The 288358-nt window shown below is 38.8% G+C and overlaps 1 protein-coding gene across 4 annotated transcripts; it reads left to right on the top strand.

The window, feature by feature from the left end:
* Positions 1–156681: 156681 nt before the first annotated feature.
* Positions 156682–287403, top strand: MYT1L (myelin transcription factor 1 like). 4 transcript variants are annotated; one of them, XM_054195272.1, is made up of 20 exons: positions 156682–156736; positions 156919–156952; positions 157253–157315; positions 182418–182788; positions 201762–202733; positions 207271–207405; positions 209947–210037; positions 212361–212468; positions 215661–215872; positions 221771–222018; positions 224359–224595; positions 226333–226454; positions 227379–227447; positions 253781–253843; positions 258703–258786; positions 260129–260350; positions 278953–279044; positions 280833–280936; positions 286195–286338; positions 287380–287403. In XM_054195272.1, the coding sequence occupies exons 1-20, from the start codon at positions 156682–156684 to the stop codon at positions 287401–287403; spliced, it is 3450 nt and encodes a 1149-aa protein (XP_054051247.1). The 4 variants fall into 4 exon arrangements, with proteins under 4 accessions (XP_054051247.1, XP_054051246.1, XP_054051245.1 ...); XM_054195271.1 differs by having other exon boundaries at positions 280833–280942; XM_054195270.1 differs by lacking the exon at positions 287380–287403 and adding an exon at positions 286662–286802.
* Positions 287404–288358: the final 955 nt, after the last annotated feature.

The following is a 288358-nucleotide window of genomic DNA, read 5'->3' as shown; positions in this document are numbered from 1 at the left end:
AAAGCAAAATGTGCTTGAACCTAATCAACCATCTGTATAGAAAGACTATTCCTACAGGATTGGGGACTGCTAAGGAGAGGAACAGCTGAATCATAGAATGGTTAGAGTTGGAAGGGACCTTGAAGATCATCTAGTTCCAACCCCTTGCCATGGGCAGGGACACCAGAAAGAAAGAAGTCTTTAGATAATAATTTCAGAATATAACCTCTGGTTTGTGTATATATACACATATGTGCTGTGGCTTGCATGAAATGTGAAAGATAGTAACGGACTGGTGTGTAGAACGGGGAACCGAAGTTTTTTTGTTTATGTTATTCTTGCATTGGACCTGGATGTCAGCCTTACATCTCACATGTTCAAGTTATTGTAACTCTGCAGTATCATGCTTCAGGACTTAGTGCAGTTAGCTAGGCCTTTGTATGTTATTGTTGTTTGGGGTTTTTTTAATTGATTAAGACGAATGTTTTCTGAAATGTCCCTGAGATATCCATGGTTGGGCACAGCTAAAGACAAGATGCTGAACAGGACAGAGCAATGTTCTAAAGCCATACCTGATTTTTTCTTTTTAAGAGGCCAGGCCATTGTATGTTGCTCAGAGTCTCAAGGTCAAACTGAATGCCAAGTAAGTGATCAGAGAGGAATATTCCCAGTGTCATTAATAGAGTCTTCTGTGGTGGAGGTCTGGAGGATTTCTCTGGAGTACGGGGCTTGTTCCACTTGCTGAATCATCTTGGTCTGTTCTGGCTGAAGAATTTCTGGCTATTTCTGAAGGCATTGCTTGTTTGTGGCAAAGGCATTCCCTTTGTGTTTTTCTGTGGCACAAAGTAGTTTAGGATGTTGAAATACCGTCATCTATCTGACATCATCATCTATCTGATATCCTTGAGGCACAGTGATAAGTGATGTTAGACTACATGGTATAACAGTTATTTTGGGTTATAATGTTACTGAAACATTTTGGCAGCTTGGATGCTAATAACGTACAATTCCTTGTTTGGCCCAGTATTTCTATTTTGGTTCACTGTGAGTACTGGAAAGACCTTGTAATTAGCTTTAGTTCTTTTTCACAAAAACATTGAACTTCACATTCATGCATACAAACATGCAGTCAATAAAGGCAGAAATGCCCTTGTAGATATTGAAGAAGTTGCCTCTGATGAACAGAAAATTTATGTTGTTACTTGATTATTTTGTAGTGTTGTTACAAATAAAATCGCCATAAAAAGAAGAGTTTATGTTAAACTTACTAAAGCAGAATTGGTAGAAAACAAGGATCTACAGTAAGTGTAAATGTTTACATGAATTTTGGTGTCTGGCAGCAGGTCACTGGGGTGGTCACATAGTAGGAGACCACAGCGAGTACCAAGTTCTAAGGGAACTGGGAGGGAGGGATGTTCCTGGAGCGTATGTAGAGAGCACCGAGGGAAAAGTATTCGACCTCTTGGATATGGATAATAGGGCAGACAGTGGCCTCTAGAGGACGTTTGTGGGTACAAAAGATCATTCTCACTGGTCCTGAGAGGCCAGAGAGAGTATACACCTATGCTATTTCGTATCTTCTTATAAGTGACCTGATTAGATTTGGCAAAGCAGTTGAGGAAGAGCAGAGAGTTTAGAGACGGGCTGACAGGCAGTAGAGGACATGACTACAAGTGAGCAGTAATCATTTGGAAGAGCAGTGATCCATGATTTACGTGGTAGACTGCAAAGAGAATAGTAACTAACCATAAGTTAGGGGTTGAGGCAGTCTAAAGCAGCAATGAGTTAACCTACACTATGTCAAATAACAAATATGCCATTAAATTAAGTTAATTTTCAAGACATACAAAGTTTAACCTCTGATAGCTGATATCTTTACAAGCGTCCACACACATAACACATCTACTGTGTATAGAAATTGGATTTGTCAATTAAGTAAAAGAAGGAAAAAAAAATCTTTAAATAGTTTGAAAGATAAACTCATTTGAATTTTATATGGTTTTCTTTAGTATTTGGGATTCAGTCTTTAAAGTGTGTTTATTACGGCTTTTCTGTTTATTTGACATTCGAAAGACTTAAAGATGTAGTTGCCAAAGGAAAAAAAAAATAAAAACCAGCTAATGTCCTGGTATAGCATTTTAGCATGTGCTTAAGCTGAAAAATATTAATAGTCCCATTGAACTGAGAGAGGGTATTAATGATCTTCAAGTTTAGTATTTTGGTCTTTGAAAGTTTTGAGACTCACTGTCTTTACCTTAATAGACTTAGACTGGCTGTCCACTAAATTCTGTCACGTGCTCGAAGTAAGAAATCTGAAAAAAAAATGAAAGAAAAAATATTTTGTTAGGGTTTTTTTTATAGTCACAGTAATTCTATGGGCTCCTTGTAATACAGTGATTATAAAATTTTCTATCAGAAGTGTAATTTTCAAGCTGTTTGTATCCATTTAATGTGCAAAAATGTTTATCCCCCTCTTAAGAAACTGAGCAGCCAAGATTTAGTAGGTGATTTCTTTTCTCCTCCAGCCCTGTGCTGTTAATCCAGAGCAATGCTATTTGCTTCTGTTTCACCAGGGGCTTTGATGCATTCTGAGGTGGTCCAGAGGGCTTGTTTACAAGTTACACATGCACTGTGCTCTACGTGTTCGTGCCCTAGCATTTCTTTAACAATAAAGGTGACTGGCTACAAAAAAAGAGTACGATTGGAACCGGTGCAGCTAAATTGCATATAAATGTCGCTTCAAATTGAAAGCATTTACTATTCATACGCTGAGAATTAGTGAAGCCTTGTATTCTGGCTGTAGTGTTTGCAGCAATTGCAGTCCCAGCGGGGTGAACAGCCTGCATGATCTGTCTCTGCTGACTTCTGTCCCCTGCTGCTCTCCTTGTTTTAACATTGTCTGACTCCCACTCACTATTGCCATTTCCCCCTTTTCAAAATGTATTTATATCAGAACCACATCAATACTAGAAAGAAGCAGAAAAAAAGGCTGCATGGTTATATATAACATGGAAGTTGCAAAGAATCCGTATGATGTTTGAGCAGTAGGCCTGACTGTTGGTCAGTTGTATTGCTTACTCCATGGGACAGATGCCTCCAAGTAGGACTAATGCCCTAATTTTCCAGCATAGCTAGACTTCTCTTACCAAAATGTAAAGGATGACAGAGGGTCAATTTTCAAAGCTTTCCCTCTCGCACCTCTCATTTACCCTGTATGTGTGCACATGCATGCATATACGCCTTCTCACATGTGATCTATTTATATTCGGTGTAATCCCCATTACTATGGTTCCTATGATCTGTCAGTCTTTAATGTGTTTATCTTCACAACAGTCCTTTCAGACAGGCATATATTTTTATCCTACATTACAGAGAGGAACATACGTGTCTTTTCCTAAAGTTGTACGGGAAGACTGTGGCAGAGTTGGCATAGATGGTCACGCTTGCCTGTCCTTCCTTTTAGCAGCCTATCCTTTTTCCTTTAGCTTCCTTGTATCTGGTGGAAGATTCAGGTACCTTTAGTTTCTGTGCCTTTAAAATCCGAATCACTGTATCTGTCTGCAGAGGAAGCAGCCATTTTACTTGTACTTGCTACTTGTCACACACTCAATGAGAAGATTTCTGTGAGCTTTTATTATGTGTTTAACAGTTTTGTGATTTCATTCCAAACTACCTGAAAGAAAAAAAGATAACTAAAATACGTGTCAATGGAAGAGTAAGTTTTTCAGACAGAGACATGACCATGCCTTTGAAAAAACATTGCATGATAAAGGAAGGGATGACATTGAGTAAACCAGGCAAGAAGGTAGGAGTGCAAGGGAGATTGAAACAGGATAAATAAGATAATGAGGACAGCTGGGATATCTATGCATAGCAAACAATTTGCTTGGCAAATTTGTCCTTGTTCCCTCTTCGTGAATTGTGTATGAACAGATTTTTCTCAATTTTTTAGCTATTCAAAACTATTCGACAAATGTATCTTGTGAACAGATTTAACATATGCATTGCTGGTGGACTCTCTTTGTACCATGTTCTCATTACTATTGTCAGATGGTTGATCACCATACCCATGTAGTAGCAGTTCTGTTCCTTCTTTGGTCAGGGCACCGAGCTGGTGCTGTGTGACCTAAGTGACCACTCTCAGCTGCTTAGTCCTTGCAGTGTACATTTCAAAACCAATCCAGGGATAAAATTGTTGTTAAGAATCTCTCTGATAAGATTTAGGAATACTGAACACTATTGGTAGGGTCAAGGTCAGTTTACATGGCAGAGAAAAGGGCTATTTTCCACACAGAGTATGTTTGCAGTGAATAATTTAGCTAACTGTAGACACTGTAAATCCACTTTGGCAGATGGTTAAGTCTATGCTGTGACCCCCTTTTCCACCCTGGGGATTGTTTCCTGAGTGTCGCCTCATCTGGGTTGGTGTTTTAACATGAAAATATTTGTTAGGATGTTACAAAGCTGTCTATATGAAGTTACAAAATTCAGTGAATAAGAAATGTAATGATTACTGGAAATATAAACCTCACTTGTTTTAATTTCTCCTACCCCTCCCAACCTGCATAACAGTGAGTACTATAGTACTGAGGATTGTTTATGTAGGGAACCTTACAGTTTTTATAGGGAACTTACTAGTTTTATGTGATTATCCATCTAATCTATGGTTAAAAGACTAACAATCAAGTTTGTGAACTAACAAGTTGAACACATCTGTCTAATTCCAACAAAATAACATTAAGCAGAGTCAAGTTTTTTTGGCAGAAGTGTAGAACACATGTCACAGCAAACATCGTTTTTATTATTTAAGAAATACAAATAATGTGTTAGAAGCTCCGCTAAAGTACTTCTAGTCTTGGTGATTCTAACATGTCTTTTTTTGCTTACAGAATATATTTTGTTAAGGACGGAATACAATGTTTAATCTTTTTTGGCCTGAGCTCACAGATGCTACTGTAGGAGTATTGCAGAGGCTGACGTAGTTTTTAGCAGTTATGTTGGTGTAACTTTGTCTCTGTATAAAAGACACAGTGAGGAAGATCTGTTAAAAGACAACAAATAAGAAGGAGAAAAACCAAATACTGTATAGCTTATAGTTATCAGCTTTATTGTTATTGAGGTCTTTGATATCAAAACAGGAACAATTCTTTTAAGTAAAGACCATTATGTTACTCAGCTAGGTTTTGTTATGATAGTGGTAGAGACTCACAGTTATCTCAGGAAATTATGCAAAGTATTATGGTCTCTACTGGGAGGTAAATGTGACTTAAGTCTTTCTTTCTAAACTGAAGGCAAGGCTGCATAATGGGGTCAATGTCAAGTATCTCTCACGCCTAAAAAGAGACAATCAACATCTTTAGCATGTGTATAGGTGGCAAGGAGTTGGTGGCGGGCTACAGGGATGGCCTCTGTGGGAGGCATCCAGTGTCTGCCATGCCCAGACCACAGCCAGTTCCAGGTGGCTCCATAATGTACCTGCTGCAGGACACAGCTGAGCCCATTAGCCAAGATGGTGGCACCTCTGTGGTAACATAAGAAAGGGCAAAAGTGCTGCACAGGCAGAGAGGAGTGAGGGGAAAAAAACTGTGGGAAACAACCTTTTGAACACGAAGGGCAGAGGAGGAGGGGGAGGAAGTGCTTCCAAGTGCCAGATATTCCTCTGCAGCCCATGGAAGAGATGATGGTGGAGCAGGTATTTCCCTGCAGCCCATGGAGAGGACTACACTGGAGTAGATATCCACACTGCAGTCTGTGGAGGATCCCATGCCAGAGCAGGTGGATACTTCCTGAAAGATTTGTGGTCTGTAGAGAGCACATGCAGGAGCAGGTTTATCCTGAAGGACTGCAGCCCGTGGAAGGACCCATGCTGGGGCAGGGGACAAGTGTGAGGAGGAAGGAGTGGCAGAGAGGAGCTGTCATGGACTGACCCCAGCCCCTCATTCCCCATCCCTCTGTGCTGCTCAGGGTGTGGGAAGCAGGAGGTCGAGGGGTAGGAAATGAAGGAGTGAAGTCGAACCTTGAAAGACGAGGGAGGTAAAGGGAAGGTATTTGAGATTTTGTCTTTGTTTTTCACCATCCAACGCTATCCTTAATTGGCAATAAATTAATTTTCCCCAAACCAAGTCTGTTTTGCCCTTGGCGGTAATTGGTAAGTGATCTCAATGTCCTTATCTCAACCCAGGAGCCTTTTCATCTCACTCCCCCACTGTTTTAAGGAGGGGGAGTTAGAGAGCCGCTGGGTGGGTATCTGGCAACTGGCCGTGGTCAACCCACCACATAGTCATATTACCAAAGCTTCCAGTTTCACATTTCTAAAAGTAATGTATCAGAAAGAGTGGATCAGTTATTTGTGCTGAAGAGCAGTTTTAACAATGTATACACATTAACGAACGAATAGAACTGGCATCATGGGATGGTTATAAAGTGGATTGCAGGCAACTGGAAATACAGGTTGAGTTTTCAGAGGGCAAGTTGAAGGATACATTCTGTGCTTTAACTTACATGGTAATGTTGCCCTTTGGGTTGAGAGCGAGAGGAAGAAGCAAGTTCGGCTAGAGAAAATTTGTGACAGCAAAGGGGAAAGAAATATAGCACAAAAAACCATGATTAAAATTGAAAATGTGTTGTGTTTAGGGGTTAGTTTTGTTCCCATTCAATTTGACACTATTGAAGCCTAGTTCTTAGAATGAGGTTAATAACTAACAAGTTTGGATAACTGCAGTTATTTAGATGCTACCCACCTTATCATGTAAATCACATTGGAGCCCAACTGTTGAAATATGCATTCACAAACATCTTAGACTTTCCTGGGCCTGGTTTGAGAGAGAGAGAGAGAGAGAGAGAGAGATACACATATGGATGTAAAAAAAATATTTTGAAAAGTTTTATTTCTTTACGTTTGTAATTTGAAAAAGAAATCAAGCATCAAAATCTGAACATGTGCATACACGCACAGGGAATGCTCTCCCCTTGGTGCATCTGACCCAACCACAAGAGAAAAAAAGTTTGCCTTGTGCAATTTCTTGCACAATTTTGCTGACCAAGAGGATTGACTGTTTCACTCACATGGAAAATTTCTATTTAATTCAGTGAGGATGAGACTAATATAATTCTATAGGTACTGCTTTAAAAATCTGTGTGATTGATACAGGTTTATATGTTTTCTGTAGCCTTTTGTAACCACAGTTTTATTAAGTGCATTTTACAAAACTATGTGTGCTATATAGCGTTCCATAGACAGCTCTTTCAAATCTTCAGGCTTTTTTAAATAAAGGCAGATATCTTGGTTACAAAATCACGTTTCATAAGCTGAAGCCAAACTACAGACCTTCTGAAGGTGTCTGTCCGTGCCCAAATTGAATCCACGCTTTCTCTATATGAGAGTGCCACTAGGAGTTATCATTTGACAGCTGTTTCATGTCTTTTGTGAAAAGAGTGGATGATGTCAGTCCAGTTTCTAGTAAAGGCTTCCATATCACAAAATCCACTACCTTAATTAGTGCTAATTGGCATCCTTGTTGGAAGTATCAGTAGAAAGGCCAAGGACTGAATAAGCATGAAGAATGAATTAGCCTCTCGCTCCTGGAGGTGTACCCTCCAGAACACACATGAGGCACCCAGGCTTAATAGAATGTGGGCTGAATATTGAGTTGGAAGTGCTGCCAATCTTGTACTTTTCAGGGGAAGTACATTTATTTATGAAAACAAAATGACTACAAAGGTGATAAAAAGAGAATTAAAAACCTACAGTGATGATTAGATTAACAAAAGAATATTCTAATCCTTAAAATACATTAAAAAATAGCATAAGGGTGTAATGGACAGAAAACAACAGGAAAAGGAAATAAAACTATAGGATTAATCTGATTAAGTAAAACATGTAATACAAATAGCCACACAGATGAAGGACTTGTTTTTAAAAAGACGAGGACTTACGTACATGATGATTCTCTGTGCAGTTGTGTATGCACAAAAAAAGTGGTTTCACGGACATTTGCTTGATTATTTCTGCTATTATTTAGCAGAAATAATAATATTATTTATTATATTAGCTTCGATTGGATTTATACGTGTGTGTTAGTATTTGGCTTGGTTTTGTCTCTGATGTGTGAAAATAAGTCAAAGTGTATTTTTCACATCTGAACTTCTTTCCCTATTAATTTTGTTTTTCTTTCTATAAAAGGACCCTATCAGGTACTGCACCTACCCTATAAAATGTTTCTGAGATCTTCCTGAGTTTATTATGTTTCAATGTTTTTGAGCTGTGGATTTTCAACACCTGGGATTTGATCTTTCATTGATGCTGTGTTCAATGGCCATACTGGCTTTGTGTGAGCTCTTTGCTACATCAGAAGATCCTTAAAAAATCAGTTAATTGCATACATTGCTAAGTGGGAGAAAATACCTTTCTTCTAACAACAGCCGATTTTAAAGCATTGCCAATTGAATATTTGTAGGGTACAGCTTTGTGGACGCCTTTCTTTTGTGTTTGATGGGCTGTATAACAATCCCCCTTGTGACACACGTGTGCTGGGTTCTATTCCTGTAGTTGACTTAGTCTTATTAGGAAGGTTTATTTCTTGTGTTTAATTATGAAGTCTCCTTCCAGAGCTCTGACCGCATGAGCAGTAGCAATAAAATGCCATTACAAATCAGAAAGAAAGTCTGCCCAGATCTTCCTTGAAACTGAGGTATCATCTCACTCAATCTCCCTTTCATTCATCCTTCACCCAAGAGAAAGTGAGGAAGAACAAAAGGATTTAGTGATATGACTTAGAGGTTAATGAACTAAGCTAACAAAGCAATTCTAAATTAACACCACCTTCTCGCTGCTTTCTACTATCTCATGCTGTATATCAGAGAAACTGTTAACTTGAGCGTATCAACTCCTGGGGAAAACAACAGCTTTCGGACATGATCTCCAAGGCCTTGATTTCTCACACCTTTGAAACTGTGTGCCAAAAGCCCCCTTATTGACACATTTTATGGGAAGAAGAAAAAATGGTTGCCATGGTTCTGACATCCCTGGCTGGAACCCGAGAAGACCCATGCTCGCACAGTAGCTGGCACTTAGCAGTGTATTTGCTTCAGTGAATACATTGGACTATAGATACACACATGCAGCAGGGAGAAGAGCTGTTTAAGCTAAAGGGCAGTACTGGCACAAGAATTAATTGGATGTGAGAAGAGGATTTCAGACCAGCAGATGTGTGAGGCTCTGGATCTGCTTCCCAGAAGGAGTACTACAGTCTACTTGCAAGTGAGTTTGTGTTTATAAGCTGTCTTCCCAATAGGAAGGGCCTATAATTTATACCTGTCCTTAAAAGTAACCAAAAAATAGAAACACTTGTCTCCCAGCTAGCCACAAGAACCTCACGCTGAAGAAGGCTGAAGGTTTCTGCATTGAGCTCCAAGGCAATGTATATCTTTTGGCTGCTTCTGTCTGATTAAAAGCTTCATTATTAATTCAGCTGCCTACTTGAACACTGTCTAGGTTTTCAGTCTGCTATGGCAAGACTATTGTCTTGTTCCAGGAGACAAGACCATATCACCACACCCTGTGTCACCTTCACTGGCTAATTCACCTGATCTCTCCCAAACCCTGCTCTGCTTTTGTTCTTTCCCAGCCTGTCTCTGCTTATTTTTCTGTTCCTCTCTGACCTTCTCTTGGTCTTTTTTCTTGACAGTTTGCTTGTATTTTTAGTGCAGGGTATCGTCCCTCTCCTCTTCTAATGACAACTAGGGATAAGTCATAGGTGCTGTGTTTTTTATGCCTAAATATCGCCCCAGCTCCAGTCACACATCTTCTAATTTCTACATCAGACCTTTCTATTTATCACTTTAAGTTGTGATGAACTTTAAAAGTTGTTCATAAAACTTCGTCACTGGAGCTCTCTGGTCTCCCACAGTTTGTAGTCAAGAGTGCTCTACTGCTTTTTATTTCAGGTTTTTTCTCCTCAGTCTTGCTACTTTATTTTCACAAATCTATTATCTTTTTTAGCCTCATAGAATTGTTCAATGTGGGATCTGTTTGACTGTCTTTAAAGGATTTGCCTTTTTTACCTTGTTTGAAGGAGCCTGCATAAGGTGCTTACACACAAGAAATATATACATTAGAGAGATACTATTTTATGCTTTATCATTCTTCTCTATGCAGATGACAGAAACAGAAGTTGGTAGGCACTATATGCAGACATACACCTGCATGTGATCAACTGAACTTTGGGGCAGATTAATAATCTCGGTCATGTTTGGACTCACACAAATACTAATCACACTTAAATAAAAAAAATCTAAATATGGAAAATGCATAAGCAGCCTAATTTTCATCCTCTAAATGAGGGGGTAGTCTGATTAGGAACTTGAACAGGGAAAAATAAGACTGAACAGCGAGAAATTAGAGCTGTTTCATGTCTCTACCAGAGGATTTGGAAATGGTGCAAAGATTATGTAGTAGTTCAGCAATAAGGAAGATCTAGTTTTGAGGCCTTGAAGAGCTGCACAAACCCGGTTGCTGCCAGCATCTCTTAGTAAGTGAAGAGTCCTGATGCAGTGTTTCGCTCGATGCTCACATTTAGTCAGTTCCTGAATGAGCAGCCTTAGACCCAATAAAGAGTTGCACCATGTAACTACATTGGCTTCAGCTTAGTTGCTTCTGATTTCTGCTATTGCTGAGAGCAAACAAGAAACCTCTTGTCGCACAGATGTGCATAGAGAAATGGCAAGGAATATATTTGAAATGCATATGTATAAATATTCTTCACCCTGTTTACATAAATATGTGTTCAGTACCCAGGTGTTACCACTATGAGTAGTTTTCTTACTCAGTGTCCTTAAGAACAACAGTTCAAACAGGTGCTACCCTGGAAGCTAAACCCCAAAGTTTGGACACTCTCATGCAGAGATTTCTGTTAGCAATTTCATAGTCGCCCCACCAGAAGATGAATTGCTCCCTGAAGGAAACATCTGGGCTGCTTAGTTTTATGGGTTTTGTTCATAAGTACAGTGGTCTGTTCTGAAGTGACTATAAATGTAGTGATGGGGAAGGGAGGCCTATGGCATAGACAACACTCAGGTGGCTGAGTTCAGTCATGCTGATGCCTGCATTCAGACCACGTAACATGGTTTTCAAAACTGGAATATTTAAGTTCTTAATATACCATGCATATTTTTTTTTTTTTGTTTTCTTCATTATGTACTGTATATAACTTTTCATAAAAGCCAAATATCATTCATATAAAATGGTCATTAGTCACCTCTGAATATGGCTTGGATCAGCGGTCCTGCTGATTTTTGAACCGGAAAAGAAATGTAATAAAGACAAACTGGTAGAATGAGTACTGCTTCTGACATAAAACCAGAGTAACTGGTTAATATCTGAATGAGAAATAGAGATAAGATGATAAAATCAAGTTAAGGAAAGGAATTATTTAGCAGAGAGTAATTAAAACAGGGGAAATAAGAAAAGAGCAGGTGTGTTGCAGTAATTACACCTTTTCATACTCATTGTTTCATCTAACAGATTCCTCATGTCTCTCCTATTAGGCCTTTATTTTCTCTAACAACTGCCTGCTTGCCACTTGCATTGGTGGGAAAGAAAACAATTAATAATTTTCCAATTAATGCAGTATAGAAAAGGAAAAAAAAAAAGACTTACTGCCCTTAGAAGCACATGTGTTTGCTGGGGCGCTGTTAGCTCTGCTGGCCAATGCCGTTGAAACCAACCTGGAGAATACGAAGTCCTGTCTCTGGAGTTACAGGCCCTACTGCCTTCCGTCAAAAGAAAGGGAACTTTCTCTTGGCTAGAACTGATGCAAGAGAAATGTATTACAATTACGAGTTTGAAAGCAATAACATTTTATTCTTGGAACTGAATTTCAGTTATTCGTATTGGAGATCTGGTTCCTCACAGACCTATAAAAGTTGCATAAACTAGTTTTTAATAAAATGCATTCAGAAAGATTCCTTTGGTCACACCGCAATATATTTAATCCTCAGAATATACAGGAAAAATATTATGTGCTCTAAGCAAAAATAAAATACACAAAAGGAATGTAAAATGTTGCTTTGCAACATTTGTAGTGGTGTTTAAAGGTGTGAAATTAATTAGAATGTTGCTAATATGTAAAAGAGCATCATTTGATAACTGAGTGCAATTCAGTCAGTTTGTCTTTTAACAGGATTTAGGTTCATAACGCCTTTGTACAGCTTTAAAAGAATGCCCTGTGTGCAGCTCTGCAATTTTAGTCTGGAGAGCTGCTCCCCTCGCCTCAGCGTAATCTCTCTGAAGAGCAGCACCTTTTATCTGGAACAACAGACTCCCCAAACTGCCTGCGAGACAGAGGCTAGAAATCACGCCATAGTGCAAGCAGGGTTCATGTGTTAATATGCTGATCCGCTCTGTCAGACACCGGCTTAGAATTGTACTTTGCCAAAAGCGCAGGTGAAATAACGCTTGGTGAGCCGAACACTGCCCTGGGTGGGTAGAAATTCAGAGCTCAAAACCAGTTAATGCCAGCTGGGAAGAATACGCAGGAGTGAATTTAGGATGTAGTGGGGAAACACAGGAGCAAAAAATTGTTACTTTTGCTTATAAAGGGTGCTGCGAGAACGTCATGTAGGCAAGGAATTACGTAAGACAGTTTGCTTTTATCTACCCACACAGAATTTTGCCTGTGGGTGCACATGAGGATTAAGGCTCTGTGCGGTGTTCAGGACTCTTTACGTCTTCAAGTTGAATGTAATGCAAGTCTTGTACCAGGTCTCTGTAATGCCATAGCTCCCCGATCTGAGAAATAGGACAGTCTTAAGTCAGAGGCTTACTTCTTCAGTCCCCAGTTTTATTCAAAAGCAGTATTTAAATGTGCACGTGAAAAGAAGTAGTTCAGGGACAAAGGGCTTGGAGTGCCTAGCTGGATCCTTTGGAAGTTCAGATAATTCAGATGATTACCCACATAATGAGTAATCTGTTAGTCGATAACTAGATTTCATCTGTAGTTTGATTATGTTGAGGCTACCTTTCAGATTAATTTACATGCAGCTCAGATTAATTTACATGCACCTTATGTCTGATGAGGCCGATCCACATTAGGTCCAGCTGTCTTAATGTGTGTGTGTGTATATATATATATATTACATATTATTCCCCATAGTTTAAAGCTATGAATACCTTATGGTGTCATGCTAAGAAGGGGGCTTGGCATATGTGCTAACACATCATAGCAATGGTAATAATAAGCCTTAGATTTTCACCCTGTGCCGTGGCTGCCCAAACTTGTTCTATAAAGATACATCCTTGGCCGTATCATTTCCTGGGAACTCAGCAAGCTAGAAGAAAAAGAATAAAAATAGTATGACCAACATGAGAAAATACTAGTGGTCCTGCAAAAGAGGCCCTTCCTCTGCCTTTCAGGATGTATTGCCCTGGCAGGTGCGAAGGGGCACTGAAAACTTCCGCTGATGGCCTGGTGTCAGACAGCACCTGACAAGAGCGAAGAGAACAGCTTCCCACTGCAGTGCCCACATCCACATGTTTCCTGCCACAGCCAGTTGTCTGCCAAGCCTGTTCCCAAGATCTTTGTTTTGGGCTCAGGACCTACTCCAAATCCTTACAGCACTCAGCATAATTTGGTATTAATCGTATATGTTGTTGTCTATCCACTTCTGTGGGTGGGATTTGGGCAGAGAGACCTGCCTTGCCACCTCTTTACCCTCTCCTCTGGAGCCAAAGCTTCCAAAGACCGTGCCCATTGCATATTTGGAATAGCTTTGAGCCTGAGGGCTTTCATTCAGTTTTCCACTATACCAGTGTTAGAAAATTAGGCGTGTGTATGTATGTGTATGTATAGTTTCTTCAAAATACTATCATAGAATCATAGAATCATAGAATTGTTAGGGTTGGAAGGGACCTTAAAGATCATTTAGTTCCAACCCCCCTGCCATGGGCAGGGACACCTCCCACTAGACCAGGCTGCTCAGAGTCCCATCCAGCCTGGCCTTGAACACTTCCAGGGATGGGGCATCCACAGCTTCTCTGGGCAACCTATTCCAGTGTCTCACCACCCTCACAGAAAGAACAACTTCTTAATATCTAGTCTAAATTGCCCCTCTTTCAGTTTAAAACTGTTCCCCCTTGTCCTATCACTACACTCCCTCATAAAAAGTCCCTTCCCAGCTTTCCTGTAGGCCCCCTCTAGGTACTGTAAGGCTGCTATAAGGTCTCCCCAGAGCCTTCTCTTCTCCACGCTGAACAACCCCAACTCTCTCAGCCTGTCTCCATAGGAGAGGTGCTCCAGGCTCCTGATCATCTTTGTGGCCCTCCGCTGGACTTGCTCCAACAGGTCCATGTCCATCCTGTGCTGAGGACTCCAAAGCTAGACACAGTACTCCAGGTGGGGTCTTATGAGAGCAAAGTAGAGGGGTAGAATCACCTCCCTCGACCTGCTGGCCTCACTTCTTCTGATGCATCCCAGGATGCACGGTTGGCTTTCTGGGCTGCGAGCACACATTGCTGGGTCATGTCTCATCCACCAATGCCCCCAAGTCCTTCTCCTCAAGGCTGCTCTCAATCCATTCTCCACCCAACCTGTATTTGTGCTTGGGATTGCCATGACCCAGGTGCAGGACCTTGCACTTGGCGTGATTGAACTTCATGACTTTCGCACAGGCCCACCTTTCAAGCCTGTCCAGGTCCCTCTGGATGGCATCCCTTCCCTCCATCGTGTTGACCGCGCCACACAGCTTGGTGTTGCCAGCAAACTTGCTGAGGGTGCACTCAGTCCCACTGTCCGTGTCGCCTACAAAGATGTTAAACAGCACTGGTCCCAGTACTGACCCCTGAGGAATGCCACTCATCACTGGTTTCTGCTTGGACGTTGAGCTGTTGACCACAAACCTTTGAATGCAGTCATCTAGCCAGCTCCTTATCCATGGAGTGGTCCATCCGTCAAATCCATGCCTTTCCAATTTAGAGACCAGGATGTCAGGAGGGTTGGTATTTTGGGTCTCAGAAACCCACACAAGTAGATTTTGTAGGTAGCTTTGCTGCTTGTGTTCCTTTCCCTTCAAGGCACCCCAGCCCTGGTTTTCAAAGTTGCTGTGTGCTGACAGACCAAAGCTCTGGCTAGATTAGGAGTCCCTGGAAGTCACACAACTGGAAAGGTACTTCCCAGAGACTTAGATCCCAAACTGGACCAGTGACTTCAATATACAGATATTGAATATTCAGACAGATAAATGAGTTCAAGCTTTTTTTTTTTTTACTGCTTAATAACATTCCAATTTTTCATACAGTTATTGCTCAATTGATACCTATATTGCATGGTACCTTGATTAAATTAGGAAATAGTAATAAAAAAAATGCAGTTTCCTGCTATACGTTTATATTCTTGAATCTTTATTTACTGAAAATATACTACTTATCTTACAGTGTGATTGCTTAAGTTCAGACAATTCTGAAATCTCTAGTTGAGGTTAATTTTAAAGAACTTGAATTCTCTAAAGATAACCTTGCAGGAAGTTTGTCAATGAGATGAAACTACAGGGATGGAGTATAAACCTGGGGGAGTGGTTTAAGGGAGGTGCTGGAGAAATAATATTCCTGATAAGATTTTGATGGCAGTCTAGTGGTAGCTTTATAATACATATTTTAAACTAAGCATGTGGTTTTGTTTTAATAGCATGTTTTTATGTCTATAGCTAGTGGTATGCTAGATCACAGCCACAATATAGATGCTAGTAACAATCCTAATTTTTAAAAGGTATCTTAAAATATATATTGCAGAACCAAGCAACAAGATCATGTAACACAGACGTGTGTGCTATTCATAAGCATACAACGGTATATGGAATGCCCACATAATAGAAAAGCTTATTAGTATGTGTGTGTGTATCCAAGTGGAAGAATTAAGCCCTGTATATTAGTTATTCAAACACTTTTGCAAACCATTGGAGCTGTTCCACATTTCATGATTGCAACTGTTCCATGCACTTGTGGAATAAACAATATGCCTTCTCAGGGGCATAGACAATAGGGATCTTCTGCCTACTCATGATTTTACGTATCTTTTAGCTAACTCAGAGAACTGAATATAAAATCTATTATTTGGGGACTCTGTATAGATTTATGACAATGGAGAATCTATTAATAGTGGCTAGATTATATGCCCTTTATCTGTCCTTTTTTGGTTGTTTTTTTTTTTTCCAAAATGCAATTGGCAAACAATTCTTGGCCAGTAGCTCTTATGCAAGTAAGATATACCATTTATTCACTGGAGTATCTGACTGCCTGCAGGTTTTTTTCAGTGTTAGCTGCTCTGAGCTGTTTATAAAATCATGCAAAGGAAGATGAAATACATCCTGTGTTTGGGGAATCCCTTGTAGATGCATAGTTCGCATAGCATGTATCTCTTAATGGATGCAGCAAAGTATAGCTGTCCTAATTGCAAACAATCAAGTTTATTAATTCAGTATACGTTTTATGTGCTGACTTGTATTCATGGTAAGAAACATGTAGCAGAGTTCTTGTGGTAGGCATGCCCGAAAGGAGAATGAAGAGAAAACAGATTTAGAAATGGTAATGGAAAAGAACATATTTTTTTACTATATGATCAGCGTTATTACTTAATAAAACACGTGGGAGGAATGAAATGTTACATTGGAAAAGTCCTTGCAAAGCGAATGGGCACGTCACCTTTTGAATTGTCTACTGAAGCATGGTGCTGCCAAAATAAGCCACTTGCATTATAAGTTCCATTTCACTCAGAATCAAAGCACACTCTACAAAATGTGCTAAACCAGGATGCAAAGTTTTGAAGCACATTGTGTTACTCAGCTATGAGCAATTAGTGGTGAGCATAGTTCACAAATACCTGAGAAGAAATGGTTTCAGTTCGAAGATACTTTTGCTAAAAGGTGTGGAACCTGCAGTGTCAGTCACTGGTTTCTTTGTCATAAAACAATGATCTCAGTATGTTGCGCCAGGGGAAAAGAAAAGGCTGTTGTTGTGGTTTAACCCTGGTTGGCAGCTAGGACCACGCAGCCATTCATGCAGTTCTCCTCCTTCCCCCCAGAAGGGCAGGGAGAAGAGGGAGAAAAGGAGGAGAAAGGAAAGGGAAAAAACCCACACCTCATAGGCGGAGATAAAGTTTAATAGAACAATAACCGAAAAAGGAAAAAACCCAATAATAATACAGTAAAAGAATACAAGATAAAGTAAGACAACACAAGTCACTCTCAGCACCTGGTGAATTGGTTGTCCAGCCTGTCCCAAGCAGTGATTGCGGATTCCTGTCCCCCGGCCAACCCCCATTTATATACCGAGCATGGTATCTATGGTATGGAATATTCCATTGGTCATTTTATTGTTCTGTCTATGCTCCTTCTCAGCTTCCATCAGAAGCTGAAAAAAGTGCTTGAATAGTATAAACATCACCTAGCAATGACTAAACCAGTATGCATTATTGACATTCCCTTCACACCAAATCTGAAACACAGCAACCACTAGAAAGAAAATTAACTCTATCACAGCTGAAACCAGGACACATGTGTACCCTATTTTTGACAGGCAAAATGTGGAACACAGGTCAGATTCTGAGATTTTCAGTGCTTTTGTAAGGCTCATTAAATGCTTGAATTCACAGGAAAACACAGTGACTGTCGTATATTGTGCCTGTATGGGATACCACAATGATCTTGGGTGATTTAGGGTGAGGAGAGGTGTTCCTGCTTACGACTTCATGGACTACAGGCAGAAGAAGCCAAATAAAGTCTGTACCATGACCTGGCGTTGTACAAACTGCCGGGTATTACTGCTCTCGTCTTCTGTACAGATACATCTGGTTGCCATTTTCAGTGCTCCATTTTGATGAATCGGTAGAAGTGCCCCTAAAGGCCTATTTTCCTCTATATCAGGGGAAGTATATCACTTACCGAGAGTGTAAGGTGTGCAATATCCTCTCACTCCAAGGAAATTTAAAAGCCTTCATGGGCTGTACCTACCAGATTGTGTACTTGCTTTTTCGTTGTACCCAGCCATGACTGATAATGAGTTGAAGTGCTTTGTTGACTATATCAGGGAGGATTTGATCACAAGAACATAAACTGAGATTGTGTGCTCAAGATTAGGCTAAATATTATATTATGTAGAGTTAGAGATGCCAAAACATACAAGTGCATGTAAAGAACAGTATATAATCAGAAAACTCCTATTCCCCTAACTAAGTTCTCACATTATAATATTTAGTAGAAGCTTAAGAACTGGGATTAAGTATTCACCTCAACTAATAGACTATTAGCCTATTAACTATATATATGTGTATGTGTGTGGGCGTAAATAGCATTTGGGCATTTTTTCTCACTCTGCCCTGCCCTCAGATTTTCTGTCTTCCCACCATTTTCCTCCCTGGCTTACTTTTGAATTGGAAGTCTTTCATCCCTGTCTTCTTTACTGATCCTTCATCCCTCTTTTCTCCCAAGTACGCGTATAGTTTAGAAGTTGCTTCTTCTCTGCACCTAATCTCATAGGACCCACAGGAACACCAGAGAAGAAGGGAATGATGGAAACTGCTTTGACCTTGTGTTTTGGTAAATGCACAGTGCCAGGGTAGGAGTGAAAAATCCATTCCAGCATGCCTGTTTGGGAGTGAGAAGTGGGAGGAAGCTGGAGAACAGGGGGTTTATGCACTCTTGCTTTAGAGGGTTGTTGTGAACTCTCTACAGGGACAGAAAAAGAGAGGGGGAAAAAATCTGTAATACTGCTTTTTGCTCTTTTCAGCCTTTTGGAGTTGCAAATGAAGTGTAGATCCTTTTGCAAATTGCAGGAGGGATTCTGGTACCCTGATCCTTTTCATAAAAACACCTTATTTAAATGAGGGGTGTCAAGCATGTTCTTTTTGGAGAGCTTGGGGCTCCACCCATTTGACACCGCTTGCCTTATGTGTTGTTAAGTGCTATGCGGTACAAAAAGTAGAAAAGAATGGCTGAGTCTGGGAAAAAATGTTCCAGAGAAACCCATGTTCTAGCTTTATCACAGTGCAGTTTCAATGTTGCTTCTAAATTTGAAGTGAACATATAGGGATTTACTTTGTGGATCGACACTGAGAAGCCTTGTGTAAGGATTGTGGTTTTAAAGCTGTATGTAAGGAAACGTTGATTACAGTTTCTGCTTTCTAACATCCTTGGGGTCAAATTCTGCCCTAATTTAACCATTGCTTAACCCTTCTAACTCTCCTGGTGTAGCCCAGAATGAAAATGAGACCAAAATGTCTGTTCCCATTTCACTACCTGCCCTTACTTACCAAATATCAACAATATATTCAGCGATATTCTCAGTCTTACACACATGCACATATCAACAACTTTAGTAAATGCTGACATTCTAACAGAAATGACATGAACCAATTGGTTACCATGCACATAAACACATTTGCATTGTTTATAGCTTTGTTTTCTATATTGACTACAAGAATAAGGAAATTGTTAAGTATAGAACAAGTCAGAGTGGGAGAGTTGAGCTAAATCTAGAGGAATCCAGCACGTTGGACCTATAGAGCTTTTATCGGCCAATAATTTCATTTCTTATGAAGGAAGGTCAGGTTTGTCCATACTTGTTATACGACTCATAGGCAGCTGAATTCAATTCTAGCTATTGACCTTTGAGGGACATTAAAGGTCCAGTATTAAAGTCCAAATTCACTAAATCACTGATGTCTGCCACTCATGCTGATCCTCTGAAGCACATTGTTCATTCTGAAAATAGAATGTGGAATCTGCCCCCAAAAAAAAACAATCAGTGCTCTTTCCCCTCTTTTTTAACATATCTTTAGTTCCAATTATATTTGTGGATGTCTTGCAAGTTTGGAAATTTAAACCTTGGGGGATCAAATGAAGTCTTGGGTGTGAAAATTCCTAATTCATTGTTAGAAAACATGAATCATGCAGTATTTAATAGAATGAATAAGAAGATAGGGATCTATATCCCTCAGGCACTAAAACTGAGCATTTGCCTCCATTCTATAGAATGTTTCACCGTATTTGTAAATAAAACTTCAACATTTAGGAACAATAATATTTTGAAAACCTGATACTTCAGTGAGAATGAGATAAATCCTTTACTTCACATATTCAAAAGGCATCACAGCTTTACACATTAGCAACAAAATGTAAAATCATACAGGTGCTTAATTTTACACGTTATTTACTTACATAACTCTTTAAAATATTTTCAACATTTATACAGTAGTGGGTATAATAGTAGCATTATGTATATCCTTCTGTTATTGATAAAGCTTCTTGCTTTGAATGCCTTGTGGGAATTTCATTGTAGCATTAGGCAGTCCTTGCTCTACACTCGGCATATGTGGCTTATTTCTGGACTGGGTTTCTCAAAGAATTTTTTGGTACTAGCAAGTAGTTCTAATATTCCAATATTACAGTTTTCTTGATGTTGCAGAGAGAATGTATTTTTCCTGTAATAACATCTTGAAGTGTTTAAGGGAAGATGACTGCATGGTATACCAGAAAGCTGGGTTTTCTTACATGCCTTGTGCTTAGTGGAAGCATCTCATCCCTTTACTCAAAGACATGGCAATACTCTGTGGGAGTTAGTTAATCTAAGGTTTAATTGCATTTATTTCCTTTTAAATAGAACCTTGTGTAAAAATTGTAAAATAAGGTACATTCTGTTTGTACATTTAATTACTGTCCTTAACTATTGTCTCTAACACTGTGTTTGGACCAGTATTTTCTCCTCAGTGCTGCAACATAATTATAATATCATACCAAATAACATCACTTCTGATAATCATAACAATGTTTAGTTATGAATTAACTCCTTAGTTCAGGTAAAATCTGTAGCTGAGTAGCTCTCTGAAGGTCTTTAGCAAGGAGAGTGTGTCTGAATGGCTAGAAACAAAAGTGCAATTTAATACAGAGAAGTACTTATTGAAACGCCACTGCTCATCCATATAGAATGATAAACAAATGAAGTTTGCTTAGGAAGTAGGTCACTATAGAATGAATAGAGATAGGATGGTAACTACTTTTAAAAAAGGTCTTTCTGGACTTCATGTGACATATGAAAGAAGATACTGGAGAAGGAGGAAAGGTGGGTGGAGACATCCACATACACACACGCGTATACTCTCGAGAGGGGAAAGGAATTGTGTCTTTGTTATAAGAAAATGTCTGCTTTTATGATCTATTCTAAACTCAAGTAGTCTTTTATTACTTCAGTCAATATCACACTTTCCCATCTGTGTAAAAAGAAATCTTCAATATACAAATGCCAGAGTGCAAGATTTATCCTTGAGCTCACCTTTGAAATGCCAGCCACCATATACCAATTGAAGGGAATACCCTCGTAGGAGATCAACTAAAATGCTGACAAGCTTATAGCTAGGCTGGGAGATTCAGATAGAGACACGACCTGTGTATATCTGTATTGCAGTCGCAGAGATGAGACACACTGCAGTGAAATATAGAGATGTTTTATCTTTAAACTATAGCTAGGCTAGCTCGGATACTGATAGAAGGGAGGTGGATGTGGGCCACACGCTGTGCTCCTCACTGAGGCAGAGTGAACAGACCAGTTGACAGGCAAGCACACAGTCTCAGCATTTATTTTATTCATTTTTATTTATTATTGCTTTCTTAGAAGCAAACTTTGTGCAGGAAATTGCAAGAAAGTTTCAGTACAATACAATAAATTATGAAGGAGTTAGATCCTGAGGGTTATCACACGGCAATCACAAACATATTAATGAAGGGGGTGTGTGTTTGTGTGTATACAAATTCATCACACATTGCTTTTGTAACTAAGCTGCATTACCATTTTATTCCCTAAGGAAATACAGAGACTATGTTAAATATCTTAGCTAATTATCTAATTAAAGGCAAAAACTGAAGTATTCAGTGATGACCACACTTTTGCACATGCGCGTCCATCTCCCTCAGATGTTTAGAAAAGAGCCTGGCTTTTGTTTTCCTATCAGCATTAGCTCAAACCAAGTATCAATTAAAACTACCCTATTGTGTTAAAACTTAGAGATCTCTGTGCTCCTGTAGAGGAGCTGTGCCCCTGGGTTATGATAGTTCTTCCCCAAGTAGGATCCTGAAGTCCTTAGGGTTATCTGTGCTGCAGATGTCTCTTCTCTTTGGTACTTGTCTTAATGAGTCTCTCTGGACTTCATTTCCCCGTTATTCAGTCTCTGTTGTGAAGTTCAGGGCTGCCAGAATCGCATGTTACCCAGTCTATTTGCTAAGGCTTCCCTCATTGGCCTTCTGCTTCTTTCATCAGAATGGAGGCACTCTATGGAAGCCTCTTTTATGGTCCTTCTTTTCTAACCTAGAATTTGGAAACGTCTCTTTTTTACTGTGTTATGCTGCTTCTTCCTTCTCTGTAGGCAAGTTGATTTCTTACTAATTTTACTCAAAGAAATGGGAATAAGAGGGTTCAGATGAACATCCAATCTTTCTTTGACCACTGCAGCTTTATTTAATTGTCACCTGCCTCTTCATCCCTGTCATCTCATGTTTATTAGTGAGTTGATTCCTTCCTCCAACTTCTATATGAAAACATTTAGGCACTTTCGTCTGTGTTTTCTCTTCATTTTGAGAGGACCATTCTCATACTCTCTCAGTGTTTCTCCACTATTCTCCTTCAAATCCCTCTTTGAAACTCTCCTTTGCTGTGATGCCTACAGACTCTTCTCCCATTTCTACCTGAGCTAGAAGGATGCTATTAACTTTTTGTTTTCTTTGCTAGAGTGCTTCAAAATCAATCCTCGGGTGTTTCTGGAGAGCTTCTGATTCTTGTTTGGAAACTTGAGATATCTTATAATTAAGTGGTTTATGCTCTGAGGTGAAAATCAGCCCCACACAGAGAGCAGGCTAAATGTGCATCATTTAAATCCCAGAAATGCATTAAAATAGGCTGAATGACCAACAACAGAACAAACTTAAAATTCCCATGGTTTAAATGCATGGAAGTATATTAGGCTAGCTTTGGCCACTACCCAAGAAGATGTGACTACGGACATCTCTTTGCAGTAATGTAGATGGATTTCAGGAAGCTCTCAGGTTTAGGTACTTGCAAATTATCAGCCCTTTCGAATACACAGATGGTAATAGTTAGAAGATTCAAATTTTTTTAGAAGAATCTCTTCATATCATGGGTTTTCATCTAACTGAGGTGCAGAAACTAAGAATGCTTTCCACAGTGAAGCAGCAGAAACCTTGCTGGATGCATGAACAATGTATGGACCCCACTCGTGGAGTGCCATAAGCTGTTGATATTTTAAATAGATGAAAACAAAGACTATTGTAATTTTGTATTTATTCCTTTAAAAGTTTTGCAAGCTGAGATAATAATATTGTTTATTTTGAATTAAAGCCTGCCACAGGAAGCCTGCTCGGATGTGTAGCGCTGCCTTTTGCTGTGTGAATATGTATGTCACTGCAGGGCTCTCTGCTTCCCCATCCACCACTGCATCCCACCAGGCTCCCAGTACTACTGTGGGAGCACCTGGGAATACTCACTGCTACATGCCTGTTACCTCCAAATTATCTGGATTTATAGTAGAAAGGTGACACTTGTACAAATTATCCTCTCTGTGTCTCACTAGATCCAAAGGGCTCCATTAAATGAAGCCCCGTCAAGGTATATAATCTTCCCATTTATTTTTCATCAATTAGGCTGTGGGCTTTATGTCTGAATAATACTTAAAATTAGCAGAATTAGTAATGATAGTTAAAGGATACTTTAATGACAGCTTTTCATGCGTGCAGAATTTGATGGTATTTTTTAAATAATCCTGTAACTTCCTGGCATTCTGCTGTAGGTTTTGAAAACTGCCATGTTCTGTAGGGAAGTTAGTGTTAGTTTTGCAGCCTTCAGTGCACCTTAGCCCTGGAAAATTTGGGTTTGATTTGGGTATTGGGTGTCGTGTTCTGTGTTACAGCTTACAATTTGTGTTGCATTACTGGTTTGTGTGATTTGTGTGCTTGTTTAGTTCATGACAAGAAGTAGGAATTAAATGTAAAAAAAATTAATATGGTAAGGTAGATGGACCCTGCTGGTCACCAGCTACACAGAAGACATTAAAAGAGTTAGCATATTGCGTCTAAGGAAAAAGCAGTGCTTGTGATGGTTCATGTTGCCAGATCAGTGTCAAGGGAGACTTCATGCTTTCTTGTTGCCTCGCACAAAGACCTGGAAAATCAGTGATTCCTCTTATGTGGTAACAAATGTGTAGTACATACAAAAATTGTGCTGAAGGGGTTTTAAATTGAGTTGTAAAAAAGCATTTCCATACTCCAAGAAAGTAGCAAAATAGAGCCCAACTGCAAAATTCAGGCATACTGAAGCCCAGTTTGGTTTAGGCCCACCCTTAAAAAGAATAGTTTTGAGTGTGAAAAGAGATAAAACTTTGCCAATGTAGCAGCATACAGAGGGTTTATGTGCAAGCAAGACATTACATTGTATGCATCTATTAGTTTCTGACTTTCTCTGAGGTATAAGCAGGCACACTTGTATATACCTGTCATTTACTCAGTCACAATGCAGACTCTAAAACAGATCCTGGCCAAACTGGCAAAGTACAAAGCAGTGAATGCCCATATTTTCAGAAGTAGGACTGAGACCCAAGGCTGTAAAATAAACCACAAACACACCCAAGTTGAAACAGAAAGAAAGAGACTTTTGCGTCTCTTTCTTTCTCTGAGGCACAGTTAAGATTTATGGCAGCTTGAAGATGAGGTTGAAAGCAGATACAAGAAATGTTAATGCTTTAAATTGTCTGTTTAAGTTTTCACGCTCTTTTTATTCCTTTAGTTGTTATTTCTTTGTAGACTTGTAAACCAAGGCAAAGCACTTCACTTTTTTCTTCAGACTGCTCTGAAGAGGAAAAAAAATACCAGATTTTTGACCATGGATATTTCAGTACAATGTGTTGTTCACATACCAGTTATAAGAATTATTAAAGAAGTATTTTTAGAGGACAAGTCTAAATATATACCCTGGTAAAATGTTCTGCCATTGGCTTTCATTTCCAGCTGAATGTGGGAGTATTTAATCTGGCTTGATTTCTGTACTGAATTGTCCATAACTTGATTCATCATAGAATTATAGCATTCCAGGCTGGAAGGGACCTCAAGGATCATCTAGTCCAACCTTTCTTGGCAAAAGCGCGGTCTAGACAAGATGGCCCAGCACCCTGTCCAGCTGAATCTTAAAAGTGTCCAGTGATGGGGAATCCACCACTTCCCTGGCGACATTATTCCAATGGCCGATTGTTCTCATTGGGAAAAATTTCCCTCTTGTGTCCAATAGGAATCTCCCCAGGAGTAACTTGTACCCATTACCCCTTGTCTTTTCCATGTGACTCCTTGTAAAAAGTGAGTCTCTATCTTTGTAGCCACCCTTTAAATACCTGAACATGGTGATAAAGTCTCCCCTAAGCCTTCTTTTCTCAAGGCTGAACAATCCCAGTTCTCTCAGCCTTTCCTCATATGGCAGGCCTCCCAGTCCTTTGATCATTTTGGTGGCCCTTCTCTGGACCCTCTCCAGCCTGTCCACATCTTTTTTGTATAGTGGGCACCACAACTGAAGACAGTATTCTAGGTGGGGCCTGAAAAGCACAGAGTAGAGTGGGGTGATGCCTTCTTTATCTCTGCTGGTGATGCCCTTGTTGATGCAACCCAGCAGCCTGTTGGCTTGCTTTGCCACAGCACACTGTTCGCTCATATTGAGCTTGTCCACCAGGACCTCCAGGTCCCTTTCCACAGAGCTTCTCGACAGCCGGCTAGATCCCAGTCTATGCTGGATTATCTTTTCCCAGCTGCAAGGCCTTACGCTTGTCCTTGTTGAACGTCATAAGGCTCTTGTTATCCCACTCTTCCAGCCTTTCCAGGTCTTCCTGCAGGGTGTCTCTCCCTTCTGAAGCGTCTGCTTCCCCACTCAGTTTGGTGTCATTAGCAAACTTCATTAGGACACACTTGATCCCATCATCCCTTATGAAGATATTAAACAGCGTTGGGCCCAGTACGGATCCCTGGGGGACCCCATTTGTGACAGCTGCCAGTTTGAAAAGGAGCTGTTGACCACCACCCTCTGGGTGCAGGCTGTCAGCCAGTTCCCCACCCACCGCACAGACCGCTTGTCTTGACTGAGTTTGTTGTGCAGGGTGATGCTATCCTTTTAGCTTTATTATGTGAATTGGTTTAAAGAGATTTTTTTCAGAAAGAATTGTATTTTGCAACTCAAGTTTTCACTTAATCATGTAAAGGTTTAAAACATTATCACTTCTATCTTAAGGGTGGAATTAAATAGCCCTGTAATGGTGTGTATCTCTCTCCAGTCACTGTAAAGGAAGCTTTTAGATGTCTTGTCTGGCTGAGTTTACCACAGAGCTGGCTTTGCAACATGCGTGGTCTGAGGACATAAATGGGCTCAGCTTAGTATGAAGAAGAACTGTCTTGTATTCGGCTAGATTTGTAGCGAAATATTCAAGCCCTTCCTCACATCTGAAGTATAAGCGCCGATCTGTGTTACACTTACAGTAGTTTAGCCGGAATATCTGGCTTTTAGACATCCATTGCTTTGTTAGGAGTCATGAATAGGGCTGCAAAGTCTACATTAAAAATGGCAGAGAAAGCAAATATTATCCTGGGAATTAGCACATGTTAAGTGTCCCTGAAAATATGAAAAATCTTCATTAGATTTAATCCAAATGTATATTAGATTGGCTTGGGATAGGATTTAATCTCTTGTTGCAGTTTTACTGACTAGAAAATGAAATAGCTGCCGGATGCTGCAGACAGGTGTTTGCAGAAAATCTGCTTTTGCACATTATCACATACCAATTAACACTCAGATGTGGAAGCATTTTACATCCTCTCTGTACTTCCCAGTTTCTAAGTGGTACCCACAAAATTCAGTTATACAAGCAAGACTTGCTCTGCTCTGCCGTTTCTGAAGCAGGGGATTGAAAGAGGCTGAAAATGACTGCATATATGAAGACACTCTGCAGGCAGAATTAAAATGCAAGCAAGGTGGCCCCTGGTAAAGGAAAATATTTGTACAGAATAGGGCGTCAACTGCAAGTTAAGACACTTCTGCAACTATTTTTTGTATCACCTTCTCCTCTAGTCAGGAAAACATGTAGCCAAACCTGAGAGGTATGACCAAAGGCAGAGATGCTCTTTGTGGAAGAATGCGAAAGCCATTTGTGCACAGACATATTCTCTGATGTAAGCCAAAAAGGACAGACTGCTCTTTTTAATTTCAGTCAACTAAAGTGAAATTATGCTTCCTATTGGTTTTGTTTGTCTTCTTTGAGCAGAGTCCAGAACTGGAGATGAAATCCCTGCAGCAAAAGTGGGCAGACCCCAGGGTCAAGCTCCTGCCATTTTTGTTTATTAAAAATGAGTGTTCGTAGGATCTTGCAATCTTAGTATTTAAGGATTAGATTTGATCTTTAAAATATTTTTGATTAATTAATCCTGAAGATATTTATCAGCAACCAGGTTAATTAATAAATACACATAGAAGAATATAGGAAAAATCATAGAATCGTAGAATCATAGAACCATTTAGGTTGGAAAAGACCCTTGGGATCATCGAGTCCAACCATCAACTCCACTCTACAAAATTCTCCCTTACACCATATCCCTTAATACCACATCTAAACGAGTCTTAAACACATTCAGGGATGGTGACTCCACCACCTCCCTGGGCAGCCTATTCCAGTGTCTGACCACTCTTTCTGGGAAGAATTTTTTCCTAATGTCCAGTCTAAACCTACCCTGCTGCAGCTTGAAGCCATTCCCTCTTGTTCTATCGCTAATTACCTGTGAGAAGAGACCAGCACCAACCTCTCTACAATGTTCTTTCAAGTAGTAGTAGAGAGTGATGAGGCCTCCCCTCAGCCTCCTCTTCCTCAAACTAAACAGTCCCAGCTCCTTCAGTCGCTCCTCATAAGATTTCTTCTCCAGGCCCTTCACCAGCTTCGTTGCCCTCCTCTGCACTCGCTCCAGCACCTCGATATCTCTCTTGTATTGAGGTGCCCAGAACTGGACACAAGGTGCTTCCTCACCAGTGCTGAGTAGAGGGGGACAATCACCTCCCTCCTTCTGCTGGTCATATACATATATATCTTCCAAAGATCAGTATTGGTATATTCTGAGTTTCTCTGCAATCCACATTTAATGCATCTTCCTTGCACCATTTCCTCCGCCTTCTAATATAATTCTGTGTGCCATGTATTTGAAAGCTTATGGTCTTCACATTTCTAGCAGTTAGGTGTTTGTGTGTATACTTGTACTCCCAGTGCTGCTGTTCTAATTGCAATCCCTTTCCCCCTGCAGTGCTCCTTTGCTGGCAGCAGGATCAGTCGGTGATGCCGGGCAGTGCCATTATGGCAGGACTCCTGACTGTGTGGAGTCTCATTTGCTGACTCTGCCAAACAGGCAGAATTTTTTAAAGCTATATTAATACCCTCCCAAGTTCTACAAAAGCATCTGTAGAGGATGTGTGGGGTTATATGTATGACAAAGCTCACTAGCCAAGGAGGGAATCCAGCAGTTTTATCTTGAAAGGGGTCTTGCATACAGATTTTCTAGTGGCCACCTATGAAATAGTACTGTTTGCACCTACACTGTGTCCTTCATGCAGAACACCACATAATGTTCCACAACAAGCATCAGCTAAAACTGAAGATAAGGAATGTTTTAAGGAAGGATTTACAGAAGGGAGTTGACTCAAAAGAGATGAGGGGGAAAAGAAATTACAGTTACATGGAGCAGCAGAAATTAAGATGCAACTTCTAACTGCAAAGGAGGTTTTCATCCTTAGAGGCATGGGGGAGATCCCTGTTCAAGAAAAACAGATAAATTCGTTTAAGAAATAAATGTGATTTACACATTACCCTGCTGCTAATGTGGCATCACATTTTGCAGAAAGTATAGACACAAATGTATGTTTCTGTTTATGAATATAATATGGGCTCTTGCATACAAAAAGAAGGTGGCTCATAGTCATTAGATTTCAAAAACCCTCAAAAACATTAATTTGTGAATTTATTTACTTTGAAAATAAGTCAGTGTCCCCTGTGTTACATCACCAGACCATATATGGATATCTCCCTTATCTTGAGCTTCCTGACATTTATTAACCACAACAAAAAAAAGTTGCTAAGTACAGAGGCATGCCAGATAAGTTTTTCCCAGCATGTTTATAGTATCACTTTAGGATATGAAATGTATCTTCGTCTTCTGCCTTACCTATACACATGGAAAATGTGTCTCCTGCATGAGGAAGGAAAAGCATTGAAAGATGAGTGTATGCATGCACACGCAAGTGGTTTCTTAAAGATGCTAATCAATCATTGTTGCTGCTTGTTGCTGCTTTTCCTGGGCTCCTCCATGGCAATAGGAGCTACCACATCGCTTTCGTCATGCTAGCTCAGTGCATTTAGACATTCAAATGCATCATTCCTTTTTATAATATGAGTAAGTGAAAGTACATCTCATATAATAGCACTGGAAATATGGGTAGGAATTCTTCACCTCCCATGCAGATTTTTTACTGGATGCCATATTGTTGCTTTGCTGACGTTGAAATTTGTTCCACTGTTCGTCATCCAAGCTTGCCTTTTAGCATCCTGTCTTTATGTGAGTCTGTCTCCTAATCGTTCCGATCACAGATAATTGTCCTTCCCACCACCTCTGTCTGTGGCAGCTTTGAAAATGTTACCTTCTCGCCCTTCTAAATGTGGGTTTTTTTGTAAGTTAGAGACCACAGGTGAATGAAAGTGAAATAGAAAAATAAAATAATTGATTTAATAAGTAAATTATTGATGTTTTAAGTAGTGTAAAAGCATAAAGGAAAGATGGTATCTTTAAACAATCTATGTTATAATCTGTAAGAAACCCACCCATTTCAAAAGAAATTGCACAAATGTCAGAACCTCCCAAAAGCAGAAAAGAATGGAAACACCATAAGAATACATACATTTGTTAACTTGTGAAAAGGTTGTTCCCAAGTGTCATCACTTCTGTGGAAGTTCCTGTGTTGGCATAACCATGAATGAAAATTCTTTCATTGTTGGCTGGACAAGTGCAACAAAATAAATGCTGTGAGGTGAGGGAGGGTGGTGGGATTTGTTTTGGTTGTCCAAATCCACCTGAACCTGCAAAGACTGCTGCTTGCCCCGTTCATTAAATACCAGTATGTGTGTTCAATGTCAGTAGAAATGGAAGATCGCTTAATGTATATGTTCCAAGTGATGACCCCTCTTACGGTGGTTAACATGGAAAAGAAAAAAAGCAGAGATCAGTAGTCAAGCTCCAAGGAGAATACTTCATTTCCTTCACTTCACCATCCTAAAAGGGATACGTCTTTCAAGAAGGTGTCTGTAGCCACTGTGTAACTTTGCAGAGTTTATTCTGACTGCTGCAAAATCTTCTCTGTCGTTCCCTTTGAACTGGAGCATCTGTATGCAGTTGTTAATGCAGAGTTACATATGAAATATCAATTAATATGTACAAATTTCTGGACTTGAAAGAAGAAATGGTAGGTTTTTTAGGCACAATATTCAACTATGGTTGGGATTTGTGTAATCCAGTTGCACACAGACTACTAGGTGCAGTATCAAAGTATTTCCATCGTATACTTTGGACCTTCAAGACGCAGTTCAACTCTGATGTCAGCTAGGACTTCACTGAAATGGTGACCACTACTGCCAGGTCAGAATTTTGATCTTATGGAGATGAAAATGTCGTTAACCAAGAAGTTGGAATTTCTTTAAGAAAGTGGGTTACTGTTGTCATGTGTGGTGAATTTAGAGCTAACAGAAACATTAATAAGGTTTCTTTGTGATGGGAGTTTTTAGCAATGTATGCAGACAGAAAACATCAAATTATTTTCCTTGTAAGAAGCCCTTGAGTATGCTGTTAGCATCAAATGCTAACAACATTTAGTCATTAGTGACCTGCTCAGTGCTTGAGTCAGTGACCTGAAGGAGATAGACCTATTACCAATCCACTAAAATAATCTTTCCTGCACTTATAGTAAATTTTCAGCTCTGGTACATTAAGAAAAATCACTGCTGCGTGGCCATCAAACTCGTATTTCCGCTTGCATGATGGTCTATGATGACTGTGTCTCAGCTTGTAAAATGAAGTATCGGTAAGCTCACACCAGCTATCGAGAGTTCATTTCCTCAGACTGCCTTGCCTGCTTGCGTAGCGGTGCATGCATCAGTGCCCGCTGCCAGACAGACCTCTTCAAATCTTATTAATTTTGCAATTGTCTCACCCTCTAGTGGCTTGTCTGGGAAACAAGATGTAAATAATGCTTAAATTTGAGTGTTGATACTCAGATTCTAGGATGCCGTTCCCTGTATTTTCAGCTAACAATTATGATGTCGATGTACTTGCAGACTCCAGTGTAGTGATTAACTAATTTCAATCTGCCTAAAATTCAGATGCTGCCCACTACTCTGAAGATCTTGGTTACAGGGGATGTCAGGTAGAATAGGCTTTTCCAATGTTTTTCACCGTTTATATAAGCCAGCCAGAACAGCGTGTATGACAGTTTGAAAGGGTGGTGGTTGGATATTATTGATATCTAAGATAAAATCTTTTTTAGTATGTGTCCAAATCCTGTGTTGTTGAAATCAGGCCATGAATTTTATTCTCAGAGAAGCACATACACCATGAGATTAAGTGACACAGTGTCAGTGTGAAGCAGTGCTCTTAGTTTGTTAGATGCTCGCATAGCTGCTTTACTTTTTTGAGCTCTGTCTCTTCATGCTGATATTCTCCTTAGAAGCTTTTGAGGTCCTATTTATTTATTTGTAAGACCTATGTGGACGTCTGAATAGTGATACCTGAACAAAAGAATTGGTGAAAGCATGTGTGTAGACAGGGTATTGACTCTTCACTGCTGCAGACTCTCTCTTGGCATTCAAAATTATATGCTGGAGGCTTTTGTACCTACAGCGGATGGAGACATAACATTTAATGCCTGATGGCAGGTGAAAATCAAGTTATTGATGGAGTTACAGAGATTTGGAAGTACGGATCTATTTTATGCTGGTAGCTGGTTTTACCAGAAGCATAGGCTGTGTGACAACTTTGCTGAAAATATGTTGCTCATGGTACAAGCAAATCGAGGCTATTATATTATAGTAATTCATCTACGATGTATTATTTGTTTTAGCTTTGTTCCACTACTGCATTATCTATTTAGGTAGTGTTTTACCAGGGTATCAGGAGTGGGTCAACTGAACAAATTTCATGAGTTAAACCTCATTGTCCTGCACACAAGAAAATCTCAAGTTATTTAGATTTTGACAGCAAATCCTTCACTGTGAACAGAATGTTATCAGATTTCAGACTGTTGAAATTATTGCAGTACTGCTTTCCCAAAATACCGTAACATATGTTCTTTATCTGTTTCTTGTCGCTACTTCTGGTCAATCTAGGACGTGTTTGTTGTTGATTGCTCCTTACCTTTAACAGTTCATGTATTTGGGAAAGTGAACACATAGATCTCCAAGTCCAGAGACAAAAAGTGGCAAGGTTGTGAAGTCAGGCACTCTTTCCAGATAAAAGTCATCATGAGTATTTCTAGCTTCTGTACTTTTTCTTTAGCTCTTCATCTCCTTGCAGATAGTGCTGGGATAATCATTTGCACTATCAGCATAAACAAACAAGTTTTTTTAACTTTCTGCTGGAATGGTGCATTGAAGTTGGGTTTGTTCTACTTCTGTTGGGTATTACTGCAAGGAAGCAGTGGAGAAACACCCTTTAAAATGAGCAGCTACCTGTAGCAACGCAAAGCGTAGGCAAGAGTTGCTGTGTATTGCAAAGGCAATGGTGTTTGAAATATTAGCATTTTGCATTCAGCACTTCTGTATACTGCTGCGGCAAAGGTCTGAGCCTTAGTTGTAAGGAAATCTAAGGGGTGTGAATCAGCCAGTATGGTATTATTTGCTATTTTATTTGTTTTAAATAGACATCTCTCTTCTGAAAGGATTTTGGAGAGAACTAGCACAAATTAGGCTGTGAAATGAGTTGCCATGTGTTCTCTTGTTGCAGATCATGATAGTTGTAAATGAGATGTGAATTTTCAAAACCAGTAAGTGATGCTAGAAGAGAAACAGGGGAGGAAATGTCTTCATCTGGGAGGATTGCTGTTTAGAATAGGGTAACTGGCTTCTGCCTCTCGCATGAGGTTAAGACCACGACTGCCCTAAAAGTGAGATACATGTTCAGGGGTTTTTGTTTTTTTTTATTTCTTAATAATGGGTGTGTGGTAACCAAAGCTTCCCTGAATGATTCAGGTGCTTTACCAAGCTCTGATGATAGACTGTGTCTATTTGCATCACAAATTCAAATGCAGTACAAATAGAATAATTATTCTGTCTGTAAAGAACTTGGTTAATCTTCCTGTCTGCACACAGCAAAAGAACTGTTCCAGCTCAGCTTTGTTTATATTACATCAGAAGATATATGTTGTATTTGGGCATAGGGAAGCCCCCCTTATGGAAAACGTACAAGTCGCTGAAATTGGTGGGTCATAAATTTTGGATGGAAGTTATTCACAGGTAGAATTCCTTGGAAATGCTGTCGTTGTAAGGGTGGCTTTTTGATGAGGGTGGTTGAAAAGGTGTTGACTGACAGATCTCATTCGCTCCAGCCAGTCTAACTAGATCAGACAGGCAAGAGGAAAAGAAAAAAAAGCAAAGGAGTAAGTTGCTGGTAAGGTGAACCTGCTCTGGGAAGCAAAACTGCAGTGACAGAGCTGGCCAAGAGGGGACACAAGAGAATTTCCAGGTTCAGGTGGGGGAACCTGGAGGAGATGAGGAAACCTATGGTAGTTGATATAGATTCCTTGGAGCAAAAGTGGGACCTAAATTAGACAAATCTGCCTGAAAGGGCATGAGGAGACAGGCAGGCAGAGAGTGAGTGAATTCATCGGAAGGCACACGGGGAGAGCAAAGGCTTAAAAGAAGAAAGGAAAGAAAGGAGAGAAAAGAAGGATGGAGGGAGGGAAGGACAGAGGATAAAAGGAAAGAAAGAGGGAAGAGAAGGAGGGAGAGAGGAAGGAAGGGAGGGAGGAGGGAGCAAGAGATCTTGGGAGGGAGAGAAAAAACAGCTACAAAAAGGAAAGAACAAAACATTTTGCAACCAATTTGGGAAAAAGAGTATTGTAGGGTAAAGAGAGAGGTGGAAAGTCACTTGGTTTGATGACAGAGTAGATTTTGTCAATTTATTTGAGATTTTATTTTATTCAACGTTCTTTGATTCAACAACACTGAAATAACCATCAAATGCTTGCAAAACATCTCAAGTATTGTTTTTTATTGGCTTTTTAGCAGTGATTTCAATACTGTACCTTAGGACCCTGGGAGTTTGTGATGAGAAGTTCTGTTACATGTTACAGCTGTGGAATCTGTTGTATTTTGTAATTTTTTTTTTTACCTATGTGAAATTTTATAGTTATAACTTGCTGTTCACTAACCTTGCAGTGCAATAACCTTGCAGGGGGTCCGGTCTCATCACCGGACCCCCTGTTTCCTCTCGTGGCACAAAAGGGGTAATAACACAAAACCAAGGCCAGATTTGCAGAAGAGCTTGTGACTCAATGAGCTTTAGGCATATTCATTGATATGCTCTTCTGAAAATTTAGCAGTGTGTGCCAAATCAGACCTTAAGGCATTAGAAGCTGGAATCTTGCTTTCGTTGGTTTTCCAAGAAGGGCATAGAAAGTTTGAGTATTGCCTGAAAGTGATTATAACTGTATTTTTAAACTTAATTTTAATTTCAGAAGATGGGAAATGCCACATCTTGGGGTAACACCATTGTATTAGATTTTGCTACTGTTAATTTAAAGATTTTTCTAAGTAGCTACTAAATTAATGAGACTGATTCAGTATTCAGGGAAATGAATTGCTACTGAAAATGCTGATATATGCTGACATAAGTTCTTTACTTAATGAGCCAGATTCTGCTTACACTTACAGGGGAGGCTGTAGCTCAGATAGTTTACGTGCCTGATTTTTTTTACAAGATAGTCTGGATTTTTGAAAGAGGCTCAACAGTTTCACAGTTCAGCATCTAATCTGTATTTACTTGCTTGCAAAGTTGGATTGGATGCTATCTACGTGTAAACCCAAAATTCAGAGCTTAATTTCAACCACGTAGAATCTGCGTACTTAATACCAAAAAATGAAGCTAACATGTACATGATATGATGTGATGAATTGGTATCACTTACTCGACTGCTTCAAGCTTGATCACATAATTTTGAATGGTTAACTTTGTCCAAAGTAGACTTTATGCTGAATCAGATTATTCTCTTTTGACTTTGTTTGATCAGATTACATTCATTTCTTTGCAGCTGTCAGAAAGTCAGAAAAACAAAAAAGCCCATGAAGCCAACACGAAGTACTGTAGGTGTTAGTTAATTAAACAGAAATGCAATTATAAGTTCATATCTGATCTGGAAGCATTATATTGCTAAGAGATCCAGTATTAAGGCCTGCAGTTCTGTTTTCTGGGCTAAACAGGGTTGGATTACAAAATGAAATGTCACTTCTGAAAATTGCCCTCGATATTTAACATGCATTTAGAGTTGTAAAATTTCAGCTATTGCATAAAAGATATAGGAAGAGACTTTTACTCTCTTTATAAAGGGAGCATATTTTACATTAAAACCTGGTATAATAAACTATGTGCAATTTAAAGACCATAAATGGTTGGGTTTTTTTTTAACGATTGTTTTGTTGCTTCAGTGCCATGTAGAGATAACAGTCCTTTTGGCTGTGGGATACTTGAGAAAAAACAAGGTTTACAGATTGCTGAACTTAATTTAAAAAGAAACAAACAAAAAACAACAACTTTGAACTATGCGTAAAATTGTGTCTCAGAAATTTCAGCTGCAGCATACAAAAATTTTCAATTGCACCTTGTAACATGCAGTTAAAGCAATCCTGAATTGATTTTGCCAGGCACTAAGCAACTGTTGACATAAATATATTAGAGCCAGAAATCTAAGCATGCGGGTCATTCCATAAAATGACTCCCAAATCATAATAAAATGAAAAGTCTCTCCAAAGATTTGACCCAAATTTTTCATTCTGGACAATTAATATTTAGTCCAAATAAGGAAGCAAGTTAATCATTGTTATTCCATGCCCCACACCATATGTATGAACATGAATTTTTACTATGTGTTACCTTGCAGCATCCCAACCAGACTATTACAAGAGGCAAAGCTGATAAGGGCTGCAGCAGCAATAGGTTCCTGCTTCCCTTTGGCTCGCACTCCTGTGGCAGAAGAGCTAGAGTACAGCATCTAGAAATGCTGGAGTAATTGTTGAATCAAAGTTTTGGCATCTTGTACAAGGTAAACTCCGCAATTTCCAGTGTTTATTCTGTCTTCCAATAGAAATCTGTGTATTTACACACACAGCAGGATTTATTTTGACACAGGTGTAGTTTATCATCTCTATGGGACCAGATTCAGTGAATTACTTCAGCATTTTCTTTAGAGTCACTAGAAGGGAAGCACTTTGTGGCTTGCTATTAGTTATTGGACAAGCCTTAGCTAAGTTAAATTGTTTGCAGTACCTGACGATTTTGTTAGGTCTGTCCTGAGGCTAACTTCAGTACTGCTCAATAGAAGAATCTAAAAAAGTTCTCATTTTGAACCTATTCTAGAATTCGTAGTGGAGCCTATAATATTTTATATGCCAAAGCAGTTAAAAATCAGAACACCTTTGTCTTTTAGGGGTAATTCCAGATTTAACAAGAATTAAATTTGATTTTCTGTGTGAATTGGTTTGTTACATCTTCCTGTCATTAAAAAATGAAAGGGAACCTCACAATAAAAATTACCGTAGAGCCTGGTAACATTTGGAAGTATGAATAGATATATTTAGGGAAGAAAAAGAGGGTAATTTTTTTATTGTCATGAAATGCATTATAATAGGACATGCTTAGGGAGAAGTAACTTCTGGAAAAGAAGCAGGGGGTCGAGAAACAGCAATACACATTTTTCTTAAAGGTAATAGGAGCTGCCCCCTACCTAGGAATGAATGGTTTGTGGAGGCTAGATGAATTCTTAAGAGCTGGTCTTGTCAATAATGCTCCTTGAACTTGATTCATCATCATTTGGTCTCTTCTATTTTTCCCCCAGTCCCTGTTCCTACTGTGCTGGCTAGCTTGCAGCCTTTCTCTTACTTGTGCTCATCCCCTCCTTCCAGCCTCCCCGAGTGCCAGCTCTCTGCTTGCTTGGGGTTCAGCTGTGCTGTAGACCTTTGCTAATGGGTATGGTAATCAGGGTAGAAAGGAAAAGTAAAATCAGCCTTCTGGTTTTAAGAGACTAACACATGAATACATTAATGTGTAGTTTGAAAGGTACCTACATTCATGTCTTGTGTCATTTATAGGGCTGCTATTAGATCTTGCGTGATTTCCCAGGATATTGCATATCAATTTGTATTAACCATAGGATGTGCTATGTAAGCTGTGAGAGAGGTTCTCTCGTGACAACATCACAAGTAATGCACATCATGACTCTGTGTTCGTGCGGCATCACCTCTTACTTTAAGAATGCACACAGAGGGCTCGTAAGAGATTTACAGAGGAACTTTTTCTCAAGCACATAACGATATGCAAATATCTCAGGATCAAAGGTAAGTCAAAGAAAAATGGCACCGAGTAGAATAAGTCAGCTCAGCTAGCAGCCTAGCTACATGACAGACCCAGAGGCAACTTCAGAGCTGTCAGCTTCACTGCCTGTGGAGCCCACCGAGGGGCCAGATGCTGCTGCTGCTGGATGAATATTTTCATCAGCTTGGCATCTGGGCACTGAAATGGCCTGTGTGTCACATTGGAATGGAAGCTTTCGCCGTGCTGCTGGGGATGGACACAAAGGAAAACAGATTTGCTGAGGTTAATGGTAATTCAAAATAAATTGTTGTGACTGTTTTTAAGCCACATTCTACCTGCCAGTTATTAAAGAGCAAAAACACCTCAAAAAACAAACCCGAAGCTTTGCTTTATTTAAAAGCATGTATTTAAATTATATACACTTGCTGTTTATTTCTAGATTCTGTCAGCATTGTACTGAGCAAAAGTGGAGTTACGTGCATGGTATCGATATCCATTTGTTAGTCTGGGCACAATATTTACTTTCTCTACCCTAAGGATTGATGATAATGAAACGAATGAAAAAGTACTCCTCAAATTTACTTCATCTGTCTAGTGATTCCCAGCGCATTGCAAGTAAAAGCTACCCGTGTTTACTGAGATAGTGTTATGCATGATGCTCTAATGCTGTTATGGCTAGGACGGTTTTATCCTTCAGCTCTGTTAATTAGCAAAAATCACTAGAAGCAGGGATTTATTTTTTTCCCCTTTTTTTTTTTTACAATGAAAGTACTTTTTTTGATTTCTAACAATTAGAAAAATAGTGAAAAAGCGTTATTTATATGGGATATTGAAGTCTTCAGATGTCCTCTTGATGGGCTGTCCTGAAATTGAAGACATACTTTAAAGAGAAAATAAAAAGTATTTGACTTACTTTTGTTGTGCTTGGATGGTAAAAAAAAAAAGGACAGATTGTTGAGAGTAGGTTGCTTTTTCTTTTTTTGTGTTATGTTGTTGTTTTAAACATAATACTGGTAGAATCAACTAAGAACAAACCAAGCCAGTGTGTGGTTTTAAGAGAGCTCTTGCCAGCCATGTTCTGGTGTAGCTTCCTCAGAAGTCACTGTAATCCACAGTCCAGGGAAGGATGCCAGTTTTTTGCCCTTTATGAGTATGGTCAACTGCAGGTGCAGATGAGAGCTGCATTGGATGGGCTTTGCTTAGGACTCAGCATGTTTCTTTGTGAGCAGTCAGTGGCACTGTTTTGACTGGATGCATGATCCACAGGTGGATGGAGTTCAGCCCTGAGCAGGGGACTAACATCTAACCAGTAAATCACTTGGATCCTGTTTAACCCTAAAATTTGCACATGTACACGCCATTTGGACGAGAAAGCCTGTAATTTGGGCAAGAGAATTTGCTACCTGCAATCACAGATGACTATGTGGAGAGGTGTTTCCTCAAACATAAGGGTCTTATTTTTCAATTTGATTCATTTAATCCAATTTTTTTTTTTTGCTAAATCTGGCTTCATAATATTTTTTTTGTTTTGAAAATGAGGTAGGATTATTTTTGTTGACTCCTGAATGGTCAGAGAAACACTTCACAACATTTCAGAATGCATTCAGAAACTACTTGAGAGGCACAAAACCAGAATGGCTATAAAAGCCTTTAAATGCAGGCGAGCTCTTTGCTGTAACCTTCCTCTCCAACCCAACAGCCCTGTGCCCCAGTGAATTGTTCTAAAGCACATTCTAGCCAGGACACGTAATGGCCAAAATGGGAGTATAAGAGGCTTTCCAGAATGTTTATGACTGCTCCACAGAAATGACTTTCCATTTTTATACACCTTAATTTTTACAGATTTACTAATAATAGCTGAAAACTTAAACCTACCTGAGGTTTTCCCATGCAGGGATTGTCTAGTGGATGAAAAAAGCATGGAAAATCACTAAAACATTTGATAGGGATTGAGGTGGAGTTAGTGCATTGAAGTAGTTACATTTATTTAGCAGACAATAAAAAAACAGTCTGGAAAAAAATATTTTGGGTGAAATCCTCGCTCTGCTGTGATGGACTTCATCCAGTTTGCAGTCTGGAGTAAGATTTTTCTCCTACATTAGTGTCTGAAATGTTTGATCTGCCAAAGCTTCTGAGTCATCTTTCATGATACCTTTTCATTGACTGTAAAAGAAGCTGAATCAGACTAATGAGCTGACCCTTTTTTCATTTTGGAACAAATGATTCCATTGCTAAATATATAATATGATAGATTTAATCAGTTTTGATAGTGCAGGCAGTAAAGTAGTATTAAACTCTATCAGGAGACCTTTTGAAATTCTAATAATAATAATCAGGTAATTAGAGCCAGTTCAGTGTTTTCTAGAATTAGTGTATGCTTTCCTTCTATTAAATCAAGTCAGAAGTAAACAAAAAGTTTAATAAAACTGGAATAAATTAAGTTACTTCATTCACTTACTCAGTTGGTTAACTGGTTGAAGAATTTCTAGTTCCTTGTATTCCTCAAAATAGCCTAACAAACAAAGGTAATATAATGTGACAGTTTTGTGTTCACAACCGTGTTGTCTCTATATTGTAATGAAATTCTAATTCTGATGGAAAAGTAATTGTTCAGATAATTTTCTAGATATTAAAAAAAACAAACCTAAAGTGTTTATTGAAGTGGGCAGCCAAAGTCTTGATCGCAGGCTAGTGAATCTGATGCACGTCTCAGCTTTGTGTGTGTGAACATTAGAAGAATGAAAGGAGAAAACCAGCACTGGAACAGGTTGCCCAGAGAGACTGTAGATGTCCATCCTTGAAGGTTTTCAAGACGCAGCTGAACAAAACCCTGAGCAGCCTGGTCTGGACTAGGTATTGACCTTGCATGGGGCAGGGAAGGCTAGAGATCTCTGGAGGTACCTTTCATCCTGGGTGACTTGTAAAAAGAAGTAAATATTAAAGGAAATTTGGGGATTAGAGAATTCCATAAAGATTATATGACAACCTCTCTTTGCTTTAAAAAACCAAAGATTCCCTGTGCCCTGCAGGGAGCCATGGTGGTTTTAAGGTTCCCAGAGGTTTCACCTCTTAACTTCCCTACTGTAGGGAGTGATGCTACAACATCAAAGATGACTCTGACACATCATTCCCAGCAGGTAACCCCATCCAAGATTAGTAGTGTGCTGAATGATGTCATATCACAGTAGGCAAGAAGTACTAAGTTATTACCTCTGATTTAGCTAGAGGAACACTTAATTTCCGAAATTATTAAATCAGAGCTTCAGAAGGAGTAAACGAGCAAACGCAATTTTGGTCTGTGACTGTGGTAACTCTTGACAAAGGCTAAAAATGTTTGGTGCCTAGGTGGTGTTCCTAGCTAAAACATCCACTGCTGTCATTCCAGAGGGTTCACAACTGCTTCACTCTTGCTTGTTTTATTTTCCTTCTCTACCAGTATCTTCAGAAGGCTTCTTGGACTAATATCCACTGTCAAAAAGGATGCATGTGTCTCATTTTTTGCATAGGTGCTACTTACTGCAACTAAGATGACTTAAAAGTAGAACTGCCCTGGAAGCTTCTATCTAAATTTTGTGACAGAAAAATTACTGTTTACATTGACCAAGTCAAGGAAAAAATGATTTATCAAATCGAAGTATTTGCTTAGAATTGGTCAGAGGCTAATCTACCTCAGTTTGCAAGATGTTCCATAGAAATTCATAGTTCAGTAGTTTATATCTTTCCTCTCCATCATATACCAGACTCCTATACCAGTCTTCTTAGCAAGAACACATCTTGTGATATTTGGTAGTAGCTCATCTGGCAAAAGCTACCAAATTGTCTCCAGAAAACCCACCGATCAGTGTGCATTAGGGGAAACTTTCTCATTCTTTTGTCAGTTCTGCTAGCAAGAATTCAGCAATTGGATGAAGAACATCAAAGTTAAATTTACCATGGTAAAGTCAAAGAGGGAATTTTTCTGGACAGAGATACTCATGATTTTTATGTACTGAAGATACTTGCTTCCTTTCCGTCAAAACAATCTATTTTCACAAAATTTTATTGTATAAGTAAAGAAAATGTGTTTCTGCACTTCCTGCTGATTAGAAAATGTTTGCCCTTTTGCCATTTCTGTTTGGATGGAGATTAGACCAGTTGTGCGCGTCATCCTAATGATGGATTACCAAAATTTTCTGTCTTTGAGGATTATGGTACGAGTAACTGAAAGACTACACTGTACACAGAGAGTAGCACCTTTCTGGTGAGGCCTACTATAAGCACGCTTCCTAGTGCCTTTTGCCTTCTACTCTCTGAAAGTCCACTTGTGCTGCCAGTTCCTGACTTTACTGCTAATGTGCAATTTGATCTACATGTCATCTCTCCTGTCTCCAGTCATGTGCTGTCAAAACTGCCACTGTTTTGGAACAGTGCAACTCGACGGATCCAGGAATCAAACAGAAAAGATCAAGGAAAAAGAAGCTTTCAGAGGTGGGGGGCCCAGAAATTCTTAAGTCCAGTGGATTTATCCCAAGTTTGACTATTGTAAATACAGATTGTGGGATTTTCCTATTCAAGAAATAATGTCATAATCATAATGATGTCAAAAACAATTAACTTTTTATTACTTTTTCCAGTCAGATCTTTTTGTATCTTGTAGAGGGTGAAGAATAAAAGATTGAACAATGGTGAGGATGGACTCTCTTGGTAAGAGGTAGCTTACGCTGAAAATGCTTTTACAATTATGAGCATGTCACTTTCTAAAAAAAAAAAGATACAAGAATGAGTATTCCTGAAAAACAGCAATGGCAAAAGAAGTTATTATTTATCCGGAAGTACAAAGGTGTGTGCGTATAGCTGGAATTAACATGAAATTATATGCCTTATGTTAGCAATAATGTAAATTGGAAGCCTGAGAAAGATGTTCCCTTCAGAAACAAAGCCTGAAACTTGCCTCTGTTCTGTTGGTTGATAGTGTACATAAATGTGAACCTATATGTTGCACTTTACGTGAACTCATGTGCTTTTTTTCCCTGCGCAGCTCTGTTTATGCAGATTTTTGAGTCAAGGAAATGATTTAATAAAGAAGAAAGATATATGCAACTTCAATAGACGATAGTAACCTATGAAGTAATAGATTTGGAAATCTGGGAAATTGGCCAATATTGATTTCAGACAACATGAGGGAAAATGCTTACTTTATGCCCATACAAAGTTATGGCTACGTATTCAGTTTGTGTTATCTTCATTAAAGGGCCCAAATAATGCTCTTAAAGAGTTTTTCAGCTTTTGCAGGTTTTCAAACTGTTTCCTGTTGTCTAGATGTAAAAGTAGGAAAGCAAAGAAGGCGTGGAATGAGAGAAAAGACTGAAGATAAAAGGAGTTTACTGAGTTACAGTAACATTAGTCTTTGTCCTCTGGGATATTAGTTTTACTTAGTCTCACTGAACCTATCAAAGTTCATCTAGTACCACCTTCTCAAAAGGTATATCACTGTTTCTTTCTTATCCAGCTCTGCGGTTATTAGTTATTATCAGTTTTTTAATAACAGAGTATGTTAAATTACTATACGCTGTGTTGCGATACTCAAGTCAAAAAAAGACCTAAAATGTTTTATTTTAAATGTGATGGATGCTCCATCCTCAATTTGAAGCATTTAAGAATGAGAGTAGAGAAAAAGATGCAGATGTATTTTGCTTTACATTTCAGGCTTTTTGTAAAGAGAAGTCTAAGTCTTGTGTATACTGAGGTAAATGGTAAAGCTTTCATTAACTACTTCAAAATAAGAAATCGGTACGCAAAAAATAACCTTGACCAATCCAAAACTTATATAAAAACCTCTATCTGATAGACACCTTTCTCGTCCATGCAGTAATTACACACTGAAATTATGACCTTTGGAATGAGAACTCCTTTTGAGCTCTATCGTGTAAAGATGTAATTGGGCCATAAAATCCTTATAAAAATTTATGAAAGAAATTTGACTGAATAAGTCCGGTGGATAATTTAGAAACTTGAATATCTCAGTCACTTTGCTGAATTTATACCTTAAAATTTCTCCAAAGTGATAGCATTGCCCCATCTAGGTAATGGCATTCACTAAGTGATGGCATCAGGATCTTCTCCAGAAGATCCTATTTAGACTAATCTTTGCTGTCCATTTGTTTCTAACAGCTAGAGGGTACTGAATGGCCAGGACTATCCGAAGTGATGGGTAACCTTTGATGTCTACTGTAAGAAATCATAAAAGTATATGTCTTTTAAATGGTAGCAGCCCATAGTTGTCTCAGGAACTCAATAACATCCTTGACTGAATATGCCGAACTGAGGCACTCAGTCACAAGCCTCGTATAATAATCACAAGCTTTTAGAAACTTTTTTAAAACTGTGTTAAGGCCTTCAAGCAGCTGAAAGTAGCACTGTTACAGTTTTGTCCATTTCCTCATTTCATCCTGAGTTCATCTTCTTTATGGACTCCAAAAATCTTATAAACTCTTTTGAGAAAAAATTAAGAGTTAATCCTCCATTTTTTTGCATTTTCAAGTGACTTTCTATGTAAATTTAAAAAAAATATTTTCCTTTATTCAGGTACATGATAAAACTCAAGTTTAGAAATGTCAATAGCTCACTCAAGTTTATGCAGCCGTTTGCTCATGAGAAGTGTTGGCTTGCAGTTCCTCCGTTTCAGTGTGATTTCCTGCTGCCTGCCAAGTGGATGTTGGTGCAGTCCTAACTGTAGGAATACACTGTTGCAATGATTATAAACAACGCTTTCACAAAAATTATTTTTAGAACAGCAACTGTCCTTTTCAATGTAAACATATTTTTTTCTGCCACAGTGGCAATTTTAATTTGGGCAAGCAGTATTCCATTTGATTTTTTGTAGGTGGTATCCTGAAATTACATAGAAAAGATTTCCCTTTCCCTTCCCACCCTAAGTATGCCTGGTTATTTCCATGTTTAAAAATATGTTGATTCATGTGAAAGGTACTAATTTTTTTAAAAATAAGATTGGGTTTGTTTGTTTTGTTTGTTCTTCTGCTATACTGTGTAGCTGGAGAACTGCTTGTTTACTTGCTTTCAAACGGTGGTAATTCAATTTTACAAGGCAGTATTTAGGTAACGTTATTTGAAAGAATCTCTTGTATGTTGAATGTCAGAGGTGAGGTAACTAGTATTGTACTAGTTCAGAAGGTAGTGGTCAGGGTCTTGCACTTGTTCTGTCAACCTACCAAGGTTCTTAGGCACATGCTTAACTGTAAATATATGAAGAAACCCCCAAATTGCGTGGAATATAAATAAATTTATAAATAAACTTGAAGAAAGCAGTCATCTCATGTAATTACCTCAACATATGCACAGAGCAGAAGTCTATTACTTCTGAAGAAAACGCTTCTCTTATTTGTTGAGGATAAAAAGGGAGAAAATAGGATCTCTGAAATGAGGGGAGACATCTGTGGAGAAAAGAAAGGCATGTGATGGTAAATATATAAGAACGTTAGTTACACTATTACGTTAATTTTTTATGTTGCTCCTTTATTTTCTTACTGTCCTCTCAAATTAGTCTCTCAAAACAGGAATATTTCTGCGATCATGGCAATTCAGTATATGGATGTATTCTGCCCTGCTCTTTGTAAGACCTTAAGTTCATTTGAAGGGAAAAAAAAAAAAAGTAGGCTTCTAAATGATTTGGCTAAATCTGAAAATTCTAGTTTGCGTTCTTAGAGGGTTGTCACGGTTTGGGCTGGACTGGCCACTGCATGAATGACAGATGCTCTCTTTGTCCTCTCTCCCTTTCAGAGGAGAGGAGAGAAAAAAGAGAGAGAGAGAGAGACTTAGGAGCTGAAAAGAAAGCAAACCACTTCAATGAATTATTAATAATAAAACAATAAAAAGAAAAGAAAATAATGAAATATATACAATATATACAAAACCATATCGAGCTCCCAGGATGACAGTCACGTCACCGGCAGGCACTGGGAAAGTCCCTGACGGGACTTGGCAACAGATGGGAACTGGATTCCAGATCTGGATTCAGGAACACATGGATTGGGATCAAAGGCAGACAAACAGACAGAGTCCTCCTCAGACACCAGCCATTGAAGAAAGAGCTGACCCTCTGATCCCTCAGCTTTTATACTGAGCATGGGGCAGATGGGATGGAATACTCCGTTGGTCAGTTTTGTGTCACGTGTCCTGTCTGCTCCTCCCCACAGGAGCGACCCCTCTATGCTCTTTTGCTTCCAACCCTCCAACCGGGCAAATAGCAAAGTGAGCTGACCTTGGTTGTTACAGCAATAAGCGTAAGCAAGAGCCTCTCTGCATACCATTCCTTGGTATTCACTATAAACATCAGACCTTATCTGCTCGAAGTGGACACTTCCTGAAGAATACGCCGTTAATCTCAGAGAGTTAGTTAGTTAGAAGAGGATTAGTTGAAAAGTAAAATTACTGAACAGAAAATTCGTTCTGTTTTACCTCAAACCAGGACAAGGGTTTACTTTAGAGAAAATATTAACTTCTTCCTGTAATTAATCTGCATTATTATGAATATTGTTTGTTTTGAAAGGACGTTTGGAGATTGATTCCACAGAAGGATCTGTTGCCGGTATCCATTTTACTTTGCATTTTATTCTTAGAACCTATTTGATCCTGCCGTAAGGTGTCTGGGTGTCTGAGTATACAGAGCACATGACACAACTCTCTTTGCAGACAACAAATGTTGTTTATGTCTTTTTGCTGCAGTGCCTTCTTTCTGCCCTTACCAAACCAAGGATTTAAGCTACTGCAGTCTAACCACATCAAGAACACCAAACTATGCCAGTAAACTTCTGATAAGCCCCTCTGGCACCAGTTCCGTTTATCTTTGACTTTAGGCACCTCACTGTTCTTCACGTGCCTACCAATGCTGCCCCTAAGAATTGTTTAAATATTTTTCACTTTTAGATTTCAGACCTAATGCAGCAGTCTTCTGATCTGGATACCCATGCGTGGGTTTTTTAACAATATATGGGAATGACCTTTTTCAGTAATCTTTTCAATTTATGTACATTTCGTAATGCTTTCAGCATACTGTCTCATATATACAATCAGTGATACTTTGCTATTCTCTGTATTAAGATTCGCTCAACAGAATGCATGTTAAAAGTTTCTTCTTTACTTTTTTGACACTGAGGAACTAATGCGCTGTTCTGCCAGTTATTTCCTTTTTTAGTTTTTCCGTTATCTAGAAAGTGTCACTTGTATGTGTATTTGTGGTACAATAATATATTTTATGATTTAGAACCCAAATTGAGCTACTAAGAGGCAGAGAAAGGGATGAAAGGGATGATGCTTGATTGAAATCAGTCAGGTGGACTTCTAAAATTCCTTGGAAGGAAGGAGTTATATAAGTATAAATAGTAAGAATAATACTGAGGAAAATTGAAACTAATACAGCTTTCATAAAAGTTTTCTACACTATTCCTGTATCTAGAGTATTTCAGTGGCAAAACGGGAATTAGTCATTCAGTGCTTTTTCTTTCAGTGGAAACTGAAAAAAGAAAGTTAAAAAATAATTAGGTGTCTAAACATGCAAGTAGAAACAGATACAGTAAAATTGCCTAACCTCCATTGAAATTACCTGAATATGTTTCAAATACATGGCCTGGAAGCCTGACTACATTTTTTTTCCCCCTTAAAATCAAAGTCTCCATCAATTTTTAATCTGGATATTTTTTTTCATGTCTCCCTCCCGGCCCCCCCCAAGTAAAATATATTGACTATTTTTCAGCAGGTGTTATCTCTCTGTTATTTTCTAACTTTTGAGTATTTGATTTTTGTATTTATTGTATATAATATCTGTATATCCTGTGGAAATAAATCCAGCTTATAACCAATGAAAGTGAATGACAAAATAGAGATGTGACTGTCGCTGTCATGCCCCCTCATCTTTTTTGTGTTAATGTTTATTTTCTGATGCCATTGACCTCAAATTCTTTAATATCCTGCCGAAGCATGAGCCATTGAAGTTTTCAGGATGTGGTGTGCTGCAAGAGGAAAAATGTATTTGTGTTGTACATCTACTGGATGCAGCAATGGGTAAAGAAAGAGCTACAGACTGTCACTACTTTAGGTAAAATGTATAAAATTGATGGTAAAATGTTCGTTGACCTAAATGGTTTCCTGCCTGATATACATGTGCCTATTCATCTTAGATACCAAAAAGGCAGACCAATGAGCTAAGCACATATTTCTCCAGCCACATAAGACATGCAGAGGCTAAGTCAGAATATGGCTTTAAAAAAACAAAAGTCAAAACAAGATTTAACAGTTATGATAACATAATACTGTATCAAAACCTAGTTCCAAATTCAGGCCTTGTTCTAACAGATCATTCATTATTTGTCATGATTAAAAGTCTTCTATAAAAAAAAATGGTAAAAGAGAGGACATTTGAGCTTTAGTTATAACATGCTACTTATTGATAATTCAATTGAATCAACATAAATAAATCTTGTTGCTTACTAAATGATGATTTCTCATCTGCTGTTCAGTATGAAGACAACTAATCTAATGTGAATAGATAACTGTTGGGCAAGGGCTTATGAATACACGTGCAATTCACTTAATATCATTATGTTCAAGGTATAGACATGCAATTAGATATAAGGGGGCAATGAGTACGCTCAGATCTGCATTACTGCCTGAAAAACAGAATGCGTGACCTAAAGAGAGTCTTTTGCAGTGTCTTTTGTGGGTACTACAATGATGTCAACTAAAAAAAGTGTTCTTTGAATTATCAGATCACCCAGATTTGCTATTGAGATAGAAAATATGTTTATAGAAAGGTTTTAGGTGGGCTGTTCACTAATTCTTTCTCTGTCTAAAAGTGTATTTTTAAATGTCCTTGTTTTTTCCTGCCAATCACATAATCAGTTAGTCCCTGTTTCTTTTCTTGTGGGGGCTAAGCTGGCTTCCTCATTTTTGCAGTTCATCAATACAAAACTGATTTGAAGCTGAGCTGTATAATAATAAGCCTTTCAGCAGCCAGGCTTGACACTTGCCTTGTAATTAAGGCCTTGATGGTTGTGTTGATGGCAAATGAAAGAAAATGGCTTTGTTCTCAATTCCAGAGGCTTGATTGCTGGTTCTCGTTCTCACCTGAATTCGACCCATTCTGCATTGTGCACATGATTGCTGGAGTGTGAGTAATTGCAGCGCTGGCAGATGACATTTTCATGAAGCACACTCTGCACTGCTCCGGAGGGAATTTACAGAATTTATAGCTGGAGAAGCTCATCAAACATGGATTTAGGAAATGCCTATGTGAAAAGTGGGAGCCCACAACCAAATATCAGAGCTTTTCTTTTGACATTTGCTTTTACATAAAGGACTACTGTCTGCAACCTGTCTTACCTTATGGTAGCAGCCTATTCCTGACTAGATTTTTGTGATTAAATACAGTTATTGAAGTTCATTAATGCAAGTTTTTGTTGCATGTTTTCTTGTAATTTTTTGTTCGCTTGAATAGGAGTCTCAGGGAAAGGAGATGGAAAATTGTTTTCCCATTTCCATTCATATTTTTACATATCCCTAACCTTTCAACTATTTAAAAATTGTCATCAGTTTCATGATACTTATTGATGAAAATGTATGCTTGGTTTTTGTTTAAATCCTCTCATTTTCTCAGCCTTTTTGCTTTATAGTATGTTTTGTTTATTTTAAATTAAAATTAATGTACATGTAAAACAGTCACAAAGGCTTCTACAGTGGAAATATACTCCAGCAATTATAAATCACACCTTTAGAAAGAAAACAATGACTTTTATATTGACAAGTTCACAAATTTCAATGAAGCATGTTATGTGTGTTGTAAATAAGAATTGCATACTGAAAGTTTGCATTATAGGTAACACATGCCATGATATGCATAATCTTCCTTCCTTCTGCTTTAGTACTTTCTGCCTTTTCCTCTCCATCTGACAGTTGTTGTGCCCGTCTTGTATTCACCATGTTCGTGTCTGAGACCCTGGTGCTTCTCTTCGCTCCCATAACGCAATAGTGCTTGGATGGCTTACCTGTAGGTTGTTGCTGTGGTTGTATCTTTCCCAGCGCATGAACCAACAGAAACATTTATGGAATCCTGCTGAACTTTTTCAATCACAACTGTTTAGGCTGACACTGACTTTGCACGTGAAGAGTCATAGCTGCTGTGACTCAGACATATTTTCACACTGCTGTCTGTTTAGCAAGCCAAAATATCTGCACTTAGTTTTTAATATTTCTTGAAGCTTCTCAATCATGGCAAGTAGAGAGCCTTTCCGCCTTGCATTTAGTATTACTAAAAGTCCTGAGCAATTGAATGATTTAAGATTGCAGGTTTTTTTAATTAGGCTCATTGATTAACCTCTAGGAAAAGTTAAGTGGGAGGTCCTTTGAGTTTCTGCAATAAATGTTTGAGTCAGAGTAGTGCTGATTATTTAAAATACACAGAAAAAAAAACCTGAGGTCTAAGCTGATGATGTTAAATTGCTTGTTGTTTTAGGGCCTGACTTATCCTCATTTCAGTAATAGATCTCTATATCAATACTAATAAATGGCAACAAGAGAAGAATCAATCTAAACTGCTGACAGTTGTTTTAATTTATACTGTAGTCCTCAGGTAATTGGATAACACAAGGGGAGACTTTCAAAGTGTCTTGCATAATTTTATGGATGTTACGCTACTGTCATTTACAAAAAATAGGATTTTTTTGTTGTTGTTGTTGACTTGAATGGGAACAAGATGGAACCTGTTGTAAGTACATATTGGTTTTAGTCATACACAGTAGATCTGCTCATTTACTTCCTATACCAGTGTTAAATTCTGCTCTTAATCTTAAGTGTTCCTTGGGGACTCACTTAACACATTCAGGTTCAGATCCTCAAAAGCTCTTACATAATTAAAACCTTTTGAGAATTTGGGTCTCAGAGTCACTTATTGTCTTTTGAAGCCATGAAAATAATCACTCTTGAGGTATAAGGCCCAAGAGTTGGAGACAAAAGTCTGCAGTTCTTCATTGTGTCTCTTAAAGTTATTACTTGAAAGCTGAGGTTCAGTCAGATAACTTTGCGCTTGCTGATACTCCTCTCGCAGAAACATTAGGGACTTGTGTACATTATGGCAGCCTTTTGAGGTGCATTCCTGCTCTCAGGGTGTTCCTCTTGGAACAGTCCTTCTCTTTCACTGAGATTTGAGTGGCAACTCAGCCCCAAAAGGGGAACCTGCCGTTACCTTTCACAGCGCCTGTAACAAAACAACCCATACTTGTCCAGGACTTGTAGTAGAAAAAGGGCAGGTTGTCGTCCTCTGTATCCTTAGTCAGAATCTTTGACTTACAAAATTATTTACTTTGTGGGAATGAGACCTGCCTCAAAGCAGAACACACTGAGAAAATCCTGAAGAATTTTAACTATTTTGCAAATCTGTTGCAAAATAGTAAACTATGAGGAAAGGGATGAAAACAGCAGCCATCGGACTAGAACAGTGGCAGTGAATAGAAGCTTTTGAAACTTGCTGAGGTAAAGAGAAGCAGCTGCCTGATACCATTACCTTAATTATGGTGATGGTCTGAGACATCCTGGGCACAGTAATCAAATATTACATTATGTAGGCCGTTTTTGGATAGTATTAGCATCTAACATAGCAGCCGTAATCTTGAGAATCACCTTAATGCTTTATTGTAAAAGTTGAAATATTGCAAGTCATGAAAAATGTTCAGCTGGCATTCCTGTGACCTTCTTGCCACTACCTCTGGTACTTGAAAGCTTCAGCTCACTTTAATAATTCTTCTCTTACCCTATTTGTAACCTTCACCTTTTATACACGTATCTCATTAGCTTTCTCAACAAGAATGTTAATAAGATATGCTTTAATTTTCTCTAATACTCATTCATGCTTGCTTTTCTGTCATCTTTCTCTCAAACTTCTCCCATTTGCCTCAGTGACCCAACACTCAGACATCTTGTTCTCTTCCCTCATCTCTCCCTCTTGCCTATCTGCTTACTTTGCTTTGAGTCTTTTGCTTGATGATAAAAATACATGGTCTTCAACATCTTCTCAGCACTGGCTCTTAATTTCAGCCATCTTTCCTGTTCCCTTCCACCCTTTGCATCCAGGGGAAGAGGATGCCCGTTTTCAGACTCATCATGAGGTGACTTTTCAGCATGTGGCAGGGATCTGGCTATGTATTACTTACAGCTCAGGCTATGGCATGAGACTATTGGCTATTTTGAAATATTTTTGTTTTTCTCTCTCTCTGTTTTAAGTCTTGAACAATTTTACAGTAAAGGGAAGAGCATCTTACCTGACTCTGCTTCTTCCGTGCCTATTGTAAAGACCATTACATTCTCTGGCACCACACGGCATGTCGCGTTATCTCCTCCTGTATTATGATTTTCCAGACAGTGCAGTCGGTCAATCAAACAAATGACTTGTTTGCGCTGGGAAACCTGAAGTTCTTGGACACTATGATGAGTGTATGTGAATAGCTCTTCTATTATTCAAGGGAGGTGATGAAAGGGCAGAAGTTTCCTTCTTTCCTTTATAAATGGGAGTATTCCTGTGTTTTTTGTTATACCTTCTTGTAAGCCAGCACCTCTATTTGTTATGGTGTTATTACAAATCTTTTTGAATCTAAATAGAGCTTAAGCTTGTCTTACCTTGCAGGATCTATTAATCCATAAGTTAGTTATTCAACACCTGTTCTACCTGCTAGTCAAGCATTTTTACTTTCTCTTTTGCTACAAATTAAGCAGCACAGGGGTGAAGCATGCTGTAGCATATTAGGTAATGGATTCTAAACATATCTCATTTTATTAATGATATATATTTTTTATACCTTTTGGGGCAAGCTGTACACCTGTCTGTGTATCTGCATCTGCAGATTATTCTACCATTCAAGAATACTCTACATTTGCTCTACAGATCTGCCAGTACAGCTCTTTGATATGTAGCTCACATTGTAGATGATACATCAGCCCATCTTAGTTTTCTACTTTTGACACTATTAATAAATCAGTCTGTTGTAGGAACTCACCCTACAAATATTCCAATACCCATTTATACTCTGCATTAGAGGACAGCAAGGCTTTGTCCTCCCGACACATATGTTCATAAGCATATTTTGCTTTCCTATTTATTTGCTATTAGAGGTTTTGTGTTGTATTGTTTAGTAGCAGTTGTCTTGTCTGTCTCCAGCTAACTGTGGTATACCCTAGCTTTGCATTTAAGGCAGTCTTTTAAGTAATGATACCAGTTACTGTTCTCTTACCTGACAGTACTAGTGAAATATGGGGAGGAAAGAAGAGTGGGTTTCCAAGGTAACGTCACCTGAGAAACAGTCTGAAACCATAAAATGTTTTAATGTAAGAGAGTAACAGCCATGGCTACAGTTTTACTCTCAGTGCAGTTTGGGATTAATTTAGTGCTCTAATCTGTTCACAAATCATTTGCAAAGAAATCCGATCAGTAGGACCATATTAATTCTTCTCAAGTATTTTCCAGTTGTTCATGCAGACAAACATCAGCCTTGGAGGAGAGTTACCCTTTCTGTTTACACTTAGGCGCAGTTAATTTTAGTGTGTGAATGATCTCATACTGTTCTAGTTTTTGATTTGGCTGTCTTTGAAACAGCAAAATAATCGAAGGGCAATGAATAACTTGTAGTAAATATTAGTTTTCCTTTTGGGATCTCTCTTCTTCTAAATATAATTGTACATATAGACCAGTTTGTGAACATTATTTCAACTTTTCTTTTTTGTCAAGTATCACTAAAAGATCAATTATTTGTACTTCAAACAAATCTTGGTGAGTACCGTACAAATCAACAATAAGTTTCATTCACAGCAATATTTTCTGTGTAAATCTGTAAATCATTGCAACTGAGTGTACATAATGGTAATTTTAAGTTCCAGAGTAGTATTTCAGCATTACTTCTATAATATACTATAAACATCCTGAAAAGAATATTGCTCATATATTTGCTACTAATGCACTTATTTGCAATATGACTTACCACAAAACAAACTCAATGCTGTCATTTCCGCATTCAATTTTTTGAAATCAGTATTGCACAAACATAGATTTTCTTTTGCATTTAATTCGGTTACACATAGTTTATCTGTTGGTTCTGAGAATCTTAATGTTCAGTATCTTCATACAAATTACTACTTTAAAGAGGAATCATTTGGAATATATCTATTTGTCTTGGCCAAGGGACATAAGAACTTGCAGCTTCAGAGTGACAGCTGATGGGGTGACAGGGTATGACAATGAAAGGATCTCCCCATACATGTCTCTCTTCTGTTCTGACAATAGTAAAGCAGAGTAATGTGTGAAAAAATCACTATTCAATCAAGCTTGTTTGCACATGGCAAAATAGTAATAAGGCTTCTTTGTGCCCTTCCTCCTTTTTCATTTATAAGTAGATAGGTGGATAAAAGGTACAGATCAATAACTATCTACCTATCTGTCTCCCTGTAATGTATGTACAACTTTGCTCATTAGGCCTTAAAGATGTATGTCAATTTTTTTTAAACATGGCTGAGGTACATCATTGGACCTTTTAAGTCACCATCAAACTCAGACACAGGAGATGGATCCGATGTGCAAATATAGTGCATTTCTTGGACCAGGCTCTATGACTCTCTTTTTGTTGTACAGAGAAAGCTACTTCTGTGCTTCTTTATATTATAGTATGCTGGTTATTGCACTTTTACTTTCATGTTGCTTGAAAGATGGTCTTGCTGTTAAATAACTTCAGTTAAGGATTAAAGGAGAGAGAATAAAAAAATCTGACTTGTGACAATGGATGGCAAAATTGGGCCTTAGTCTGCGGAGAACTCAGTAGGCGCTTGACACTTTCACCTATAGCCATTAGGTAGTTCCAGCCTTGGTGCACAGTAGACTGTGTAAACAGCTCTGCCCAAAATCTGGCGTTGTAGGCACATCAGTAACACGTGCTGCTTCACCACATTCACTTATAATGAAATTCTTTCCAATAGCTGTCAAAGTAGGAGGGCAAAACTAAATCTGCTAATAACTCTTGCTGTATATAATTCATAGTCTACAGTGTATAGTGTTTAGGTGTGTAATCTGTAGGTTAATGCTATTTATTTTACACTTCCATTTGTCTAGTTATTAGTATTTCTTAAGATGCCATCACTATTTCTGGTTTACTTCAGAAAAGCGCAGGAAAGATTCAGAAAGGCCAGATCAGTATCTTTGCCCTGCGCTTACATTAATCACTGGCAAGTTGCTCTGATTACCTGCCTGGTTTTCTTCTGCTCTGGCTCTCTGGGTAACACTGTATTAAGGAGGTGAATCTGAACACAAAAAGGTATTTGATGACCTTTGAAGTGCTTCCAAATCAACAATTTTTAATGTAACAGCCTTTCTTCTAACATAATTTGCTTTGTAGTAGGGTTTTAAGCTGCAGGATAAAGGACGACATTCTGACTCATCCAGTCCTGTTGGGGTGCCATCCTCCTACTTAAGGCAATTTTCAGATTCCATATTGTCCTGGCACTGGACGCAGTCCTCACTTTGGAAGAGCCACAAGTAATGCTGCAAAGACTTTCCTTGTGTTTTCACCATCCTCACTGCCTTCCCAAAAACTCCCCTCAGTGCCAATTATGTATTTTCCTCATTAGTTTTAAATCCCTGTTTGGCAGCGACTGATTCTGTGAACCATTAATCCTACCTAAGCTACAATTGATATCAGAAAACGTGACATCCACTATTAACAAGGATGCTCATGGACTGTTTGCTTTCAATGCTGATATTCTTAAATTTTCCAAGAGAACTAAATGTCAACTTTGGATATCTTCTTCCTCTGATGAAGGGCATTCACTCTGCTGTATTTTTATATTTCAGACCACTTTTATTTTTTCTTTGTACATAATAGTGTTTTGTAAGTCTAGGAAACATTTATCTGAAAGCAGGATTGGCACTAACACTGTCTATTGGTGGATTTATGTAAAAGTTAATGTAAAGACTCACAAATGTTTACATTTCTTTGTACTTTTAAATGTGTTGTTGATGGAAGAAGGTAATACACCAAATAAGTAATGACAGGGAAAACATTTTTTCACCTTCTATTAAGTTCTTAATTTTCACAGTTGGATTCAGAATTTTGTGTTCTGATTGAAAAAATATTCTATGTGTTATTCAGCTAATGTTTTTTAACTTTATTTTTTTGTATTTGTATTTCTTGACCTTTGACTTAATGTTTTTTTTGTAGAGGTTGGGTTTATGATATTGTTTCCATTGAAAAGCATGACAGAAGTCTGTCTAATGTCAGCAGAAACAGGGCTAAGCCCACTGTATTTTTATTTGTATATTATTCTGAATAATCAGAAGCATGAACTTTAGTGTCTGTAAATTTATGTAAACTGTCACCTGCTAAAATCTGTCCATAATCACAAATATCTTGTAAATATTAATATTAAATCAATTCTTTAAATCAGTTTTCAAAACTATCCAACTATTGGGAATAGTTGTAATTATTTCACCTTTCTCTGAAAAAACAGTAAAGCAAATTACTGTAAGAAACAACTCAAGCGACTGCTACTGTTGAAATACTCATTTAGACTGGAGGACAACCTCTTAAAGGCAGGTGGCGTTTACATGAGAGTGAGGTAGAGCTGGAGATTTCCTTGTGATTTTATTTTACTGGTTCAGTTTTTCTTCTGTACCTTCAGGGATAATAAGAACTGGGAGCTCTTTATGACCTTTGTGGGAATTGCTGGTTCTCAGCATCAGTCGGAATTTAACCTTTTTGTGGGAATTTTTTTGGCCGCTACTAAAATATCTACTGCTCCTGAGGATAAAGTATCCATTCAAGGTGTTTTTGCCATTCTTACCTTAAGTGCATTGCTTAGGGCATCTCAGAGGCCCTGTCATTTAATCTCTTTTAAATATGCTTTTCTTAGGTGGTAAGCAGTAAGGAGAGTCTCCCCATTAGCCTCTTCCAAGTACCCTATATTTCTACTTCTGGAAGGGTAATTGAATTTTTTGTTTGGGTTCCTGAAACAAAGCTTCTTTATCATTAGCAGAATTTTAATGGAAAACTATGGGGACTTTATTTTTCCTGTATTCTCAGGGGCAAGCAAGTTGCCTATGGCTTCCTGTGCATTTGCCAAGCTGATATTGAGGCAGGGCTCTGAGTAGGGACTGCACATGTGGAGGCTTGATTTGTATAGGCAAAACAGTATTTCCCATAAACACAAATGTGCTGTTGGATATCACATTTTCGGATTCGAAATGGAAGGTCAAGAGCGCATAGTTGAAGCCAGCATTTTCAGCCCCTTAGCTCTGTCTTCACATATTTTAACAACTGATTCAGTTTCAGATTTGTTAATGCTCGTTGTTTGTAATAATGAATGGTAGTAAGTAGACCTCAGCATGATGTCATTGGGAGAAAAAAGGAAAAAAATCCCATTATTTTAATTTTTAAACATATTTTAAATTCAGTGGCAAATTAGGATATACAGAGCACATGCATTTATTTACACGACCTCCAGAAAGAAGATATTTTCCTTTTGAAAAGCGAAAGTTGATGGTGATTAGGAAGAGCCGATGGTTCTCGCCGGGGGCGGCGGGGGGCGGGCTGCCCGCAGCGGCGGTCGCTAGCCTTGGTGCTGAAACCCGGGCGCCGCGGGAACGGAATACGTTCTGCAACGCTACCCCCAGCTTCTAAATGATAAATATCTATATGCCGTTCAAGGAAAAATAGAAGAATAGACTGTATGAAGAATTTCACAGTTTTTTGGTACTTTTATTGCATAAAAAATTATTTCTTACCTGCAGCTGAGTTTACAATTGAAGTTACACAGTGTGTTACAGCTATTTTCTCCATCTATCCTTATGTAGGAAAAGGTTTTTTTCCTAAGATCAAAGAGAAGAGGCACATTAAGGTCACCATGAAGATGCATGCATAACTGTATATAAGATACTTCTTTTTAAGCAGTATATTATTGGAATTAATGATTTATGTATGTTTTCTAAGATTAATTTACTCCCTCGGAATGCCATCTTAGAATAAAAAAAGCCAACTAGATGTCAAGAATTTTGAACTCTCATGGAAAGTTACTGGTTTTTTGTGTAATTGTGTTTTAGCCAGTTGAACTATGTATATATGAAATTGATATTGAAACCTGATCCTTAAATTATAAAATAATTTTATGAAAGAAATTATGATTCCTTTGTTAAAAGGCTCTGTTACTGTGTACAATTTCAGAAATTTTCACTTATATTCACACATTATTTTAAAGATTAAAAGACCATCTCTTTGTTTTTATAAAATTGCAAAAAAAGTAATAATGGAATACTACTTATTGTGTTTACATGCAAACAGTTTGTTTAATAGAAATTGTGTTTTAATCTTATTTTTGTTCCCATTTTCTGGTCTCATAGAATATTTCCTTGCCTGAAAAGTAACATATAAGAAATTGAGTACAGTATCTTTTAGAGGATTTATGGTAATGTTGCTGAATTTAGCTGAGCATAAACAGCATGGTGAGCCCCTCAGGGTCTCTTCATTTTCCTGACACACTCCACTGCTGCCCCATTAACACTTTGTCTGTTATTGCCATCTACTCAGTTTAATGAGTATCTTTGAATTTGAAGTTCTACACAAGAAACAATAGCTAAAATAACTGATGCACCTACTGCAGCTTTCAGCATAGTATCTTATTCCCTTTATAATTTTTTTAAAATAAAAAGTACATTTCTATTATTTAGCAGTGCAGTTACATCATGACATATTGTTTAATTACAGTAGACACTAATCACAAGCACTGAGTAATGACTACAAATATGATGCTGTATCTGTCTGTGTAGAAGGTAAACACATGCTGAATAGCTGCTAGAGGAGGCTTTTCCTTACTTTAAAATTCATCCTATTAATACTGACTTTTTAATGTGAAGAAGAAATAGTACTGCTGGAGACTTTGTGCTATCAAAGCAGAATATTATATTTCTTCTAAGAAATCATAAGACAGAAGAACTAGGTGCTGTTTTCTGATACCTGTATGAATCCAGCTAACTGCTGTAAAGGGTCAGTATGTGGCTCATTAGATTGGATTCCTAAAACTGAATTTATCACATTCCTCTGAATACATGCATAAAACATCTTAAATTATTAAACAATAAGCTGTGTTATCAGATAAGGACTCAACCCGAATTAAACCCTGAATAAAGCTGCATGGAACACATAGGATTTAAGAACAGTTCTAATTTTGCATTGATTATTAACTGATCAGCAAAAGCAAAAGATTCCTCTAAATCACCTTAGATATTTAACAGAGATGGAAAGTCTTTGCAGGGCCAAATAAAAAGTCTGAATAATTGAATAAATTTCTATTCTAGAAAACCGAGGAAATCAGTTGGGTATTGGAACACTGTTTTGTATTAAATCCATTTATTGAAAGCCTAATTTTAAAAGTTAAAATAACATGTGAGTGATTTTCTCTGTTCCTGGTAAGCTTGCTATCTTTCAGTAAAGTTTTTTTTTGTTGGTTTTTGTTTTTTTCTTTCAGAAAATGAATCTGGAAGAAAATTGGTGAATCCAATCCAGTGGACCTACAAGCACTCTGACAGGCTCAGAGAGCAGAGTCTGGACCAAAGAGCAATTACCCCACCAAACGATTTCAGGTACAATTGACCTAAATATAGCACTCTCTTGAGATTATTGACAAGAGTTCATTTCCTGTAGTGCTTTTCCCATTTGCTACTCCTGGTAACGACTGTGATCTTATCTGCCTGGTGCTGCATGACTTCTGGGATGCAGCTAAGAGTTCTGTTGTGCATTATCTTTAAACAGACAATTCATGCTAAAAGAGTAATTTGCAGTTAAATTAGATGATGCATATATTATTCTTGCTGCCGAAATTACACAGAGCAGGAATGAGTGCCTGAATCCTTTTGGACCTGGATGCACTGGAATTCTTTTTACTGTGAAATCAGAAAGGTAGTACTAGTTAATTGTAAATAAATAGGAATTTTTACTCTAACGGTAGAGTGAGCTGTGCAGAATGGATAGGCTGCAAAACTTGCTATTTATTTCTTTTTCCATGAAGGATGGCTTCCCCTAGTGTCATCCTATCTCCAGGCAATCGCTGTAGTTATCATAGGCTGGCACGAAAAACAAATGAGCATATAAACTGACTGTGTAAGTGTACAAAATGTGGATGAACTGAATTCAGAGGTTGGTAATGATAAAAGCCATTTCAGTTTTAAAGAATGCATTTTTCTTGAGCATTGCTTGCAAACTTGTGCAAAATGCTGGATACGTTTGCATTCCGTGTGTGTGAAATATAGAGAAAATCAATGGACTTCCCTTGGTGTTCATCACTGAGGTTTTTTTTGCATCCTATTTCTTTTACTGAATTCTTATTTGGAAAACCTATGCCCTACCCAGAAATTCAAAAAGCGAGTATCAGATTCCATGCTGAGCAGCTTTTGGGGAGCCATTTTTTTGCAGACCTGTATTAACTAATATAGCAGGACGCAATTGTGCTATTATTTTCCTGCATATCCCCAAAAGAACATCAGAATACATATTTTATTAGGGGAATAAACTCTGCTAATAGTCATAGGTCCCACTTCTCAGTTTCCTGAGGAAATTCAGGAAAAAGTTCAGTTGAAAGCTGAATAATTTATAAGATAGAGACACATATACAATGTATTGGTCTACTGACTCGATTCCTTTGATGATGATGGACGGCAGTTATAAATGTAGTTAGAATCAGGATTTCTATACTAAAATAAGATGAACCACGAATCAGTTAATTACATTACATAATAATTATTGTGTGGAGAATGTAGATTAAATATAGGAGAAAACTTACCTCTGATTTATTTTTCCCAATCTGCTGTAACGAGTTGATGAGACACAGCATATCACAGTGTAAAGCAATAGTAACTTCAAATGCAAATGTAAGAAGAAGAAAGCAGTAAAGTAATCTGTGAAAGTGAGGCGAGTCATAGAATCATCATAGAATCACAGGGTTGGAAGGGACCTCTGGAGATCATCTAGTCCAACCCCCCTGCCAGAGCAGGGTCACCTAGAGCAGGTTGCACAGGAACGCGTCCAGGCGGGTTTTGAATGTCTCCAGAGATGGAGACTCCACCACCTCTCTGGGCAGCCTGTGCCAGTGCTCTGCCACCCTCAAAGGAAAGAAGTTCCTCCTCAAGTTTAGGTGGAACTTCCTATGCTCAAGTTTGTGCCCATTGCCTCTTGTCCTGTCCCCGGGCACCACTGAAAAGAGCCTGGCCCCATCCTCCTGACACCCACCCTTTAAGTATTTATAAGTGTTGATAAGGTCCCCCCTCAGTCGTCTTTTTTCCAGACTGAAGAGACCCAAATTATGAGTCGTGATTAAATGAATTCTCAGCTAGATAGGTTGAGGTCATAGAACTTCTTGCACTATGTTTTAGGATCCTGAGAAACCTGTGTAGTCCTGTCTGGTGGGCTGCTAAATAAAATAATTTTAAAGTTTGAGAAGTGAGGGAATGTATGTGAGAAAATTAAATGGATTCATGAGGGGATCTTTCTGTTGTAGAGTCTTCCACAGAATAACACAATTAAATAACCACTGGCCTAGGGGGAAAAAATAACATAAAATCAATCGTGCCCCAACATAGTGAGAGAGAACTCACAAGCAGTTACCAACAGCCCCAGAGTCTGAATTGTAGTATTTACTTTCTTTACATTTGATATTTTACAAACAGAACATCTCGTAGTCTTATTGACTCTTGCAGTTCTGCAAGGGCATGCCTAACCTTGCAGACTAAACCCTGCTGGTGTGATTTTTGCTATTTTCTTTTTGCCCGCATAAAATATGTCTGAAACTTGATCTTACATCTGCAGAGGAATTTTAGCACATTTTGTTAATTATTATCTTTACATTCCAGATACCTAACATGGCTGACATACAAACAGTTGTACATGCTATAGATGAGTAAATCAGTTTGAAACTTAGGAACTAACCCCTGAAAACCTCATGTAAGCTCCCTTCTCTGTGCGAATGGTCTTTCTGAGGAAAGCTCACTTCATCCGATGACAGGAACATAATTCTGGGCCTTATATTAAGATCCATCTTGTAATATATTGTGGACCCAATGAAAGGTACATCATCTTAAGCATTTTTTACTAAAGTTATTTGACATCTTTAAGGGATGCTCTGATGCCTTACAGGATGCAGACCCATAGAGGACAATATCATAGATTAGGGATCTTAAGGCACTTTATCCCTGCTGCTTTATTCAGTTTGCCTGCCACCCTGGTGAAAAGACATAGTAAAGCAATCCTAATTAGGCAGTGTAGGAATCCCTGGTATGCAGCATTCTTCTTACCCAGCTTTGTATTCTTCCTGCTTGTTCTACAGTGCCTCAGGGAAAGACAAAAGTCTGGTCCATTAATTAGAGAATTAGCTTAGAGTTGGGAAAGATGAGTTCAGGTTTTGTCTATCCCGCTAACTTCCTGCAATGCACTTAGCTAAGTATTGAGCAAAATTCAGCGAGACCTAAGGATCGGGGATTGTGACTGTAGTTTCTCTGCTTTTGAAACAGAATCAGGTGTCCTTCCATGTTTCCGGTATCTTAGTTACGCCACTTAAATAATTGAGTAGTCAGAAATCTAAGCTTCCCTCATTACTGGAAAAGAATTCTCTATACTTCTTTATCATACTGTTCTTATGTAAGGATATTGATGGAATGGCAGGGATGCAGCAAGCAAAATAATGCCTTATGTTAGTTCAGACAGAGTATTACAAATATACTGTCATGATGACAAGTTTATGTTAGCTCTTGGCAGTGTGTGTCTTCCTAATATGACCTTCTAAAAAAGCAAAGTTCATCAATCAAAATGTCACATGTTGCTAAATTTACAGTTTATAAATTACCACTGTAAATTTAAATAGTAGAAATCATCACATAAAATTGTGCTTCTTTCTCTTTGTCTCTCTCCAGACTTAAGTGGTTTCAAAAATGAGGCATCAGACTCTTTAAATTGCAGTTTCTAGGCAGCATCTCTGCTCCTGTGAACAGGCGTCGTTGTTTATATTGCATGGGCCAGCCAACTGTGATTGATCACAGGCTGCTGCTGATGTTGGCACGCTAAAGAGAACAGTTATGTTAAAGCTAAAAATGTCAGGGCAGGGTCATAGCACCAATAAGAATTAGAAAAAGAACATATTCTTGTGTTTTATTGTATGTATAGCTCAGCCTGCCAAAATACCTAATCACTAAATCATCCTGAAAATTGTTTGGGATATAAAATCAAATTAAACCCACTATCAAAGGGCATGGTGTCTCCTCACTGCACGAGCAGCTATGTGTATAAATCCCAATTCCATATGAAGGGGACTACACAACATAAATAAAAATGTTTCTTAAGAGAACTCTGATGATAGAGTTGATAATTTTTGTAGCAAACACTTAGGAAATATTGGAGTAATGGCATTAGGAGAGGTAAAAAATAATTTTGCTAGATCATTACAGCCTCTTAAAGCTGAATCCTTCCTTTTCTACTACTCTAGCATTTCATGAAGAAGGGCTATCACGTAGCTTTATTTTGTCGTTTCCAGTTTCTGGCTTTGTTATGTGATCTTTAATGATTCTTTTGTCTTTATGAATATTGGGTTGTAAATTTTGGTGGGCAAAAAAAAATCTTAGCACATATGCACATTTTGCCTTTTTTCCACTTCAGATGAATGACTGTGTATTGCTTAGTGCTATATCTAACGGAAGTATTTCTTCTGAAGCCAAGGAAGACACAGAAGACTAATTTGAAAACCAAGTGGACTTAAGAGAAAGACTTCATTGATCAAATAGGGTTTGGATCAGGGTTGAGCTAGGTCAGAACTATGCTTTTTTATACAGTAGAAATAAAGCTTTTATTAAAAAGCCTACATATAAAAAAAGACTTTCATACATTGACACAAAAGAGGTACGGAAGTACATTTCTATGGCAATACATTCATCTTCAGTGCATCTTCAAAAGAATGACAAGGAAAGGAATATGCTTGATAAAAACTATAAAGAATCTTATCCAGTAAGTAGTTAAAGTCAAGAGAAGGTACATGTTTTCTAGTTAGTCAAAGCTATAATGAGAAACTGTTTTAAAAAAGGTTTTTAAAAGCATGGCAGGGAGGAAAAAGCATGTGCAGTTTCTTAGAAGCTCAGCAGTCTTATCTGTATACAAATACAGTTTATGACTCTGTAGTATGTCCTTATTAATATTATTGCAAAAAAAGAAAGAAGGGTACTCTAAAAGTTTCCTGTCTTCTTCCAACACATTTTTGAGAAGGTGCCGAGGAAGTAGACACTACCATTTCATGGTCACCTTGCGCATTTCAAGAGGGAGCTGCTCCACTGTGGTTTGGGACAAAGCAGGGCATTGCAGCTCAGCCCTCAGTAGTACTGTCCCCAGATGACCTTGTGAATGGACTTCTATTTCAAAATCATACAGAAGTTAAATATTGCTGAAAATAGCATTCACTCTTGTTGTGCTCCCTTTCATGGCTTCTAGGGTGAAATTTATCTGTCCTAATGTAGATTTCTTTTATATCTAAATTGTCTTTGGCTAGGCTGCCTTTATAGTCAATGGAGAGAAATAGACACTTTTGGGGCATGATTCATCTCTTCGGAAGGTAGACATCTAAATAGGTCAGATGAGTCAGACTGTAGAATAGCATATTCCTTACTAGGGAGAATAAAGGAAACCTAGGGATCAGCGTAGATGTTGATGCCTATATTGCAGGTATCTAAAGTTAAGTGAAATGAACTCTTAAGTCTATAGGAACTAAGTCAGAGCTCAAAGTCAGAGGAAAATATCTTACTCTTCAGGAAGCACCTTTTCCTTCAGAGCTCCTGGTTTCACTGCACTGGGGTGCATGTTCATAGTCATAGTCATGAGGCGATAAATTTTAAAAAAATATTACGCCCCTGCCTTCTCCCACATAATATTTTAAGATGTGAAAACTGAGTAGACTTTGTTGTGTGAATAGGTAATTTATATACAATGATAGTTCATTGGGTATTCCACTCGTTCCACAGTGGCATCATCTTTTTACTAGTCTCTGCTAATAATCTGTATGTATAGGAGACAAGTAGACAGGGAAGTGAAGATATGCAGTTAATTTAGGCTGGTAGACTAATTTTGTTTCCCCATCATAATCATTACTGTTAGTGACAGAGTTTCATTAAACTCCCCAGTAGATGAGGTGGTTAGTGCAATATACCTGAAAGTCCCCATGATGAATATTTTCAAGTCCTAACAAATGAGTTTTGCAGAAAGGATCTCTGCTTCATTTTGGTTGTGTTTGCTTTAAGTATCAACCATAAGCAATAAAATGGAACATACAGGAGCAAACAACATTATTTAAAATACAAAACCAATAAATGAAGACTCGTCTAAAACAATTCAACACCAATGCAGCTTTTTCATATGCTGGTCTTCTCCCATTGTTTGCAAAATTCCAGATCCCAGCAAACCTGCAAGACTTTTGTCAGATGCATACCCAGGAGTAGCACAAGGATGACAGCCTGGAGTTAGCAGATTGCTAGTGAGGCTAGCAGGTGCCAAAACATGCTGTTTCATGACCCAGTGTAAAGATGCCAAAAATAATCTCAAATGTACTTCAGTAAATAAATGCAAAAACCCCTCAGGCTTCAGAAATACAGTCTGTAGAACTGTCTGAGATTAAGCAAGAAACTTAAAGTTAGAAGACCAGTGTTCTAATTTCTGCCCTGCAACAGATTAGCTGTTTTCAGGTAGCGATGCCTTTTGGCCAAAATCTGTATTTTGCCATTTAAATAGATGGTATGTTTTTCAGAAGTAATTGGGAGCAGAACTATGCTGAATCCCACAGATGAAAACATGAAATTAAATTGAATCACATGGAAATGTTGACTAAATATCTCTACCTCATTTTCCCTGTCTTTCAGAGTTAAAGTATTTGGTTGTCTTTGTTTATAGTAGTTTCAAATGTGTAAACAGCAATAAAAATTGCTTTGTAAGTGCAAGTGTTGTAAAACCAGTTTATCTTACTATTAAATGTAAAAGTAGATTCATAGTTATAGAACATGTTTGTTTGATCAGCCTGAAAACAATTTACTATAGATAAAGTAAGATCCAAATGGCTGTGTTAAGCAATTGCATTTAATTTTGAAGACAGCACTACCAGGACTGTGCGAAGTGAATGTGAACTTGAAAAATGCACTGTGACATTGTCAGAATCATTGAAGTAGTCAGTACTGTGTGTTTAGTATGTAAAATGAGATCAATGCAATAAAATGTATTGCTGAAATTGAAATACAAAGGCAGGGGTGAAAAGGAGTTAAAAAAGCACGTATGAAATTTTATTTGAATTTTAAGTATTGTATTTAAATTTGAAATCCTTCTGCCACTGTAGCCCTTTGTAAATCTGCTGCTGAATGTATATTGTATAAGATACCTAAAAGTTGCTGAGAAATAAGAGATAGTAATTATGACAGAGGAATGATGATTGATTGCTACAGTTTGTAGACACCCAAAGAAATGCCCATGTGATAAAATTTTTAGGGTGAAAAAGTATGTCCATGGTAACAAGCACTTTATCGTAAAATTTGATTATAAATGCAAAGCCAAGGAATCCAAAGTTTAAGAGGAAAAGTATAGTAAATGATGCAGGAGAGACAGGAACTTAACCTTCCAAAATTTATGGACATGAGTACACAGTGCATGTTCTGAAGTACCCACTGAGCTGGATCTGTGCAAACTGTCAGCGTTCTTTATATAAGAGGTTAGAAGAGCAAAATCTTGTATGTAGTCTGTATACTCATCAACACAGCACATAATTCTTTGAGCCATGGTAAGCCAAAAAAACCCCCACAACTTTTAAAACTGAGATTTTACCTTAAATATGTAGCCATGTGTTACCAATGTGATGGGTCATATCTTTGACTGCAAATGAAAGCAAGGAATGGACTCATAGAACAAGATATGATCTCTGATATGATATGATGATATGATATGCTGATATGAGACATAGTCATTCTTAAATGACAGGATATTTCAAATGGAAGCCACTTAATCAGATATACAGGTATATCTAAACATGCAGACTGTGGTTTTCACAAACAAACACTCTCATCTGTATGAAAAAGAGGAAGTGAAGGTTTGACTTGGCTTGGTGTTGTATATATTTGAACAGGACTGATAAAAATATGTATGTTTTGGCTCCGCATCTCTTAGGGTCCTACTGGCTATTTGTCTCAGCATTTTTTTCCCAGTAGCCTATGTAACAAAACCTAAAAGTGACAGCTTGGTTTCAAAATTTGGTGTGGTATTTTCTTCAAGGTTTTAGGTGCCAGAATAAAGGTGTCTATGTGCAGGTGTTTTACTCCCTTCTTAGTCAATGGAGTTGGGACAGTAAGCAACTGTCCTGCTGAATCTCTTTCTAGGCTGCACTGACTTTATATCCACTAGGTATCCACTGACTATATCGGAAGTTTTGATGGTGCTAGCATGCACATGTCTAAATTTAATCTTCAGTTTTCCTTCCTGTAATAGCACCCTTTTGCAGTCCTTGAATTGTCTGGAGTGGTGTAAGCTACATGTACAGCAAAGTAATGCAACCAATCTGTCCTGTATTTTTCGTATTTTATTAATAGTTTCTTTTGTTAGAGAGGACTACTTCTAGATTTTATAGAGTACTGAACATCAAAAATATTTGAATGAAAGTTCAGATTTTAGAAGGTGTTAGGTAAAGGTGGACATCTAACAGTATGCACAGAAGTTGCCATGGAAATTATGTGTCTAACCTGTCTGAAAATCTAAACGGGTTAAGTAAATAATTTGTTGAAGTATTTCACAAAATATGTTAAATGTGAGCCTACATTTCTGGGCATTTCCTTCTGCCTTCATGAATATTTATAAATATCCTAATATTTAAATCCATCTTACTAAGTTCAAAGAAGATATGCTTTCTTAAAGAGTAATTTATGAGTTGCAAAAAGTCAATGGTTAATTCTTACAGGAGAACCCTTCAGGGTCAGATGGAGTCTACATGATTTTCTTAAATTTGCAGGGAATATTACCACATAAAACTTATGCTCAATGCAAACAAGAAAGTCGTATAATAAGGAAATGGCCAGCAGAAAGGGGCTGCATTTACTTTGAAACCAGAACAACAACAAAATACTGCCTTGTTTAATGGGATGGTGTTTTTTTCCTGTTCTTACTTGCAGTCTTACAGGGCTGAAGACAGTCATTTTAAATTGTGAGCCCAGTAACAAGTACAATAATGAAGACCCAGTGGTCTTTAGTGAGAAGGCGTGGAGAATTTGTAGAACAGGAGAAATGTTTTACTTAGGATGGTTTCCTGTGTCCTATACAGACACCATCAAGGGAACTCTCTTACTCTGCGGTGATGGGTATTCACTGAAACTGACCCTTCTTCACCTGCTTTTTATACGTTTGTTAGTAGTCTGACTTTCTGGGGTCCTGAGAAACACATTGAAATTAATGGAAGCTGAATATAATCTCTACTTGTGAAAATCAGTCATAAATTTCTTGTTGAACTCATGTAGTTCAATTAATTCAAGTGACAATGGTAGGCAGCAGGAACTACTGTGCTGTATTGTATTACATAGAGATTGATCTCTATACTTTAACCTGCCTCTTTTGCTGTTTATGATGCTAAACGAAAATTTTGGCTAAAATCTGGATCCAAAATTTTTGTAGAAAATAGGAATAATTGGTAATGAAATAGTCATTCCAGTATTCCAGTTGTTGTAACTCATTCCAGTCTTGCATTTCCAATAGTCAAAATTAAATTCTGTTTTTAACTAGATGAATAAAATGCAGATGGGTAATGTGTCTTTTAATCAGATATCAGGAGGATCTTCAGTTATTTCATGTTATATGTTGAAAATATACATTAAATAGTCCAAACACTCAAATGCTAATAAATACAGAATTAACTTTGTCAGGGCAAGTTAATTTAATCTCCCCCATGCATATGCATTATGAAGACTTCTTTAATTACATGATCATATATTATTTTTCTTACAAGACCTTTTCCTCATTCAGTTCACAGGATATACGATAGTCACTTAATGAGCAGCTGTTCAATATTTTGTTTTCTTGACATTGTTCAGTATGTGGACCCATACCTTTACTGCAGAGTATTCAAGCCCTGCTCTGAAGACAGAATTATTAATTATTATTAATTTCCTTTTGGGATTTTCCTAGCGATCATCACTATGACATCTAAGTGATGAACAAACATTAAATTAGCTTTACTGCAGGCCCCTGAGATCGAAGACAACGTGATTTCTGATTTACGGCTGAGGAACCGTGGCCCAGATAAACTGTGTTCAAAAGGTGCCACTAATCTGAAGACCAGGCTGAGGTGCTTAGGTCCAAAAGCCCTGACTCCTTACTGTTGTATAGAACATTTCCAGCTCAGGTCTTCCTGTTTCCAGCTGTGTCTCTGAGCATTCATCGCTTCTGCAAATTCAAATGCCTCATCTCAGTGAGTCACATAGAAAATGAAGAATATACTTTTAGTGACCACCTGTAAAAAAATGGGTTTGAATGAGTACCATGGGAACTTTATGGCAAGAAAAGATAGACTAGGCTGACATCCAATTACCTTAACCAGTCTTTCTCATATGGCAATGCTGTCCCATTTTTTAGTACATTTCTTCAAAATTCTTCACCAAATGAACTTTCTTCAGTACACAGTTCTGATTCATCCTTACAGCAAGGCCATCTTGTGCATTGTATGAGGCAGGTGTGTTCTGGGAAAAATGGTATATGAGTCATGCCATTAGTCTCTATCATGATGCCCATTCACAAGACAGGGAAAAATTAGGTTATATCGGCAACCTTGCACTTCTGACATCTTTGTCTTTGATTTGGTCATGTTAAAAAAGTTATTTTAAAAGTGTGTATGTGTGAGAGAAAGAGAAAGAGAGAGAAAGAGAGAAAGAAAGAAACAGGGATAGAAATAAAGGGAAAGATAAAGAGTACACACTTACCATTTTAAAAATAGAAACCCAGAAGAATATCTTAACCCCCATCTGAATTCTGAGATGCTTGGAACCTTAGAATTCCCATACCATGTTGTACCATTCTCGTATTAAAGGAGGTGCATGGAATAATCTTCTGTGAAAACTATTGCTGGAGGAATAAGATACGAGATACTTTTTTCATTACCATCAGACTTCACGGATATTTGCTGATGGCACAGGAATCGTGGGAAACTGAAATTTGGTTCCCAGAAGTCCCAAAAGGGTTTTTTAGTCGTTATTGATTCTCTGCTCAATTCTCAATGACCTTTTCTACTCCTTTTCTCTCCACCTATTATAACTCTGAGCATAACCTAATCCTATGTCCTTAGCAGAACAGTTCCATTTCTCACTGCCCCACTGGATTCTTGTCCTGTGTTGTTCTTTTTTTTAACCTCAAGCACAGCCCGAGTACTTGTTCTTTACTTTCTTGTCTTCGGTACGTTTTTACAATCAGTGTCTATATGTCTTCATCCCTCATTCTGCCAGGGCTGAACTCACAGGCTTTTGTATGTCCTTCTCATTCCCACTGGCTCTCCAGCCAGACTGTTTCAGTCAAGCTCTTTTTTTCACTTTCTGTGCCTCCAACCATCCATTGCTCGTCTCTTCGCACACCTGTTCCAAATGTTACCATTAAATGTTGGCTTTTCCTCTGTCTTTCCTCTCTGCTGTTTCATTTTTCCTTGGACAGTAGGGAAATAATCAGAACTGTCTTCATGTAAATGTCATTGTAAATTTTGAGAGGAGAGCCTCTGTTCATTCTAGGATAACGTTACATGAGTTTCATTGTCTTTGCTCAAAATTTGGACTTAGATCTAAGTATAGAAAACAATGACTGGTACTCAAGACCTAACCCCATTCCAGGCAAACTTTTCTAGTCCTGCATGACTGTAGGTTTTTTGTTTTGTTTGGGTTTTTTGGGGGGTTTTTTTTGTGTGTGTATGGTTGGACTCGATGATCTCAAAGGTCCTTTCCAACCATGAAGATTCGAAGATTCTATGATTCTATGATACTTACCATAGAACCATAGAATCATCTAGGTTGGAAGGGACCTTCAAGATCATCTAGTCCAACCATTAACCTAACACTGCTATGTCCACCACTAAACCACTTCCCTAAGTACCATGTCTGCATGTCTTTTAAATACCTTCAGGGGTGGTGACTCAACCACTTCCCTGGGCAGCCTGTTCAAATGTTTGTTAACCCTTTCTGTGAAGAAATTTTTCCTAATATCCATCCAAAACCTCCCCTGGTGCAACTTGAGGCCATTTTCTCTTGTCCTGTCGCTTGTTACTTGGGAGAAGAGATCAATATCTGCTTCTACTGAGGCATTTTTGCTTTTTCCCTCCATTGCTGATCACACTTTATCTGATCATCAGTCTTGAATCCAGACAGATTCTGCTGGATGAAACGAGACTTTTGGGATGTTGCATGGATGCAACCCCAGAATTCAGCACTGAAATGAGACATACTGGTTATTTGAGTTACAGATGCACCTCTCTACACATCCCAGTAACAGCTGGTCAGGTTAACCTCTTTCTCACTCAACAGACTGTTAATGTGATGTAATAGCTTGGACAGAGCCTATGTGGAAAAATGCTGCAGTACCAATCAATGGAAATTGTACAGAGCCATATACTGTTAGTTCAGTTCACTTACTTACTGCACACTTGTATAAGGTTTGAATCCAGAAGGGATCATTGGTTTATCTAGTATCAGATCTTGCTTAACACAGGCTGGATAATTTAATCTGCATACTCTTGTATTGTTCTGTAGCTGACGATGACTTAATCATTCTTTGATCCTGAATTTAAAATATCAGAAGGTGGTGGATTTACTTCTGTCCTCCATAACTTGTAAAGCTGTGCATCACTTTGGAAACATTTCTAGAGATGGTAGCCAGCCCCAAGAGGGACTGAGCTAACATCTTCTTGTGAAAGTGGTGTTCCATGTGAAAGGAGACTAGGTAGTACTGGGAAATACTCACTTTGCATTGGTTAATTATTGGATTTAATTTCCATGCTTTCAAAATGCACAATTTCTTGGAAGCCTCACAATACAGCTTTCTTCTTCCACTGCTTCTATCTCTTTCACTCCATTGCACTTTGCTTTGTCATCTTGGTGCCTCATTGTTTTCCTGGCAAGGGACATGACCAATAAAAGATTTGTGAAAAAGATGCCAGGACACCCTAAGATTTATAATGGAGTCTGTGGGGATTATTTTAGATGAAGGCAAGAATATTGTACTCGTAACAAGACAATAATGGTGGTTAGATTTATTACAGTAAATATGGGAGACGTACTCAGTTCCCTGCCTTGCTCACATCTTCTGGCTGCTCTTGTCTTTCTGTGACACAGTTCCTTATCAATAAAATGGGAATAACACTGTCTCACACATATTAAAGTAGCTACCTCACAGATATCATAGAAAGAAGAAAGACATTGATTATACTCGACTAGTGTAGTATTATGGCTTGTATGAGTGCTGTCATTGATAGTATGTCTCGTATCAGTGCTATCATTGATGGACTGGGAAGTTTTAAACCTAAGACAACTGACTTTTTCCAGACCTTCCTTTGACTTGCATGGTTCTGACCATTGCTGTATTATACCCCCTTCCCTCAAGTGATACTCATGCTTTCATGGTTTGTATTGCCTTTGAGCTTCTCACAGCTACTCGTGACTGTTCCTGTTTCACCACTGCTCCTGTTCCTCCAGAATTCCCTCTATCTTGCCCTTTTACTTTACATCTGCTTTCCCACAGCTCTTTGCAGAGGAACTTCCTTTTCCTGTGACCTATGGGCCCCAAGTCAATGTAGAGGGACTTTTGGGCTGCATGAAGGCAGTGAGGCATTCAGAGCGCATATACCGATAAGAAGATGAATGGAAATGGCAGTCAAATATAGTACAAATATATAACTATTCTATGGAGAAGAAGGTATATACACCTGTTTTCACAGCAGGAGTCTCCGAGTTGTCTGAAGTAGCTCTTTGATCTGAATGACATGTTCTTAACTCAGGAGGAATTATTTGTGGAGTTAAGAACAACCTAGTTCCCACACAAGGAACTGAGCTGTGCACTGACCGTATCTGTTCTCGTTATGTTTACGCTGTCCTGTTTGTCTTCGTAGCTAGGGTAGCCCAAGGCAGGTGTGAGCTCTGTTGATACTATTGTGTCCTCACTGCTTCGTCACTCAGGTGTGTGTATTTGGGGATGTATTCCATAGTGGCCTCTGCTGAGATGTTCGAAAATTATTTCCAAGTTTGCTCTATTATCGGAAGACGCATCTGTCTCCTGGGGATGAATTGTTCAAACAGCAGAATTCAACCACTGTGGAAGCGAGTCTTTTTCCTTGCTGCAAGACCTGCATAAAAGCATGGCTAGATTCTAGCTCACGCAAAAGATAATGGCTTAGGTTTATGTGCTGTCAAAGTTCACAGATTTTCCTATGAAGGATTAAGACTAAAAGCATGTAAAGCCTAGATCAGTTACAGCCTCGACAGCCACCAGTACCTCACTCAGCTTTGAGCACATTGTGCAGTTCCCAGTTCACACTGGTCCGAAATATTGACTAACGTGGCATGATGAATATCTCAGAGCATTTTGTAGAGATAGCTCAGAACAATATTGTAGAGCTAAGAGCCTATCCATGCTAGGTCACGTTGGACAACAAAGAAAAACAGCATCAATCCCTTCCTTCTCCAGGAGGTAGGAATTTTGTAGATCCCAGCTGATGTCAGTTGGTGGTCAAGAAAATGAGCCCTCAGAAAAATAACAACCAAGACTGAACTGTTTGCTCTAAACAAAGTAGACACAGGCATGCAAAATCAGTCTACTTCATATACGGTTCAGGAAAATGGGACATAGTCTCAAGTTGCCTGTATTTCTTGCCAAATTATGGCTTAAAATGTAGATATGGACCAGGAATTATGATCAGTGCAGAAATGTAGCAAATTTTCACAGAGCTAGTAAATGCAGTCCTCCCACTAGGTTTGTACAAACCTGTGTATTAAATGCAGAGGCGAAAAAGGACCTTTTGTGGCTGCTGGATTTCACACATGGCACAATGATGACATTGTCTGATTCCTTGAGATAGTCTAATTACTAAAGAAAGAGATTTTATTGCATTCAAATGGAAATATTCCTTTACAGAATATTTTTTTCTCCTGAAAAACATGTTCTAGTTCATACTTTTAAACTTTTAATATAAAAACATATCAAATTTTCTGCTCATTTGGTCTGAGTCTGGAAAATGATGTTTTTAAATTAAGAATGATGGGCCTGATTCTACAACCTTATTTATGTGAGTAGTCCCACAGTGGCTACTCTATTTATCAGTGCCAAAGATATCTAAGATCAGAAAGCTCTTTCCTTTCGTTTCCTGAAACTATAAGACAGAAATCTATTTCCAGTTCTCAGTGAAGCTTTAGGATGCTCGGGACTTCGTCCACCATAACTGAGTTTACACTCCCTAATGGTGTGTAACATTCTTACCTGCTTTGTTTCTGTTTGAGTAATGCATAATGAGTACTTGAACACAAACCAAGCTAAAATTGGGGAAAGTAAAATGAAATACACATTGATACAAATGGGGTATTATCTTCAGTCAGGAGGCCTGTGTTCTACTAAAAGTACTTTTCGTGCAATACCTTCCTTTCTTCTTTCCCTTACATGTATTTAGGTAAACCTTTACAAAGCAAAAATATCATTTTTTTAGCATGATTTGGTGAGAAGGGTTTCCTTGTACAACTAGACTCATGCACTGATTCTTGAGTTTTTAAGGCAGAAGATGTTAACATCAGAAAATCAGCCGTTTGTTACATAAGTAGTAGCTGTGATTGTGTTTTTGATACAGAAAGTGTAAGAGCATTTTACTACTCCTATGCATGCAATTTGTTTAAGATCATATGCCCCTTAGTTTTCATTGTATTATTATTACTCAGAGACCTTTTTATATTGCAAGATACCTCTGAGGAATATCTATTTTTGAATATTCAGCAGTAAAACTTGCTGACACTCTACCTGGAGTTGCTAAACATTATAAATGGTGCTTTTATTTTGATTTTTTTACTTGTTTCAAAATAACTTGACTTTTCAATTCACAAAACCAGCAGATTATATTCCAACCAGATGTCCATTGGAATGCTCAAAGTCTTTTCCAATCACCATTTTTCCTGCATTTACCTGGTGTTAGTAATTGGTAGGGAATGTACTCATTATTTTATGACCAAGTACCAGTAGTCCTGTGACAGCTGCAAGCAGCTGTAAAAGATTAGAGCAACCTCTAAACTGCTCTTAACTGTATAAATGCTGCTGCAGAAAAGATCCTACACTAAAGATATGATCCTTACTCTCATCTTCTGCAAAGTCAGGAATCTGAGTCTCTGTTTTATACTTTCAACCATTTGACATTAAAACTTCAGAACACGTAGTTTGGTTGGGAGCAGAGATGTGTAAGGTATAATTTACCAGTAAAAATGCCTTTAGAAATTCAGGTCTTCTTCTGCATCTGTTGTCTCCTTGGAAGAAGAATAGTGTTAACTAACACGGAAACCTAACATTCTGTTATAGCACACTCCTGGCACTGCTGTCACAGTTCCTTTCTCATAATCTTCCAAAATCCTGATAGAATCTGGGATTTTGATTTACTCACATGGCCCCTTCTCTCTGATGTCAAATATTAAGAGAATCTGATCTTGATGAAAGATTTGCCTACATCCTGTATTGCTAGCTTATTGACTGTTTTCCAGAGAGGCCAAGGACGCTGAAATTTTGGTGTGGTCATTAACATAGGAATGTGTCATGTTCATAAAAAAAAGAAATCTGTTATACTCTAAAGAGCAGCGACTTCCAGAAATATATTGCTTACAACTATGATAAAAGGTTTCCAACCTGTTATACTTCTTTTACTAATTATTAACCTTTAAAGCATGAATAGGGTGAATTTGGTATAAAATATAACCATTAAATTGATATTTATATTTAGTTTTCCCTTCAGTTTCCTTTAGTTTTCAGTTTGGATCCACTTGTCTTGGTATCTTAAGGTCAGATTTCGAAGGTGATTCACATTCAGTACTGACTGGAATTTTATAAAGGGCCCAGGCTGCTAAGCTGCTTATATAGGAAATCTCATCTCAGTTGCTGAGACTTAGATATAAGCACTTCTGCACTTTCAGATGTCAAAGTACCTTTGAAAATCTTTTTCTAAGGGCTCATGTTGTACATCAAGGTATATTAAAATCCTGATGATTCTTCACATACACCCAAACTCATAAACTATGAAATAATTATTCCATCTCTCTAGCTTATCTCCCCCTCTTCTGTTCTTCTTACACAGAATGACATGGTAGTTGAGGTTGGAGCAGATCTCTGAAGGTCATCTAGTCCACCCTCTTGCTCAAAGCAGAGCCAGCTTCAAAGGTAGACCAGGTTGCCTGGAGCCTCGTGCTGCTTTGAGTGTCTCCAAGGATGGAGGCTCCAGATTCCACAAGACTCCATCATTTTGTGTACCCTGTTCCACCCTCATTGTGATTTTTTTGTTGTTTTGTTTTTACACAGCTAGCTACATATGCTACTATCCTACTGGTCTTTTGATGGAGATGTAGATGCTTCTCATCTGTTCCTCTTCTCTCTCTTCTCTTTTCCTCAGTGATCCCTTTTTACCCTATTTCCTGACCTCTCTTACATTTGCTGTCATTTTCTCCTGGTTTTCTCTTGACCATGTCTCTCTAGCTCCTTCCTTTTGTAATCCGAGAGTTATTAGTCTTTATTAAATGTTCCCAATCCTTAGAAAACCATCCTGACTCTATTTCCTTCTCTGTTGCTTCCCACTGTTGCTGCAAGATCACTCAATGTGCTATTTATGCATTCACGTTCTGTTGTGTGGAAAGCATCTGATTTTCAGTGCTGTTATAAACCCCTTCAAACTGGCTTCTGACCTCCTTGTTAGCTGAAACCACTCTTACCAAATTACCTAATGATTCTCTCTTAGCCAATTCTTCATCCTCCTCTCACACTGTCAGTTTTGATCTTATTAAATCTCATCATACCTTGTATCTTTGGCTCCTTTCTTTACTTGTTTTCCTCCTAAATGCGTAATCATTCCTTTCGTTTATCCTTGGAAGCATCCTGATCTGACTTCTGCCAAAATCCCAGGGAATTTTAGTTTTGATCCATCTCTCCTCTCCTTTTACACATCACCTCTACAGTCCTATCCACAAATAAATACAGTTGACATCTCTGTGTTGCTGACTGAGATCTATATCTGTGCTCAAGATATTGTAATACCAGCTCAAGATGGGCATGATCAAAAAAAGAGCTTTCCTCTTAGACCCTCCTTACTGCTTGTTCCCTCAGTCACCATCTTCTCTGGCAGGCCAATAATACAGATGTTACCTTTGCCTCAGGCTGCTTCAGATCTTCCTGCCAAGGCTATGTCTAAATATTTCAAATTCCTTTCTTTATAACACTTTTAAACTGTGGTTCTTAATTCCACACCAGTAAGTCTGTTGAAGTTCTCTTATGGCGTATCTACACAGTATATTACAGCATACGTTCTAAGGACCTGGCATGATGTCTACTTTGGCAATATAATAATATAAATAATTCATATATGAAAATAACATATATGAGTGGGTAAAGTGTGCATTGTCTTTGTGTGAATGTGGTGCAATTTATATAGTTTGCGGTAAAAGGTGGAAAAGTTGTAGTAGGCAAGCTAATCTCAGGAAGTCCACTTCATAATAAGTCTTAAATTTCACTGTCAAGTACAGTTTTATTTTTTAACTTCATCCTTGCCTTTGTGCTGCACTCAGTGTGTAAAATGTACACTACTACTTTATTGTTTACCCACCATTTCTGATATCTCTGAATTTAGCTTGGTGGTACTGTACATAGTTGCACAACAAAGGAAACTAAGGATGGATCCTTTGCTTTGGGTTTCTGTGTTTTGGCAGATATTAATCAATGCTGTAACTCCGGATTTGTGTTGTCACTTTAAATCTGCAGTAAAAAATCACTCTCCCCGTAAGGCAAACAGGATTCTGAAAATTTGCATGCTGTTCACCTGGTGTGCTTGCTCTTCATCACAAGATTAAATATGCTTCTGAGGCTGAAAAATAAGCTTAGCAAAGTCAACATTTATGCCAGTAATACAGTAGAAAATGTAAAATGTTTCCAAGCTCAGAAGTCAACGAAGCTGCTGAAACATAAGTAAATGCTCAGAACAAATTTAATTGTATCATGGTCTAAGCATATGTGTATTGATTCCTGGGTCAGACAGTTGGCTGTGTGGAAGACAGGAGAGAGTTAAGGGTAAAGAGGAGGGCCGTGAATTCATTTTCCAAGCTGTTTTTATTTTGAAAAGTTTTTCGTTTCAAAAAGCATCTGAGCATTTGAGATACAATGAGAATAGAGAGACTGCATATGAATTAAATTCCCATAACATAATTTTTAAGTCTTTTACTTTTTTTTTCTCAAAAATGCCCAAAAACATATGAGCAATGAGAAGGGCAATATGGGTTGAGTGATAAAACTATCACAAAGCAAACCAAGAATGTTAAATAAATGGACATTTCTTTTGCTTTAGGCTTTATAGACCTCCAAATGACATTTTTTTGTATTTTGCTTTTATCCACTGACTTTAATTAAAACTTGTCAGAGGTATTTCTGGGTTTTATGGGATTTTTTCTTTTAGCTGTACTGGATGTTGCATTCAGTAGCCTGTTTTCTTTAAAAATGCTCTCTGGGCCTTCCTCTGATTTGAGTGTTGTTGCCTCATCTGGCACTGAGATTTTACACCTTTGTCTTTTTCAGTGGTTAGATGCGGCTGTGCTCATCTGGAGATTATCTGGTCCGGTACCGCAAAGCAGTGGAGCTGCAATCCCATTGCACTCTTGACAGAGACACAAGTTGAAACTTTCCACGAATAAGATCTATTTTAAGACCTTAAATTGTCTTGAGAAACTATTTCAGAACTCTGTAGTAGATGTTATTACAATCATACCAGCGATGTACTGATACACTTTACTACAGCAAAGACAGGAAAATGCCCTGGCTTTGTATATATGCTTTTAAAACCACTTGCTGATGTATTTAGTCTAAGCATAGGGTAGTGTTTTGAAACTGTAGTACTGGGAAGAGTGGTAGCCGAAAGCCTTCGTTGGGTCTAGCATGGCTGGGGCAGACGATTGCAGTTGAGCATAAATACAATCCACAGAGTTGATTCTGTCCCTCTGTCCTTTCTCATATGCGTATTATCTATCTTTTTGAAGAGGCAGTCACCTCTTTTTGTGTGCTCATAGCTCATACTGATAGCAGTCAAGGTCCAGTGGTGCTAATGCGATATAAATTGCTGTCTAGTAATAGTAAGTTTAAATGCCCTAAGCTTATGGTATTTACTGCTTGCAGAGAAGGTAGAGTGTTAAGATGCTATTCCCAGGGCTTTTTTTTGCCTTTGTTAAAGTCTGAGGAGTCACCCTAAAAAATAGGCAGGAGGAAGAGTTGTGATTTGGCTGCTGGTCCACAGGGAGCTGGTCGAAGGTCGTTGCATTCATTTCACATAGGCCACTGAACAGCTCTCAGGCCTTAACAACTTTTAGCCATTACTTTAGCTAGGTTGGATTTGAACTAGTAACATAAAGGTGAAAGGCCCTATGGACCATTATCAATCCCTGGTCACATAGACCTCTTTTGCCTGTCTTCTTAAATTTGTGCTTCATCAACGAATGTGATTCTAGCACAAAGCATCCAGAACTCTTGGTGTGGACTACACAGGTATTGTAAAGCACCTGGGGACACAAGCGAGTTTCTCTTAATAATTCAGGCTGACTTTAATGCGTCACATAAGCGATATTTTTTGTATGTTTAGTTCTTAAAAGTCCCATTAGTTTCCCCTCTAGCCCTCCGTCTCTCTTTCTTTACTTTGCAATAATATTTTCTGCACTGATGTGAAATTTTATGAAAACTTCTATGGAATGTTCAGTTTTAATTTGTCTCACTTTTTTCCTAACGAAGAATAGTAACGTTTAAAACAATGGTAAGATAAATGAAATTATTTCCATTGTGCCTCTTACATTCACATTATCTCTGCTTGTGTGTGTCAGCGTGTGCTTGTGGTGTGGGTCCCCATCCTTATTATCTCTGTTTGGGATAAAGTTCAGGGATGTATCACGCACTCTAAATAACGGCACTGAAAGGAAGGACCAACGTTTTTGTTGGATTTTTAAGTAACAGCGTAGGACCATGTGCATTCTCAATACAAAATGACCAGTATCATTTTGTGTAACCACACTGGTACTGTGATACAGTAACTGTCATAAAGCCCAAATGACATCTTTTGAAATCTGCATATTACCCTTTAAATACTTATTGAATATAAATTATGGAAAAACAATTAGTTATTTCTGTCTTTCTAAGCCCCAGACATTGGTTACTATTCAAAATCTCTGCAACAACAATGACAAAAAAACCCTGACAATCAAAAAAAATTTCAAAATTATAAGTATTATTACTAAACTGGGAGTAAGGAGGTTTCAAGCTTGCAGATCAATATCTATTCCTATTTTCTTAGCTGGGAGGGTCTATTCTTTCCACATTTATGAGCACAATTAAGTGTTTAATTCAATTAAAGGATAGTTTGTAGCTCTGCAGCATGGAAAGCCATGTAAAACCCTGAAAGCTGTGAAAATTGGCTCCACACCCAGTTAGCTCATGCAGCAAAGAATTAGCTGAAACGGGTAGCCAATTAGCAGCAGAACTTTCATGCAGCACTAAGCTGTAGGCGTTGAGTTAGCCAACCAGGAGCTGTCCAGGCAACACAAACGAACCCCTTCTCCGCTGACACACACCAGTTTTAGGAAACCTTGTACGTCTGTGTATCTGCTGTTCCCACCTTGCTACTTAGAAGTCACATCTAAGGGGGCAAAAGGCAGCCTGTTTTCAGAAGGGAGCTCTCTCTGCAGCTCTCCATAAGGGTACAGAAATGGGCCTGGAGTTCAGGTGGTTATTAATCATTAGACCGCGTTAAGCATTTTTAGCAAATAATCCACCCTCAGAGCAGCGTTCACATATTGGATTCTATGCTCCGATCTGTCACTGTCAGCACTGGGTTTTCTTTTAACATCTGTGATTCGTTTTTTTAAAAATCTACATAATGTGTGTATCATTTCTACCTAGTGCTAAGGTGGTGAAACACATCTTGCACATCGAGCGCAAGTACCTGCCTGTGTGGTCAGGCTCGTTCCGCTTGCTGTCCAGGCTGACTGGATGTCAGCCACGTCTGGCCCACCACTCTCAGGGCTCTGTTAGCACAATCTTCTGCCTGAGCTAATTAATCCCTGACCGAATCTGCTTTGTGTCTGGCCAGATTGGAGCATGGGCAGAAAGAGCTGGGGTCTGTTACAGTCCTGGATGTGTGTAGATGAGCCCAGAAGGAGGGCTGGGTGGCAAAACAAATCATCTTCATAAAAACAGGTTGGCAGCTCTTATTCCACAGATCCAAAATTGCATGAACTCCCACAGCTTCTGTTTTATTGGCAGAGGCTTCTGTTTTCCACCTCATTGTGCAGGGTCACACCGAGCGCCTCGCTCCACAGATTAGTGCCCTCTTTACTCTGCGTGTTAGGAGATGTTCAGCAGGGGAGGCTCTCTAACTACTACAGAGAGAGCAGGATGTGTCCCTGGATGTTTATAACACCCTTTTGAATTCCTCAGACGAAACGTGGAATATGCATGCAAAGTGTTATTATTGCAGGGATATTCAGAGGGAATACCGAGTGCCTGCAGGAAAATGAATTTAAGGTGCAATCCTGTTATTGGATACCATCTCGATACAATCAGGGTATAGGATCAGGACCATAACGACAATCTATATTTGAACAAGGAGTTTAAAAGCAGCTTTTTAAAAGATCTGAAAATGTGTTCTTTCACTCCCCTGATCTGAATTTGGCAGCAGCGTAATCCCTGGGGGCTGCCATTTCAGTGATAGTTCCAACAGGAGACCCAGCCTAATGACCTGTATCAAAGCGAGAACAGTGTTGCAGCCAGAGATACAGAAAGCTGCTGCTGCCAGGAGACACTGAGAACTGGGTATGGTTTCTAGAGCCACTCAGATGTGGGATTTGTCATCAACTCTGAGTTGTATTCTGAGCAGGATGTTTGTGTTATTTGAAGAAACAAAGAAAAAGGCACAAGAAGAGTTCCAGAACTTGCAGAGATCTGTGAAAAGTCTGGTGCTGCTTCATGTCTTTTGACTGTAGCTTTGATTTCCTTGATCTATGTTTTGATTTTCATATTCCATGTTAAACATGTTAATTATAGGTAATTTAAAAAGAAATAATTGTCTTAGCCTTTGGTTATTAAAAAATAAAATGAGTTTCATTCCTGAAGTAATTAGGGCAATATTTTCAGTGTTCAGCTATCTGGATTTTTTGCTCTGTAAGCTCTAAGGCATTTTGGACTCTTAAAAGTGCTTTCCTGGGTGACCAATGCCGTATATTTGTCTTAGCAGTAAGCTGTATCAGAGAGAGGCAAATCCCTGTTATTTATATTAGTCTTGAATGAGATCAGAAACTGATTCATCTGGCAGTCAGGGAAGTCACCTAGGGAATTCCCCGAGCGTGTCACTCAGTCTGAGTAGAGTTACGGATATCTGTTTTACTAACCTGGAGTACATTTGCTTTTCACTTAATGTGTTACACATAGTTCATGAAGTCTGATATATCACCAGTTCTCTAATGGCATCGATTATTCTCAGGCAAGGCATAGGTGGCTAAGACCTTGTGATCATAGCAGTGGAGAACAGGAAATATCTATACAATTGTAATGCTTGTTAAAATACATCATTTCTATTGTTAGTCGTGCCTTGTTTTGCCAGACCTATCTTTTTATAGTGGATTCAGAAAGAGCAGAAACTTTTTTTGCTTATAGTTTCCTAATTATCATTGGTTTAGTTCAATACATCATTTTGTGTAACACAAACCTGCCATACGGTAGTTGTAAGGAGAACCGCCACAGGGAATTGAATCAGTTCAAACACAAGTTTTTCAGTAGTTTTCTTCATATTTTGGTAGCATGTCATGCATTTGTTTTAGACAAAGATAGATTAATTTTTTTTTATTTCTTTAAATGTTGCCTTTTCCATCAAAGAGAAGGTCTTCTCCGTCAGAAGACCATCAAAAAAGTAAAGATAGCTGGCTACACATGAAGAAACTGTACCAAACTATACAGAAAGCATGTTGTTTCCTTTTTCCATAAGTGGGTTGAGAGTAGCTTGCAGCATGCAGTGCTGTAAGATGTGGTCTGAAGTAGGTCTCTGGATCACACTGGGCTCTTCATGCAAAGACCAACTGCTAAGTTTTGCCCCACTTCCCTCCCAGCAGCGTCTGTAGGAAAAAATCACTGCCTTTTTTCTGTCCATGTGATGTGACATTCCGGATATGGTCCTGCTGCATGGCTTGTGCACGCAGATCACTGCTATGTATTCCAAAAAAAGTTAGGAATTATGTTTTCCTGTTATGGTCTAAAGGAAGAGATTCATCCAGTAAGTCAAACAGCAAGTGATTTAATATTGATCAGCTTGTTCTTAGTATTGTTTTTCACATTTCTTTCTTAAACATTTTGAACTTCAACCCCTTCCTTGGCTGTAGTTAAAAGTATTAGAAATTGGTTAGTTGGCCGTTCACTTCTTCATGCTCACGCCTTCTCTGGTCCTGTATCCCTCCATCAGATCCATGGTGTGGATTTCAGATAAGCAGCTTAAAGGAAGTATTAATTGGCTGTAATGTGCCAGAGGGCATTCCCAGGATGCTTTCACACCAGGCTGTTTGCCACTGGACCTAAACCACTTAGTGCAAAGGCTAATGGGTCTTCATAACTGGGGATGTAGTCACAGGGGAACAGGCTGATAACCATTCCAGGATCCAAACCAAAGTGGTCATAGGTATGTTAGTTGAAAACCCCTTTGCTGCTTTCTGCCCAGACTTCTCCACCTCATACGTTACATACGGATTAATGGAAGTAGACCAACGACGAGAAGGGGGACTCACCAACTGGACTTGTGTTTGCTGTTTCATTGTTCAAGCTACTTACAATTTAAATAAAACTTAAGTCTGTAAAGCAGGCCTATACACTGAGACTGCTATGAAGGACACCAAAATACCTTTCTTTATGCTGATGATTTAACATACTACCTGCAGGAACTCAGGATATTAGTTATCAAATGTGAATTCCCTTATTCTGTGCATAAGGGTTTTTCTTAGAGTTTAATACACTGCTGAAAAAAATTGTACAGTATTTTATTGTATGCAGTGATCAAAGTACTGTTGGTGTAAAGGAGGAATACGAATAGAAAAGAAGATTTAATGAGTCATATTGGAAGATGGAGATGGTATATAATCACTAAAGCACTAGATTTAACATCTGCCAGACACAGGGTTGGGCTTTGCTGATTCCCCGGTCCTTTGTAAAACTTTGACTTTGCAAAACAAACCCAAACTTGTAGAAATCATTATAAATGTCCAAATTAATGTGCAAACTACTCTGGTAACCATTCTCGGACACTGGCCTCGTACCATTTAATCTTAGGGAATAAAGCGTTTAGATGCCTAAAAAAGCCTGTATTTTTAAAGTAAATCGAAGTATCTTCTTCACACTTTTATCCTGCAACTTTTTTTTGAATTATTAAAAAATAACACAGGAACAAGTGTTAGTGCTGGTTACTGTCACATGACATGACGTTTTTCATTCTCGTGTTAGACTATAGTCCCTTTTACATGTTAAAATCCCCTCATCTAGGTGCATTAAACTGCAGAGGTTAACTGGTGGAGTATAGCCTGTGTCTAGGCTTTGCATGCAAAAGGGAAGGCAGGGAGTGCTGCTGCGGGACCGTCACCTCAGCCCTGGCGCTGCCTGTGCCCAGCAGCCTCCCTGGGAGCCCCTTTTGCTGTGGGGTGCTGGGACCCAGGTGGTGCCCCCCGAACCAATGCCCTCCCTAAACTGGCCGTGGGGAGGGCTGGGAAGCGGCAGAGACTGCCGGCAGTAGAAGCAGCTGCAAAGCGGCCAAAGCAATGACCTTCACGTAGCTATCGCTGGGCATTCGCTGCCTGGAGCTGAATGACTCTCGTGCACATTCCCTCCTTCCCTCCCGCACAGACTCTTTGCTCCTGCTTTGCTCCATGCCTGTGCTTGCTTTTTTTTCTCCCCCGCCTAGTCTTCCTTTCATCTCTTTCGGTGTCCAATCTTTCTACCCTTTTTCCGACTTAGTTCATTTTTCCATACCAAGCCACCACTCCTAAATGGACCCAGATGGTGTGCGTGTGTTCACTCCCTCGGCTGCCCTTTGCCTGCTCTCTCTGTCCAGACTCTCCGTTTTCCTGGCAAGTGCTGTCTGATCCTCTTCACTTGTATAGTGCGTGCACAATAATGCCGCTGTCTTGACTGCTCCAGTGGTCTATGCTAATTAATGAGACAATTACTGGTGTATTATTTTCAAAGTTTCTATTAATTCACTGTAAAACTATTTCAACATTATGGAACATGCTCTTGTCCTTGAACTGAGTGTGAAGATATACAAATGTTTTTTATTTTATTGCTGTTGTTGGCTACTTTTAATAATGTACTCCTCACAGTCTGTCTTTTCCATCTCCTCTCTGAAATGAATGCACTATTACTCCCACAATCTAATAGGAATATTAACAGGCTTCTTATAATATACTGCTCTTTCTGGGGCTATGTGTTTCTCCACTGCACTCTTCTTTAGATGAGAAGAGCAAAATTAAGCCCAGTGTTCAAGTATGCAGGCTACATCAATTAGCATTGCATATTTGTAGTCTATTTTTAATGTTGTTCAATATCGTGTTTGAATTTTTCTTTGCTTTACTGTGTGGAGGGGACATGTTTCTCTGAGAATACATGGTTCACATGATTTCCATGTAAGCTGGGGCAGGATGAATATTTGAGCCAATAATTCCTAAAATATGAAAGGATTTGGTAAAATACACCTGGGTAGTGGGAAGGAGCACAAGAAACGGGAGAATTCTAAAAAAGTCTAAAGAATTCTGAGCAGATTCTTGCCTGCAAGTGGGAATACACAAGCAGAATGGTTTTAGAAAGTAAGCAAATACTATAAAATATGAAGAGAAGCATATTTGTTTCTGAAGAAAGGGAATATTGAGATAGATGCAAAAAAAAAAGAAAATGGCAGAATGAAGAGAAACTGAAAAAGACAGGTGTGTTGGGCCTAGTAGCCTTTTTTTCATACTAAAATGTCTAATGTTCTTATGTTCACAACTTCTGCAATTCCCAGTGTCACACCAACCCCGCTTCCAAGAAGGCTGGTCATCCCTAAGGCTTTGATGAACTCTGTATCGGGGGTGACAGAGAGTGCTGCAGTCAGCAAGCAACCCCTTGCTCCCTTAGCTCCTGAGACCGTAGGCCTGACTTCCATAACGCTTCTGGTTTCATAGAACCAGAACGCTGCCAATATCAACACGGTTGTGACAATGGCCTTTAAAATATGTGACCGAGAAACTAAATGGAAGAGAAAACAAGAATGAATTGCAGGGAAAATGTTAGACTGAATGTTTTCTGGGTATGAAGCTTATATAAAGTATTTTCTCTGCCTAGCCTTTTTCGTGTCATTTGGTTATCATCGTTATTAGAGGAAAGGTCTATGTGAGGCATGAGTAAATTTATATCTGAAAAATATTTTTCTCATATGCACCAAATATTTTCTTTATCCAGTGTGCCAAACCTTCCTTTTTCCCCTTAATTCCATCTCACCTGACAGCCCTCTTAAGGCATTTTTTCCAAGGTATGTCTCTCATTTTTCCTGAACTCACTATTCTCTCACTTTTTTTTAGTAGTTTAATACCTATTTATTTGGTTTTATACCTGTGAACAAATGAATATTGTTGTGATTCTCAAGTGACTTTCTCTCTCTTGGTTTCAGTTGAATACATTTGTCATTCCTCTAACCTGTGAATTGTGAGCTCTTTGAAGCAGGTATTTTTTCACTGAATGTATGACATACACTTAAGACTTCTAGTAATCCATATGTGCTTAGAGCAGTGGAATTCTCATCCCTAATAAAATTCATAGATGATGCAACAACAGCAGCAGCAACATAATAAATAAGAACTAGAAACTAGCGTTCTTTATTTTCTTTCTTCTTCCTGTTCATGCAATACAGCCATGAAATCTAGCAAACTTCGTCACAGACATTTGTTTGGCTGGCTCCCAAGGGCAGGTCTCTGTGTAGTTGCAGCAGTGAGAACATTCCAAACACATGTTGATTTTAGCTTTAATGATGTATTATTCTGTATTATTTATTTGGCATAAGCACAAGATACGATTATCAGGAAGCAGTTCCTAAGCATCTGGAGCAAGGAAGACTTACACTTAGTGAAGAAGGGAGGTAGGGAGCACTTAAACAAACTGGACATACCCAAGTTCATGGGGCCTGACGGGATGCACCCAGGAGTGCTCAGGGACCTGGCTGTATCATTGTGGAGCCACTCTCGATGGCTGGGTCGTAGTTCCTGAAGACCGGCAGAAAGCCAGTGTCACTGCTGTCTTCAAGAAGGGCAAGAAGGAAGATCCAGGAAACTGCATTTCCTCCAATCTTCCACTGAAGACAAAATTATTAATTTTCTTATTAGTTTCTCTCTGTTGCTTGCTGCTGTTATACCTGAGCACTTGCAGTAGCTGGGTAAGATAAAACATGGCATTAGCTGCATTTCTGATGGAAAACTGAGGAACAAAAAGAATAAGATTCAGTAATTTTGGCTCATTAGTTCATAATCCCAGATTTTTCAGAATACTTAGTGTTATGTGGAACTTGTTATGTGCAAAACAGAGTTTGTTGCCTTTAGCAGGAGTGTCCGATCCTGCTGTTTCTGGAAATCAGGCCGTGTGGTGCCAGGCTTAGAACCAAAGGCAAGGAACACAGCGAGCGTCACCTGCTCAATGTCTGGTTGAAATGACCCGACTGCCATGATATGGGATCTCTGTAGCAGAGGCAGAGACAGCTGCAGAGTCTTCAGGCAGGATTTGGCTGCCTTAACCTTTCTCTTCTGCCTCATTCTGCTCTAGTTCTGATATACCTAGAGGACGATAACCTACTGCTACCATCAGTTGCTTCATATGCTTGCATGGTAGTAATTAGTGCAGTGGAACAAATGATTCCAGTTTGGCAGATAAGCAGTCTTGGCAATGTGAGGCCATATGATCCAATTCTAGGGATTTTTATTTGCTCAGAAAAACAGAGAATATTTAACTACAAAAAAAAAATGTTTTAAAAGAACGATCTTAGCTCTGTCATTTCCCAGTCTTTGGGTGTTTGAATTTTTAAACTTAGTGTAAACTTAGTTTTTCTATTCCTTTCGTGGAAAACCAAACCTGCTTCTTAAGAAAGTAACGACAGTAATCCAAAAATCTCCATTCTTTAGAAAATGTAACTGTATTTTTTATTTTTGTATTGTCTGTAAACTTTACTGTAGTACATTAGACTGTAAGCATACCGATGTTTTCCCTATTCCCTTTTTTATAATTCCTCTTAAAAAAATCAGTTTCATCTATAATTATGTTTAATTTTATGATAAATTATGGCATATGGAGAAAGTCTCAAAATGGCATACGAAACCCAACACGAAATCACAAATCTCTTACTACTTCCACTGGAGACTTATTTATATCAAAGAAAGATCAGATCTTACTCAACTTTAGCTTAAAACCTTTTTTCCTGAGATTGAAAATTTTTGCCTTGTTTAATTTATCCACTGCTCACAAGTTAGTCTGATGTTGTTACATTATTACGCCATCCAACTTTTTCAGAGTTTTATATGTTGGTCATATTACTGGCCAGAGTAAAGCCAAGTGGTACAGAATCATGAAAGCAGATTAGTTCCTGAGTGTTTATACACCTATTTGTTCCAATATTTGTCCAGTGCACTTCAAGCAGGGTTTGAGTGTTATGTGTATATATATATATATATGTATATATATATATGTATATATAAATCTCAGAAGGTGGAGAAAATTTTTTGGTGTGAATTGGTGATTTTTTAGATCTGTTATTATATTTTTCTCTATTTCCATGTTTCTCTCCCTTTCTCCTGCCTTTCTTTTTAATTTACCCAGTCTCGGTGGTGAAAAAGAAGCAAAGGGTGAATACTACCTTTCAGTGAAAGGCCATCAAGCGTACCTGGGGAACAGAGAGGTGAAGAAAAAGGTTAGGTGGATGGGAGATCCCTCTCTCCCTTTAAACATCTGCTGGGTCTGGGTGAAGCACGCGATGGGCATAGTGAGTCAGTGTGGGCTGGTCCTGGAATGACAGTCTGTATAGCGCCCTGTGGAGACATGTTGTGTTCATGTGGGTTGAGCTGGGAAGAGCCAAGGCAGGCAGACAGAGGAAGTAATTAGGCCTCAAGTTTCCATAAAAAAAAAAATATATATATAGAATCATAGAATCATAGAATTGTTGAGGTTGGAAGGGACCTTTAAGATCATCGAGTCCAACCTTTAGCCTACCCTGACAAGAGCCACTTCTAAACCATGTCCCTAAGGGCCCCATCTACCCTTTTTTTAAACACCTCCAGGGATGGTGAATCCACCACCTCCCTGGGCAGCCTATTCCAATGTTTAATAACCCTTTCAGTGAAAAAATGTTTCCTAATATCTAATCTAAACCTCCCCTGACGTAACTTGAACCCGTTTCCCCTCGTCCTATCACTTGTCACCAGGGAGAAGAGGTCAGCCCTCATCTCTCTACAACCTCCTTTCAGGTAGTTGTAGAGGGTGATAAGGTCTCCCCTCAGCCTCCTCTTCTCCAGGCTAAACAACCCCAGCTCCCTCAGTCGTTCTTCATAAGGTTTGTCCTCCAGACCCCTCACCAGCTTTGTAGCCCTTCTCTGGACACCCTCCAACACCTCAATGTCCCTCTTGTAGCGAGGGGCCCAAAACTGAACGTAGTACTCGAGGTGGGGCCTCACCAGTGCCGAATATAGGTATAGGTATAGGTATATATAAGTCTTTGACCAAAGGGACTGTTTGGGACAGGTGGGGTCTGTGGAGTAGCGCTAGAAGAGGGTAGCACAAAGCACCCTGAAAGACTCGGTGCTTGCTGGAATCAGCAAAGAGAAGCTGATAAGACAGCAGAATTTCTTTGTGCTTGAAGGGCTAAATTATTTAGTTGGTTGAGTTTATGTAAGGAGCCTTAACTGTGTGCAGTTGTGTGTATGTGCCTGTGAGGGAGAGTGAAAGAAAGGTCATTTTTGGGGTGGGATTTTGTATGAGGAAGAGAGTATGTAATTCCTGGCTCTATTATGTTTATTTGGGGCATTGTAAACTTGCTGTATCATGTTAGCAGCAGGGCTTCTGATTCTGAAAAGGAGCCAGGTAGTTCAAACAATATGAATGGAAAGCCAAATAAACCATCAAAGCATAAAAATGTACAAATCGGGATGAGAGCATCACAGCTACATACCAATAACATCGAGAAGAAAATCTCAGGAAGCCTAAACGAGCGACATGTAACTCATGCACACGTAAACAGAGGGAGAGATCCTTTACACAGAAGGTATTTTTTTATTTTTGCTGGGTTAGGAAAATAACAATACATGACACACTAGGAACAGTAAAGGTATAAGGCTAATTCTTGTTCCACTGAATGTATTTGATTTTGATTTTGCCTTAAAATTACAGAAAATTTTCTTGGATTCTGTTTTTATTTTTCTTATCTTAAGGTGTAATTTTGCTAAGCAATGGAGCGACTCCTATGTGTTGGTATTACAGAGTGGGGAATTGTCCCTCATGGCAACAGACTTTTTTCCACAGAAGAAATATCAAAGATACTCAAAAGCTCAGGTTCAGCATGAGGTTACCTACTGTGCATCCTGGGGCTATGGGGTGTTTCCTTTCTGATGTATGTGTGGGAATGCCAAACAACAGGCACTGCTCACTCTTAGATGATTTGAGCAGAATATATGATAGGCAAAGGAGTGATGCCCCAATTCATTGCATATAAAGCAAGCAGGCTGTTGGGTGCACCTTTGTCCGTGAGCAGACCGTAATACTGGATTGCGCCGTGCTGTTAATGACCAAAACTAGTCAATACAAATGAAACTGGTACAAAAAAACCTCGATATCCTAAAGGAGCAAATTAAAAGGAAAGGGAAACAGTGAGCTTCTGACAACCCGTTTTGTGATGTTAGAGCTAAGCAATCAAAATCATGGTTGTCAGACTGAATCTTTACATTCTAAACTGCATCAGTTTACCTACAGGTGTTTAGAATGGAAGAGACAAGAAATCAGAATACAGCAGATGCTGTTATTAGTGGGCAAATGTAAAGTAGGTCTAACCCCATTTAAGTTACTTGTAAAAGAAGATAATTGCCTTATCTCCAATATGCCTCCTCACTCCCCAAAATACACACCAAGCAGGTATGGTGATTCTCTGACTTTTACACATCTGCTATAACTTCTTAGCTTCAATAGAATGAGTCATAATAATGTCAGAAGAAAATTGGTCTCAATGTCTATGTCTGTACAAAGTAAATAAAAAACGCCCTGGCTCCCTTTTTGGCCCTGAAGGCAAGTGGCAGAGCATGGCTTACATCCATACGGCTAAACTTTCTTCTTCACTAAAACATGTCAGCCTTGTCTGTATTGCATACTGGGAACCATCGCAGGCTTGACTTACCCTCCAAACTGTGCCCAGGTGTTGTCTGGAAGAGCGCTAGTTCCCATGAGTCACATCTATGCCAAGGAGTGTACTAGCAATTAAATAATATGGACAGTTGCGTGCCATAGTGCCCTGGCCCTATTTAGTTTACTAGCATAATAGTTTACTAGACGATGTCTGCAAAGGAAGCTGCTGGCACAATAAAACCAACAAAAGCTGTAACTGTTAAACTGTTTGGATACCAATTAGCTGGATCTTTATAGGACCAACCGTAGAGTGAAGGGAATTGAGGATAATCTTTTCAGTACGAAAGTCATAATAATAATAGTATTCTGGAATAAATACTATACCTCAAATACTGTAATGTCAACTATGCCATATCTCCGTACTGTATTAGAAAAGTACACATTCAAGGGCAATTTCATATCTTTATTATCCTCACTTCCTAGGGACAGTTCTCTTCCATAGAATTGCAACTGTTTATTAGCCAATATTTTCCATGGATGTATGAAGTAAGTTTAAACACTTTCTCTAGAAACAAAGCAATGACTACTCGGTATCTCCTTTTTATTCTTTTAGTCCTCCTTCACTTCCAGGACAGACGTCTCTGGGCTTACATTGCAAACATACATAAGAAGGACTTTTCAGCTACTTTTATTGTTCTTCAAAAGCTACGAGACACTTGGCAGCTCCAGCTAAACAGAAGGTCTCCACTTCAGCAGTCCATTCAATCAAATGAAGTTGCAATGACCAAATGATTCAAATATGATCAATATTTCTTGGTCAGAAAAGAGAGGCAATTGGAATCTGTAACCTCATGGTTCAGAAGAAAATTTTCCAGTCTGAATATTCAATGTCTTTACTTTGCCTCTGTGAATGCATAGATTTTAGTGTAGCGAGGCATACTTATGTTCAGCCTACATCACTGCAACAATCACAGGTAGAGGACTTGCATGTACGAGATTAAATAAGAGTCTACGGGACACCTGTGCTGCTTTAAAGCTTTATGCCAGAAAACAAAGGTATGACCAAAGCAGAACCTGGAAGACAACATGCTTTTTTATTCTGATTTTTGTTTTGGAAGTTAAATGGAGATTACTTTGGGATGTATTGAAGTAGGGACAGGGAGAGGATGCAACTTGATTATTACATCTTCCCTTCTTTTTTTAAACTCTTAATAAGCAAGCTAATTACTTATGCTGATTCTGCATTCACTGAGGTGAGGACAAATTTATCTGGATGCCGATGCCAATGAAGCATGTATTTGTGTGTCATGCATCACAGCCACAGCCATGCTGAATTGAAGGTTTACCTGCTAAGAAGGCGGCTTTATGTGGCATATATGGCTTCTACAAGCTACTCATTATAACAGCTGTAGATACCAGCTTTCCATAGCATTATGATTTCAAAAAAATGTATGAGAAATTGAAGATATAGTTTTAGACTTTGCGAGGAACAAAGATGATCTCCTTTGGAAATTATTCGTTGGAGTCTATTGCTCCTAATAGAAAGCTTATGGGACAGCTTAAAAAGCAGGACATGGAGATTTTGATACCCCATAGATACAGAGTAAGATAGGTGAGTGTTGGTATTCTTTCCACTGTGTGATTTTTAATAATTAAGCTTTGAAAGTGAAGTTGATGCTATTTTGTAAAATGGCCATCCTTATAGGATCTTAAGTTGACTTGTATGGAATCGAATCTCTGTGACATGGAGGAAAATGAGATGAATTGCTGGTCCTAAATAATAAGCAAGAAGTCTTTACGGCCCTGTGTTCCCTTTGGATATCTATCCTGAGCATGCTCACTAGAAATACATTAGTGATTAGTAACTGACAATCTGTTTAGAACAACCCTTTAAAACCTACCACATTAGTTTCAAGCTTGAAATTCTTAAAATAAAAAGATTTCTGAAGTAATGTGTTCTCAGATCAAACACCTGCCATTTATAGGACAGAAGGAGCTTTGCTGAAAATTGAAAGATGCAAGAAGATGTCTTAATCAATGATATAATATTTCTTCTGATAGTGGAAACTGGTCCCTGAACACCTTTGTAACAGGAATAAGAAATAATGGATAATTTTTTAACAAACACCTTTTTAATAACGGCAGTAATAGATGGATTTCAATAAACTCCATTTTAGTTCTAAATCTATTTCTTCTAATGTTTGTTTAATACTATCTACAAAATGGGTTTGTGCTGTTATTCCTGTCTCTGAGGAAGTTATTTTAAAGTTTAAATGAAAGTGTATACACTGTTCATGTTTAGGTTTCATTGGAAAATCTGTTGGGTATTTGGCCATTTGAATGACTCCTTCAAGAAATTAGGGACTGCTCTTTGAGACTGCATTCATTGTCTGAGGTGAGAGTAGATCCACATTTTATAAAGAAAATAGATAGCTTAATTTGCCTTTTTTTTTACCATACTTAGGGCTTCCTAGCTTTATTGTAGTCTTCAGGCAGATCATGTCCCTGAAAAAACTACGAGCTTTCCAATTGCACCACCAAAAGATCTTAAAATATTAAAACCAAAAAATTATTCTTTGAAACATTAACAGCTGGAGAACTCCACAGCAAACAGTAATCACAGCCATTTAAAAATCCTCTACAACTCATTGTAACCTCAAGTCAGATGGAGAGAATTTATCCCCATGGGGAAAGTATTTTACCCTAGGCTCTTACACATTTTGGCCAATTTTTTAAAAGTGCCGAGCAGCTGCAACTCTCATCATCTTTGATTGATTTAAAAGAAACAGCTGTAGCTGGTAGCTTTTGACCTCTTCATTGGCTTACAAGATGGCAGCTAAGCTCTCTTGAAAATCTAGCATCAAGTTTATAGTAAGAGTTTAAAAAAATAAATTCCAAGTTACAATTGCTGAAGGATCTCTAGTTTCTGACTTCAAGGGTTACCTGTTAGTGTTTGGGACTGACTTCGGTATCAGAATACAGAGAGCTGGGAATGGCCTTAGGTGAAGAGGATTTTCTGCTGAATAAATCAAAACTACTATCAGTTGAAAGAGTAACATGTGAAATTGTTGTTTTACCTTTTCCTGTCACAAGAACAACATTTCCACAAAAAGGCATCTCTTTTAAACAGGGCTTCACTTTACTACTCCCCCACACCAAAAGAAACATCTTTGAAATGTTTCCAAAAAAAGCAGGTGTACAAATTATTCTTCCTAAAGGCTTCATACCATCAGCTTTCAGCATGTAAACTGTATTCTCTCAATGAGACTAATCACATGATACCGGGCATAATAGTGATACTGGGACCCACTTGGGCTGGCAAAACTGAATAGAAATCAGACTGATCACTTAACTGGGACCTGTTCCAATTTTATTTTGGATTGAAATCAACTTTCTCTGAACCATTCCCCTCTGTTCTCTGTCTATCCCCTCCAATCCTCTTCCTCCTGAAAAAAAAGAATAATAATTAAATTGCGTATTTCATTATGCTGTTAGGCATCCAAAAGAGATTGTTTGCAACCTACTTTTTTTTTTTTTTTCTTTCGGAGTACCTCAATGGTGGTACTTCTAATGGAAATTCTGGTTCATCTCCATGCAGGACAGATTTCTGTCATCCATTTTTTAAAAGGGGATTGAGTTTGTAGGCTTCAGGACTTCTGATGCTATTTTAAAACAAAGTTATTCTGCTCTGTGTGGACTCCAGGATACTTTACTGGTGGGTTAAGTCTAAGGGTTGGCCATACTGTCCTAAGCCCTGAAGTTCCTCTCTCTTCTGCTGTTGCCGACTTTATGTCTGCCACAGAGATGGTTGCATCTGTGTGCTGTGGTATGCTTGTAATTGGAAGCGTTCTGCAATCTAGCAGGATGAAAGCTGCAATATAAATGTAAATTATTATTATTCAGCATATTAACCCAATATTAAAACATCAGGAGCTGCATTTTCAAAATATAATATGGGAGAGAGACTTACGAAACCCATTTCCAGTCCATGTCATTCATTAATGGGATTGTATATTTAGACCTAACTGACAATTTTAACAATTACCTCACAATATCTGTGCGTTCTGCAAGTATAAAATACAGCATGAAAATGAAAAAAATATGGCATATGAACTTATGATATATGAAGCCTAGTGAGCTTGGAAAAGAGGTATCCATGGACTTGCCTTCCCACCCCCAACCCCAAATCCTGCTTCTTTGACACTTCTGCTGTCATGAAAATAATTGAAGAATAAGAGCACATCAAGGGTTGAAAGAGTCTGATGGCTCAGACCCATGACAAAGTCTGCATTGGGAAACAGAGGTGCAAACTTTATCTGTTTGTGTGACAAAGTTGTGGGCAACAAGGAAGAAAGGAACAAAACACAGTTGTTCTTGTGACAGCCTGAAGATGTTATTTATGGCACTTCTCAGATGCCATAATACCGGGGACGGCAGTTTATGATATGGAAAACACTTTTTCGTCCTCATGCTTTCTGACTTCTCTCTGTAGCAATTTGCCATTAGCAGCTCCTAAACAGGGAGTAAACAAATTCAGCTGTCAACAAGTATCAGGTTCTGATTGCCAGCGTCTTCAGGAGATTTTGACCATTCTGAATTATCAGAGGAAAAGAAGCTGTGTTTTATTAACTGATAAAAACCTTTTTAAATAGCTCAGTCTTTGATGAAGAGCACTACTAAGCTCTCATCCAGGCCCCAAGGGCCCCAGCAGCCCTGTCAGCCCTGCCTGGCCTCCCCCCCGGGTGTCCCCCTCCCGGCCCACAGGCCCAGCACCACGGAGGCTGGCCCCCAGGCAGTGTAGGACCTTGCCCCCATGGTGAGTGCTATGGGACCTGTCCTTTCCGTGACACTGGGCTTTGCCCCAGGAGCCCTCCACAACGCCAGGGTAACCTCCAAGCCCTGCAGGACGCTACAGCTCAGCCTCCAGAGAGGGTTCATAGCCCTGCAGGCTTCTCTAACACCCCCTGCACCCGCAGCAACCTCTGCACCCTGAATCTCTCAGAGGTGACTGAGTAGGGTACGGGCGCCTTTTAGTCAGATGTGGCTAATCTTTGCTGCCTATGTCTTAGCTGCTCCTGGTTCTCGGTGTTAGCTGTAGAGTAGGTCGTCCCTGAAAAGGGTGACCCTGGCCTCCAGAACACTCTCAGTACTGTGTTGAAGCATGGAATATATGAGGACTAGCATCTAATCAATTCTTAAATAAAGTAAGAAAATGGACATGAAAAATGGACATCATCCAGAAGCACTGCTATAACAACGGTGGCTGTATATACTGACTTGTAACAACATTATGCTGATTGCGGGTTTAAGTCACCAGATAGGTCTGAGTCTACTAAGCGTGAGTGAAAGATACCGTGTTCCAAAAAGATGCAAAGCCTTGAGACTAGCCTTTCTTTTTTGGGGCTCACTTACATGCCTTAGCACCTTGTTGCCCTGGAGTTCCGGTTCGCGGATTAGGTGGTGTGGATCACATTCAAGGTGGACAGCCTCACTGTTGTTCATGTGCTTCAGCCATTCATGGACATGCAGTGGTAATGGACGTGGATGTTCTGTGCAGATCCAGATGTGTAGCTAAGCCTGAATGTTGTTCAGCACATGGCAGAAAGAAGTGTGCTTGAAAGGGATTGATTCCCTACCCTTACCTGATAGCCGGTATATGAGGGATAAAGCTATAACACACAGACTGCAGTAGTTGTGAGCTTCTCACTGTTCATGCAGGAGGGAAGGCGTCTTCCTTGTATATGGTCAGTTTTATATGGGCCTAAGATAGTATGACATGTAATGGGGCAAATCAATGCCTTCCACTACAGGAAGACCCAAACTGGCCTGGTGCTACCAGAACCAAAGTAAGACTTGTTTCAGCATGAGCAATTACTGGAAGTAGAAATGATGTGACTGGCATGACGCTCTAGTGGGTGGGTCTTGCTGAGCGGCCGTCCCAGTGCAGTGATAAAGCTTCCACACTGCAGCTGATACATGTGGATGGTGCTCTGCACCTTTTATGTACTAGGTGCAGGCAACGCTAGCTGGAGTGTGGGCCGAGTTCAGTGTACAAGAGAGTACTGATAGGCATGCTGTACCGGTTTGGGATGGAGTGGAGTTAATTTGCTTCATAGCAGTCTGTATGGGGCTATGTTTTGGATTTCTGACGAAAACAGTGTTGATAACACAATGGTGTTTTAGCTATTGCTGAGCAGTGCTTACACAGAGTCACGGCCTTTTCTGTTTCTCACACCACACAACCAGCTTGGGTGGTGCACAAGGAGCTGGGAAAGAACACATCTGGGATAGCTGACCCCAGCTGACCAAAGTGACATCCCTTTACCGTAGGACATCGTGCTCAGCAATAAAAGTTCGGGGGGAAGTTTGCCAAGGCTGCTTTTGCTTGGGGACTGGCTGGTCATTGGTCAACTGCCAGTGAGCAGTTGAGTATTTTTGCATCATCTGTTTTTCTTGGTTTTGTTTTTCTTTGTTTTCTTTTTATTTATTTATTAAACTGCCTTTATCTCAACCTACAAGTTCTCCAACTTTTTCCCTTCTTTTTCTCTCCCCATCCCGCTCAGAGAAGCGAGCAAGTGGTTGTTTGCGTAGGGCTTAGATGCCTACCAGGGTTACCCCGTAACAGATGCCCAGTCTGTTCTATACAGCATTATATTTTTAAACATCAAGAGATTACTACACAGATTTCTAAAGCGTATTTCTATGTGTACCCTTCTTAAGAAGAGAACCTACTTTCTAAGGACATAGCCGATGTTTACATATGTAACCACAAATACTGTGTACTCAAAATACTGAGCGCTAAGGGTTACTATGGCCATGTATATTAATTCATAATTAATCCATGCTGCCAGGCTGTTAATTTTTCATGGAAGAGGCTTTTCTGAACAGTATAACTTTGTAGTTGTGGATATTTTAATTTTTTTCTTCATTTATACCAAAGAAATATTTTTTTAAAAAAAAAACTTTTACCCTTTTTCTTTCATGGCAAGAGGAGATGGTAGTTCCCGTCTGGTGAGAACAAATTTGCACTAGTTGTATGTTTTTTGAGGGAGTAAAATATGAATAGGTAGTAAGATAGAAATACAGGTATAAACACTTGTAACTTTTTTTGTGTGTTTTCATTTGAATCCTTTAGAAGCATCATTACTTGTATTCTTTTGAATGAGTTGAAAGATTTCAAAATTTTAATTTAAATTTTTGATACAAAAAAATTTAACCTTGGATTTCAGTATCTGCTCTATTACTTAGCTAAATACTCTGAAAACTCTGTTACTGACTCTGAAGTGCTCCTGTGTTGTAAAGGAAGAAGAAATTTCCCAGGTTTCTGCAATAGAGACTCCTCAGAGTATGAGCTGAAGGAAGTCTAGTCAGGTCATCCAGCACGTCCCTGAAGCTGCCAGGACAGAGAAAAGAAGGCTGAAGTTATATTGCAATTGATCTGGGGCTGCAGCCAGCCTGATACAGTTTTGAATAGCTTTGAGGCTGCTTTAAACGACGTCTGAGACCAAGCTATGCTCCCATGTCGGGGAGACATAAATAACTTCCTACTTTCTCAGCTGAATATTGAGGATTTTTATTAAAGGAAAGAGGAAAAAGAACAGCTTTATGAAAAAAGTATAATTACTGCTCTTCAAAATAATGAGAATATATATTCAGCTCTTTATTAGATGTACAGTATTAACACATCGATGCCCTGGCTGAGATTGGTATCCTATTGTGCTAAACAGACACAGAATGAAAAATGGTACCACCACAAATAAATTACTATCTGAAGAGACAAGATAGGAGGAAAACCAGGATAAAGGAAGTGGTATTATTCCCTTGCTACAAAGGCAGATGAAATGAGGAGTCCTGTGTCCTGCTGAAGGTTTGTGTATGGCCTGAGGGTGGCACCTGAGGGTCCTTGGTCTGCCTGCTGGCCTCACCACCACACGCCTCCCACTCTGCTGGGGGGCAGTGAGTGACAGAAACTAAATTTGCTATTCCAAAAGTGCTTACAAAAGTAACTTTGAACTATTAACCAGGTGTGACTGAAGCGGTGCTGGCTGAGTTTTGCTTTAGCCCAGGAAGTGGATTGTATTGTATTTAGCTCAGTTCAAATAGGCATAATTTACATTTCAATACTGTTAGCTATTTCAAAGCTGATTAATGTTCATGAGAAACGTGCCACGCTGTGGGGATCATGACAGTTTACTGTGAGAGACATGTTCCTGTAAGGTCCAAGGAGGCAAATTGAATCTAGTCCAAGAGCCTTGTCAGACATTGGAGTGACGTGGAGGAGGAGCCTGATGGTCCCGGGCAGGGAAAACGTGAATATAATTTATTTATCTGTATAATTTTCTATGAATTTCACTGTTGTTGCTCTAAGTTAGGTGAGCTCTCAGCCTTTTCTGGTGTCCCCAAGTGCACCAAAAGTGTTGAGACTGTCTTATCCTCTTTGCCCTCATTTCATATCAACCTATTTGCATTAACTAATATAATAATCTTCGATATATCACAATTACTGAACAAGCAGCATATTAATCACAAGCCAGGCGAGGACTGCAGAGAAGGGCTGCCCGTTTGGCACTGCCTGCCCTCAGTGTGCCAGCCCTCTGTTCCAGATAAGCCTACGAGCCCAATGTCATCCACGGGTTTAAGCGGTGATCAGGGGACACTTCCAAACCCACCAGAGCCATCTTGTGGCATTTTGAGTAGAAGCTGGGCTTACAGATGGAGCTGCTGCTCCTCTCCAAAACGTGCTGTGTTTTGTGATGGGTTTTTTTGTAAATTTAATACCTTGCTTCTGTGTTTTTAAATGTTCAATTATTTTTTTTCTTGAAAACCAGATCAGGTCAGGGTTAAAGCTAATTCAGGTTGTTCATTTGGCATAGGAAACTTACACGAAATGGTGAATAAGGCACTGAAAGATCACATGTGCACTCATGTCATTTCTGTATTTGATTTCCTGTATTTCATTGCCTTTAACAAGGATTGAGGTAGGTTTGAAGCCTGAATTACTTTCTCAAATCAATAGAACATTCTTCAAGAGCTTAGCACACTGCTGACATAATTTTGGAAGGACTTCCTTATGCTGCCTACGCACATCTTTCTGAGCAAACCTGGGATCATTCTCTGGTGCTGTCCACTCGGTACCTCAAAACCCTGCTGTCCAGGGTGAAAGCTGGAAATCCTTTGTATCACTAGTTGCGAAAAACAGGTTTTACATTGATGCCAGCAAGGTGACTAAGATGTTTCTGAGTTTGGGTCTGAACAGCATTTTGCCAAATTGTAGACACAAAGTACTAGAAACAAATGAGAATGGTAGATTTGTGTGTCGTCTCTGTACTAGCAGCAATTTCGACAATTTAGTAAGCGATTGTTTGACCCAAAAGAATCTTGTCACTGGTAAAAAAGCCCAAGTTAAAGTTTTAAGACACAGGAATAAAACCACAGCCTTACTATACTTCGTATATTTCCTTTGTTTCCTTGGGTCATTGACATTTCAACCTCTGCCACAGCAATCTGACGTGCCTGCACTTGTTCCCTGCAAAGCAAAGGTTATGTTAGCCTCTGCTCTTGCCTGCTAGGGGCCACATCTTGTCTGCAAGCATCTTCCTTCATGTTTCTCACTTGTACACTACTGGTAAGATTGTCCAGCTGTGCACTTAAGTATTTATCTCCAATAATATTATATTATGTCTGCTATGTGCTCAGGTTTGTTTGTATATGAGATAAAACCCTGCACTGGTGACATGAGAGCTCAATATAATGACACATCAAGTCAGTATGGTCTGCACTGTAAATACTTAATTTTCTATATTCTTTGGGTTAATAGAACACACTCAAATTGGAGACTTTTTACGTGCATTAGAGAAGTGTTAACACCTAAGCACATTACTATGTTATACAACTATTTAATTTATATTTGTTTTGTTTAAGTATAGGTGAAACAGTCCAAGGAAGGTAGTGTAGCAGCTGTCCTCAACTCTGTCAGATGATTACATTTAGAGAAGACAGAATTTTAAGCACTTTGATATAAGAATTTTATGGACTGGAATTCATTTTGAAATTGTATTCTTTGTTGTACTTTTGTGTTGAGATGACGTGAAAAGCCTCAGCAGTGTAAAAAGTGGAATTTGCCTTACCTACTTTGAGTCGGGTGCTAAGAAACACATGCGTGCGGGTTGATTTGCCTCTTCTGCAATTTACATATCTACATTTGAGCTCAGTGCCTTAGGCCTCCTTTATAGTCACGACATTTAGGGTGATGAGCTTAGAAAGAGTCTTCTGTGTTGCAGGTATCTTCATTTAGTCAATGAATGCTAGCAGCCTCAAAAAACTGCGAGATGTAATGCTTGATATAATAGGCTATTGAACGCTAGGCTCTATGTATCAGTGGTACAGTTTATAAAACAGCCTCTTCAACCTTTTTAAAGCTACTGCTACATGTGTATACTTAGAGGAACTATTTTTATGAAACATCAGTGGCTATAATGGGCATTGCTTTTGGCAATACCAGAAAAAAGATGGATAACTGAAAGCAATGGCAATATAATTTAAAGGTTATATCATTCAAGGTTAAGTGAGAAACCTTTTTTTTACATGGTCTTTGCTTTATCTGTTCTGTGGATAGAGACTAGTGGATTTATTACTTGCTACCTTACCATTTTAATGTATATTTACACTCATTAAAAGGCTAAACATCACAGCCATCTTTATTACAGTGTTCTAATCATGTAGATGTAGGTGTTTGGACCACACTCTCTTGCACATACATAAATGTGTAAGGAGTAACTTTAATTACAACATGACAAAGAAAAGCTGTATTCCAGTGGCAACTCTACTTCAATTAGAAAACAAAAGCTTCTGCTGATAATTGTTTCTATTAAGATCTGTACATTTTTCTCATTTAGGGCACCAAGAACTACTCGGGAAAGGAAACATGCCTTTTAAATAGTTTGTAAACTGCCTGTTCTGTTGCTTAAATTGACTCCTAACACTATTAATTTATGAGGAAATGGGATTTAGTTTTTTGAATTGTTTCGATTCTCAATGAACATTTAAAGCTAGGTTAAGATTTCTGTAGTGAACAAATTATATTTTGTGCCATGTAAACAAAGTTGTAAAAAGTCGTGCATTACACGTAGATCCGGTGGTAGCAACATAAAGCTAATATCAATATCAGCAAATGACAGAATGGGAAACCAGTTGCCTCCTCTTTCTGGTGTGCAATCAGTGCAAGAGCCTCTATGATGGGCAATTACCTTAACTGCCTGCCTAAAGCAGCAACGAGTTGCATGATCAGTCCAGTGCACAAGATTATACACTCCCCGCTACTTGATGAAGAAATTCAGCCTGCACTGATAGCTATCATATAATTCCAGTGTACTGCTTTTAAACTTGTTAAGAAGCAAAAAAAAGATACTAAGATAACCCAGTTAGAAAGCAAAGGAAAAAAATAGTATTCCAGTCATCATAGAACTGCCCAGGCTAGAAGGGACCTCAAAAGATCATCTGGTCCAACCTTTTATGGGAAGGGGAGGCTCGATGAGATTATGTAGCACCCTGTCCTAATGCATCTTGAAAACAAGTATCAAGAACTCAAATACCAAATTCCTGCTGCAGTTAGTGTAGTGGTGATTGCTCGGAATCAGATTGTGAAAGCTTTCTCTTTCTGCTGAAAAATCCCAGACATTTTAATTTATTTGCATTCATTTTATTTAATTGATTTGACTGTCTTCTATTCGAAATAGGTAGAAAAAGCAAAATGTCATACTTAAAATAATATATAATACAGGATCTCCCCTTCTAGTTGTGGTATTTCTAGCAAAATGAAATCATGAGCATTCCTAATCCTTTGTTTCAGTCTGTGCTGTTTAGTAATCTGTGAGGGAAGAAAGCCAAATAAACAGCTGGCATGTTTTAGCGGTTACTACTAGCTTCTCTCTTGGCTGTCTCTGTCGAATAGGAGGGATTGCCTGGTGAATTTAAACGCAGGGCTGAGTGCCACGCATTCTCATCGTACGCTGCGGCTCTGCTGTTACATTGAGCAGTTCTGGCACAAAGGAACTCTACAAGCGGTGTGGTTGCTCGTTGTTGGTAGGAGGAGAGGTTGAGCCTTCTCCGGGACTAACCTCAGACTGTGAGGTGAGCTCCTAATAAACACTGTCACAAACCTGTGTAATCCTCTTTGTAGTGTAGGGCCTATTTCTCTGGCCCTGGAATAAATACTCGGCAACATGTATAGTAAAAAGAAGTAACATCCCTCTCTACTTCAAAAAGGCGAAGGCATCGTGCACTTTTTGGGTGATGATGAAAAAAGCATAAAACAGATATTGGTGATGGCAGGGAACAACTGGCAGTGGGGAGGCAATATGAGGTGTGGTAGTGAAGAAGTTTGTTTCACTTCTGAGAATGACTTTCCCCACAAGAAAAAATTAAGGGTTAATATTCGTGAAACAGTGTGTGTTGTAATTGCAGTCAACAGAGCATTTTTTTGTGCACATTGTAGCAATATTCATACTGTTATTGATTATTTTCATTCTGTCTTCCATAATTTCTATTTTCATGTTAACAGTTTTGGCCTGTAGAAATTGAGAAGATAAATATTACTTTATTGCTTCAGTGTGGTTTTAAAAAACGTCAGCAATGTTGTATTAATTAACACCAATGAACTACACATGATTCATTTTCATAATCCTGTTCCTGCTCTGAGGGTATTTTATCTCCCTTTATCCCTATTCTTCTGACATAGTTTGTCAACTTGTTACATCCTCACTTCACTCAAGGAGTAGCTGGTATTGAGTTATACAGTGCTGTGAAATTGAAAGTACCATTTGAGAAGAAGGTGCTATTCTCAGTTTGTAATGGTTTGTATTTACCAGCGAATACAAATTTACACGAATTGCTTAATTGACTTCAGTGAAAAGTAGATTTGTTTAACGGATGCTTACAGGTTTGTGTCATGGTTACCATGAGGAGGTTCCACATCTCACTGTGGCTTGTAGTGGGTACTGTAAAATACGCGCATTGAGCTACAAGGTTTAAGAAAGCCTGGGTGTGACCTATAGGGTGTTTAATTCTATTTGGCTATGTGTCACTTTTTAATTTTTTATGGCAAACTTTTTCACATAGAATTTCATAGTTCTAGAAATTTATTTTTATTTTTAAAATCCTGGCTTTTTTATTTTTAAAACCCTTTATTTTTCTTCCTCGTCCTTGTGTTGACCTCATCTCTTCAGATGACTGCATGTTTTTTTGTAACTTGTTTAGAGACCAACATGACTTACCTCTCTAGCCCATTATGTCCAGCTACTGTAAAATTTTCGGCCCAGTTCTCCTGTATTTACTAATTTAAGTCACACATTTAAGTATAGGGGTTTCCATATTTCTTTGGCAGATTCTGAGTCTGGTGTAACATATCCTGTCTTCAGTTTCTGCGGTGTGAATCCCGATTTATAAACTTATTAGTATATCAGCTTAATTGCAATTACACTTCAGAATAATATGAAATAATGTATATATATATATTAAGCATACAATACTTTTCTAAGTAAATATTTTAAGGACCCAGGTAATAATTTTTAAATTTGATTATTTAGTTATCTAAAACCTCTCTTGAATTGAAGTGTTAGATCCCTTCTTCGTATGTCTGTGTACACAAACTTTTAATCTACAAAGTTTTAACTTCATTTAGACATGCACTGCCAGTGCTCAGAGTCTGACTTATTTCAGAGCTGCCTGCTCCTTGTACCCTAATCCATGCTGTTCTAAAGTTTTTTACTCTGAAATCTATCTTTACCTATCCCTCAGCCCCTAATGAACTCTGGTAAATGTGATAAGTCATCTACATTTTCTGTTCCTGGTAATCCATTTAGTTCCTGACTTAGTTAAAATGTATAAATACAGTATATTTCTGAATGCTGGGATGCAGGCCATCCAATACTAGAATTGTGCATTCCTTTTCACTGACTGATTCCTTTTTACTTATTCTGGTGTCACTCTTCATTTCATTAATTTTTCATTTTCTGCCTCCAGGAAACTTCTCTCTGATTCTGGCATGTTTCCCTCTTTCTCCCTAGTGAACATACTTGAGACAAAGAAATCTTTTAGCTTTGCAGCGCTCTGCGCCTCGTCTGTCATCAGCTCGCCTCCATCCATCACACCAAGAGACTACAGTCTCCCTCAAAGTCCTCCTGATCTTTATCTATTTGTAAAACCTTTTGTTTATCCTTCTACCATTGACTGGAATTGTTTTAAAATTTTCCTTTCTACTGGAGTGCTTTTTATTTTTATTGTTTTATCAGGTACACGTGTCTCTATTATAGTAATAGTAGTACTTGACTTTGTTTGTAAGCACAATCTTGGGAGGAAAAAGAAAACATATACTTAACAGCTGCAAAATGCTTCAGGACTATATCTTCTGGCAAATTTTACACAAAACATTCATTGACTTTTCTGCAGTAGCAGAAGACTTGCCTTTTTTTAAACAAAGAAGCTGGAGTATCCGTAATTCACAGTTCACTATAATGGCAGAGACAGAAGCTCAACGGCTCTGAATTGCCTTAGCTACACTGAAGATCATGGTTTTAACAGTTTCCACTGGTTTGCATCAGCTGAGCTTATTGTTTGCCACTATCTTTTATGCAACCGGTGAAACCAAAAATGTTGTGTTAAGTGACCAGAGAGTTGAATGAGGCTCAGATTCCCAACAGTGAATGTTAGCTACTAAAGATAACAAAAGAAAGAGATGGTTTGAATGTATCCTGACTGTGAACAGTGTCCAGTTAAGTTAAATTGCCTGCCTCTGCAAGAGTGTCCAAGACTCTCTTGAACATGAGTAATTTTGAAATTTTAGATAAAGAGCCAAGATACACCAATGGATTTCAGGCTTGTTCAAACACTTTTTAATATCAACCGGCTCAATTTTGCTACTACAGTCTGATTTAGTGTATCAAACAGTGCCTGGATGTGAGGGTCAGGGCAGGTACATGTGTACTTTTTGTAGTGGATGAGCAATTTAGAATTAATGTGTAAATTGTATGAAACTAAAAATATAGCCTTTATTTCCAATTTGTTCTCAGGAGTCACATGAAAGGGCTTCAGCAGTCCTTATAAGATGAGAGTTAGCATTCTCTTCTCTGTAAAGAATCCCTGATCTGACTACTCCTAGAGGAGGCAGTCTTTAAGTAATATTAAATTAGCTACAGCCAGATGTTTAATAAACACAATGTTTGTTAATTTTACTGTCTCAGTGGCATCTCGGTCTCATCTTGTGGACAAAGATGTCAGAGCCTACCATCGGCTAGGGTAGACAGAGATTGAAATAGAGTCCTTACTGTGAAGAACTAGGACTGTAGGTACCATATAACAGGTGGAAGGTGCATTGATGGTGAAGTGTAAGCAAACCAGAAGACATTTGAGGTCAACGTTGCAAGCAGTGATCACTTGTCAAGGTTTTGCTTGGGCATCACTGCAAATGAAAGACTCAAAAAGCAATCAGAGATGTACAATTAGACAGCTTTGCAAATGTTGATGGGAAACAATAACATAGGAAAGAAAACCCAGAGGAAATGTCAGAGGGTGTTAGAAAACTGAGCAGTTGTGTGGCGGAGACTGGCATATTTACTTTAGAACTTTTCTTTCCAGGCAAGAATGCTCTATACGGCACTGTCTTCAAATTTCTTGTTATGTCCTAAATCTTGCGTGTCTGAATACTCATTATCACTGTTACATAATATTGTTTTGATTAATTGATACATCATCATCTTAGACTTGAATTTTTGCAATTCTAATCTGAGATTTTTGCTCAAATCTCAAAGCTACCAGCTGAATTATAGTCTCAGATAAAGCATTCTTTTGTTATATTAGAATATGTATATTGTATGTATATGTATAATGTATACTAATATATATTCTAATACATAAATATAGTACCTATAATTAACCTTCACCCTCAAACCATCCTGACAATTTCTAAGCCTGCCTAAAACTATATTCAGAACTCATCTACTGTCTCCAAAATGGACATTTTCGGAAAGACTTTCTATCCCCAAATGTAGAGTTACAGAATCACAGAATAGTTATGGCTATAGTTAGGAAGGGCCTTCTGGAGATGTAGTCCAATATCCCTGCTCAAAGCAGGGTAAGCTAGAGCAGATTTCTCAGAGTTTTGTCCAGCTAAGCTTTGAATGTCTCCATAGATGGAGACTCCACAACTCTCTGGCATTGTTTGAGCTCCCTCACAGTAAAAAACCCACAAATTCTGTTGTTTAAATGGAATTTCCTCTTTTCTGCCCATTGTTGGTTCCTATTGCCTCTTTTTCTGTTATTGGATATCACTGAAAAGAGTCTGGCTCCCTCTTCTTTACTTGGCCCCAGCAGGCATTTATACTCGCTGATAAAACCTCCCTAAGCCTTCTCTTTCCCAGGCTAAACGGTCCCAGCTATCCCAGCCTCTCCTCATATGAAAGATGCTTCAGCCCCTTCATAATCTTTGTGGACATTTTCAGGACTCACGTTAGTATGTCCATGTCTCTCTTGTAGTGAGGGGCCCAGAACTGGACACAGCACTCCATGTGCGGCCTCACCAGTGCTGAGTGGAGGAGAAGGATCACCTCCAGTAACTTGCTGGCAATGCGTTCGTAATACAGCCAGGGTGTCGTTGGCTTTTTTGCCACAAGCGTGCATTGCTGACTCATGGTTGGCTTGTCCATCAGGAGCCTTGAGTCCTTCTCTGCAAAGCTGCTTTCCAGCCCGTCAGCTCCCTGGCTTTTCTGGTGCTTGGATGCAGGCATTTGCATTTCCCATGTGACCATGTCCTGCTTGGTCACTTGCTAACCTCATTTCTATGGTTTAAGTCTCTTTTAATTTCCCTTCCTGAGATTCCTGTTTCCCATACAAAATCTTGAGTTTGGGATTTTGCATTATGTACTTTTTGAAGACTTGTCATGTGTAAATCATATTCAGTGATGAGCTAACCCAAATTCTAGGGGTATACAAATACAGATTTGGTTTCTTACCTCAAATTACTTTGATTTTGGATTGTATAATTAAACAATGGTAAACTGTTTTCTGATTCATAGTTTCAGCCAAAAATTCTGCAATCGTAGCCCAAATCTGTGTTTATGGAAGACTGAGAGCAGAATGGAGTTGTACGTACCCCTTCCTGACAGAGCATTCTTCGAGACAAATGCCCTGACAGTTGTCACTGTCTGGCTCTTTGTTTTGTCCTCCTACACTTTCTAACTTTATTGTTGATTTTCCACACAAAAATATTGGGAACCAGCCCTTCTGTACCTTTCAAGGGACTTAATTTAAGACCCCCTTGAGTCTCCCAGTACAAGAGCAGATGGCGTGACATGCACTACCATGTTATCATAGGATGCTAGATGTTCTCATGCATGCTATCATTCTTCAAAAATCCCATGGTCTAGGCAGAACATTCTGGCCCTCCCTTTATAGTAAAGTGATATTGCTGTGCCAGGTCTGCTACTGCAGCCACTGGTAACCTGGAGCATGTGGTGCCTAGAGGAAATGCTCTCTCTATGATTGGAAAACTGTCAGTGTCACAACTTGGTCACACTCTTGCAAAATGAGTTCCTGTATGAAGTAACTGTTGTTCACTTAGCTCGGTAGGCTTGGTGGTTGAGAATCAACTAATTTGGGATTAAGAAATTAATAGAAATGCGCAAGGTCAGGAAGGGCAACTTTTACTTTGGACAGGGAGGCATTTGACATTCCAGGAAGCCCTCAGCAGGGTGACATTTAGCCTGTAGGTGGCAAAATGCCATGCCAGGAGGGAGTTTCACTGGATAAACATACATTTCACTGGAAGATCGAAAGGCAGAAAGTCCTCTTGCTATTTGCAGACAACAGAGAACATCTAGTACCAGTACCATATCACCAGCTTGCCTAGGGACACCGCTCAGGAGCAGTGAGGCACCTCCTTCCAGCGTCAGAGAAATTGCAGGCCTGGATCATTGTGAGGCAGTAAAACACTGCTATTTGTCCGGGTTTCCATCACTCACTTCCAGCGTTGTCTGCTCAGACACCAGACTACCTGCTCCTCCCAACCTGAGACCACTATCACTTACCAGACATCCACTAGATTGCAGCAAGATTTTCAGCTAAATTGGTTCTCCAGCTGTCCTAGTTGATGTGGGTAAAGACACAGATCTTTTGGATTACTTGCTCCAACTAGTATTGGGAAAAACCTAAATATGTTGGACAGTGAGAAGCAGCAGGACATTGGTCAGTCTTCTTGTGTCTTTTCAGTTTGACGAACTGGGGGCAAGGCTGTACAGGACAAAGGAATAAAAGGAGTTTTTAGGTGTTGGTTACACAAGAGAAAAATGGGGCAAAGATGGGATATACTCCTACAAACAAGCCTTTCCCCAACTTCACATTGTCACAGTTACCTCAAGGGCCGTTGGATAAGAAATTGATGTATAAATTATGCGTTTTAAAATATTACTCCTTGTTAACAATATCATTGTTTTTAGCTGGCAGCAAGTACTGTTTGTTTTCTTAAAAAAAAATTAAAAAAAAAAGCAGCATGGCTATTTTCTGGACTTAATGAGATTTGGACTTTAAATCTGTCCTTTCCTTCTCACACCCTGGAAGACAAATCCCTTCATCCTATACCCTTATTCTGGGTCAAGCTCTTGGGTTCTAATACATAAAAAAGCATCCTCAGATGACACTGAAAGAGTGATTGGACCAAGAGTGTATTTGCAAGATAGAGCAGAGGCATCTGGCATCAGAGCCAGGGAGCATGTGGAGGGAGGAGAAATGCTGGAGTGTGGCTGGGTGACATCCTCCAGTGAGGCACTCAGAGTTGGCAGGTGCTTGGGGCAACTGTCTCTTGGTCCATGGTAGGTGCTGAGCACAGCAGTGGTGCCTACTCACTGCTTTCGCAGGTTCAGAGTCATACTTTTAGTATGACTACTGGAGGAAGGCCAAACAGAAACAGATGGGTAGGGAAAGCTGTGTGTGAATATAGATGGTGGAGATGGCATAAGCCTTCATGCAGAGGAGCCTAGAGTACAGCTAAATACTGTTTTATAAAACTTACTTTTTTAGCAGTTGCATGGGCTGGGAATCTGTCCATTTCCACTGTAAAATGTGTCCTAACCCTTGCAGACAGATAGGACAGAGGACAGGAGAGAAGAACACGTTTAACTATTCAATGTTGAGTCTTATTAATGAATGAGCAGGGAATTTCAGCATGGGTTTGATGGTCTTGTCTTGCTTCTTATGGTAAAATCTGGAAGTGTTTATTTAGCTTAGAGGGCAGTAAGTGGAGAAACGTGGGATATAGTTATTGGGAGAAGATGAGGATGGTGAGAGGTGAGTTGAAAACGAAAGAGATTTTCAGCTTTGAAGTAGGTATGTTAACAGTTGTGATACCAGGTGTGGGTGTAGAGGAATCATCTCCCCAATTTACTTACAGTTTGGGTTTCCATCGCTTTTGTTTCTGAAACTACGTCCATCAAAATTGCACTTAAATTTGTCACTGAATAGGTGAGGGCCTTCCAAAGACTACAGCGAGGCAGAGGCTAAATGTGCACACAGACTGTGAATTGCACAGTAGGCCACTGTGAATTTCATGGGTTCTGATGTTGAGTCAGTCTTGTGGGGGGTGCTAGCAGGTCTTGTCTGGTCACAGCCACCTGATTTCAACTAGCCAGTGCATTGGCTCCACAATGCTCTGTGATGAGTGTAATGGCGGGTTTGTCAGACTCGAACTGCTTTGACACAGGCCATCTTCCAGGCGTTAAGACAACCTGTAACTCTACTGGGATGGGGTCCAGAGGTGGGTATGCCGTCTCTTTAGTGCCACTACTAAATTTGGCACAGAGACGAGAAGGTGGTCTTTCTGTTTCATGACTCATTTAAAGGACATGGTGAACTTCCAATGCTAATTGTGGGTGATCAGTGCCATTCGGATGCAGTGACTCTAACTTTGGTGGTGGTAAGTCTGTTCCTGCCTAGGCATCAGTTGGGCCTCTGCCTCTTCACGTCACACAGGAAAAGTCACAGGCAGCTGAAGGAGAGGAGCGGACCTGGCTCTTTATGTAGGGTTCAGTAGTGGTTCAGGGCTTTGGATGTGCAAAATTCAACGGGGAGGTGCGCCAAGTGCTACAAAGGCCTTACTAAAGGATGCAAGAGAGCTTATGGCATAGACACCATTGCCAGTGTTGTCTCATTCCTAGTCCTCAGGTGGCCTAAAAAGCCTGCAACATAGACACATATGGGATATTCCTGTATGGGAAGCAGTCTTCATGCTGATATAACCAAGGAGGTCTCCCATCTGAATATGTGAGCCAGAAATAAGAAAAGTTCTTGTAATTGGGGTATTGCAAAGTTTTTTATCTCTTGCACCATAAAAAAGTAAGCCTCACCAAAATGCTTGTAGGGGACGTAAGGTAACTGTCTAGTCTGCCTCCACACAAGGATTTCCAGCTGAGGGGAGCTGAGTGAGAAGGGAAGCCAGAAAGTTGTAAAGCAGCAGGTGCATTCTTCCCTTGTGCTGAGATGGCCAGGAGTCTCTTGTACCACATCATTTTTGCACGTAAGTCAGGATATTTGAGAAACACACATTGCTTTTTTTCTTACAAGGCTTTAAAAGTTTGGATGGTGGAAGACTAATATGTTTTCCATAGTAGGACTTAGCAAGTTCAGATCTGCTTTTCTGTAAAGTATATTGATCAATGCTATAAAATACTGTAGTCAACCTGACTTTTAAAGCTGTTCTTTGGTGCAATGTTGGGGTTTCTTTTGTAATAGAGAAAAAACAAAATACCCCTGGCCCAAGCCTGGGATTAATTATCTGTGGGTGCACTTTATTTCAACATTAAAGTCCACTTACATACTTCGTTGTGATTCAAGATAAGATGGGGGGGGCAGCCTGTATTGTTGCCCAAATTAAGATTTCTGGTTTAAATTCAGCTTCTTAGCTATATAACAATACATATGTTTGTCTCTGTAAGGCGGTGAGAACAAAAGAATGTAAAGAATGTGTTTGTAATAAGGGCAATAAAGCCTTCTGTTCCGTGCTTTGTCTCTCTGTGGCACACTGCTGCTTAAAACATTATGGAAGGAAACTTGTACTTGTGAAGCAAGTAGGTAACATCAGCATCCTACTATCACAAGGAAAACATAATCTTAAATATGTTCTCATCATTACACCTTGCATTAGTGGACTACTAAAAATACACATCAGGTATTTTGATTCCTAGTTTCCTTCACTAAATGTTAATTAAAAAGCTTTGCCTAAAATCAGTGTGGAATCTAGCAGCTTACTTTGTTCACATATTCTCTTCTTTCTTGGTGCTGATCAGCACTGAAAGTTTGTGTAATTCATATATTTATAGCTGAATGCTCATAATGGACTACATGTGATAAACTGGTCCACAGAGTAAAAACTTCACAAACTTATGACTTAGGAACACGATTTACATTGTCTTTCAGAACTACTGACAGAAACACTGGGCTATTTGTGGTTTTGTTTAGTGCTCAATTTACTTTTGGCAAGTTGGCAATATTTAATAACAACAGTATATAAGGTGGCAAATTCATACGAATGTTACAGACATCAAGAATGCAGGCTACAGTTTTATTAGTGATAATAATAAAGGAAATGGCCCACATGAAATGAGTACAAAGACCCAAAATAATAAGGCAGTATATGGTTCCTAAAACATACTATCCTGGGCCAATTAAACAACCCACAACTCCTTCAAAGAAAATAAAAGCATCAGCACAGAAAGGCAAAGCAAGAGCATTAGAATTTAACAGTGTGATGGTCAGGGGTTTATTCCCTGAAGAAGATGATTAAACTTTCAGAACGTACCCAAATTAAACTCTGGAGTGATGCCAAAACTGCAGAGTCCTTAAGAGAGTTCAAAGATGTAGCCTGGCAGCCTTCACCTTTGGTGTGCTGCGTCTCCTCTTTATATCTTGCCATGGTGATGTTAACTGCTTAATTCCCAAGTGAAACACTGAGATGTAACCCACAGGAATCATTTAAAATGCATATTATCTATCCGATACGGATTATCTGATTTTACTGAGTAGAACAGTTTTATCTTATATCCCTGAATACCATGGCGGGAAGCATACTAGATATAAAGATCTAGTTAGAGAAAAGCATTTTTGCTTACTGACTTTGTCTCTTCTGAAAGGTATACTTGCAAGCTCTCTGTTCAAAAATAATTTCCAAAAGTTCTGATGTTAGCTTTAAAAAAGTCCATCGCTGCAGCTGGACCTGAGAGATGCTAGTCTTATTAAGACATGAGCAGGTTTATTAAGGAAGGGCAGCTCAGGTGAATAAAGTGAGAAAAATAGTGAACTGTTTTACAGTCTTTCTTACTTGAATGCATGTTGTCTACACTTCTATACGCTATTGTTGATTTATAAGACACATTGAGTATCTGAGACCAAAGTTGTATTCCTGTTAATGTTAGCACACTATGCTAAAATGTCCTTGAAGCACATAAATTTGGGACGATACAAGTAGATATAACATAATGACAGATAATTTCTTCCTCCCTAATCCTCCAAGGTTATTATGAGTGACTGATTTGTAAATGGAAAATGGTACAGGTTACCAGTACGTACTGTGTACCTCACTTATGCTTAGAGCACTTGCTTTTGAAATACCGGTAAGCTTGTCAATACTAGGCTTTCAGAAACTTGTGCCTTGGTCTTCAGATTATATCTTAGAACTCAGTTTTATGGATAGTTGGGGAAGTTTAGCATTTGGAAGATCAGGTTAGAATGATTAATCTTAGTTATGCACATCTCCTGTTAAATTAGGCAAGTCTTGACCTATAATAGGGTTTGAGAGATTAAGTTTCCTTGCAGGGACAGATATTCATGCACAGCTGAATCCAGGTACTCAACAGCAAAGGTCTTCTGGTCCAGTTGCCGGAACAGCTCGACACGTATAGTTTCCACTGAAATCAATAGGACTGATAGATGCTGGGTAAGGGCTATTGGTTTGTATTTGCTACAAGACTTGAAAACAGAACTATAAATTTTTGCAGATCAATTCTTTTTATTGTGTTTTTAACCCCTATTATATTTTTTCAAGTTTTGGCAAATGTATGCATGCTTAATTTACTGCTATAAGCATTTCTCTTTAACAGTCACATTAAAGTTGATTTGTAGGTAATTGCAGATTGGAGCCTTACAGTGTATTTCATCACTGTAAAATGGTAGATAGTCACAGGGTTGGGTCCATCATACTGTTGTACAAATTATCAATTTGTAACAACAAATATTCTTGCTACAATACATGTCACAATAATGGATTAAATTTACGACATTTTCTCACTGTTGTCCTAGTTTTTATCACTGCAGCCAGAATGTATTATCAGGGACAGACAGAGATGCTAACCATTAAAAAGTGAACATAATTAAGTTTTTTGTCACAAAAAATGGCATATGGTTAACCCACGATTATGGAATAAAGTAATTTAATATTGCCTCAAAACAATTGTGATTACTGAAAATATAATCACCCTCCTTCATTTTTTGGTACACACAGTCTAATATTGCTCTATTATATGTTAAGGTAAATTGATGCATTTCAAAAATACATATTTGCAAACAGTAAACATAAGTAGTATTTTGGAGTACATCTGGTACATGTTTGAGATAAAGTTTCAAATATATATAAATTGTGTAACATTATAGCCGGTAGGAAATTAGGCTGATTTAAAATTGAATTTGCCTTTTAATGTCAGTCATATTTTAAAAAAAATACGCTGTGCAATGAAAGTCATCTTTATTGTCACCAGGGATTGAATTAGAGACCTAAAAAAAAAAAAAAGACAGAGTGAGAGTAAGCATTTAGAATCTGAAATAAAAAAGGTAAGACCGCAATCTAGCACCCTTTAAAAATCAGTGGAAATGTTCCTTCTGACTTTGGTGAGAACTGGATCATGAGAGTGAACGGGCATCAGCTGTGGCAAGCTCATTTTTATGGGGCAGTCGTGAAGAGTGAGGCACCTTCCATGCTGCAAAGGGGATTCCAACAATAGTCTTATTAAATAATAATGTGTGGTTAATCATATAAAGGAAGGAGAAATGGGAAGACTTAGAAGAACAAAAAATGTACTTCAAAGGAAACAAAGATGTACTGAAAAGGAAGAAGGAAAAGGAGTTAAGAGCTTACTGGGAGAAAAAATTGAAAAACATAGTGCAAATGCAGAGGGATAAAAAGGATGGTAAAAAGTGGTGTGCAGTGAAAAGGAGGATACTGGGAAGGGATTGACTGCTATGAATAAAACAAAGGACTGTAGAAAGTTGAAAACCAGCAATGATGATGTCCGTTCCTGCCAGTACAGCACCTCGTGAACCTTCGTTTCCAGAAGAGATGAGTGAAATCGCAAACTCTGGCAAGGGATACACAAATCAACTCATGATAGGTAGGAGAGGAAATGTGGGACATGTTGACTTATGGAGGTAGGCAGAGAATTGAAAGGAGGATTTCATAGAGAACCAAAAATTTTTAAATGGGTTAAATTTTTAGGGTTTTTTTGACAAACTAGCAAAAATCATGTGCTCATTTGGGATTTCCAGTTGCTCAGCTTGTTAAAAAACTAGAGAGAACATTGACCATAAGCATTCTGTAAGCTAACTTCTTGAACTCCAACCTCACTTTTAACTCCACTAGCTCTTCGAGGCATTATACTTGACACCTCTGTGTACTTATGAACAAAAAATGCTAACTGCTGCTGACACAAAAGCCCAAATGTATCCTTGGTGTATCTACAATGAGTACTACCAGAGACACATTTCCCCTGTATTCTTATCTCAGGCATTCAGTATGAAATCCAATTTTTCCTAACATTATTAGCTCTGCTGAGCTGCTAGAACGGGTTGATACTACAGGCCCCATAGGTCGTATTCCCCATTTATTCTGTAACCATTGAAGTCTGTGTCAAGATTTGTGGGCAATTTAAGGATTAAATCTAAATTGTTTAGTGGATTATTTCAAGTTTCATAACTACAGAAATGTTGAAAAAATAGGGAAGATTTGGCAAAGTTAATTAGGAGCAACTAGGAGGTAGGACCACCACCACCACCCCCGGGACAAATTAATAGTGAATTAGGTAGTAAGAGTAGTCCTGGGAACTGCTAACCAGCCCCAACTCAAAGCAGAGCATTAGCTCTGAATGGCTCCACCTTTTCAGGCTGCACAGAATGCACAAGAGTGATGTGACATGAAAGGAAAAGCAGAAATTGCTGAATTTAGTTTCAACTTAAAAATGACAATTAAAAGATGGCTAAAAAAACCCAGCAATTTATTTCCTTGAAAAAGTCTAAATCATGGAGACAATTTATGCGCAGCTTAGACTGCCTCCTGTAATCTGAATGCTAGGACCTGGAGGAAGTCTATTAACTGCAGGCTGTTTTAACTTGTCTTTCGCTATCTATTTAAAATACAATGCGTATTTTCCAACTTTGTCTTCAAAGTCCACATGTTGTACGGTTAAAACAAGGTCCATAGTCAAGAATTCCTGGGAGCTGTCTGCCTCTGTTCTCTCGTCAGGTTTTCTCATAGAGAGGTTCAGACATCTATTCAAATACAAATCTGTGATATGTCATATTCAGATATCACTGTACAGAAAAGGCAGGTAGTTAAGAGGCTTATCCAGTCTCACTAACTTCAGCAAAAACTGATGCTGACATCATGTGCCTTTCTTGGGCATGATAACAGTGGTCAGAATGACTCAAGCTGGAGTAGAAGTTGGCTGATGAGTAAAGCTTATAGAAAACCAAGATTTGTGTCTTTCTGGAAATACCTCTGTATCAGGATCACTTTTTCTCAAAAGAAAATATTTTTTTGACAAATTATGAGTGTTACATTATTTTCCATTTAAAAGAGACTATTTATGTCTTGAGGCATTTTGTTTGGAAACAGTACAGTGCTGCACGGTGTCTGTGTGCAGTACCATTGTCTCTCAGAGAAGTCAGAGTTTGGGAATTTCATGATACATTTTCCTCCAGGGAACGGTGTCCTTGTCTGGACTACATCTTCCATTGTGCCTTGCAGTTATGGTAGTCCGTGATTCCTCGAAGCTATTGATCTAGATGACAGAATAATGTGGGTGGGTTTTGGTTTACTGAACCCAAAACAAAGTATAAATAATCTTGATATCCAGAGCACTCGTAAATGTTATTAAGATCACAGTGCTTTACTTTTGAGCTTCTTCGACGTGTCTTCCTGTGAAATACTGATCAAAGTCATACTTCTGCTTGACATGAGAGTCCTATGCTGATTTTAGCACCTGTGACTCAGGCTTCTCTATCTGGCTTGCTGTCCCACAAACCCTACCCTCTGTCTTCTGAGATATGTTGTAATTTCTTTTGAAGGCTAGTCTGCATTTCATAATTACTACTACATTAGCTGCATTCTTATGTACTGAAACATAATATACCAAATTCTGATGTTCGTGATAAGAAATCTGAGATTGGCAAAGTAGACAAGTGAATATTCATAGATTAGATGAGTGAAATTAAAAGATTTTGCCTGACGAGATCACATGGGAGGATAAAGTCCTAGAGTGGTTGAGGGGGAGCCTGTTGTTATGAAATCTATTTGTATCATTGATATGGGGAGAAAAGAACAAAAGAGATCCCTAAAATCTGAATTTAAACTGATAAAAGAAAACTTAATGTAAAACTGATCTTGTAGTTTCCACGGACTGGTTTCCAAAACTAGTCTCCATGTAGTTTTATGGAGAGAAAATATAATGAAAGGCTCATGGGTTGAGATAAGGACAGGGAGATCACTCACCAATTACTGTCACGGGCAAAACAGACTCGACTTGGGGAAATTGATTTAATTTATTCCCAATCAAATCAGAGTAGGGTAATGAGAAATAAAAACTAAATCATAAACAACCCATCTCTCCCTCTTCCCATGTTCAACTTCACTCCTACCTCCTCCCCCTGAGCAACTCAGGGGGACGGGTAGGGGGGGTTGCGGTCAGTTCATCCCATATTGTCTCTACCACTCCTTCCTCCACAGGAGGAGGATTCTTCACACTCTTCCTCTGCTCCAGGGCAAAGTTCCTCCTATGGAAGACAGTTCTCCATGAACTTCTCCAACACGAGCTCTTCCCACAGGCTGCAGTTCTTCATGAAATGCTCCAGCGTGGGTCCTTTCCATGAGGTGCAGTCCTTCAGGAACAGACTGCTCCAGCATGGGTCCCCCACAGGGTCACAAGTCCTGCCAGCAAACCTGCTCCAGCATGGGCTTCTCTCTCCATGGGTCCACAGGTCCTGCCAGGAGCCTGCTCCAGCATGGGCTTCCCACAGGGTCACAGCCTCCGTCGTCATGGGGTCCTCCACAGGCTGCACGTGGATATCTGCTCCACTGGTAACCTCCATGGCTGTAGGGGGACAGCCTGCCTCACCATGGTCTTCTCCACAGGCTGCAGGGGAATCTCTGCTCCAGTGCCTGGAGCACCTCCTCCCCTTCCTTCTTCACTGACCTTGGTGTCTGCAGAGTTGTTTCTCTCACATGTTCTCACTCCTCTCTTCAGCTGTCTGTCTTGGAGCTGCCTGGCATTGCTTCTGTTGGACATAGGGAAAGCTTCTGGCACCTCTTCATAGAAAGCCACCCCTGTAACCCCCCTCACTACCAAAACCTTGCCACTCAAACCCAGTACATATATCAATAAAATAACAGTTTCAATCTATCCATTAAAGGGTAAATACAAGTGAATCAGAGAAAGAATGAGGAGAGAACGCAGGAGACTTCTGGTTAATCTGCAAGTATCATTTGCAGAATCTTCGTCTAAACCAAAAGCTATAGGTATGTGAATACAGAAGAGGGGAAAAAAAAAAAGTGATAACCAGAGCACTTGTCTTCAATGTGTATTATACCTATCTGTGATACAGACGTGCCAGAAGCAAGCGCATAGCCTTATGTACAGAGGGTTACAGTAGTTCCAGAAAAAGCAGAAGTTCTTAATGGAGACAGTCAGACTCTGTATGAGTGTAAGCCCCCAATTTTAACTGTGTCCGTGCAGTAAAGAGGACTTGCCTTGATAAGGAAATTGAATACACGGTGTTGAAAGATAGCAGTTTATTAACAGTATTTAGTTGAGTAGTATTTACAGTCCTATCTTTGTAATCTTAAATCACTGTGAATTATCTGTTCCTAACCTGTATTTGACGTTACCTGAAAGTCACAAGTCTCATTCTGGCCACCTCAGTAAGCAAATTCTGGAATTGGACTCTGGCTACCCATATAAGAACCTGTTTTAACGTGGGAGTTCTTTTTTGATAATGACTTCTGACTATATGAGGTGCTGCACTTCATGCTGTATGCACAGGGACATGCATTTTTGTGTGTTAGCTGTGTATACGAAAATATGCAGTTTGAAGAGTCTGTTCAGGTACATATTAGTTTCATAGACTGTGTTAAAAGTATATAATGAATGAAAAAATAATAATTAAATAGATGTAAACATATGCAGTGATAGATATTCATACATAAGTTAAATATGCCCAAAAAATTACAAATATAAATGGGATTTTCACTTCTGACACAAGGAGGGATTCAAGCACCGAAGCATATAATTCTATCATCGGTATTTTTTTGAGCACATGAAATTTCCTTCACCTCACAGAAGAGGTAGTGTTTTCAAATGCAAATGTATAAAAGAAAACATATCATTTAATACAGTAAGATTGAATCTATTTAGCAGGTCTAACTGATGAGACTCATGAAAAATTATAAAAAATGGCACTGTGAGATTAATTTGTGCAGAAGAATATGTCAAGTATTGAAGCAGTAGCAATGATTGCAGCTGGGGGCAGTGTTAGTGGTAAAAATACATATGCTGAACAACTAGGTGTACTTTATCTTAATAATCATTAAGTTTGTATAGAGTACGTCTGAAATGTTGGTTGGAAAAAGTGCTGCAAATTCTAAGAAGAATCTCATTGTTTTCTGTTGATCTAGAATTTTTGCCAGAAGTTTGGAAGCAGATAAGCAATCTATTGTTCTTGAGGACAATCTCTTGAGCACAATGGACCGAGCCTAGCTCTTGTTTTACTGCTGCTCGTCTATTTTATAGCCATGTTTCCCTGGAAGATAAGGCTTTATTGTACTGTACATGCTTTACTACTAAGACCACTGGAAAGACTTGGTTGCTTCTTAGATGATGAAACACTTACAGTGAACATGTATCTCAATGAGATCCATTCACAGTTGGGACATTTCAAAACCATATTGTAAACTACCTGTAGCACATAGCACAGGGAGCCTTCCGTTTTGTGCTCCCTTTGTTCAGAGTATCTGGTAATCACAGCTTATACTAATAATGTGACGTTATCCTTATCTTTGACCTGGCAGTAATGAGACCCATGCAAACCCTTCCTCAGTGGGATAGGGTGGAGAGAGCACGCTCCCAGCTGTGCTTCGGATTGGACACTTTACAGCTCTGCTGGGTACTTACAAAGTGCACGGAGGGAACAGCTTCTGTCCTTGGTTCATAGTCAGAAACTCCAGACTGTAATTATACACCTCAGCAAGATAGATGAACCTTGGCAGCAAGAACTACTGTTTGCCTTTTCATTATGGCTAAGTAGAATGGATGAAACTGATGCAATTGTTACCTCGATCTGTCTTACTATGATCTGACCTCTTTCCAAACTGGGGCTGATGGGAGAGCAACAGTACGGCTGTGACAGGTCAGTTAGGATAACATTCAGCGGGGCATGATGATATTGTCAGGTGATCTCAAACATATCTTCCTGAGAAGTACTGATTACTTCCAGTAAGGCAAATTCTGTTTTGTGAAAGAATTTGAGAATTTTTGGCTTTTACTCTTGGGAAGATAGATGTAAATTTGAAATATCAAAATCTGTGTGGGAAAAAATATTGTCCTTTGAGCAAACAGATTCTGATATTTGTATAATACTTTAATCTGTGGTTATTATGAGCATTTTAACATTATAATTGCAATACATCTGCATTGTTTGTGTGTTGGTTAAAAGTCATACTAGCAAAAAGCCTATTTTCTCAATAGAGAAAGAAACTTTCAAATACTGTTGAATTTTGTAGTATAGAAAAAGGTCTTGTAAGTGTTTCCAAAAAAATTTCTGGATTAGATAACAAGTCAAATCATCACAGTATCCATATATATTTTCTTTACTTAAACATACTTTGCAAGACATTATGAAACAATTTTAATTTGCATATTCAGGACAGAGTGTCTGGAGTTGCTGAAAACTTTAAATATGAAACATGTATTTTTCAATCTCTAGGATGATGCGGTTTTGTTGGGAGTAACAGTCATTACTAACCTTTAAAGAAAATGGAGATTTCAGTCCTAATTCTGAGAGAACAATTGCTATTAACTGAAAAAAACAAAACAGGTGTTAAAGACTGAAAGGACTACTTCCACACCTAAATAAGTTAAGCCTCTATATCAAGTCTGCTCGGTGTCATCTGTTTTCTTTCTATCTAAGTTTTCTAAACTTCCACTAGCTGAGAACTTTGTTCACCGTGATCTGGCAGTTTCAAGTTAAACTGGTGGGATTTATGCACATGCTTAGTCTATGAAACCAGGGCTTGAAGATAAATGTAAAAAAAAAAGGAGGTATCTAGGCACATGGACATATTGCATTTCTAGATGTAATTTTGAGTCCAGTAAGTCTGGGGCCACACTTTGGGAGGGCAGATTGTATGCCAGTCAAAATCACAAGAGGTCTGGTTGGAGTATCTACAGTGTCTTAGGTTTTAATGATTTGAATGATTAATTAAATTTTCTGATATTAATTGTGTACTAAAGACAGTTATTCATTGTTTACTAGTGCTCTTGGGCTGTATATGCAAATATATTTATAATATACCTTAAAGGGGAAAGATCCACATGAAAGTCCTAAGTAAGTATGAACTACATTAGGATAGTTAAGTGGTAAGTGGGTTTTCTTAGTAAAGGTTACCTGGTTGTAACCTCGTTGAGTAGCTGTGTCAAAATGTTACATACAATTTGTGAAAATCCTCATAATTTCACAATGGGAGTACAGTAAACAGTGCCATCATTTTCTGGAAGTTAAGAGGTTAATTATTTGTTATGTGATAACACTGACATCACCCTAACGGTATTGATACTACATCACTCATCATGCTAGTGTTCAATCTGCACAATATATATCAATATGGAAACATAAGAAAGGAGTCTCTAATTTAATGTACAGACTTAGCCTTCAGCGCTACAGGTATTTAGAGGTATAATATCATATGATTCTATATTACATTCTCTTGATGTCCTCAGTGAATGACCTTTTCTTCAGTCATCATATACATAAAGGTTTGCAACATTAGTTGTATATCAAATTGTAGTGGCAAATAGTGTTGCGGGTTAGCCCTCATAGTCACACAGCCGCTCTCTCACTCCTCCCATAGTGGGACGGGGTGGGAGGAGAGAATCGGAAGGACGGCAGTGAGAGTATTCCTGGGTTGAGATAAAGACAGTTTAACAGGCAAAGCAAAAGCTGCATGTACCAGCAAAGCAAAATAAGGAATTCATTCCCTGCTTCCTATTGCAGGCAAGCATTCAGCCATCTCCAGGAAAGCAGGGCTTCATCACATGTAACAGTTACTTGGGAAGACAAATTCCATAACTCCGAACTTTCCTCTCTTCCTCTGTCTTTCCCCCAGCTTTTATTGCTGAGCATGATGTCATATGGTGTGGGCTATCCCTTGGGTCAGTTGGGGTCAGCTGTCCCAGCTGTGTCCCCTCTCAACCTTTTTCTCACCCCCAGCCTACTTGCTGGCAGGAACAGAAAAGGCCTTGAAAAAGTTACAAATACAGAAGATAGCACCAGGAGCTGTTATGAAGAAAATTAACACCATCTCAACCAAAACCAGTCAAGCCAAGAAAATCTGGGTATATATCTGACTTCTGTATGGGGACTGATTCCGCTTCTTTCTTTTCCTAAATTAAAATATGTTTGTGGCTGGACTTTTGAAACAAGATAAGTCTAACTCTAGCATAATGAAAACATAAAGTATTCATTAATGGTCTTTTGGAGAGTCTTCTTTATACCTTTCTCAGAGGACAAGTACAAGGGGACAGCCAATATATTTGAAAACTGATAGTCCTAATGGAGGAAAAAAAAAAAAAAGAAACAGCAAAAGCAAAGAGTAGAATTAATTTTCTTAAAACCTTTCCTTGGCAAGTCGGATATTCTGCTGGCAGATGGCAGTTGGACTTCCCTCATCTGACCCCATTTTCCCATATTTAAAAAAAATAAGTAATACTGCCTTTGGTTGCAGTGGTGTTTGTCTTGTTAAAATGTGGCTTGCTTACGTACGGACTTAATCTTACTGACACAAATTTTCTGAAGTCTGGGATTAATACCATTTAACAAGTTAAATTATCTGTGTTGATGCTAATGGATCCACTGGTCAAATTAGGTACATTTATTATTGCATCTCCTGCTTATCAGCTCTTTGGTAGCTGGCTGACCAAAGTGAGCTGTATTTAATACTGCATTTCTGGACCACCTTTGTCAACAGGACTTCCAGATCATTGAATGAGTAGCATTGTTTCAGTTGGAACTAAGATACAGTCCAGGTGAAGTCAAGGGACAATGACAAATACTTATTAGCACTGTTAAGTCAGGGCACATATTAGGGTATATAATTATTGGGTTCAGGGTACATGACTGCAGCTATTGTACTTTTAAAATGTTGTTATTACTGTCCCTTAATCACCCTGATTCCCTTACCAATCTATGGCACTGTAATACATACAGACTTTTAACTGCTTATTGTCTTTTAGTGTTCTATCCAAGAAGTTGTCATCCTGAGCGTATATGATAAAGGCCAGCAGTTTTCATGGCAGGTCTTTAGTGTCCATTTAAGACAGGTAAATGGCGAAGATGGCCTCTGGAAGGAAGGGTATGCAGTATGACTTTGCATACTAAGTTCAGCAGCTGAGCCTGGGGAGATTTGTCTCTCAAATTACTATTACATTCTGTGGGCACTAAAGTATGAGCATCAGTGGAAGACTTTCTGCTAGAGCCTGGGCACTCCAAGTTCCTGCTGGGCACAGTTCAACCAGGTACATTATGCACGACAACTAGCTCCAGTGGCCACAATAAAAAAAAAAATTTGCTTTGACGTGAGTTACTATAATTGGTACTGAGCAGAAGCTTTAGTGAGAGGGCAAGACACCTAAAAATGAGCATTTTAGAGTCTTAAAAAAACCATGAAGAGTTATGGAGATTCACTCAAAACTAGGTGCCTGTCGTGTCCAGAGAAAAGCAAAGAAAGACTTCTGGAAAAAGTATGCAGGAGAGCTTCCTACAGGATTCCATTTTTGCGGGTGAAATAGTGTTTGAATGGCTAGTGGGCAAGATAAAGGCTTTTTAGCATCAAGGTAGTAACATGAAGTTTTATCTTTCCATGCTTTCATGATCTATGAAGAATCGCTTTGTAAAGCTTGTCTGGTGGCTCTAGAGATGTGCTGAGGAAGTATGTTCACAAAACTTCGCAGTAATGAACATATTAATGTCTTTTGTGCTAAATAGTAAAGCTGTATTTTTGATGTTAGTTTCTGTAAAACTTGTTCCTGCTTTGAAATGAAGTTTAATATTACCCTCCCACTTTGTGACACACTTTAAGTTTACAGCAGATAAAAACTCCAATTGACTCTCAATAGGGATAAAAATAAACAAACAAAAGAGTGCTGATATAGGCATTGTCCTCATACTGTACTATAGGTAGCATTGGTCTTGCTCATCTCTTGGAGCCTTTGCATTTGTTTTGTTGTGGGAACTAAGAAATTCTTGTGGTTTCCTGGCCACATCTCTTCTCTACTAAATAAAAGCAACAAAAACTGACCTTCTAAATAAAGTTATTAATATGTATCAAAACACTTCACAGAAAAAGTGAGCATTGTTATTCCCATTATATGGATGGGGAAACCGAGGCATATAAAGATAAGGTCATTTGTCAAAAGAGATCCAAGAACCCACCTGCAAAAGTAATACCAGAACTTCCACCACTTGAATTCCTGTGCCCTTTTCACTGGGTCACATTGCTCTGCTTTCTTCAGCAGAAGTACTGTGACAATTAATTCTGGTTATTCTGTCCTTCATTGACCCTTTCCCATGCAGGAAATAACCCAAAGCGCACTCAAGCTAGTGAGTTTTTTTAGTGAGTTTGTATGATTTTGGATAAATCCTGTGATGGTTGCTAATACATTTACATATTATATTTTGTGAAAAAAAATATTCCATTTACATTCATCATGCCTCTGAAATCATATGTCCAAATCCTGTAGGTCAGGATATTTATGAATAATAAGCAAGTGTTACAGAGTTGTAGTCAATCCAGAGGTTTTTTTCCTATAATTCATATGGTGGACATTATTGTATTCATAGAGTTTCAGGACTGGATCAAAAATTAAGTAAAAGCAATACAAAATCCTAGGTCTTAAACTTGGGCCTTTATTGAGACTTTTACGTGGAAGCATTTTTGCTTTGATTTGAGTTAATTCAAATCCTAATCTGAAATGCGATCATTGAAAAAAGGAGAACAGGTGGAGGAAAGGACAGAAATTAAAGGTTATACAACCCAAGTGGCTGGCATGTCATGCAGTTTCAGTAGGATGCAATGTTAAATTCACTCCCTTCCCTGTCTTTGTTTAACTCTTCATTTCCAGTACTTAAGATTTGAAGCTGGTTTCATAAGGAAATGAGGCCTGTGAAATCTCACTTCCTTTGTTTCATTCCCCTTCACAGCAATAACTCTTGAAACTTCACATCAATTAAACAGTAGAATGAAAGTCTTGTACTTAGAAGAAGTTGGTCATACAAATCAGTCCTGAAAACTGGTCGGTTGGTGACGGAAAGAGACTGACTGAGATAAAAAATCATGCAGAACTTAGATCTTGTGTATTCTGAGAGTCTGGCGGGCCAAAATCACACACATGCCACTGGCTTATCAGAATGCCAGAAAGTTAATAGATTTGGAAAGCTAGGCTGAATCAACCTAGTTGCTGCTGTAATTCAGAATGACTATAGGAAAGCTACATCAGAGCTGACTTTTGCTCAGGCTTGTTAGAAAGGATTCAGTACCTCTTTGAAATAGTTGCTGTGATAGTAAGTGTGGTTTGGGCTTGATAGTATCGGAGACTTCCCAATGAGTAGCCAAACCGAACTAACAGGTCACGTCTCAAAAGCCATAAACATATCTGCAGAACAGGTGGAATAAGCAACGAGACTGGCTGGTTCAAGAACGGCACATCAATGAACTCAAGAGACAAACAAATCAGTTGCCATACAAAGGTAACAGAGAAATATAAATTGAAGCTAATGAAATGAGAACAGAAGGTGAAGTATAAAAGTATTGGACTTTAAATACCTTCCAGTAACTAACACTGAAAGCACAACTAGGTCACTTTAGACATCATCTGTAGAAACCACCAAATGAGCTAGGCGAACGTAAGGCTCACAGCCATTTCTGTGGGTACTCTTGTTCCCCATTATGTGTTGGGTTTTTTAATAATTTAACTTAGTCTCTGTTGAAACAGAATCAGGTTAAACTACAAGAAAAAAACAAAACCCCTTCAAAATGCATAGTGCCTATTCTTGGTCATTTTCTTATTGTTGTGGGTTAACCCCAGTGGACAGCAAAACACCACAACAAATGCTCACTCACTTTCCCCCTGCTATCCCCAGTGGGACGGGGGAAGAGGGAAGGAAGAGGAAAAGCAAGAAAACGTCACGATCAAGATACAAAATATACGAATTGTTTAATAAGTGAAGGAGAGAAAGAAGAAAGAAAGAAAAGAAAACAAGTGATGCAAAGGCAATCACCACCGCCCACAGGTAGACTGATGCCCGGCCAGTTGCCAAGCAAAAGATGGCTAACCTCCCTAAACCCTCTCTTTTCCCTTTTATTGCTGAGCATGATGTGGTGTGCTATGGAATTTGGTTTTTGGTTAGTTTGGGTCATCTGCCTGCTTGTGTGTCCCCCCTACCTATTGTGCACTCCCCAGTCTATTCACTGTGGAGGCAGATTGAGAAACTGAGAAGGCCTTGACGCTGTGCAAACACTGTTCAGCAAAGCTGGAACAGTAGTGTGTTACCAGTATTGCTTTGGTCAAAAATCTAAAACACAACCCCACAGGAGCTACTATGAAGAAAATTAATCCTATCCTAGGCAGGTCCAGTACACTTACATAGAAGATTCTTAATACCAGGCAGGTGTGCTCTTAAATATATACTCTGACCTTTCTCAGTAAAGTATTAATTTTAAAAGATACCCTATTGCCATTCTTAAAGAAAAAAAAAATCTTCATTTTAAGGATTCTGTTAAGACTTTGGTGGATACAGAGACCTCAGGATTCTTGTGGGAGGAAGGCTGGGATCTGTCTGTCGGTTTAAATGCATATTTTAGGATGACTTTTTACATTTTGTTCTATCAGTAAGTGCACTTTCCTTCTCCCCCTACTGTCTTCCTACCAATTCATCCATGCATGGGTGCTGCTCATTTCTCAATTCTGAGGCTGTCACTTTTCTTTCTAACCAGCCTTCTGTGCTGGTGACTGCTGCTATAGCACTTTTGCTTTGGCTGGGCGGGCAAAGTGAATCCCAGTGAAGCAATACATCAGTTATGAAACTCCCACCAGAAATTTTAATATCAGCACCTGTGATCAATGAAGCCAGTCTTCCAATCAGTGTATGGAGGATTTTAACACATAATTTTCACAGTGTTAAAGTGAACTTCTCACATAAATCCTCAACACAGTATATCTATGTGGGGAGCCTGGCTGCCTGGAAGAAAAGCTAGTGTATGATATCTGTTTTTCTCAGCACTAGCTTTCTTTCTTCCCATCTTTCAGGGTTCCTCTCCTGTGTCACTGCTCTGTCCAATATATATGTAAGTAGTGCCCTAATTTGGTCACAACTCTTCCTATTTCATATATACCCATGCACATTTATGTACATGACAGTGTAATACATGCCTAAGCCATCTGGTATCTTTCCTTGCAAATGTTCACACAGAAAATTGACTGTGAGTGAGGTTCTGAACCTGCCTGTCCAAATGGTCCATATTTGTTTGATTTTTCTAGCAAATGCATAGATCCTATTAGTGAGACTGATCCAACATATTTCCATGTGTCAGCTGTACCTGCTGCAAGTGTCATTCTGTTCAGTGATAACAGGACTTGCATCCTAAAATAGAGAGAAAACAAGAACATCAGGTCCTTTTGAGGATCTGAATCGCTTTTTCTACCATCTGCTGACCAATGCTTTGAAAGAAAGAAAGTCTGTGTCTGGATTGACACCTTTCTTCTTTTTAAGCCAATAAAAGATCGGCCTGTAAAAGAGCCTAGACATGCCGTGTTTGCAAGAGAAGCTTATTAGAATGTAAAATATCAGTGGTATCATCCGTTTGCAACTCATTACAGTATACAGGAGCTGATACAGGTATTCTGTTAGCGTATTACTTATATTTAATTATCCTTTCAAACTGATTAATTTAACTGTGCGATAAAACTATTTTATTGTTACTCTAGATAGTGTGATAAAGAAATTGCACATTACACAAGCGGAGAAACAGATGTGAAGAAAAGTGACGTTTGAATCCCTTGTTTCATTGTTACAGTGTTAAGTGATATAGTTTGGAAAGATTTTTTAGATATTCTTGTATGAGTAATTTTTTCATTAGTAGGTACATCGCCAAAGTTAGAAATTGTAGGAGTTAGAAGTTACAGAGCAGGACCCAGTTTAATCATCATCAGATGTGGCCAGTAGAAAAGTTTGCATGGTCAGAGGAGTCCCTTTCTCGGAAGCATCTGATGTTAGGCAAATAATAGTCCTATTCTCCATGGTCCAATGATCTATCTTATCAGCGTGTATAGAAGAAGGAAAATAAAACCAGTTTCCCTGGTATTCAGATTTGGATATTTACATTTCATGTATGTAGCTGTACATCCTCACTTCATCCATCATTTTTTCATGTGAAATTAGTTTCATCTGAAATCAACCATTTTTAAATTTCATTTTAGATGTTATCCAATAAAGCACAGTCAAGCACCCAGGGAAAGGCAATCTTACACTTTAGTCCAGTAAGATATCTTTCTGGCATGACACATTAATTTTAATTGTAAGCATTTTATTAAAACAAAATTTACTTGGTGGTAATTCTCCTGTATTCAGTATAATATTGACACAATGAGTTCTTTTCTTCTTGATTTCAAAACAGTGTGTAACTGCATGGAAATTCTGCGGTAATCTAACCTTAAATGCATTCAGTTGTATTGAATTTTGGTGGAATTCTGCCTGGAGCCTGTAGTCATTGCAACCGTAAACTCACAGGCAGGGCTCTAGTACTGATTCAACTCACCTTTGTGCTCTCACAGCCCCAGTATGCACGTGATAGTAGGACAGGCTGTGGCTGTTTGTCACTTTTGCTGGCCTAAGGTACACTCTGTTGCTTTGACTTGAGCACGGCCACTCACAGCACCGTCGCTATGTGAAGTTTTGCTGTCCCTATCGTACAGTCCAATTTTGGAAGCAGCCACACAGTCACCACTGAAAAATCCTCCTTCAAGGGTTTTCGGGGTCTCATTTATTGCATAGACAGGCTGAGACAGGCTGGAGCTCAGGAAGAAATAGTTTCACTGGTCTTCAGACTGACCGTGCTAAGCAACTGTCTCTGCCTCTGCAATCTATACCATATATATTGTTTTCTTTGCCGTTGGTCACACAAAATGCCTGATACTCAGCCTGGAAAGGGCAATTTTAGCTGAGCCAGCACGTGTCTACTCATCAGCAAGGACAGCTGTAGCAAAAGCAAAATTAATGGAAGAGATTTGTCTTTATACCTCTTATTGATAGGCTACTTCAATTCACTTCTCTTTCTTCCCTTGTAGCTTGGATATCATCTGCACAGAATTTGCAATTTCCCTGTAACTGTATTATACACTAGAAGGAAATATTCATTTGCATTTGCTACTTTTGTAGGACAACCACTAGACCTTATGTGGTGGTGCGCTTATGTGGCATGATGCTGCAATGCTGTGCAAGCTCATGACCCAGAAAAATCATAACTGTGTTAGCATGACTGAGCAAAGGCTAATTATCCCTTCCTTTGATTACTGTAAGTAGTCTGACTGCCCTACAGAGCCTGCTATTAGTATACTGCCTTTGGTGCCAGAACTAGCTCATCTGGTGTTATCTAGGGGAAGGGATTGGGGACTTCTTGCAGCAATGCATTGCACAGTGTAGGCATATGCTTGAAGTCCTCTCACTCAGTTTATTCTCGTCTACCAGGGGCAAAGGTGTCCCTAAAAATGTTTCAAACTGTTTCCCCTAGTATTCTTACCTCTCAGCCATATCTATCTCTTTTTATCTGTCAGCCTCCCCCTATTTAGTACTGCTGTTCTCGCATGCCGCAGAGGCATTTCATCCCACTTCTGCTTGTATTTTGTCCTTGCTGAGTTCCTGAGCTGGTACTTAGGGCTGCTGGTACTGGCCCCCCTTCTTCAGTTGTATCATTGACTGTGCCTGGCTCTAGATTTTCTTCTTAATGCTTGTACACCTCTGGAGAAAGTGTCTTCTAAGTATTTTAACAGTGTGTCCCTCTTGTTTCCCGCCATACATCCATCAGCTTTATCTCCTCACCCCATTTACGTTTCACTACTTTCACTAAAGGCACAAGAGGAAAGGTGATAAGCAGTGACGGCAAGAGGGGAAGAGTCGCAGCACTGATCTCCCACCTGTTCCACAGCCATGGTAGAGGTGAAAACGAAGAGAGAAAATAATTTGGGCCGATGGCCAAATACTAGGCAAAGCCAGCTGCATTACTAGGGAGCCAGAGAACAGGGCAGAAAGCCAGAGCCTAAAGCCAAACACTAGAGGTTAGGCAGACCTGGGTTCCAGTCAAACCTTCTTACATGGACTCATCAGAACCCCAATCAGATTAACATAAAATGTGTATGTATTTGCACGTACTAAGAATCCCATACTGTATAATTTCCCTCATTGTGCAATAAACCCCCTGTTGTTCCTCTTTCTCCATTCTTCCTGTCCTCCAACCTATTCTCACCTGCCTCTTGCGCCTAAAGGCTTTTCTTCTCCTGGTTCCCTGGCCTGTGTGCTGTATGGGTACTTCTAGCCTGTTCAGAAACTCAGGAAATGAGATCAAAATTACTGCATGACCATCTCATGCCCAGTCAGCAGAATGAAATGTGACTTTTTACCAAATCATAATAAAGCAACATTTAAAAATAACAGGTCTTGAAATGTGGCGACAACTATTCATTGAGCCTATTTTGACTAACAAGTAGTGATTTCTTCATGTAGATTCTACAAAGAAATATACAAAAAATGTTGAACACACTAATTAATACTTCAGCCACTGATGTCTAAATAATCTGACATGATTACTGTTGTAGTTGCCATTTGCTGTTCTTTATTATCGTCATTCATTGTAGCATAGAAAGGTTTATAGGCATATGATTGGTGAAGACAGATATAGAATCATATTAACAAATATTTTATACACTGAAAAAAATAAGGCATGTTTAACTTTTCTTTTCATCCAAACAGAACTAGAACTGAAAGCGTGGTTTCAGTATTGAAAGGAATTTTCAGAATTGTATTTCCCAGAAAGCTGGAGATGCAGTGAAAATGTATCTGCCTTCTGCATGGTTCATTGCTCTTTCTCGCAGGGAGATTCCACATCACCCTTGGCCTGTGACTGCACAGGTGCATCTTTACAGTGAATAAATTTTGTGTGCTAGTGAACTAAGGACAAATGGCAGCGACACAAAAGACAAGAATAGTGACAGCAGTGATGTCACCTGCTACCACCAGCGAAACAGGGCATCACCCCTTCCACTGCTTCCAGTCCTATCTCAGCTCTGAAGTGACTAGGTCATATGCTGTCGTGATGGGTGACTCTGGCTGGATGCCAGGTACCCACCACAGCCTCTCCATCACTCCCCTCCTCAGCTGGGCAGGGGAGAGAAAATAGAACAAAAGGCTCGTGGGTCGAGATAAGGACAGGAGATCACTCAGTAATGGCTGTCATGGGCAAAACAGACTGCACTTGGGGAAATTAATTCACTACCAATCAAATCAGAGTAGGGTAATGAGAAAATAAAGCCAAATATTAGAAAAACACCTTCTCCCCACCCCTCCCTTCTTCCCGAGTTCAACTTCACTCCTGATTTTCTGTACCTCCTGCCCACGAGCGGTGCAGGGGGACAGGGAATGGGGCTTGTGGTCAGTTCATCCCATGTTGTCTCTGCTGCTCCTTCCTCCTCAGGGGGAGGACTCCTCACACTCTTCTCCTGCTCCAGCGTGGGGCCCCTCCTGTGGGAGACAGTCCTCCATGAACTTCTCCAACATGAGTCCTTCCCACAGGCTGCAGTTCTTCATGAAATGCTCCAGCGTGGGTCTTTTCCATGAAGTGCAGTCCTTCAGGAACAGACTGCTCCAGCATGGGTCTCCCACAGGGTCACAAGTCCTGCCAGCAAACCTGCTCCAGCATGGGCTTCTCTCTCCATGGGTCCACGGGTCCTGCCAGGAGCCTGCTCCAGCATGGGCTTCCCACAGGGTTACAGCTTCCTTCAGGCGTCCACCTGCTCCAGCATAGGGTCATCCACTTTATGTGAACAAATGGTGCCCACCTCTTTAAAGTGTGCTTGTGCCTCTCAGATGAACTGTGGCATTATGTTTTTTCAGCACTGAAGCCATTTTGAGGAATATTTGTCCATATCTGTTGCTGGCTGCTTGTTCCTTCCTTTGTACCACATGCCGCTATCCTCTTAGTTATGGTAACACAGCTAAGTGGTGCTTACCTGAAAACCAAAATAGACCACCAAAAGAGGGATAATTTCAATGAAAAATATTTATTCATCAAAATGCCTTACAGGCATAGAAATGAGGAGTTAGATCAGGAAACAGGCTCCTTAAATCTGTTTCATTGCTGATTTACCTCAGAGAGGAGAAGGTTTTGACCTTTCTGTCACAGGCAGGCTTTCTCCTCTCGTTTGAGAGATGCAGTTTCCTGAGATTGTTCAGATGCAATTATCACCTGCCTCAAAGGTAAACAAAGTTCAATAGGCCTGGGGAACTTGGCCAAGCCATTAATGCATCATTAATCCATTGTCAGGAAAACACCAGTAAGGCACCACTGCTTGGTCAGCCAATGCCCAAATGTCAGTTTGATGTTCTTGACACAATAAATAATGTATTTCATATAAATGTGCAAATCAGTAACCCCATTTCGTATAGGCATGACTGAGATAACTCCTTACCTGTTGTTGTTCCTTGTTTGAGAATGGCATAAGAGTAACTGAATCACTCTGAGATGGTAATATGTTTAACCTGTTGACCATGTCTTTAAGAGATACTGTTGACAATGGTTGCTTCTTGGAAATATTCTTCCTTACCAGAGTGACGGTACGGGAAGAAACCTACGCTTGGGTGAAGGCTGACCTTGTACAAGTGCGGCGATACTGAGTCACAATACTGCTTTGTTCCCCTGGGCAAGGTGTGCCTCACAAAGCCTCATGGCCCACTTACAGCTTGGGCTAAAATTTGTCCATCTTTTGATAGAGAAGTTAGATACTTGCCTAAGCTCTATGGTCAATCGCTGTTGACATTCAGTACTCCTATTTTGTACTTTTCCTCATGGAGAATGTCATGGAGGGGTTTTGTCCTTCTTTCTCTGGCAGTTCCGTAATCTCCATCTCTTTTTCTTTCGCCTCTCTCAATCTGAAAGATCTTATTTGCCTCATGATTTGTTGTTTCCTACCATGTGGCTGATGAAACTGGTAAGGAGCAGGAGATGTCATTGCAAGGTCTGGCAGTTTCTCTGCTGGGCTCAGCATATGATTCTGTACACTCCAAGCCTTCCTGCTGAAAAGTGCACCAAATACTTTGCAAATTCCTCAAACATTGTGCACATCTCATCAGACTGTGCAATTTTTATGCAAAAAGGCAAAAGAACTGGCATGAATCCTCAAAACCCAAATGAAGGCATTGTGTCGCTACAGTGGGACTTTTTCGTAAATGGTCTATCCATTCTTGAAATCAAGGCTTGCACAGCAGTTGATGGGTCTTTGGGCATTAGTATTAGTAGAATTTTAATGCAACACATAATTTAAATTGCAATTTAAAAGGTAGATGCTTTTTAATTCACCATCTGTGTAGTGAAGTCAATAATAGGAAAATTAGGCTCTGCTTTAATTAGCTATAACTTGCTCAATTAATTAGTTTCAGAACATCATACGGTAACTGTATTCATACCCTGGGCAGCTTCAGAACTGTGTAAAACCTTATTCTTGCAGAGTTTTATGTATCTACTAAGGCAGTAGTTTGCATGTATCCCTTTGAGGCACAGTCGTAACTGTTTTCTTTGGCTCCAGCATTATGTGTAGTTTTGTATTATGGGTATTTTTATTCTTGTGACGACTGCCTCGTGTATCAGCTGTTCAGAGTTCCAGCACCATGGTGTGAGATGGATAGCCTGTTATTTTTCCCTTGTGTTGGGATTCCCGCTCATTTCCATGGAAACCTGAAAACCTGGAGGAATAAAGCACAGAAGCTATTGCTGTATTACAGTACTGAGCGGCTTGAAAAAGCAGACATCACCATGGTGCCTGTGAATGCCAGTATAGCTGTAGGTCTGTCTGAGTTTCCAGTCTAAAGCCTGTGTTTCAAAGGGTTTAATTTTTAGATTTATTTCTTATTCAAACCCTATTTTCGTCATAAAGAGAAATGTGTTATAAACATACCTTCTTATATACATAAATTCATTAACATTAATAGAAGGTGCACACATACATGTAAGTGCAAACAAAAGTATGTAGATATATGTGCATACATTCACACATACATATGCAGACAAACATGCACATATCTCAGACAAAAACATGTTAAATATAAAGCTATTAAAATCTGTAAGAAGCGTATAACTGGTTCACCCAGTAATTGTAATGGCTGTCACATTGAAAGCTTTTCTTAATCAAAAGCAAACAAAACCCCCCAGCATTGTAGTGGATCGATAATGAAATATATATGAATATGACTAAATACACTTTTTAGCGAAGTAACCTAAAATATGTATACCTCCTCCACAAAAAGTCAGAAATTTAACCATTTAATTTTCCTCCCAAGCAGCTTGTGCACAACAAATGCTGTGAGTGAATACAGAGACATCCAGCAGAAGTAATGAAATCAGAGATTAAAAATAATTTAGAAAATAAATGAACATGAAAAAACAGATCAGAGGAAGACAGAACTGATCAGGGCAACCGTTTTTAGTATTACTTACTCTGTGGGTAGCGTATGATTATAATGCACTGATTCTATGGCTTTCTGCAACCTCTACTACTATTTTTTACTCCTTCCTTTTATGTTGTAGCAGGAATATCTGACTGCATTTTGAAATGATCTGTCCTATGGTGCTCTGGTTTTTTTTTCAACCATAAAGACTGAAAGATTGGGACGCTATGACTGAAGGGATGTGAAAATTTAATTTGAAGATACCCAATGCGATTAAAAGCCTGTTCCCACTTCAGATTGGTTATGCTCCAATTCACAAGAGGGTATGATGCATGAACTCAAGAAAGACGGAAGAACAACAGAGGTAGCAGTTGCACAACTGCTATTATATAAACTATCTATAGATGTCCTCAGTGATTTCAAATAAGTATGAGTAAAACTTCTGAAAATAGAGATTAAATACAAAGAGCTTAAGCTACATCTAAATTTCTGCACCTTTAATTTCCTACTGTTTGGCTTTCAGCTGTACGAGCAAGGTTCTGGGACTTAGGTGGAATGTAAGATTTGTGACTGCATCCTGTAGCTAGGCAATGTTGGCTAATCCCATAAGCATACTATTGTGGAACAACTTTGGAGATCTTTGAAAAAAGAAAAGAAACACATATTTTATTGGAAGAGTCTTCATCTGTGGCTAAAGCATGAAAAAGAGCCTGACAGGAAAATGGTAGTTAATAATATTAGATCATTTTCTGAAAGATGCTATTTGTAGCATCAGTTACACAAAAATCGCAGCTTTCAGTTAAAACAATAATCTTTGTCAGTCTGGCAGTTGGAAAGAGAAGCTGAAGTATTTTAACAGAAAGTGCTGATAGCCAGAAAGCAAAACAGAGGAATAAAAACTTAATGTATTTAAAATCTTGTAATGCTGAAGCCAGTCTATTCATTGCAGGAGTGTGTAACATGCTTTCTGGAGGTTGGGGAGAGGCAATGCTGGTGGTGGAAATACATGTAAGGTTCTAGAGATATTCACAGGTAGATCTCAATCCTTTTTATGGTTCAAGAATCCTAATTGTGAACATCTCACAATCTTTGGTAGCTTCTCAAATATTATTATATACCATACTATGAAATGCCTGTATGCAACATGGTGTTCAGTGAGGCATTTGTAGTTACCTAAAATTTCAGGGAGTATCTGATAACCTACTTACTTAGACATACTGGTGTGCCCAAGGTGGTACTTGGAAAACTCTGGGTTAGACATTGATGACAAAATCCTGGCCTCACATGAATCATAGAATCTTCATGGTTGGAAAGGACCTTTGAGATCATTGAGTCCAACCATACACACACAAAAAACTCCCCTACAATCTCTGCCACTAGAGCATGCCCTGAAGTGCCAAACCTAGACGTTTCTTAAACACCTCTAGGGATGGTGACTCAGCCACCTCCCTGGGCAGGCTGTTCCAGTGGCTGACCACTCTTTCAGTAAAGTAATTCTTCCAAATATCTAATCTAAACCTCCCCTGACGCAACTTCAGACCATTTCCTCTGGTCCTGTCATTATTCACCGGGAGAAGAGGTCAACACCCACCTCTCTCCAACCTCCTTTCAGGTAGTTGTAGAGGGCAATGAGGTCTCCCCTCAGTCTCCTCTTCTCCAAGCTAAACATGCCCAGCTCCCTCAGCCTCTCCTCATATGACCTGGTCTCCAGACCCCTCACCAGCCTGGTAGCTCTCCTCTGGACACGCTCCAGCACTTCAGTGTGCCTCTTGTACAGAGGGGCCCAGAACTGAACACAGCACTCGAGGTGAGGCCTCACCAGTGCCGAGTACAGAGGCATCATCACTTCCCTGCTCCTGCTGGGCACGCTGTTCCTGATACAAGCCAGGATGCTATTGGCCTTCTTGGCCACCTGGGCACCCTGCTGGCTCATGTTAAGCTGGCCGTCCACCAGCACCCCCAGGTCCTTTTCTGCTGGGCAGCTTTCCATCTACTCTTCCCCAAGCCTGTAATGTTGCTTGGAGTTGTTGTGACCAAAATGCAGGACCCGGCACTTGGTCTTATTAAACCTCATACAGTTGGCCTTGGCCCATCGATCCAGCCTGTCCAGGTCCCTCTGTAGAGCCTTCCTACCCTCAAGCAGATCAATTCTCCCACCTAGTTTGGTGTCATCTGCAAACTTACTGAGGGTGCACTCAATCCCCTCATCCAGATCATTCATAAAGACATTAAACAAAACTGGCCCCAAAACTGAGCCCTGAGGGACACCACTGGTGACCGTCTGCCAAGAGGATTTCACCCCATTAATCACAACTCTCTGGGCACGGCCATCCAGCCAGTTTTTAACCCAGCGAAGAGTACACTTGTCTATGCCATGATTCGCCAGCTTCTCCAGGAGAATGCTGTGGGGGACGGTGTCAAAGGCCTTACCAAAGTCCAGATAGACAACGTCCACAGCCTTCCCCGCATCCAGAAGGCGGGTCACATGGTCACAGAAAGAGATCAGGTTGGTTAGGCAGGACCTCCCTTTCCTAAACCCATGCTGGCTGGCCCTGATCCCTTGGCTGCCCTGCACTTGCCATGAGAGCTCACTCAAGATGATCCTCTCCATGATCTTTCCTGGTACTGAGGTCAGGCTGACAGGCCTGTAGTTCCCCGGATCCTCCTTCCGACCCTTCTTGTAGATGGGCGTCACATTAGCCACCCTCCAGTCATCTGGTACCTCCCCTGTTGACCAAGACTGTTGATAAATGATGGAGAGAGGCATGATGAGCTCTCCCGCCAGCTCCCTGAGTACTCTTGGGTGAATCTCATCCGGCCCCATAGACTTATGTACATCTAGGTGCAGAAGCAGATCATTGACTACTTCCTTCTGGATTATGGGTGGGTTGTTCTGCTCTCCATCCTTACCTTCCAGCTCCGGAGGCTGAACATCCTGGGGATAGCTGGTCTGACTATTGAAGACGGAGGCAAAGAAGGCATTAAGTATCTCAGCCTTCTCCTCGTCCTTGGTTGCAACTTTCCCGCCCCCGCATCCAGTAAGGGATGAAGGTTCTCCCTGGCTTTCTTTTTGTTGATGTATTTATAAAAACTTTTGTTGTTGTCCTTAATGTTAGTGGCCAAGTTGAGCTCCAGCTGGGCTTTTGCCTTCCTAATTTTCTCTCTGTATAACCTAACGAGATCTCTGTACTCTTCCTGAGTTGCCTGTCCCTTCTTCCAAAGGTGGTAAACCCTCCTTTTATTCCTAAATCCCATCAGAAGTTCCTTATTCATCCAGACTGGCCATTTTCCCCACCCTTTAAACTTGTGACACTTGGGGACAGCCTGCTCCTGGGCCTTTAAGATCTCCTTCTTGAAGAGCGTCCAGCCTTCCTGGACCCCTTTGCTCTTCAGGACTATCTCCCAAGGGACTTTCTCAACCAGTGTTCTGAACAGGCCAAAGTCTGCCCTCCGGAAGTCCAAGGTGGAGGTTTTGCTAACCCCCCTCCTTACATCGCTACGAATTGAAAACTTGACCATTTCATGATCACTAAACCCAAGATGACATCCGACCACCACATCTCCCACTAGTCCTTCACTGCTTGTGAGCAGTAGGTCTAGCAAGGCACCTCCGCTGGTAGGCTCACCTACCAGTTGTGTCAGGAAGTTATTTTCCATGCACTCGAGGAACCTCCGAGCCTGCCTGCTGTCTGCTGTGTTATATTTCCAGCAGATACTTGGCAGGTTGAGGTCCCCAACCAGAACAAGGGCTGGTGATTGTGAGACTTCAGCCAGCCACTTACAGAATACTTCATCTGTCTCCTCATCCTGGTCGGGTGGTCTGTAGCATACTCCCAGCACAACATCTCCCTTATTTGCCCTCCCCTTCATCCTTACCCATAAACACTTGACTTTATCATCACTGGAATCTAGCTCTATACAATCAAAACATTCCCTAGTGTACAGAGCCACACTCCCGCCTCTCCTTCCTTGCCTATCCCTTCTGAAGAGCTTACAGCCATTCATCGCAGCATTCCAGTCATGACAGTCATCCCACCACGTTTCTGTGATGGCGACTACATCATAGTTGTCCTGCTGCACAATGGCTTCCAGCTCGGTGGGTTGCTCAGTGGGTTTTCAGTTGACTTCAGCGGACATAGCTCTTTGCTTTCAGATCCTGGTCGAATACAGTAATGGAATTGTCCTCATCTTGATCTTTATGAACGTTGGTCATTTACAGCCCTGTTTCATTATACCCATAACAAGGGAATAAATTAAAAACTGAGCAAAAGGGAGAAAGTTCTGGGTAAGACCTAACACAGGGTGAAGGTATAGCTACAAGGACTCATCTGTTGACTCAGTTTCTGGAATTGCTGTGATACAGCTTTATTTTTAAATAAGACAGAGCAAGGATTATTTTCTGTCTTTGAGACCACCTGGCACAGTACAGCTCACTTCTCTATGGTAGAAGCTCTACCATCCCAGAAGTAGGGTGGCTCCATCTGAACAGTCTATTGCAAATAGTCTCTCTACTGTGATCAGGGAGTCCTGCTTTGACATGGGCCAAAATCATGGTGAGTTCATGCTAATAATTTACAAGTGTGATAATCCAATGCTTGTGTTTGGGGCTGGGTCCTCATTCTATTAATTTCACTAACCAACTCCCAAAATTTCCATGGAGATGGGGCCAATAGTTTTTTTTTGGAGAAAGAAGCTACGGAGATCTGTGGACAGACTGCATAGATCTGTATGGATCTCTGCACATAATTCCTACATATGAGGAAGACCTGGAGCCGCCTAATAGTTCTCTTGAAATGGGGATCACCAAAATCATCCAGCAAAAACATTCTGATGTTTTCCTTTTTGACTGTTCTGCTAGGTTTTGGGTTATTTTATTATTTCAGGGAAGAGTACCAAAGAGAAAAAGAAAACAACTAAAAAGTAATATGCTCTTAGTTACCTCTCCTGTTGCTGGATTCCCTGTCGAGTGTGTTTATTTAGCCTGGCCTTCTGTCATTCTCATGTAACAGTTCCCTGATCTGAGTATCAAATTTGTAGCTTTTAAAAGTGATAGGTATTGCACAAGATAAATTTTAAACACATGTGGAAGTGCTATGTTCTGCTAAGGCTCTGATTTAACCTCCAGGATAATTCTACTAAATCTAGTGGCTGACAAAAATTTGCCATGTTTTTCTGATCTGCAGTTCCCATTCTGCTGAGGATGCACAATTAGTAAGGGAGACAGACATCTACGTAATTCTGTGACTTGTTGTGAAGATGTAATTCCTGCCTTTGTTTTCACTAATATTCCATTTTTTCCCCTCCAATTTGAGTAATACCACCTTCAGTTGAACAGAAAGACTCTATTTTTGAGAAATCTATTTGTATTTATATCTTTCACAACTCTTTCTCTCCATGGTGTTTTTGTCCTTGTTTGTATTTAGCCAATCTCCAGCTGGATGTGCATCTTGTGGCTTTCTTCTCTGTTTGCATGTAAAGTACTTCTGGGGTATACATTACCTACCTTTTTTTGTTGTAGTACTGTAGTGCATATAGGCTGGAATCACAGTCCAGAACTTTATTTTGCCAAATGCTGTACAAACATATACCCTGCCCCGGAAGACGTACAGTCTAAACAAATAAATATGTTTCGATTTTTACATCAGTGGGACATGACATGAGTTCAAGGATCTGCTTATTGGGTTGCATTATAGGCCAATAGGATCTAATATAACAGTGCATGCTCATGCCTGGCTTTCAACACACTAATGCAGTGTATTTTTGTAATCTATTAAGTAGGTGACATATATTTTCATATATTTTTAGCTGTTTCATTTGTACATCTACATTTATATATACTACATTTATATATACATATTTACAACATCTGAGTTTGCATGCAAGTTTAATTTTATGTTTCTGTGTATACTATATTTACATTATGTATCAACTCTTAGGGTTATACAGCTCAGAGAAATCGTTTTGTGTTATACCTTTGTATATGTGTATATGTGGTGTTTGTTTAACTATTTTGATAAATCTTTGAACAAAATTTGACCTTTTTTATTCTGGAGGTCTTCTGCAGACATACCAGCCACTGGTTTATGAAAAGATTGTCACAACTTCGTAAAATCACAAAAATTTGAACCACTAAGCCTTTTTGCTGTCACAAATTTATGAATGCCCTCCTGTTGATGGCACTGTTCCTTTCCCATAGGTGGGAAGAACAGACAGAACTTTGGACATCCTGTTTCCACGTCTTTGGGAGCCAGAATGCCCTTTCTTCATAAATGACTTTCTTTGCATTTGCCAAGAAACATTCTCTCACTCAGGCAGGATAATAGCTGTGTTAAAAGTATATTGTCTCCTCAAAAATGCTGCCGCAGATCCTAAATTTCATGTTAAGGATTTAACATGGAATTTGGGAAGAAAAGAAGCCCAGAAAACAGGGAAGCACCTGTGCTCTCCAACCCTGACTTTGTCCTGCATCAGATCAACTCTTTCAGAGTGTATGTAAAATAATGCACATACATACTTCTTAGGTTTATCTCTGTTACTCAAGGATGAAAAGGGAGCTCTTTTTATGCAGAATTCACTTCAGTCCTTTCACCTAGTTGTCAAAACAAAACCTAATGATGCAGTTTCCCATCTTTACAACATGAATCAAGGAGATAAAATCTTTACACCATTGGTCCTGCGTGGCTGGTGGTATAATAGGAGAGTATGTCACAAAACTGACATTAAGGATGCAGAGACATAATTTTAAAAGTCTCAGTCTTCATTCTTTTATCCTGACACTGTAGAAACATGAACAGAATTAATCAGATTCTTTCTCAATGTTATCTGAGTAACTATATTAACTTAAGCCAGAAGGCAAAGTTTTAACTGAGGGCAGAATATGGCCAGTTCTGCCTATTTGGTCTTGATCACTTCGAATTTTTTAACATCAACAAAATTATTTCTAGATCTTAAAAGTGCTTCAGAGAGCATGAGCTTCTGAAGCAGGAAGTCTCTTTTATGCCTTGTTAAGAATAAAGATGCTTTTCAATGTGCTTTAAAAAAATTCATATTGATAATAATAGAATTTACAGGTGCTCCGAGGTCATAGTGGTGGCAAGAAACAAAAGAGAATGGCAAAGTATAATAAATACATATGTTAAGAAATTAAAATAAGCCACTTCCAGGCTGTCCTTTCATTCCAGGAATTAAAGAGGCACTGTTTATGCCAGCTTAATTGTATTCTAAAACTCATGCAAACACTGAAATTGCTAACTCTGCTGGTGGTAACGGGCCTGCTTTAATGTAGCACTTGTCCAGGCCTTGTATAGGCCACTACTAGGTCACTCTGCAGTAGTTATCACTACACTTGCTGTCATCTCTGTGCTAGGAAGATTTTTGGGTTGTTGTTACACATGTTAAGCTACAAATTCCTGTCCATCTGGGCTTTTGGGTTTTTTTCCCCCTTCTTTTTTTTTTATTTTTCCCCCTCAGAAATTGTTATGAACAAATCTTGGGCAGAAAATTACCAATGAATATTCATTATTGTTTTCTTGTGGTCTTTTTTAATCTTTTGAGCATTGTGTAGTATAGCTTTAGTGTTAAAACTATGCAAGTTATTGAACAACTGAAGTAGGTGCTCTTGTTTTATGCAACAGCTGCAGTAATCTGTGATCCTGTTTAATTTATGCTAATTATGTTAGCAGTGCCATGATTGATATTTTGCTTGTCTGACTTATTAATTTATCAGCTAATTGTTGCATTTGTAATAGCTATAAGCTATTTATAACTTCACTCTTTGATAAGCATAATGGTCTGCACACTAATAGCAACAAACATGTCTGATAGCATGTAGTTCTGAAATAGTACCCTCGCCAGCTCTGCCATGAGGCAAAGCCTGAAAGCAGAAATGAGCTCCCATTGTTGTGTAGTAGTGAATGGGAAAGAAGGGATGCTAGTCTGTTTCCTTAATACCAACAGCAGCTAGTTTTAACAGACTAAGAGATTTTATTTTTTTTTATCCTGCTGTCCGTGTGAAGACCGATAATTTACTAAACTGCAATGTTTTGGGTTTTTTTTTTTTCAGAATTAAAAAGAAGATATAATTAATAGATGTTTCCTCTTTCCTTACCTGAAATACCTGTCTTTTGTATGGTACATGTCCACTTGAGTTAGCTTGTGTTTAATCATGTTTAATCAAAACCTTAAACATGAGTCCCATCTTTTTAATAATGCTTTCATTTCTTGTGGTGCCTTGGTCTGTTTTGTTCTGAAATGCATATAGTTGTCTTCAATAACCCTCAGTCTGATTAGGTGCTAGTGAAGATACTCCTGTTGTCTGCAGAGGATCAGCAAACTTTAGCATGTGAACTATTTGTGCTGTATTTTTGAGTTTTGGGTACTAGAAACCAAATTTTAAAACCTGGTATCCTAGTTTTTATAAGCACAGAAATTACATGTGTGTATGCTGTGGCATACTTATACTCACTAATATCTATTTATGGATGTGGTGACTTGGCTTATACAAAAGCCCAGTGTGGGCATCTTAGATCATACATATCTGTGTATGCTTCTCAGTGAAAAACAGAATACATGACAGTACTAAAACTGTTTAGATTGCTTATTCAAAGCTGGTATATTTTCTCCTTGGATTCAGAAAAAAATGTATTTTTACACATTGCCTGATTAAAGGGAGATTCAGTCTAAGATAAATCAACAGACTCCTCAATTTAATTACAGGCTCAAATAATGTAGACACAGTTCTGGAGGGTAAACCCCAACCCAATTAGAAGAAAATGCAGAAGATATGCAAAGAGGCACCATATTTTTACTTCAGAAATCCTATTTCCTCTTAAAGGGAGAACAGGGTGAGCCTGCCACTGCTGCGGCAAACCTGGAAGTGAAATTTGCCGAGCAAAGTGGGACAGTTGAAGTCTTTTTATTTTCCCCTCTCATTTTCCACAATGGTCTTTTGGTTTACAGCTCTTAAGAGCTGTAACTCTTACAACCCTGCTTCTGGCTGAACTGTGGGAACAAGTCAGTGACTTTATGTTTCTGCAGAGCTGTGCGCTCTTTTCCAAGCAGTTTGCCAGACACAGCTCTGGGAGGTTTTCCCCCATCAAAGGGCCTCTAGGCCTGACTTGAATGTGGGTGATTCAAGCTAACAAAGAGGTTGAAACACAGCGTGATTGTGATTACAGTCATTAGGAGATTCAAAGTTAAATCTCTAAAGTTATGACCGCTTTGACCTGAATTTCCATGATTGTGCTTTGGCTTTTTGTTGTGTGGTCTTATTTCAGTGTATGATGATAGGTACTCTACTACGTGTTCCTCAGTATTGTTGCAGGTTATTAAAGTGTCCCACATTTGGCTTGCTCTTTATTCTCCTAGGATTTTAGTGATAATTTAAAAATCTGTAGTGCTAATACATTTTATGAGAGTTACAGAAAAGACCGGGCTGTGGCCCTTTGAATGTAGTTACATTTCAGCTAATAAAATACATGCTTATAGAAACACACACACAAAATATTAGACAAATAGAAATATGGACACTTTCATTAGGCACGCTGTACCCAAAAGACCATTATATATACTTATAAGATTTATATTAAGGAAAGGTATAATTAGGTATTGGCGCTTGTTTGGAACAGACATTTCTGTGAAATTAGTCTTTAATGGTGCCTATGGTCTTTTAGAGTGTATTACCCCTCGGGATGTGCACGTAGGCATTCGCTACAAGTTGCACATGCATACCAAGGGTGGAACTAGGCTGTTTCTATAGAGACTCTACACCTACCTTGCATGTCTTCCCTACACCAGTTAGTTTTAAGCATAACAGTGGAAATATAGAAAGTTTTGCATTACTTGTGAGCCCCATGATAATTCATATCTGTTGGGGTTTTTGTGATTGGTGGATTATGAAATACAAAATGTATCTCTTTTATGGAATATGACCCTGATTCTTTGAGCCACAGCCATTGATGAGTAAAAACCAAGATCAATTCTGTGGGGATCTGGTAAGGAAAGAGGTCACTTAAGCCTCTCAGAGATATCTCAGAGCACCTCAGAACTATTTCCATCTTGCAAAAGATTTAATTACCATATCCGATGATCCAGAAAGAAAATGCCAGATTAGTACAAGTAGTTTTACTGTCACTGGAAAAGAAAACACAGCTAAATTGTCATCAGATCTAGCTTAACTTGATCTGTTCTAAAATGGACTTGAAGTTGCACATTTCTTTGCTTCTAGGAGGTGTCAGATAATGCTCGTTAGTCTAGAAAAAAATGCACATGAGTTACAGGACTGGAATGCAGCAAATGTGGAAGTGAATGTCCTTGCATTGCTCGGTAACTTGGACTTAAGTTTAGCTTAGTTCTCATTTGCCAAGTCTCTTTCCCACAGCATTGTGCCCCATTTTTAGCGGAGTTTGGACCTGAACCATTGACAAGTAGCAGTTGTGGGGAATGGTATTGATTTAATAACCTTTTGTGAAATCCCTTTTGGGTTCTTCAAGTGAAATTTAACTCTTTAGATTTTGATAAGCTTTATTGGATTCTTAATTTCTAAAATTTTAAATATTCTAATATATTTTCTCTTTTAAAGTGCCTTTCTTGCCAGTTTCCTTCCATAATAGATAAATTTAGGTCTGCTATGAAATAAATTATTTGTCTGACCTTGTTCCTCTACAAAATATAATAAATTGCCACACTTCAACTTCAGAATTAGAGAAGTGACCTTTCTGATGCCATATTCTTGTCATTTTTAAAAACATTGTATTTTGGAACAGGATTTTTAGAGGAAAACAAATCATGCCGGGTCCGATGGACGTGAAGAGAGGCAAGGCTGCCACTGCTCCGTGTCCCCAAGTCCAAGCAGTAGCAAGGCTGAAGATGCATTCCCAGCAGGCACATGTACACAAGGTGCATGTATACGCTCCGTGTATACATACATGCATACATACATACATGGCTGGTCACACAGATCCTGGACAGACACTCAGAGCACTCACGTGAACACAGACATCACCAACAGCCTCATCTGGCCGAGCAGGTTGGAGGACCACTATTGAGAATATATATGTATCCGTATACACACAGTGAATCCCTCCAGCAGCTGGTCTCAGACACTCAGTCTGACCAGTAGCTGCCCCTGGATCCCAGTCTCCCCAGTTACTGGCATCTGGACGTACGGACCCCCAGGGCTGCCCTGCTCCATTTGCTGGTGCAGATCATCACCCACATGCACGCACACACAGGGTTGGCTGGGACTCCCCTAGCCTCATAGCCAACCCCCATGCTCTCACCCACAGAGACACAGGGCACTTTCACGCCCGGAACGGGTCCTTGGGACCCACTCAACCCCCTGGTCCCAGGACATTTCACCAGTTCGTCTGGCTTGATCGTTGCTAGTGATCACACTCACTCACACACCTGCGCTCACTCCAGTTGCTGGCACCATGAACACGGATCCTCCAACCTGAGGTCTGACCCCCATTGCTGCACACACAAGTGCATACGCACGTATGCACACACACAGCGGAGAATGGAGAGCTGTCACCCAGGGAAGAGTTAGAAAGGAATTTAATCTGACGGTAGGACAGACTGTGCAGAGCAGGGCCAGACAAGCGTACTGACCAGCCAACCATTTACACTCAACTGTGCCTTTTTATTTTCTTCTTTCTCTATTTTAAGATAAATAAATCCTACAAGGTCTCTTTGTTGGACTTTCTACTTCCTCCTTTTCTGCATGACCTTTTTCATCCTCACACCCAAGTTTAGACTTGGGTCATCTTTGAGATGTTGGAACTAAAAAGGTTGTGTCTTTGGTATTGGTATATCAACAAATAATTGGGTTTTTTCCCTTCAGCAGTCAAAAAAATACAAAAAAAGCTGGGTATGAACAAAAATAAAATTTTGAAAGCTTTTGCTTTAAGTTGAAACAAAACTTTTTATCTGACCTACAACAACATTGCTTTATTCAACGTCTATAATGAAAGTAAAAGACAGTGAGAAGGTTGATCCAGGTTTGAAACCAAATATCTGACCCAGGCCTTCTGTCCCTCAGAACAGTACTGTAGCCACCAGGCTACAAGATATTTTGGGGTTTATCTCCCTTCCAAAGTGTTAACCTGAAGCATTTAAATATTCACTGAGATAAGAAGACTGACACAATAATTTATTGGCTAGGTGATTTGTAAAACTGAGCAACTATATTAATATTTAATCCTCATTCTGTGAAAGAGACTGTCATCATCCAATGGGGCTGATGACAGTTCACCCCAAACTGCCTTATGTTACGGTGGATGAGAATTCTTCACAATTCTTCCCTCAGAAGATGGAGGGACTGGGAAACTATTTCTTGTATATCACACTTAATGTAACTAACAACGGCGAGGCTATTGGATAAAAATATGATAATGTCTTTATTTTTATGGATGTAGCCCCATGCCACCAGAATTTCTAGAAGAAATTTAGTGAATTTGATGAAAATATTGTTCGGAATCAACAACAATAGAGAAAATAATGTTCCATCTCATTTCTTGAAGTCACGTGTAAACATGTTTTGGATCTCTTCTGCCAGATGGGAGTTCTAGTTCTACTTCAACTTATGTCTCAAAACCCACTCACTCAAACATATCGAAAGCATTTTTAGGGAACCACAGACTGATGAAAGGGTATCTTCTCTACAAAGAAAATAGGTCTATACATCCAGTGCTATTTCTCCTTACCTCCAATTTCCACACTACTTTCTCATTTCTCATATCTAAGAATGTAAAAAAAGTAGTGAGGGAATGAATGCTCAAATGAGTTGTCTGCAATTTGGGTCTTTTCTACTCTAATTGATATGAAGCCAATGAAAAATATTTGAAAGTGTTTCGTGCCATCCTTCCAGCGTAATTCAATAAATTGCAAATCTATTTCCTCACAAAAAGAATATGTGGTGAACTTGTGAGTTTAACCAGAATTCTGCTTATTCTGGCCTGCATTTACAGATTTGGCTGCTGCCTGCACTGTTCATCTGAAAATGGAAGGATTGGATTCCCTCTGTGCATTATAGCAGGAGAATGACTTGTACTCAAAGTTTGAGAACAAGTCCTAAGGATATATTCGCCTATCGTTCTGCAAGAAAGACTCTCCTTGATATCAATAAAAGCTCTGTGTTTTCATCACAAGTGGAAGAGGACAAAGGAGTAATTTATATTCTAGTCCTTAATTTGCTCACATGCCTGTTCGGTCATTTTGTAATATGTGCCCTCAACTTGTAACTTTTATCTTTGCAGAGTTCCCTCTGGAACTCTGCTCTAAGAGGGCCTGGTTCTATGCTGCTCTTTTCCTGAGGGGAAGATTCAAATACGATAATTCTTTTGTATAGTTTGCCCTTTTCAGTAAAAGGGTGCCATAAAATATTTGAACTAAATTTCAGATGTCCATGCCAAGAAGGCACTTGGGTTTGTGGTGGAAAGGGTCTGAAAGGACAGGGAAATTGCTTTCCCTTCTGCCTGACTTTTCCTTAAGCACTGCAGTAGCTTCTTAGAGTAACTTTCTATCCTGCAGTTTAGTCTCTCTTTTGTCTTGTAGATCTTACAATCAGAAACAAGTGCATTAATTATATTTGGAGACAATCGTGCAGTTTTTCTGTCAAAACCAAGAGTAGAATAACTAATGTTATTCTACTCTGTTAAGAGCACTAATAGGCCACATTTGATTAAATGTACTGAATTATTAAGAACTTATTTTACAGAACTGACTATGCAAGTACAGTCATAACAGGATACAAGAATACAGTCGTAACGGGATGCAAGAATGGGAATCTTCCGACAGCAGTGTCAAAAGCTTTGTTTAAGTTGAAGTAATGGACATCTGCTGCTCTCCCTTCATCCATAAATGCAGACATTTTATCCTAGAATGCAATTAATTTACAAGACCATGATTAGCAAGGCATAAATTAAGGGTCAAATATTGTTATCAATTCAGGTTTGGTCTACCCTACTGACACTTAGGGAAGAGGAAGATCTGCTGGAGCCTATTGTCATAAAAGTCGCATCAGTAAGTCCAACTGAAACATGAGTAGATTGAGTAGGAAGCTCTACATTGGTTCCAGGGATCAGGTCTGTTGAAGTAAGCTCTGATGTCATGGAAAGTCAAGGTTTTGTAGATACACATTGAGAGCAGGTTTAGGTTAACTTGACCTGCACATTCTAATTCCTCAGAATCTTCACCTTGTTTTCCCCTTCTGCTTGACGGCAGCATTTCCAGATGAAGCTATACATTTGTGCCCATGTTTTGGTCAGACACTTTAAAATATAAACTTACTAAAAATAAAAAAAAAAACATAGTGCCTAAATCCTGGGTCATTCTAGGTTGAGGAGCATTGAGGAGCAATGTAAGGACACTTAGAGTATTATCTTAATGTAGCTCTGGAATAGTGCCATGACTTTGTAGTTTATGTACTGAGGTAGGGATCACATGCCAAGCATTGATATTTTTAGTTGTCTAAAATAATTTTAAATTAGTTTAGTCCAGATTTTCAGTTAAATTATATTAATATATACTCTGAATCTTCTTTCTTCTTATCTTTAGAATTACCTTTCCTTTTTCCTGGGTCATATTGCATGAGTTCAGATTAATACAGAACTTCATGAGAATTGCACAAAAGAGCAGAATACCTCCTTAAAGTAAATTAATAGATACATTCTGAAAAAATATGTCCTGTACTTTCAGTTTCAATCTAAGATATTATTTTCTTATTTATTTTACACAGTGGTGTTTCCAATTGTGATTTGTTTGTCTTTAATTATTTGAAAGTGGAGGTCAGTATGCTGAGAGTAGAGTTACTGACTTTCATATAGTGAAAAGTATGTAATAAAGAATAGAGATATTTGGGGACCCATTGAAGTCATCGGTAAACGTCCCATTTACCAGATAGGTTCAATAGTATTTCACAAAACATATCCAGCTTCTAAAAACTTTTTCAGATTATCAGGAGCCATATTTGACAAATATCATTATTAGAAAATGAATTGCTTTTGGAATGCATAGACATGCTGAAGAAGGTATGTTAGAATTTGGATTTGCCTGTTATTTTCTAAGGAGAGCAGTAGAAGGTCTATTTACAATTTTTTTAGGAAGACTGCACAAAGGACTAATATAGTATGGGATACAGTGCTCACATAAACTGTTAATCATTTTCCAGGTCATGTTTCTTTGATTATGAGAATGTAGAAGCATTTTAGCTGTGCGAAATACTTTGACGTATTTTGTTTAATTCTTTGAGATATTAGATTAAAAAAAAAAAGTCTTTAAATCCTTTTTTTTTGTTGTTTTCACACAGAAGAAAGATGATATTTTTTTTAAGTTATAAAAAATAAAAACTAAGCAAACCTTGGCTATAAAAGTAGTACAGGAATCTTATCTGTAGAAATTTGAATCTTGCATCATGGCTGGCTGAAAATCTGCCTTTACTAAGTAAAGATAAATTTTAAACTTCAAACTGTTTATATAATCAACTCCGTTACATTTTCAGGAAATCAGAATTTTTGTCTCTGAACATTTTACTTTTTATCACGAGTATGTCTAATATTACTGATTAGGGAAGAACAGGTTTTTGAATAATTTTAACAACATATGTGATTGGCAATAACAATTATGCAGTAATTCTAGTATTTAGTGGTGCTTGCCATAGATTTTGGGGGTCATAAATTATCATCTTCTACCTTTGTGTAGTATAGACAGTGAATGTTCCGCCTGAGTAAACATTGGAGAATTTTTAGGAGTATCTGTGAATCTAGTTTTTAGATTTGAAGAAATCCAGGTAAGGAAAAAATTGGGAAGGAAAGATTTTGGAAATCCAGATCTGAGGCTCTTAGCTCATCCCTGGCTTTCTAGATTTCTGGTACATCACAGCTAGAGGGAAACCGGAATAATTCACTAAGGAAGTGTTGGCTGAGCTGAGAGTTTTGGAACTTGGGACTGAACATTGCAGTCTCCATGCCTCTAGCAAGAAATTCAGATACCCTGACAATTGTAACAAGAATGATCATTTTCAAGACTGCCTACCAGCAAGGGAAGAAAATGCTGAACTACCTCCCCTTGAGGGAGCAAAAATCGCCATTTGTCCTGGAAAGGAGCCTAAAGCTCTGGATCCTTCACAGTTGGCAGCCCTGAGGAAGCCCATATGGTAGATTTGTGAGCATATCTAGAGATAGGGAGAGCAGTGCTGATTGTGAAACTTTTGGGAGCTTAGTCTGAGCTAAGTCTATACTGAGTCAAATAGCCTTAAATCTATATACTGTAAAAACCTGAAATCTCCAACAGGGTATCGGGCAAGCTAACAGAAAAATAGGTAAGGTCTTGATGAAAACTTGCCCTCTACTGTTAGAAGTTACTGACCATATCCGAATACCTCAATGGTTTTCTGGAAAATTAATACAGCCTTAAAGGTTGTGCAGCTACGGATCACATTCTGCCCTTCAGCTACAGCAGTGCAGAAATTGCTTGTGCTCATCTGGCCGTCCAGGCCCTGTTATTGCCTTACAGATTATGATCTTTAGTCTTTCAAGCATGGCCCACATTCTTCGTTCATAGATACAGGACCTTGGAATTGGCATGTTCTTCAGATGAGTCAAATCTGCCAAACGACTCAGGCCAGTATATGTCACTGGCCTGTCTCCAACATAGTTTATCACTCCATTAATTTCTGTGTTATCTGCATATTTCAGTAGCATATAATCTTCCAGAGTACTGGTGAAGACGCTGAATGTTATAGGGCTAGAACATGTACCTGTGGGACCTGTGGGATTATAGTAGAAAGGCTCTTATTAAATACATTTTTTTTTTAATTTTTACAGTTATTTTTGTAAAGAAAATAATTTTTTTTTTTTTTCTGGAGAAATATTTGTTAACCATTATAAATATGCTGATTTTATGAAGTGCTTATTTTATTGTCTGAGTGTTCAGTAAAGAGAAAGGAAAATGTTTAAAAGGTGTCTAAGTATATGGTCTCCTAACATGTCTACCTTTATCGATAAACTTTAAAGTATCCTCAGAGAGCAGTTTCAAGTGGTTTTGACTACAGATTTTCCACGATAAAGTGTTGACTGGTGCTAATTACATTGTTGTCTAGTATCCCATATCAGCTTTTATATGATGTTGCTAAGGGTCAACGTCAGGGAGATTAACTTAGTGAGTGAGCCACACTGTCCTCTCAGCACCTTCTATATGATGTTGCTAAGGGTCAACGTCAGGGAGATTAACTTAGGGAGTGAGCCACACTGTCCTCTCAGCACCTTTTATATGATGTTGCTAAGGGTCAACGTCAGGGAGATTAACTTAGTGAGTGAGCCACACTGTCCTCTCAGCACTTAGGAAAAATTAGTTTAAATAATTACAAGTACAATATTGTCAGATTTTTTATTTCCAGTTCTCCAGCATTTCCCAAGTGTCCCAGGATTGTTGCATATCAACCACAATGTCTGGGAGAACTAGCAGGCTATGTTAATTTGGCGGGGGGGGGTGGGGTGTAAATTTTGTCAGGGACTTTGATTTTAAAATAAGAAATAGCTGCTTTTATTACTTACAAAAAATTCTTGATGGTTATTAATACTAGCTTCTAATTATCTCCAAATAATAAAACATTTGTTTTCTTCCAAATATATTTAAGTAATTTCTTATTATTGCCATGTTTCCTATTCAACATTTGGTTTTCACTGATATTTTTAGTTTTCCTGGTTGATAGTTCATGTTTACTAGTAAACTGATGTATATGTGTATACGTGCACATGAATTATTTTTTAATCCTCATGAGACACAAGTTGGTTTTTCTAAGTGTTGGATTGTTGAGGAGGCATTACTACCTTTGTCTTTTTGGGTTTTTGTTGGGTTTTTTTCTTTTTTTTATTGGTGAATCCTTCTGATGTGTTATGAAGTTTTTTTTAACATTTAATGAAGTATTTTTCAACTGCTCCTAATCATAGTCATTTAAGTTAAAAGATTTTCTTCTATTCAGTTTGTCTAATGCTTATTTCCAGCTTTTGCGTACTGACACTTTTAAAGCCTCTTGTGTTTGCATGTGTGTGTGTGTGTTAGTTACTGGGATCAAATTCTGTACATTAAGACATAGCAAGTCTTAGTCGCATGCACACAGGTGACTACATAGGGCTTTTTTTTTTCATTTCTATCCAGAAAATTGAGATTTAGTATAGAATTTCCTTCAGCTGGTTAAATCATTTCTTGCATGAGAAATTTATCAGATAGATAAAATTTTTAGAAATCAAGGATACTCCTGTGGTTACGGCATTCATCTGACAGCCCGTAAGAATCCTTTAAGGCAACAGAGATTTTTTTCCTTTCCATTTTTTTTCAAAACAAAAGAAACCAGTCAACCTGTTTAGTGTACTATTTGGGTATCTTCAACATACCTTCCAATATAACAGACCATCTCTTGTACCCCGTCTTGTGATTTATTAGTTAGAGCATATATATATATATAACTGTTCAGAGTCTTGTTTTGCTAAATCTTCGATAAAACTAATGCACGTAATGGTGAACCAGAGTTGCTAGCTCTGCCTCTCTCTGCCCATCATCCCTAAGTAAGGCGTATCTAATACTTTGATTATGTTTAATTATGATTTACCAGGCTTAATTTCTACCATGACTTTTTTTTTGTCTTCTCCGAATTAAGAACTTAGACCTTTCCATTTTCATGTCTGTAGCTTCTCTTTGTAGCCAGGTTAAGAATTTCTTCTCTTCCTACTCCTTGTACCTTGCCCTTTGCTTTCATACATAATCTTTGAGGTGTCTCCTCTTAGATGCCAGGCTAAAACTAACTCTAGCCAGCCTGTCCTCGATCCAGTCTTCTGGAACAGTGACTCAGTATTCTGCAGAACTGTAATGTAAAGGTCATGAATACAGTAGGACTACTGAGATGAACTCCTTGTGAGTCACTAAGGTACACATTTCCCTTTTCTGCATGTGAAAATGGTGAGGAAGTCCATGTTTTTTGTGAGATCAATGGCCACGGGAGCAGATTCTGTTCCTGGCCATGGAAATGCCAGGGGTGCGTCTGGGGACTGCTATGGTAGGCTGGCAGGTGACCGTCCTTTCACAGAACCGGTGTGTGTCTCGTAGAATTTCAGTAAATTGCTTGCTCCCAGCACCCAACGTTGAGTATGTGGAGGGATGGAGGCTGAAGGTTTGACATGACAGACAAAGTCTTGAAGATCTGTGAGCATATACAGAAAGTCAAAGCAAGATTCCATTGGCTAAACACAGACACCTACCATTGTTTGGTGTGTCCTAGCACATCCAAGGCACACATTGCCATGTATGACAGAGATGTAGGTCACAGACAAAGGCAGGTAGATCCGTGCCTTCCTGGAGAAGCAGCAGGCTGCGTGGGATACACAACAAAATTTAAAGTAACAGTGTCTGCAGTTTTTAAAATCTTTTTTCATTTTGACCTGCTTCTGGATCTGGAATGTGTGGATTCTATAGGGGCTTTTCCAGATCAGTGATTTCTTCTTTGACTGTCAGTGTAGTTACACAGCATTCTTGAAGTGCTTACTTTGGTTTAAAAAGACAGGCAAATCTGGTTTGTAGTTTGCCCCTTCTAAATTTACGCAGACTATCATAACAGCTTGGGCAGCATTTCCAGGTTAGGGTCATAATAGTTCTTTCAGCAGATTTTTCAGTGGTGACAAATGATGCTAGATAGTGTTTTCCAAACTTTTTAAAAAACATCCTAGGCTGAAAATCAAGTAACTCCACTTCTGATCTCCTGTCAAGTCCTTACGCATTGCAGGAGTTACAGAATAGCACAATGTACTGTTTCCTTATTAGTAAAATGAAAAGAATATCATCATCTAATGTGTAATTTGTTCCTTGTTGGTTACTTCCCACATCATTTGTGTTAAGGTACTGACCAAAGAAATCTCGGTGATTAAAGGGTTAACTGCAAGTCACTTGGACCTGTTCCCTTGTTTTTGCATGAGATATGTGACATTCTTACCAGATATCAATCCAAGGATATTACTATAAACCAGTGATTGATTTTTTTTCTGGGGGAACTGCAGCCCTATGGTCAATTTCTGTGCTTCCTGACCTTTACGATATCATCTCTATGTATGAACCACCGCAGATCCATCTTGCCATCCTGTTCTTCCCCATCTGAAGGAGCTGATGATACAGATACTGCACATATTTTCCCTGACACAGTCTCTCAAGATAGTTCAGTGCAATCTGCTTGTGTTGTACAAAATTGCAAACTCTAGCTAGCCTATGCAGTTTACATTTGAAAGTCTGGTGACAATAGTACATGGAGGATCAGAGGAAACCATGTGGCCCTGTGGTAGCTACTATAGATCAGTGTTTATGTATGATACTTTCCAGTCTGCAGCCCTGCCCCTGTCTGGTAAAGATTTAAGATTGCTGTATATTTATTACTGCATAGAGAGCTACATTGGATAGGCATGCTGTTGATAAAACGAAGGTAGAGATTTAGCCAAATGTAGCAAGTGAGCACATTCCTGAAACTTGAGAAACACATCTAAACAATGAAACACATTGGAAACTGTTGTAATCACTTACTAAATAACATGACATTTTTGCAGTTCTAATGATGACTCTTTATCTCCTTTTCTGTCATTATTCCTTTCTGTCTTTCCTACTGCAAAGTGTTTGGTTAGAAAGTGACCTGTGGTGTGCGACCCCTTGACTTTAGTGTTAAGTTGTATAGAAATCTGTTGAATCCTTGTTTCAAAATATATGTGAGTAATCGGGGTTTTATGTTAGAAATAGCCCTTCGAAGAGAGGAACCAGCACTTATTTGCACACAATTTGCTGTGAAAGCAGGGCATGCAAACGGACTGATTAAAGCAGAAATTACCACATTTTCTGTTTTTAAATAAACATAAAGATCCTAAAAATCCCCTGTAAGGTGGACTTTCCCTTACAGGATAAAATGGAATTAAAATACTGTCAATAAATTGTGTGAGACTGTATCAGTCTGTGCATTGATAGTCTGTGCATGCAGGATAAGAACATTGACTGCCTGCTAATCTATTCCCAGATGGAGGTGGATGCAGACGAGAAGCGCCATCGCACACGCTCCAAAGGTGTTCGAGGTACGTCTCTTGCTTCAGTAAATCACTCAAGGCCCCCGCTCAGGGTGACCTTCATCCTCCAGAATCTCTTTGCACGATTCATTCTGACCCTTGCTTTTACACAACCTTTCTGGTAATTTTCTGTAGAAGAGGGGTACTTGTAATAGATGATAAATTTTTATATATTTTCCATCTCTCTGCAGTTCCCGTGGAACCAGCCATACAAGAGCTGTTCAGGTTAGTGCTCTGAGTGTAAAATGTATCCCCATTAGCAATTTAGAAAATTCATGCCTTTTAATGGGTATAATGCACTTTCAAGTTCATTGGTGGTTTGCTCATGCCCTGCTGCACTGATGAAATTAATTCCCTTGAGACTTGCTAATAAAAAGCATCCCCTCTTTTTTTTTTCCCTTCAGTTATTTGATTTCTCTTTCTGTCTTTGTTGCCCTCCATCTCTGTAATACCTACTGCCTGCTTTTAGGATAATCTTTCTGCAGCACACCGGCACCTGTATAATTAATTCTCTCTCTTTTGCAGCTGTCCCACGCCTGGCTGTGATGGCAGTGGTCATGTTAGTGGCAAATATGCAAGGCACAGAAGGTAATATCTGTAATTTTTCATAATTTAGTGCAGAGATTTGGTAAACAAGTTAGCTGGCATGACCTTGATAAACCAAACAATGATAAAAATTAGCAATTAGACATTCCAGAATCACTTGGATTCACTTTTTTTTTTCCCCTGAATGTCACACAAAATCGAACTCACATTTTTGCTGAGGAAACGTGTTTTCATTGTCAGTTTTCTCTCGTTTTTTGCATATAGTTGTCTTGCTCATGTATTGCAAATTAAAATTTGGCCCTGCTGACATGTTGGTGCCAGTGTGACTTCTGTTGTTTAATGTATTTTATAACTGAACGAAAATGAGCTTCTGAACATTTTAAGTTCGATGATCAGGTTAGATTCAAAGGTCAAAGCCTAAGACAAATAAGTGATAATAAGCTTCAGGGTACAAATGTTATATTATAGTTATAAGCACCTTTACATCAGTTTCTAAACCATGATATGTGGAGAGATCTCCTTTACGAAAATGTTTTTAGCCGTCTATTGCTAATAACATATCAAGGTAACATATGTTACATATGCTACATGTGATTCAGATTAATTTAGAGCTCAGTCTTTATATTTCCGTGACTGCAATGTCAGTAGTGTTGTACACCTGTATAAACAGCATTCCTGTCCTGAATCATTTGTCCATGATTTGCTTGTGCAATATTTTGAAAATCTAACAGCTCTAGAATACATGAATTTTTCTCATGTGCTGTGCATTTCATTTAATATATTTTATACAGCAGCTTGTTGTAGGAGATAAAATGTCTGATGTTTTGGCCATCCCTCCTCTGAATAGAGAGAGGTGTTCAAATCAGTGTTAAATTCTCCTCAAACTGATAAGATTTTTTTTCATTACTGACTTTTCCAATTTTAAAGCACTTGTGTTTATAAGAGCACATATTTCACAGGAAATCTGATAACTGCTTTGTAATGAGGGCAATATGGGTTTTATGAATTAAATTGAGATTATAGATTTGTGGTTAAGGCGTTTATTTGAAACAGGAAAAGATACCAAACAGTGACATGTCAGTCCACTCAGTGCCACTCAGTCCACTCGTGCGTTTTTTCTTATCGGTGAATGAAGCTTAGGGACACGTCCAGAAAATACTTTCAAAATGAGATCAAGGTGATGTGCCTGATATTAAAATGCTTTTGAATTGCATTTAAGCAATATAAACCATAAAATAATTATATCCAAATTTCTTTTCCTAAAATTTTTTCACTCATAAAAGTGGTAACATTTTTGTGGTTATTTGAAGGATTTGGTTAGATTGGAAAGTTGATTTAGGAGAAGTAGCCCAAATAGTTCTTCTTAAATTCTTCTTAAATCATTCGTGTTAAATTCTTCTTAAATTCATTTCTGACTTTTGATTTCAAACCGTGGTTTTCTTTTGTCCATTTTCTTCCTGTAAATGCGAGCCTCACCAGTAATTAATGAATGGCACCAAATCCTTCTTTTCCCTCAGAAATTTCCTGAGCAGTCAACAGTTAAATGAGATGATTATAATGTCCTTTCTAGTTACAAGATTGTAACTACATGCATTTCTTTACACTTTATGGGATTCATGCAGATTTCAAAAATAAAAGTCTTGAGAGATACAGAAAGAAACTCTGTAGCTTAAAAAAAATATCTTTTTCTTCTGAATTGCTCTAACTTTGATCTATGTGTCTGTGGTTTTGTAAAATCACCCTATTGGGGGAGGGGGAAGGAATAGATGTGAGGTTTAGAAAGATTACATGCAGTTTTGAGACATTAATTCCATATTTTGCTTTCTTGACATGATTCTGGTATGTCAGTACACGAACAGACTGAATCTTAGAGCTGTTAATTAAATGAAATTTGGGGCGGATGCGCAAAGAATAAAAATTGGAAATACATCAAAAGTTCCTTTTTTTCTACTGGCTAAGGAATTTGTGGGTTTTTTATGTTTTCTTGCCACCCTGATTGCCAATCCACTAATCGAAATATATTTAAGCAATATATGTGTAAAAACACAAAGTTCTTTGTTGGGGTTTACAACATACATATCTATTTTCTAAAAGAGCTGTGATTTTTTTTTATCTAGTCCAACTAACACATAGTAATTTTAAGTTTTTGAAAGAATATTGAAGGAATTTATCTTTTTCTTTTTTTTTATTTTTCTATTTTGGTGGGTAAGACCCTCAAACATTTCTTCCAAGGAAATCAGACTGTCTTAAAAATTTGATGTGTTCAGGGAATTGCATATCTCAGCTGATGCCTAACTCAATTCCATTTAGACCTACAGAGCATTTTAATGAGGTTAAGACCTTTACATTCACAATACCAGACCGGCTCATTACTAGGAATAAAATGTATTTGCTTCCACTAGATGTAGTCAGAGCTCTCCAGAATTCTATTTCTTCTATAACATCTTGAAGTCTCTGGAATTTTGTTGGTTTTTTTTTTTTTTTCATTGTAAATTCATGCTTGAAATACCAACATGACAGTGAAAGCCATGTTCAGGTAGTACATTAAATCTGAACTGAAATCAACAGATCCTTTAAAATTTTCAGACAGATTCAGGGGCTAAAATGTTCTGCTGATAAAATATGAGGCAGAAGTTAAAGTTTTATCATACGTTTTGTACCCCAATTGTATTTTTAATTATGAAAGAGCTGCAATGCTAGGTTTAGCTAGGGAAACAAGCAGGCCTTGTACGTCATTGATATTTCCTCTGAGATGTATCAAAACACAAGACTGGTACTAGTCAGGGTAACAGTGGTAACGGTAACAGCTTGTTGTATCATTTCCATCTTTTTGATTTTTCCTTTGTGTCAAACCTTAGTTTGAAGCGAAACCTTGCGTGACTGACTTGGTACTTTGCTCTCAGCTCTTAAGTTTAGTGCTTAATTGTAGCTTGCTAGTTGGGGATGCTAATGGGTAGCTAAGATGGACAGGCTGCGCTGCAGGGCGCTTTAGGGCAGGACGCCAGGATCTCTAAAATTAACTCAGAGAAATCACCTTTCTCCGGTGAGTGTATAGAAAGTTCAGAAAGATTAGCATCCCAGTTCGGGCACTGAGGGTAAGCACCCAAAGTGAGGTGGTGTGCCTGCCTCCATCAGAGCAGACTCATCTCTCTTTTTTTGTATTTTAGTAATACCTAGAAACCTATCATAGACCCTCCATTGCTGTCTGTGTTGCACAGCATGAGGCAGTGCCTAGGTGTTAGAGTTTACACAGATAGGACTTCAGTACCTGTTGTTTATGTTTCCAGGCACCTGAGGCCAACTCAGCTACTCACAGATCACGCAGTTAAAGAAATGCATGTATCTTTGCAGCATCAGGTCCTGAAAAATAAAAAGAAAGACAATGCTTGTGAAAGATCTAAAAACAAAACCAAAACCAAAACACAAGCAATAGACAAGTTCAGATAGTGGTGGAGACAAGAAAAGAATTCAAATCTGAGGAGTGAAATCCAGACCCTTTGCCTGGACCATGCTCCTGATGCTGTTTATTTTATTCACTTGGTAGCTCTTCACGTCTACTGCGGATAGCAGCGTAATAATGAACAGTACTCTTACACGTTCAGAGCTGTGAATTAATTTTGAACAATAAGCTTGGACCAGATCCTTGAATACTTTTAGCTGTGAACAATCCATCTGGGTATATAGCAGTTACTCAAACCGCACCAGGAGAGCGTTCCCAGAGCTGTGTTTTCAGGATGTCTGTCGGCTAAGCGTCTGAAGAAAAACATAGATTTGAGTGTTCTTTCATTGCAATTAGTAGGAACTTTGCCAGTTTCATTACTCAACGTTAAAGATGATAGGATTCACATTCCACGTATACAAATAGAAATGTAAAAGCGAGTCCACTTTCTGAGCGAAGTTTTGCAGGTGCAAATCCCATAGTTACTCTAGCGTAGCTGAGCGCAAACTGGCCTATGTTGTGTACTGAGTAGATGTGAATGACAGTTTTAGAAATACTACACCCTACTGTGTTGCTATGCATTTAGCATTTTCTTTGAAACACACCATATACCAAATAGACGTCTATGGTTTGCCATGTAAATAGTTATGTAGACACATCATAAAAATCCTAACTAGATTACATTAAAAAATACTGATTACATGCAGCAGTCTATTTTAAAAGCTTCTTAACATCATAGTTTAATTTTTTTCTCGAGTAACAAAAGCAATTAGATTCTGTAATGGATTAATCACTTGCCAAATATCACATGCTTCAGAATAAAACACATTCTAACAAATAAGAGCCCTAAAAAGAATCTTAAACTGGTAGAGTGGCACTATGTATATTAATTTAGAATTTTTTTCATGCATATATCAGTGTGTATTTGAAAGCAGGTAAAGCCGTTGTATAGAAATTAAAGCAAAACACAATCTTAGTCTGAAACAATATGTTTTAAATTTCAGTGAAGGGTGAGTTAAGGCCAAATGATAAACCCTTCGGATTTAAAATGGAAATACTGATAGAGCTCTCGCTATATCGTGAATTTCAATTTGAATGCTGAAAATAAGAATTCCGATGAAATATACCAACTTAAACATTTCATCTACCGAGGAATTTTGCATGCCTTTTCTTCAGTTCGTATTGAATTTGAAGGGATTTTTTCTTTCATTAATCACTGATGCAATATCTTGCAAAAAGAAGTGAGTCTCAAAAATGAAGAGGGATTATAAAGTAGTGTTTGGATCTATAATGTGTGAATTGTTCCCAACCTTATAAAATATACTGCATTTTAATTTTCCACCAAATTTCTTGATATTAATTGGTTCTTTGTTGCTTTACCAGGCTGCCTCTATTTCTATTACATTATACAGATAGAATTGTTTTGACCGTCTTTTAATTTTTAGGCATGAGATTTGTCACTTCATACAACAGATTTATTTGGATTTATGAATACCATAGAGTTTAGCATTGCTGTTTTGATTAGGAAAAGCCCCACGTACCCTTGTATTGCCTTGGCATTATATACTGTAGGTTAGTCGTCTATATTTTAGAACAGAATGAGTGAAATAATTCAGGCTCCCAAACTTCAAAATTAAAAGACTCAAATGTCTCTCTCTTATTAGAAAATTATTGAATTTCTGTGGCTTGTTGTGCCATATTTCTTATTCAGATTTTTCCATTTCATATACCTTTTCACCCACCAGTTTGATTGCCATGGCTGCAGCCGTGGGTGAATAATTGCCTGTCTTCACAGGAGCATGTTCTGGAGCTAAAGTCGAGTGCTTGCTTCCTGATGTATGCCTCATTTGGATTCTGCCGACAGCCTAGGGGCTGTATTATTCATGCCTTGACAGATAGCACTCACTAAAAGCATTGGAACAGGGCCAGGTACTGGCAGAGAGATAGTGGAGCATTGCAACTTGCAACTGAGAGGAGCATCTATAATACAAAAAAGAGAAATCCTCATACCTCCCTTTCACTGGTCTCACTTTGATGGAGAATTCATTTGCATCAAAATAAAATACCCTAAAAATAAATGCATTTTTTCTAAATCACGCTTGAAAGTTTAACACAATTTTCCACATTTAATTGCAAAGCTGATTTTAATTAGTAAGGCCCTGCATGTGAAAAATGAAGATTCACTTGGGTGAGTGTAACACATTGCAGTGTCTGCTGAATGCTCTAATTAATGTATGGCTGCTGTACAACAGGGTGCACTGTGGGATATTTATGAAAAATTCTGTGCACGCAGCCAGTCTATCTGTATTTTAGTTCTTGAATCCACAAGAATAAATAACTTTTCTCCCTTTATTCTTTATGAGACATCATTGTGCATGCCATCACTCCATCCATAAACTTTATGGCGTGCCTGTCCTTTTTACTATTTGTCAACGATATTATAAATCAGAAGCCAGGTCGTACATATTTTAACATTCATTTGATAGCAGAGCATGGTTGCACGCTGTGCAGAACCCGAGGTCCACTGATGCGTTTATGTTAAAGCCTAACCACAGAACAGTGAGGTCCTTATTGTTGCTTGCTTTTATGATACTGTGAAAAATCCCACTGAATGCTGGACGTATAGACAAATGTGTATTCATTTCTGTCTAAGCTGATAGCCTTTATTATAGTGTTAAATAACGATAAAATGATTCACTGGGTATTTACGTGAGGAAAAACCGTACTCTGACGCTATCTGTGCAATTTAATTCTTTTTCATTTAATTGTATATTTGCTGAAGATTTTGGTAAGTGTGGTAAATACCAAAAATAATATTATAAATCTATTTTATATAAAGTAATCCACCATTCAGGGTTTGTAAAAATGTTAATAAATGAAGCTTCACTCCTTTGTTAAATCCAGCTAAGGAGAAATAAGTAAGTAAGTAAATAAATAAAAAAAATAAGTGAAAGAGCATAGGGATTTTCAAACAGAACACTGCAAACAATAAATAAATGTGCTGACAGAGAATCCATAATGTATTAGAGGTCTGTATTGGCTGCTGTCTGGATTCAGCAATATATCCTTTGTCTGATTGTTGATTAATGATTAGAAAGGTGCAAAGTTGGGTCTGAAACGTCAACCAAATATACACCAGCAATTGGCGTGTGGCTCTGCATGCTAGTGGCCATTGTCTAGAGGTGACTACACAAAGGAACCACAGTTCAGTTCCTCCTACCACCATCTGGATTGAGGATAGAAATTTCAGTGGCAGCAAGTTGCAGGATCTGCGTGTGCCAGGAGTACTAGCCTAATAAAGCCAGGGGGAGGAGGTGGGGGATAAAATCAGAGGCAGGAGCACGCAGAGTGCCGACCCAATGGTGCAGCAACAGCAAACAGCAGATTTGGGATGCCCTTTCTGCAGTGGGTCCCCAGGCTTGTACGTTGCTGAAATTATATGCTCATTTTCTTTCAAATGGGAGATCCTGGGCATATTTCTCATGCAGCAGTCCACTTACAGCCACAGTGTTTTCTGTGGAAGGATCTGTCTGGAGGTGTTGCCATCAGCCACAGAATAAATGAAAACCATGCAGAATGTATGGGAAAGAATATTTAACCAAAAAAAAAAAAAAGGAATAGAACATCCAGTAATAGTGAATAGAGCATCCAGTAATAGTGGATAGAGACTTTTGCCAACAAGATCCTGGAATAGCTATACACATTTCTCCTTTGCCTATGGGAAATTTGGTTGGTTGGCCTGTTAGCTTTGCCGAGAACATTGTGTTCTCTTAGGAGAGAAATAAATTGTTTGAGGTTGAATAATTTATGCTTTTCATGGTGGAAAAAAGGACCTACAGAGTTGACTCACACATGATGAACAAGACATTTCATCTCCCCATGCCTTGGTTTCCCCACTTGTAAACAGAAAGAGAATTTCAGGCATCTTAAGATGTAAAGATAGAATTATATATGGAGGATTATTACAAACACGGGGCCCAAAATTGTGTCTCTGATATTTATCTGGTATTTAAATAAAGATCTGTTAAATGACCCTTGATGTCAATGGAAGTCTAACCTTACATTTCAGTGCTTTTTGGATCAAAACATTTTTCTGGAGGACAGAGCAAAATTGATCTGTAATGACAAGACAATTTTGCATTTAGAGTCAACTCTAGTTCCCCTATTTCATATTTTGTGAGTTAGCTATTTCTACAACATTTCTGTAAAAATAGTGATTATGACGTTTAAAAAGCTGGGAGTATTTAAGACATCTGTTTATTAATGTGTATTTTAGTGATAATGCAGTCATAGTTTTTAGCCTTACCCTAAACCAGAAAAACCATAAGCCACATCATTGTGCAGTGGGTTTAGGGTTATTACGGAGCTGCCTGCATCCTCCTACCAACAGTTCTCCTGAGCAGCAGCAAAGCAAGCTACTGTATGTGCAGTTGAAAAGTCGCCTGTGGGTTGGAGCATTCCAAGTCAGGGCTTTGGAGACAGGAGAATTTACTGGTGAATACTAGCAGCTGGATAGACAGGGAACCCCATCTTATTCCTTGCTCCAGTGTCCACACCAGCACAAATAACACAGACAACTTTGAAAAAGTTTTATTCATAGGTGGGCACCCATGCTATCAGAGAATAGCGTTGCCACGCATCTTAGTCTCCACCTCAGTGAAAATTATCTGAACCCTACTAGAATCATCAAAAAAAGAGGCAGGGGAAATCACATAAGTAAAAAATAAAGTTATGGTTATCTTTTTCTTTCAAATATTCATATTTTATGACATCAGGCACCCTAAGTATTACCTGGGCTAGCAAAAGAATATGAAGAAAACAACAAAACAACTCAGACTGAAGGAACCAGAAACCAAGGTCCATCTGCCTTCTGCGTGTTCTAAATCACTAGGCTACGCTAGCAGAAAAATCCACATAGATGTATATGTAGAAGTAGGAGAGAAATGAGGCACAAAAAAGTAAAGTGAGAAAACAAAAATAAGGGTTTAGGAAAAAAGGGAAAAAAGAATAGTTTGGTGGGTTGGGGTTTTTTTCCAAAGAAAATTCACTATGATATGTCTTTAAAGACTTACATTGAAATTTTTCAATAAGTTGAGACAGCCCTTTCAAAGACATCACTTCTTATTAGTGGTTGGTATGAAGTACTTGCTTCTAGTGGTGTCAGCTCAGGACAAGGAAAGGAGAGGTACTCCTGAGCCATCTTTGATGACAATAATAAATCTAAATAAATACATCCACAGTACAGAATCAAATGCCCAGGGGATAAATAGCTCCTGAAGACATCCTCAGGACTATACAGCTTAGGACATTGTAAATGGTGATAACTTCAACCAGCTGAGTGGACCTACCAAGTTAGTTTCCTGGCTACTCACCTGAATCACCTTCCCAAGAAAATCTTGAACTTTACTGATTACATGAAAAGGGATTGCAGAACCTAATGTTCTCTCCTTATTTGCAAGAACCAGCAGCGCCACACTGTAAGTATGCATGGAAGAGTGGAGAAGGGGTATAATGCCTAAGAGAAAATATTCCTGCGATTCAAATAAGCCTGTGTCTTAAATCTGTGATTTATGATAAAATTTGTAATACGATAAAGCCAAATGAGACAGGACAGGATATGACTGGCTTTAAATGCCAATACCAGCCATTTAAAACAGCTTTTTTAAGTTCAGTTCCCTGGGGCCGGGACAGATTTCTCTGCCATCAATTTTTTTGTTTAATGTAATGAGCAGGCCAGTAAATTGCGTGAACAAGCACTGAATGAATGCTTTCTGTCCAACTGATAGTCATGAAAGAAATTCACCAATGATACGCACCTGCTACTGTTTTTCACCCTCATAATGTCTCCATGAGAAAATGTTACCTATACTTTGTGAACAGGGAATAAGTGTTCAGATTAAGGGCTTGAGGTAAAAACTGGCATGAATTCGACTTCTGCTTTAAGTCACACAGCCCAAAGTGTGGACCTTCATCATCCCTGCCTTCTTTTGTGTCTAACTCTGAAGTCAAAGTGGAACTGTACTTTTAACATTAAGCTTGTCCAAATCTCTAGTGTTCTGCCAGGAAACGTTTATTTGGACACCTTGATACCTATGTCATACTAAGTATGTGACATAGTACATCTCTAATCTCTTATCTGCTTGTTTCAGTGCAGCAAGTGTTTTTAAAGTCCTCCAATTTGTGATCTATACAAACATGGCACTCACACACTATTATTCTTTGTCAATAGGATTTAGGACACTTTTCTCCCATCTTCTGGGAACTTGCTTGATTATAAAGTTAAGATGTCAGGATTCTTGTATTCTCTTGTCTAGATCCGTTCCTATTTTATGGACAGTGATATATCTGAAAGGAAGATGGAGGGATATAATTTTGTAGCTTTGAGCAGTCAGTTGGAGAGAGTAGAACCCTATTTCCATTCCCAGCATTAGCACCTCATATAGAAGATAGAATTCAACACAGTAGCCTGAGCTGAATCCTTCAGCGGGAGCAAAGAACACGTAAATGGCTTCTTTTGCATGAAGTATTAGAGAAGCAGGCACTCTCAACCCAGATTACTGTAAAACCTCATGAGGAAGCAGTCTTTGGAGAGGTGTAAAATGAAGCTTCAGTTACCCCTGGCAAAAGAGGATATTAAACACTACTTTCTCGCACATTTCTGTATGTTCTAGGTTAGATAATGGCTGAGGCTGGGATCATGATTTCTCCTCTGACCATCTCCTAGTCAAAAGATTGAGTTTATCTCTGTTTCTTTAAGAAAAAAGAAGGCTTAAGGTGATTAACTCTCAGAGCGGAAATCCCCCACTACAGAAAATATCTTCCTCCAGTCCGGATTACAGCATCTAAATTCTGCTGTGTGTTAAGTGCCTACGTGTCCCTAGGTATTAGAAGAGGAGCAGACATGCCTCACTTGGATGTTAGAATTTCTCTGTGCAGCTATGCATAGAAACTGAGAGCTGTAATGCATTCGCTCCCTTGGTAAACTAGCAGTTCGTGACTCTCTGCTACCACACAAGAAATTTGCGTCACAGCCAGAAGTTGAGTCATGGCTCTGAATTCTACTCCAGTGCCTTTTGCTTTAGACCATCCTTCTTATATGAAAAGTTCATTTATACAAATATTAGCAAATGATTTCTTGTTGTTGAGTATTTTCAGGGACAATAAGAATAATGTGCTAGAATTAGTGATACAGTGTTTAATGTAGATCTTGCTTCGGCATGGTTTCTTCTAGGATGATCAATGAGGATTAATTATTTTGTTGGTTCTTAGTAACCATAAAGACTACTTCAGGAGAAGGGGATAAGCAAACAGTCTTCTCAAACAAGAGGATGTGTCATATATCGTGACATATATGATGAATGTTCTCTGACATGAGTCTTATAGATATTTGCATGTTGCTAGTCACCAAACAAAAAATCTGGTTTTGAAACCTGTTTCTTAGAGAATTCTCTGGATATCCCATACTTTGTGAAAGGAAGTAGAAGATACAAAGTCCCAACTAGATGGACGGCTGCTCTGTAGCCAATTTGTTATGGTAACTGTATTTTATGCTCATAAGGCTTTTTCAACTGTTCATTTCAAAACATTTCACGAATATTAACGCTGTAGCCACAGTGCATTTTGTGATGTTAAGTATTTGATTTCAAATGACATCGAAGGTCATATTGCTACACTCACAATAGCACATTGACTAACAAGACTGGCCATAGCAACTTTTTACCAGCGCACGTTTGTAGCGCATAGGAGTTTGGGGTGGAAAGTGAAAAAAAGAAAAAGATTGTTTATGTGTCTGAAAACTTCGGAATAAATCTGACAGAATGTGATTGCATGACTTCGAGCAGGGCTTTGGAATTAACGTTTCTGGTTCTTAAAACACACACACTTTGCTCTTCTTTTTAATTCCATGGGACATAAAGTATTGCCAGCTTTACAGTCCTCTCTCCCTTCCACAATGGCGAGCTAAGAATTTCTTTCAGTGCTACTGGCAAGGAAAGAGTACTACTTTCTGAGTCATAGTAGTGTCTCTGCAGCACCTAGGTGTTCCTTGGAAATACTGACACTCAGATCTGACGTGGCCTGGCTTTGCTTAGCTTGTGAGACCTAAAGAGATCTCAGAGAAGGACGGGCTCAGAAACTAAGTCAGAATTATAAAACAAATAGCATTTTAGAAAGAATTCAAATAAATTCTGATTGCTGTGTTAACTTCATATCTTAGCAGTCAAGCTTGCTCCTTACAGTTATGTTATTAAAAGGATGTAGGAGGAAGGACTGAACAGTTAAAATGGCATTGACTAAAAGCGGAAACACTTATTTAAAATGTCATCATTTAAGTAAAACTATGAAACAGAGAAAACATTTAATTTTTTCTATCGACTATAATTTTGATTGTTCATTGAAAATTATAACAGTCAGTCAGATTTACACATCACAATTTAGTGGACAGCTTGGGTAGAACCACAAAAGAACTATCATGGTTAGTTAATATTTGCTAGTAGCAATTTTATTTTTTTTTACTTTTTATGTATACTAGGAATTAAACTGATCTCTTCTGTAAGCAGGAATAGAATTTCGTTACTCTTATACCAGGGCAGTTTTTAATTATGTTGCTCTAAAAGTCTGTAAAACGAAGTTTCCAGGAAGAAAAATTTCTTTGCTGGCCTGAAAAGCAGAAATGATACCAAACTCCCTAATTTTTAAGCTGTAATGAAATTTAAAATCATCTCGTGCAGAGTTAGGAAATTTTCACCTACTGACTACATTACAATATAACTGCATGATAGTAGATAACTTGAAGTGACATCATATTTTGCAGTTATAAGCTTCAAAACCCTCTAGGTATTATGGACTCTAAAATGTCTTCTGGTACCTGGCCTTTGAGTTTAGTGCACTTACCTGTTAATTAGAGAATAAGAGAAAAATGTTTTCCATCATTAAATTTCTGCATCTGATCTTCAAAAAAAGCATTTAGTCACATAAACCAGAATATTAAGCACAAACTTCTAGAGCACAAATTAAGTAGAGCTTAGGTACTAAACTCCAAGAGAAGGATCCAACAAAAATCCTCGGTCTGTAGTTGATCAAACGGGTAATGGAAAACCTATTTATGTGTACCCAGAGGTGCTGCCAGCTTAGCTAAGCTGTGATGCTCGGTGCTTTCTACATGCCAGAACATTTGGGATTTGCAGACCACATGTACTTGTACCAGCATCCTCTGCCACAGTGAGCAGAGCAGGCATTCGCTGCTCGCACTAACACACAGGGACAGCACTGATTTCTATAGACAGTGTAGTAGTCACATCCCCTTTCACTGAAAAATTTTGTGATAGTGGTGCATCCTGGACCAGTGATGAGAATGCTACCTCAGGAAGCAACATGCTGCTTCAGTTTCTCAATCAGCCTGATTGAGCCTAAGCACACTGTTAATTAATTCCCAAGCCAGGACCATACCAAAAGGATGACAGGTGAAGACTGACTAGGATGAGACTGCCTTCTGTCATGGCTGTTGAAGCTGGGCCTGTGGACAGAAAGGAGCGTGAGGTTTTCTACGGAGAACAGAGAAAGAAAGAGAAAAGCTAGTTTGATGATTAAAGGATTCCTCTAGAGAAAGCAGATTTGGAGCCATAGCAGGTTGATTGGGTTCCAAACAAAAATAAAAGAAGGGGTCTTCCATTTTTTTGACAATTGTTTCAACCCGAATTGTTAAAAAAAAAGGCAAAGAACAGTACCGCACTGCCTGTATCAAAACAGAGACAATAAAGTAGCCACCCATACTACGGGCATGATTTTTGTACCTGCATCAGAAAGTGTCTTTTTGGATTATGAGTCATATTTTCAAGATGATGCCTAAGTCAGGGTTGCAAGTAGATGCAGACGTCAACAAGAAAGAGTGAGGTGATTTTGGAAGCATTCTTTTCGTGATACTTCCTATTTCTTAGCATAGATACACCACAGTCAACATGCTTGCTATAGTGACTCCCAGGTTTATATACCTATATATTACCATTGAGGGATTTATTCACTAAGGAACTTAGTCATCTAAACTTAAGTACTTTAAAGTTAAGTGTGCTGACATTTAATGTTGCCACAACTGTTCCCATTATAGATCTGTGCCCCAGATATATAGGGACCATTTTTAAAAGTGACTAACACATTGCTAAATGACTTTCAATGAGACATAAGCGTTAAGCATCGAATGCCTCAAACTATTCAAAAAATTTAAAGTAGTCTTTGAAGTAGCATACGCTTTCTAAAAAGTTGCCTTTCATCTTATAAAACTAAATAATCTGTTTCTCTTCTTGCCACCTTCCTGTTACACACTTGTCGTTCAAGCCATTTCCCAATTTTGGGACCCTTTGGTCCTTGGACAGTACATAATTCTGGACCTTTCTCTATTCAGTCTTTGGCCCTTGCTACCTTTCCTGTCTGTGCATCTTTAAAACTGAGCAGCTGAACTTCAGAGAGAGATAACTGCCACATTTCCCTGTGAAATCTAGCCATAGGAGGTATATTGGCAGCAGATTTTCAATGGAAACCGCCATTTCCACCCACAACCCAGCTGGCACATTTAAATCATGCTGTGTGGGGTTTCCACTCCCTTGGGAGGCTATTTTCATGTTCCGTCAGAGACTCTTCTACAGTCTAATAGAACTCACTGTCAGCTATAAAAAGTAACGTTATATACCGTAGTATTTTTTTTTTTAAAATCATTATATGAGTCAAGTTGGAGCCTCACTATTCTGGACTAGAATGTGATGGAATTCAGTTAGGTTTGTTTGTTGGGGTTTTTTTGACTGAAGGGGTGTCCTTCCTTTCATCAGGTATATCAAAAAAGGCCAGATTAAGGCAAAGCCATTTAGGCCCATATCTAGAAATCTGGCTTTTGGAGTCATGTGATTAAGCTAGTAGGTAAGCTTTCATTTTTAGACCAGGGTATTTCTAATTCTTCTAATAATGAAAAAAAAAAAAATGTGAAAAAAAAAATAACTGAACATACGAGATACAGTTTTGTCCTTTGAGTCTCCCAACAGCTGGAACTAATTTCTTTAAGATAGGGGAGCTAGTATCTTAGTGCGAATACTACCTGCAAGGACCCCTGATATTAAAACCAAGCAACTTCTATGCGCTGCAGAAGGAGACTGGTTCAATCGATGATTAGCACAAGCAAATACACACCTTCCAGGGTGTAAGTCATGGCGGGAGGCGGGGGTGTGTGCAGCAACGTCTTCTTAGAGGTGAGAATAACAATCCACAATACCTGCCTTGTACTTACATGAGGTGGAAAAACATATGCCATTATTTTTGTCTCTTGAAGGGTGTGCCCCATTACTGCCACACTGAGCAGAAGTTAGGGCAGGAGGATTGTGTGGGTCAAGAACCCCAGATTCCTCCAGTGCATCTCTGATAGGAATTGATAGTAGGGACTCTAATGACTGTTGAAAATTACATAATACTAAAATAGCTGTGTCCATCTACAGCAAAGAACAAAAAGTGTTAATTTTGTGCTTATAACTTCGTATGCAGTAGTAAACTGCCAGGCACAACAGCTAGTATCAAAATTTTGTCCTAGAAATTAGCCTCAAGGAGGTATAATGGTAAAGGTAAAGGTATTTTTGAAATCCTCTTTATGTTAAACAGACTTTTATGGTAACTTTTTTGGTGTAGAGCCCACTAAGAAAGAAAGCGCTCTTAAAAATTAATATGGAGGATAAATTTTCAGTTCCCTCCTAATAACGTTTGCTAAATACATATTAATAATGGTTAACATTTTTACCAAGAGACCAGTTCTAGCTGCAGCTCCATAATGCAATAAAGTAGAGGGAATGCTGTCATTTCTATTCTGTTTTAGAATAATCATGTTTTCTCTGTGTTATGAAAAGGAACAATCTCTTCGCTTTTTTTTCAAAATAGGAAGATTTAAACATCACAATCCTCTAGCAACCAGAATTTAGGGTATTTGACACTTGAATGACTCCTAACCAACCATGCAAGACAAAGAACGGTGTCCTGTAGCTTATGCTGGAGGTGAGAATCCAGTACATAAGCACTGAAGTCGTTGCAGCTTGTATCACTTTGTCTTAGTCGTTTTTTTCTGTAATTTCAGGTATTTACTGATGACAGTCACATTCTTGTGTTAGAAGGCTGCTCCACAGTATTATTCCTTTCCACTGGTTATATTCCGTAGCCATTAGCTTTTTGGATCAAGTGAGATACTTATTGCTATAGTTACAGGAAAATTGGTGTATCATATTTCTGTGCCATATATCTTTCATAGTTAAAATTTAGTTAGGATCCAGCGCTATTGTGTATCTATGGAGAGATGATGGGAAGAATATTTGTGATAGAAATCAGTAGCTGATAGTCGCATTATAGTAGCCCTGCATTAGAGATGTGATAAAATGACAGCGTACTCCATTACTCAATACTTAAGTACATGCTAGAATGATAGTTTGACCTGCTGTGTTGTTGTTGAATATGATCTATTGGGTCTGTGTCTAAGGGTGTTGATTCTACTAATACGTATCTAGCCGTGTTGTTAAATGATTGACAGTATAACTACATGAATCGCCTTTGATTTCCAGCAGCTTATTTCCCTTGATTTTTGAATGCTTGAACTTAGCATGCTGAATTGCTTAAAAGCAATTACGTTTAAAATACTGGAATAGAAAGATTTCATATCATGTCCAAGGCTCGAACATTGTGACTATGCAAAGATTTTTTGTAACTGATAGTTGCGCCCTTGTAGCATATTCTAACCCTTTCAAATTGGTGAATGACTGATTATGAACTTTTCCCATTTTATGATATCATGTTATCATGAAAAATAAATAAATTGGAACTTGCCCTGCCCTCTACCTGTGAACAGAGTTGTCATTACCACTGAGGCTGAAAACAAAGAATACATACAAATCTGGACATCCTGGCAGCTCTAGATACTGCTTTGATTTAGCTCAATGTAACCAACCTAATTTTTGTCTGGATGTAGAAAAATAGAGGGTTTTCTTTCACAATGTTTTTCTTCCAGTTTAGATTTCTGAAATAAATGTGGACTTCAGGCTTTTCAGTTAGTGCAGAAGGCAGCGTTCTTTGAGTTAGTGCGGAAGTGGTCACTGGCTTTGCATGTTCCCATTTTCATGTGTCTGGGTTACATCTAAATCAACATCGAAGTGTGCAGAATCAATAGCCACTTAGCAAAACTTGATTATATGCATTTCATCTAATGAATCAATATGAGTCATTAAACCTGTGCTCTTTGCACTGTCCTAGTTTCTTTGATCAGTCCCTGTATTCAAAGGTCTGGCAACAAGATGTAATCAATTGTGGCTTCCGGCTCTTGAACGCACAATTAAGTTGGGTATTTGCCATTCTAAGATTAGGGTGCAGCTGCAGTGTTTGTCTGATATTGGATCATGCAGGTAGTCTTGAAAAGATAGCTAAGCTATAGGGAGGTGAATTATTCATGTTAAGTGATACAGCAGCTGTGGAAAGGAAAGAAGCAGGGTTTTGGTTTTCTCTTTATAGAAGTATTGTGGTGTGTGCTTTTGAAATCTGCTAGGTACTACCTTTGTTGGGGATGGACATACAATGTTAAAAAAAGAGAGGGAGAAAAAGGTTTGGATTTCTCTCACTTTTATCAGATTCCTAAGTGGTAGAAATATAAGTTAACTGCCATTAACTCCCTTTATTGTCAGTGGAGAGATAGGCAAAGTGTCTAAGAAAGGTGAGATGAATTGCCTCCCAGGAGGTTCCAGTTCCTCTGCATTGACTTATGAAGGGAGCTTAACATGACATGTATAGACTTAGTTTTTAGAAGCCTAGGGGTAGGTGAGAGATGAACCCCATCCATGACATCATAAGTCACGGGGCAATCAGATATTATATTGATTTATTTATATAACTACTTTTGAATAGTCTACAACTGCAGGGTATGTACTTTGCTAACCTGTGCTGCCACAAAAGATTTTAGTCTCGTGATTTAAGTTTATTTTTCACATCTTGCTTTAAATGAGTTCTCCAGGGCTGAGACTTTTCCTGTGTATTTGTACAACAGCTAGAAACAGATTACAGTGCCTCATTTTTCTTCACTGAACAGTGATTGGATTAAATCAATTAAATAAACTTACTGTTTAAAAGGGTTAATTGTTGCAAAACTGAAAGTTTCCTTTCAGTTGTCATGTCCCAAGAGCAGAGACTTTGGTGATGGGTGAAATGATCTTGCCAGCCAGGGAGCAGATCAGGCAGTGAGTTTGCCACCGTTCATCACGGGGTTCCGTTACACCAGTTTGGAGTCTCAGTGAATAAGGGTGGGGAGGTGCTTCACATTGGAGAGGTATAGGATCCAATTAAACAAAATATCCTCGCTTTGACTTAAGTTACTGTGGCTGTATTGACTACATCAAAGCTACTGTGCTTTATTTTGTTTAAATATACTTATTTCAATATTCGAATTTCTAAAAAAAAAACAACTTCAGTTTTGAGTTCCATCATCATTCTGTTCTCATGTTATTTGTTCCTCCTAACTTCTTTTTGTAGTCCTGTTTTATAAAGATACTTCTTTTTCTTTAGGGCTTATTTAGTTAAATAATGCAATACACATGAGCAAATCTGCAGGATGTTTGTGGCTATTTGTGTGTTTAAAAAGGCTCTGAAGTGCAAAAGGATCGAGTTGTCTTTTAAAGCTCTGTGAAGAAAATAACAGATCTTCTACCTTTACCATTTGACACCCAGCATTTCTGGGCACTTCTGTAATTTTTCTTACTGTTCCATAATATGGTACACAAATATTTGAAACTCCAGAAGGCAAAAAGGGATAGGATGCTCAACATTTCACTCATTCCTATGAGTCAAGTTTCTACCTGTTCAGGTAAATTAATAGTTTTCCCTGAACTGAAATACTATTGTATACATACCTAATCTGAAAAGTCATTGAACTTCTATTTGGTACAAGTAAATGAAGTAAAGATGATGTGTTATGAGCAGCTGGAGAGGGTATAGCAAAGGGCTACCAAGATGATTAGGGGACTGGAACACCTCTCTCATGAAGAAAGGCTGAGGGATTTGGGTCTCTTCAGTCTGGAAAAAAGGCGACTGAGGGGGGACCTTATCAACATTTATAAATACTTAAAGGGTGGGTGTCAGGAGGATGGGGCCAGGCTCTTTTCAGTGGTGCCCGGGGACAGGACAAGAGGTAATGGGCACAAACTTGAGCATAGGAAGTTCCACCTAAACGTGAGGAGGAACTTCTTTCCTTTGAGGGTGGCAGAGCACTGGAACAGGCTGCCCAGAGAGGTGGTGGAGTCTCCAACTCTGGAGACGTTCGGAACCCGCCTGGATGCGTTCCTGTGCAACCTGCTCTAGGTGACCCTGCTCTGGCAGGGCGGTTGGAATAGATGATCTCCAGAGGTCTCTTCCATCATTCTGTGATTCTGTGAAGTGCTTTCTGCTTATATAATAATCTGATTTATTGAACTAGAAGCAGAAGCTCGTGGGAAAGTCTGAAATACAGCAGAACTATGGAGATGAGTTTATTGTATTTTAAAAGGTATTTGTTACTTTTAATTATAGTTTAAATAGATAAAAACATAGTAATTTGGGCCCACTTTTATAATAATATTCAAGCATGTAAAACATGGGTGGGAACACAGATTTTCCAAAGCACTGACTCTGAATTGGTGCCTAGCTCCAACTGAGAAGACAGGGGTGGGGGCAGTCATTCTGTAAGTGGCCTTAGATGCTCTGATGCTTGGCAGTGCAGTGGTTGCAAGAAGCATGCCTAATTATGGAACAGCTTTGGCTCAGTTGCCAGCAGGCTCCTGGAAAGCAGATTCTGGTAATATAGTCTTCTAGACTGGGATTCATAGCAGGCAGGATGCTAGCACAGAGTATTTTAATCCAGCTGGTTGGGAGCACTAAAACCAGTGTGTCCTAACTCTGTCTTGTAGGCTACAATTAGCCATCTCTGCAAAATAAAAGCTCAAAAAACTCCATTACCTTCTTGATCTTTAACTTGTTGCTCTTCCTGTTGTCTCTTCTATAGCTTAGTGATTAGAACGCTCAGCAAAGTTCTTTACCTTTCACAGCCAGGGAAGGTTCGACTCAGTGCCTCCCATATTCCAGGACAGTACGCAGGCATTACGCGGGACTGTTGTGTGGTAGAAAAGATTCCTGACCAGTGTGGCTTAGAGAGCAAAAATAATTTCCCACAAAGAAGTTTGACTCTACTGCCTCATAGTTGTCACTGTCCACTGAATTTGCTGCTCATTCCTGTAGGAATTTGGCATATTTTAAGCAGTCATTTAAATATGAATGGAAAATCATCCTCAGCTGAAAGAGTTTATTCTTGCAATGGTCCAGCTTCAAAAAGAACGTTACCAGCTCTTCCTCATAATAGTGCATTGTCTGCTAGGAAGGAGTGCAGGGTGTTCAAGATGTAGGGTTTGGAGGAATCCAAATGCTTATTTTCTGGTCAGCTGCTATCAGTTGACAGAATCATTCCTTTAAAGCTAGAAGTGTTTCGAGAGTGATTTAATAGGATGCAGTGTTATGCAAATTAATGAGGTTTGCACATTCTTTGAAGACTGGATTTGTTAGAGGACTTATCTGCAAAATACCTGTTTTCTCAATGCCCTAAAAGCCTTCATCTGGAGACATGGACTTGGAAGTTATCTAGTCCAAACCAGAAACAGTACTTACGGTATCCAGTGGAACAAGTGTAAATGCCTTGGGAACTTTGTCTGTGAAGCCTTAAGCAGAAGTTTGCTTCCAAGCAGACTCTTCCTGATTTGCTACCCTCAGCTATATATGATAAAATTCCACCTCAGTACACTTCAGATACTTAAGGTCTGCATTAAATGTTTTTGATAACCTCACTAAGTGTCTATATAGTAAATTTTTAGATTCTATTACCTATCAAATGTTTTGGTTTATGTTAAATTAAATTCTTGAAAAAAAAAAAAAAAAAGAATGAGAGCACTGTTGCCGGCTACACATTTACACATTTTAGATTGAAATAACACTTTGTAAGATTTTTCAAAGTACTAATGACAAAAAAAAGAAAGAAAAAAACCAGTTCTCCAAGAAAAAATATTCAGATTTAGCGCATAGTATTGCCATCATACTATTTTTCTTTACTGGGGTCTTATAGCATGAGGCTTCTGAATTAATAGATTCAACAGAAAAGAGAAATGAAAAAAGAAGGCAGGTAAACATGACAGATAGGAATCACTTTATCTAAATTAGGTATTTAAAGTTGACTGAACCTTTTTTTGTCACATAAGCTCCCTTTCTAATTCATGTAGGGAAGTAAGACTCTAAGAGGAAAGTGTCCTCCAGACATTGGTGTCGTGTCCCACCTTTGACGTGTGAGTTGGAGGGGAGAATGTTAATCAGTAATCTGATTTAGAAAATCCCTTATAATTCTCAGGTCCTGTACAATGTATATTTAAAGAGATATATTTAATTATAATTTTATTGTTGAAATAATAACCATACCAATTATGCTGAAAATTATATTAAATTAGTAATAAAATACATAAAAATCAAGAAGTTCAACTCTGGGAAAGAAATATGTATTTGCTGAGGAAAGGTCCTACTGAATGTATCAGTGAGTAGCATCATATGTTTTTTAATGAAGAGAAATTGCATGAGAGTTAAAAAAAAACCATAAATCATCTTCTTAGGAGTATAAATTCATATATTATTTCTTAAATTTCTTCAATTATTAATGTCTATATATCCTCTTGGAGCTTATCACTATAAAATTCAACAACATTCTTTCCACAAGAATTATTCATGACAGATTCCGAAAACCGGAGATGACTGAGACACATAGCAAAGCAATGTGGAATATTCAAAAGTGTGTTTCAGGAAGCCCAAATATATATTCTGCTGAAAGCTAGGAGAGCTGAAGCGTGAGGGGAACATAAGACAAACAGGGCTGACCAGGGAAATACAGTGAGCAATAAAAGAACGGATAAAGGCATAGAAGACAGATAAATCAATGGGGTCATTGCTTTGAGCAGGGATAAACAAGTCTAAAAAATAAGCAAATAAGGGGATGATCACAAAAGGCAAGATTGGAAATGGGGAGAAAATTGCAGAAGCAGTAAGGACAAGCAATAACAGATTTCAGAAATATATGAGGAACAAGAGGTCAGTGGGAGAGACTGTCATCTCCCCATGTGGTCGGGAGGGGAAGTGGGTGGCAGAGGCTGCTGGGGAGCCGTCACTGCCTTCCCCTCGGCGCGCTCGCCAGAGAGACCACGGGGAACGTGCCAGAAACAGGGAGAACTGTCCTGGAGGCAGAATCTGAAAAATTAATGAAACAAAGGATGAGAGCAAAACAGTTTAAGAAAGAAAAAGGAGAAAATAGGGCAGCTAAACAGTAGGCTCCAGGTCTGGTGGCCTGTTTCCCAGGTTTCTGAAAGACATGGATCATTTTTTTAACTCTCTCGGACTATGAAGTCTGTAGTACATGAGATATATGTAAGCTGTATGAGGTATATAGTTGAAGAGCAGAAGGAAGCCCAGGCAAGACAGTATTTTAAAGGTTTTATAAGAAAAACCCATGCAATGGTACCTTTATAAACTGTAATCCAAGCACAGGCAAAACCAAATTCAGGACTGTAGAGAAAATGGGCAGCACATTGGTACAAACTAATAAGGAAAGAGTTTACAAAAGCTCAGTCAGATTTAACTAACATAACTGATTTCCTTGGAAAAATGACATATTCCCAAGGTCTTAATGCTGGATACAACCATTAAATTACACAAACATTTGTTTCTGTTTGTTGCTGATGTGTCCTCAGTTTTAATTCTATGAGCAAAGGCACTGAGAATAGATAAATAAAGTGAAAAACTAAAGTCAAATTCACAACTTTACTTCAATAGCTGAGTTGCAAATAGTTATTTAATGAGATTTATAAAAGCATCAAAGCAGGTCAGACAGCTAAGTGGCATTGATTTCCATTGCCCATTATACACTTTCAGGGGGGGCTTGAATCCCAAGTAATGTCTTAAGAATCTCACAAACTTTCTAAAATGTTGTGTAGAAAAGCATAAAGCCATGAAAGAAAGATTAAAGATGACCAAAAATGGCAATGGCAACAATTTCTTGCTACCTCTGACCAATAATTTGCATCTAAAAAGTCATGCAATTATATTTAGATGCCAAATAAAAAAATTAAACAACAATTCAAAACAAAAGAGATGTATTTATCATCCTATGGGTTCTTCCCCAGTTGCTAGACTATTGTGAATTCCAAAGGGGACTGTTTTGTGGCATTACTAGATGAAAACTTTTGCAAGTATGTAGTGTTCTTAACTGAACAAAGATTGAGGCAGGGTGGGGTTAATGTTCTGACTTTAATGTGGCAAAATTCAAGTTTGCGTCACTTCCAGTAGCCAAAAATTTTTACAGTTGCACATCTGCTGGTCCCTTTAGCCTTGATGGTTTTAGCTTAGGGGCTGCCTGAAGTGTCATCTTTTTACCTCTTACAATGTTCTAAGAAAGTTATAATAAGAGGAAGAAATTAAATCCTGGGGATTGCTGGGGCTGAGCCTACTCACATCTTTGAAAATAAAGATCAGGATTTTGAGAAAATACCATTTAATGATAATGGCATTGAAGAAGCTATAGTGAGGGTAATACGCATCACAAAGAGAAGCAACAGAAATCAAGAAGGCAAGACACAACCACTCAATAAATGTTATCCTGTCTGCTTAAACGCCACTGAACTGATACACAAGTCTCTAAAATCTGCCTGAGCCCCAGGCCGTGACCCACTCCTGTTTTCCAGGATGCAACCTCTGTTAGGCACCTAAATGAAACAGGTTCCTCCCTAATGATCAAGTCATTTCCCTGGGCACTACATACACCCTGAAATTCCAGCTCTGAGGAAAAATTCGTCTGCCTTCTCCCAGTGTTCCACATGGAGAGTTTAAATGCAGGTCTGTTCCCCCTCTAGCCTGCAATGTTAGGCCTCACCTTTGGTGTTTGTATCTGGAAACACTATCCCATTAGGACTACTACCCCATACACGCTCCCACATAAGGAGCATTGGAATCTGGCTAGATGGGGGTAATTAGAATTGATTCAGTATTTATTGCTAGTGTTAATGGAAGGAGATGTTTAATTTAGGCACACTGGATTGGACTTTAGAGTCACCTGTAGTCCCTACACAGAGAGTGAAGTGTTTGTGTTATGCGGAGAAGGTCTCCCTTCACAGGTTTTCGATGATGAATATCGTCTTTTGTTACTGTGTATGTTCCTTAGATACGTGTGTGACAGGCAGACTGAGACAGCCCTCTTATGAACAAGTGCTTTAAAATTTAGGTAAGACAATGGCTATGTTAGACACTTAAATAAAATGGTTAGGCACTTAAATAAAATGCTTGTTACCTAAGTAGTGGTTTAAGTAATTGGGATGAATAGCTGCTGGGATGCAATTAAATCAGACCAAGATCAAGACCACGCAGACACCACAAAGAGCACATCTGTAGTACTAAATGTGGTGAAACCCCCTATTTTTCAGTGGTCTGTCAATAGAATATGAAGCATTATTAGAGTGGAAGAAAATGATAAAGTTCCTCAGTGTTTTGCAGTCAGGATAAAAGGAACAAAAATACAACGTAAAAGGAAGTTACAAGTAGATATGCAGGAGGGGCTAGAAAGAACAGTTTAAATGTCCCAAAACAAGTTAATCACAGGAAGAAGACTAAAAATCAATGATGTAGTTTGAGTAGCATTTATAATCACACAGTAAAAAAGTTCAAAGAGAAAGTTCTTTAAACAAAAAGTAATTTGTCCGTACAGTCACTCCATCTAGGAGGTTTTAGGGGTTACACAAGGGTGATCACATTCGACATACATTATATGACCTTTGAGAAACAGGTGGCTACTCTGGTGGAATACCAGAACTCTGAAATGCTATTTATGTTACCGTGCATTAAAATGATCGGCAAGGAAGTGGTACTCAACTTTGAAAAGTTTGATTTCCTTCACTGACAACAGATTTTGTTCATGGTTTGATTTTTTTCAATGTGAGAACACTTCCAACACTGGCCATGAAAAATCTATTGGTTTGGGTTGTGTTGGGGAGCTTGCTTTCCCATGTACCCAGCCTTGTAGCATGTAATGGAGCATAGCAGTGGAGAATTTAAAAACAATTCATCATTTATAATAATAACAACAATAAACAACAGTATTAAGAATGTGATTGTATTTTCATTATTTAAATATCAATTGAAATATATCTTAATTGTACACATTTTAAACCTTACTGAATATTACAAAATTATGAAGCATTCCTTTATTGCCGATTGTTGTACTGATGGCTAACATGTAGGATAAGATTGCTGGTTTTTTAACTATATTATCTGCCTTAGGAAAGAGTGTAACGTATAGAAGAGACAAAAGAATGAGAAGGAAAAATACAGATTTTTATCAGTTCTGTAACTGTTATGCTGGCATGTACATGTGACACTTTCAGGCAAATAATAGTTGTTTGCAATTTCACAGGTTTTGTAAGTGTCCTCCCCCTTGGTCATTATTGCCTAAGCTGCATTTTAGTTTGAAAATATGCATTTTGAGAACAGCGACTAATCATGGTGTAGAATTAGAATATGTGACTAAATGACATGAGTTACACAATCTGACCTACAGAAATCTGCAGGACAGTGTAATAATTTGCATGTTTTATTTTTGCACAGTGTTTATGGCTGTCCTTTGGCAAAAAAACGAAAAACACAAGATAAGCAACCCCAAGAACCAGCCCCCAAAAGAAAACCCTTTGTGGTTAAAGCAGACAACTCTTCAGTAGATGAGTGCTATGAAACTGATGGAACAGAGGAGATGGATGAAAAGGAAGAGGAAGAAGAGGAAGAGGATGAAGAAGAGGAGGAATATTCTGATGATAATGAGGAGCAAGGGGATGAGGAGGAGGATGATGAGGAGATAGATCGAGAAGAAGAGGAGGAGATTGAAGAGGAAGAAGAGGAGGATGAAGAGGAAGGTGAAGATGTGGAGGATGAAGAGGAGGAGGAAGAAGAGGAGGAGGAAGAGGAGGAGGAGGAGGAAGAACGTGGTAATAATCAGAGTATTAGTAAAAAGTAAACAATGCGTGTTTTCTGGGTTAATCTTCTAGTGTGGTGTATGAGCATTTAGCTGTGCGGTTCCCATTAAAGCTAATGGAAGTCACGCAGCTAAATCACTCAGCTCCACACTGAAAATATACCCCACTGTGTTCTCTTAACAATTATTTTAATAAGTCTGTCTTCCAAATATTTTTTAATGCACCAGCACTCACATTTCAAACAAGGAGGGTGGAGGTGTGTTTGTGGTAAAAATGCTTGCATAAAATGTAATCCTAGTAGTGGATTAATGCATGCTGTTACCAGGAGAATATTCACGAAGGTACAAGCAAAGCATCAGCTACAGCTGGGTGCCTGTACTGATCATTTGCCAGTGTATTTTCTGGATCTGCTTATATAATGTCAATGGTTGCCCACATAAATGCTGTCACAAGTTTGCAGATAATTTTTGTGAGCAAAAATGGGTCTCTTCCCTTTGAAAATTTTGCCCCATACTTCCCCCTGCCCCAAGAAACTATTCAGAATGAACTATTATACTTTAGTCCTTTGAGACTTGAATGCTGTGTACTTTAGTTGATTCTATGAAAAATATAGAGAGTGAGAGGTTTACAGAGATAAAATCCTTCTAAAATTCATTTATTTTGGTTATCATACCATGGCATAAATGCCATTTAGACATACAGGTCACTGGTAGTAACCAAATTAATATAGGTGCAACGTGACTGACCTATTCACCTTTCTCTTTTTTGGGATATTGGACTCTATATAACCAGTATTTTCAAAATATGTAATCGGTATCCATTTACTTAAGAGTCCATATGCTAATGACAGACATCGTAATGCACTGGGGTGAAATGAAAGAATCATGCAAAAATTAATGAGCTATCTAAAAAGTATTTTGTTCCCATTTCCAGGGAACACGTTTTTGGTTGGGTAGATTCACCTTTCTAACCAATAAAAATATAAGAAAAGCTTTCAGCAGTCCTCAGTTGGATTCCTCTTAGGAACCAGGTATGAAAGTTGTATGACTTTTGTTTCAGCATTCTGTAAGGTCAGATCTTAAGTCTTATAGAAGGACTTTGGAAGTATTCTTTCCATTTGGGCAAGATGGTGGCCAGCTGGGTGGCTATAAGCATTTTCTCGGATATCTGAACCTGTATCATTTCCTCAATTGCTTAAATTTGCCAACAAAATTGGTAGAGCATAAATGGCCAGTCTTAAAAGTTACGTAAGTTTGATGCAACAGAGAAGCCACTTCCTTTTGCAGGGAACTCTGCTGTTTCAGAACCTGGAAGAGAAGCTGTGTTAGATCAGGCTGATGTGCAACTGCTGTTGCTGTCCTGATGGGCAAGTGCAGGATGTCTAGCAGTTTCTTTAAGAGATAATGTTGACTGAGCTTGTTGGTGCTTAGGTCATGATGCAACTGCTGCGGTGATTTCAGCTGACATCAAAAACTTTGAATCTACACTATCAAAAATGATAAAATGAAAAAAAAAAAAAAACTAAACAAAACTCAAGAGCTTAAGAAAATTGCTTCTGGCAAGCCAGCAGGCTTGATACTCAGTTTACTTTTACTATCATAATGAAACACAGTGGTTTACTTATTCCAATACAGTTACACATGCAGTTAGTGGTCCTAATCAATCTACAGAGGTTGCCATTGCTTTTTGACTGCTTTCCTTCCATATGTAGTAGGCTGTGGTTAAGAACTGCAAAAATTCTACAGAAGTACCTGTATTAGCTGCTCTGCATATTACATGGAATTAAAACTTGCACAGGTCAAGTTTTTCTTAGGATCCCATGTTATTCCAGTAATAATACGTTTGTACATTAATAAATATATATCTATTTTCTATGTCAAATATTAGTCATTATGAAAAAATCCTCATAAAATGGGAAAAGGGATAATAGAATTTTATAAGAAAAATATTTCCTGATCTTTTGAGAATCAACATAGTAATTACTGTGCAACAATCCCAGCTGGAGCACAGCTGATATACAAGAAAGGGTTACTAGTGATTAATGAGGAAGGTAGTATGGACTTCCTTATGTCTGTGCCAAGGAGTGCAGAGTGATAACAGTTTGTTCTTGGTGAGGTCTAGAAGCTAATCAATAAATCAGATTTTTCTAGATAGCTTATTTCTGATTGATTTTTATAGGGATCCTGGCGTTTCACTTTCTTCCACTCGTAACATAAGCAGCTCTGGTGGAATTTGGACTGTTGATTTTCCAGGGAAACAAAGTACAATCAAAATTAGGCGTTCTAAAACTATATGGTCTGAATATGGCACCTCCCTTTATCTATTGTCTATATGGAAAAAATAGGTCTGTCAGCTCTGAATTTAGTTGTCTCAATCACTTGCTGCTTGGTACAATGTAGACACTGTAGTAAACCACCACCCACCTTTTGAGGCACCTTAGCAGGAAGTCTGAATGTGTCTGAGTGTTCTTATCCCTAGAAACAAAATGCAGAATTAGCCACTGGACACCAGGAAGTCTGCACAGTTCCCATAAAAGCTTCTGTCACTTGCGCTGTAGATAATAACAGTTTCAGACAATTTCCATAAGTAACTATAGTCTAGGTGGACGAAACAGTTAAAATCATAAGTATTGGTGATAGAAGAATTTCATCAGTAAGTATAGGACTAGAGAGGTAGCAATTAGTGGGAAGGAAGGGGAGAGAGGGGAAAGGTAAGGTATTTTATCATTTCTTAGACCAAATTCAGTTTTCTGGTAGAAAAGGGTGAATCCTGTGAAACTCAAGTACCTCACTGGCGTGAATTTTGCATGGGATTCTTAGAGTATATAGATAATAAGCAGGTAATGTAGGTGTACAGGTCTTACTGAGAATACTTGGACTTTCACTGAAATGATATTGGCCTTTTTGAAAATCACATCTTTCTAGTTCATCATTGATAAACTAAAGGACTTGGAAATACCAATGTATCCTAAAGAAATACTCTTACAAATCTCAAAATACCAATTTAAAATTAAACAAAAAACAGAAGACCCCATACTTTTTTAGATGAGTCACAAATTCTGTGCTCATAATGCTTACAATTTTCCAGCAATGGCTGGTTTATCCTCTTTAAATTTCCATTAAATGTACTCAACCTCTTTGAAGAACAGCTATCTATCCATCTATCTATGAATAGACTTGAGAAGCTCTTACGTTCAGCACCACCACTAAAGGAAAGATGAATGTTTCCAATTTCCCTTATATCCCAGAAAGAAAGGGCAGATAGATGATCTGATCTGTGTTACCATAACCTGACCTGTAAATTGCAATACAAATGAGAAGGACTAAGAGAAAAGGCTGCTGTTGGAGTGCGCCTTCTCTGTGATGGCAACTGCAGAGAACCTTTGGATTGAAATCTGAAGGGTGCATTTGATTTGCAAGGCAAACCAAAGTACTTTCTCCTGAGAAGAGCTCGCTTCAGGTATTTGGATCCCAAAGGCCGTTTCACACGGTTTTTCTATTATAGAAAGAAACCTCCATTGGAGAAGCTCCCGGAACAGATGTTCCTAGGCACTATTTAGCCCATTTCACATGAAGACATTCAAGATGGCTTGTACTCCAGGTATTTCATAATCTGCCAGGGGCAGGAGGAATCAGGCTGATTCTAGACCTAAGGAAATTTGATACATCAATCAAGTCCATTTCAGAGATGATGCTACAAAAACTCTTGCAGTTTCCCAAGAGGTGAATTGTTAAGATGTATAAATCTTTTAGACACTCACTTAAATTTTCTAATTAACTCAAGGTAGCTGGCATATACAATATGCCAATAGGTGGTACTGCACCTAATTTTTCAGGTGGTATACACTGCAAAAATAGCTGTAAAACATAGATATCAAAGGAGATGGATTCAAAGGAGACATAATACAGGTCTTTTAAATAAATAAAAGCTAGCATATGGACATAGAGATTCTCCCTGTTTTCACATTTATTTAAATTGTAGGATTGTTTTTAAAAGTCTGGCAATATTTTGGGGTTTTTTCCTTCACTTGCACAAACTCAACAGAGACATATAGGCCCTCATAATTTGAAATCCAGCTATCAGCTGTATTAAGATTGTTAGTACCTGCCACTGTCTTCCTGTTCTCCTTATCAGATTGCTTCTGAAGCACTTACGCTCTCTAACCAAGAGGGGATGCAAACACCAATCTAAAGATGAAAGAAGCACATGTGCTGAGGAAACTGTGGTGGCACACAGCTTTCCAACTGTGCTTGCTGCTGAAGACACTCTACATCTTGATAAAATAAAGATGGCATATCTGTATTAGCAAGGTTGCCTGTCCAGCCTGCTGACCACTCATCATATTCATTTATTTAAATTATTAGCAGAAAAGTGGTCATCTATTTGGTGAACACAGTGGGGGTTCAGTATAAATCAGAGCAGAGAGCTAGACTCACGTGTACCTCACAAGCAAAACATCTAATAGAAGAAAATTACACCTTTAAATGAAGAGGCCAGAAAGCATAATTTCACTGCTTAGGACAATGTACATTTTCCAGTGCATTTTCCAGGGCCAAAGAAGACTAAATAAATACCTGACAGTTTCACAAGGTGAAGTGGATCTTAACCCTTTGTTAATAAACACTATTGCTGTATTGTTTCACCCCCTTCATAAAAGAGCACTTAGAGTATCTCACCAACAACAATATGAACAAGAGAAAAAAATAAATAGAGTTGCATCTGGAAGACACCTATCCTGGCCATTGTATTGGTTTCCTTTGCATAAGAAGTTAGTTGCCTTTTTGATCTAGTTACAAAGCGCTCAAGCCTGGGAGTGGTCAGGTCAAACCACGGCTTAAGAACTTCTATTGATGCCTTCTTTCTGCATTGATGCAAGCATGGATTGCAACATGTTCTGCTGCTTAGCTTTTTGTATTTCATATAGAGACACACATTTTCACTGAAAATTTTTGTTGGAAATAATGTGATTGAAAGATTTGGAATAAGCAGTGCAGAGATGGAAACCTCAAGGTTGTGGAGTAGTGTCGGGAAACAGCTAGTCAGTAAATACCCTCTAGATACCTCTAGTTCTTGTGGAAAAGGTTTAGATCTATTTCTTACAGTTGTTACATGTTTGCGGTTGGTTGGTTGGTTGGTTGGTTGGTTGGTGGGTTGATTAAACATGACTGTGGTGTTAGTTTAGTAAAATTTCGCTTGCTGCTGTGTTCCATGCTCAAGGTGTTTACTTTTTGCTGCTCATAGACAGTATAATTTGTTAAGGGCATTGTTTAAACATTATTTTTGAATTCTCTGAAGTGAAATTGGGCCTGATATCGAGTTTGTTTATGTAAGGACAAATCAAGAATAACTTGATTTGCTAACTCTATGTCAGTAGAGTTACATTTACTTGATGTGGCGTTGCACGTGTCATACCTAACTTTTCCTCCCCTTGAGGAACTACTTTAAAAGACTTCCTTCCATGTGAATGTTTAACTCAGAAGCTCAGTAGACCTTCCAGACTGTGTCTAGAAACTTACGTGTAACTTCAATCAGTTATTAGACCTCTTCACCTTAACTTTCATGTTTAAAGTTAGGGTACTTAAGTACCCTTCTGATGCACGGGTTTGCATAGTTAGCTCCTTTCCTACAAATAAAAGGCCTTAAATGTTAATGTGAAATATTTGATCCTTCAAGAGCAAATGATTCAATTACAGCTTTATGCAGTGTAAAGAAATTATTCACCTTTGATGAGACAGATTATAGATCTCTGCCATACACAACTTTTGTTGATATAAGCAGAAATTCTGTAGAGGACATTGGGATGGTTAGGGAGTTCAGGGTCTGAACTAAAGGCCTTAGTAAGAGCATCACAGAAGATGTTCAGCACCACATCTGATTTTAGTGCTGCTTCATTCTGCATCGATTTTACGTGTCATGGGCTTGCTTGCTTGTATTTTTAATTCACTAACTCCTTCCTTCAGTGTTAGCTGTTGGGCCCCTCGTAATGTCAAATTGTTTCAGGGCTTACGTATGACTGAACCTGTCTCTAGACTTGCCAGATAAGTAAGTCTGGAAAGGAACCAAATATCAGCAGTGCTGCTCAGATTCTCACAGATTGAAGTCCTCAAGAAGAAGCTGCATAGAGGTTGTCTTTTCCAATTTCCGTTGCATCCTTCTGTCTGCAGATAAATGCTGAGTGGATCCTTGATTTTGCCTCTCTCATTTTTTGGCTGGCAAGATCATATAGTAAAATTAATTCTTTCTGGAATAAGGTGGATTGGAGAAGAAATTCAGAATGAAAGTGCTGTAGCCTTAAAACTGTATTCCTGTTCTCACTCAGACTCTCTGTAACCAGTTTGTTACCAATGATCTCCTGGATTTGGCACAACTGTGCCAAGAAGCTGGTTGCTTATGTGTTATAGTGCTTTAAAGAAGCAATAGTGGACGCAGTCGTGTAGCAGCTCTTTGCATCCATATTTGCAAACATAATGACCTGATGTTGTTGTAGAAAGTCTCGCATCTAGGATATGGCACTTTTGGAAACATATTCACAGGTTATGCAAAACAGACCTCTTCATGTTCTCTCGTTGCCTTTCATGGTGCTACTTCAAAGATTGCATTGTCCACACTGTACTACAGCTTACACAGACACCCCAGACTCTGTACAAATCCTTCTTGACACTACAGATGTAATGATTCTTAAAAATAAGTTTTGCTTGGTCAGTGTTACAGGTTCCTGTTTTTCCTCTTGTGTTTAGAGGGCAGCTCTAGGATAAATTTTGATCACCCTATTCATTCTTAATTCCCACCAAGCTTACAGTATTTGTCCTAAAAGAGTGGCACAAGTGGCAGCTTTTCACCCTGAAAAGCAGAGACCCTTATTTGGTAGCTGTAGGAGTTAGTTTTCCACTATTGCAGTTCCTCCAGGACATAATAAAATTTAATAAAATTCCGGACTGGATTGATCATTTCTTCTGATACATATCTATTCTCATGAATCAAATTTGCAGTCCTGGAAAATGCCTCAGGTCACAGAAATTTTGTTTAACTGAAATATATAAACAACAACAGCACTAACAAAGTATTCTTTTGAAAGAAAAGCATTGATGTATAATAAACACATGTATGTAATCCTGAATACTTTTTATTATGGAAGCATTCCTCCTCATTTTACAGGTCTCATAACAATTCAGTTTTGTTCTTTTGTCACATGTACCGCACATGACAATCCATTTATACATAAGAGATGCTTTCCCTGTGTGAATTAATGTATTTTACAGATTTTACAGATAGTTTTTGAGAGCAGATTGTAGGAGCTACAATTAGCGAGCTGGACAGCAAGGAAGGCCGAGTCATATAGCAGAAGATAAAGAGGACTAATGCTAGGAAAGAAACCACCTCAAGGAGTTTAATAAAGGATGTTAAGTAGTAATTAAGAAAGGCCACTGATGTGGTTATGGACTCAAACTGGTTTTGGTCACTGTTTCTGAAATTCTGAGAAGTATTTGGCACATAAAGGCTTCATGCAGAAAGTACTGAAAACACTCAGTCACTAACATTAAGTATGTCAAGTATCCATAACACCACAGTTGTTTTTCTAAATGTTTTTTTCCAAGGGATCCATGGCAGATATTATATGCTCTGTGCAGTAAATATTACTATTTTAGCAAAAATTTGCAGTAGCTCTGTAGGAGAAAGTTTTGCCAGTTAACAGGATTGACAGCTCAAGACTTAATGGGGGTTTATTAGGTGAACCCATCAATCTGATAGTTCTGTCATCCCAAAAGCTTAATTTTGCATGTTATACTATTAATAGGATGAGTAATAGTCTTGCTGTGACACTAAAGGAACTCCACAGAAGAGCTGAATTTACAATTACAAAAACAAATAAAGCAAGCAGGCATTTTCTTCCTCGTACCCTGCAGACATGGATTACTGACAGTAACAAGGGAGAGGTCTATGTGGCATGAATACTTCCAGTTACCTAAAAGAGGAATGTTCGCAAAGACACGCCGGCCCACAGTCAGGCTAGGGTTATGTCTTTACATTTTCCAAAGCGTGTGTGGTGAGGTTCTTTACTTATCATGTACACTTTTAAGGCGTGCTACGCAACTGCTTTTCTTCTGGTTTCTATTGTATCAATTCTATTGCTTCACCAGCTGCCTCAACTTACCATAGAAGTTCTATGTAAACAAGATGCATCTACTAAACAGTTTCTTGGACACCCTGTAAAGCACTAGACTGAAGTCTTTGCAAAGTAACCCTTAGCTGTGTTTTTATCATCTGCAATAATTAAATCATCATTCAACTTTAAAGGCTGGCATCCAATGGAAAGTTAAAAATTGTTTCTTCTTCTGTTGCAATATGATGAATAAAACTTTGCCCTCAGATCATTAAGTGGCAAATATATTTTAAAAAGTAGTAGTGGAAATACAGAATGATAGATAATTATTAGCAGACTGTTAGGAGTAGGGCTGGAGTTGGACCTACGAAAAGTATACTAATGTTTATATTGGAGATTGTTTGTTATCTGATGAGAGCATTCTGTGGATATCCTTCTCTCAAAATACACCGAGAAAGGGCAACTTTTAAGTGAATAAAAGCTGGAATCCTTTCTTGGGAGCCAAGGATCCTCCTACATTTGATGGAGCAAGATGAACGTTTCAGAACAGAATTAAATGGAAATTCTGCCCTTATCTGTAACTCAGGTTCCTGAGTTGTGTGAGAGGTGAGGTAGGAGTTCAATGCCACATTTCCTTCTTTCCTAACAGAGGTTAGAGGCTAGACCAGAGACTGCTTTGCATAATCAATGCTCTTATGCATTCTGCTGAAGCTCCATCACACCCTAGAAAGAGAATTCAAGAACTGCAGTAGACCAAAGGGGGTCATTCTTCTGGGAAAGCGGGATGTGCTGGGTTCCTGTCTTTGCTCCAAGGACACTCTAACCATCTTATGAATTGACTGCTTAATATTAGGTTACAAAATCAGTCCTGGGAGCAGGTATATTTTTGCACGACGCAAATAGCATGGAAAAAAAATGTATGGGTCTTACGCTACCCTTGTGTTTTCTGCTTCCTAGTGGAGCTTGTGTCCAGTCTAGCTTTTATTGTGGTGACTAGCAAACTTTTTTGGGAGATGTGGTATTGAATCCACTCAAACTGTGAGAGCTTTTACTCTTCGTCTTCCAATGCTTTAGCAAGTGACCTGCTAAACAATGTATTTTACCTGGGAGATGGGCGGGCAGGGGTGAGCAGGGGAAATGAAGGAGGAAACAGGCAGTTCTTCCTTTGGCTACAAGTTAAAGCAAGGCAGTCAAAGCAACACTTTATGGGAAGCCTTTTTCTTTCAGGTGTCTATTAGAGCATATCTATCGGATTGGGTCTCTCTGGGAACTTAAGTATGAAAACACCCAATGTCTAGAACCCTTCAAAGTTTAAGTGGCAGATAGATGCAGAGCTTCTTAAGGCGGGAGCTGTTTCGGTACACATAGAAGCAGAGCCTTGAACGGTTGATCGTTGTTGGAGTTTAGGTGTCTCCCAGGTTCGAGCCACAAATGAGCATGGGTGTAGTTGTATCACCAAGAGAAATAGAAACATAACTATTCCTTTCTATACAACACGCCACATGAGAAGTCCAATGTGAAAGTGATGCAGAAATTGCTGCTGCTGTTCATAAGGGGTTTTTTTTAGGTGATTCATGTTGAAATGCCCATTAAAGATAAGTATGAGTTTAAGAACAAATTTGATTCAACAGCTGGAGGGTCTTCTGACACAGAAATGGAAAGAATAAGTTCCAAGTGTAAAAGGGAGTACAGGACTTACACAGGAAAAAAAAAGAATGCAGAAAGACACAAAGAAATGATTAGGAGGTCAGCATGGGAGTACTGCTGAGAGCAAGTGAAATACACTGTTAGGATCCTTTCCAAGGCAGCAGGAAATGACAAAGACATGAAAGCTGCAGTCTAGAATCTGCATTATGCAGAATCTTTAAAATAATAATAAAAAGGCTTTAAGAAAGAAGGGTAATTTTATAGTACAGCTGATCAGGATCAGGGCTAGACAAAATACCCACACCCACAGGTGATGTAGCACAGTACGGTTCTTTTCTGTTATATTTTCCACTACCTAATATGTTTTTTCCTACAGTTCATGATGTGTTGTAACTTACTCTGTCTTTATACCATACTGATGGAATTTTATATCATTGCCAGTAGAATCAGAATTAGACATGTGCAGAGCACTTTCAAAAACCCAACCAGTAAGTCTTTACTCTGTGAGACTTTTTATAATATGGAAAACCAGGATTATTAAACTTGACTTGATCTGTGGAGAAGATACAAACAGCAATGAACCAAAATTACTAACTATTTAGAAATGTGTAACTAAAAGTAATAGCAATGTATTCATAAAAGAAAGAATAGCTGTCCTTCGGCAAATAAGTGTTTTGCTTGAAATCCGCAAATTGCACATCACTGAGAAGGCAGGCAGTGTGGAAATAATGCACACAGTTTATCTGAGTTTTAGGAATGGATTCAATGCAGTTCCATTTAATAAATTAATATTTAAGTCGTAAAACATAATACAGCACCAGATACAAAGGGACAGAGGGGAAAAGTTCATGTTGGATAGGTGGATTCCATTGGCTCTTAAGTAGCTCAGATACTTCAGTGTGCAGAAATTTAAGTTAATGAGACTAGAGCCTAAAAATAATCAAACATAGTGCAATCAAAAGTGAATACGTTAGGGTGATTTCAGTATGAATCACCTGCTGAATATTTAAAAAAAAACAAAAATACTTTCAGTCAGAAGTAGAGGTATTGACTTTATCTCATGTACATTACTTTCACCAGTGAACTCCAGCACAAGTTCTGAGCTGAACCATCCTGAGAGCAGACTCAGACTCAGCTTTTAGTGTTGTACAGTGTAAGATTATCTCTGTCTCTATGTGTGTGTGTGTATTTTGGAAAACTGTTGTGGTCATTTGTTTGATTGATCCACTTTGTAGTTTGTTGTTTCTGTGAGGTCATTTGGAGTAAGGGTTTCAGCAGGGATGTCGTGCACTGAGACTGTGCTGCTCTGGTCAATTTAGGCACTGTGAGGCTGTCTACAAAGCCACTGCTGGCAGGTATATCTTTAGTTGGAAACATATAGAAAAGTATGTAAATGTGTAGGTGGTTACATTTGTTCAGCAAAGGTGGGGTTTTTTTATTAGAGGCAAGCTTTCATCATCAGGACAGATATTCTAGTGCAGACCTGAACAGCAGTGGGAAATCCCTCAGAGAAAGGAGGAGGGACAATTTCTAAATGGTGGCACTGTGTGTTCTTTAGGTGGACAGGGAGTTGGAACAACCTCACTGGAAATATCTATGCAGATGCAGTCGTGACAGGGAAAGGTTTTTTACATCTGTTACCATAGCATACATTTCCTGCATTTGACAGGTCTCTAGTACTCTAATCTCCTTCATAGACGTTTCCAATCTCGTAGGCCATCTGTACTCGTAATATAGATGGCAAATAAACAGACGATAATAGAGACTAAGAGTTAGCTAATACAGCTAAGAGCTAACTGCACCGTTGAGTCACTGTTTTCTGTTTCTTGAGGTCCACTGTATACGTGTTCTTGACTGACTGGAGTAGCATCATTAAAAGAACAGGTTCCTATTTACCTTACCCATTCCTTCTACAGTTAACAGTGTTCTCTCCATTGATCCCACCATACAGATTCTCCTGCCTTGTTCTCTGTGTCTTCAATCACAATAATCAAAGGCTACATCTATGTGAGTGAATAAAACAGGCCAAATTCCTGAATTTAATGCGGAATTCAACAGTTGCATGACTTGAGTGCATGAAGCTAAGATTTTATCTTCCAAAATAGGATCACCACATTCAAACTCCTTCTTGGGAATGGTCCCCAACCAACACCTCTGCACTGTGCCTGGACAGTGCTGGAAGGATGCTAAGTCACTCAAATCAAAATCATGCCAGAGTTTCACTAAGAGTTTAGCAGTATGAATAATCACATGCCATTGCTTCATCTGGTGTTCTGTCCCTAATTACTTTATACTAGAATGGCTATAACCAGAGAGGCAAAGCACCCTTTATATTTACCTTCTCATTATTCTATGAAGTATTACTTAGCCTTTCCTGTCACGAAAAGGTGGGGAATAAGGGAAATGTAGATGAAGAAGCTGGATAAGGGGATAGGGAAAAAAGGAACAAACCCCCTAACATTTAAGAGCTTTACATTTCCAATGAAGTAAAGTCTGGCACTCATGCACATAAAAGTCTTTGTCCTTCCAGATCCCTTGGCACTGAACTCATTGAGGGGATAGAAAGAGAAATGGGAAGAAGAAATTTCAATGATATTATATTTAGCAGTTCTCTCATGCTCTAGAACGGTAGTGATGTGTGCCTCTGTCCCCTCTGCCAGTCAGGTCAGATTGTTATCAAAGCACAAACAGGCTTCCTTTGATAATCAAACACAACTAAAAATAAGTAATTAAACTTATAATAGAGACCAAACATATCCAATGAGATATAACCATCTCCGTGTAACTCATGCAATCACAAGCATCTGTCCCATCCAAAGCATCCATACTACCCCATCCACACCAACCTTTCCTTATATAACTTTGTCCACAACCTAAAAATAGCCCCTTTTGGGTAGCTCCTTCATTCCTTCCTCCCTGCAATTCCTACTGTGTCAAATTAAAGACATTGTTGAATTTCAGCAAAGAGAAATGTGAAAGTTTTGAGTAAAAGCAATTGGGATAGGATTCATCCCATTAATTTAATTTATAACCGATCAAGAGAAATAGTCATTTTTACGGAATAATTCATCCAGTCTAATTTAGATACCTAGTTTAGGATTAAATAAATCACATCCCAGGATGCATGTTTTTGTCCATCGCCTGTAAATGCAATGTCTAGATGTCTAGTTCTTACGGAGACCTGTTCAATACGGACATCTGCATTGAGCCCGAGATATGAAATGAAACAAAACCAGTGAAAAGAGATTATGTATCCCTATAGCAACAGTTTCCAACCTGTCTTTCTCAGAGATTTGTATGTGAGAAAGAAAATGTTAGTTTATGAACTGAAAATGTGTTCTTCAGGCTGCATCCTTTGCGAAGCAATGATCGTGGAGAGTGGTATAGGTAGGGGTCACTGTCTCCTAAGCAGCCTTTGGAGTAGCCCCATGAGAAGCTCCATATCAAGAGCTGTCTGCGTGGGTGTTCTCCCATCGGTGCAGCTGGTCCTCTGCTCCCCTGCTGTCTCCCTGCTGTATCTCAGTATCTGGAGAATAACTTTGGCTTCCTCATTGCCCGCTGCCCTGCTGAGCTGTGGAAACCTGAGAGAAAGCAGGAAACTGCCATACTCCAGTGAGTCATTATAAGGCTATGAGACAGAATATCTCCCCTCCCTCATACAGATTTCCTGTGGAGAAAAAGTAGGATTAAATGAATGCCAGTCATCAGCTAAAGCCATCTCATTACCTACCCAGACAGAAGTCAGGTTAAAACAGTTAAGGGCTGCCTGAACCTGATTCTCAAAGAAGCATGGACCAGATGGGGATGACTGGCTAAATTATACCGCCCTTGCAAACCCAGCATATCCACTTCTGATCACAGATATTCTCAGCAAGTTCCTTCTCAAACCTAAACATATGCCTTCATACCAAATATTGCAGATACTGCAAACCAAACAAGCAGGTTTTATACCAACCAGGGACCTCGTCTGCTTAAAGGGATACTTGTAGGTAACCAAAAAGTGTTTTTTCCGGTCTCTGTGGTGGAAAGAAGAAAATCCCCAGCATATTCATTGCCTTTTGACTTTTTGGAAATAGTGTTTGGATGTCAGGATTGAGAGACTCTTATTTTAGTTTGAGCATTGGTTATTAGTTGAATACTATAATTATTGTAGGAGAGTCTAAACAGTAAATCCCAGTATTATGACTATTATAGGTACGTGTAGCAGGCTGAGGGGAAGGAGTGAAAAAGAAATAGAATGGAATAATTAAAGTGCATCAAGTAAGTAAATGAACAGTTATCTTTTTCTTTTGACTTTCATTGGGTGATATAAGGTCCATAAAGGAATCAACTACTGTAAAACAAATTGCTTGGGTCTTTACCTAAAGTGCTTACAGTATAAAAGAACTTCAGGAACTTTTGCAGAGATGAAGAAGGAAATGCACATGGTCAACTTCAGTGTTCACTGTGTCCCCGAAATAGGCATATTCAAAGGCTTGGGCTCTGATCCAAATCCCATGTTGACAGGAATGGTCAGACCTTTAGAGACCTTGCTTAGGCCCTGCGAGAGTTAGATGTGTGCTCTGTTTCTTCAGTGTGGAGTCAAGTAGTTGTTGAGATCTCACTAAGTTTTCCGCCTCTTCAGTTTCCTTATTCATAAGATTTTCCTAGAGGAGACGGCAGTGTACAAACAACCCCCTGCCCCCTACGATGCTGTAACTTTCTAAGATTTGGGATTCATTTGTGCCAACATTGTCTAAATATTTCTCGTAGGCCAGCTATCATAGGCTGTAACGTGGAGATGTATGCACGCACCTCACTTTACAGCTTGGAGGGAGAAAAATGGTGTTGCAGTAGTATCATGTGCTGAGCACTTAGGAACTGACAAGTGGCAGTAGCAAGAGCAGTAAAGTGTTTTAAAACAGGCAATGCTGCCTGGATAATGAAACCATCCATCCGGGCGGGAAGCCTGTATGACCACGTGTAGGTTGAGCTTGTTAGCCATCATGTTTTCCCATGCGTGGGAGAAAGTGAGCAATTTAATACACGAACCACAGATTTGGAAAGTCTTGTTTCTGAAGTCTTTGGCCTTTGGTAGGAATGTAGCTGCTATTACTGAAGTATCATTGCCTCTCTCTGCAGAATCTCTCAAACTAAATGCTGTATATTTTCCTTTTCAAAAAGAAGGTGCTGTTTTGCATGACTCCCTACACTAAAAAACAGAAAGCCATTTCTTCTGCCAAAAAATTGTTTAAATATGGATGTGATAGGAACAAAGGGAGGAAACAATCAAGGACGTAGAGGCTGTAGTCTTTATTCTCCAGTGACTCCTGGTATGACATGGAAAGAGTCACTCAACTTCTCTGTGTCTCAATTTCCCATCTGTAAAATGGGGTTTAAATACCTACCTCACAGGGGTGTTGTGAGGCTTTTTAAAATAATGTTTGTAAAGTGCTTTGAGATCCTTGGATGAAAGGTGCAATAAGAAATGAAATTATTCCCTTTTCTCAGTGCAATACAAGAGTGCATTTCTGTTGAGGTGGCTAAAGGCTTCCAGCTCTTTATAGCTATTCCACATACTCTTCACTATAATTTCGCTCCTGTCATTTGTTATATCTGCTGGGAGTTAAAAAGAACAAATTTTGCAATCAAAAATGCCTATATTGTCATAATATTCTGCGGATGAGGGCTAAAATAATCTGGTATTCTTTTTAAACTGTGTTTCATATTCCTTGTCCATGCGACTCTAAATCTAACAGAAAAAAAAATATATATATATGATAAATTTGTCTGCTCTTCACCTAAACTGGCTAACTTGTTTCTTTTTGAGACAAACTCAGCCTCTTCGCCAAATCAAAAACTTGCAATTTGGGTCAATGGTTAAAAAACTTATGTAAGGGGTAGAGTAGGTGGTTTAGTCCTATATGTTTTCAGTCATTTAGCAAATAGCCATTAAACAGCATAGTGTAAAGGTAGTTACCAAGTTGAAGGTTAGATCTTGGGAAGCATAGAAAGGTGACGTGAAAACAAGATAAGATTTTACAGAGCTGAACCACGAAAAGGAACATAGGTTCACAAAGAGCTGTTAGGCAAGTACACTTTCCAGAAGACCCTTAACTAACACACAAACTAATTCAGTACTCAAAATTTCAGTTTAATAAGCAGGTGACACAGGTGCTTCACTAGAGCACGCTCAGCATCCAACAGACTGTCATTGAGGAGATGACATAGTATACATAAATACCCTTTTCATTAAAATTAACTGCTGCATGAAGATAAGAAACACGAGCAAAATAGTTGCTAAAGAAAGTAGACGCAAGAAAAGGCCAAAGATTAAAAGAGGAGGAATGAAACTTGATTAAAATATTTTGTTTTCCTACCTCTCTCATCCGGCATTCATGCTTTACACTTTCTTCTCCTCCACCACCTTTTTTTCTTCTTCTTTTTAGGATTGAACGGGCAGGAGAACTGAAAAGGATATAACCAAACAAACAGAATAAAAAATATTGTAGTTACAGCTTTCACCCAGCTTCACCTACTCAAAAGGAATTTACATGTCTTCACTCACACAGTACGTGATTCATATTTTGACTTTTCACTGTTGTGGAGGCAAAGTATGACATATTCCTCCCATTGGTGATCATTTACATGACCCTCATTCATGTAAAAACAAACACAAAACCCCTTTTTTAACAAACAGGCCCTGAAACTTTTCACATTTCAAAAGTCGGCCTACAATAGTCACTGCATACCTGAACAGTTCTCTGGATAGCTTGAGAAAATAGTTTTTTTTTCTATTCCTTGTTTCAGTATCCCGTTAGAAGTAGATTTGGACTGATTTCACCAGTGTTTGTACATATCTCATCCTAAACTTGAAGGCACTGGCAATTTTGGAGCTGTAGCTCACTGCTTCTTTAATTACTTTGGTGTTCCTTCTGCTACATCTGACTGCCCATCGGACAAAGTTACAAGAAGCACCCCGTAAAAGCAGCAGTTTCTACTGAATAGTCTTCTTAGCATCAGGTTTTATCCTTAATATTTAAATTATGTGGGAATTTTTTGTACGTTTCACTTTAGAAAATTATTATTAGTGTTTTAAAACATTTTCTTTTCAAATAGCAAAAACTAATTATCCAGTAATCCTTAACTACCTACTGCTATGCAGTCATTCAAGATGGAAATTTTTCTAATAGGTAGCGTAAGTGGCATCCCTTATTTACACTGAAAATATGAATTATGATTATCTTGAGAAAAACAGCAACTAAAGTTAAAGCACCTTTGATGATAAATAGGTAACCCACTATTGATGTGGAATATCTTGTCGTGTAAAACTACCATATTAATTACCTTATTAACTACCTATGATAATAGAGTCTATTACTATCCTATTAATTGTCTTCATGCTGTATTCAAGTAGATAATATATAATATTTTACCATTAAAGCATTTTTTTCCATAGACATAGCCTAGTCATCTACCAGTTCTGCTGCTTAACTACAGCCTACTATCATCCCAGGATCCCTAACCACTGTGTAGAAGGAATACTATCTTGTGGCTGAAGTATTAATTATTGTGCTGTTGAGCTTTGTGTTTAAAACTCTGATTTATTATCTTGTCCACTGACATAAAAATATTTTAGTCAAAAATTATTTCCTATCATCAAAATGTTAGCGTACAAGCCACCTACTACCTGGAATTTCCCACTTTGGTTTGTTTAACCAAAAACATAAAAGTCACGCTTCAGAAAATCCTACATATTTAGGTGTATCAGTGTTGAAAATACATCTGAGCTGAAAAGATGCTATCAGAAGTTGATGGACTAGCTCTTGAGCAGGTGTTAATTGTCCTAGCTCTACTGCTTTCTTTCAATTTGCACCAGCTGAAAAACTGGCCTAGCATGTCAATGTAATGACAGATTTAGGAACTTTCTTTCCCAGTTGTGATGCAAAACATTTAAATATTGCTTGAGTGGTCAATTATCAAAATATAATTTATGAGACGTTAATTAGTAAGTTATAATGAATGTGTATCTGTTTTAAGAATGGGTCTAAGAATGACATAACTTCAGAGTGAACATGAGATATCAGGAAAATGCTCTCTGGTTGATATTCATCTGACCGATTATGGATATCTTTAAGGTAGGCATCTATTCCGAGCGCCTTGTTGTCAATGAAGAGAAATAGGCACTTCTAGTAGTTATTAATTTTATTCTCAAGAAGATATCTTAACCAGATCAGGTGGACTGTATCCTTAATGTCTGCTTCTCTTACTGACTAAGGATGAGAACATCGAATAGCGTACTTGGGTGTAGATGCCTGCCTTGCTCATGTCTAAAGTTAGGTGAGATGAATCTCACCCTCAGGGCCTCACATTGGCTCCATCTTATTGAGGTGTCCCTCTATTATTCAACAGTTGCTAAAACAAAGCTAAGTAAAACGTGGTAACACTGCACCATTATGTTACAATACATAGGACAGTAGATAACAGTCCTGTCATACATGTGTGACCATATTATTTGGGCTAGCATATTTACTTAAAATTATATTGCGCATATAATTGCTTCTGTCTTCCTTTCATGTAACAACTCCTTAAAAATTCTTACTTCTCCACAGTTTGCAAAGTTAAACTGAGAGATTTTGATTTCTACTGGTGGATCCACTAAGTAAAATGCCATTTTGATCTTTGCATTATTGATTATCTGGTGTTAATGGTGTGTGGTGTTAAAAAAAGTGTCAATTTCCTGCTCGGTGTATATTCTTTCTCTTTTGGTGAATGGTGTTCATCAGTAAGAGAATATATCCAGTAATACTCACTCCTTTGCCATCTACCATGTTCACAGGAACTAGAGGAGTGGGATAAGTTGGAAACCTAGGCAATTATGTCATATTAGTAATATGATTGTAATAACCCCCATAAAACTGCAAATATAGAAGTGAAAAGAGAAACATAAGTATTTATGCCATAATATTTAGTAGTAGTAGTAATTAGCATTTTGATTGCCTTTTTCTTATCAGTTCTGTGAAAGAAATTCATGTGAATAACAAATAAACAAAAATAGCCTTATGGACTATGGAGAAATTCACTTCACATGGGCCTTAGTGTTATAGAATTGCTGTGTGATTAACGATATTTGACATGCAGTTTGTTTTCTGTCCGTGCGATTGCAACAACAGTTCCAATTGTAGCCACTTTTTTCTTTTCTTTTCCTTTTTCTTTCTTTCTTTGTTTCTTTCTTTGTTTCTGTTTTTTATGCAGAAGACCATCAAATGAATTGTCACAATACTCGAATAATGCAAGACACAGAAAAAGACGATAACAATAATGATGAGTATGATAATTACGATGAACTGGTGGCCAAGTCATTGTTAAATCTTGGCAAAATTGCAGAGGATGCAGCATACAGAGCCAGGACAGAATCAGAAATGAACAGCAATACATCTAATAGTCTGGAAGATGATAGTGACAAAAATGAAAATATTGGTCGGAAAAGTGAGCTGAGTTTAGATTTAGACAGTGATGTTGTTAGGGAAACAGTGGACTCCCTTAAATTATTAGCACAAGGACATGGTGTAGTGCTTTCAGAAAACATTAATGACAGAAATTATGCAGACAATACTTCACAGCAAGATAATAGGAACATGAACTTTGTAATGCTAGGGAAGCCTGTGAACAATGGACTTACGGAAAAAATGGTGGAGGAGAGTGATGAAGAGGTGTGTCTCAGCAGTTTGGAGTGCTTAAGGAACCAGTGTTTTGATCTGGCTAGGAAACTCAGTGAGACAAACCCACAGGAAAGAAATCAACAGCAAAACATGAACACTCGTCAGCATGTCAGGCAAGAAGATGACTTCCAAGGAAGAACACCAGACCGGAATTACTCTGATATGATGAACCTAATGAGGCTTGAAGAACAGTTGAGCCCCAGATCTAGGACTTTTTCTAGCTGTGCAAAGGAGGATGGTTGTCATGAAAGAGACGATGATACCACCTCTATTACTTCAGATAGGTCTGAAGAAGTGTTTGATATGACAAAAGGTAACTTAACCCTGCTTGAGAAAGCAATTGCTTTGGAAACTGAGAGAGCAAAAGCCATGAGAGAAAAAATGGCAGTGGAAGCTGGAAGGAGGGATAATATGAGATCATTTGAGGAACAGTCTCCAAGACACCTTTCTGGAGATGACAGGAAGCCTAAACCCAGTGACGGCCATGTCAAAAAGCCATATTATGGTAAAGGTAATATTTCTATATACCGTATGTTATGTCATGAGAAAGTGTGAGCTAACGTGTTGAGTTTTGCACAGATTTCTGAAATGAAGTTATTAATTCCACAAAATGGGAACTTTATTTAAATTGTAGTAGTACGGCATGATTGTAAAATGACATCATGCTGCGATTATAAAATAAATGTATTCATTCTGCAGTGTTAGAAATATGTACAGTATTTTAGTGAATATCGTTTGGCTAAATTAAGAAAATAACTTTTCAGGGAAACAAAACAAATAAGAGATCATGTTGAAAGAGGCAAAGATTTTTCTCAAGTTTTTAATATATTTCATAGTAATAATTAAAAAACAATGAAGAGAATTACATTGCAAACTATGTTGGAGAGTGGCGTTTTATGTAGCAGGTAGTCAATCAGCTATGAAGTGCATATTTTACAGATTGGATTGGGTAGGTGGCATCGTGATTTATAAAATTATCATCAAATGACAGTTATTGATGAAGCCTCTCCCATCTAAAATGTAGAATTGCCTGATAGAAATTGAACAGTATCAGAATGACCGATAACCTAAGATAGGGGCAGTGACTGCACATTAATTATCTTAAGATAGTAAGGTAATGGAAACCATTTGCTATGCAAGGCATGGTGTGGCCTGGGCTGAGATCAATAGCAATTTCTTTCTTATGTGCATTCCACTTCACTGGTTTCATTCCATTGTGGAAACAGTTAAGGTGCTGCCTTGACCATAATTCAATACAAAAGAAAAAAAAAAAAAAAGAACAAAAAAAGAACAGACTAAAGGTTACCTTTAGAATGCCTTTTAATTTACAGGATTATCATGGTGATGGTGTGTTTATATTACCACACCCCTCTTCAACGTGTCTACATCTGTACATGTAGGGCTGTGTTATATAGAGTGTTCAATACCTCCTGAGACTCATTGAACACCCCTGATTCCCATTGACTTTAGTGGAAGTTGAGGATGTGGCATTTCTTGGGAGATGCTAAACAGGGACTGGGTTCATCTTATATTTGTTGTAAAAATATTTGGTTTCCTTTCTACAACTGAGATGGTGGGCATTTTTCTCCTTTTTGTAAATCCCTGTTTTGAAAGATCTGCCTGTGACAGTCAGGTAGGCAGACAACGTCTTGGTCCCAGCAACGTTTTGATCTTTTTTTGCAAGCCTGAAAGAAAAGTAATGACGAGTCTTTTAGAAAAACATGGAAATTACTGATATCGAACCCTCTTCAGCAATGTATTTTAGTGCAGTTTTGTTTGTTTTAAACACAAATATATGGTCCAGTGAGTGCTGTAGTGACTTCGGGTATTTGGGGAAGACAACGTTATTTAGTTAGTGTATTACTGCATAGCCATGTGGATGTTGTTCTAAATGTTGTTCACATATGACCTATTTTAGGTACATTTCCTTTTGAATATATGTCTCTAATAAAACCACAGAAAACATGGCAAACCAATATTAATTTTTCAAGAGCTTTTTAGCTCTGGTATTGTCCATCCCTTCCCGTCTATGTATGCCTGGGAAAGCACTTATGCATATCGATCTGCTGTATCTAAAAAGACTACATAATTTCTGACAGTAATAAAAGTATGGACTTCCTATTTCAGTAAATTCTAGAGCTTCTTTGAACCATTCTATCTTTTGGGAGCTGCAGGCTGAATAGATAATAGGTCTAAACCGCAGCCAGGGCCTAAATGTTGTGGTAGTGTGGACCAAAAAACTTTGTGGAGTGGATCGTTCTATGCTTTTTTAATAAAGGAAGAAAGAAAAAATTGTTCCTTCCTTACTTTAAAAAACATAGGAAACATTCTGGTTGTTGAGAGAGGACACTTTAAGTAAGACAATTGCTTATGGCATTTGTTGTCAACGCACACATTATCTTCCAAATACTCCTGGAAAAAATACCCACAGAGATGTATGATACGGTTGAGTGGAACCTTTTTCGGTACACAAGTTTGCAGTGAGAACTACCTCCTGGCTTCAGGAGTTCTGCTTTCAGAGATCTCTGAAACAACTGTTAAGGGACCACTATACCATTTTTTTTCCTGCCATTTAAAGCCTTCTCAACAGTCTCCTGAAATTTATGAATTTTAAAACCTTTTGAGTCCTTTGACAACATTCACTCAGGCAATACTCCCATTGTGGCAAGGAGTGAGGAAAGGTTACAGAATTAAATGAAACTATGCAATATTTCTCCCAGTTAGCAGAAGAAAAATTACAAAAGAGTATCCAGTGTTTTGTATAAAGTTGTGGAAAGTTTAGTCAAATGTCTTCCATTAAAAGCAATGGGAAATTGTGCAAGTACAATTTTATACAAGTTTTTAAATCATTAAGAATAGTATACAGCATCTTTTCTGACTCATTAGACCATAAAGGCTCTTAAGGTTCTGATACATGCTATAACTTTGAAGCACAGACTTGAATACAGAGGAGGATTTGCTTGACACTGTAGGATGTATGTGTCTGGATCCTCAGCTGCTCTAAATTAATATACCTTCGTTGACTTCGATGGAGTTCTGACAATGTGGAGTAGCTAAAGTTCCTCTAGTTTAAAGTCTCAAAAAAGCCATTATGGTCTATTAATCATCTACATTTTTTGCAGTCCTTGAATATTGTTATATTTACATTATTTATATTTCATTTACATTCCTTATTCACTTACCTAATAGTTTTACACATCCCAACGTACTTGACATAAAGAGTTGCTTAGAGTTGTGTATGTATGTAGCTGTGGGCTTGCTGTTCTAGTGGTCTCAGCACAGGCCTATCTGGCAGGAATTCAGATCCCTCCTCTGACATTTGCTCCTTCTGTGGCCTTGGGTTTAACTTCTTGATCTCTTTGTTTCAATTTCCTGACATATAAGATTGTGGTATTTCCAGGAGTGTTGTGATAACTGTATAGCACTTTGGAGATAGATTTGTATGTGCATTTATTGTTAAAGAGCATGAAACAAAGAACTGTGTTCTACAGTCAGCATGCAGGTTAAGTAAAATAAAACTTTCATAATTCAGGATTCCGTTTGCAAAAGACGAGATTTAAACATCACATTAAAATTTAAGAATGGATTTAAGACCTGGAGAGTTATTACAATGAGCTAAAGAATTTCTCTAAAATGAAGGTGTTTTGGAAGAACTTTGAATGTAAAAGTATATATACTTTTATATATATAGATACAGATGTAAAGCTACCAAAGAGAAATCAAGGAAAAATAAGTCCACAACTGAATGTGAACTCTGGATTGTATTGATTCATGCTGAAAAAATGGATTGTATGTGAAGTTCTGCAAGTACTGAAATTTCCACTGGTTGTACCAAGGGTTGCATTTGTTGAAGCTGGGATGGAATTTAACGTAAGAAAGACCTAATGGAAAATAAGTAGCAAAATCTTATTTTCCAGAAATTAAAGCATAAATATTGAAGCAGAGTAATGACAAGAGCAGCATAAAATACTTAAACAAGGATAACTCAGATTGGATATTGAAAGGAGGATGGACTGAAAAAATAGAAGGGGGAATGTTGGTTGATCTTCAGCCAAAATGGTAGAGTATCCTGAACTGAATTCCTTTAATACTAAAGGAATGATGAAAATCAGCAATAGTCTCCAAAATCTGGCAAATGTGGTCAAGGTGATAAGGTGTAGTTTGTATCATGTACTGGGCTGGAACGGTAGGGATGTTATTTTACAGGTGTTCTGTATAAAGGAAACAAGCTGATGAAGTATGTGAGAAAGTTCTAGTTCAGGATTAATCTCATCAGCAGTTCCCCTACATTATTGGCAGAAAACCTTATTTTGATGAAAAAATGTCTATTTAGACTTTTCATTGATTTGTAGACAGAAGATCCAACAACATTCTAAAAGATCGTTAGCCTTTTAAGCATATGGATATTCAAGCATTATATATGCATGTTTACACAGTAAGTGATACTTCTGGTAATTTTGATTACAATGTTTGCCCCACCATAATTTATTGAAAAGAAAGGACTATTTACGTAATTTCTACCACTTCATAAGGAATTTAAAGAAAACAAGAGTTGTCTCCTCAGTGAGCCTTGGCGAAGGGATTTATTTGTGCTGAATCGTTGAATCATTATGCTAAAGAGCTGGGTTTGCTACTCTTGGGACATTGAACTTCTATGACAGTACGTTTATGGACCTTAATACGTCAGGCAAATAAGAATGTAAAGAAGGGAAACTCCAACTGAACAGTTTCCAAATGACCTTACACACTTGAGTTGATGCTTGCCAGCAGAACGTTGATTGACAGTGGTATGGCTTTGCTATAAAAAGGTCACTTTCCAATCACTGTGAATGGATATTGCTGTGATCATAGGAGCCTGCAGTCTGAAAAGAAGATAACGGGATAAAAGTGACAGAACTGTGTTAAGAAATAGAAGGAGGTGTTTTTTTTTTCTTCTAGTTTTCGTAAGAACATTTACCAAAGAGTAAATGACATGATTAAATGAACCTTCTTATAGAAATATGAAAGCATCATTCACTTGACACATTTGTTGTAAATTATAGATCCCTCAAGAACAGAAAAGAAAGAAAGCAAATGTCCTACCCCTGGGTGTGATGGAACTGGCCATGTAACGGGGCTTTACCCCCATCACCGCAGTTTGTCAGGATGCCCACACAAAGATAGGGTCCCTCCAGAAAGTAAGTTCACATTGTTTCATGGAAAGCGGGGATAAAACTACAAAGATTTTTCTAGCATGCTTTTTAAACCTTTTATTTAAAAAAATTAATTTCATTTTTCAGTATGGTTTGTCTCAACTTAGTCAACTGTTCTGTGTTATTCTTTTTCTTTTATTCCATCATTTCCATTCTCTACTAACTTTTACACTAAAAGAACAACTTTTAAAGCTGTATTCTTTGATTTTTAGAATGCTAGGTTATTTTTAAATAGAAGTGTTCAATCAACAGAGAAAAAGGTTTCCAGAAGATGTGCACTGCTTTTACTTCTGCTTGCTGATGTCACATCAACTGTCCCTGTTTTCTTGTACAGGAATAATTGTACTTGAAAAACTTGCAACCCTTTTCCTTTGTTGTTGTTGTGTCTTAAACATAGTTTATATTTAACTTATATTATTAGAAGTAACAATTTGGCTATTTACTTAGTTACACAACTCAGGATTTTGAGCAAACATCCCCTGTCAGTCACATGGGTGGAATTTCCCACCATTTCAGCGGATTCTCCGGGTAGGAGGTTCACCCATATGAGCTCACGGACGTTCACCTGAAGGCAGAGGGCTCCATTTCTGGAAGTCACCTCCTTGGCTGATAGAATTGGCATAGTTCTGGTGAAGCTAATTGCTCTATGCTGATTTACACCAGGCAAGCGTCTAGCTAAGATCGGGTTCTCTTTCACACCAATTTTAAAATGGAGTTACTCCATTGAAGCCTACAGGCCTAAAACCCCCACTGGCCATCAGCACTTATAGACCTAACCTCAGTGGATGTACAACAGCCAAAAGTTAAAGACAGTCAGGGCTAAAATGGTCCCCAGTTTCCAAAGGGAAAGTAGATTCTGAAGGATAGGAAAGCAGAAGGAGATTAGCACACCCAAGAGTGGCAGACATAAAACGTCTCCTCTTTCACGGTAGAGTGGCTTCTTCCAGAAGTAAAGTCATGAATAAGTGCTTTAGGAAACTTTCCTGAAGTTTGGTTGAGCTCTGAATACAGTAGAACAAATAGAGTAATTTCTCTGCTTTGCAAGACCCTGTAATTTTCTGAAACACAAATACTTATTCAGTTGAACAAAGTTCTCTCATTTTTACAAATGGTAAACAAAAAGCTCTTTAGAAGACTTTGTAAATCAAAGAAGAATATAGCTTTAAACTGTTTGCATGCTCTTGTACCTACTAAAATGAAAAAGGTGAGCTCATCTTTTTATTTTTTTCCTGTGATGTTGGCCTTGTGAAGCATGTTTCAAGAACAGCTTTGAATAGTAGGAATTTCAGAGTTAAGCTTTTGCATCTATTCACATTTTCGCACACTGATGATGGGGTGATGATGATGGTTATCTTTTAATCAGCATATGTGGTTAAATTCTCAAGTGTCTGAGCAGCTTTTATTCAGCTCTTAACTCAGTCAAGGAATTCACTGATTTTATTAGATCTTTTTTTGAGTGAGAACTAAATACAGGCTTCCAGAATAGTTCTTGTGTGAGCAAACCAGAACTTTGCAAGGGCTGGATGGCCTTTTTCTGTAGAGTGATGTGCTGCCATCCAGCTCCAAGACATGGATTCAGATCTGTCTTACATCATAGAAAACTCTTAGTGTTACCAAAAAGTTCTTGATAATTTGGCACTTCGTAGCATGAGCTTTATGATTTAGAGGAGTACTGCTCTGAGCAGCCTTGGGAGTAAGTTTTCCATCCAGCTTGCAATGGATGCGGATGTAAATCAATCAGTTTACTTGCTTAAGCTTATACCACTTATTTCTTTTTTACACGCTTTTCTTTTTTTTTTTTCCCGCCATCTCTCAATTTTTTAAGTGCTTATTTTTAGTTTTTAGTCTTATGAAAAAAAAAAATATCCATTGCAATTTTCACATCTGTAGAGAATACGAGTAAAAATTAAAGGACCAATTCTGCTTGTCATATAGATATGAATGACATATCTATGTGGAAGTGGGCAGAACTGGCCCCTAGCTCAATTGGGCTGTCTTATAGTTAGGGTGAAATTCTGTTCAGGGTTGTACTAAGGTGTGTTTCAAATAATTCAGTGTCCTACCAGTATAACTTGAGAGCAGATTTTCAGCTGTCGAGTTTGATACTGTGTGTATAAAGCTATGCATTATGAATGCATACATTTCCTGAAAGAATTTTTCTAGTCCGTAATTTTGTATTGGACCGTTGCTAGCTCACACTTTACTGTTGAGCTGATCTTTGCTTGGTGCTTTTGTATGAAGAAGATGTTGGAAATCTTCTACTTCACTGTTGCACCAGAGATGCATTTGTTTATAGGTTCTGTAACCTTCATAACTTTCACTGTTGCCCTGTGTTAATGAGCATAGGGTCACAATAGTTATTTCCCTCATCAGGCTTTATTGGCTATGTGTGTCACGTGTATTTTTGAGGAATGCTGGTTGTTAATGAATCCTGCTTTGTTTTAAAATGGTTTCATATATACTGGGATTTGATTTTTTTTTTCTTGTTTTCATACTCTGCTGTTTTCTCTTACTCTCCTTGTCAAGTTCTTGCCATGCATGAAAATGTTCTTAAGTGTCCTACACCAGGCTGCACAGGCCGGGGCCACGTAAATAGCAACAGGAATTCCCACCGAAGGTAAGGATGCCGTCGCTGGACGCCAGTCTAGAGGGAACGGTGCCTCCGAACTGCAGCCCTTCTAGCAGTCCATTGGCGGGGGGGTGTGAGTGTGTGTGTGTCGCTGTTTTGTTCTTAAGATTGACAGATGGTGCTTTGTGTGCTTTATCCATTTTAAAGAGTAACATTTATTCGTGTATTTTCTGAGGAGGACGAGTGTGCGTTTGCTTCAGTACGGATGGGTTGATCCACAGAAGATATTTTAAGCATCCTTTAGCTTTTTGGGTGGATTTTTTTTTTCTTTTTGTTTTGATATTAAACTGAAGGGCAGTGGTATGAAACGAATGGTATGACTCCTCACGGGTATGTCGCAGGGAGAAGGAAGAGTCTACCAACATCAGCAGGACTAGGGCAGAGCTCTCGTTCTCACACTTCACGCTCTTCAGGGATTATTTTATAGTGCATGACAAAATCCACCCTACTCCTAAAAATGATTTCTTTAATACATGAGAAATGGCATTTTAAGTACACAGACATTCTAAGAGGTAGCTTTCTTACTGACCACAGTCTCAACCCCAAGGTCCTTATGCAGCTAAAACTGAATGAGAATTTTGCCAGTTTAAGAAACATTCTGAAAATGTCTCATTAAATTTAAAAATGAGAAGCCAGAAATTTTAGCTGTAAATGTTCTAGCCAAACAAAAGATGATCAAGAGAAAAAGCAACTTTTCTATAGTTTCCTAAGATTAGTAATAGATTCTTATAGAAGGGATGACATTGCTGATTAAATTCTGTCAAATAACAAAATTATCAACATGTTACTGTACTTTTGAGTACATGTTATAATTTTCCCACAGAACAACAAGATCTTGCTTATTTCTTTACAATTTTAAAAAAATCCAGGAAATGTGCGTAAGAGGATAAAAGGAACTATGCAAGGTTCCTATTACCGAATTCATTTTTTACGGTTAATTGTAGCATGAAGGCTTAGGGGACTACGCAGATAGTGGATGTTCAGTCTTATCGAGCTCTGGGTTACTAGAGCTCCTCGTATTAACTGCATGTCTCCCAGAAGACTCTTGTGGGTACCACCCCATCTGCAATAAGCTCTGGTACCCCTTTCTTCTCTACAGCGACGCTGCCAGTAGATGCAGCAAAAACCTCTGAGAAGGCTTTGTGGGAATTACTGCTGCTTGAAGCAGCATTCACTTCTGGTTGAATATCTGCTAGAATATTTGAGGTGTCTGAAGAAGAGCATGTCAGCGGAGCGCAGCTGCCCTCTGGCACGACTCCAAAACCGCACAGAGCCCCCTCTCCCCTCTGCAGAAGTAGGGCAGCAAGGGAGGGCTGGGGGGAGCAGTCTGCAGTCTGTGCTCGCCTCTTTCTGCAGCTTTTGGGGCATTTTGCTCTGCTTCACTTTTTTTTTTACTCTTTTTTTTTCCCCCCCTTATTTCCTGTAGGGAAGGGAACATCTGGGAATGCACTGATTTGCCTTTCATTTTAATTTCTTTTCTTGTGGAGAACACAGAGAGCTGCGGTCACATAAGCACGCAATAGACTATGACAGGGAAAGGACCCCCTCCATTGTCAGGTCACAGGTTTTTACAGCTTCACTAAGAGCACCATCTGCTGGCACCAATATATTTATTTTTCCCTGTTGTAAATCTTTTCCAGAAGAATCAGGCTTTTTATTGTCACTTCAATAATAGTTCGGCCTTTGCAAATTTAATTGAATTTCAATTCAAGTGCAGAAGTTCTTTTCATGTTACATCATCTACTGTTAGAAGACACACTTTAGTGGCTGAAATTCATGACCAAACACTAAGTATAACGTAGCTGAGATGTAGACTTCGAGACCCAAGGCCAAATTTTGCACTCATTTATATGCCTTGCAAAAAGATTGGAGTTAATGGAACTGAATGAGGTGTGAAGCAGTGCAAGATTTGGCCTATATTGTGGTGTCATTTAATCATCTTCAGGAGCCATTTCATTGGCAACGTTTGTAGATGCATAAAGGTCACAAGTCTGCTAGCAGAGCTGCACAGTAGATTCCAGTTTATATTCTCCTCTCCTACTGGTACGTTCACTGGCTGACATCCATGAATAATCTACCCACATACAGTCAGAGAAGAGCAGGTGTAAGATCTACCATGCAACTTTGAAAGCAGAAGAAAGGAAGTCTAGCCTATCCTAGAGAAACTACATATGACCAAAAAGCTTTTGGAAACTCTTTTCCTTCAGATTCTTCCTGATGCTGGCTAAGGAGGAGAAGGAGTAATTGGATCAGTGCTATAATGTGAAACTACGCAGGACAAGACAATTAAATTTCCTTTCTGTAATTGCAGCCTCTCTGGATGTCCTATTGCTGCAGCAGAGAAACTGGCTAAAGCTCAAGAGAAGCATCAGAACTGTGATGTGTCAAAATCAAACCAGGCATCAGATCGGGTTTTAAGGTATTAGAAATCACTATAATACTTATTATTATGCAGAATTCATCACACATTCACCTAATCTGAGAATTTATATTTATATACGTTGTATATACATATATATCTCCTTTAAAGAAGAGTTAGAATTAGGGCTTCTGGATCCAATTCTCACAGTGTATATTTCCCAATCAATTTACATGGGGGAGGGTTGGTAATTATTTTGGCAAATACATGTAAAGCTGAAAAGCTCATTTTTGTCTTAGGCATTGTTTGGTGTAAAGATGACTGCTGGAGTGCAAAGTCTAAGAACAATGTGAAAAAAGTTGGTATCTTTTGGGAATAAACTAATATTTACCGGTAAGTCTTGGTTTTTTCAGCAGGCTTTTACTAGTAAATATCAGTTTAAATTAAACCAGAAGCCCTATTTACATTACCAAACTGATAGTACACCTTTTGGCAGGACACTTGGAAAAATGCCAGGTATAGCTTAAATTCCAAAATAAGGTCAGGCTTAGTTCTTTGTTCCTGTCTGTGTTCCCCAACTCACTGCCAGGAAGGATGGAAAGAAAGGAAAATCATCCTAAATTTTCTTACGTGAAGGACCTTGAACCAATATGACATAATTATACCCCTTATCTTCATCCATATAGGATTCTGCATTTATCCAAAGCTGTATCCAGCCTTGTGCTATTGTCTCCTCTTTTGAGATATGTGGGTGGAAAAAATACTATTTCCAAGGAGCTGAGGGGTGAAGGATACACGTAAAGGAACTAGACTTCTGCATGATTGTGCCAGCCTTATGCTGATGATGCCCCAAGAGCTGCAGAATTTCTCCATGGATACTGCGATATCTGTGGGCTGGGATAGGTACATCCCTCCCAGCTGCCTTGAAGAGCGTGGAGGAAGTGCCGCAGCTTTAGTTCCCACAATTTCCTCCTTATCCCATAGGTTTCTTAGTATTCAGGTGTCTTCTAGATTTCAAATAGGGCTCCTTAAAATGAAGGTTTTCTACTGTGTTATCAACATCATTCTTTGGATATTCTCTTAAAACTTCATCTGATCTTGATGGTCTTTTCAAAAACCACTCTTTGCATACAGCTAAGAACACAGAGTTATGGTTCACATCTACAGAAGATTTTTTGTCATGCCTGTTGACTTTGTTTTCCTTCCTCAGATTGTTTCTAATGGGCTTTAGCTTAACAGTCCCTGTTTCAGATTGTACAATTTTTCGTACAGCATCCCAGACAGTTTTCTTAGAGAAGGGTTCTTCAAAACCTATTAATAAAAAACACCCTTTGAGGGAATAACAGAGTTTCTCACTTCATGGAAAAAGACAGATCAAAAACGCAGTGACTTTTACCACTGCTCATTAGAGGGAAGCCACTGAAGTCAGATGCCATACAAAGAAGGCAACTGCTCAAAAGCAGCATCCGGTTTGCTGGCAAACTCCCTAGGAAGTTGTGCTGCAATCTTAACTTTGCTTGTGAGCCTGCCCTGTATTTCAGGTTTTATAGACAACTCAAATAATGCTTTCATCTTGTCTCCTGCTTCCCTTTTACCTTTAAGTCATTGAAGTATTTAAGATGAAGAACTTGGGAGCTATTTATAATATTTGCATGCAGGCAACTGATGGGCAGACAGGGATGTTCTAAGAGGAAATCTTGAATATTTGTCTTCATCTCAGTTTCCATCCCACCTGCATTTAAAATTTCTTATTTGAAAAGAAATCAAATTCATAGGACTTGTGATCCACAGAAATTTTGGATTTGCATTGAATGTACAGGATCTGAATTGCATTTTTTTAGCTAAATATGATTATTTTGAGACAGGATCAAAATATTATTCATATCAGCTCATTGTATAAATGAGCCCACTGTATTTTGTGAGGAATAAGTGTCTAAAGGAACGAGCATACATAAATCAAAGGCAATAGTATGACTAATATGATTTCTTGGGTGATCTTTACATAAATATCCTGACTAAATTCTATGAAAATTAATTCATTCAGAAAAACATAATATTCAAAGTCCGTTTCTTACTATTTATCACATTCCATTTTGTCAGTCAGCATGATGATACTTCTGGTCTTGACTGAATTCATGTTCCTATGAATGTTCCTTCCATTTCTTCTGGTTATAAATGCAGTAAAGAAAAAAAAGAAAAAAAGACTTGATTATATGATTCTTGATTCCAGCAGAAGCACCTCAGGTGTGCTGTTCATCATCTTTACCTCCTGCTAAACACAGTAGGTAGACATGCAGCACTGTGTAGCATTTGCTCGCTATGACCCAGTCATATAACACTTTCTTATATAGGTAAGGTTTGCAGGGTCTGACCTTCATTTACCTGCTTGGAGAGCTGATGACTTCTGTGTCCACATGCAGAAGACAGTGTGACAGTGGAGGAGTTCACGGCAGCATTCTTTCACTGACATTTCACAAGTTTCTCCAATGGCCGAATGAGATCACTCAGGGCTTCTCCTGACTGTCCTCCCTGATCCTAAGCAAAAAAGCAATTTAGCTGGTGCAGTTTTATTCTGTATTCATTCACAGGACCTTCCTTGAGGTGTCTATCTGTGTATCTGAAATCGCAGCTCCTGGCAGAACCTTGCATTTAAGGGTGAGCAGGGTCTGCGAGGCAGCAGCTCAAAGTCAACAGAGATTGTGAGACTCTCCTGTGTATTTCTCAAGATGAACATGGATTTGTATATTGAGGGGTGAAACAGGATTAGCTCCTTTGTAAAGCATACAGGAAAACTGCATACAACTCTGTTAAAAGAAATTCAGGGGAAACTCCATTAATGAAGTGGAACTTCCAATGCTATTTTTCCCTTTTGACATTTAAAGGAATTTGTCCGAACTACTTCTGTCAGTCTGCTTGCCCCTCTTTAATTCATCTCCCAAAAGAGAAAATGTTTGCTATGTGATGCAATTACATGGGGAAAGGGAAAGCCTGAAGTATTTTAAAACAGAATTTTAAAATACTTTTAGCTACAGGATACATTTAGTGGTATTAGAATTAATTTTGTCTAGGCTTTGTTCAAAAAATATATATTGTTTGTCTGCTGAAAATAACCAAACTAAGAAAATGCAATAATATATTGCTGTCTCTTGAGTACAAGAAATAACTAAGATTTTCTAATCTGAACTATAAATTATGCACAGACACAGTAAACTGAACTGCATCTAACAAACTTTACATATCTTTAATTTCTAGGCCCATGTGCTTTGTTAAGCAATTGGAGATCCCTCAGTATGGCTACAGAAACAATGTCCCCACCACCACACCCCGCTCCAACTTGGCCAAGGAACTAGAGAAATACTCTAAGACTTCGTTTGAATATAACAGTTATGACAACCATGCCTATGGCAAGAGAGCCATAGCTCCCAAGGTGCAATCCAGGGATATATCCCCCAAAGGATATGATGGTAGGAGGTGCACACTCTTATACATGAGAGACAAGTTTGCAGTTAATCGTGTTGTTGTATATGTAACCATCATACCAATGAGACATGTTTTCATGTTCATATAGTATTATGAGGAATGCTGTCATGTGTAAGCTATTTTAAAGGCCTTCTTGAAAAGCGTTGTTTTATACGGTGCTTGCTTCAGGATTGTTGCACTGTGAACATCTCCAGCTATTAAGCTCCTGGGATGTGTTGAGGTCGCAATAAAAGCTAAGTAATAGAGCTAGTCTTTATGTTGCTATCTGGGAGACCTGGCCTCAAGGGTCACATTAGGATTCTCGCTTCCACACGGTAGTTCAAGCAACCCATAAAGATAACATACTCCCTCTGTGGGGATATGGAAGTAGAAAACCTGGATCTCATTGCACTTCAGAAATCACTGCTACTTATTTAATGAGGCATTTCTTCTCATTTTGTCCTCATGAATACACCTGTTGAATTCTCTTGAAAGTCTACCATAAGTAGCATATTTAGGAGCAGGCTGAAAGTGGCTTCAGTTCAGGAGGAGACAATGGATGGGGTCTGTCAGGCAAGAGGATTTTTATTAGGGGGAGGAAAATGAACTGCAGGATAATGAAGGAAGATTTGGATTGAGGGTTTTGAGGACATCAGGAATTTTTCAGACCAATACAATTATGTGTGTATATATATATTATGTGTGGGTGTGTGTATATATACACATATATATGTAAAAACCAAACTGTGCCTTTAACTTTTCTTCTCTTTTTTTTTTTTCTTTTTTTTTGTATGTTAACAATTTATTTTTTGGTTTAAATATTTGATACTATTCACTGACTACCATAGGAAATTTCAGGCAGGTGTCAGATTTTTGTTTAGGAAAACAGAAATAAATATACAAGATAGAACAATTTATGCTGTTGCCTGAATACAGACTCTGACATTCAAAAGTGGGTAAGTGGAGTAAGGGAAAATTGCTACAGCTCTTTCTGGTATTTTTGTTATTTTGCTTTCTCATAGAATCAACAGGCATGTTCTTGCACTACAGCAGAAAGGAGAAGGGTTGTGAAAGGCAACATATTTTTGAGTAAAAGTGCCCTTTCTTCTTCTCTCATACACTCATCTTGTTTACCTGTATCATAATAAGGGCTTGAACATTATTAAAGGCAAAGCCCTAACTCTTACTGTGGTTAGTAAGCTAATGAATAATGTTAATATAAGGCAAATGAGGTATTAACTGTTGTGTGTATGCTCTGTCTACTCTTGCAGAAAGGAAATAATCAGAGTATTGCTGGGGATTCTGTGGGCATGCGTATTTTCAGATCAAATTACTGATGCGTAAGGCAACTGATATATATTTTTCCCATTTAAGACACCCTTTTCAGCAAATAGTTACAAACTCCACCTTCTTTCCCAAGTCACCAGAACTAGAAAATACATGTAACATTAAACACAAGTTTAACAGTGGCCTTAAATAGTGAAAGGCTAAGGTGATATAGGTCACTGTCTTTATGCACACTCATCTTCCTTTGATATGAATAGGTATTTGACTTGGAGATAAGATTGGGACTAGGTTGTTTCACTGCTCTGAGCCAGAGGGGGCTGAGGGACAAGGTATATGTGTGATTCATGCTGGTAGAGCAAGTATACATGGTTCTTGTGTACTCAGAACAGCTGAAGCCCATTATAGCTGGAACAGGTTGTTTGCTAATTCTCTATGGATTTGTTGCATACTCCTGGCTCTGCAGGAGACGGCAGGTGCTGTACCTGGTTCCACATGATGTGTGTGCTGGTTGGCCAGACAGGCACACGGACGTGGTCCCAAAGAGGGGACCTAATTTGTACCCTATCAGTGATTTTCATGAAACCTTTAGGATTCACATATCGTTCATATTCCATAATGACTCTGTCATATTTGGCTTAAATTGGCAAAGGTTTTCCGAAGTTCCTCAGGAAAATCAGCTAAATTCATAGAACGATGAAGTGAAATCCTGGGTACACTGAAATTGGACAAAGTTTTGGCACTGACTTTCAATGGGACAAGGATTTTGCTGACAGTTGTTGTAAATAACTGAATATGAATGAGATTTCAGGAAGAGGCTCTTCTCTTAAGAGAGCCACTTTTCCTCAAAAAACTGCAGTATTTCTCGGTGATTTCATATTTTTGTGTAAAAAAACCTAATTAATTATTGCTACTATAGCCATTATAGAGGTACAGAGTGCACATCTGTTATATGTGTCAGCAAACACGTTTATATACAAGCAGATTTAGTTAAGGAAAGCCAATCTGAAAAACCCGAAAGTAAGCCTAGGATTTTGGGGCATCTTGCAAGTAAACAGTACTTCAGTTTTTCTGAATGTATAAGATGAGCCAAATAGTCTAAGGATATGAAAAACCAATAACTTCATGTCTCAATCCTTTTTAATTGTAAGTTAGCACTGTATTTTCATCATCAGAGAAAGGGATTATATGTTCCATAAGAGTATGACTGTGAGTGACATGAACATAAATAGCTCCTTTGGATTGTTTTCTTGATTTTTTCCCCAGCAAGCTTTAGTAAAAACCAAACAGAAAATGGATACTTTGTACTGTGGGGTAGGATGCTCTGATAATTCTTGAGAAATCTTGTGTTTGTGGGCTTGTTTTTCCTTTGAAACCAGTTTCATAGTGTATTGGATGTTGAGCTTATGGTATACAGCAATAGAGATTAGAACAGCTGGACACAGCAGGCAGAGGAGACAGCAACTCTTTCCATTGCTCAGGTGATGGCAGGAGCTCCTCTCATTCCACCAATAGTCCTGGGTCCTTCCATCAAACACTGAGGAAATGTTAGGAGTGGGATTCTTCTGACGATATCTAGACTTTTATAGCATCAGCACCTACATCTGAGCTTGTCACCACTTTCAGATCCAAGGAGAAAGATAGACACTTCTCTGATTCAATTCAGCCCCTCTTGAAATACTTATTTAAAACCACTCAGGTGAATCATTACCTGAAAGTTCCTATTTTTTTCCACTACCTTTATAGGAAGCCTATAATGACTAGGTCAGATATCTGAACTTAGATGAGATGAATCTCTTATTGTGCAAGTCAGAAAAAGTGTTGAAACTGGAATTAGTTTACATAACACATTCAGTATTTTGGCAATACTGGGGATGAAGGTGCCTGGGCAGAATTTAATTCCACTCCAGATGTCTTCCTTTGGTCCTTTACATTGTTGAGATCTCTCCCAGTCCTACATTGTTAATTAGCGAGAGGAGCCTGTAGACTTTGAGAGGTTCTTTGTAATCAGCCCTTAGGCATGTCTGATGGGAGGACAGTTTGGGTATGCAGCTGGTTAGACCCATGTCTGTTATTTAATGGGCAAGGTGTTCTCCACATTTGGTTTCACTCCGGGTCACGAAGCATAGGTGGACTGCAGAGTTTCCAAAACCTGGCGCCACAGGGTTGAGCGGTATATCAAGCAGAATTATCTGGTATTGAAACAATGCAGCTTTCCCTTCATTAGAGATCAACTTGATTTAGTTCACTATAAATTAATGATCTTTGTTTCTCCTGAAAAGCTAACGTGAAATGAACAGTCCAGCTTATGTGACTCATCTTAAAATGTACAGCTACAGTAAAGTTAAAATAACCATGGCCATTTCTCTGTAAGTGAGTTTTGCCAAAAATATTGGTAATCTAAAAGCTAATAATTGCGTAGCATGCTTATAGCACTTTACACCTTAAAAGTGCTTTGCGAGTGAATCACAACACAACTAAATTTTAGAAGCAACTTTCTATTTATAGAGAAAATTAGTTCGAGGGATAATATAGTTTGACCAAGGCCACAGAGGAGTCCATATCAGAGCCTGCATGACTTTCTGATGGTTAGTCCAATGTATAAAGCTGACTCTTGCCCTCCCTTTTGATAGCACACCTTCTCATATATATAATTTCCCACGTAGTATGTCTCTTACGTCTGTCTAAATGTGACCTGCTATAACAAGACTAACATTTTTTGCAAGTGACAGAAGTCTTATTTGCTCATGTGAATTTTGAAAGATATTTCTAATTTGACAAGTTCAGTGGTACAGGGTGCTTGCTGTGTTAACACAGTAGAAACTGAATTATGCAATTATTTCCTTCCTTAAGTATAGGAAAATTCATGTGTGTCTTGGATACTGTTACAAACTAACAATGGATAAATGCTGAATTTTTAATGACCACCACTGACTACTATATTAATAATGAAACTCTTGAGAAATAGTTCACAGGTTTATTATTAGTGGATACCCTGCTAGAGTAGTGCTACTATGTGTTCAAAACAAAGAAATGTGATGAATGTTTAGCATTCACTTCACTTAAAAAAAAATCACACCCTGTGCATTATGTGGCTTTCCTGAGAAAACTCCATCTGTTATGAATTAAGTGAAACGCTATTTCCTTTACAGTAAAAATAACGCCATGATTTTTTTTTTCAGTTTTTTAGAGAAAGGAAGATGACATAAGCTCTAGCAGAGGTATTTTGCTTTCAGATTATTCTTTTGAACCCTGCCTGCCTACCAAAGCAGCCTGTGGTTCACAAATGGGCTGTGCTCATGGGAGCAGATTATTGTATGTACGTCTGCTCAGACAAATACACCTGAAGAGTCTGGCATTTAAATGGAGCCCGTCACGGAAGAGCTCTAGCTAGGGCCTGACCTTTTTTGTATAGCTCTCTAATCAGCATGCTAGTTGGTTATTGTTGTACTGTGCTATATGGGGTGATCTCTGCAGTATACATTTCCATCTTAAGGGGAAGTAGTTGCTGTAATATGCATGTATGTATGACCTTGACTTTCATTTTTTTTAATGAAAATTCATAAACTTTTAGATTTAGGAGACAAGCTGACACTTTCTTGCATTTTGTATAAGCACTTTTAAACAACCTTATTTGGGGAGAGGGTTGAAGAAATTAGTGGGCTGAGGGGGCTGTTTTGCATTATTGCTATAATACTTTTGGCTGCGAGGAATGTTTCCTTAAAAGCAGCGATGGTGCTGCCTTGTATTCAGACAGGCTGGACGGGGGGTTTGTCAGTGCCTCAGCTCTTCTGTGACCGCTCACGGCGTCCGTGGGTCAGAGTACAGCTGGGTGCCACTGTCCTCGGCGTGAGCAGCAAAAGGTGGCTTTGGTCCTCATTGCTTTTGCGGAGAGCTGTAGGTGCTCGGGTTGTTTGAAGGTGGGGACGTTTCACTTCTATCTGTTTCCATCTGCACAGCCACTGCTTCTGCCTTTGTGCAAGCCACAGTAAAGCTCATGCGTGACCACCACCTTTCTTATCCCATCGTGTTCCTCTCCTTTCCGATGGCCAGTGTTGTAATATTTGCCTGTGATGGGGGAAGAAGAAACCTTTTAAGAAGCATGGGGTGTTTGCGGACATAGGGGTAGCACTGTGGGCCAGAGACCTGACAGCGGGCTTGATCTCCAGTGGCTGTGGGGAGTCTAGGCCTCAAATTAACAGTTTCCTCATGTAAATATGAAAAGGTCCTGTAGCGTTATGTTGCCCCTCATAAATAAAAACGAATGAGCCGAGCAGATCCTGCCTTCTGTATGACTATATATGTGGGGTAAAAGCAGTGTTTCTGTGTTTTTATTGTTTTCTAAATCCAGCCTGTTTGTCAGAACGATTCATGATCATGTCATGCAGATATTTACAGGAGGTTATTTCATAAAGACTCACATATGTAGCATATAAAAGTCACAGGCAGAAATCAAGAAATACAGCCACCATTCTTATTGCCGGCTTTTTTTTTTTTTTTTTTTTTTGCATCGGTTACTGTTGCTCATTATAAATTTCACCTCCAGCAGTTTGTTTTTCTCTTCGCTTATGCAGAATGCTCGTTCTTTTGAGTCATCCTTGTCATATTTCTTCCCACAGCTAAGCGCTACTGTAAGAATTCAAGCCCAACCAGCAGCACAACGAGCAGTTATGCCCCCAGCAGCAGCAGCAACATGAGTTGTGGTGGAGGCAGCAGTGCCAGCAGCACCTGCAGCAAGAGCAGCTTTGACTATACTCATGACATGGAGGCAGCGCACATGGCTGCTACAGCTATTCTGAATCTCTCCACTCGCTGCAGGGAGATGCCTCAGAACCTCTCCACTAAGCCTCAGGATCTCTGTGCGAGGGTAAAGATCAGTAATTCTGTTTGTTGATGAAGATTTCTCTTTGCTGCACTTGCTCTGTGGCCCTGTTAGGTAGAAGAATAGCTTTAGTACATCTTGCTTTTTTTCTTTTTTTTTTATCCTTTCCCTCAAAATTAACATAATCTGGTGGCTCTGCTAAAGCAGGGAGGAGGGGGAAAAAAAAAGAAAGATGCAAACTGCTCACAAGTATCTCAGGAAATCCCGATCGGTATATAAAGTGATGATACTGATGGCATGTACTCCTTTTTTTAATTTGTCTCTTACTTGTGAGATCTACAATTATAAAAGATGTTTGGATTGCTCAAGTGGTATTAATTGCACTACCGATTTTTTTACTAAGCACAGTCTGATTCATACATTTTGTGAAAGGATTAATATTTAGCGTTGTATTTTCATTTAAAAGTCACAAACAGAACCGAAGATTGTAAGACCTAGAACAAAGAAATCTATGCTACTTGTATGTTATAATTTCTTGCCTGTCTGTGATACCACAGTTCTTAAGTCACTGCATATTATATTTGAAATGAACAAATCCTCCGGTACAGGTGACTTTAAATGTGCTTAACAGTAGTGCAGGGTCACTAATGTTCTGTATGTTCATACAGCCTCAGTATATTATGAAATGGCTATACAGATACAAATAAGAGCTTTTGTTGTTAAGCTTTATATATAAAGAAAAACGGTGCACTATTAACAGTCATTAAAGATTTACCTAAAGATATTTTTTTTCATTATAAACATTAAGTTTCGAATCTGATAGCTATTAAGAAATGAGTAATATGCAGCAGCAAATAGTACGGTGTTACCTACAGGAGACCACTAGATGGCTAAGTAGACAGATGCAGTGCAGAGGAAACATTTTTATTGTGCTTATAGAAGAGCTTTTGAGCTGGCAGACATGTTCTGTTCTTCTACATATAGACAAAGGTTTTCTTCCCCTTATCGTGTAAAGCCCCTTGATCGTTCATAACAAACTAAACCTGTAGCAGTCGGTATTAGTAATAATCACGATTTAAGGCAGAATGGCCAGTGACTTTGTTTTCAGATGCTGCTTTGTATATTAATTCATTAATGCTGTTCAAGAGGGAAATCTCTTTCTGGCATGTAAATAAATGCGGTTGTTCTCTATACCAACAGGACGGAAGAGGTTGGGATACACTGCTAAAAATATTCTGTCTCAAAACCAGAAGGGGCCTCTTTCCTAATGTGTCACCCTATATTGAGACTGAAAGAATGAATTTGAGAAGATAAATAACTATTTTCTAAATTAAATTAGCAGGATAGCAGCAATTAGATATATGCTCTGACAAAAGGCAGTAATTCAGAAAGAGAGATTTGCATTCACAGTGCTTTTCTGCAGCTCTGTTGTTAGTCCAGAGGAGAGAAAGTCGTCAGACATATGAGGAGTCAGTCGCATTCACAATAGTTTTGGAACCAAATTTCTTGTGGAGCATTTCGTTTTTGAAGAGATGAAGGATTCTCTGTGGGCATTTTTAAATTATCTGTCCTTAGCTTTTTAAAATTTGACTTCATTTTAAGCTATCTTATTTCTCCTCAACTAATATAATAGACAAACCTTTTTTGTTTCTATAAAAGAAAGTCAGGGCCCACAGTGACCCTATTTTTCGCAGTACTGCAGTCACCACAGAAATTGGCACAACTATTCCGCTACCTAAATTTATTGATTATAAAGATAGATATATGAAATGTTAGTACCTTTACATCTGGAGGGAAGGAACTGTGAGATTTTAATGTATTTCCTCATTGGCAAATGGTATCCAAAAGGACTTGTTTTGGTACCCTACCTCCCTGTTTAATTTTCTGACGTTGCCTATTCAGGCATTGACTGTTAATGTTAAATAAACAAAGAAACAAAGATTATTTGATGCTAGCTGGTTTTTGTTACTCTAATCATCCAGATAGGTGTCAGGAAACAAGAATTATGCAGATGTTGCCTCATGGACACTCACCTGTCACAGAATAAATCGAGAGCATAAAGACGACGACAAGAAAATACCTTTAGAGATTTCTCCTTTTCATTCCAAATTTTGTACCTGTGTGCTGGCTGGCAGGAGGGGTATTGGAGACTCTCCCCTCTTCCTCCAAACATCAGATTAGCCATTCAGGAAGAAATCTACTTTAACAGCATTAATGTTGTGTAACAGCATCATGCTATGTGTGGGAGGGGGCTCAATGCTTACAATCTATACAGGAATGGAAAAGCGTTTTATCATTCTGCTAGGCAATCAGATTGAAGAACACAGAGAGCTAACAGTTTGCTAGTGTGAAGCCGTATTAACAATATTTTTCTTATTTTGACAGAATCCTGATATGGAAGTCGATGAAAATGGAACGTTGGATCTGAGCATGAACAAGCAGAGGCAGCGAGATGGTTGCTGTACCATTTTGACACCACTGGAGCCAATGTCCCCGCAACGGCAAGCTGTGATGAATAACCGGTGTTACCAACTGAACGAGGGTGACTGCTGGGACTTGCCAGTGGACTACACTAAAATGAAGCCCACTAGGATAGACGAAGATGATTCCAAAGAGATTAATGTATGTCTTTTTCATCTATTAGTTCTCCTTGCAATCTGATTTTCGTAATTCATTAAATTTCTGAAATTTGGAGGGAAAGAGGAAACAAAATTAATACGTGGTAAAAATGACGGTTTTCTACGAAAAGGACTTTCTGCTGCTTTAGGACTGTATCATGCTGGCACACATCTGATCTGTGACTAAGTTCCATAAGACAACATTTGAACCATGAATGTGAATCATATTTTCTAACAGCATCATCTTGGTAACAAATATTTTCTGTGGTGAAGACGTTTCACTATATCCAGATTACATTGCCTGTATAAGCAAGTTGACATAACTGTGCAATGCTGGGATAATCAGGTCTCAAGACAAGATATTCTCCTGAATTTGAAAACCATAAATGATGTGCTGAGTATTTGAAAGCATGTATTACTTGGAAATCAAATTAAACAAAAGCAGCAGAGTATAACGTAAGCTTTCAACTATTTCAGCTAATCTTCTTCTAAATTACTTATACTCTCCTGATAGCTCTGCGTGTGAAAGGGCCTGTATTAATGAAGTACTTTGTTTAAAGAATACAAAGAAGGGATATTAAAAAATAAGTATTACTTTTCAATTCGTAATACAAAGACAACAGCAAAACCCTTTAAACAGCGGAAGCAAATAAAGAGAATAAGTTAGTGAATTTATTTTACTTTTCAAAACTTAAAACAGCCAGGACACTGAAGAGGTCTGCTGACAAGTTTTAATGTCACTGGTTTTGTTCATCAGGTTTCAACCTTATCCACTGGGTAGTTTACGATGCTGCACTCAATGCAGTTTAGCCGTTTGGAGAATTACAGAGATTATTCTCTGTTTTTTCTTGGTTTATAACAGAAAATTAGGCTAATCATTTGTGTGTAGCACATTTCTTGCCAATTTTAATTAAAACATAAAACTATTTCCAGTAACTTTGAAACATATAACAAAGTGGCATTTTCACTACATACACTGAATGCATTCTAGCTCTGGTGTTAATTACAGTTTTGCTATTAATTTCACTGCAGTTAGGAGGAAATCTGTCACTATCAAGGAAATGTGAGGTAAAGCAGAGCGTATAGCATATTTTTTTCAGAGTAAGCAGAACTTCCTATTTCTACTGTGGTGTTCATAGCACCATCTGCAGGAATAGCGAAATCAATGCACTTGCTCACTTCGTTCCTGAAATAGATGATTTTGGATTTCTGAATGCATCAGTAACGTTAATTATAAATTATATAATTATATTTTGCCAGACAGATCCACTGAGGTTTGCCCCAGATTGAGATTCTGTGTGCAGATGTTGAAATTGCTCCTGTTTCTTCTTTGAGATGTTCTAAACAGTTAAAATGTTATTTAAGGCAGCTTTTTTGATGCATAAGATACTTTATTTAGTAATTTTTTCCCTTGCCTCTGTTTTGCGGTGACTTTAGAAAAGAATACTGATTCTTTTAAAACAAAATAACATGACAGCTATAAGAAAAGCTGTGTTTTGCCCTTTTTTTTTCCTTTCCTAATTAAATAACCTATATATACCACATATGGTGAAGTCTTCATTAAAATATCCAAGTATTATCTAAAGGTTTAGTAAGTGAAGGAATATAAAATAATTTCATTAATTTTCTCTGGCAAAATAGGGTAAAAATGGAGATAGCATCTGATGACTCTGCTTTGCATTATTTTGTGTAAGTTGTAGCCTCATCTACTGGAAACTAATGCTTATATATTTGCCTGTAGCCAGAAGATTTGGATCCTTTCCAAGAGGCGCTTGAAGAAAGAAGGTATCCTGGTGAAGTAACAATCCCAAGTCCTAAACCCAAATACCCTCAATGCAAAGAGAGCAAAAAGGATTTAATAACGTAAGCATAATGTGAGGTGAAATTATTTTTCTCCTTTTAACCTTTTCTCTCTTTGTCTTTTTTTAAACAAACAAGTACATATACGCCTTGCAGTATGAGCATGCAACATTTGCAGCATATAAATGTTTCAAACTGCCAGTTAAGTAAAGTGATAAGCTAATGTGTATTTGCTTGTTCTTAATGATGCTATATTGTATTGAGACGCCATTTTCATTTAAACCTGTTCATTTTGCAGCTTTTCGATTAGGATGCTTAAAACCCCTTGCAGTCATTGCAGCTAAACTGGAAACAATGAAACTTTTAAAAGTTTTTTTTTTAAACATACTTACTATTTTGGCTGTTTTTGTTTTTGTTTGGTGGCAGATGTCCAACACCAGGGTGTGATGGGAGTGGTCATGTGACTGGTAATTACGCCTCACATAGAAGGTGTGACTTCATTTTTTTCATGGTGGATTCTGTCTTTTCAATTTATTGTTTTCAGCTTACCTCAACAATGCTGTCAAAGTAAAACGTTGAACTATGTGTTAACCCTTTGAGTAATATATGTTGATCTTAAAAGCATGCTAATTTGTGTGTTGTATAAACGTCTTTTATTTTTAAATAGATTACTAAAATTTCCAAAGTATTCTTAAGCATTTAAGTAGTTAACCCAGGAATCTCAAATATTTTTTGTTACATTTTACTAGTTCCTAGAGAAACAAACAAACAAAAAAGAACATTTACGGTATGTCATTTTGGAAGTAATGTTGATACCTAAATATATTCAGAGGGTTAACTATATTACAAAATTCAATATTACAGCACTTGCCCCATCGCTTTTCTGCATTACAAACTTTTACTTTTTAATTTTTATGTTGTGTTTGTTTGGGAGTGTTCAGTTAATAAGTAGATTAACTTACTTGTATGTCCTGCCATGTCTTACAGTTTATCTGGCTGTCCCTTGGCTGACAAAAGCATTCGAAGTATGCTGGCCACAAGCTCACAAGAACTCAAGTAAGATATAAAGAACAAATATTTTCTTTATAAATATTTATTTGACTGCAAATTGTGTATAGTCGTATCAGAAATTAGAAACACTGCCTGGAGAGGTGCTGCAGAAGGGATTGATCCTGCTTGGAACATGTGCTGAAATCTCTAGAAATTCCGTACAGGCTGGTTCTATACATAAGTCTGTTGATGTAGTATTTCCTTTTGTGTATTCATTAGGTGATAGGGATGGACAAAATTCAGAACTTCTGGAATTTCATCTAAATGTTTCAATTCCTATCCATTTTTTTTCTGAACATTTGAGTTTTTATTAGTTAGAACAGAAAACTCTCATGCGATTAGACTGATGGAATACTTCTGATTACACAACCAGTAGAGTGCTGTAATTTCTCAGACGCAGATCGGAGAGAAGACAATTTGTTTATCCCTAATACTTGCATAATTTTCCCCAGGTTTATATCACTGTTATCAGCTTAATGCATTTTCTCATTTGACTATGGTTTTTTAGTGTTGACTTAGTTATTCCCCTACTTAAAATGCGTTCTTTACAATTCCTTTCGGTTTTTTGGAGTGACAATTGTGAGCAATCAAAGTCAGAGAATCATGAGACTTAGCTTTGATCTGTCTTCTTGCACTGTATGCTCGACTGCAACTCTGTGTGTGGAAGAACTGTAGCATTTGTTAGTGCTATGAGATAGTGGTACTCCTGAGTTGGTACTATGGTTAACATGGAAAGACGTTCACAAGTAATACGGAAAAATTGGGCAGGGAAGGTATGAATGGATAGCTTATGCCGCCATGCTAAGCAGTATTCTGTCTTTACCACACGAGTGCCTTACAAAGCATTTCTGGAGTTCAGTACCTACCTTGATGAAAAAAACAAACCTTGATGTAAAGCATAGGAAAGATAAGAAAGCAAGCACAAGGAAGCTGCTGAAGTAATATTGCTCTCTAGTCTTAGCTAATCTAGTCACTAGATGCAAAAAATATGTATAAAATTTAGAATTTATTTCCCACCCACCGAATCAAAAATAATGATCATGATCAGTTTAGATCATGATGGTGTATCTGCTCCTAGAAGGCTACGTGATATGCAAGGGGAAGGGGTATAAATGAGATCGGAGAAAACATGTAAGTCTAAGCAGAGTAAGACATGGGCATATAACCCCAGAGAAACTCAGATTCAGACCTGGATTTTGGTTTGCGATGGGTCAAGTGGTAGATGTTTGAGGAACTGTAATTACATAAACAAAACACAGAGAAGACTCTTGGGGCAGCATGATTAATACTTTAAGCACATCCATTGCTGCTTTAACCCTTTATAACATTTCCACCTGTGTTAGGAAAGTATTCCTGAATTATCCCATCTCCTCTGCCTTTCTCAAGCATATGCAGTCAAGCCTACCTAAGAGAGATGAGGAAGAAATAAAAAATCACTTAAACTTGAGACTCCATTCCTGTCTCATGCCATTCTCTCTACCTATCTCAAGTTTTGCCTAAGCAAAGAAAACAAGATTAAGTCATATTTAAAGTTACATTTTTAGGTTTAGCAGCTATTATTTAATTAGAATGTAGCATAAATGATTCATTTTGCATACCTGTTGAACACATAGCAACTGTTTAGAGAACTCAGAAGTTAGGAAATGCCAGAATTTTAAGCAGGCTAACCTAACTCAGTTCTCTCTTGCATTTTCATTACAAGGCAATCCTTCATTTTCTGATCACATATTTTTCCATAGGGTAACAAAGTGATTCATTGCACAGGGCAGACAGTAATCACTACATAAGCAACTAATGAATTTCTTCTGTTTTCCTCATTATCCCGTGTGTGGCCCTGCCTGCTATTCACTGCACTTCTCTCAGGCTGTACTTTCAGTATGTAACTAATTCACTCACGTATTTGTCACTACCATTGCATCTGAGTGTTTCCTAATTAATTTATCTTGGTTATAAATTAATTAATTAATTTTCATCCACACTGAAGCTAATCAAGGTTGGTATTATCCCCATTTTAAAGCCAGAAAACTTAAGCATATAATTTTGACTGCTCCGTTTTGAGACTTCTAGGATGTGCTTTGTCAGAGTTCTTCACATTGTAGAGAACTGTGTATGTTCAAAGCCAACTAGCCATTGAATTCGCTTGGAGCTGTGGGCATTCAGCAGTTCTACACGATGAGTGATTGACCATTTGTGGAAAGGGATGAACTCTACAGAAAAAGCAGAAGAGAGTCCAGTGATCCAGAACAGCCATGGGACTCTCCTCTCTCCTCCCCCCAAACTCTGATCAGTCCCAGCTTCTGCTTGGTCCATTCACTCCATCCTGTTTTCCTTCATTGTTTTTCCTACATTGCTCCCTATCTCAAGCTCCTCGTCTAATCAGTCCATCTCCTGCCTCCGTCATATTTATATTTTTATTGTCTTCTACCTCTTAGCCATCCTACTGAAATTGGTACAGAGAGAAATAAAGCATCTTCACATTTCTCACATATATTTGAAAGCAGGGAAGTAGGAGTCCTATGAGTGGTGGCGTCCTTTATAGAGCTCTCATTTATGCTCTTGTTCTCTGCCTAACATGGAAGAAGATGTGATCATGTAAATGATAATGCATATGCACGAAATATCTAAACCAAAGCTACAGAAGTGATTTTGATTTTGGAATTTTTAAACTGTGAAGTACTTAGTTTGCATCTGTTATATTTCTGCGTGTGAGTTTTGGGGGTATAATTTCCTTGCTTTTTAAAAGAGCAAGCTGAAAAGAAGCAGAAATTCCATCATGTGGGATCCTACTGGCTCTCTGTGAGGCCACCAGCCACCACGGGAACTTTTGATATCTGCTATATAGGTCACCTGAACTACTGTGGTAGCAAAGAGCAGTAGAAGGTATAACACTCTGCATGTACTGGCACCAGAAGGAGGTGGGGAACATTGCTGGTGTGTTTCATACATATTTGCTGACAGCAGAAGAGTAGTGAGAATCAGTAACCTTGGCTCCTGCCCCAGGCTGTAGAGAGAAATGTATACAGATTTTTTGCCCGTATCCCAAGCTGAGAACCCTTCTGTCCTGTCTCTTTCAGTCTGTACCCTTCCCATCTCTTCTTCATCTCTTCTCCCTTGTTCTGGTTTTCAATGTGATTGTCTCCAGTCATCCATAAAGATTTCAACCACTGTAAAGTTTCTGGCAAATAATTTTCTAATGCACGAGGTACAGAGAACAATTGAGAGCGCGACAGAGGAATTGATGGTGCAGCATAGGGATTGTATTTTTGGACTGCATAGTTTGGAAAGATTTCATACTTTTATGGCTTTGCCATGCATTGCTTATGTAACAAATATCGCATATGTGCTGGTAAAGCCTTTATATCATATTTTACCAATCCGCGATCTGCTTCTGTGCATTGTGGAACACACACAAGCTATGTATAATGCAGCTTCCTAACTGGAGTCTTGCTAACACGCTGATTCCGGTTCAGCCCCAACTGAAATAAAAAGTAGCATACAATTCAAATAATATTCATGAAGAATGTAATTCAGATAATATTCCTGAACAAAATAATATGAGAATCTGAAAAATTAGATAAAAGTTTATTTTGCTTAACAATTATGCTCACTGTGTTGCCTTTTGGTAGCTGTGGCTCCATAAATTCCATCAGCCACATTTCCTGGCTCCTAGAATAACAATGTCGCAGCTTTCAATTAAATTGTTCCAGGGTCAGCCTAATTATTGCTTACCACCCATGCTTCTCTTCTGTAAGGCTTCTTGCTCAGGTTTACTGTGCAGATTGTACAATTCTCCACTTTCACCCAAAGCTCAAGTGGAAACACGAGAGTCTTTATGCATAGTTCATCAGCAGACCAAAGCGGTTACGCAGCCTTGTCAATGGTCTCCAAATAACAGAATTTCTTCAGCTTTAATTCTCAGTTACTGCTGCTGGCAAAAAAAAAAAAAAAAAGAGGTCAACAGCTTTAAGGGTCTCTGAAGAAATTAATATCTGGCAAGAATCCAAACTTCTCCAGCATTAAGATTTGGGTTATAGTACTTGTGAAAAGCAACTAATTTTTAAAGGACCTAGGGACACTGTATTGATGAGTAAACTTAGCTATGATGGGAAAGCAATTAACAGCCCACCCAGTGACATCTACCAATATTAAAATATTCATAAGTTAAATCCAGTTTAATCTTACCCAGGGGCTTTTCTTTATCAGTTTCCCTTATTTACTCCTTCTCATAGGAGGTTTTTCTAACAGTTACAGATACTACAAAACTGTAATCCCATTGTAGAATTATAAACACTATAAAAAAGCAACATTTTGAAGCACTTTTAATCTTATTCAAAATAAAATTAAAAACCCCCTAAACTTAATTTTTGTTTTTAAAAGGACACATTTTGATGTGCACAGACAACCCCATGCAGCGCGACAGGATTGGGGCAGAGCGGCTCAAAAGCAGCCCGGCAGAAAAGGACCTGGGGGTGTTGGTTGACAGGCGGCTGAATATGAGCCAGCAGTGTGCCCAGGTGGCCAAGAAGGCCAACAGCATCCTGGCCGGTATCAGGAACAGTGTGGTGAGCCAGACTAGGGAAGTGATCATCCCCCTGTACTCGGCACTGGTGAGGCCCCACCTCGAGTACTGCGTTCAGTTTTGGGCCCCTCGCTACAAGAGGGACATTGAGGTGTTGGAGCGTGTCCAGAGAAGGGCTACAAAGCTGGTGAGGGGTCTGGAGGACAAACCTTATGAGGAATGACTGAGGGAGCTGGGGTTGTTTAGCCTGGAGAAGAGGAGGCTGAGGGGAGACCTTATCACCCTCTACAGCGACCTGAAAGGAGGTTGTATAGATATGGGGGCTGACCTCTTCTCCCTGGTGACAAGTGATAGGACAAGAGGGAACGGGTTCAAGTTATGTCAGGGGAGGTTTAGACTGGATATCAGGAAACATTTTTTCACTGAAAGGGTTATTAAACATTGGAATAGGCTGCCCAGGGAGGTGGTGGATTCACCATCCCTGGAGGTGTTTAAAAAAAGGGTAGATGGGGCACTTAGGGACATGGTTTAGAAGTGGCTTTTGTCAGGGTAGGTTAAAGGTTGGACTTGATGATCTTAAAGCTCCCTTCCAACCTCAGCAATTCTATGATTCTATGATCATCAGTAAACCAATCCCGGCCAAAATGCAGCATACTGATTGAGAACATTTCTACTCGGTGTACTGACAACATGGGATCCGGAAAACCTGGGTACCAGAGATTCCCAAAAATTACAAACTTAGTTCTATTTAGTGTAAAAATAATCACCCTTTTTCAAAGGCCATGGTTAACTAAGTGTTAGCTTGGTCTACTATGGAACTGATTATCAAAGTATTAACATTTACCCTTGTCCCTTGGGTCAGTTTTCTGCCAGAAAATCCCATTAGTGCTTATATTAAAGAATCTGAACCTCAGAAAGATTTGCAGTTCAACCAGGTGCCTACAAGTGTGGATACTTATCTGATACTATTGTAATATGCCCAGTCCTTCAGTCCCAAAGCGCTTGTGTCTCTATGTAGATTTTGCATGTCAGTGTTCCCTGTGGTGGACGTTATTTGGTATTCCCTATGGCACTTATGGGGAGGAGTACAGTCTCATTGCCCTCTCTACAACGAAGCCTGAGAGCTTTTCTTTTCCACATCTCTTCTTAACTCAAAGTGAGGAGCTTGATCTATTTTTGCACTTTCTCCGCAATGAAGTAAGAGTTGGAATTTCTGTGCCACCTTCTTTCCATGTCACTTGCCCTAATTTCCATATTCCTGGTGGTCATCTTCTGCCCTTTCTCTTATCTTCCTTCTGTCCTTGTCTCTATATTCTCAGATGTGTCATCTTAGTAGTGTCTTCCATTCAGTTCAGATGGAAAGCTCTGAAGCTTTCCCTGTTAACCACAACTCTTCTAGGAAGAACAACTCCATGTAGTACATTTTTTTCTGGATAGAAGGATATCCTTAGCTCATACTTCTAGGGAAACTCTTCCATGTTAGAATAGTCTCTAATATTCACTTTTTATTGGTGTAGTTTTACTCCAATTTGCTCAGCAAGAACTAGCAACTGAGAAGGGATATCCTCGCAGAAATGGAGAAGCCTGTGTTGTATTTATTCTGATGAATATATAAAATAAAATATTACTGGAAAAAAGTAATATTTTCTTCCTTGCTTTAATGATCTTGCAAAAAATAGGCCTTCTCCAATACAAAATTAAAATGCAGAAACAAAATTTAATAGGATACATTAGTAAAACACCACAGAAACATTCCCCTCTTTAGACAGGTAACCATATTATTCTTGGACATTGATCGGTACCTATCCTCTTATACCTGGATAGCTCTCCCGATGTACAGTCACTTTTTGCACTCAAACCAATTATTTCTGCAGAGATCTGTTTAGCTGCTGAAGTGATTTCTCCACCTACATCCTGCGTTTGCTACTTGAGATGGTTCTGATGTTCAGTTCCTGGGTGTACATTTGTTGCTTCATCTGCACAGGATTATTATCCCTTGCCTTGCCTTGCCTTGCCTTCCTTTCTGTTCCCTTTTCCTGCTGAGATTACATCTGTCCTCCTATAAGAACTCAGTAAGACTATGACCCATTATATAGTTTTCACTCACTTTTCTCTTAGAAAATTACTCTTTGTTGCAAAAGGAATAACCATTTCCATTCTTATTAGCACTTTTTACCCTGTTGTTTGTCCTTTTTTTTTTTTTTCCCTACATGGGAAACTTAACAGAAGTTGTCATTTCCGTTTTTCTTGAATACTGGGGTTGTTAAGCCTAGTAAGTAATCTTGTGTTATATTGAAATACTCCTTTGATGCTAAGTATGTATCCTTTGAATCTGCAAATAGTTTTTTAAGTTCCTTGATGTTTTAGTTAACTTTTATATAGAAAATATGATTACAGGGACCAGACGTGATGTATTTGGAGTAATGTTAAAAATTGCTAGAGTGAGTCATTTGTAAATTATAGTGTTTTATTAACTTATCTGCAAAATTATGGTAAAACAAACTGCGGTTTTTAATGTGTTATTAAATTGCAAATTAGCGCGCAAGTCTAATTTAAATTATTAAAAACAAAACCAAGGAACATAGATCCCCAATATTAGTTCACCTATAAGGAATAATCTTTCCCGTTTTGTTCGACTAGATCCTTGGGCCAAGTGAAATTAGGAATCTCATGTGGTTTCAGTGGGTTTTTTTTGCATTTTTGTTTCCTGTATTTATTGCAGATTTCCACTTGGATACCTTATCTTTGATGGCAGCATGCATGCCTGGCCAGAACAGAACACCTTGGGCTCTGTTCCTGCACTTCTCAATACTCAAATGGGCACTGTAGGTTATACCTAGCATTTCCAACCTCATGTCGTGTGGTGTTATGATAATGTCCTTTGTATAGAAACCCATCATCTGCAGCAACCTCATCTCTGTAGTCGCAATAAGTTTTACATATGGAAGTGGCTGGGCTTTTTTTTTGTTAGAATAACTCATTCAGACTCTGGTAAGGTTGAGTCATTCCATTATTCTCACTTAAGTTTGTCAACTTTTGTCTCTAAAATGGAAAATACTTGAGTTCTGTTTACATGAGACCCTTCATCATTGTTTTCATTACTGAGAGGTAGTCTTAAAAGCATGTACCCCCCAAAAAGCTCCATCTGCATATCAGTACCTCTGATGCTGTGAAATGTTCCATGCAGGCACAAAAATGTTTGCATGAAGCACCTTGCAGAATCAGGGCCTTAGTAAGTTTTCAATACCACAAAATGCTCTGAAATTAGAGGCTTCATTTGCACAGTGGCATCTACAATACCCGAATAGTTTATGGCCTCTTTCTTTACATACTTAATTATTTGAAACAGAAGATATTGATAGCTGTACTTTTTTACTGTTTGGATTTCAATCAGTATTTAAAACCATTTGCCACTTAGTTATCACCCAAAATAGTCTCAATTCAGATGAACAATCACTGAATTAGAGTAATTTTTTCAAAGCAACCTGTGTGACTTAAGAGTGTAAACTTTGTTTTCAGAAGGAATGTAAGTGCTGGGCATCCTTCCATATGCCTAACTTTGAAAGTGGAATTCAGTGTCTGCAGTAACAACTTAGCTTAGTTCCTAAGCTCTTCACTAATCACCAAATATTTCAGTGTGAATGTTTATTTGAAAGTTCATTTTAATTTTCAAAAAATTCCTCTTGTCAGTCATTCCAGTGCCATTCTGTGCAGTCCCTAAGCAGCTATTCTGAGAGGAGCACTTAATTGTGATTAATGATCAATGAATTTGCTTAGTGATGTTAACATGCCCAATGAATCTCTCTAAGGCCTTCCCGTCTTGGAGTCTTTCCATTTGTACAGTTGCCTCTGCCTTCCTTGGGTTTGGTCATACTTCTTTGTCATTGAATGTGTCCTACATAATTAATCTCATTCAGCCTGGCATTTGCTCGTGTTCAATTCAAGGGTCTTTTCTTTGGCACAATTTGGTTATTGTGCAAACTCCCATTGTGATGTTGATCATTTTTGCTTCAAATCAACAGATCATAACCAATTGCTCATTCCATCCAGATCCGCAAAGATCTGCAACATGATGCTGTGGTATATCCCAAGTGCTGAGGCAATCCCCATGGGAAGTTGCATCAACTATACAGTTGCTAAAAGGCAAATTAAAAGTGCAGTGTTTCGCACTTTCTGTGTTTGGTCAGACTTGCCAAAACCCTTTAATATATACCCCAAAATAAAAGTAATTTTGTCACTCGAAGTCCTAAACTTGATTGTCTGGATCCTCAGTTGGTGTAAATTAGCATAGCTCCATTGCCTTCGGTGGAGTTATGCTAAGATACAACAGTGATGATCTGGGCAGATGCCCTCAGCTGTTCTCTTGGGTTAGCATTCATGTTTGATTGCCTTATTTAAATCTTTTGAAGTTAAAAAACTCCTTGCATTGTTTGGTTTCTTAGAATGGCCAATTGCTAACTCGATTACTTGGTGTCTGTATCTGCACAGTAACATCTGATTTTGTTAAGTTCACCCCTTTATTTTTATCTCAGTGCTATTGGGACTTTATGTGGCACACATTTCTTGCAGCACTGTAGTATCTATATCAATGTTTTATATCTCTGAAATATCCCATATCCCTCATAAACACCTCATCATAATCTTCTTTTACAATATTTTTTGTATTCCCAGTAAGTGAAATTGACATTTGCTCATCTGCATGTAAAAACTGCTCTTCTACCCTAACACACACAGAATTTCCACTGCTTCAAAGTCTGCTGGTTTCTCTCCTTCTACAGATAACGACATTGTGCTCTTTCAGCATGGGCTCATTTGATGTACACTGTGTGACACAACCTTAGATTTTGAGGAGTGTTTTAACACTGGCCATCGTTAATTATTTTTGTATGCTTGACTGTGCTTACACTGCACTCAGCTCCAGCAGTATCTGTTTTCTGCAGTAAAAAAGAGGCAGAGGAGGACTACAGTATAAGTACATTACTGTTGTTATCTATTAATTTTTGGACTGTGGTAAAAAGGAAAAAAAGACAGACCCTTGAAAAAATTAAATCTAAATAAATTATATTTGAGATGCAGTTCCAGAATTATACTATTTACATAGTTTCATTAAAACGATCAGCTGTAAAGTAATCAATCAGAGTGCTATTTAAAACGCCATCTTCAGGCTTCAGAGTTAACAGTACACGGAGATGAACGGAATCTAGTTTCCAAATTTTCATACTGCAAATTAATGGGGACATCATTATGAAAGCATATGATCAGCTTAAAAGAGCTATAAATATAATTTATTCAAAAGGGATTAGATACTGGAGCACTTTTCTTCTGTACTAAGTAGGAAAGGAATCAAATCATGCAGACGTAGTTTATAAGAAAACCAAGCCATAGTCTTTCTTTTATTTTCTTTCTTTCTTTTTTTTTCTTTTTTACAGGTAGAGAACTATTTTTTCCAGGCCAGTGAGTCTGGCACTTTTCTTGAATGCATAATCCACACAAAAAGCACGTTAAAGCAGACTTAGTAGGAAATCACAACTTACTTTGCCTGTAAAACTATGAGCTTGTGGATTTTTTGTTTGCTTGTGTAAACTGATGATAGCTGAAAGAACTAAAATGACCCTCTGTTAAATGCAATCTACTGGGTGCTGAAGTCAGAGTTTAATAGGTAAACAACATACAATTTAGTTTTTGACTATATGATCTGAATCTATAATTCAGCCATGAGTTAGACATACCAGACAACAGATATAAAAACGAAAAACCATCGTGGTTATTTCTTACAAATATTTGTGTATTTTTACTTTAAATACCAGGGTATTCTTTAAATGAGTAAATTCAGTATCTGCCATTTTAAGTTCTGTGTATTTCACAAATAAGTTTGAATTTAAAAGCTGCAAATGTTGGGTATGCTGGACACTGCAGAGATAAATCGCTGGTTTTGTTCCCCATGAATAAGAGTTATAAAGAAATTATGGGGAAAAATAGAAGGGAAATCATAAAAATTGATATGAAAAGAACTGAATAATTGAAGAAAATGATAGATTATGGGTTTCTTCTCAAGGCTTCTCCAGGAACCATTGTAGGTGGTGATTTGTTTTCCTCTGATGCACTAATCAAGAAACTTCTGTCAGGAAAGCGTAAGTATGTTCCATAAGTATAGGTGTAATGGAGGAGGGGCAAGGGCCGCCTTCTTGAATAACACCCGATACACCTGTTGTGACTTCAGTGTGAATCTGGAAGAATGGAATTATTAAGAAATTTTGTTTGCTTGTTTGTTTGTTTGTTTTAAACCAGCTAAATTTTAATCCTCAACACTCCAATTCACATAAAAAGACCTTCAATGGTTCTAAGTCTTCCCTGAGACCTGATCCAAAGTCCTTTTAAGTCAATGGAAAACCTACCACCATCTTTAACTGGCTTTGGATCTGAAATTATGTTCTGTAAGTGTGAAAAGCTTTCCATGAGCAGCATGTTTTTAAAGGAGTGAGAACAACATTACAAGGCCAAATTCCATGCATAAGCCTATGCCCAGAATTTGCACTCCTTACACTTGACAAAACCGGTTTGAGGTTGATACTGTCGTAGACAGAGTCCTACCATGACTTGTTTTACCAAAAAAAATTTATTTTTAAGGTATTAATTAGTCAAATATTACCAAGGAAGTTCTGTAACTTTTGTTTGACTTCTATTTAATACAACAAACCCGTGTAAATTAAAAATAAGTAATATTTAATGCCGATGAGTGGTAATTGTCTACCAGTTTATACGCAAAACTTGTATCCAGAATCCAATGTTTTAACCATAGTTTACCTGATTTTAATTCAATTTTTACAAATTTTGGTATTAACTCTACTGAACCCAGAGTAAATGCTACTGATTCAAAATGGGTAATAAGTAAATAGGTCAGGACCACGTATCTCCAATTTTTGCAAAAATTCTTGTGAATGTTAATGTACAACAGACCAAATGGGTTTTATATCTTCACATAAAGTCTCAATAATAATTTTATTCCATCTTAAAGTTTAAAAGCTGTTATTTCAAGGTAGTGAGATTGTCTTTAAGGCTAAGAAAAACTTTTTTTTCGTGTGTGCTCATGTCAATGAAAATACTTTCCATTCAAAGGTAAATGTAATGAATAAGATATGTAGCCAAAGGATATTTTTTTCTTATCAATTTCCTTCACAGTGAAAAAGGGAAATATGGCAGTTTCTAAAGACACTGCTAATAGATTAAATTCTGTGCAAGAGATACGGTCCACAGCAATGAGTACTGGGAGGTGGCAACCTATGGGAGACATTTCTGTAAGATGTAGTTTGATCGGTAACCTGTTCCACAGTCTTTCTTTTGACCTTCCTGAGATGGAATTCCAAGATTCATCTTGGAATTAGTGGGTTTTCTATGGCTGAATGGGTGTTAAGGCTGGAGTTCTGCCTGCTCCTGGTTCATGCCCAGAGGTTAATCAGATCCTCTTCTTCTTCCATGTTGTGTATAGCTGAAGATCCCAACCTCTGAGCTAATCAAAACAGAGAATATGCGTTTCAGCTGTGTTCCTGCCTTGCATATTGTTCTCCCAAATCCTCATCAGGAAGCACTTAATTAGCAGGAAGGTTTGTGAGGACAGTGATTTTTAAAAAATATTTTGTCAGAGTTTGAATACAGGATGTAAAAATTCACTCTGAAAATAGAAAATTACGGTTCTTCTTCGCCAGCCTGGAAAAAGAAAAGTATTCATCAGTGTTTGTTTAGATGAGATCTGTATCAATGCTAATGAAGTGAATTAGAAATCAGAGTAAGGAGCAGTAAGTAGATGCTCAGGGTTATTTGGCTATGAGCACACAAAACCAAGAAGTGATTTTGGAAAATAAGTGTATTGCTTTAGGAAAACAGAGGGAAACCTTTTTCTTGTAAAAAATCATGTAAGACGTGAGTTGTTAGCCTCTCACTCAAGGCTGCTTTTCTAATTTTGCAGTGCCTGAGAGCTCTGAGCCCTAAGATATAATGGAGCATGAGCGCTTTCTCTCTCTGCCTGCAGTCCCAACCGCAAGCACGGTGTTTCTGGGCGAGCAAGCTGTTTTCTACGCTGCAGTGTGTAGTTGCACCCTGCCATTGTGCTGCACAGCCATTTATCCCTGTTTGTAACCTCCGACCTCTCCAGCGCTCTTCGCAGCTGTTTTGGAAACTATTCCTGCAGCTATTAGACTGCAAAATTAAAGTGGCTCTTTCATGAAATGTTCACGGTGTAAACCAAGCTTGCACTGCCTAATCTTATGGGAGTTGCAAAAGGCGAAATTGTAGAAAAGCGTGAGCTTTCTGCCTTTGTTAACTTTAAGGAGAAAGTAAGGAGGGCCAAAGTAAGAAAAGACACCAGAGCATATCCCGTGACAATAAAAAGCACAATTCATTTTCAAGTGCTCTACCTAATGATAACTTGGAACAGTCTTATGGAGCTGGAATTATTACTTAAGTACTGTTCAATACAGACTCAGATTACAGCACGAGAAGGAATAGTTTAGTTTGGAACAGTTTTAATGGGCTTATCAGAGCTTCCTGCCCTCACTGAAGGGATGTCTCCTTTGTTCACATAATGTGCGAACTGCCTCATACAGCCTGACAGGTTAGGGTGAGATGGCACCAATTTCAGGTTATTGAATACCGTACTAAAAGCTCCATTGTTTCTTTTAGTGCTACCCAGACGGCTGCAGCATCCTTTCAGGAGGGATGGGAAGCACTGAAGCAGAGGCAGATGGATGCCTGGAGTAGAAACTGGGAGTATTATCTCAGGCACACAGTCCCTCTCACTGATCAGGACGTTTGGTGTGATCCACTTTATCTACCTTACTGAGAATTTCTGAGCGTTCATTAGCTCTGCAAACTGGACTTTAAAGTCATCATTTTCAAATGTTGAAAAGAATATATACAAATACAAAGAAATATACAAATATTTTGAATATATACAACTATACAAAGAAATTGGCTGATGGTTGGACTTGAACTGTCAAGAAGGGACGGCAGTCAAGAAGAATGATAGGTGCTTGATCTTTCTGGAAATGAGCCTCTAAGGAAAGGTTGCATCTGTACTGTCCCTAGGAGGCCAAACGGTATGGTCTCTGATACAGCTTTTAAGACGTATTACAGAATTATAAGACCATGTAGGCAGGGACCTCCAAATGCCCGAACTCCTGCTCAGACCAAGTCCAGTTGGAGCAGGTCACTCAGGACCTTGTTCAGTCAAGTTTTTAGTATCCCTAAGGTTAGAGTTCCCACAACTCGTTCCACTGTTTGACCAGCCTGAAGGTAATTTTTTTTGCCTTTATAATGAATTGGGCTTTCCCATGCTGAACCTTGTCCCCATTGCCTCTCTTTCTTGAGATGTGCAGCTCTGAGAAAACTTTTGCTATGCCTTCACCACACCATCCTGTTAAGTATTCGTAGACATCAACAAGATTGTTTCTTACACTTTTCTTCATAAGAATGAACAAGCCAGCTCTCTCAGCCTTGTATATCAAGTGCTTCAGGCCCATAACCATCCTGCAACATCTTGCAGCAATGCAAACTTGCAGCTTAGTGTTTGTAATTCTCAGAGCGCTGGGAAGAATACTAAAAATATTGTGCCCTCCTAAGCGTTACTTCATTAGGGGTGATTTCTCTGTCCACTGTCTACCATCTGAGACTGCCTCAAGGCAGTAAGTAGGATGGAGCACTTCTAGGAGTGGGCATAGCTGTGGTCATGCCCAACTCGTCCTCCTTGCAGATAGGTTCTTGACTGGACTCGCCGTAAGAACTTTTTCCTTCGGTATTAATTAAGTCTTGCTTAAGATTGCAGACCTGAGGTAAGTTCAAGTAAATGGTGATGTTATACTTAAAAATCAGCGTATGTGCAGCATGAGTCTTAAGGTAACCGCACCAAAAATTAGCGCGTGTCTGAGACTTGCTCAAAAATTAGTATAAACTTGCACAGAAAATCAGTAACAAAGCTGGATTTCCCTTAGCTGTACTGTTCATTAGTCTTCTTACTAGACCAGACTGCCTCTCACAGTCTGATATAATTCACACTCAGTATTTTCACATTTCTTCACTTGGGCTTCTGACAAATGTTTTTAGGCCTAGAGGGAAAAAGCTGCTTGTTTTCATGAAATAAAAACTGAAGGATTTTACTTTTTTGCTGTTGACTCTTCACCCCAAAAATAGAAAGTAGCATCTCAGCTTTATGTGTCTGGGAAAGTAAAACCCTTGAGAGTTTGCTCCCTTTATCCAAATGTTAACCTGTCTCTGTTATTGGATGGCACGTGTTTTCAGTTAGAAACACATATATTCAGAAGAGATTTAAAAATCCATCCAGCATAGGAACTTCATGGTACAATAGCACTTCTCAAGGTTGCTAATGGGCACAGTGCAGTGACTGCATATGGAAGAAGACATACCTCTCAGCCTTAAGATGCAATTAGTCACCTAAACACATTTTACACCAAACTACTATGTTTACTTTATCTTCCCTTTCTGAATGTGCACTGAAAATCATCTTTTTAATTGCTCTTTTGAAACAGGAGAGTAAGAAGCAAGCCATTAATAGTGAAGAAAATTTCAGCCCATTATATTTTCTGTAATTTGGATTATATTAATGGGGGGTTTTTTTCAAACCTCTGAGCCCTCATGCTGCCCATGATATATTTCCTAAATACCTCAAAGGTGTTTACAATCCTGTCCATTTATGGCTTTGACATAATGCTAGACTGAAAGGGCACCCATTAGAAGCAGGACTCCTGCTTCTTTCTTAATTATACGGGGCTAGAAATATTACCACCTATTCTGTAGCCTTACTCTTTCATTCTAATATTTGATATACTATTTTGAAAGAGGACATATAAATTGGACTTTCTTCATGCTCTTATTCTTTCCATCCTTCCCACTCAACCTTTCTTTTCCCCCTTACGTTTGATCCAACTCTCTCCGTTGCTGTGATTTTCTGGAGCCCTTCTCTTGATCAAGTATTTGTGCATGCACAAGTTGAACAGCTCTGTTCAAATGAAAAACAGATAAAAAGAATAGCTAAGGAATTGCTAATGCTGGGTTGTGACGTTCTCTTCTGGATGACTTTAGTGGATTGTTAAAGACACAGACTATATGCAAGCTGCTAATTTGTTTCCTCTGCTTTTAGCAGTCCTAATCGGATAGCATTTCTCAGCATTTCCTGGGGAGGTGCTGACCGTTTTGAGTCTTCCAGATTTGTAGATTTTTAAGTCATCCTAAACCTCCAGGGAAATCTCAGTAAGTGACAGATTGAAGGTCATACTGCTGTGCCCACCAGACCCTTTGGTAATTGCTTCACCTGGGAGAAGATACACAAAGGACAAAAGAGCAGAGCATGGAAGAAGCAACAACAGAGAGAGAAGCAACAACAATTCAAGAATTATGTTACTGATAATTTTATGGTGTTCAAGGCAACCAGCAGGCTAGTGACCTAACCACAATGTAAATCTCTTATGAGGGGAAAACTTCCCTACTTTGAAGAGTGCATTTTCAAAGTACTCAGCGTTTGACCTACTTTTAATTTAATTTTGTGCTAAAATGTCTATGTACATCAGAAACAGAAAAGTTAGGCCAGTTGGAAGAGCTTTTGACAATTCCTTTTAAGGTGAAGAATACAAAAATGCTATACCTGTGCTTCTGTCTTCAAGTGCTTCTCTTGGACCCACTTTCACATACAGGGAGCAAGAGAAATCAAGTCACTGGCTGTTTTGCAAACCCTGACTGGACCAGTCTTGCTGTACAGTGGCTGTGTGGCAGATAGACCTGAGAGGTTTCGTGGTTCCCTTTTTAATAGACCAACCAGGAATACGACATTCTTCTTCAGAAACAAATGTGTCTACCCAAAATTACTGAAAAAAGCCCATGTGGTTGTGATTGTTTTATTCAAGCAGAGGCTTGCAGCAAGGCTATTAGGAGACAGAGAACTCGCTTTGCTCCTAGCTGTAAGGCATGCTCTCTTAAGGCTATCTTCTCCTGCAGTTTTCTCCATGCTTCAATCGTTTTATGTTATTCCTTCACTATCAAAATGAAGCTTTTTTTCCCAAAAGCTGAGGTGTTTGGAAATGAACATTTGAATTTGCATATGTTGGAACTGATTCATCCCTGGTGCCAGGAAGTGCTCTCTGCTGCGGGGAGGGGATCTGCAGCTGGCCGGTGCTGCCTCCAAGGCAGGCGATGCTGGCAGGAGAGAAAGCGTGGGCAAGGTGCCCAGGGAGGGAGCTGATTCACAGCTTCCCCCTGGCAGCTTCTGTGAACGGAGCCCCCCCTGGGTAGTGCACAGAAGCTATTTCACATTAGGCACAGACCATGCCTTTGGCGACTGGCATGTTAGGCGGTATATGCTGGTGCTGGATGTGAGAACAGTGGGCAGCACGTCATGGCACTTGCTGCTGGGAAGTCCTGACTGCGAGCAGAACAGGCAGCATGCAGAGGTGCTTACTGAAGGCACAGGAATGTTTTTTTCCTAAAGTGATATAATTAATTTAAACGCATCATGTGTATCCGTGCATTCGAGTGCACAGCAATATTTTAAGTGCCAGCATGATGCATTTTAGTCTGCTTATTGGAAAATGGATTTCAGTGTAATTGAAAAACACATCACGTTCTTTCTCACCCCCACAAAGTTCAAAAAATGCAGGAATGCAATATAGTTAATACCAGCAGCTAAGGACAGAAAAATTGTACGTGCAGAAATTCAGAGAATTAATTAATTTTTACCTAAGGAGAAAAGTATGCACTCAGCCATTCCCAGTTTAGAACCATTCAATTGCTGGGGATTTCTAGAGGCAAAGAGAGAGACGGAGCAATCTCTCAGCAGAGGTAGAAGAGACTGAAGTTACTCCATGAAGCCTCTGAGCCAAAATTATTTTAGTCTCATGCCTGGACTAGCTCCATAGGCTTGGCATCATTGCCTCATGGACAGAAAGACTGTACAGTGAAAGTGGTAACAGCAAATCCTTCCATTCTACACTTCTTTCCAATCTCCAACCTGCACTTCTCCCCATGTCTTCTGAGAGGGCTCAGTAATGCCCCACCAGGAGTGATGCTTGCCTGGATCCCCTGATCTCCTGCCCGTTCCTGATGGAACTGCACTGGGTCCAATGCCAAAAAGCAACTGACAAGACAGAATATTTTTCTGAATTTGATCATTTGCCATTCCACCACAATCTTTTTTTTTTTTTTGCTGGCTCTTGTTATTTCCTCAAATCCTCTTCCTTTATATCTGCTGTGGTTTGGGGTTTTACATTTTCCTGTTACCTCCAATGAGGCCTGTTGTGTCAGTAGCATTCTGATAAGAAATGTTAGCAGTATTTTACATATGAAAAAGTAATATTTAGCACGTTTGCTAAAACTAAATTCGTGTGATTAAGTACTCCTCCTAGTTAGGCTGAATACTGGGAAATAATTAACATATGAATCTAAATTTAACTTCTTTTTTATTTTTGTCTTACAATGCATCTTTACAAACCTTTGATATTTATAAGGGTCCGACTTCACATGCTTTTGTAGGTATATTTGTGATGACTAGAATATAGGTTTAGCCTTGAACAGGAAACCATAGACTCAAGATCCACTGAAATATTCATTATCTGCATACCTGTCCCACAGAGTTTATGTTGCCTCTTGAACCAATTCAAATGAGCTTCAAATGAGCTCTGAATTCAATTTTCAGAAGTGCCCAGTGCTAGCCTGGTTCTGCTCCTTTTGAAGCCAGTGGTAAAGCTTACAAGGACTTTAATGAAAGTAAAAGAGTGCAAGATACTTAAAGTGATTCGTTGTGTCTTGGCAGCCAAGAAATTCTAAGGTTTCACAACACAGCGTTTTCTCCCCTGGCACAAGGATGCAATGTGTACCCAGTCATCTCAGCAATGTGAGAGGACCACAAGCAATGCAGACTAAGGGAAAGACAAAATCAGCTGGGAGAAAAGAGCAGGAGGACAAGAGGGGTGATGAAAGAAGAGATAATGGAAAGAAACAGCAAAGAGGAGGAAAGAAGAAAGAACTGTTGACTTCAAGGTTATTAGAGATCATGAAAGGAGGAAAGGATGAGGGAGGAACAGAGAATGAAGATATCAGCCAAAGAGGACAGAGAAAAAAGAAGTAAAAGGGAGAAAAAAAAATTTAAAAGTGACAAGAGACAATGAGGAAGGGAAAGGATCTGGAAAAGGAAGCAGTAGAATGTGGAAGAAAACCGCTGCAGAGAAATACGGATGGAAAGCAAACCATGGGGTGAAAGCAAATGGAGGTTCTTGCTCCTCTGTAGAAAAAAGGATAAGAGATTGAAAACAGGGAGAAAGAGGCCAGTAAAGAAAACAGAAGGAGTAAAATAAAGAGTGAAGAAGCATGTAGATGTGAAGCTTCATCGAGGAAAAATAAGAGAAAATAATTCCATCCTAATAAAAAGTTTTTCATTGCAAATTCACAGATAGGTTGTGTAGGTAGAGGGTTTTGTCTAGGTGTCCAAAGAAAGAATCAACACTTTAGAAATTCAGAAGTCAAATGCTATGGTAAAAAAATAGACAATAAAAGACAACAGCGTAAAAGTGGAAAAGCATCTGTGTTCCTACTGGAATTAGAACAGAGAACAGCTTTTCTTCTGGGTCTTCATGAGGAAAAGGACCAGCAGCATTCCCACTTCACATACTTAATTAGAGCTTGAGAATCTACCAAAATACCTGGGACTGAAAATAAGATTTAGAGATTTACATATCCAGATTGCTTTCACAGAGCTGGCTAGAACACTAATGGCTGGGAGGCATTGCTCTGGCTGCTCAGGAAGGTAAAGGCAAAATGAGTTGCTGGTTTCTGTCCAGTTCCTGTTAAATAGGTGTTTTCATAACAGTAATCACAACCCTGACTGTTACTGACACACCCGTGGCCAAAAAATCTCTGCTGAGGACCAAACAGCTCTGTTTATGATCTCTTTTTTTCGCCCTGGAGTGCTCCCTGCAGGTCAGCGCTGAGTGGCAGAGGAAGGAACTGGAGGAAAACTTGTTCTCTCTTTTGGCTTCTTAAATAGTTAAAAAAGGGACTTGTTTTTCAAGAGCTGCAATCCTCTTGTTTTTTGACAAGCTCTCAAATTTGTAGAGGCATAGACATACAACAAACTTACCATACCTTACAGAAAACTCCATTTCTTAATTTGACAAAGCTTCTTCTCATCCCTTCCCTTTCTTGCTCACTCCCCTTTTTTTTCTCCTTCCTCACATAATCAATTCAGGGAACTGCAAACACAGTATCTTTACAGGTTTGCTTTTGTAACCTTTTGTTTCTGGACCACCTGACTAGAAAAAACTCCACAATATTTTGTTTACGAATCTACATGTAGTTTCAGAAGACATATGGCTTTATAGCTGCAAACAGAGCGTTGAATAGGAATCTCTACTTCTAGCCTGTTTTCCTCTTCTTTATAATGCCATTTAGCCTTTCTCTGCCCCAGTTTTCCTCAGCCAAATTCTTCCCTTTTTCAAAGCAGCAGTGTGAGATTTTATCCATTAATGTTTGTAAAATACTTTCAGATCTTCAGATGAAAGACAGAAATGCAAAGTATTATTGTGTCTGTCTTCCAGCCTCCCAACCTATGAATTCCATTCCTGGTGATTCAGTCAAATAAAACAGAATCTCAAATACATGGAAACCATCAGACAATAAAAAATTCTACATTCTGCTATGAAAAAGTCCCACAGGAAACAATTATATTTCTCTAGCCTTTCTGAACCTTCAACAGAAAATCACAGCTCTACTATAAAGATTGACAGCATGGTGAAAATAAAACTATGGGAAAGATATAAATTTCTATTAAATCCCAGTTCTTTTGCATCGTGGAACATTCTGAAGAACCATTCTGCATTTTTGCAAAACTTACTGGTTTACTCCCCCGTTCGATTCAATATGATTTTTCTTTTGGGTTGCTAGCTACATCTGCTTTCATTATTTAATTAGTAATTTATAGGATACATATTCTGTCTGGTAGACTGTATATGTGTGTTCATTTACTTACACAAGGGAAGATTGGATACACAATGTAGTAGGTGCTAAGTGCTGTAAACTAAACAATAAAAGTAAGATCAGTCTTTAGAGCTGGTACACCAGCTTACTAATAACAGATCATGAAAGGTATTTTGTAGCTGCCCATTGCAATTGAATACCAGTATAGTTTGGTGGGTCCTAGAAAGGATTACTGTCTGATGGCTCTTGGCATGGCCAGTGTGAGGTAAATTAATGGCTTAATTCAGTCCCATGGGAGCCAATTTCCTCAGCACAAAAATAAAATGTCGAAGCAGTTTGCCATAATCAGAATTAGCAATCCTCTTCACCTTTATCAGTGACTGTTATTATTTCTTTATTTCTAGAGTGTCCACTGAGTACTATTATTAATCCCCCAAGAGCAATAGCTAAAAAAAGTCCACAGACAATGTACGAACCTGCCAATTCATGTGAAAACTACAGTCTGACTTAATAACGTCATGCCCTTTCCTTAGTGAAGACCAGGCTGCAGTGGTAAGGGCAGTGAAGCTGAGAGTGGGCGGAGGGAGAGGGTTTGGTGCAGGGCATAGCAGGGGCCAAGGGTGATTGAAGGGGCAAGAGACAGAGAACAGAAGTTATATTGGCTACAGCTGCTGAAAGTGCCTCTGATGATTAAGGTAAACATTGTCACCCTACTTAGCGAAAAATGCAACCATGTGTTAAAATGACCTGACTCTTGTTCACGTGGTGTGCTGGATTTGGGCTTGTATAATTCTAGATCCAAGGTTTCTGTTTGGATTTGTACTTGTAAACTGGTCAAACCTTAAAGACAAGATTGACTGAGGTGGAAATAGAATTCACTGTGTTGCTGAATCTCAACTGAGGGTTTCTGAGAGAGAGGGAGCCTGAGCCCAAGCCTGAGCCCAGGCACTGAGCTGTGGTCAGGCTGCACGCACTGAAAAAAATTCCATGAGCTCTGCTTCCTCCATAGGGAAGTGCAATCCTTCTGGTTCCAAACAGCTGTTGTAATTTTGTGGTAAAATCTCTAAAAGTTTTTTTTAAAAAAAAAAAAGACGCCAAGGTTTTCATTATATTGCAGATAACTATATCTTTGTTTTATCGGTATTTTTCAGGATAGTTTGTGTTTTAAAAAAAAAATTCAAATTAAGTCAACCGAAGCTATACACAATAATGAGGACAAAACTACTTCAGTTCTGTCTTGGCACCTTTGTGTAACATCCTGTTTGGTCTCACACTAGCTGAGCTGTATATTATCCAAATACGTAAGATACATGTAAGCTTATGTAGCTCCTGTAAAGCTAGATAAAAGCCTGGGAATATAGGTTTAAATGTGTATCTTATTTGTAGTCTGCTATGCTGATGTGAGCTGGTTTTTCTTCTGCGCTGAGTTTGCAGCTCGACTTTTAACCATTGGCATTTGGAAAAAAAAACCTCCCAGAGCCCATTTGGGCATTGCAGCCATTTCTTCCCCAGTCCCAAGAAGTTCGTTCAAGCTGCCGAAAGTCTTTTTTAATTGCTGCACACCTTCGGTCCTGTCCCCAGTGAGGAATGGGTACTAGGGCTTAAATATATTTATCTATTTGGCTCTGGCCTGTTTTTCATTCCTGCTATTGAATCTAAGCCCAATACTGAATCCAGCTGCCACAGCTGTTGCTGCTCTGCTGCCTGGCCTGTTTTCTGCTTATGCTTATGTTCCCAAAAAAGCTTCTCTGGGATGTTATGTGAAATGAATGGGACATCAGGGTGGTGCTAACTGACAAGCACCGACAAGCTCTTTGATTTTGCTGGATGCCCTGAGTTTGTGTGAAGTGTTAGTGTTATATGTTCTGAACCTCCGTCTTTACAGGGTGAGTCCCTTTTGTCACCTCACCCTTTACAGTACTGAAGTATTTCCTTTTCTGCAGTAAGCTATTATGTACAGTTTACAAATAAGCTTCTGATCCTGCCAAATTACATTCACTTTAAGTAAGTGAGGAAACCGTGTATCTCATTTTCCACTTACTCTGATACTCATTTTCAAAGGGTTTCACATCATTTGCTTATTATAAGCACCTGTACATACATTTTTCTAGCATTGTTGCATGTACATGTGTTTAGTTAAGTCAAATACATATAGGTAGTAGTTGATAGTAAAGTAGTAAGGTATATGCAAGTCCTATGTATGACCAGACATTCTGAAAACAGAGACTCACGATTCCAGTGGTACAAGGGATTCTAATTGTCTCCTTTACCTAATCTGCTTAGGATAGCAAATAAATACTGTAATAACTTTATAGATGAAACAGACTGCTGTATAACTGCATCCTATATTTCACAGTGGTTATAAGCACTGGAAACACCAGTAAATAGAAATGTTCCGGGATTTTAAAATGTTCTTATCAACTGCACTAAACCCTCATTTCATCTGTTACATTTAGGTCAATATAAGCTTATGAGACTTGAAAACAAATACTATAGTGCCAAAATCAAAATCTGGATGGTCTTTCTAAAATCCTTGTCCACATAAAAAATCTCTTTGGGTTTAATCAAAAGTATGATTTTTAAACTGATGTGAACTGTACAGAGCCCTTTGTGAAGATTCTCAGTTTAATTTACAGCAGGATGATTTCTTCTTTAACTTCAGTTCCTTAAGATTATTTTTTTAAATTACACAGAAATAAGCTAGTTTTTAAATTGTGTAAGACTGTCCAGATGGTTGAGGTGTAATGGTCTAATTTTAGGACTTATTGATTGGATATACTGGTGCATCTTTTAAATGCTGTTTGTTAAGACACTATTAATCATGCATGCCTGCAGCAAAAGTCTTGGAAAAGATAAGAAAAACTGCTGTGGAGTTTTGATAATAGCTTATTCTGAAATAATAGCTTATTCATGCACCAGTACAGGTTGGGGGCTGACCTGCTGGAGAGCAGCTCAGCTGAGAGAGACCTGGGAGTCCTGGTGGACAACAGGATGACCATGAGCCAGCAATGTGCCCTTGTGGCCAAGAAGGCCAATGGCATCCTGGGGTGCATCAAGAAGAGTGTGGCCAGCAGGTGGAGGGAGGTCATCCTCCCCCTCTACTCTGCCCTGGTGAGGCCGCCCCTGGAGTACTGTGTCCAGTTCTGGGCTCCCCGGTTCAAGAGGGACAGGGAACTGCTGGAGAGGGTGCAGCAAAGGGCTACCAAGATGATTAGGGGACTGGAACACCTCTCTTACGAAGAAAGGCTGAGGGATTTGGGTCTCTTCAGTCTGGAAAAAAGACAACTGAGGGGGGACCTTATCAACACTTATAAATACTTAAAGGGTGGATGTCAGGAGGATGGGGCCAGGCTCTTTTCAGTGGTGCCCGGGAACAGGACAAGAGGTAATGGGCACAAACTTGAGCATAGGAAGTTCCACCTACACATGAGGAGGAACTTCTTTCCTTTGAGGGTGGCAGAGCACTGGCACAGGCTGCCCAGAGAGGTGGTGGAGTCTCCGTCTCTGGAGACATTCAGAACCCACCTGGACGCGTTCCTGTGCAACCTGCTCTAGGTGACCCTGCTCTGGCAGGGGGGTTGGACTCGATGATCTCCAGAGGTCTCTTCCAACCCTATGATTCTATGATTCTATGAAAAGGACTGAAAAGTCTGTAGAGGAAAATGCTGGTTTCAAATAGCATGGGTTCATAAAGAAGGAATCCTTGTAGTACCTCAGACAGACTGCAGAGGAACAGTCTCATGGCTCCTTGTTCACCTTTATTCATTTAAATGCCATGGATATTTAGAGCCAAAGTTTAGTCAATTCCTTTAATTAATTCTTATGTCCATATCTTTTGATTTAACATCTTTAGAGGCTTCAGTCAGGCTTTAGTGATGCAGCTGGTCTTGATGGAAGTAGGAAATAAGTTGAAGATCACTGAAGATGCCTAGCATTAAAAAAACACATGAAGCCAGAGGTTGTCTCCCTGCAGATATCAAAACATTTGCCAAAAAAAAAAATAAATCATGAGAACACCTAAATATTTAGATATGAAGTATTTAAAATACAAGATGCCCTAACCACTTATTTTTTAACTTAAAGTAATAGCCAAAATTTGTGCTAGCCATGTGAAGCCACAGCATAGAATGAATAGTGAGGGCCATACAGACTAAGCTATGACTTCTTCACCAAGGGCCGTATTTTTACCTAATTTGTATCAGAAGAAACTATACAAAAATTAGGCTTTTTATCTTGCCACGAGCAGAAAGATTAACGTGTGATGTCAACCTGTGTATTGGTCCTTAAGATATTAAGAATCACAATAATACTTATACCTACTAGTCAAGATCATGGTCTTATACTTGGTCCTGTGAAAAGACTTAAAGCAAGAGAAAAGGAGAATTGTCTTCAAGGACATTGTTTAGCCTTTTTGCCAAAGCACACCAGCTGTTTGTTACATAGAAAAGAAACTTCAGTGATGTAGTGAACCCCAGAGGTTTTACCAGCTTACATCCTGGAAGTGCTACCATATTTTAATGGTTTCTAATGAATAACTCAACTGGTATGGATGAAGACCATATGAGAACACCATTTAACAAATTCCAGTTTGATTTCTGTCTTTCAAGGTTGTATTAATCATGTTTGGAGTTTGGCTCTGCTGAGTAGGTAATGCTTACTGGCTTTAAAGGGCTAAAATTCAGCTTAATGCAATGTGACAGCCCCATTGCACTGAATTCTGGGTTGCTTAATTCCTGAATTTAAGAAACTTTCAAGTCTCTGCAGAAACCTTTGTGAAACAAAAATTTACCAGTATGGACCAACTTTAAGGAAAGCACACATGTAACTAAAAGGTGAAAGCCAAAGTCTGCATGAACTCTGGATTCAAATAGTGAAAGAATTCAACATTATGGAAATCTGATGTTTCAGAACGCAACATCTGAATTTGTGCACATGCTTTTTTGAATTTGAATGCTTTCTTCAAATGAATCTCTAAAGCATGGCTAAAATTCAAAACTCAGGCTCAAGAAATGTGACTTTTTGGAATTCACATAACATTCGCCTGTTCAGTAAAACGAATATAATTAATTCCTCCTTTGTCTTTTCTGTGATTTAGTGTAGCAGTTCCAATACCAGCTAATGATTTTACTTAGCATTATAATTTAGCTTATTCTGTGGTGATTGCAATCATCTTTGCAATGTAGAAAAACCCATCGATTTTCTTTGATGACTCCAATGTCGTTCAACCATTAGACATCCCACTGGTGGCTGTATCAGCGACTTCTCTATCTGGTGCTGTAGCTTGGTGTTTGGGGGTGTTTGGGAGTGTTTGGGTGGGTTACCATTTCTCTGTGAGAGGCCAGCATTACTCCCCCATCTACACATTTCCTTTTCCTAAGGCATCTCCTTCGCTTCATGGAGAGGTGGAGGAGTATCTCCATGGCATGACCTCAAGACACTGTGCGGTGGGATTATAGCAATAGCTCTGATGGAAAAGAAAACGGCTTGCTGTAGTGTTAGCCATTACCTAAGTACACACCCTGGGGATATCCCATTTGCTGTCAACCCTACTCGTTCCTGGTGATGTGGGGATGTCAGGCTGCTGCTGGAAATCTCCACTAATCTGCCGATACTAGAGATATCCAGAAAGTGTTTGAGCGGGCAGGTGAGGAGTAGCAAACAAAAACATTTTATGAATAAAATAAGTATGTTTGTCCCCAGTGTGGAATTAAGCTTAGGTTTAGCAATGGCTACAGATCCCTAGGGCTGGCACCTGTGGAATCAGGGACAGAGCCAATGAGTAATTTTTGATGGGCAGTTATATCTTTCCTGTCAGTAACACTGCTCTGTATCTCTTCCATTATTATTCTAGGTGTCCCACCCCTGGGTGTGATGGCTCTGGGCATATTACCGGAAATTATGCTTCACATCGAAGGTATGTAAAGAGAAGGTTTTTTTCTTTAAATCAAACAACTGAATGGCTAGAGACCTCAACAGACCTCACTTCCCTCTCTCAATACTGAAGTAGGACTGAGTGCTATACATAGACACAGGTTGGTCTAACTCATCCTATTTATCACCAATGAATAACATTTTGCAGTTTCAGCATGGCTCACTACCCAAGTAGGTAGGAAGATATTTGCTAATATCTATCAAAATATTTGTAGAAAATCAATCCAGGTTTTCTATCTTCTCTCTTACCCCAGGGAAGCAATTCGACATTCATAAGTTTCTGCTGCTTTACATTTAGATGACTTAACTCTTCTCCTCACAGTCTTACCTTTTCTGGACTCAAATCCCGTTCCTGCATTTTCTTCCCCAGAAATTATATTTTCTGTTTGTTCCTGTCAGTCTCTTCCAGACTGCCTCTGTATTTCTTGAAATGCGGAATTGGAGGCAGTTCTTTACCTCCTCTCCTAGCTGAAACCTTACCAGCTTTAATCAGAGGGAAAAAGTACCTCTTCCGTCTAATATGCATCATTCTTGTTAGTACATTTCACAATAAAGGTTGGCTTGTTTTTAAATCGCAACAGATTCTACATAACTATGTCAAGCCAGAAGAAGAGAAAGAGAAAGTTTATGGATTAAAAACCTTAATTACCTAAACTGTAACTGTGATCCTTATCAAGGGCAAAAGAAAACTTCACATTTAGTAATTAGGGTATTGTTGGTAACCCCAAAGTGCATTACAGTGGTATCACTGTAGAGGTAATGTTACAAATGCTGTGTAATTAGCAATTCCCCTGTGGCTATTTGAGAACTATAAATCAGTAGAGAAGAGCTGCACCATATTTTGTAAATAGCTATCCATTGTTCAATCAAAGAATAATAGTGTAGCCCACCTCTCTTTTTTAAGTAAAGGCTCTTCACTCCCCTGCATAGTAATACTGTTGAGTCTGGATATTTGCTTGCTTCACCAAGTCCCTGCAGTTTTACAATTGGCTATAACTAGTCAATACGCAAATTCCCCGTTTAAATGTATTGCCAGTAAAAGCAACAAACAGATTAAAGTCAAAACATAAATAACATAGACATTGGGAATGTGCCATACCTTTACGTGCTGTAAAAATGAAAGATCACAATAACAATTTCAGTAATGCACAGTTAAACATCAAAAGTACAAATAACATCATAAAGGAGAAGATGTAAACATTTTAAAACCACTTACATGATGTAAGAGATTAAATCACACTTTCAAAGGGATTTAAGGTCAAATTTAGAACTACATTTAACGATATGTGGATTTTTCAGCTCACACCTCTACCAGCAATATGCTTGGTGTAGCTATGCCCTGACTGTGCTATTTCAGGAAGCTGTTTATGTATTTGTTCATTTATTTAACCAGAAACAGGCAGGACAGTGAAGATGCAGAAGGCAAAGTGTCACAAACAAGAAACCTAAAAGCTAGCAAGGTTAGCTGGGGAGAATGACCCAGCTCATTTTTTGGGGTCATTTGGGGTCAAAAAAATGTCGGCTCGTTTTTTAAACCCTTTCCTGGGCATTGTCTCCTGGTCACTGTAGGACCAGACCATGAGCTGGATGGTGTTACCTACCTGTAAGCTCCTGTAGTTTTGCAGATGAGTGCTGGACCAAGTTTTCATTTGATTCTGCAGCATACTCAGTACACATAAAGATATAAAAAGTAATTCCGCAAAACTAAGTGATGTGGAATTTGTCGAGTCCGTTGGGATTTAACACAGTCAACGTTTTGAAATGCCACCATATCTATATTGACCACATACCTCTCTCATTTCTCTTCCAAAATGCCTCCAGCAGCCCTTTGTCCTTGGCTGCCTGTGGGTATGGGGGCACTGACAGTGAAGGAGTAATGTCGTCTTTGCTTAAAACCACCGATGCCCCCAGGACACCCATCACATTGACACGGAGGTGGCCCCACACTGTTCAGGTCATGATATCTGTCGAGGCCATTTCTGAGGTGGTGAGGCTGGCAAAATGGGTGCTCTTTAAAAGGCCAGCAAACCAGTAGCCTAAATCTGGAGCTGTTCAGTATGAAAGACCCCACAGCACGTTCACAGTTAAGCTTTCTAAGTCCCACGCTGAAAATTAGCATCTACCTCTGCTTGCATCTGAGTTTGCATTTTTGTTTGTATTTGATACCATCGCTTACAACCCTTTCGGTTTCAGAAGGAAAGGAACCACAAACTTCTCTCAAATGGCTGCCAAGATGCCTAGGTATCATCTGTATTTAAAATGGCTGCTCAACAGCACGCGCACATGAAGGCAGAGTTAACTCTGACATAGCTCTCTGCAGTTCCACACACCCATTCAATGTATGCAAGAAGTTGTATCAGCATATACCGGTGCTGAATTTCCCTTGTTGTCTTTTATCTTCCTATATAAGGAATTAAACTGATATAAAAATGAAGTAATATGTTTATTTTGTAATAGCTTTTGGTTATTATAGGATAAAAAAAAATTAAAGCAAAGGCTCATCCTTGACATATGTTTTCTTGGTGAATCTGCTGTCAGAGGAAAAATGAATTAATCATAACCTCAGAAGCTGTCTGTTGGAAATGTCTGTTTAGAGGACCTGAAAGGTCTTAGAATTTTCTCATAAATCATAGTGCCAGAATAGAAAGATCTATTGCAAAAAGATGATGCACCAAAATACCAATAAGTAGGTGATAATTAAATTGATTTAATATGTAGAAAGCATTAAATCATTAGTCAAGGCAGAAATTCTTCATTCAGATTTTGTTATGAAAATGTCACCATCTACAAGCATACCCATCTGTACACCTACTATAAAAAGTATTGCTTTCTGAGGCATTTCTATTAACTGTTTAGTTTTCAGATGCAAAGCCTGATTATTCTCACACAGTGGGTACGACTAGTCTCACAGATAAGCTGGGGATATCTGTAACTCCCTCCTCTCCCCTTCCCTTTCTTCAGCCCAGGTTGTATGGGAGGCAATGAACCAGCCCGTTCCTCACCTGTCCCCTTGCCCCGGAGTCTGCTTCCCCTTATTCTAAATCCCTCAGACTCTATTCCTCCCGACTCTGTCTTCTTACAGATTATGATATTATTCTTTTCAAAGGAAACTATTTTTCAGTGCCACAGGCTTTGTGAGGTTTGGTTTGCAGACAGGGAACTCTGGTACTTTGGAGTGCACTATGCAAGTTGGAATAAACAGCAGCTTGCTTTAAAAAGGAAAATGGTCGGCTGCATTTCAACTAGAAAATTAAATGGGATGAGAGCACAGGCCCAAGCTTCAGGTGCCTACGCTATTAAATTGTTAGCGTGTCCCCTGGCATGGTACTGACCCTGGGCCACTGAAACTCTCCCAGGCAATTCTCAGACATGATTTAGAGCTCAGCGTGGGTCCAGATCTTTCTCTATAAGCAACATGGGTGCAGCTGTCCTGCTTTACAGGGACAGAGAGTTTACCGGTACAGATGGGAGCTTGCTGGTCTTGGGTCGATATAGCAGTTCTAGGTCCCTTCCGCTTACCACTATAGGTGTAGCCATGCTGTCTCACTAAAAGTTGCTAGGTAATACACTGTGTCCAATATCCGATGCTAACATTCCCCCTTTTCTTTAAATGACTTATGACTTTGTAGCACGTAAACTCTATTTCTGTATATTTTTTATTTACCGACACAGAATTCTGTCTGTGATTGCATCACCCTTTTCTCTGCTTGTTCCTCCCAGTCCTCGCTGGTCTTGACAAGACAAAATAACTGCAAATTTTGCTACCACTGTTTCTGTCTCTTCTTCCTGAAGACAGGACCTACTGTACAACACCGAAGTACCTTTTGTCATGCCGAAAACAAAAATTTAATCTTCTATTTTCTTTCTTTCTCTATGGAAATTTGTCTTTGGTGACACTACTTTGTCTCTCAGTACTTTTGAAGGTGGTGTTCTTTTGAAGGTGCATTTCTTTTTTAACATCGATATGTTGAGATAGAAATAACATTTAAATAGAGGACAAAGCCTGATTTTTGATAACCATATTTGTGTCCTCAGATGGCAAGTACTTAAAAAAACCTTTAAGTATTAAAGACATTGTCAAGTCTACTAAATGGTTTCTATAATGAATTTTTCATATGCAAAGGGAAAGCTGAACTTATAAAATCTTGGAATAGATATCTCTTTTTCCATCCTGTGTAGTTAAAAACAACATTCTCAGTGATTAGTTAAATGTAACGTTACTTAACCTGACATATAACTTTGTCCCTACAAAATCTTTTTGTCTGGGTGAGTTCTGAGCACTTAAATTCTTTCTCAGGAAGGCATTGTACAGCTCTGAGCTCTGCCGTGGTTTAATTCAACAGTTCTATAGGGTTCTTACATGACAATTGAGAAGGTTTGATAGTGTTTCTGATGTGCTCCCTGGAGAAAGCTTTAGTCCTACCAAGAGATCCAGAGACTCCTGTTTTTTGAACCTATTCTTCCTTCCCTCTGAGACATACAGAGGACGTAATGTCTCTCAGCCCTGAAATGCTGGCTTCTTTTTCCTTTTAAAGCTGTCGCCGCTGGTGCTGAGTCAGCTGGAGGGATTATTAGGCAGAGAGTTTGAGAGCTGCTTTCCCCGGCCCCTCGGGGACCGCTGTGCGTGTGGTCTGCACGGTGCCTGCATCCTGTCCAGCATCACAAACTGAGATACGCGGATTCCCCCTCGCGGTTGAATTCTGCAGCTCTCCCTAGTTGAACCACTTGAGCTTTGATTTTGGAAACTGGACAGGATTACCTATTCTGCCGGTTTTTCAGATAGAAAGCGTATCTGTACCCAAGAATGAGAAATTGTGTTTTAAAATGTTTTCTTTCACTCAGTCTTTCAGGCTGTCCGCGAGCAAAGAAAAGTGGAATCAGGATAGCACAAAGCAAGGAAGACAAAGAAGACCAAGAGCCAATTAGGTGAGAACAAATATTGTCAAAGGGTCTTCATGTGTTTTATAAGGTCATATATGTCTTCAGCTTTTTATTAAGGCATAAATGTTATTGTGTGATAGTTATCCAAGAGCAGATGGCCACACTGATTTCTATGAGTGAACTGCAAATCAAGGATCTGTGCTGATTTATTTAGCAAAGGATACAATATTCAGCCAAAGATACCATCTTCTATAATTTACAAAGTTTTAAATATGTTTTTCACATGAAATTAAAAAATTACCTAGATCTGTATCTCCTAAATAACCCCTTAAACAGGTTTGCATATTGTAGACAAACCATACATGCTAAATAAAGTAGTTATGGGAATAGCGAACTGGTTATATGAGATTGCTGCAACAAATCTGACTGTTTATGTAGTCTGCAAGAGGAACAAATGCCTCCCTATAGGTCTTTGTTTCTTCTTGCCAGGTGCTCTGATGTACGTGGCCACTGGACTCAGTGGATTTAGTGACTGCTTAGACCATTCAGGACTGGATCCTCAGTGGAGAGTTGCAGAATATTTTAGTGTAGGACAAACAGTGAAATAACCAGTCTTGGTTTGACACCTGTTATGTAGCAGCATACTGAAAAAACATTATTTTCTTGAAACATTTCACTTTGAAGATCCTAACCTGTTCCTTCTAACCCTGGTTATTTGTTTCTTCATAAGTATACAGGGCAAATGTATGGGGGAACTCCCAAGTAAGGAAAACCATCAGATGAATACAGAACTGCCTTCACTGATCTCTCTAGATTGTAGCACATAGTTTGTTATAATCTCTCCTATTCAGGGAGTGGATAAAGGTGCTCAGCATTTCTGATGAGGCACTATGATCACTTCATACTTAACTGTTTATATTATTTTCATGACTTCAGACAAGTCTTCTTTAGATTCCGTACACATAAATAAAATGTACCGCAGATTATACTAAGTAGGGTTTTATGCTCATAGAGTTTTTATGGGCAATTTCCCTGCTGAGTGGAGCTCAGTCGCCAACATTTCAATTCCAGTGTGATATTTACTGTAATGAACGCCTGCAATTCAAATATATATCTCAGTCCTTTTGTTGCAATTGCACAATATCAACAGCTATGACTTTGTCTACTGGCTAGCCTCCTTACAGTTTATCAAAGAACATTTTTTTTTTCATATTACTGAAGTTCTTCGTGTAATTTTACCCACTACAGCGTAACTTGACTATTTTTAAGACCACAGTGCATGATTGTTCTTTTCTTTTCATGTCGGGTTTATTTTGACTTTGTTGTAGAGGCTACCAGGTATATGATGGCAAGACAATAAAGTTTATCTCATCTATCTGCTATCCAGATGTCCAGTTCCTGGTTGCGATGGTCAGGGTCATATAACTGGAAAATATGCATCCCATCGCAGTGCGTCAGGGTGTCCTCTAGCTGCCAAAAGGCAAAAGGATGGGTACCTAAATGGCTCACAGTTCTCTTGGAAGTCAGTGAAGACGGAAGGAATGTCATGTCCAACCCCGGGATGTGATGGCTCAGGACATGTCAGTGGTAGTTTTCTTACTCATCGTAGGTGAGTAACTATGGCTTATATTTTTCATGTATGTTTTTTTGTTTAAATTAGATTAGCAAGATTTGAAATGCAGCTTCTTCTCATGGCATTTCTCGCTTCCTTTTGAATTTCGTTACTACTTTGAAAAATAATCTTCCTATATATATTTTTGTAAATAACTGGAAATCAAGACACACAATCTTTTGATGCAAATCCTTGCAGGTAGACACCTGAATCTGAAACTACAGAAAATTACAGGGAAAAAAGTGTGCGTGACAGTAACTACTGCCTTATTGAGTGACTCTGGACAAATTACCTCAGGATAGATTTTGTAATACACGTTGTTGATTCCCAAACATCAAGGCATGGAACTAAAGAACTTAAGCAACCAGTTCCATAGAAACAAAGTACTTTTACTCATTTAGTAATGCAAATGTTTGCTCAAAACAATAAACGTAGAATAAAGCAGATTAAGTAAAACTAATGGAATACAAATATTTGACAAAAAAAATATAAAGTCAAATTTTTCATAAACCAAGCAAAAATAAGAGAACTTCAGTGATGACATTTTTCATAGCTTTTAAGAGATTAAGGAAGAGAAAGTGGCCAGTCTACTAGGGATAAGTCTTGCTGCCATTTTAGATATTAACTTATGAGGAAGCAAGGGTGTTCTTGGAGCTTTGGGTGGGAATCTCAGCCTGAACATGACTGTAATGCCAGAGCAAATTTCTTATTATATAATCACTAATATAAAACTCTGTTACTTCAAATATGTCAAGCTGATGTGCCTGATTTGTCACCCTTCCCCAGGCAGACCTCCGTTGAACTTCTGTACCTTTTAGTTAACTAAACCAACCTGACCTTGTTTTGTAGTCAGTCCTAGATGTAGAGGTGAAAAGTGTACCTCTTCTTCCTTCTCTTGCCTGTAACTATTGCCTTTGATTCTTTCTTTGACAGTCCTTTACAGCTTAACTCAAAAGCCTTACCCTTACTGCAACTCCAGACTCCGTGCACATAGTTCCTATTTATTGTTTAGGTTCAGAGCTGTTTTTCCACTCAGTGTTTTTATGGTACCTGCCATGAAGGGATTCTGGTCCGTGACCTGATATGCTACCTAAGTAGTCAAATGTGTTACACAGCCTGCAGCTCCACAGGCTTTAGGGAGCGGCAGATGCAAAAGCCCTGACCCTTTGTGCAGATGTCCACATGTGGATTTAAGTTTCTGACCTTCAGTAAAATATCAGTATTAGTGTCCGTATTTCAGTTCAGTGTTATTCATAATGCTGTAACAGTCATTTAACTCATAGAGATCTGTCATTAAAATTTTTAAATTATTGTACCTTTAGTTTAAAGGCACAATATAATTAATGAGAGGTCGTTTTCAAGGAGTATTTACATAATATTTATATTTTCAAGGAGAAAATTCTTGCAACAAGAATAACTAAATTCTAAAAGGAACGTACTGATACTAAATTTAACTGTTCTTCAAAATTAGGGGGCAAATGGTACCAAGATATTTTTTTTTTTAAATAGGAATGTTGGAATAAACATAGAATAGAATAAAATTTAAATTCTTTTTGAATGTCCTTAAATATGACATTTAGCCACATAGCAACCATGTGCTTTCTTGAGTACTATTATCTTAAGTAGAAACTGAGACGTGTAAAGGGCTTACTTTATAAAACCAGGTTTTGGGCAAAAAGATACATTGTTAAAGGAGAGCACCAAAAGATGAAAGTTTGCTTAAAAAGAATGACTGAAGTAGACTTGTCTTGATGTAACAAAACGCCAATATTCTAAATTGTTGTGAGCAAGTTTAACAATTTCTTGAAGCTTCCATAGGCTATGGCAATATTAATAACAAGCCGTATTATTTTAAAAATATTATTAATTCTTGTAGAATTCTTAAGGTGCTGTTAAAAGGGCTTAGTTTGTTTGCTGACACAAAGAAAAGTGCTTGGAGCTGTTTTAAACGCCTTAGGATAATTTACGTAGCCTCCAGCTGTTGCTCAGAAAGGTAGGTGCAGTGTCATAGTTGTCAGCCTCAATGGTATGTCTTCTCAAATGGCATTTCATGCCTGTATATGGACAAGTGAATCAGACTCTGCACGTAGCATTGAACTTCAGAACAATTCACCTACCTTAAGAATCTGCTTGTAGGTGAACAAGGTGCATTTACTACACTTCCAGTGAACGGATTCAATAGATCCTGGAGAGTTGTTCACTTCACTTGGTGAAGTAGAGACCTGCCTTTGATCAGAGTTGTACCCTAGATGTCACTGAGTGTGTCAACAGGGAGTGGGATTGCCCTGCCAACAAATTAGTACTTTACGCCATTTGAGGTGTTCGTAGTGCATGCAAGATGGCCATACTGGGTTGGCAAAAATGACTGAAGACTTGTGAGACACTCCCATTGTTTAATTATGACAGCTGAGAGCTGAACGTGATTTGCAGGATGTCTGTAAGGGCCCTCGCCTTCTTAAATGAATGCGCCCCAGAGCTCCATGGCAGCTTTGATACATAGTTCCCATGCAGACATTTAAATCTAAGTGTTTTAATTTGGAGTTCAATCCCACCTAAATTACAGACTATGCATTTCCTTCCCTAAGTATGAAATTTCCCCTCACTTTTAGTGTATCCATTTTAATAGGCTGTGGCCTCATCTTCTAACAACACTTTGCTATACAGCTATGGCTGTAAATCTCAGGTGCTGCCTTCTGAAGAGAAGCAATGCCCTGTCAGTTACACATTGAGACCAGGTTTATGTATGGTCTCTTGCAGGTACAGCTGTGTTCAACGTGTGTGGGGAGAAAGCAGGGCTATGACCATTAATTGTGTCAATAAAGGCTCCTAGGGAAGTAGTAGTTAAAAGTCTTCTTTTTTGCCATTACAGCTCGCTTCTCTCCTAACACGTGATTTTTCTTCCTCAGTACAAATATTTTTCTATCAGCAGACTTCTCTAAGCATATATATTAATTGCACGTGTAGTTGTCCGTAATGTGTTATTTGAGTTTTTTGTATTCTGCCATTTATACACAGCTGTTAATATGCTATTATCCAAGCAGCTGTAACACTCTGGAAACTGGAACAGCAGACTGGCTCGTGAAAATGATGCCAACTGTTGAATGAATTGAGGTTTTTGAGGCAAAGATGTCTTAGAGCTGCTGTTGTACCTTGTACACATAGTGTCATTCCACTGATATCAGTGGAGCCTGGAGGTGACCCACAAGGGCTGGTAAATCAGTACTTAGTTAAAAACCTGCTCCAACTGGTATCCCGTAGTCTGGAATTTAAATGTATGCATATTTGTATGTACATGCTTCTGAAGCAGAAATAATCAGTCAATAGAAAAAGTCACAAATTTCAGTAAATTTTGAAACCTACCCTATGAACAAAGGCACCAACAAAGTTTCTGTTTTTTCTAACATTTGCCATGCCTGTCTGCAGAAATTCCTATGAATAGTTTTATTTTGTCAAGAAGTTTGCATAGGAAAGAATGGCAACAGAGCGTTATCAGGAGGGACCCGAAGCATAGAATTAAGAGTGCTATGCTTCAAAAAGGAGCCTGTGCTAGCAGGAGCGGCCAGTGTGAAATTAGGTGACCTATCTGCAATATAAAAATGAATTGGAAGGCATGTAAGCATGGAGCCAGTAGACAGCTAAATGAAATAGCTTATAATGAAATGTAAATTGGTTATTATACTGTAGCTTTCCAGTGTGGTTCTTGAACAGGCCATTACATCCTCATATTTGATTTAAGAAGATTTTTCTGGGCAGCATCATTTCTAATACTGTGATTAGTGGGGACTTTCTCAGGATATACTTGGATTTAGCAACTCTGCTCCTTAGTGCAGAAGGGAAATGTGCTTGTGCTGACTTCAGTGGACATTACATGGAGAAATGCCTTTTCAGATCTAAAGCAATTTCTTGCTCCCATCTCCCACTTTTATTTAAAGCAGTGTTCACCCATTTCAAACGCGGTAATGTAGCTTTTAAATTCCCTTTGCTATGTGGTGGTTTAACCCCAGTTCAGCCCCACACAGCTGCGCACTCACTCCCAGCAGGATGGGGGAGAGAATCTGAAGGGTAAATGTGAGAAAACTCAGTTGAGACAAGGCAGTTTAATAAGTAAATCAAAAGCCACGCAAGCAAGCAAAGCAAAACAAGGAATTCATTCATTACTTCACATCAGCAGGCAGGTGTTCAGCAATCCCCAGGAAAGCAGGGCTTCATTGTATGTAACGGTGACTTAGGAAGACAAAGGCTGTATCTCTGAATGTCCCCCCTTCCTCTATCTTCCCCCAGCTTTTATTGCTGAGCACGACGCCATATGGCGTGGGATATTCCTTGGGTCAGTTGGGGTCCCTCCCAACTCCTTGTACACCTCCAGCCTACTCACTGGTGCGGTGGGGTGAGAAACAGAAAAGGCCTTCACTCTGTGTAAGTGCTCTCAGCAACAGCTAAAATATCCTTGTGTTATCAACGCTGCTTTCAGGACAAATCCAAAACATAGTCCATACCAGCTACTATGAAGAAAATTAGCTCTATCCCAGCCAAAACAAGTACAAAAACATATGCTAGTAGAGCCATAATATACAAAAGATGATCAAATTATAAGTATGTTCCCCATTTACAATCTAATGCTAAATAGAGATAAAAATGTGGAAAAGGGGAATTTTTCTTTAGCGCACCTGTATCCTCGATGAGGACAATGGGACAATGGGACTCCAAGATCCATAAACAAGTTTATAGAACAGGATTTGTATTTCAGCAGCATTGGCATGCCACTGTGTTTGCAAATATCTAGATGTGCTGGCAGGAAGTAATGGACATAGAATAGAATCATAGAACAGTTTGGGTTGAAAGGGACCTTTAAAGCTGATCTACTCCAAAACCCTGCAAATAGCAAGGATATCTTCAACTAGACCAGGTTGCTGAGAGCCCCATCCAACCTGACCTTGAAGGTTTCCAGGGATGGGGCATCTACCACCTCTCTGGGCAACCTGTGCCAGTGCTTCACCACACTCAGCATAAAAAAATTCTTCCTAGATCTAGTCTAAATCTCCCCTCTTTTAGTTTAAACTCATTACCCTTTGTCCTATCGCAATAGGCCCTGCTAAATAATTTGTCCCCATCTTCCCTGTAGGCCCCCTTCAAGTACTGAAAGGCCGCAATGAGGTCTCCTGGAGCCTTCTTTCCTCCTGGCTGAACCACCCCAACTCTCTCAGCCTGTCCTCATAGAAGAGGTGTTCCATCCCTTTGATCATTTTTGTGGCCCTCCTCTGGACCTGCTCCAATAGGTCCATGTCTTTCCTGTGCTGAGGGCTCCAGAGCTGGACACAGTACTCCAGGTGGGGTCTCATGAGAGCAAAGTAGAGGGGCAGAATCCCCTCCCTCAACCTGCTGGCCATGCTTCTTTTGATGCAGCCCAGGATACAGTTGGCTTTCTGGGCTGGCTGCAAGCGCACATTGTCAGCTCATGTCCAGCTTTTCATCCACCGGTATCACCAAGTCCTTCTCGGCAGGGCTGCTCGCAGTGCCTTCATCCCCATAATCCCACATCATCCAATGCCTTTTCCCTTCTGAAGAAATGTACATAGAAATTGTGAGATGGTTATTGGAAATGTTTACATGTCAGTTATGGGATATCCACTTTATGTATAAGAAGACTTAGTTAATGGGAAGGCTGTCAGAATGCCTGCAGAAAGATAATAGCAGTTCACTCAGTTCAGCCATTGCCTCACGTGCATGTCCTGAGGTGAAGGAGCACTGCTAGTGTTGTTTCCACCAAAAATTCTAGATTAGTCACAGCTCTGAGCTGCACAACTGCATTGCTAAGCCTGAGACCAGGCAGATTAGAAAAAGATGAAAAGATAAAAACTCAAGACAGGAGCTGCCCTCTGCAGCTGCTTGTTAGAAGCAGGCAGATACCAACACTCACACAGGTCCTCGGAGAACCTCTGAGCTCCCAAACACTCAAAGCATTCGTGAGATGGGAAATATGAGGGAAGATGGATGCTAGAAATAGATATTGTCTGAAAAAAACTGAAAGGAAGCTCCTGAAGGGAAGGTTTGCAAGTGCCACCTATAGTCAAACCTCCTGCTGCTCAGGGCTGCAGCCTGAGCCTGTGTCCATAGAGTGGCATCTCACCCAGGGTTTATCTGGGGCGGATGTTCACACGCAGAGTGCCAGAGGGCCAGTAGCTCCATAATCCAGATGCTCTGCAGCTGCAAACATCTGCTGGTGGCTGTAAATTTGCTCCTAAATTATTGTAGAGCTTTCAGTCTTTGTTTGCCTGAAGTCACACCCGCTCTTAGCATCAGCATTTCTCAGCTTCGGCACTTAAAGACATATAAATACTTAGGATTAGTTCAGCGAATTAGTCTTTTAGAAATGAGCTATATGGTTACAAAGAGCATGAGAAGGCCTCAGGTTATTCTGATTTTTATGTTTTGTACTTATGCTTGCAACCTCTGTTGTTCGAGCAAAATCAGTCCTGAAGAGTCTTGGACCTGAAATAGACTTTGTGTTAACGCAGTGTTGTACAAGGCCCACAAATGAGACAGCAGGACTTACAGTACACTAAGTTGTCTGAGATACTAAATACCATCTGCTCCTTTCAGTTCATGGAGAAATGAAAGTGCCCCAAATTTAGGTGGAGGTAGTCAGTTCCTAGCTGGTGTCAGCTTTTTCGGCAGATAGGAAACTTATTTGAAATAAAACCAGAATTTACAAAGAAGTTTTCTGATATTTGCAAATAAGTGCAGAGAGGAAAACTTAGAAGCTTTATTAAACAACTGAAAACAACTGAAAATATAATGTAAAGTTATATCAGATCTGAGATTCCGTGTATATAGATAGATAGATAGATAGAGAGAGAGAGAGAGAGAGAGAGAGAGATATATGATGCAATGTTCACTACGGACTAATGCAAATTACAGATATCAGAAGGTGCATACTAATACTGTGGTTCGGTGCTGTGAACCACAGTGCAAAAATGAGATATGTCATGATAAAATACCTTGTGTAAAAACAACAAAAAAATAATTCATAGAATCATAGCATACCAGGCTGGAAGGGACTTCAAGGATCATCTGGTCTAACCTTTCTTGGTAAAAGCAGTCTAGATAAAATGACCCAGCACCCTGTCCAGCTGAATCTTAAAAGTGTCCAGTGATGGGGAATCCACCACTTCCCTGGCGACATTATTCCAATGACTGATTGTTCTCACTGGGAAAAATTTCCCTCTTGTGTCCAATAGGAATCTCCCCAGGAGTAACTTGTACCCATTACCCCTTGTCTTTTCCATGTGACTCCTTGTAAAAAGTGAGTCTCCATCTTCTTTGTAGCCACCCTTTAAATACCTGAACATGGTGATAAAGTCTCCCCTAAGCCTTCTTTTCTCAAGGCTGAACAATCCCAGTTCTCTCAGCCTTTCCTCATATGGCAGGCCTCCCAGTCCTTTGATCATCTTGGTGGCCCTTCTCTGGACCCTCTCCAGCCTGTCCACATCTTTTTTGTATAGTGGGGACCACAACTGAAGACAGTATTCTAGGTGGGGCCTGAAAAGCACAGAGTGGGGTGATGCCTTCTTTATCTCTGCTGGTGATGCCCTTGTTGATGCAACCCAGCAGCCTGTTGGCTTGCTTTGCCACAGCACACTGTTCGCTCATATTGAGCTTGTCCACCAGGACCTCCAGGTCCCTTTCCACAGAGCTTCTCGACAGCCGGGCAGATCCCAGTTTGTGCTGCACTCCTGGATTATCTTTTCCCAGCTGCAAGGCCTTACACTTGTCCTTGTTGAACATCATAAGGCTCTTGTTATCCCACTCTTCCAGCCTTTCCAGGTCTTCCTGCAGGGTGTCTCTCCCTTCTGAAGCGTCTGCTTCCCCACTCAGTTTGGTGTCATTAGCAAACTTCATTTGGATAGACTTGATCCCATCATCCAGATCCCTTATGAAGATATTAAACAGCGTTGGGCCCAGTACCGATTGTGGGGGACCCCACTTGTAACAGTTGCCAGTTTGAAAAGGAGCTGTTGACCACCACCCTCTGGGTGCAGGCTGTCAGCCAGTTCCCCACCCACCGCACAGACCGCTTGTCTAGACCATAACACACCAGTTTCTCTAGGAGGAGGCTGTGGGGAACCATACTGAAAGCCTTGGAGAAAGCCAGGTAGAAAATGTCCACCGTTCGCCCCACATCAACCAAGCAGGTTACTTCATCATAGAAGGCAATCATGATTTGCCCTTGGTGAATCTGTGCTGGCTTTGCCCTATCACATGCTTCATTTGACTTGTGATGGCCTCTGGGAGGATTCGTTCCATAACGTTCTGAGTTAACTTCTGACTGAAGTAAAACTGATGGGCCTATCGTTTCCTGGATCCTCCTTTAAGCCCTTCTTGTAGATGAGGGTGACATTAGCCTTCTTCCAGTCTTCTGGGGCATTCCCCAATTTCCATGACTTCTCAAATATTATGGAGAGTGGCCTCACCATGACGTCAGACAGTTCTTTTAACACCCTTGGGTGGATAGTGTCAGGGCTCATCTGTTTGTAGGGGTCAAGCTCCTGTAATAGTTTGCATACCAACTCTTCCTTCACTGGCGGTGGGTCTGTGTTTGCATCAACCTGGATTTTTGTTCCCAAGTCCTGGGGCCCAACAGTGCTGGTAAAGAAAAGTGCTGGTGAAGAAAGTATTGAGAACCTCTGCCGTTTCAGCGTTGTTGGTGGCAATTCACCTCTCCCCTTTACCAGCAAGCCAATATTTTCCGTCTGTTTCTGCTTGTTGTTTACATACCTGAAGAACCCTTTCTTGTAGTTTTTGACATCTCTGGCCAGTTTCAATTCGAGCTGAGCTTTTGCTTTTCTAACTGCATCTCTGCATTCCCTGGCAATGCCCTTGGAGTTCTCAAGGGGTATTTGTCTGCTTTTCCATCTCTGGTATGTTTCTCTCTTGGTTTTGAGCAGACTCAGAAGCTCACAGTTACGCCAGTTGTGAGCATCCTTTAAAACACAAAGAATCCAAACTGACAGATGAACTCTCAGGATGCTCTAAACTTCTGAAATACCATGTTTGTGAGGAATTTGTGTCCAGCAATTATATCTGTAGGGAAAAAAAAAGTTAAAAAACACTTTTGAAAGGTGTTCCTATGCTATGTTAAAGATAGATAACTTTGAAAATGGTAAAAACTGTACAGAGAGGAATTTTTTCTTCTTCCATTTATCTATTTATGAAACATAAATACTGTCAAACTGCAGATTTTTAAGAAGCTTTTAACATGCAATTCATTAAATTATTTGAGGGCATGTATTTCTAGCCAGGTCTCTTGTCAAATCAACTCTTGACCCTTGTTTTATGTGTTGCTACAGTAAGTTGACAGAGTGACAGATTTGAGTAAAAATTATATAAAAAAATAATTCACTCTTAATTCTCATTGTTTCACTTTTTCCCTGGTAGGTTTTTTAAAGTTGTTTAGGGTGTTGGTTTGTTTTTAATCTGCCCATCATCCCCCCCGCCATTGAGTTATTTTGCTCTTTCCCACATCTTATTTTTTTCCTACAAGCAATTCAGCAGGAGAAAGTCGTGCAATATTAAGAGCATAGAAGAACTAGCCAAACTCACTGCACTTAACAGTAATTCCAACCGACAATGATAAGCATCATTGTGGTGACATTACTGAGAGATGACAGACAGGCAAATGTGCTGACATTTCCAAGGCAAGGAGAGAAACATGGCAATATACATAAAGAAGAAAAATATTACATTAAAATCCGTGAGGTGGATCCTGCAATACAAAGGATTTTTTTACTTGGGAATTTTGTGTTGCTGGAGGGAAAAGGGTCTTTCTACATCGCTTTTCAATACCTTCCTCTTCCCATCCCCCTCCTCTCCTGCTGCATCTGTGCTGCCCCTCTTCCCCTCTCTGTCCCCATGGTCCTGATCCGTCTTTCTTCGTACTTCTGCACTTCAGTCCTCACCATTTGTGGTACCTGGCCCTCAAGTAGCGTCTTCTGAGCGCAGGCGGAACAGGACAGGCGGTCTCACCGGTGTGGCTTCCAGCAAGCAGCCTTCTGCTGCGGGCCCTGCAGCCCTGGACCGGGCTGATGGCAGAGGAGGCCCTCCCTGTTGTCAAACACACAAAGTACATGGAGGGTCCGGCAGCCAAACACTAAGTCACATCTACTGAGCATGTCCAAGTGACAGTCTGTCACAGGCTTATAGCTCCGCCAAATCTACATTTGTTTTCATGAGGACAGCAGAATGCAACTCTAAACTCAGAGCAATACCCTGTGAAATGTCAAGTCTTACTCCAATTCACGGACAATTAGAGATATTCACTGAATTATTGGGGCATTTTTTCCCCTCTCAGTATGGACAAAACAAGGTATATAGACAAAACAACGCTATACAAATATATTCTAAAAAATAGAATAGTTTTTCCTATGATGTTTGGAAAAAAACCTGAGCCTGGCCAGACACCTACTATGGAAGATTTCAGTCAGATCAGTTAAAATTTGGCAAAAGTCATAAATGACTAAGTGCAGAGCCAGGTTGTTGAAAGGGTTAGGCCCTTTGGCTGTGGGTGGTTCTGCTAGCTCTTTTCATTATGGTCTGGAAGAGGAATGGAATAGCATTTTAATCAGATGTACAGTCTATTAAACTGGAAGGCTCCTAACGGAGAGCTAATCTAAAAGGACTTAAGAGGTTTACTTACCTTGGGAAAGTCAAGGAGAAAATAATATGAAATTCATATTAGAAAAAGCAGACTGCACAATATAAACAAGAAAAATCATTTTGCTGAGCAGACCTGACAAATGACAGCAGATGGTAATTTGTACAGGTGCTTGCGATGTGACATCTCCTTGATTTCAGGCACTTAGCAGAAGCTCTCTGGTTATAAGCCTGTTTATCCTCATTCCAGACATAGCCCATAAAAAAAGCAGAGATGACTGGATGGCTTTTTAAATTTCAGGAGGGACAAATTTTCCTCTTGAAGTACCTTTTTCTCTGTGCTGTCTACACAAGTGCCTAGAGAAACTATGCTTCGTTTTAAGTGCCTAAGTGAGCTGGGCTTGGTCACTAAATACATGACTTGGAATTTTGAGCTACCTAAGAGCGCTAAGCAGAGGTATGTAGCTAGAGAGACACCTTACCTGTTTATACACAGGGAAATCTCAGCCTATCTTCTCCTTCACAATACATGCCCTATTCAAATGACCAGTGAGTCCACTAATAAAAGGCTAATAAACTTTGCAGTAGCCAGCCCCCAGCTCCTGGGACACTCACTGGTGGCCCATTAAGTGCACACTCCTTCCCCATACCTTAGTGCTGGGGCCACCTGTAAATCGTGTAATGTGCTGCAGTGCTGCCTCCCTCACCAAAGAACAAATGAGATTTTTGAACAGTTGTTGCATCATTGGGCAAGAGCCAAACCTTCTTCCCTGCTCAGGGATGATACAGGTCCAAGCTCATTAGCACATGTGAGAAGGCCACCCACAGAGGCTCTTTGCTGACTAAGGAACTTTAATTAACAAAATATGATGTAAATTTGCCACAGGACTACTGTGCCCAGCTGAAGGGCAACTTTGGCAGTGCTCTTACAGTTCCAGCATTTCAAGATTCATTAATCCTTTTTCTGGTGTATATTTATGCCCCAGGGGGATTCCTTTCCAGTTGAGTCTGCTCTCAGAGCCTTTTCTCTCAGCTTGGCCATGTTTACAGTCCTGCGTAATTTGTATTTTTATTTTTCTTACCTGATGTTTGTTTTATTCTTTTTTTATGAGGGATAGGTATAATTAAGCTATAACACTATTTTACCTTTTAAATCCCCAAATAAAAAATAAATACCCTGTTACCCTGTCGTCTTCTGGGTTTCATGGCCATTCACTCTATATTGTTGTCCATTTGGTGCTTGGCTGACCAAATTTTAATGCTACTTCAACCCGCCCTCTCTAAAATAAGGAATTAATTCTTTCCTGAAAGTCTTTCTGGAACAATGATCAGATATCATTAAAATAATTTTGAAAAGGTTACATTTTGTTTTAGTTGTAATGATTATATTTCTTTTATGGCCACTTGGGTAGTGTTTTAATTTTTCTTAGTTCTGGAACCAATGCAAAGGTTTATTTAAACAGAATAAAATCTCAGCTACTTTCCTCAGCAGCTTTGGAAAGCAACTTGGATTAGGAGCTGCCACTTTCCACGTTACATCAAGCTTTTAGTCTTTTCAGATTTCCCTCCTGATTGATTGTCTGAAAAAAAAATATATATACTTCAGCCAGGGAACAAGACCTAAAAAGGGCCACATTGATCAGAATTATTCTTTTCGAGTGAAGAATTCTGAAATTGAGCTGAACAGTCATTTTTTTCCAATACCACACAAAGGCAGTTGGGGTTGTGTGGCCAGTGGGGAGGAGGAGAGATTCCTGTGAGTTGCTGCAATCTCCATGCAAACAAAACTAGCTTGTTCGCAAAACCTTTCTCCTGGGCTGCCTTTACTTCACAGCTCAGTGAGAAGCTGGGGAAAAGCCAATCACCCTTAAATGTAAATAAAAATGAGTGCTGGGCTAGGGAGGGTTCCTTTTATCTCTGCTGGAGTTGTGCATAGAGTATTTCATCCTTTAAGGTGTGTAGCAGAATTTACTCATGGGAATAAGGAAATCGCTAAAGCTGATACCCTTCAAGATAGAAAAAATCAGTGGTTCATGGATTTAATATTAAACCAAGGAAAGGGCCACTTTGATCACTGAGTTTGATCTCTTAACTTGAACTTCAAACATTACCAAATAGTTCAGGAGCTTAGTTATAAAAGTAAGATTTCATCCATTAACAAAACAAAACAGTAATTTTCACTGTGATCTGTATTTCCCTGAATTTCAAAGGGATTTCACATCTAGGGCTTGTTTTGGATCTATCTCTAGTTGAAAGAGGTCCCTTGAATGTGACATTTCTCTAGTCAGCGGACAACTATTATCTTTAATAAATAGGAAAAGTGTTTCATTTTGTTAACTTTTTGAAAATCACTGTGGTAATGAATCTATAAATATCTCACAGTGTTTATAAAGTTAGCCCTCGGGATGCTTTTGGGGTACTCCAGGTTGAGGCTCTGGTTTCTTTGCATCTTGTTCTTTCTTTCTTTGTAAAGTTCAGCACTTCACGCACCAGGTATAAAAGTTGCATTTTATTTGACCTTTGTCTCCTCCTTTCCCACATCCCTGATTCTCTGTTTGGAAAATGTTTTCTTCACTTGACAAGCCAAGTACAATTCCTTCAACTTCAAGAGGATCTGTCTGCTGCATCTGTCTGCTGAGGCAAAAAATGTATTTAACAGAGCACAGCTGGAACCCAGATAACTAAAATCAGTCACCCAGACAATTGCTTCACTTGATCAATGATCCCCCACTCCGAGGGCCTCTCTTGTTTGCATCCCTGAAGACAGTGCAATTACATTCTTGAAGCGGTTCAGGATTTTAGCCCACATTTATTTGTTTTTAAACTAAATTTCTTGGTAAATATGCACTAACCACTAGCTAGATATGCCTTTCAAACTTTTTCCCCCATTAATTTTCCCTTTATTTTGGGATCAATTTCACTGTATTTTCTAAATCCACCGATTGTGTGGCAAGGCGTAGGTTGCAGTAATGTAACCACAGTCCTAAGCAAGGAAGAAAATTCATTCTTCGTGTTGTGTTCAACCCTAACAGATGCAATCACCATATACTCTTTATCCTAATTTGTGCATATAGTCTTTCTGCATGCCTTCTCGATGACTCAAACCAGGACACCATTAGTCACTACTCTTCAGGGCAGTTAGGGTAAAATGTAGCTGTACATGTGAATGGACCTTATTTTGTAGCGTTTATACAGCTACTAGCACTTTAGGTCCGCATGCCTCCGTTTATGAAGTTTTCCTGTAAAAACAAGCCTGATTGATTAACGCAGCTTGAACTTGCATGGCATAAAACCCAGTCACCCCTTCTACCTGTCAGTCTTATGGGGTAAAGTGTACAGAAATGTCTGTTGTGTAGGCAGTGCCATGCCCTGCACAGCAAAGCTGCATGGTAGGTCCCAGCGATGCATCTCTCCATTTAGCATCCATGCCCAACAAAAGCACGTTTCCAATATAAATAATGTGTTATGATATCAGAAGTCTCTGGCCGACCAGCAAAAATTGAGACCTTCTCAAATTTTAGCACAAGCCTTACAGGAGGTTTGCAGGATCTTACCCTAGATCACTTTAATCTCACAGTTTAATTCATTTTTCATAGTATTTTGTAAATTATGGCAGAGGTTGACTTTCAGGGATGATGTGCCAGACCATACTTTTCTTTCTGAAGTTAGAGATTCATCCCAACAGTAGAAATTCAGCAAGAGCAAAGACACATTGCATCTCAGCGAGACAAGGTGCTGATGCTCAGCTGGTTGTTGGTACCTTGTCTTTGTGGCAGCAGCAGCTCACAGCTCCTGCTGAATCAGGAGCTCAGAAGGGGCCAGGAGCTGGGCATTGGTGCTTCTCACAGCCCCAGCAAAACGCTGTAGCTTCAAGCCCTGTCGCTTCCACAATCTGACAGAGATAAATGATGGCTCAGTACTTTTGTACTGTATTTATTACAGCGGTACAGCCCAGCAGTGTTGTTAGAAAGCCTTATTCCTTGTTTATTATGGAAAGAATACTCAACTGTGTTTATATTTTGTTTTGCATGATTTCTCATGTGTGTGAGAATAATGGCAGTAGCAAGTGAGATAACTGTGATTAATTTCACTCATCCTTTGCTGGAATGAATAAGCTGCAGAATTCCATGTAAAAGTCACTGTAAAGTTTGTTAAAATATAAAAAGTAAATCAAAGCAGGATTACACACCAATTCGACTTGTAACAGAAAACCTATGAAAAGCATCAACTGTAAAAGCTTTAAACTTGATGTGAGGATAAGTATTATCATTAACAAAACTAGCTAGCACGTTTTTCTTGGTCTTTTTGATTTTTGAGATGTTTAAAGCATATTTTGCTTAACTCTTACAGCACTGAAAGGGCTTTCAGTCCTACTCTTTTGTTTGCCAGTCACGGGAAAGCAAATAAAATCTCAAGATATTTGAGACAAATAAAATCATACTTACTCTTTTTTGTCTTCTGTCTCTTTTTACCACCCCCACCACCACCCCCCGCTAGAAATCTCGAAATCTCCCAGTCTCCCTGGGATCTCAATTCAAGCTTTTTGGTTAACTTCACACCTCCGTGAGGTTCAGCCTTTGTACAACAGCCCACTTCTTGTCTGATGCTGACTTAGCTCTGTTTTTCATCTTACTTTACCATATATCCTGCCATGTTTTGCTTGTTCTCAACTTGGAGAAAGAGCAGTTACCTTCAGGAGAAGTAAACATAGCCAAGAAAATAGAAGGGAAAAGGTAGAATTGCCTTGCAGAAGTTTATCCTAAAAGTCCTGATTTACTTTTTTAATTATTTAAAAGTATTTTTAGGTAACTTAAGAACAGAGCTGGGCAAAGAGGGCGCATATTGCTATCTTTGTCTTACTCATTTCTGAAGAATTTAGCCAAGTTAAATAAACTGCAGTAGAACTCAATCTTCTCATTTAGGTTACTAACTTAGTATCTGGTTCATTGAAACTGTGAGTGCCTGGCTCAGGAAAGTGAGCTAATCCACTTACAATGCAATATACGTTTAATGGAGGGACAGATTTGCCGGTAAAGACCTGCAGAGGAACTTGATGGCACAGTCTTCCCCTGTGTTGAATTTGGTCCCTCTGGGAGTTTAGAATGCTCTCTTAAATTGCATAAAGCCACAGGAAAAGTTCATTCATTGCCTCTTCTAAGGACAGACACGTTACAAGCTAGAGGTAGTCATAGTGGTACATGATGCATATGTTAAAGCCACGAGTGTAAGGATCAGGAAAGCAAAAAGAGGAAGCTTGTGATTCAGGTGTGCAGCTACACAGAAAGAAAGCCATTTTGGTTGAAGCCCTCTTCTGTCTGTGTGTATTGTATTAGATCACCAGTGGGTAAGAACAAAATTAATCTGGCTACAGGATACGAAGCCTTCTGCATCCTCACTAGTAGGCCCAAAAATAGGCAGCCCTTTGATTTTCTTCTCGCTAACTCATGACTCATTTGGGTGCCTCCAGAAGAAGATAGATAATTCATGCAGAACAACTCTCCAACAGTTCCTGCAGCAAGAATAGAGCGCAGGACCCAGATCTTTCTGTTTCCAGTTTAGGCAGAGGACATCTGGTCCCAGTATGCCTGAACTGCAGCAGAGGTATAAGTGATAAATAAGTGCTTACCTTTGCAATAGATATCTTTCCAATGGAGATAGCATGGGCTGGAGACTGTTGCTATTAGGCAGTTAGAATGTGGCCACCCTATTTTGTAGAGTAGGCAAGCATGTAGTAGTAGTATAGAGTAGTGCAAATATGGGACATTGTACCTGGGGCCTCAGGGCAAAAGCACGATGTGGAGCACCCTGAATATACTAGTAGAGAGATAACCTTTCAGATAAGCTGAGAAGATATCTACAGATTTAGGCAGTCCTGAAAACTAAGTGTACATAACCATGGCCTGGGAATGAGATTGGGACTTTGGCACCAAAGTTTGGATGTAGGCACACTGAGTCTCGCAGTAGATTTCCAGTACTTGTGAACATACTTTTTTTTGGTGTCATTATTCTTCTGCACTTTCAGGTGCACAGTTGTAGCATCCAGGTTTCTTGTTGGTCTGTTTAGGGTTTGAATGACATACTTATGGGCTGTTTGAGGGATAATTTTATGTTGAGGAGTTCCCTAGGTTGTCATCAGTCAAGACTTTTAGAGAGGAAATGTCTGCAGACCAAGATGAGAGTAAACTAACATAGTTGTTATAATGCTCAGTGATGCTAACTCCTGAAAAAGAGTGAGGACAAAATACGAGGAAGCTCATTAAATCAACCAAAAAGATACAAAAATGAAGCCAGTTAAATGATGCAGAACCGTTGCATATACTGTTATCTTTCATTCATTCCCCTGTGGCAACAATTTTTTTCCCAAAATGCCTAATCCTCTCCTCCTTAATCTTCCTCAAGGCTCCCTTTGACAATTCCAAGAGGACAGTTGTTTACGGTCACACAGTGAGTCTATAGCAGAGCTTGGAAAAATAATCTGGCATCCTACCACCTAGGCTACAGTGGAAAGCTACTAGCTCATGCTATTTCTTGATGCTACTAGTATCGTTTTATTATATATCTTCTCACTAACAGAGCTGTGTAAAATATTGAACACTGATTCTTTTGCTGAGAAAAGGAAATTTTTTTTAGACATTTTTCTGTGAGAAGTTTCCTTTTTTGGATGACTGCACTTCATAATAGCAGCCCAGGCTTTTCAGAGAAATGTTTTCAATAATTAAATGTTATATATAAATTAGAGGACTTTATTTAGTAGGAAGTTGGGTCTTTACTTAAATAAATGCTATTAATCAAAGATACATATTCCTCAGAAACTTGTTCCATATTAGAGAGAGATTATTTGAGTAATAGCTTTGAATTTGATTTGCATGATTAAAAATTGTAAAAAAAAAAAGTCTTCCTTTGGATCTGAAGAGGAAATACAAATGTGACTGTATGCAGTGAGAAGTACGTGACATTACTCAGTTTCAATGGCTGTGAAACCTTTAATGTTGAAGCAATAAGGAATTGTTTAGCAAGTTTCCAAATGGCCTTCACTGCTAAAGCTTGCTCAGAATAAGACTATAGTTATCCATGGTTAAATTAGATTGAATATGTATTTTCTCTTACCTGGGATGTTGCAACATTAAAGATGTGATTTTGAAAAGGGGGATCATTTGGTGTATACAATTATTTATAAAATAGTGAGCACTCTCTGATCATTATTTTTATTTTTACAACAAAGCCTGCTAAGACTGCATTTGTTATCAAACTGTTTTGTACAATGTAATTAAAAAGCTTAATATTTTGGCAATATGGGAGACAAGAGGTAACTGAGTCTACGGCTGTAATTGTAACAAATATACATTATAAGAGATATATATCCCTCATCAAGGCAAGGTCATTTTTATGGGAATTACTCTTCTTGGGCTTCAACAAAAAGCCAACACATAGTTACCGCCTTTTTAAGAAACAATTTAGCAAAGGGCAATTTAGCCAGCTCAGTAAGTGATATTCGCGAAGAAAAGCATAGTTTGTAAGAGTTAGTCATTAGGCTGTGAGAGGTAGCTCATGTCCCCTTCTCAGCATTCAGTTCCGTGTTTGAATATACGAATTAAAAAGGGAGGAAGTCCAGAGCAGGGACATGTAAATTCAAAGGGGATTATTTACACAGTAACTGCGTTTAAAATAAAACCTTTTAATAAGAGCATTGCATCAGACTGCTGTTCCCAGGCTTATAGTTACACAAGATATATCTGAGTTTCATATTAGCTGTCTGTACAAAAAGAATTTGGAAGAAAGAATGAAAGCATGAAATCGCTACTGGTAAGTTCTTTTTTTTTTTCAGACTAACACACTCTTTCAGTGCTAGGCAGTGAAGATGAACTTTGATACTGTTTTTATTACAGGTTTGGATTACAGATTTATTTTCAATAACCTATCAAAATTAACAGGCTCCTTACTATTCACAGTTTATCAGGATGCCCCAGAGCTACGTCAGCAATGAAGAAAGCAAAGCTGTCTGGAGAACAAATGCTAACAATAAAGCAGCGAGCCAGTAATGGTAAATTTTTAATTGTTACATTTTTAAATATTACTTCTTTGTAAACTAAAGTTATCGTTACTGTGTTGGCTTTTTTCCCTACATGGGTAAATCTTCTTTGTAAAAATAGTGAATTCACTGTCAGTAGAAGCGAAACTGGGTTTTATGCTGTGGAAATCTGAGCCAGCAGTGGAGCGGTCAGACTGGTATGAGTTATGTCTACATAAATCTAAAACAGTAAAATATTTCAAAGTAGAATATACCGTTATAATTTTCTGGTTCGTGTCTCATTCATCAAAGGTGGACAGTTGGTCTTATATTGTTGCAGGATTTGGAAGAGAAAAAGGTTTGATTTCCAGAGTGTCAAGTCCTCATGAGCTCCCTTGAATTCATTTGGAGCTGTGGCTCTGTAGCCTCTGGCAGATGTAGATGGCCTTGTGCCATTTCATCTCCAATAATCTGCAACCCTTCCTGGGAAGCTTGAGTTGCGGTGAAGATGGTGGAAGTACCTTGGATGAAAGTCAGGATAGGACCCTGATAGTTGAAATGCAATAGAAGCAAAATGTAGGTACTTCAGTTGAAATAAGTAATGCACAAAAGGCTTGTCTGGGAGGTGCCTGTGTCCTGAGTTTTCTTGGAAAACTTTGTGTAGTCACTTAGTCTGTGACAGTGCACGCCTTCTCAACTGTTGATGTTGGCTGTGTTTGAGAGCCACAAAGCATTTCAACGCAGTGCAGGAGGCATTTCAAGCCACATGGCCAGCACAGCTGGAGAAAGTGTTGGCTGTCTTTGTTCAATAGCGAGTAACCAGGAAGGAGAAGATCTGGATGTAATTTTCTCTATGACCTGAAAAACTCAATCTGCCATCCCCAGGGATAATGCCTTAAGGAGTGGTATATGGATATTTTGGGTACTTAGGGGGACACGTGGCATCCTTCCTGTTACAGTGAGACACCATGGGGAAAGGCATGCAGGATTCACACCAGAGTAAGAACAAGAAAGAGGGAACACCATTTTCTTGACCTTTAGGAGTTCAGACTTTGGCTTGCAAGAAAACAGGTCTGTCTCTTTCCAGGACTATTTAATGCTTTGTTATAGTAATTAAAAGGATAAGTAATTAAAATCTTTACAGTTTATTCCTGTCTGAATCCTTAAAAATGCAGATACATTTAAGATTCTGTTCTCTAAATGTTTATGCCAATAAAAACTCAGAATTCACTTCCATTTTGCAAATTGTTCTATATATCGTTATTTAACAACCCCCTTCTGAACCATGAAATTATTAAAAGCAACAGCAGAATCACAATATAGCCCAGTACAACAAGAAAAAAAATTCATTGTTTTGGGAAAAAAAATCTTCTGACTTAGTTACAAATGATTTTGACAACACTGTACTATGAAGAGATTAGCATGTCAAGATATTTTCTTTTCCTTCAAAAGATCTATAAGGAGACACAGTCCTTCAAATAAGTTACATATGACAGTGGAGAAGAATTTGTTGCTGCAGGTGCATTTCTTATAATACAAAGTTAAATCTGTACATATCAAGAAAAAGGTGTGTCTTATTGATCCTCTAGGCATTTTCAACACTCTTGCTGGAAAATTACTGCAATTTTTAAAAGAATACTAGTGGGAAATACATTATTTTAACTTCAAAAGAAAAGTTTGAAGAATGCGCTTCCTTTTTCTTTTTTACTTTAATAATTTTACTTGAAATAATTTATTTTCAAATATGGAAATAATTAATTCACTGAAGTCTGATTTAAAGCTTAATTATTTTAACTTCCCTTTTATTTTTATATCACACAGGTATAGAAAATGATGAAGAAATTAAACAGTTAGATGAAGAAATCAAAGAACTAAATGAATCCAACTCCCAGATGGAAGCCGATATGATTAAACTCAGAACTCAGGTAACAGTTTTATGAAGCCCTAAATTCAGCTGCTTTTTTCTACATGACTGATTAAAAGAACTATAGGAAATACATTGTTCCGTTTTATGTTTCTTATGTATTAAGATTTCTATCTGTGATTTACCATTTATAAAATCAGAAAACAATATCCATTATGCACTTTCCACATCAGTTACCAGCATGAAAAAAAAAAAAAGGCTTAGCAAAATATATTCTTTAAAATAATGGCAAAAGCATGACCTGTCATGGTCAGCTTTGTATTTCCCCTTGATAAGGCTATGCCTTTCTAACAGCAGTTAAAATATTGTGTGACATCATGGTCGTTAACATAAGTTACAAGGTGAAGGAGTCCAGATAAGCAACATGGCTTTTGCCAGGTCTGCCTTACAGAGAAAACGTAGATAGGTAAGTGAATGCCTGTTACACTACACTTCTCTTCTTCATGCAGTACACTAAGTGCAGCTCTTGGCAGCAGGAGTGGTTCCATAGATCCAGCTTAATTCTTTTTAGATTCCACATAAATCTGTTGGGGAAAAAAAAGGAAAACCTGACATTAGACTATTATTTAAAACATCATTATTCAGCAGTCCTAAAGCTGGCTGGAAAAAGCAAAGGAAGGAAATTAATTTAATTCTTTCCCTGGAATTTTCCGGTGTCCAACCTAGCTTCTGGTGCTTTTTTCTTCACGTGATTTGAGCACAGACACCAACAGTGAGATTTACCACAGTTCCCACCATTTATCAGCCTTTAGTCCCATGGTCATAATCAACCAATTGATCTTGATGGAAACAGAGTAAACCACTCGTTAAAACTTCTTTGTCTGCTGCTTGTGGAGAAGAGCACTGTGTCCATTGTCCTCCTCCTCCTCTTGTATGCTCATAAATAGAAGGCAGGATCTGCCTCTTCAACTTGGTTTTTCTTTGACTGCTAAAGCTTAGCCAAACTGATATTGAAACTTCACTTCTATATTATGCCTGTATTCAGGGTTCTGGTGTCATTATTCAACCTTGACAGGATTTGACTTCTGTTTTACGGTTTTCTGATGTGACCCAATATAACTGTAGGGTAATGAGGACAAAATCTGCAAGACTGTAAAGCAAGAAGAGTAATCAATGGCAGGAAAATTATGTGCATTTATGTAGGAGGAATTTGGTCCTAAGTTATGAATCTGGCAGCTTCCAATCTGCTTTGTAGAATCATAGAATTGTAGAATCATAGGATTGGAAAGGACCTCTGGAGATCATCTAGTCCAACCCCCCTGCCAGAGCAGGGTCACCTGGAGCAGGTGGCACAGGAACGCGTCCAGGCGGGTTCTGAATGTCTCCAGAGTTGGAGACTCCACCACCTCTCTGGGCAGCCTGTGCCAGTGCTCTGCCACCCTCAAAGGAAAGAAGTTCCTCCTCATGTTTAGGTGGAACTTCCTATGCTCAAGTTTGTGCCCATTACCTCTTGTCCTGTTCCCGGGCACCACTGAAAAGAGCCTGGCCCCATCCTCCTGACATCCACCCTTTAAGTATTTATAAGTGTTGATAAGGTCCCCTCCCAGCCGTCTCTTTTCCAGACTGAAGAGACCCAAATCCCTCAGCCTTTCCTCATAAGAGAGGTGTTCCAGTCCCCTAATCATCTTGGTAGCCCTTTGCTGCACCCTCTCCAGCAGTTCCCTGTCCTTCTTGAACCGGGTAGCCCAGAACTGGACACAGTACTCCAGGGGCGGCCTCACCAAGGCAGAGTAGAGGGGGAGGATGACCTCCCTCCACCTGCTGGCCACACTCTTCTTGATGCACCCCAGGATGCCATTGGCCTTCTTGGCCACAAGGGCACATTGCTGGCTCATGGTCATCCTGTTGTCCACCAGGACTCCCAGGTCTCTTTCAGCTGAGCTGCTCTCCAGCAGGGTTTTCTTTTGCTTAATAGAACGCTGTAGGTGCTATTCACATACAGACTGATTTAGATGAGATCTTAAAAAACGTCAAGCAGTTTGGCTGTTATGTGTACATTAGGTAAATACCATAGTTGTCAATAATTTTCTGCATTTTTAATTTAATTTTTGGACAGATGAATAAAAGAAAGAAAGCCATGATACCACTATCACAGACATAAAACATGTATTGAGTTTCAAAGATTTAGCTAGGAATTTCACGTCACGTTTTGCTCTGAAATGAGTACAGGAGCCATACGTCAGTGGTCTCAGTTCCAGCTTTCATTTCTCAGACTAGTGCTACTGCATATTCTCAGAAATCAGATTAGGCACTACCTGGGACCACTGCATAGTCTTGGTAAAAAAACCTCAGGTGATGATTTTGCCATGAAGCTGAAAGCATGCTTTTCACGCCTTGGTGCAGCAGATTTACAAAAAGGGTGGAATGACTGCCAATCACACGTACTGTCATTAAAATTATTAATGGGATTCTAGAAAACAGAGCTACAAGAGACTTTGAAACAGTATTTTGTCCACCAGTCTTCTTCCCTTCCTACGTCCCAGCTCTTCTTAAGCCAATCCTGACAGATGCTTGTCTAACCTGTTCTTTACTTCCTACACGAGAGATTCCACAGTCTCTAAGCAGTCTAGTCTAACACTTACCTGTTCTTACCAACTAGCTACCAATGCCTAGCAGAAAATCCCAGCTGAGTCGAACTTCACAAAAATTCAGTGGCCTGTTTTGAATTCATACACCCTCCTGAAGACAAGCACTTTACATTTCCAACATGTAGAGTTACATCGTAGTCATTCTCAATCTATTAAGAGGATCAAAGTCAAGAGTCCCCTTTATTTGCAACAGTAAAATTATATTGAACATAACAAGATGTTTGCTGATAAACCTTTAGAAAATAATTGTGCAACTTAGATTTCAATAAGACTTCACAGGGGGGGAGTACGCAATGGGAAAATAGTGGAAGTTCTGTGAACACCAGAAGTAGCAACAGTCTTGTTCGATACGCATTTGCATCCCGTATGATTGTAAGTGCCAGTGAAATTTTTTCCTACAACAGGAACTTCCCTTCCATGTAGAATCTTTTATATTTAATAAAGTGAAAAGTCATGCTGCGGCCTTTTTCTTAGTTGGAGCATTCATAAGACTCTCCTTTACTCAGCTGCCTTTTTGCTTAAGACTTTGAAGAAAGTGTTTTTAGTCTAAGGTCTTCTAGTAGATTTGTTTAAATTGAACTTGTAAGTCCAAAATTATGAGAGGGGCAGAAACACATAAAGGTGAGAGGGGGAAAGAAAAATCTGCAGATAACTGCGCATCTCATACAAGCAACAGGTTATCCTGTTTTCAGAATATATACAAGTGAACATTCATTAGTTTCAGGGTAAAATACAGGGAGGGAAATTTCAGCCTTTAAGTAAGTGAATACAGTAATTATGTATGCCAGTTAGGATACTTACAGATGAGTAGTAAATGAAATTGTGAGACACGCTGATCAGCTGCCACTGTATTTGCAGAAAGCCAGCAGCTCACGTGAAAAAAGAAAAAAGATCTATTCAAGTAGCAGTGCTCAGCTAGCTAGAAAATCTATAAAGTGGCGGCTCCTACTAAAGTTAGTGCGAGGCAGCAGCAGTGTGCCATACTGAACTGGCCTTCACTGACATCAGGCTCTTCACTGTGGTCTGCAATATAAAAAAGTTTTTAAGGTAAATATTGGAGCATGACTGGCTCTAACAAACACCTCTGAAAGATGCTTTGCATTTGCATACGGCGTTGCTCCCCGATATAAACAAGCTGAAACCAAAACAAGAGCAGAGGGTGTGCTTCCAGTTTCAAAGCTGAAGAAAGTACTTTGCCTGGGGAATGTGTTGCGGAAATAGCTCAGAATCAATTGTGACAAAACCAAGCCCCTGCAATACTGACAGCTTGGATTAACTGCTATTTAAACACCTGTAGTCAAAGTAAGAGGTACTTAAAGGTAGTTTTATGTAGCCACATCACTTGTCAAAGTTACTTCTATCAATTAATGGGCTATATTTCATTAAGCAAACTGAAACTTTAGGTCCCAAATAAAACTTGAGACATCTACCTATCTGGTTGTGCCAACAATTGCCTAAAATTTGCTCACCCATGATCAAGTTAATATTCACTTAAGAATGTTTTCCCCTTCTGCCTGCTACTACCTCACAAATCTCCAACCTTCCCATCAGCATTTAAATTGTGTGGAGTCTTCCCACAGTTCACTGTCCTTGCCAATGTAGAAAGGGATAAAGCTCATTTTGAGAATTCAAAACCTTGTGTTCTTTGGCATTTTTTCCACTTCTCTGGCATCTTTTCTCGCCCTCTCGTCAATGCGTATTTTAACCTACACACACACAAAAGCCCACTGTACACTTTGTAATAGATGTTAACGGTTGTCATCCAACGTGGAAAGTAAGGACAGGTCTACAGAGGAAAGTGTAGACAGATACGAGTGAGCTCTGCGTGTGCTCTCGACGAGCTGGACATGAGCCAGTGCTCATCTGAAATCCTTATAGCTTCGTTAGCGCAGTGCTCTGCACGAGCCTGGGTAAGCTGCCTCTCAGCAATGCTTTTTAGCTCAAGCAGGCCACCGTGCAAGGTCAGAGCTAACTTGTGTCCCGTCACCTGAGGACACAGACAGAGCATACTCTCAGTTGTCTTCACCTGTACACGTAGTCATGCCCAAGTCCCACTCTCCTGGCAATCTCCAAATTTTCTTCTGTTCCTTCAGTTTTGCAAGTCATTGTATGTATTTGAAAACTGTCCGAATTTGTACATACATCACAATAACATGCAATTGTTCAGCTTTCAAAAGCAGCCTTGTGAATTTGCATAGAATCAAATTATACTTACAAAGAGCTAAACACTGGCACCAAGGAGCTGTGCGTGCTTAACTAACTAACTATATATATATAAGAGAAAATATAAGAAATGCCTGACTTACTGCAGAATGTCCCTCTGGTAGGCTCCTAGGAGTGTTCAACCACATGGGTGAACTTGCAGAACTAAGGTCCTTCTTAATGCCTTTCAACTCAAGAAGAAAAGCGCTAAAGCAGTGGAATCAAATCCGAGTTCATTCATTATTACCAGTATTAAAAAGACAAGCTGTTAAAGTCATACAACGTGCAGTAGGAATAAGAAACCCGTAACGATGATAAGAATTGCAGACTCAAGCAAAACCTTTTTAATCGTGCATGAATAGACCTTTTTCTCCTTTCCCCGGTATTTCTGTTATCTCTCCCTTCAAAGAGCGCATGCTTTCTAACAGCTTGCCTTATATTACATTGTACACAAATTTGTCCATTTTAGATTACCACAATGGAGAGCAACCTGAAGACGATAGAAGAGGAGAACAAAGTAATTGAACAGCAAAACGAGTCTCTTCTTCATGAATTGGCCAATTTAAGCCAGTCTTTAATTCATAGTCTAGCTAATATCCAGCTGCCACATATGGTAAGTGATTGAGAGCACAAGTTAAGGAATTTGGCGATCTTCAGTTCACTTCATACAATAGATGTCTTTTTTTATGTTTATGTTTCATCAACCAGTTGGATATTTGTGGTAACAACACTGAAACCATAAAGATACATTTAACTGCTAACAAAGACATGGAGGGCCTGTTCCAGTGTATCCTGTAAAATTAAGTAAGAACTAAATAGGCATTTTAAATATTATAAAAAATGGTGGCGATATGCCTTGATAATATGTTATGCTTAAATGAATATACGATTAAGAAAATAAAAGTTGTATATGAACTACTATTTAATATCTCGTAGGAACCAATCAATGAACAAAATTTTGATGCTTACGTGACCACTTTGACGGACATGTATACAAATCAAGATCGTTATCAGAGTCCAGAAAATAAAGCCCTACTGGAAAATATAAAGCAGGCTGTGAGAGGAATTCAGGTCTGAACAGCTGCTATAGTGGTGAAAGTCTTGCTTAAAAAAAGGATGCCTCTTGTTTTTTGCTGCTGTAATTTACCAGAAAGTGTTATATATTTATTTCTGTTTGAAACAGTGTTATGCTTACAAGACTTCATAATGATTTTATGTCTTGCTTTAAAGATAGTAACTGCAGAATAGTTTTTTGAATACATTCACATTTTGTACGTTTTCATATAAGCTGACATAGTGTGATATGCCATGTAATGTTTATAGCTGCTAATGTATGCACATTTTTGGGGTATATATATTTCTGAAGAGGTAAGCTGATCAAAATAAATAGAGTGTAAATTCTTTTTAATGCTTTAGTGATTAAATGTTTTAGTATTTTGAACTGAAATGGACAAAAAAAAAAAACAGCTTTGAATGACAATGTTGCGGTCTGCAGCCACTTTTTAAACACTATCATTTTGCCTCATGTTGGAGGATTTTATGGGATTTAAGAAATACATTTTGTGTGCATATTGTTTCATAGCAAGAATTGGTTGCAAAAATGCTTTATTTTTGAACAATGCTTGAAAATATTATGTGACTTTTGTTTTTGGAGGATGGTGTGTGGTGGGGGCAATAAAATGAGGTTTTTTGAATTCCAAGAAAATGGCATGGATTAGATGTAAGATACAAAATGGGTAATTTATTGTAAGACAACATCAAGCCATGGAAACTTGACAGAAGATTCAAAGCAGCTTAAACAGCACTTTTTAATTAACTTCTAAGCATTACATGGTATGAATATGGGAACTTCCATTATGAAAAGAACTATATCAGAGGTGGACAACGAGAAGATTTCAGCTTTTGTTTTCAAATAAACTTTGGAGCCAACATTCTCTTATCTCTACTGGACTGCTAGTGCCCCTCTGAACTATCTGTTATAGCAATGTAGTTCATCTTTCAGAAATTCTGTGTTTTCAATTCAAGATGGAGGACAATATTTTAAAATTAATATTGCCTTTTCACATCTTTAATTTTGGGATAAACACAAATGATCTGTGTCTATTAGTTACTGAACTGCATTCGTTGCTGCCTGTAGTAGGAATGCAGCTCAGTAAAGATTTTTTCTCTTGCTTTGCCAAGCATTTGATCCCATTTTTAACATTTTAGCATTTATGTTTTGCTTTTTGTTGGAGAACAATCATTACTGCAGCATTCACACATGCTTTGTATTTGTTCTACTCTTACCTATTGCAAAAATGAATGCAATCAAATTTTTAATGTAACTAAATATACTTCAGCACTTTTTTTGCTTTAAACTGGATCATTTTAAGATAAAACTTATTTGTACCTTCAAGATTTGATTGTTTTCTTCAAAATGACTGCACTATATGTATGCATAAGACCACTTTTTATTACTACATTTTTCTTTTTTAAGTAGTAAATTTGGTGATGTGTTGTGTTTTACAGATGTTGAATTTATTTAAATTTGATAGCATATCTTTTCCTTCCATGTCTTGATGTTATGCAGAAAGTACAGAAGTACTTTAAAATTTTGTTATGAAAAAGATGGGTTTTGTAAAAAATAAAATATT

This window comes from Rissa tridactyla, chromosome 3 (genome assembly GCF_028500815.1).
Source record: "Rissa tridactyla isolate bRisTri1 chromosome 3, bRisTri1.patW.cur.20221130, whole genome shotgun sequence".
NCBI lineage: Eukaryota > Metazoa > Chordata > Aves > Charadriiformes > Laridae > Rissa > Rissa tridactyla.
Note: the sequence above shows the minus strand (reverse complement) of the source record. Positions and strands in the feature narration are given on the sequence as shown.

What these genes read in the sequence shown, in the direction of transcription:
- MYT1L (XM_054195269.1), top strand. Translation starts at nt 156,682, where the DNA reads ATGGAGGTGGATGCAGACGAGAAGCGCCATCGCACACGCTCCAAAGGT. An exon ending in ACGCTCCAAAGGTGTTCGAG is followed by an intron (nt 156,737 to 156,918) that starts GTACGTCTCTTG and finishes ATCTCTCTGCAG; the next exon opens with TTCCCGTGGAACCAGCCATA. An exon ending in AAAGCAGCGAGCCAGTAATG is followed by an intron (nt 279,045 to 280,832) that starts GTAAATTTTTAA and finishes TATATCACACAG; the next exon opens with GTATAGAAAATGATGAAGAA.